The following is a 282,008-nucleotide window of genomic DNA, read 5'->3' on the forward strand; positions in this document are numbered from 1 at the left end:
TGACCAGAACTAACATTCATGTCTTTGCTTCTTTTTGTCAAAGCTCCTGACAGGCAACATTAAAGTGTGATAAACCTTTAAATGATCAGCTGTTGAAGCCGCCTTCGTCCTGACGCCAGCCTGAGTTCATGATGCGTCCAGATGAGCTGATGAAACTCAGAAATTGACCTGCAGTTGTGACGCCGTTGATCCGGTAACCGGCAGCGATGTGTGGATGAGCTTCCCATAAAACCAGGGGGAGGAAAGACGCAGCGACGCTCGGATGGATGCGGATCATTCAAGATCAGCCGGTAACATCTGTTCACACGGCGCCCAAATGTTCACAGCCTGATGAAGATGGAGAAGCTTCGTTCTGCTGCGGAAAACGAGGCAAGAGAAAAATCCGCTACATTTGGTTGATGTCAGAATTTAATTTATTCCAGAACAATAATTGCTGAAAGTGACTTTGAAGAACAGAAACTAACTGGAGTCCTTCATGGATGGATGTCTTACATTCATGTTCTTCATTTTTACAACAGATTTACATCCAGGTTTAGCTCTGGCCTTTGACTAGGCCTTTTCAAACATTTCATCTAAACCTGGACTGTCCACCACTGTCTTAGTCTAAAACTGATAACTGGTTACTTTAAACATAATTACAGATGCAGGTTTTATCATTTTATTGAATTTTCACAACAGAAAGTATCTGTTTTATGTTTTTGTCTCTATTTCTTGTCATTAGGTTAAAGGTTGTGTTTTTATATAAATATCAACATCCAGTAGAAGAAAATCTGTTTAATAGAAATAATCTTTTCTTTTGTTTTTTTTTAAACCAAAATCATTTTCTTCCTCTCAACATTTTGTCTCATTTTCTCATTAAACGGTAAAAAATAAAGAACGATTCAGAGGATGAGCTTCATAAAGCAGGACATTTCCACCTCCGTTTACGTTTTAGATGAATCACTAATCATCATCTCTGCAGGAAACTTCACTCACACGTTCATGAAACTCTTTCAGTTTCTGATTCTGTTGCAAATTTCACACTTTTTGTATATTTTATTAAACAAATATCTATTTTCTAAGAAAAAAAAACAATACAATATTGTTTTCTTTCCATAGATTGTCCAATTCCTTCACAACATTATTGGTTTGTATTTCTGCAGTTCATTCCTGAAGCGATCGTTTTCATCTCATAAAATAAAGAGGGGAATCAGATGAAGTCATCTCAAAGACAACATTTTCTAATTTGTGTCTAAAATAGTTGAACGAACCTTTAAGCTCCAGTAAAAGAGACTCTGTTGTTTCTGTCGGTGTTTCCATCCTTAGCTGAACATTTTTCTGCTCCTCTGGGATCCTTTGCATCAATTCCATTTATTTCAGTAACCGGACCAATTCATCAGGGAAATTTGTTTTGTCATTTGTGTTTTTCATCAAGCGATTTCCCAGCGAACCAGCGGATTCATGCAGACGCCGTGGACCGCTCAGCGTTTGGTGAGCTTTCTGTTAACCGATGGCGGGAAACGGCAGAACTGCCATCGTTAAGGTGAGCGGCTGTTTGCTGTTGAGGTTAAAGTTTGTTTACTGTGATTCATTTTAACAGCAGAAAACCCGAAACTGAAGAAGCAGAAGTTTTAAAAACCTTCCAGACGTCGTCATGTCGTCCGCTGTGTTTCATCAGCAGTTATTAAACCCTGCTGGCCTGGATCGCCGCGGCGGCGCCGCCTCTGCAGCATCTGTCATCCTGCCGCGACATCTGCTGGCATCCAGCAGCACTAACTGACCTGCTTCAGAAAACGCTCATCCTGAAGGTTAAAAAAAACATTAAATCTGGAGCCTCAGGAAATTAAAGCCTTTAAGTTGAACACAGAAATATTTTAGGTACAGAAATGTTCTGCTACATCAGCGGTTTGACCCACAACTCAAAATCTGCATTTTGTGTTTATTCCTTTTGTCTAATATCTAAATCGGTATGAAAAACTTAAATATGAGAAAATGCAAACAAATATGAGATGAGGGAGAAGTAAAGGCTTTTTGAGTCGACCCAAATGAGTTTCTTCTGGGGCGTCGTGGTTGTTGGGGTTATAAAAAACAACTTTGAGCTTCTGGATGCTGCGTGACACTGAGAGCCTTGCTGCTGACTTTAACAGCGTTTTAATTAGTGGCTCATAAAGCTGCTCTAATCACACCGGAGTGGATTTCCTCCCTGGAGTCGATCTGTGAGCACAGAGACGCAGCGTCACCTTTAAATAAAGATCCGCTGGATGCATCCGAAGCTTTATGTTAACAACGCAGCAAAGCAGCACAAATTGACCTTTAAGTTTTGCTCACCTGAGACCAGGTGGACAGCAGGTGAGTCGTCCGACAGCGTCTGTGACCTGGATAACGGTTTGGATTATTAAATTCATCTCTTTATTGTTTAAAAACAACTTTTTCTGACACTTTTTTACATTTCAACCTCAAATTTTTATGTATTTTGTAGGAATTTTATTAGTGGTAAAACTAATAATCAGATGAATCAGTCAGAATAATTGATTACTACAATAATCATAAGTTTCTTCCCTGGTGTATCATTTGAGGTAGAACGGTCTAGTCAAAGTAACAGAACAGACAATCCATGGCGATTCTTTGCAACATGTTTGTCTCTCGTCTCCAGTGTGAGTCGCTGAACATTGAAGACACACAATTTTCTGAATTGTCTTTTTTTTTCAACATGATCCAGTATGTGGGCCATAAATAAGGTTTAAAGAAATTTTAAAAAGACATGAAGAAGTTTAGAATAATTGCTAAAATATTGAATTGTGAGGCTCGTTGCTTTGCATCGACAAACAAACCTTTAATCTGTTGTTTTCACTCACATTTCTCCAAAGTCTCCTTCAGGCCATCAGGACGCTGACAGGTGTTGAAATCGTCCAATTTCAACATTTGTTGCCATTTAAAAGTTTTGGGGAATCAAGTGAAAACAATAAGTAGCTTGAAATAACAGAAAACATTTTATTATCCAAGTTCAAACAAACCAAAAATATCCAGTGATTTAAAAAGGTGGAAAACAGCCGAGAGAAAATGGCTGTTATGGGATCAACTGTCTGTTTTTGTTTTCTATCCTTCAGAAGCTTGTTTGGTGAAGTTATTCAGAATAAACCCAGGTTGACGGTGATCTTCGGACCTCCATGATCTGAGATTCTCCGCTTCCCGCCTCGCCAGCAACGGCTTCAAAGTGACAACAAAGTCTGATTCATGGCGGCTCTGCAGGTTGAAAGTGAGTAAAATAATGAGCAGAGAGGCTGGAGCTGCTGCTGCTGCTGCTGCTGCTGCTGCTGCTGCTGCTGCTGCTGCTGCTGCTGCTGCTGCTGCTGCTGTTGCTGCTGCTGCTGCTGCTGCTGCTGCTGAGAGGAAACCATCCTCTCAGATTTGTGGGAATGTGTGGAGTTGAAATGAGTTTTCTAATAATCCGGAGCAGTAATGAGGTTCTGATAAGGAGCGTTTGGTGCAGTAAAAAGTCCAGAGATGATCCAGAATGCGTGAGCTGGTGCTCTGATGAAAATTAGGACGGATTATATTTCCCCTGGCAGAGAAGATTTTATATTAGATTATCGAAATCATTTCAATTTGGTAAGACTAGATTTTTGATACATCCTATAATTCAGATCAGATTCAATTTGTTCAACAAAACTAAAAGCAGGGCTGATAACTGAAATAACAAAATGATGTAAATTGGAGAGTAGTAGGAGAACAAAGTGAGGAAAAGTCAGTTGTGCTTTTTTAACTAAAATAAATGTTTGGATTTGTTTCTACTATTTGCTTGAAAAAGTGACTGGAGGATCTGAAAGTTGCTAAATAACAATGTGGCTGAATTTGATGTTCTTCAACCCCAGCGTTGGCCACGCCCGCTCCACGCAACCCCAGCGTTGGCCACGCCCCCTCCACGCAACCCCAGCGTTGGCTACGCCCCTCCACGCAACCCTAGCGTTGGCCACGCCCGCTCCACGCAACCCCAGCGTTGGCCACGCCCCCTCCACGCAACCCAAGCGTTGGCCACACCCCCTCCACGCAACCCTAGCGTTGGCCACGCCCACTCCACGCAACCCCAGCATTGGTCACGCCCACTCCACGTAACCCCAGCGTTGACCACGCCCCCTCCACGCAACCCCTGCGTTGACCACGCCCCTCGGTGTTCTCTGGCCCCGCCCACTTCGGTGGACTCTGTTTGGTTTTGCTCTGATGTTCTGATGTTTTTTCTGTTCTGGTCTGAACCGGAGCGTCTTCCTCTACAGGTTTTATAGATTTTATGAATGATTAATTTGACAAACCGGATCATTTCCTGCATGTTTCCAATCCAACGCAGCTTGTGGTGAACATTTTATTGCCTCTTTCTGCTGCTTCCTCCCTGTTGCACCTCATCACTGTATGTTTGGACCTGCAGAACCAGACCAGCTCCTGAACCAGCTGCTGTAGGTCTGCATGTTTCTGCCTAGTCTTTCATCTGAGGAACAAAATGTGATTCTCCACAGATTTGTTGGGGGAAAAAAACACAGCAGAAGAAACTGTACACTTTTCAAACACAAAGTTACTGTATTCTCTGAAAGTGATGAAGACCTTGAGATGTGAGATAATCTGTCGGTTTGAAGGCTCTGAAGCGACGACATTGCTGTTGGGCCTGGAGGCATCATCAATTATGGAGCGAGGTTTTCCATGCAGCGATCTGTTCTGTGGCCTGTCATGGCCGCGGCCAGCATGAAGCTGCTGCTGCTTCCTCTGGAGGGCCAACTGTGGTTTTCCTTCACCTTCACAATGTTTCTGGAGCAGAAACGCCGAGGGAAGGAATCGGATCTGCTCTCTGATTCTCTTTGTTGCTTCTGACAGGAGTGAAACAGGCGAGGCAGGAAACACCTGACAGACACGCTGGGAGTTTTAGGAGCTGCTTTTTCTTCAAGGAACAAATAAAATGTCAGGAGGATCATCAGCAGCATCATGACCACTTCCCCCACATGCAGCATTCGCTGCTTTTGGATCTCACCTTTTTGGTGCACTGCTGTCTATATAATTATAATTATTTATAAAATTATAACTTTTTAGACATGAAGATTCACAAACAATCCGATCTTCAATCTCGTCACAACTGCATTTCCTTTGGTTGTATTTTCTTTGTTTTCTTCACATTGCAGCTTCTTTTATCATGTGTGATATTTTAAAATCCAAAATATGATAAAAGTGAAGCGCTGTGAATACTTTCCACAATCACATCTGTCTCTAGAAAGATTAAGTCTGATTTCATCCATTGAGCTACTGTTCACTTATTTACCATTAAAATCAGATGTTTATATTTTATGTTTTCAAGGAAATTCATGATTGATTGACCTAACAGGCCTTTATAGGTTTTATCTGCCTTTCCATGGTTAAAAGGCAAAAATGAATAAATATGAATAAATAAAAGTCATCTCCTCAAATACAGTTGAATGTGATTCATCCTGTAGACACAAAAATGAATACTTATAAAGGCGTGCTTGTTAAAACACTCACTGCAGACACTGTTTTAATGAAGTTGCATAATGACAACCCAGTTTCCATGCATCACTCATGCAGGTCAGGCGCTGCAGAAAAACCACTTTCTACTGTCATTTATCATTTTAATAGAAGGAAATCTACATTTCACTGTGCAACAACAATCTGTTGTGAAATATGGACCAAGTCAGCGGCGGCCAACTAAAGTTAGCTGTGCTAACTTTAACGCAGCTAGCAAAACTCTGCTAACGACACCAACATGAAACTTGGCAGAAGCTAATGCTAATGTGCTAACGTCAACCTATAACCCCTGACATCAATATTATTTATAAAATGCCCTTAGACTTTGATTTTATTTTGTTCCCTGATTTCCTTTTTGGTTTGTTTGTTTTATATAAAGTTATTGGAAAAATTAGAGAAAACATTTGAAGAGGAAACGGAACTGGGGCACTTCAAAATAAGAGCACAAACTTCTAACTAATTGAAAAATAAAGAGACGAAAACAAAAACTTCCAAAAGCTAACAGCGCTAAATGATTTTACAGTTAGCAAAAACTCCAGGTGAATAAAAACTGGTGCTTTTCATGACATAAGTTCATAAATACCAAAAACATAAATTCAACTGAGAACCTGGCTGACTTGAAATAATGTTTTTAAAGTTAAGTCGTGTTTTGAAGAAGTAAAATTTATTAATTTATTGAGCAGAAATGGAAGGAAAACCTATTCTTCACTTTGATCATTTATTCTAACATTTCATTATGAGATAAATCAATCTTCAGTCATTTGTTTTGTATGTTTTGTAGAACTTACATTTGATAAAAGTTAAATTTATGTGAGAATATTTAAAACTCTGTTTATTGCCCCTGGTGATTCATTGTTTGAAACTGAGATCTTCAATAACTTCTGTCCTTGCAGTTTGTCCTTGCAGTTGTGAGCCACTTATTACTAACATGAAAAATGGTTTTAAGGTGGAATTTTCAATTATAGCCCCAGGAAAACAGGACCTTTTTATCCACTTTAAGAGAAGCAGTAACATTCCTCAGAAACATTTTCAATCCCAACAATCTGAAAAGTCTAGATTGATATTTATAGCAGGATGTTTAGCTGAGCAGCTCTGCCTGTCAGCGTGACGCCGACAAACAACCCAGTGAAATGGAAGGATGGATTACTGAGGGTTTCTCTCCACATGAAGCCTCTTTACCTGCTGATCATTAGGAGGAGAGCGGATCCCGGCATCGAGCGCCAGAGCAGCTTAGTGAGGCTGTAATTGTTTTCTGTTGATTCTGTGGCCTGTTGACTGCAGACCACAGACCTGCAGGTTGTTCAGAACAGGCTTCATCTGAGCGCTGGTGGAGCCAAAACCCTGAGAGGGAAATAAAATCATTATGTCTGAACTAAATGCTTCACGCAAGATTTCAGACAGAGGAACAAAAAGAAAGAATTTCCCAAAAACAGATAATCAATTGTGGAGAAGTTCAGAAAGATCTGGTGCTAAAACAGTTTAAATGAAAATGATAAGCAATGCAACAAACCACAATGGTCTGGATGTATATGCATCACACAAGACTCCACTGCTGAAGAAAAATCCTTTTGAAATGCATTTAAACAACATAAAAATATTCAAAACAACAAATAAATAAACACCATTCAGACCAACTAGGAAAACTATGAGGTTGTTTTTAAATTATGAGATTAAAGACACAATATTACCATAAGAAAATTTTGAAATTATGAGATTATTTTCGCATTATTACAATTTTATTATTTCGGGAGGAATCCAGGGAACATTTGAAGATGTTTGTGTGGAACAATGTGCTGATAGAAATCACAGCAGAATGTGATTACTTTCTGCAGAAAGGAAGCGCCTTCAATTAAATACATATTTCCCTGTGACATTTTATTACCAACATAATTTACTGACATCCTTGCTTTGGTTTCTTTACGCCTGTGAACTGGGAAGACAGTTTCTGAGTTTTGGTTTCATTTTTCACTCTTGATGTCAGAGTCTAACAAAAACAGTAATTTTTATGGTCTCTGTCCTCCAAAACAACTTTCTGTATTACCAGAAACCTCTGGGAGAAATGTAGGATTTTTCTTGAATGCTAGCGCCATCTGCTGGTTGTAATAATTACATGGATTTTACAATCAGAATCGAGAGCAAAATGAATTTCTCCTTCTTCAAACTGATGAAAAAAAACCCTGAAATAAAATCTATATATATCTATATATAGATAGATATTTCTACATCTATATATTCTACATCTCTATATATATATATATATATATATATATATATATATATATATATATATATATATATATATATATATTATATATATATAACAGCTGACTGGATAGCTCAATACATAAGGCATCAGTATATCACCCGAGAGGGCAGGGTTCGAATCCAGTCTGGGTCCTTAGGCAAGACCCTTCAAGCTACTGCCTACCTCATACCATGAGAGATACTAAGTTGCATAACATGCCGGCTCAGACGTCGCCCGGCCAAACAAGGTCTGCGTCAGGTGTTGGGGAACCAGAGCACCTTGATGACAAATGGGCTACTGGAACAAGACGGAAATGGGCGAGAGATGAAAATGTGGATCTGTTGGAATGCTACTACTCAAGTAACCCTAGTGAGAGAGGTTACATGCAAAGACTGGGGAAGGAATGGTTACTTCGACATCCCCAGTCAACACTAAGCGCTAAACAACTAGTAGCTCAGTGTTCCAACATCCGCAAACGGCAACTGCTATCACAACTTGAGATTGACGAGATACAACACAAATGCTACGGCAAAAGGGAGGAACCCGGATGTCAGAACTGTGGGGACTTAACTACAAGTCCCCACCCAGTGAGGGGATACACGGCCCCAATGAGCGAAACAGAGCTGAACGAGACAGCTGCTGACCTGAGAGAGAGAATCATGACCCGAATGACAACCAGGCCTCCCCGGCGCCAATTACAACGGCTGAGTGAAGTACCATCTGAAAGTCTCATTGAGAATGTGAATGCAGCATTGAGAACGATCCCTACCAACACCATAACAGAAACCAATGAGCTGATCTACAACTCAGCATCAGTGATCCTTGAGATACTTGGCTATAAGAGCAACCATGAGACCCAATACCCACCATGGAAAAGACGGTTAGAGGCTAAAATCAAGGTAACAAGGAGGGAAGTGAGCCAACTGTCAGAGCTCCACAAGGGTGCAATGAAAAGACCAGTACCCAGAAAGTACAGGCAGATGCCCATACCTGAAGCACTCGAGACTGCCAAACAGAGGCTCCAAGCCTTGTCCAGCCGCCTAAAGAGATACACAAGGGAGAATGAATCCAGAAGGATTAACCGGCTCTTCTCCACTCAACCAGCTAAGGTGTACTCTCAATGGCAGGGTAACGATAACAACAGAGCAGACCCACCAAGGCTGGAGACGGAACAATACTGGAAAGGCATATGGGAAAGGGAGGCGTCCCACAACAGCAATGCACAGTGGCTGATCTCTCTACGAGAGGACCACAGCAACCTCCCTGAGCAAGCCTCGGTAACCATCACTGTGACAGATGTTCAAGAAAGAGTCTCAGGTATGAAAAACTGGACAGCACCAGGGCCTGACATGATCCATGCCTACTGGCTAAAGAAACTCACTGCTCTCCATGAGCGACTGGCAGGCCAAATGAACCAGCTGCTACAAAGTGGGACTCACCCTGAATGGTTAACTGAAGGGCGGACAATCCTAATCCAGAAGGATACATCAAAGGGTCCAGTCCCACCCAACTACCGACCAATAACCTGCCTCTCCACAACCTGGAAGCTCATGTCAGGCATCATAGCGGCCAAGATAAGCAAACACATGGATAAACACATGAGCACGGCACAGAAGGGTATCGGTGTAAATAGCAGAGGAGCCAAACACCAACTCCTCGTAGACCGCACAGTTGCCCGAGACTGCAAAACCCGACACACCAACCTGTGCATGGCTTGGATTGATTACAAGAAAGCCTATGACTCAATGCCGCATACTTGGATCATTGAATGCTTAGAGATGTATAACATCAACAGGACTCTGAGAGCCTTCATTGCAAACTCGATGAGGCTGTGGAAAACCACCCTTGAAGCCAACTGCAAACCACTTGCACAAGTGTCCATCAAATGTGGCATATAGCAAGGAGATGCTCTGTCCCCGCTACTGTTCTGCATAGGCCTGAACCCCCTCAGCCAAGTTATCAACAAGACTGGCTACGGATACAGACTCAAAAATGGGGCCAATATCAGTCACCTACTCTACATGGATGACATCAAGCTGTACGCCAAGTGTGAGCGAGACATCGACTCACTGATCCACACCACCAGGATCTACAGCACGGACATTGGGATGTCATTCGGACTAGAGAAATGTGGTCGGCTGGTCACAAAGAGGGGGAAGGTCATCCACACAGAAGGGGTCTCACTCCCAGAAGGAACAATAGCAGACATAGAGGACAGTTACAAGTACCTAGGTATACCACAAGCAAATGGCAACCTCGATGAGGTCACAAGGAAAGGAGCCACAGCTAAATACCTCCAACGAATAAGGCAAGTCCTGAGAAGCCAGCTCAATGGCAAGAACAAAATCCGTGCGATAAACAGCTATGCCCTGCCAGTAATCAGATACCCTGCTGGAATAATTAGCTGGCCAAAGGAGGAGATAAAAGCCACAGATATTAAGACCAGAAAGCTACTAACAATGCATGGAGGGTTCCATCCCAAATCCAGCACGCTGAGACTGTACACGAGCCGCAAGGAAGGAGGCAGAGGACTAGTGAGTGTGAGAACCACTGTCCAGGACGAAACAACTAAGATCCATAAATACATCAGGGACAAAGCCTCAACAGACAATGTGCTCAGTGAATGTCTCAGACAACAGGGAACGGAGGTTGAGGTGCCAGAGATACCATCATGGGAGGACAAACCCCTACATGGGATGTACCACCAGCAAATAACCCAAGTGGCTGATATCAGTAAATCCTACCAATGGCTGGAAAAAGCTGGACTCAAGGACAGCACAGAGGCCCTCATCCTGGCCGCCCAGGAACAGGCCCTAAACACCAGAGCAATAGAGGCCCAGATCTACCACACCAGACAAGACCCAAGGTGTAGGTTGTGCAAGGAGGCCCCTGAGACAGTCCAGCACATCACAGCAGGGTGCAAGATACTGGCAGGGAAAGCGTACATGGAGCGACATAATCAAGTGGCAGGCATAGTGTACAGAAACATCTGTGCAGAATATGGACTGGAAACCCCGAGATCAAAGTGGGAAACACCCCCAAAGGTGGTGGGGAACGCCAGAGCTAAGATCCTGTGGGACTTCCAGATCCAGACAGACAAAATGGTAATGGCGAACCAACCAGACATTGTCGTAGTGGATAAACATCAGAGGAAAGCCGTTGTGGTAGATGTAGCAATACCAAGTGATTGCAACATCAGGAAAAAGGAGCACGAGAAACTGGAGAAATACCAGGGCCTCAGGGAAGAACTGGAGAGGGCCTGGAAGGTGAAGACCACAGTGGTACCTGTGGTCATCGGGGCCCTCGGGGCAGTAACCCCCAAACTGGAGCAGTGGCTACAACAGATCCCAGGAACAACATCAGACATCTCAGTCCAGAAATGTGCAGTCCTTGGCACAGCCAAGATACTGCAGGACCCTCAATCTCCCAGGCCTCTGGTAGAGGACCCGAGCTCAGAGGATAAGAACCACCCACGGTGGGTGAGAAGGGAATTTTATATATATATATATATATATTCACAGTGAAGTTAAAAATACAACCTTTAATTTATTCACCTGGTTGGAATAATCCAAATAAGCAGTATTGTGTGACTTGGCTGTTTGAAACAAGAAGTCATGATTATTAATCAGAAGTTTGAACTTTCACCTGTCAGGATTTTGTCCGCCATGTTTGTTTTGTGTTGACAGTGAGGAAGAACGTTCGCTGGGCGAGAGAGGAAGGAGGGCGACTTCCTCCTGCGGCTGAACCGCCATCTTGTTGACGCAGACTCAACGCCAACGTTCAGAACGACTCAAAGACGGAGGGAGGCGGCCATCTTTCTTTTACTGCAGGTCAGCTGTGTTGGCTGTGCAGACGGTTGCCTCGGCAACCTCTCTGTCATTACTTCATGCGTCCAGATTATCTCTGACATTAATCTCTGAATTTGTATCATTTTTGAACTGCAGCTGTGGGCCACAGAAAACCAGTCCACGATCCGTAAATGGCCCCCAGGCCACACTTTGGACAGCTGCAGATTTTGTATTTAATTTGGGGGCATCAGAGTTAAGACATGCAGCACTTTATGGATTTTATTATGTTAATAATAGTTATTCTGCTCTGTGTGTTGATCTAGTTCAGAAAATCCCAGCTTGGCACTAACATCCCAAAATGCACACAAACTGCCTCATAATCTTATTCTTTTTCATTTTTTACATCATCGGCTTTATAATAATGCAGATTTACCAACAAGAAGAAGGCTGTGAGTGAGCAGGACGGTTAAAGATGTTTTTCAGGCTGACTCCTGGGTGGAGTCAGACGTCCAGGATCGGTTCCTGCTGGAGGAGATTTCCTGAGTCAGACAAACCACAGCTATGTGCCGGCAGGCCGGCCGGCCGTGGCTGCAGCACATGGATCCTCCCCTCGTCTGGAAGCTGTTGGAGTTTTCCACCAGATGTGGGAGTCTGGTTTCCTTAATGACACCCCAGTGCATGCTGGGAGCGCTGAGAGCCCGTCTTTGTGACGGAGCTGCAAACAAAGCCAAAAGGTGTTGAAATGCAGCAGCTTTAAATGTTTTCTGGTGTTCAGTTTTCTCCATTTTTCCTTTAAATTCAGGAGTAATGGCTGGAAACTCCACAGTGTGAACATTCACAGCATTCGCCTCTGACTTGGTCGTCCTCTCAGCTGGCTTACTGAAACGGTGCAAACTGCTTTTGTTCTGACTCTTTGTTCTTTTAGACAGCTTTGTCTTCAAATTGTTAAAGTTTCCAAAACAATGTCTGGGAAGCTGAAGTGTAAAAGTTTTCATCTGCAGAATTCACTCACATTTACCTCAAAATCCTGGAGCAAAAACCTCCATAAGAAACAAAAGTAGATCAAAAGTTGGAAATCCAGAAGAATCCAGAAAAATCCAGTTTGAAGCCACAATGGAAATGAGGCAAAAACTGGGGAAAACCAAAATTAACCCTAAACATCATCGTGAACCCAGAGAGGTGCAGCATCGTGCTGCTGTGACTTCCAACAACACAACATCCAGCTGGAGGGTTTATGGTTGGCTTAGATCAGCTCCATTGTTACAATGGTCTAGTCAAAGTCCAGATCTAAACGACTGTCACTTGAAAACTGATGTTCTCCCTCCAGCCTATCTGAGGTCTGACGCACAGAACGCAGAAAACATCTGCAGATGTTTAACAGACCTGAATTCAGGCCGATTAACACCAATTCAAACATTTCACAGTGTAGAAAAAAATATTTTTCTTCCAATTTCCACAGAAAATCCCAAAAAAATATTTTTCAGGAAATGTTTAATGAATAGTGACTGAAATTATTTATTATTATTATTTTTACTTTTGCTCTGAAGTGAAAACTGATGGTTCTAAAGTGGAAATGTCCCTTTATTACTTTCGTTAGAGGGAGTGTGTGTCAGAAGGAGTGTGTTGTCAGAAGGAGTGTGTGTCAGAGGGAGTGTGTGTCAGAAGGAGTGTGTGTCAGAGGGAGTGTGTGTCAGAAGGAGTGTGTGTCAGAAGGAGTGTGTTGTCAGAAGGAGTGTGTGTCAGAGGGAGTGTGTGTCAGAAGGAGTGTGTGTCAGAGGGAGTGTGTGTCAGAAGGAGTGTGTTGTCAGAGGGAGTGTGTTGTCAGAAGGAGTGTGTCAGAGAGTGTGGTGTGTCAGAGGAGTGTGTGTCAGTGGAGTGTGTGTAGAGTGTGTGTGAAGGAGTGTGTGTCAGAGAGGAGTGTGTCAGAAGGGAGTGTGTGTCAGAGGAGTGTGTGTCAGAGGAGTGTGTGTCAGAAGGAGTGTGTGTCAGAGGAGTGTGTGTCAGAGGAGTGTGTGTCAGAAGAGTGTGTGTCAGAAGGAGTGTGTGTCAGAGGGAGTGTGTGTCAGAAGGAGTGTGTGTCAGAAGGAGTGTGTGTCAGAAGGAGTGTGTGTCAGAAGGAGTGTGTGTCAGAAGGAGTGTGTGTCAGAAGGAGTGTGTGTCAGAAGGAGTGTGTGTCAGAAGGAGTGTGTCAGAAGGAGTGTGTGTCAGAAGGGGTGTGTGTCAGAAGGAGTGGTGTCAGAAGGAGTGTGTGTCAGAAGGAGTGTGTGTCAGAAGGAGTGTGTGTCAGAAGGAGTGTGTGTCAGAAGGAGTGTGTGTCAGAAGGAGTGTGTGTCAGAAGGGTGTGTGTCAGAAGGAGTGTGTGTCAGAAGGGGTGTGTTGTCAGAAGGAGTGTGTGTCAGAAGGAGTGTGTTGTCAGAAGGAGTGTGTGTCAGAAGGAGTGTGTGTCAGAGGAGTGTGTGTCAGAAGGAGTGTGTGTCAGAAGGGTGTGTGTCAGAAGGAGTGTGTTGTCAGAAGGAGTGTGTGTCAGAAGGAGTGTGTTGTCAGAAGGAGTGTGTGTCAGAAGGAGTGTGTTGTCAGAAGGAGTGTGTGTCAGAAGGAGTGTGTTGTCAGAAGGAGTGTGTGTCAGAGGAGTGTGTTGTCAGAAGGAGTGTGTGTCAGAAGGAGTGTGTTGTCAGAAGGGTGTGTGTGTCAGAGGGAGTGTGTTGTCAGAAGAGTGTGTGTCAGAAGGAGTGTGTGTCAGAAGGAGTGTGTTGTCAGAGGGAGTGTGTTGTCAGAAGGAGTGTGTGTCAGAAGGAGTGTGTTGTCAGAAGGAGTGTGTTGTCAGAAGGAGTGTGTGTCAGAAGGAGTGTGTGTCAGAAGGAGTGTGTGTCAGAAGGAGTGTGTGTCAGAGGGAGTGTGTGTCAGAGGAGTGTGTGTCAGAGGGAGTGTGTTGTCAGAAGGAGTGTGTGTCAGAGGGTGTGTGTCAGAGGGAGTGTGTTCAGAAGGAGTGTGTTGTCAGAAGGAGTGTGTTGTCAGAAGGAGTGTGTGTCAGAGGGAGTGTGTGTCAGAGAGTGTGTGTCAGAGGGAGTGTGTGTCAGAAGGAGTGTGTTGTCAGAAGGAGTGTGTGTCAGAAGGAGTGTGTTGTCAGAAGGAGTGTGTGTCAGAGGGAGTGTGTGTCAGAGGGAGTGTGTGTCAGAAGGAGTGTGTGTCAGAGGAGTGTGTGTCAGAGGAGTGTGTGTCAGAGGGAGTGTGTGTCAGAGGGAGTGTGTGTCAGAAGGAGTGTGTCAGAAGGAGTGTGTGTCAGAAGGAGTGTGTGTCAGAGGAGTGTGTGTCAGAAGGAGTGTGTGTCAGAAGGGAGTGTGTGTCAGAAGAGTGTGTGTCAGAGGGAGTGTGTGTGTCAGAAGGAGTGTGTGTCAGAGGGAGTGTGTGTCAGAAGGAGTGTGTGTCAGAAGGAGTGTGTGTCAGAAGGAGTGTGTGTCAGAGGGGTGTGTGTCAGAGGAGTGTGTGTCAGAAGGAGTGTGTGTCAGAAGGAGTGTGTTGTGTCAGAAGGAGTGTGTGTGTCAGAAGGAGTGTGTGTCAGAGAGGGTGTGTGTCAGAAGGAGTGTGTGTCAGAAGGAGTGTGTGTCAGAAGGAGTGTGTGTCAGAGGGAGTGTGTGTCAGAAGGAGTGTGTTGTCAGAAGGAGTGTGTTGTCAGAAGGAGTGTGTGTCAGAAGGAGTGTGTTGTCAGAGGAGTGTGTGTCAGAGGAGTGTGTGTCAGAAGGAGTGTGTTGTCAGAAGGAGTGTGTGTCAGAAGGAGTGTGTGTGTCAGAAGGAGTGTGTGTCAGAAGGAGTGTGTGTCAGAAGGAGTGTGTGTCAGAGGGAGTGTGTGTCAGAAAGAGTGTGTGTCAGAGGGAGTGTGTGTCAGAAGGAGTGTGTGTCAGAAGGGAGTGTGTGTCAGAAGGAGTGTGTGTCAGAAGGAGTGTGTGTCAGAAGGAGTGTTGTCAGAAGGAGTGTGTGTCAGAGGAGTGTGTGTCAGAAGGAGTGTGTGTCAGAGGGAGTGTGTGTCAGAAGAGTGTGTGTCAGAGGGAGTGTGTGTCAGAAGGAGTGTGTGTCAGAGGGAGTGTGTGTCAGAAGGAGTGTGTGTCAGAGGAGTGTGTGTCAGAAGGAGTGTGTGTCAGAAGGAGTGTGTGTCAGAGGGAGTGTGTGTCAGAAGGAGTGTGTCAGAGGAGTGTGTGTCAGAAGGAGTGTGTGTCAGAGGGAGTGTGTGTCAGAAGGAGTGTGTGTCAGAAGGGAGTGTGTGTCAGAAGGAGTGTGTGTCAGAAGGAGTGTGTGTGTCAGAAGGAGTGTGTGTCAGAGGAGTGTGTGTCAGAAGGAGTGTGTGTCAGAAGGAGTGTGTGTCAGAGGGAGTGTGTGTCAGAAGGGAGTGTGTGTCAGAAGGAGTGTGTGTGTCAGAAGGAGTGTGTGTCAGAGGGAGTGTGTGTCAGAGGAGTGTGTGTCAGAAGGAGTGTGTGTCAGAAGGAGTGTGTGTCAGAGGAGTGTGTGTCAGAAGGAGTGTGTGTCAGAAGGAGTGTGTGTCAGAAGGAGTGTGTGTCAGAAGGAGTGTGTTGTCAGAAGGAGTGTGTGTCAGAGGGAGTGTTGTCAGAGGGAGTGTGTCAGAAGGAGTGTGTCAGAGGGAGTGTGTGTGTCAGAGGGAGTGTGTGTCAGAAGGAGTGTGTGTCAGAAGGAGTGTGTTGTCAGAAGGAGTGTGTTGTCAGAAGGAGTGTGTGTCAGAAGGAGTGTGTTGTCAGAAGGAGTGTGTGTCAGAAGGAGTGTGTTGTCAGAAGGAGTGTGTGTCAGAAGGAGTGTGTGTCAGAAGAAGTGTGTTGTCAGAAGGAGTGTGTGTCAGAGGGAGTGTGTGTCAGAGGGAGTGTGTGTCAGAGGGAGTGTGTGTCAGAGGGAGTGTGTGTCAGAGGGAGTGTGTGTCAGAGGGAGTGTGTTTCCCGGCAGTAGGCGGGGTTTCCTCCCGGGGTTCCGGCCCAGCCGCGTTATGTAACAGATCCGCTGCTTCCCATCCTGGTTCCTGTTAGAAAGTTCGGGTTGCGGCTCTGAACTGGTCCCGGACCTGCGGGTCGCTTCCAGCTGTGCCTCTGCAGGAATGTCCTCGGCCACATCTGCTCCGGCGGATCTCTAACCCGGTGGGAAGCCTCCAGCGCGGCCTGCTGGGAATGCGCTGCCGGGGCGGAACCTCGGAAACAGGAGTTGGTTTTCCGAGGCGATGGGAAGCGGAAGCAGCAGAGGGAAGAAAGTTGCACCTGCGGGTGTCAGCGAGGTGAGGGTGTCCAGGGCAGGAGGGGCTGCTGTCCATCCATCCCCGCAGGCCGCAGGGCCGTTCAGCCAACACAAGGATCACTGCGCGAAGCCGGGCGGCCGCGGCGAGGGGCCCCACTCTGACGATGACGCGGACGGACGGGGGGCTGCTGTCAGGAAAACCCCTCCGAGGAGAACGTTCTCCAGGTCCAGGACATATGGACTGTGTCCCTTCAGCGGGGCGGAACCGGAGGACGAGCCGAACTGTCCGCCACAGCTGGAGGAGCCACGTGTCCCACGGAGCGTGGATGTAAACAAGAGGAGCGACTGCGTGTTTACGCACAGGACGCAAATCAAACCTGCAGGCTTCATTCAGCGCCATGTGAGATTCTGAGCGGAAACAGTTTCATAAAAGAGATGAATTATTATTCAGGCCAGTGAGAGACAACAAGGTGTCATTTTAATTCATTTATTAAGGTCACAATTCAAAACTAAATATTTAATTGGCTCATTTTTCAGTTTGGAACGAAACATTTGATTATATTGAAAAATATTTTGCATGTTCGTTGATTAGCAATTTCAATCTCTCCATAGCAGCAATTTAAATATTTTGCTTTCTAACTAAAGGGGATCAAATATTTAGTTAGCAAGAGCAAGACTTAGTTTACACACTGATATTTAGATCCAAATTAAATTTGTATTTAGTTAGCTAGGTCACTATTTAGTGAGCAAACTAAATGTTGGATTTCAAACTAAACGTTCTTTAAGGGAAACAAATATTTAGTTCCATATTAAATATTTATGTTGTTAGCGAGCCAAATATTTAATTTAACTATTTAGTTAGCAAACTCCTTGTTTAACTACAAACTAAATATTTTTGCTTGCTCAGTAAGAAAAAACTAAATATTTAATTAGCAAGCTAAATGTTTAGCTTCAAATTAGAAGTAACTAACTAGTGTCATTTGAAGATAACTGGTTTGTTTTATTTTGTTTAATTTAGTGTAAATTTGGATTAATACAAATGCATTTTAATTTACTTTTAAAATCTTGACTAAATCTCTAACTAAACTAAATTAATGAAATCCCCAAATCAACTGTATTGTCTTTAAGCTGCTGGTTTTATGTTCCTGTGCAAATTGGGACATTTTTGAGTAAATATGTTTTATTCTGCAATATTTGGCCTAAAACTGTCACAGTGCTGCCCCCTGTGGGTTCAGCAGTGGCTACTGCAGTCACATTTTCTTATTGGTGAAAGTTTAGTTACACTTTAAGATAAATTTATGAGCTGCTTTGTGTTGGTTTGTCATCCAATCCCTGCTAAATAACTTGAATATTTTTTTCAGGGTGTGATAAAAGTTTTACGTCAATCTGCTTCAATCCGTTTTGTCTCGTTTGTCCTCTCAGCCTGCGACCCAGAAGTTGTCATCAGGAGGGCCGTTCCTGGAAAGCGCGCCGACGTTTGATAAACAGCAGTAAGTGGACGGCTGTCATTAATCATTCATATTTGAGCTCAGCGGAGGATGAAACCAGCAGTGACCAGATCAAATTCACCGTAAAAGGATCAGGACACCAGCGGGAGGCCATTAACCTGACAACTGGTCCTGTTTCACTTTTAATCACCTTTTAATCCACTTCCTGCAGGACGTCTGGCAGCGGCCACAGCGCCTCCACCGCCACGCCCGTCATCCTGTACGACGGCTCAGAAGAAGAACTGATGGACACTATTGAACAGGAGTTCAGCTGACTGGTCAGCAGAAGTAAAGACAACGATCTAGTTTTAAATAAAGGTATTTGGGGTCCATGTAACCTGACCTTGTGGCTCTGGCAGCCTGATTTAACAGCTTGAAGCCTGTAATTGCAGCAGAGACTCGGCCTGATGCCAGCAGGCACAGTGTGAATAGTCGGACCTCCCTGGTTTGTCATGTCATCCCATCAGCCTGCTTGTTTTCTGCGGTTCGTAAACTTCCTTTCAACTCAGGAAATGAGCCACAGAAGAGAACAGGCCCCTCTGAAGACTTTATTCAGTCAGATAAACAGTTTTTAGATGCAATGCTGGACTTTAAACTGTCCTGGCTACACTTCCAGTATTTCCCAGACCCGTTCCTGCACTGTTTCAGACAGATTGTGTCACCAGGAGGATTTGCAGCTTTCACAGCTGCACTTCTGCTCCACATTTCACACAAACAGGAGAGAATATGCTGCCACTCAGTGGTTCAACATGGAACTACACGACTAAACAAACAGTGTTGTTTTTCTTTTTTCATGCAAAATAAAATAAAAGAAACAACCAAAGGAAACACCAGGCTGTGTGTGAACAATCTCTCTGAAATGATTTTCAAATATCTTATTTAATAAACAGCCATCACATAAACAGAACATAACTATTTGGACACAAACACTGTACAAAATGAAATGTATATCTGTAAAATAATCAAATAAAACCCCATAAAATGTATCTGCATAGTCTGTTTTTCAACTTAAACTAGTCACCAAATATGACATGGTGCTGTGTTGGCATTTTTTGAAGGTTTAGTTGTTGCTCTATTTCTTTGAGGGCCGGTAGAAAGAAATCCTCCTCTGCAGAGCCTTCAGCAGCTTGGGAGGGAGAAGAGGAAGCTGCTTTCTCAGCCTCTCCAGCGTCCTCACATTCTTAGCAATGTAATCCTCACAAATCCTGTCAGGGACAAAAAATGTCAAAAAATTACACTTCTATATCGAGAGAGAATAAAGTTTCTAGCATTAAAACCGTCATTAGAGAAAAAATACGTCAGACGGATATGAAGATGAACGGTTCATATTTTCTGTTTCATTCATGTCGTTTTCCTGTTTTCTTCTTCAGCTTCATGAGACAAAGTTTGTTACCTGAACAAAGGATGTGGCTGCATCTGGAAAACCAGAGCATCATTGCAATGTCCCTGAAAAATAGAGATAAACGAGATTATCACAATTATTTCATTGAGAATTAAATAAAGCAGTTTTTCCTGCTTCCTTCCTGCTTTGATAATGTAAATCGATGACTGCATGTGTTCTGCATCCACTGAGCTGCAGCACGCTGAGCTGCAGCATGCAGAGCTGCAGCACGCTGAGCTGCAGCATGCTGCTCAGTCTCATGAAACGTTAGCAGGAGTCGCTCACCGTGTCAACAAGCAGGATGTAGTCGCAGCTTCCACCAAACACAACCACGTCTGAGTCTCTGCCGCCGCAGGCTGTGTGCCACAACCTGGACAGGAAAAAACTATTTATGTCTGAAATCAAACTGACAGAAAACAATTTAACTCAGCCTGGAGCTTCTCTCACCAGACAGGGTCAAATATATCAATTCTCCCTCAGTTATTATGTTATTCTGAATTTATTCATTGAGACAATTATACATTTGATTAATCATTTACTAATTGTATGAAATTCTATTTTACTTATTTAGTGCACCAATTCACGGCAAATATCCCAAGACACTTCACAAAATTAATTATTTTTATGCTTTATTAATAGGGTTTTTATTTATCCTTTAATTAAATTTTGAATGAAACAAACCCCTTCAAGCTGAGCTGAAATTTGCTGCTACTCACAGAGAAAAGCAAAATATTTTCAGGACTTTATCCCGACGGTTCGATTCCTTTAAGCTCAGCCTGGTACCTGGGTTTATCCTGGTACGGATGCTCACACTCCCTCCACTTCTTGGTTTCTACCTCAAACAGCCAGCCGTCGCCTGGAGTGGAAAGTATGTGAGAATGAGGAGATCTGAACTAAAAAACATGAGCTGGAGGCTAATCGGATGAATGCGCAACTATATTTGCTCACTCATCGGTTTGCAGTCGACACTGAGACCTCCAAACAGGAACATGGTGGACTCTGACACGGCCGTGAGCGAATGCCAGGATCTGCCCACCGGAGCCGCGGATGAAGGAACTCTGCATACAAATCACAGTGACGAATCACAGCTTGATACTGAACATTTCAGACAACATTTGGTCAGACATGTTGACTGGACATGACTGGAACAATCCGTGTTTGTTTACTGACATTTCAGTCCATGTCCAGGATTCCAGGTCGAGGCAGTGAAGGTCATTCGTCCTGGTTTCCTGTGAGGAAAGATTAGCATCCAGCATCAGGTTGCTAATGCACATATTTACATGCACTGTATGAAAAGATAAACATTTTTTATATTGTTTTAAAGTCCTAATTTATTTGGGTGTTTTTTGAAACTGGATAAAGTTCAAGTTTTGGTTTGGCTGCGTAGCGCATTAGCATTAGCTGAACTAGCATTTATGATTAAACATTAGAACCCGGACCCAGTTACTCCGGTTCTGCCAAATACTAAAGAAACTGATTAAGTTTCTGATTTTGTAGGAAGTTTACAGCAGCATCAAAAAGCAAAAAGAAGTCATTTTGATGATTCTTCCTGGTGTAAAACATGAAAAGTTTAATACGATTCAGACACTAAGAATAAAGAGTTGTAGGTTTTCTGCAGCGTTTATGGATATGTGGTGCCAGCAGTAGATCAGCGGTTCCCTCACCATGACTCGGCCTCCACAGACGTATCCTCTGCGGCCCAGCGTGGCGCCGGCGTGGGCGGCTCTGGGAGCGGGAGGCCGGCCCTGCGGGAGGAAACGGAACGGCTCTGGTCTGAAAACGTCTCGGACTGCAGGGTGCAGAGTTGTTCATGATGCACTTACATGAGTCTGGGGTTCAGCCCAGCTGCCTTTCACTGGGTCAAATACATGAACTTCATTGTTCCATCCCCAAAACAAATCATCCACCTGCAAACAGAACCAAGACCTTAAAGATGTTAAAAACCGCTGGGTTTTATAAACCGGTTCCAGCTGGTCGGCAGACACAAACCCAGGATGTTTCATCCAGGATGAAGTTTCGGTTCCTCCTGGAGATATCAGCCAGAACTTTATGGCCGTATCCTCCAAAGTAGATGAGCCTGGAAGAACAACACAGCATGAAATAAATATTCATATTCACAACAAAGTATGAATCTCTGGTTCTTTATATTGTTGCATCTTTACACTGAAATCTTTCAAAGCTTTCTGAACATGTTAGTTGTGATTTGGACTGAACTGGACTTGGCCTGTCAAACTTTAATTGCTGTACATTAAACTTAAAGTAATATGTTGTTTAGAAATATTTTGAATATTTTTTCAGAATGAAATCCTCTCCAAACATAACTCAAGGTGTGTAACTTTATTTATGCTCTGGTTTGCTCTTGTATAAATGTGACTTTCTGTTACTCCCCATATCAATCACAGACAATAACTGGACGCCAAGTAAAGCTGGACATTCATCGCACTTTGTTCTCTGATTCCATACAACTTTTACATTTTGTCTTTTTTGTACAATTTATTCATCGCATTTTCTTGATTTTCATTAAATCAATCTGCTGAGTGTTTCTTATGATTTATTTTGCAATTTTTTAAATAACTTCCACTAAAGTGAAAATGTAAGTTGTAAAAGTTAGAAATACTGCCACCTGCAGGTGGGAGTTAGAATCACAGGTGAGTTGTTTTACTAGTCGTCTAGTAAATCAACCAATTTACAGGAATTTACATGAAAAACTGGATGGATTGTAACTACAGGCACCATAACTACTTATATTAACCTAATTAATCAGATACTATCCGACTGTTACTCTGGTGTTTTTCTATAATATACAATTTGGGAAGAAAATGAGAAAAAAGTATATTTTTCTGTGCAATAAGTGAATGAAAACTACCACATTTAGTAGTAGTTTTCACATGCTGCAGCTATGCGGATGTAAAAAAAATTATAATAATAAAATAAATGTCTTTAAATTATATCTTTATTAATGGTGCAGTTCTAATTAGCTGTTTGTTGTTTTCTTGGACCATTCTTTCAGCCACTTTGTCTAACGGGCAGAAGTTCAGAAATGCTGCAATGTGGAGGTAACCTGTGCAGCCGTGTTGTTTTTAGAGACAAAATGTTTGTCTTTTAAACAAGACGCTCATGTTTAGCATTTTTTAAACCATAGTTTAACATTTTTACAAACTCAAGCCTGTCGGTTCTGGGATGGTGTCACTTTGTTTATCTAAAACTCCCTGCTATCAAATTCTGACTAAAGTAAACAAGGACAACAAGGAATTTGTCGTTTTGAGTTCCTCACTTTCCGTTATAAACCCAGCAGGACAGTTTGTCTCGATGCGAGGGAGCAGAACCAGAGTCCGGCAGGATTTTCTTCCACACGTATCGACCGTCTGTCAGGTCGACGCAGAACATCTGGACAAACACAGTCAGACGTTCACAGAGCAAAAGGTTGATAAGTTCAGGGGAATGAAAAAACTCACAACTAATGCTGCCTGTTGTGGTTGAAAACAATCATTTCATCTTAATTATAGAACAGAAGAGCAAGGTGAGGCGCTCCAACCTGATTGGTCTGTCCGCCGTCATCACATCCTCCAAATATGTACATGTTTCCCCCGAGGGCGGAGCCACAGGACCCAGACATGGAGGGAGGAACGGAGCCCGACGCGTGAAACACCTGCCTGCAAAACACAGGCAGAACAACCAGCGAGCGAACCGCTGCTGTCAGAACACTATCTGTTATTGAAGGTCAACAGGAGGTCAGCATGAGGGCAACAGGAGGTCAGCTGGAGGGCAGCAGGTCAACACGAGGTCAGCATGAGGGCAAAAGGAGGTCAGCTGGAGGTCAGCAGGTCAACAGAAGGTCAGCAGGTCAATGGGAGGTCAGCTGAAGCTGATTAACTCTTACCATATCCCTCCTTCCAAGTCATAGACCCAGATTTCATCACTGGGAATAAAAACCTCTTCATCTGCAATTGACTGCAAAATAAAGCAGGATTATTAATAACTAGCATCAATCCACACAACATTTAGTTATGATCACATTAAACTGTTTACAAATACAAGAAGGAAATGAAGACGCACCAACATTTAGTTCCAACAAATGGCTGTTTGCACTTCAGGTTGTTTTGTGCCTGATTTACTGGGCATGAAGTGACCTTCTGACCCCAGCAGGAGTAATACTGTACGTGACATTTATCAGCCTATTGCATTGTAAATGTATCACAATATATTTTAGCGTATATTTTTAGTAATAGTAAAATATTTCATTTATATTGAAATATGTAATGTATTATTTACTCAACTCCTTTTGGAGCTAAATGTGTTTTTCTCCATATAAATAGAATAGCATTATTATTATTATTACATAAAAATTAACTGCATAACTTAGACAATGTCTTGTTTGTATTGTAGTTATATATATTTATGTGTATTTGATCCACTAAAAGGTTTAACGTTCATTTTTCTTCTTTGACTTGAAATAAAACAATAAACTATAATAAAAAAACAAGTAATTCATTAAAATACTTATGCAGTTGCTCAAATTAACTGGTACGAAGTGACATGGCAAGAACTGGGCATGAAAGGACTCGGTGGTAGGAATGAAACGTCCTGCGGCAGGTCGGGTACGAAACAACCACAAACTTCACAGAGGAGGTTTTCACGCAGATTTCCGCAGATCTGCTTATCATGCGGGTGTTTCGCTCACCATGTAGCCGCCCCACACGTACAGCAGGCTGTCCAGAACCACCGCGGTGTGTCCGCTCCTTTCCCGGGCCACCAGCTCCGCGCAGCGCCGCTCAAAGGCGGGGTCCATCCTGCGTCCTGTCGGCAGCACAGAGACGGAAGAAACCCTGAAATGGAAACAGGTTTCACAGCGAAAGAGAAGAAACTCATTTTTAAAATACTCACAGGTCAAAGGTCGCGTCCAGCTGCAGGTTTATTTTTTCTCATGCTGTTAATTTCAGCATTTTGCTCCCGAGACGCAACAACAAGTTCATCGTCTCCACCATCAGCTGAGTAAACACTACTACAAAATAAAAGACAACTTCCGGTCCTCCACTTTCAGCATAATGAAATCTCAAAAAGCCTCTTAATTCCTTTCATTCAGTTTGTTTACACACTATATACATGTTTACTTTAAAACTCCACAGTAAAAACAACATTTTAATGTATTCTCAATATAAATGTTATTTATGTGTTATAATACAGTCATACATGAATGAAAAAGCAACTTTCATAGTTAGCTCTGCAGTTACTTAACTATGATGGAAGGAGGGATGAAGGTTACATGTCAAAGTGGAAATCTATTTTTATTTAAAGTTTGTTCCTTAATAATAACTTCCCCGGTGAACCTTGACCCCTCTGAAGGCCTTTCAGTTGATTAGTTGTGTGTCAGTAGAAAGAAGTGTTTGCAGCATTGATTTAGACATTTAGATAAATATAAGTATTTATTATTTTTCAATGAGGTAAGGAAGTTTATTTTATTTTTTATATACTTTGCTCAACAGACAATTACATGCAATCAGAGTAATTAAAAAAGTGAACCACAGCGAACCCGCCACTTGTTTTCAGTTATCAAAGAGTTTTCTGCAGAACTTAGCTCCAAATGTAAATTCATTTAGATATGCTTTCAGCAAATACTTTTTTTCTTGGCTGTGATTGGATGAGCCCCAACAGAAGAGATAAGAAAGTAAATGTTAGCTAGTAAGGCCAGATGATTGTGTTACTGCATTTTCAGGTATATTTTATGTGAACCATTTAAAAGTGTTTTAAAATGGGGTTTTAGGTTCACTGTATCCCTTTAAAGTGAAAGCTACAAATCAGATATACATAATGTAGCAACATTATATTTCCATCCATTTCGGATCCAAATCTTCCACCTGCAGCGCTCTGTTCCTCGCTTTTATTTTGGCATCTATTGCTGTAGCGGAAGTAGCGGAATTTGTACGGAAGTGACGTAATGTATGCGGAAGTCGTCATTTCGCGCCAAAGTTGAGCTGTGAGAGGAAGAATGGATGTTTCTCGCAAAATAAAGACGAGGGTTTCCACCGGCTTCGGGATGAGAGGCTTTACTCTGCGGCCGTATGTTTCATTATTTAATGTTTTTATCTGAAAATAAACAAACATGATGAACCTCGCGGCGTTTCCGGCGCTGCAAATTCATTAATAGAGTTTCTTTAAAACTTTAATCTTATATCAGGCCGTTTATTTACATAACTTCATGTTTTAATACCGAAACATGAAGTTATGGCTGATAGTCAGCTGGAGGACTGCTGACTGGAAGTTTAGTGGAAGGAAAAACTGGTGGAAAAAGTTCACATTTATTGAATTAAGTCAATGCAGAACCCAAAGAGGCTCATTTTCTGTGCTGAGGGAAAAAATGATAAAAGTGAACAGAAATATATCTCTAGACTTTTTGAATACAAATTAACATTTGGATCATGTTATAATTTATTCCAAAGCATTTTTTTTGTTTTGTTTTTTAGAAAATAAAGTAAACTTTCCGTTTTCATTTTGAGTTGTACTTTGAAATATTTGACTGTACTCATTGATTGATTGGGTTAATTTACACTGGATATTAATGAGCATACATAAATATATCCAATTTAGAAACAAAGCTCATTTCCATATATATAAAAACTGTAAATAGAGTTGGGAAAAAACATTTTAAGAGGATTATATCAAAATAACACAAAATTCCTCAAACGTACCTAAACATCAAACAAAGATTAAAAAACCTATAAATATATATTTGTTATCATATATAATAAAATCTATTGCGTTTTGTGTCGTTACTAATGTTTGTGCTGTTTGTGTTTCAGTGAAGCCAGCAGGTACCTGGTGGAGGTTCTGGAGTCGGTGGACTCCTCTGAACTGGACGATGTTATTGAAAAGGTTCTGGACGCAGTGGAGAAGCAGCCATGTGAGTTTAATCTGAGGATGAGGACGAGCGTCCTTCATGTTCCTGACCTCGCTGTGTCTTCATGCAGTGTCCTCCAACATGATCGAGCTGTCTGTGGTGGAAGGCGCCGTTCAGGACTGCACTCAGGCCGGCGATGACGCCATGTGAGTTTCCTCAGTCAGGCCAACGTTTTGGTTCATTTCTTTTCTAACAGGATCATTTCAGCTAATGCTCTCATAACTATATAGATATTTTTAATTGCCAATCAGAAGTTTTTATATACTTGGCCTGATATGATCAGATTTATTATCAACATTGCTAACTACAAAGTTAGCTATGCTAAAGCTAACGGTTCAATGGTAAACATCCACCCAACACTGAGAAGCCATGCCAACATGGTACTTAGCATAAGCTAATGCTAAAGCTTCATACTTCAGTTTAAATGCTAAAGCCATTCAAATTATATAACAATTATAGCTCATATGTCAACTTATTCAATAGTTTAGCATAAAAAGGGATTGAAAATGTTACTTGTTTTGTTTATATAAAGTTTTTGATTCAAATTAATTACAGACCTTAAAACTAACTCTATAGAAAATTTAATCAAGTCCAAGCTCTAGTTAAAATGTTTTGTTTATGCTGAAAAGCCAACATTTCTGATCACTAGAGCAACATTTATCCAGGCACCACTGGAAGCTGGAAGACGATGTAAATACTGTACAAATGAGAAACTTTAGCTTGTTTATTAAAATCAAAAGAGTAGAAAAATCATTTCAATAAATCAAAACAACCCCTGAGTTACTGTGATAAAAACACAGATGATTCCCATCTTAATTTCTGTCCCGGTGGAAAACCTTTCACGATATTTATTTTTGATACTCTTTGCTCGTGATGTCGCTCAGCTCTGTTGCTTCACCTTTTCCTCCTAGAGACAACGTGTTCAACATCATCGGAGCTTTTGACGTTCCCAGATACATTTACAGTGTGGAGAGGAAGAAATTTGTGCCGTGAGTTTTTCACCTGCATCACCTGGGCTTGTTTTGTGTTGCTGCTGCGAGAGGAAAAGCGCTTCCTCTGTTTGTTTTGTGCAGGATCAGCATGACGAGCCACCCGGCGCCCAGCCTGTGCGGTTTGGCCAGAGATAAAGCTGAGCTCTTCAGGGAGCGCTACACCATCTTACAGCAGGTCAGTAACATCCCACCCATAATGATAACGCTGCTGTTTGAACCTAAATGTGATTTTTATTTTTGGTTTTTAAGCGTACGCATCGCCATGAGCTGTTCACGCCGCCGGCCATCGGAGCTGCGGTGGTGGAAGGTCAAAACAAGTTTCAGGTGCAGAATCTACATTAATCTGGATAAGATAAAAATGATTCACAGCCTTAATTCATAACACTTTAGTTGATTTCTGCAGCTGAGGACGATTGAAGCGTTACTGGGAAGCACAGCTAAACTGGGAGAGGTGATCGTACTGGGAATGATCACACAGCTGAAAGAGGTGAGCTGCAGGAGTCTAAACTTTCTGACGTCTTCCTCCTTCTACACGGGATTAAAAACATTGAGGAACATCTAAAATCATCTGTGTTCCTTTTAAAGGGTAAATTTTACCTGGAGGACCCGAGTGGGACAGTACAGCTGGACATGTCCAAAGCAATATCCTTTGATCAGTTTCAGTTTGCATACAGATTTAATGTTTTTCACGGCATCAGGTGGATTTTTTCCTTAGCTGCTGTTTCACCAGTTTTATAATGGTCTGTACACAGAGTCCTGCTTTGTGCTGGCAGAAGGTAAGATTCATATCTAGGTTTATAAAATAAACCTGGATAGAAAACGTATTGAAAGATGCTGCATAAGCATGGTGGTGGCAGCATCATGCTGAGGGGATGGATATTTTATGAGGAAGAAGTTTTTCAGGTCTATCTGGTTCCCAACGGGACAAAGCTTGCTCTCAAACTGGTTCTGGAAGGATGAAATCAGCTAACATAAAGTTTGGAATAATGTATGGATTCTATAAGAAAACCAAACATTCAGCCAGAATTATCCCTGACATGTGATTGTGAGGACAGTTAGCTAAAGGTTAACTGCACTAACCCTCCAGTGGAAATCCTCAACATTAGTGAACACAGAACTGAGCAGAAGCTAAATGCTAAAGCACTGTAGCAACATGGTAACTCATGGAAGTGTTTAGAAACCTCTACTGGAATTTCATCTGGCACTATGAATATATTTCATGTCTATTTTTGGAAAGGAAAGAAAAATGTTAGGATTGTTACTGTGCAGCATTGAGGAATCGTCTCGTCTGTGTTTCAGGTTGGTACGAAGACTCGGTCTTCCACGTTAACGGCTTTGGATTCCCACCAACAGAGTCTTCGTCTTCTACAAGGTCGGTGCAGCTGGACGTTTAAAGTTTTCTAGAGTGTTCGTCTCAGAGTCTTCATCTCGGAGTTTGCTGATGTTTGCTCTAAATTCAGGGCGTACTACGGCAACATAAACTTCTTCGGCGGTCCGTCCGCCACCTCAGTTAAAGCTTCATCCAAGCTGAAGCAGTTGGAGGAGGAGAACGAAGACGCCATGTTTGTGATGGTCTCTGACGTCTGGCTGGACAGCGTGGAAGTGATGGAGAAGCTCAGCATCATGTTCTCAGGTCTGATTCTGCAACTTCTCACTTTCACCACAGAATGATCTCCGCCTCATCGCCTGGCTCTTTCTCTAACAGGATACGCTGCTCTGCCTCCAACCTGCTTCATCTTTTGTGGAAACTTTTCTTCTGCTCCTTATGGAAAAACTCAGATTAAATCCCTCAGAGGTAAGGGCTGATAGTTTGTGGAGCACAGCAGCAGAAATATATTCCAATAATATGCTAACAGATTTTAGGGATAGATTAAGAAAAAATCATTTCAAGAAAGAATTCAGAATATTACAAGCATAAAGACGTAACATTAGGAGAAAAAAGTCTCAACATGATAATAATTTCCGTAATTAAACCAGAATAGTTGTAATATTTTGAGAATAAAGTCGAAATTTAAAGGCAAAGTTGTAATAAAATCAGCATTGTCACAATATTATAAAAGTAAAGTTTTAATATTATGAGAAAGTCGCAATATTCATAATTTGTAATATTAGGATAATAATGTTGTAAAATTACCAGAATAGAGTTGTAATAATAAGACTATACTTGAAATAAAATAATAATAATAATCTTAGTCTGGACTTTTTAACGTTCTAAAATTTGACAAAAATTTAAGTTTATGGAAGAAATGGAATCTATTAATAGTTCAGTTAATAGATTCAGAAGCATCTATTATTTGGTTTTGACATGTTTTTCTTGCAATGTGTTTCTGTAGAATCATTGAAGACCCTGGCTGATGTCATCTGTTCGTATCCCAGCATTCATAGCAGGTGGGGCCTCCAGCTCACAGGTCAGCCTGGGTCATGCGTCTGAATCACGGGGTTAATGTTAAATGTTGTTCTGAACCTGCAGCAGTCGTTTTGTGTTTGTTCCTGGCCCGGAGGACCCCGGCCCTGGCACCATCCTGCCCAGGTACGCCTCCGGTCTGATCACCTGTGTTCCTCTGAGCAGGAAGCTGCTGACCTGAACGTGTTTCCCTCAGGCCGCCGCTGGCAGATCACATCACACAGGACTTCCAGCAGAGGGTGCCTGGCTCCGTGTTTACAACCAACCCATGCAGGTGAACCTACAGGACAAACCTCACCTGGAGGGTCTGTGGTTGTTTTGCATGGAGTGACTGTAAACATGTGATCTGGTCAGGATTCAGTACTGCAGCCAAGAGATCGTCATCATGAGAGAAGATCTGGTCAACAAGATGTGCAGGAACTGCGTCCGGCTGCCCAACAGTAACCTCGACATCCCAAATCATGTGAGTTTATTGAGGCATCAGAGGCAAATACATATTCATACCACTCTAACATGAAACCAACATAATGGTGAATAAATCACAAATGCTGCATGGGTTTTCATATATTTTTATAAAAACTGAATAAAACTGTTTTTCAGATGTAATTCAGACAAAGACACTAATGGTAGATTTCCATAAATAATGTAGTAAGTATGGCGGGCCAGTAGGTGGCGTTGTAACATTGCCAAAGCATGAAAAAGCACCATGGCGAAACATGTTTGTTACTTGTGAGAGTGACGCATATAAAAATGTTTGTTTTGAAGTTTTTCCAGTCTGAGACCCATTTTAAAACTTGATCGTTTTGGTGCTGAAATGATTGATCAGATAGTAATTGATGAATTGTTAACTGGAGCAAACAGACTCATAAAAGGCTGTTTACTATTCAAGCGAAGTCCTCTGTGTGGATGACGCCCTGTACGACAGAAAGCTTAAAGTCGTCTCCGGGTGACGGGACTTCAGAGCTGGAGCTTCTGCTGAAGGAACTTCTACCGAGTCATACAAATATACTCCACACTTTTCAGATTTTACCCATTAAAACCATGAATAATTTACCTTCTGCTACTTTATGTTGTTCTGTCACTCAACTTTATAAATGAAAAGTTAAGGTGTTGCTGAAGAAGCTCCTCCATGTTGGATCCATTTCCGTTGAAACATGCTCTTCCTCCTCTTCCTCCTCTTCCTCTCCAGTTTGTGAAGACCATCCTGTCCCAGGGACACCTGACTCCTCTTCCTCTCTACGTCAGTCCGGTTTTCTGGGCCTACGACTACTCCCTGCGGGTCTACCCCGTGCCCGACGTCATCGTGTTCGCAGACAAGTACGACCCGTTCTCCATCTCCAGCGCCGACTGCCTGTGTCTCAACCCGGTACCAAACGACTGAAACGACAAGTTTGCCTCTTTTCTTTAAAACATGTTTTAATTTTCCTCGATTTTCCTCCAGGGCTCGTTTCCTAGAAGCGGTTTCACGTTCAAGGTGTACTACCCGTCCAACAGAACCGTTGAAGACAGGTGGGACACGTTGTAGTTTTGGACTTTTCTCCTGACTGCTGATGGTTTCAGACTCATGTTCATAATTTTATACTTTTGTCTTCACAGCAAACTTCAAGGACTTTAAGGAAAATCCTGAACCTGCCTGTTTCCAAGCCTTTGCATGTTCCATTTGTAAAATATTAATGCATTTTGAATTTGGCTAGGAATCAAATACCTGATTTTTATGTTTGTTGTGTCTAAATAAAAGTTTTATTTACATAACTTAAAAAGATCAGAATCCTTTTTATTCTAACTCTCGTTTGTATGAGAAGTTTATTACATATTGTTTAAGCAACAAGGTTCAAGAAAATCATATTTAATCTACCAGTAATTAATTCTTTCTCACTTGTGAGAAATTTCTATTGTGAAATGAAAGAGAGCCAGGAGATTCAGTTAAAGTAAAATTTCATCAGTCAAATTAATGACAAGTTATCAGGGACAATATGTAGGTCAACATAAGCCGTGTCTTATTTACTAAATATATTTAATAATTTAGGAAAGCAAACAAAACTGGAACTTTTGAATAATAAATGTCTGAGCTTATTAAAAACATTTACTTTTGTCCTCGTCTCTGAGAATAATGAAAGTTGTCCAAGCCTAATTTTTAATGACTAATATTCAGCTGTAATTTTGAGAAAAAAAGTTTAGTGGAAGGAAAAAAAACATGACTTTCAAAGCTGGAAACACCCAGAATATAATTTCCCAGCACCAGAAAAGCACCTTCCTGTTGCTCCCTGTGAGCCGGTCAGACCTGGTCTCTCCTGCTCCTCATCGTCACGTTTCTCTGATTCTTTAAATTCTTCTTGGTATTTGGTAAAATTGCTTTTTAAAGTGTCTTAAACGTTTTTGGGTATCCTTATAGAAAGTTTTCATAATAATTTGGAATTTTGTCCCATTCTACCTGACAGAACAAACTGAGGTTTGTTGGTCTGTTTTGTGAAATTATACATTGACGGCATTAAATTATGCTTCAAACCAAACGTTTATGAGTTATTGTCGAGAAACTAATACAGAAATAAAATGAACACAGAAAAACAATAAAGTCAGATGGTTATTTGTGCAAAGTTTACTGTCCTATTAACCCTTCCTGTAGTTTTCTTTGCATTATCATCTGATAATGTAGTTTTGTTTTTAAATTGTTATGTGATTTTGGTTATTTCTGTTGTTTTATTCCTGCTGTGTCTCATGTCTGTGGACTTTAGGCTCCTCCACAGATGCTTATGTTCTGCCTTGTTTATTGTTTAATAACTATAAATTAAAATTAACTCCTTTGACTTGACTTTTATTTTGAAAGTATCGCTCTTGTAATCACCTTGATGCTTATTTTTACATGCCTTTTGGTTGTTAAAAGACTCATAAAGGGAAGAGAAGACTAAAAGCACCAAAGAGCACTTTAGAAATTTCCAGATGTTCTGAACGTTTTTGTAGCTCCGAGAATTTGAGGCAACGACCTGATGGCTCGTTTCCGCTTGGAAAGTGGGTTATATCCGGTCTGATTATTAGCTCAGAAACTGAGGATTGTTTTGAGCATTTCAGATAAGATACAACCTGTAAGGTAAGTTCAGTCTAATGTGTTTACAGCTGGAGCGGTTCTGTCGCATATTGGCTCAAAAGTCAGCACAGACACGGCTAGCATTAGCTTAGCTCGGTTCTAATTTATGGAAATGTTGTGGAGCTTGGACCGAACATGACAAACGGCTCATTTACTGCTCTGTCTCTTAAGGTCGTTAAGAATGAAAGTCCAACTACTAAGGTCACATTTTACGCATATTATTACGTTTAAAGCGGGATTTCCACTCTGAATATTCAAGCCTTTAAAGTGGGGCAGCTGTTGGGTTAGCTGTTGTTAGCTTTGCTGCTGTTAGCTTAGCCCTGCAGCTTTTGGCTAATCAGTGGAAAAGCAGAGAAATAAATGCATCTTTTGTTGAAGCAACATGTTGGAAAATACATGAACATCACAAACTTTAACATGAGTAAGTTAATGTAGTCAGGGGTATATTTCACCTCCTTGCAAAATCTCTCAATGAGGTTGTTTTGTTTTTTTCTATCAAGTTTAATTTGATTTGGCAGAAAATTCATCATTGCACCATATTTTCTAACACTAACAAGGTTCTCTGGATCTTAGGAACAAAATAAAAGCCCACAAATCACACATCCTGATTGTTTTGTTTTTAGCAAACCCAAAAATCATACACGGTATGGCATATTTTTACTCTAGTAAAAATGTGAAGTAGCTGACTTAGAAATGACTCAAGAGTCAAAGTATTTGATAAAAAAGTATGAGTGCCTGGTTAGAATTAGAATCTAATTTAACATTTTAAAATTCAGTCATCAGACTGACAAAAATATAGTTATGTGCAAATTCTGGTATTTCACCATAAATCTCATTAAACTAATATTTACTGTATGTTAGAACAGGGTAAAGTGCTTCCAGTGACTAAATATCATATTTACTATATATATTTTTATCCTGCAGTTATTCAGCAGGTAGAAAATAACAAAGTTTGTATAAAAACAAGATGTCTCCTGCATTTTTCATTCAGTAAAGTTACTCTGTGGGTAGAAATCCAAGCCTTTTGCTCATTATATTAAAATACACGGTGCAGAAAAAGTATATTTTTCCCAAAAACAACTCCAGTAATTGTAAGTGGTTATAGGGAGACGCTGACATGGCAGAGAGGGAGGCAGGCATGGAGGAGGACGCAGGAAATCTGCCGGCCAGAGACGGCGATGATGGCGAGGACGAGGCTTTGTGGGGTGACGGGGGGCTTTTCAGGGTGGTGGACAGGGAGGACGAGGACGAACAGCCGGTGGACGAGGATGACGAGGAGGCGCCAGAGTCTTTTGAGCTGGACGCTCCAGCAGAGCGCAGCGGCCACATCGCAGTCGTTGATAGAAATATCATGTATGTGTGGGGCGGATACAAGGTAGGAGCTGAACCACATAATCACACTTTCAGTCATTATTTTATTTTTCTAAATCATATTTTCTTTTGGTTTTTTCAACAAGAATGGCCAAAATCATGGATTCTTTGATTTATACCTGCCCAGAAATGAGGTGTGGACCTACAACATGGAGTCAGGAGTTTGGTGAGGAAATAAACGGTTGTCTTCCTGTCGTCTTTTCTATAAAACACCATAAAAACGTCGCACATGTCTGCAGGTTGAAGCATGTCGCCGGAGGGAACCTGCACACGTCCATGTCCGGCAGCTGTGGGACGTGTCTGGATGGGGTCCTCTACCTGTTCGGGGGCCATCATGCCAGAGGAAACACTAACAGAGTAAGCTGAGAGAACAATGAATACATTCATCCCACAAGAAGTTAAAACCAGCTCAATAATTTCAATTTTCATGATTGTTTTTCTCGTTTCTTTCTACCTACAACTGGATGATGACAGTCTTCTGCTTTTTGGAGGATCGTTTTACTTGCAGAGATTTCAGTCTCCATTTTATTTGTTGTGTTCTCTACATTGTTAAATGTTTGTTAAAAATGAAAGTTATTAATCTTTAAGAAGGTCATCATGCCAGTGCTGTTATATTTCTCAAAGGGGTCTGAAAAGAATATTATCTTTTATGCAGTAACTTCTTGTTGTCATGAAAGGCTTTGCTGAGTGTTTCATGGCAGCACCGGTCCTGTTTCCTTCCAGATCTACCGTCTGCCTCTCAGGGCGCCCAGCCTGGTGTGGGAGGAAATGAGGGACCTGAAAGGACTTCCTCCGTCCTCCAAGGACAAGCTGGGATGCTGGGTCCACAAGAACAGGTGACGTCTTCCTTCCCCTGGCCGAATTGTGGGATTTGTTTCTCCTGGATGATGTGATTTTTTAAAAAATGTTTCTATTTGCAGACTGATTTTCTTCGGTGGGTACGGCTACACTCCGCAGGGATCTCATCGAGGGACTTTTGAGACCGATGAAACGTCTTCTCTTATGGTCTGTAAACTAATAACAGCATCAAATGTAGAAGATGAGATCCTCCTTTTCCAGAGGCTCTTTGAATGCTGACGTATTTATAATTATCTTTATTTTGTGCATCAGTGGGACAGTCCTGAACGAGGCTGGAACAACCACATCCATGTCCTGGACCTGGACACTTCAGCGTGGAGTCAACCCATCACTCAGGTGAAGACGCACAGCAGCGCCACCTTCTGGGCATTAATGCAAACTGGGGAGGAACCATGCATCTGCAGTGACAGCTGCAGGTCGAATAAATGCAAGAAATGAATAAAAAGGAAAAATAAAGAAAAAAAGAATCAAGAAAAAACTGAAAAAATAATAAAGTGTAAGTAAAAAAGAAAGAGAGAAAAAATGACATTTATTTATCTAGACCAGAGCATTGATGTTGACCCAGTTGGTCTGAATTTCATCTCCATCTGGGAGGTTCTGAATGGTGCTGGGAGGTTCTGGAAGGTTCTGAGTGGTTCTGGGTGGTTCTGAATGTTCCTGTCGGGGTGTTTCAGGGGAACACGCCGTCCCCCAGAGCAGCTCACGCGTGCGCCACGGTGGGAAACAGAGGTTACGTGTTCGGAGGGCGATTCAAGGTGAGCTCAGAGTCTGAATGTTTTATTACAGTTTTATTCTTTTAAGATCATAAATCCTTCATTTAAACCGTCTGAGCTGAAGGTTTTCTGGGAACTTTTGGTATTAATCATGTAAAAATAGTCCAATTGAGCTACACAAATTCAGACGTTAAATATATTTTGCTCCCAAAAACAATTTTATTGTTTTTCTCCAGAATTACAGACTGAATGATTTGTACTACATCAACCTGGACACATGGGAGTGGCATGAAATGTAAGTCTGTGATAACTAGTGATTATTTATCGATCAACCTGACTCGTTCTGACCCGTCTTGACTCGTTCTGACCCGTCTTGTTGCTGTTTCTGCAGGAGCGTTCCTCAGCATCCTGTGGGTCGGTCCTGGCATTCCTTCACTCCAGTTTCACCAGATCTCATCTTCCTGTTTGGAGGTTTCACCACAGAGAGAGAAACACTCAGTGAGTTTTGTGTTTGGATTCGCAGGCAGAGTGACCGTTTGAACAGGAAGTCATTCTGCAACGCTGTCCCTCTTCCAGGTGACGCGTGGCTGTACTGCGTCAGCAGGAACGACTGGAAGCCGTTCAAGCACAGCTACACGGAGAGCCCCAGGTAAGCATCCTGTCCTGGCGGCTGGACGCCGCCCCTCTGCTGAATGCCGCCCCTCTGCTGAACGCCTCTCTCTCTGTTTCTCTGTCTCTCTCTGTCTATCTCTCTCTCTGTCTCTCTCTCCCTGTCTCTCTCTCACTCTGTCTCTCTCTGTCTCTCGCTCCGTTGCAGGCTGTGGCACACGGCGTGCTCCGGGCCGGACGGCGAGGTGTTCGTGTTCGGAGGCTGCGCCAACAACCTGCTGTCTCATCAGAGAGCTGTAAGCTGAAAAACCTCCCGTTATGACCACTTCCTGTTTCAGACCGTCTCATCCTGTTTTCCTCTCCGACAGGCTCACAGCAACGAGCTGCTGATTTTTAACGTCCAGCCCAAATCGTTAGTCGGGTGAGTGTTTAAAGCTTCAGGAAGAGGCCCAATTTCAAAGCATTAAATTATGAAATAAAGATTTTTTGCAAACAGCCCATCAGAGCCAACAGGCGGGTCTTAGCGCTGTCAATCAACTTATAAACAAGCTGCAAAATGTGGTAATGGCAGAGAGTCAACTCATCCTTACAGGAAAACTGCTTTTGGTGGCCGTGCTAACTTGCATTAGCTTTTATAACAGGCTTTAATGATAATGATTGACAGCGCTAAGAGTTGCCTCCTGGCGCTGATTGGTTGTTTCTAGTTAACACTGGGAGACAGCAGAGATGCATTTTTTCTGTCTTATTGTATTCTGTAACACTTTCAACTAATATGGAAAAACAAGTTTTATAAAAGTTGTAGCAGGAAGTGGGCTTCTTTTAGCCGCTAACAGACCTATGCTCCTCAGGTTCTGTATGGAGGCGGTTCTGCAGCACCGGGAGCGGCTGTCCTCTCACTGGGACTGCCTGCCCAAACACCTGCTGCACAGCCTGAAGCAGAGGATGTCCCGGGTCAACACGCTGGGCTCCTAGAACCGGGCAGAACCCACCAGCCGGCTCTGCCCGGAGCGCTAACGTGTGAAAACATGAATTAAAATGACAAGAAGGAAGAAACAGTTTTCTATTTCTGATGATGCGCCCAGTTATTTACCTGCACAGCCAGGAGAACATCTGGAATCTCACCAGAACTTTAGGAAACGGGCTGACCACAAGACCAGCCAATCAGGATGGCCCTCAGAATCAACCCGCTTTTCTGCCCGGCAACAGCTGACCTCAGACTGCTGCAGCTGTCTGAGGTTTAAAGGTGAGGAAAGAAAAAACAAACTGTGGTTTAAAGTTCAGATGTGGTTCTGGTTCTGAGGTCAGCTTTTCATCCGACCAAAATGACCTAGAAAAAAATGTGGAGTAAGTCCAAATCCAACGAACTATTATGGCCAGACATTTATTTATTTTTTTAAGTATGACAGTAAAGTTATAAGATGCCAGAAGAAAGTCGTAAAATTGCTAGAAAAACTTTGATCCGGATCAGTTTGTGATTCTAGTTTTCAGTCGTTTCAAAGTTCAGCTACTGATAAAAGATCAACTTCAATTGTAAAACCGAAGTATAACTTTACTCGATATTCTTCATTTTAATTTATTTTTTGTATTGAAGTTATAAAATAAGTTTTATTTTCATGATTTTAACTCATTTTACTTTTTTTTTTCTCTTCTAACTTAAACCTTGTAACATTATGACTTTATTCTCATTGCTTGATTTTTTTTTTTTTTTTTGCCTGTAACTTAATTATATTGTGGCGCCGATACTTTGTTGTACTCCCCTGCAGACATAAGTCCATAATTTCTTCTGGAAGTACAAATGAATATTTTGCTTTCATCCGGGGGAGAAACTTTCAGACCCTTTAAATCCAAACCTGGGAGCTTTTTGGCTTCTTTTAGAAATTTCTGCTGACTCAGCAGACGTCCAGAAGAGGAAACCAGAAACGTCTCGTCTGGAAAAAACTGACGTGTGTAAATCTTTAAATGAACTTCATGCAAATGTAAAATAATGAAATCTAGACGTCTGTTTTTTGATGCGTTTGAACTGTAAAAGTCTGATCTGAGCAGAAAGGCTGGGATCTTTAGCAGCAGGTTTTCTGGTTTCAGGTCATTTTGCTTCAGTTCTCTGCAGATTTCTGCTCGGAGAGACGATCCGGTCAGGAACCAGAGAACCCAACTGCTGGTTCTGCTGGGTCTGTACAGCTGTAAATACAACGGCTCCTGTAGCTCCGATCCGGTTGCACTGAAACGCCGCTCTGTCAGTTTGGCTTCGTTTGCACAGAATTACCTCCTGTAATTGTAGGTGATGTAAGATTGTATCCAAATAAAATGGAAAAATACAAACACATGAAACCGCTTCACATTTTTTATTTTATTTCTTATATTTTTGTGAATGGAATCAATACAATCTTTACAATTAAAGCTCCTAATCCCTCAGTGGAGCGGCCAGGATCCAGAACCGTCAGGATCCAAAACCGCCAGAATGCAGAACCGCTTCATTTCCTCTTGGCGGCCAGCAGGTTTGGTGCCGACACCTTCACCTTCCCCGGCATGTTTCTGGACAGGTCAGCATCCTGAAACGAAACCGGACAGACTGAGGCCCGGAACCGGACAGACCGAGACCCGGACTAACAGAACTAAATATTTGTTAAATACATTGAAAAAATGAGAGGTTTTTCCTGCTTTTCACCTTGACGCTGCGGAACAGGTCCTTCTCCCGGGCCGAAGCGTCTTTAGCCTTTATGAAGCTGAGCACCGCCGTCCGGGCCGCTTGAAAACAGAAAACGTCACGTCAGCACTGAGCCTCCACCTGCAGGAATCATCCGGGATCTTTTCTACCTTTTCCTTTCTTCTGAGAGCCGGGAGTCAGCTTCACTTTGTGTCTGCGGAACAGAAGCACCGTCACACCGAGGCTCGGTCTCTGAGGACGGACAGTTTGGACACCTACTTGTAGCTGGACAGGGCGGTGTAGGGCGCGCAGACGGGGACGGCGAACAGCAGGACGTCGTCGGGGTGCGGCTGGCCGCTCAGAGACGTCAGCAGGTTTTCTGCTTCCTGTCGCCAGGAAACAGGAAGTCGAGAGGATGAAGCTCCGACTCACCTGACTCACTCCGTTTACTCACCTGAAGCAGGAAGCTCACCTCCGCTCCAGCGTTGTCCTGGTCCGCCTCTTCTTCCTGCAGGAAATGACATCACTGCTGAGTCAGGAAGTTACTAAAGCCACATTCTGTCAGAGCTGGGCGATGGATTGATCATCGATTAGTCCAATGTTTGGTCTTCAAAGATTTAATTTTAGGACAATGTTGTGCGTTTCCATAGTTTAGAGAGGCGGCCATCTTGTTTTGAGAAGCGTTTTACAGTTTGAGTTTATTTGGACTTTGAATTCAGATCAACAAAATATTAGAGCATTTTGTGTTGAAATGACCTTTAGCTCAGGTTGGTTTTTAATTATGAGATTAAAGTCACAATATTAAAAACAAATTAAATCACAATATTATGATTTTATTTGATCAATATTTGTTTACCAGATCAGTTTTCCAATTTCAACCCATCAAGTTATTATAAGCAGCAGAACTTCAAATCGATGCAGCTCAGCGGTTATGTTAGAACGTTTTTCACATTAGAAAATATTTTTCTCGTAAATTTAAGGCGTTTTGTTAAAACTGCATCTTTATTCTAATATTGTGACTTTTTCTGGTAATTAAACAGAAATGATCTGAATTATCCCTCATCCTGTTGTCCAGATCCCAGAAGTTAGAAACATTTTCTGCTATTTGTGTTTTCTACCTTCTCCTCCTGCTGCTCTCCGGCCGGCTTCTCCTCTTCCTCCCCTTCCTCTCCTCCTCCTCCTCCTCCTTCCTGCTGCGGTTTCTTCTCGTCGGCGGCCATGTTTCGAGGTTTCTGCTGCGGTTTCTGCTGCGGTTTCCTGCCCGGCTCCTCCTTCCCCTTCCCCTTCCTTCCTTTCTTCCCTCTGTCCTTCTCCTCCTTGGCTGCTCCTGCAGACTGCAGGCAGAATCGGGTCGGCCGTCAGAATCCGGGCCGCGTTGGAGCGGCGCCGGACGACGACCTTCCTCACCCCCAGCAGCTGCATCATCAGCTCTCGGTCCTCTTCGTCCTGGTCCTTGTACTTCTCCTTGATCTTCTTCAGCTTGTTCTGTCCCGGCAGCAGAAATATTTCATTTTCCACCCGAGCGGTTCTGGTTCTGGTTCTGTTGAGGCGTTTATCTCACCTTCTGGCCTCTCTTCAGCGGCTGCTGACCAGAACCTCCTCCACCTTTTGACCCCAGATCCACGGAGGAAACCTCCGACTTCTCCTCGCCGTCACAGTCTTCCTGTTTCTGCTTCTTCTTCTTCTCTTCTCTAAAAAAGGAGGCAAAATCCTCTGAGCGTCGTTAAATTAATCATCGTTAATAATGAATCGATTTGAGTTTTTCCACATCTTTTCTCATCACAAAAAAAATCAAAGTTTTATTGGGATTTTAGGCTGAAAATTACAAAGTGTCCAGTTTCTACTTCACTTGAAATCAGAAGAAACTAAGTTACAAGTAACTTTTCTGTGAAATACAGAAGTTTGTTTTAAGTAAATAATTCCTTACATTGTGAAAGAATGAGGATTTTTTTCCTTGTTATCAGTTTTAGGGCTTTATAGATTTAAAACGAGATCCTAATTTTTGCAGAAAAGTTGCTTATGAGTTAGTTTTGTCTTATTTCAAGTCTGAAACTGAAACCGGAGGAATTCTGGCCAGAACAGATTTAAGCTTTTTCATTTTATCTTGAATAGAAATGGAGCTCACCTCCTCTGCTTGGCGCTCATGTGTTTCTTCCCTTGTGAATCTGCCTCAACCTGAAGGAGCAAAACATCAGAAATGAAATCAAATAAGCTGAAGAAACACCTGGAGACAGGAAAAGGTGCAGATGTCTGCCTGAGGAGTTGTTTGGTTCTTGAAGCTGGGATTCTGAGCCATCCTAGAAACCAGGAAGAAAGATTTGTTGATTCCTCCACGTTCATGCAGGAACAAAGAAGAACTTCCTGTCTGGACGAGACGCTACCTGATTGGCTGTAGGTGGGAGAGGGAGATGGTGGTGTCTGGAAAGCTGAACTGGTCGCTCTTCGTCTCGTCTTCCACGCCGCTGTCTTCGTCGTTCTCGTCGTCCTCCATGGCGCCCGGCTGCGCTGCGGCGGCCATTTCTGCTTCTTCACGGTTCTCCGCCTCGTCTGCTGCTCTGCCCTGGTCTTCATTACTGCTGTCATCTCCTAGGAAACCAGGAGGAAACGAGTCCAGCAGCTTTTAAAATGTAATGATTTATGTCGCGTGTGAAACTTGGACCCTAACAGGTTTCAAAAAGTCATTTCCTCCTATTCTGCTTTTAGACATGAAATCGTCATTTAAAAACTAATTTTTGTATTTCCAGTTTATCTGTGTTTGATAATAAAACGAGTTTTGATCTGAAACATTCGTCCTGGTACCGATAAGCTCCTCCCCTTCCTCCAGCAGCTCAGCAGCTCTTGATGTCACTTCCTCCAGGTCTTCCTCCACGGTTTTCACCTTTCGCTCGCCGCGGTGCCGAAACACGCTCTGCTCATCCACCTGTCAGCCAATCAGAGAGCAGGTGGGAACCAGAAAGACCCCGGGTGACCTCAGGTGACCCTGGGTGACCTCAGGTGACCCCATGTGACCTCGGGTGACCCCATGTGACCTCAGGTGACCCCATGTGACCTCAGGTGACCCCATGTGACCTCGGGTGACCTCAGGTGACCTCAGGTGACCCGGCAGTGCTCACTTACCTTAAACAGGAAGCCAAAGCCCATGATCAAGTAGGACGGAGGAAGGAAGTTTTTCTTCCCTGAAGAGCAGAAATGGGAAAATAAATATTTGCAGGTAAATGTATTTGCTGCTCGTTGTAACAAACAGGAAGTGCTGGTATGATGGACAGGAAGTGATGAAGGCTCATACCTCTGATCATGAAGCTTCCAGTGGTCAGGTATTCCCCAGTGGGAGCCGTTTTAGACACCTGAAAACACACAGCCACGTTTTGTTTCCCCGCTCGTCTCTACGATGAAACTGAACTGGATTTCACTCAAAGAGCTTTTAGTTTGACAGATCCATCTTTATTTCTGTATGATGGTCACCATGGTGATTTAGCCTTTCAGCCACAGGCGAAAAACATATTTAATAATAAACTGTTTACTTGACAGGTGACAGTTAGCAACCTGCTAACAAGGTTTACAAACTGTGGAAAGTTGAGTGGAAGGAAAACCTTCAGTAACTGCAGCTGTTAAAGCATAAAGTTGTTATTTCCTGGGTGGGAATGGACTGACCTGATGGTGGTGGACCCACCAGGCGCTGGTGATAATCTTGGCGTCCCAGGCAGCGCTGTAGCAGACGGCCATGGTGGCGGCTTCGGTCAGAGTCCTGGGAGGAACGGCATCGCCTGAGGATGAGGAGGAGAGGCGATGAAGATGCTTCGGCTAAAAAACAAGAAGAAGAAAACTGAGCCGTGAGGAGACGGGCCGGCACAGAACCTGACGGGTTCTTGATGACGCAGCTGGTCGCTCCGTGCAGATCAGCGTGGACGTAGACGTCACCTGCAGGAGAAGAGGTGAGAGGTCAGAGCTACAGGTCAGAGGTCAGACAGATGTCCGGGCAGGCGGCCTCACCTGAGCGAAGGTAGCGCTTGACGATCATCTCGTTCTGCTGCTGGTCTCGCCCTGCGATCACCAGGTAGTTCTCAGAGCTGATGAACCACAGGAACTTTTCAAACCTGAGAAACGGAGGAAAGTTTATCGAATTTCTACAGAAAATTCATAATTTAACGTTTCACATCCCGAAACCTGCAGTTTTCTAACGACCAACAAAACATGGCGCAAAGCTGGAGGAGAAGGAAAGAAACATCTTTTATCCTTTTATTATGACTTTATTCAGATATTATGACTTTATCCTCATATTTTTACATTTCTATGCTGGTAATAAATGGTAATATTCGGGTTCATTTTCAGCCTCTCTTTATTGCTTATGAATAGAAAATAAATGCAAACGTCTCTTCTCTGTTTTTATTCATAAAAATGTGTCATTTTCCCTCTGCATCATGACTCTGCGCTGCGTGCCGTCTGTCCTCTGGAAGGTTAGGGGTTAGGGGTTAAGTTTAGGGTCGGCGACTCACCAGTAAACCTTTCGGGCTTTCTGGATGGTGGTGACTGTCTGCACTTCCTTCAGGGTCTGCTGCGTTTTCTTCTCTGCAGATTTCATGGCCTGACAGTTTAAAAGGACCGAAGGTCAGAATAAATAAGATTACAGATTGAATTATAGTTTTATTAGCAGCTTCCCCACCTTCCCTGCAGCTTCGATGGTTTTCTGCTCCTTTTTCTCAGCGCTGCGTTTGTGGTCGTAGTATCTGAAAGTAACAGTAAAACTTCATTGATTTGAAGGATTTGAATCAGAAATCTTGAATTTTCTGAGCCGTTTGCTGCAGATGAACCTCTTGGCGTTGGCGTACGCCGACAGGCCCAGATCCACGTCCACCAGCATCGGCTTGTTCCTCTGCAGCTTCCTGTTCTGCCCTTTATTCTTGTTTTTCTTTCCTTTCTCCTCCACTCTGATCTTCTCCTCCTCTTCCTCCTGCTCTTCATCAGAAACGTAGGGATTTCTGTGGAAAGGGTTAGGGTTAGGGTGAGAGCGTTCCTGTGAACCAGGGCTGGTCTGCAGAGCAGCAGCAGCGTACTTCAGCAGCATGGTGATGTGGTTGGTCTGCAGCCTCAGCTCCTTGATGGCGCAGGCCACCGGGTCGCCGGACGCCTGCGCTTCCTTCACGATGGCGCCGATTTCCGTCCAGTCCACCTGATTGGCCAGCGCGCTGCGCACCACCTGCAGCGCCCGCTCCACCACCGCCAGGTTCATCTCCACCAGCTCGCCCTTCACTCTGTCCACTTCCTGTTACACACATTCAGCTGAATCCAGACTAAAACAGGGGTGTCCAAAGTGAGGCCCAGGGGCCGTTTCAGGCCCTTGGCGTGAATCCATGTGGCCCTTATCCACAGTTCAAGAACAGAACAGATTCATTTTTAGATGCCTAAAACAAATTAAAGTGAAACTTCCACTAATCGAAACAAATTTTACATTTTAAATTTAGTCGGTTTTTAGAATAGTTGATTTTTCTTAGCTCTACAACTGTGGCTCCTGTTGTATAAAGTTTGTACACCCCTGGCCTGAGAGGAGCCCATCTACCTGCGCTTGGTGCAGCGCCTCCAGCCGCTGCTCATGGTCCTTCTTCACGTTCTCCAGCTTCTTCAGAGCCTGCTTCTCCTGCTGCAGGGCCTTCATGTCGATCTTCTGGCTCTCCATCTTGGAGAAAAACTCATCCACCGCCTGCAGACAAACCACTTCTGTCAGCGTTCTCTCTTCTCTGCAGGAAGTCATGGCTCAGCTGATACCGGCCTTGTCGAACGTCTCAAACTCCAGATGGGGGCTGTTGGTGTGCTGGGCGAAGAGGAACGGGTGGAACTCGTCGTACCTGAGAGAGGAAAACGTCACCGGAGCGAACTGAGGAAACCGACCAGGTGGGAGAAAACGTACGTCAGGAGCTCTTCACCGGGTTTCCCGGGAGCCAAGCTGGGTTTCTTCTCACTCTTCTGAATGATGTAACCCTAAATACAGCAGAAAAACTGCATGAATGGAAAATATGAAACTAAGAAGTTCAAGATCTTGGAAAACACAGAAACGTTTCACATTTAAGAGGCAACAACAATATTTATGGTATTTCTTTGGGTTTCATAAGACAGACCAGCACAAAGTAGGACATACATTTTATGTAACAAATCAAAATGTGAGCCACAATAAAATGCTTTAAATCAAAGGTCTTCAACATGGGGGTCGCAACCCATTACAGGGTCGCAGCAGTTCTGCAAGGCGGTCAGAAGATTTCTGATTAATTAGATATTTGTGTTTATTTTTTAAAAATTCTAAGTTATGTCTTTAAATATACACTAACTGGAAGCCGAACATGTATAAAACTGATAAAAGGAGAAACTAAACGCTCTTTGAGTGAAATTTCAGTCAGAAATGAACAAAAGCAAAAATCTGTTGATTAAGCTAAAAATAGACAGACTCACTTTTCCGCTGAATTTCTCGGTTTTGTCCATGTACGTCTCAGCCAGCTGCAGAGCCGCCAGGATTTTAGCAGCGACTGAGAAACAAATGAAATAAAACGCAGCTTGTCGACTGATTTGAAGGAAGGAAAATTTGATGGAAGGAAAAAAGCAGACGGAAAGTTCTTACTGGCCCAGCATACCTTCAGCAATGTCGGCCTGACTGTCGACTTTTAAGGATCCTGACAGGCCGGCTTCCATCAAGCTGTGTTCAATCAGAGTGGCTCCGTAGGCTGGAGACAATGTGAAAAATACATTTTGTTTACATAATTAACAGATTTACAGCTAAATAAAACCCTTTATCCTTCAGGATGGGAGAATAAAGTCATGAATTTAGATTAGCATTAAAGCTCAGCCTCAGTCAGAAGAATCTGTGAACATTAATAAAAACAATATGTTTCTCTATTTTAACATTTAGCAAATCAAAATCATTATAACTGACCTAAAACTGGAAGTTTAGTCTAAAGCTGCAGATGACAATTATTTTAGTCATTGATTATGTTTTTGATTAATTGGATTTTAAAATTGCCACATTCAGCAGATTTCAAGCCTTTTCTTGAACAATATCAGGAATAGATGCAAAATGTTTGTACTAACCTTTAATGTCTGATGTGAACTGAGATTTTTACATCATTACCTTCATGGTACTTGGAAAAAAGTCTCAAAACAGCATTATGGTTTATGGGACAAGTTATCATCCAGGAAAATGAGCTGCCATTTTTAACCATTTATCAGTAGAGCCTGATAAATCATTGGAAAATGAGAACTGTTTGTGTTTTTAATCCATAGTATGTAAATATCTGGATCCAACTGAAAGTTTCCATAAATAGTTATTGGATGAAGCTTAAGACGCGATGATTTGGACGGATACTCACGCAGATGAGGGTTCAGGACTTTCTTCACCTGATCTCCATGCTGAGCTTTGCTCAGGATTTCTGACAGCCTGTAGAAGATTCAGACGCGTTTCCATTGGATACGGCTCAGTGCATTGTGGGATGTTTGTGATTGGCGCTACCTGTCCAGAGTGATGAGCGGTTCTGGCGGCCGGGCGCTCTCCACCGGGTACCGCTCCCTCACCGCTATCTTAACGTCTTCGGCCTCGGCGTTGCGAAACCTCAGCAGGTTCAGGATGGTGAACTCGTGATCCGCCAGGACGATGTTCCCCTGATGGACAAACAGCCGGTCAGCGTGTTTGGTACCAGCACCACGTGTCGTGGTTCTGAGACCCTTCTGACCCTGTCGTAGAGTTCGACGATCAGGTGGTAGGCGGCTTCGTCGGAACCGAACTGGATGTCGACGATCCTGTCGATTCCCAGCTGCCTGACCTGAGTCAGCCGCCGGCCTTTCAGATGCTTCCGACACTGCAGAGCAGAAACAGCTGCTTCAGGCTCCACATTCAACTCAGCGAAGGAAAAAATGATCAATGTGGGAAATAATTATGGAAAATTAAAAACACAAACGCAGCAACATCTGATGTTACAAACTTCTGTCGGTTTCACTGAACTACATGAATTAATGATTAATAATGGAAAGGAAATAACTTAAATCCTAAAAATAGAAACAAAATTGGATTTTTGAAAAACTAGATACCTTTCCTACAGATATTTATCTAAAATTATAAATCTTAAAAAAAAAAAAGTGCAACATTTGTAGCTCTAAACTAAAGATATTTGGCTGGTTAATTTAATTCTTTAACTTTTGTGCAGTTTTTACTCAAAATACTTTGTTAAATATGGTTGAATTACAAACTTATAAACCATAAGTCATGTTTGAAATGTATAAATATGCTTTACTTTATGTTAATAAAAAACACTGAGGTTTGTGGTTGTACCATGAAAAACTTTAAGGGGTATTAATGACCATAAATGGGTTGTTGAGGTTCGTACTTTCATAGCGAAGCCTGAAGGCATCATGTTCTTGGGCCATTCGAAGTCCGTAGAGTGAAAGCGGGTCCCGGATTCGATCAGCAGAACGGCTTTGCTGTCGGGCCTGAAACAGCAGCACAGCATGGGGTCGACCTGCTCAACATGGAGGCTGAATGCCGGACATTAAACACAACTGCACCCTGTTACTGAGCATTATTATTATCATCACTGTAACTCAAATGGCTGGCTGTGGCAGAACATAGTGATAAAACTTTTAAAATATTAATAAAAAGTGCAATCAATGAGTACTACTTGAAATTAAATATTTGATATCTTTTCACTGTTTTCATTTCAGACAAAAAAAAATGCTTTTGCTTTGATCTGACTGATAAAATAACATTTAGACACAACTTGTATTGTAAAAGTTCTATTAATGTGGCCACATAAAAACTTAAGGCGGGCAGAATTTGGCCCCCAGGCCTTAACTTTGATACATGTGGCCTACATAATGTACTACAAAGAACTTTTTGAGCTTATTTAAAATCAATTAAAGAATTGAGATGTATGCTTTGATTAGTCAATTCTCTTGAGACAAGTATGATTATTCTTGCTCAAATATCTACCCTTATAAATAGCATAAGAAACAAAATGTTGCTTCTTAATTGTATTAATGTCGTCACGAATTAAAATATCAATTCCAGCAGAGAAGACGTGTCTGTAATATTAGAGCAAAGCGTCATCAAACTTGAGTTTCAAGCTGTTCTTACTTCTGCAGACGGATCAAATATGTCTTATTGTCGATGTCATAAACGTTATTCACTCTCATGCCGATGTAGCTGGAAAGGAAAGACGATAAATGAATGAATGAGTGATCAACATGTGTAAACAAGTCAACATTAGCCTTGCTAGCTGAAGGCTATGCTAGCATTAGCTCCGACTAACAACCGTCACCTACTTGGCATTGATCTCGGCGATAACTGCCCGGATGTCCACGGTGGTAAACCTGGTTTTCATGGCGAGTTAGATCCACGTTCAAGTTCTGTTTGTAAAGTAATGACTGAGAACGTTACATATTCGAAGCAGCAACAAGAAAACCGTGCAGGGAAGTTCTGCACATGCGCAAACACACAGCAGCGAGCGCCCGCACAGTGCGTCAACATCGACGCCATATTGTGAGGGGAAGAGTATAACAGAGAAGGTGTTATGCTGGTTCTATAATAATAATAATAATAATAATAATAATAATAAAGATGAAAGGGTGGCTGAAGCTACAGGTGTCTAACTCAAGGCTATAACTAGTTATGTGACTGAAGGCTCTTAAGCATCAAATTAATTAAACTTTATGATAACAGTTGGGTGCTTAAATATTATTTTATCAGTTAAATTAAATCTGTTTTTATTTAGATAGGACCAAATTACATCAATGTGAAAAGATAAAAGCTTTTTACATTATAAAAAATACCAATCGATCACAGAGAAACTGTAATGTTTTAACAATTTGTTAGCAAATCATTTTATTAATACCACGACCTTGAGGACATTCATGATCTTGATGCAACTTGAAATGATGATGAGTTTGACACCCTGTCCAAGATAATCTAAACATGGTTTATGATGCAGTGTGCTAAATTAAGGTCAGTTTAACTGCATTCATATTGATTTACAAAATGTTTCATTTAATCTCAGTTATTACAATATTCATCGTAAAATCGACATTTATACTAAATATGAATCAAAATATGTGTTCATTTTATTGTGAAAACCCAACTCTGGAGTTGCCAGATTGCCACTCACAATATGGCAAACGCGCTTACGGCTTCCAACCCTTAGAGACTTTTACGGAAGCCCATTGTGTGCAAAAATAAACGGTCCACGCCTTTTACTCGCATCAGTCAGCATCGGTGGATAGAAAGCTTTGTACCTGACATGAAGCGGCGTCTGGGAGCGACACGCTGCTGTGGTTCATCCAGCCGCTTCCTCCCTGTCAATCCGCGGCTCATGTTCTGCTCTTCACCTGCCTGTGTGCACCAATGATGCACTACTCCAACTGGCTCATTGACGTGAAGAACAGGGCAAGCCTGAGAAATGCGTGCAGGACAACCCCTGACCCGGACTGGGTTCACTGTGCGCGGAACCACGGCGTGGAACCGCAGCACAACCTGCAGCCCGGCGAGGAAACGTCAGAGCTGGTCACGAGCCACATCTGGAGAAAAGGTGAGGCTGCGAATAAAGGTTCGGTTCGGTCTGGTATGCGGGCCTGCAGTGATTAACGAAGCTCGTCCCGCAGTCGGGCGGTTCTTGTGCCTTTAGAGTGTGGTATTTGCCCCGCTGCGGCGGGAGACCTCCTGCCGGAGTTCGCGTCTCCTGCTCGGGTCAGCGCGGACGGCGAAGGCGTGCTCCGTTACCAAGGCAACGGTCAGCTAACAGGGCGCAGCGGCGGCTAAGCTAGCTCCAATCAGACCATTTCCGCGTCTTTCTTAAAGCTTTTATGACATGATCTGTCTGGATACGCTGGCTATTGACACCCGACTAACATGCGTACGGACAGAATCAAAGGAATGCACTGTAAGTACAAAAAAAAAAAAAAAAAAAAGGCTGACCGGTTTATTGTTCATAATTTAACTGCTTCAAGTTTCTCGGTTTTACTTCAAATGATGCACGTTTCTGTGTTGGAAGCAAATAAAGAGAAATAAATGGATAAAGCGACAAAAACTAGTTTTTATTTTGTTTTTATTCAAAATTGAATATGTATTTTGGCGAGTGGTCGCCCTCCTTTAGGTGCTTTAAAAATAATAATCACAAAATGAATCAAACTCAGTAAGAATAATTTAGATTTTGTTATAAATCTGCCTCAAAATGACCAAACGAGAAATTCATTCAGGACTAATCTGGCATAAGTTCAGAGATTTAAAGAATCATTTGATGTAAATGGGCAAATTTATTGTTTTACCTGGTAAAGATGTGTAAAAATCCTTCAAATAAAGTGAACGAATGACTCTTCAGTACCAAATTGTGACAAATCAAATAGCAAATCTTTTGCCACCTATACTGTCAAATACTTTGGAGAAGCAACAACAAATTAACCAGAGGCACAGTATCTTTCCCATTAAAATCTAAAAAACTACAAGAATCAAAAACCTAAACCATTTTTAATTCATTTGATGAACAGGACAAATTGAGGTTTTTCAGGATTTGACCTGCTGATCAGAACTGATCAGCTGAAAACCTGTCAATCGATTCAGGGATAACACATTGATTATGTCTGCTTCCTAAATCCTTTCAACTCACTTCCTGCTAAGGGACGTTGTTTCTTTCCACTGTTGCCACATGCTTTCTCGGGATGAGGGGGTTTTACCAAATAAAATGATCAACTGAACTTGTGTTGTTTCATAATAATGACAGAAGGTGACTGTATGTATTTAAACCTGTCTGTATGACGTGTTTGTACTGTTATGGATTAACATGATTATTTATTATTACCGTCACTGCAGGTTATAAAATAATCAAGAAAATTGGAGAAGGCACCTTTTCTGAGGTGCTGAAAACTCAGAACCTTAAAGATGGGAAGTTTTATGCGTGTAAAACCATGAAGCAGACAATTAACAGGTAAGTCTTCTTCACTTTAAATTTTGAATAATGTGGATTTTATTATTTTAACTTTGCACTTGTACATTAATTGAATGTTTTATATAATTTAATATAGTGCAGAATATTACTGTGAATATATTGTAAGTGTGGACATAAGCATAAATGTTTGCTAATTAGGTCGCATGTTTTTCATCTTTCTCATTAGCCTCCTGAATTTCGGGACGGCAGCCATCTTGAAAAATGGCTGCCGTTTCCAAGCCTTTAATCCAATTATTGCCATAAAATGTCGTGCATTTTCATGACGTTGATTAACTTTATGTCACATCTTATGTTTTCAACTGTGGTGAACTTATTCATAAAACTTTAATTCAGTCCAATTTTAAAAACTACATTTATTCCCAGTCATGCAATTGAAAGAGCAGAAATAAACATAACATAAAATAAGCAAATGGTGATATTAAAGTGTAATGAAAGTAACATGTAGCAAAGATGATAGTTTATGACAAACTTTGTGGCAGTCAGTTTAATGGTCACCGTTATCTTCCGCTCATTTTTTAAAATATGTTTAGCAATGGCTTCTGCAGCAGGTTAGTGTTAGCTTCCACTAATTTTTAATAATAATAATTGATCTATTTGGAATTGGCGTTTGCTAATTTTTAAATGTGTTTAGCAATACCTGTCACTTATTTTGTATGCATCTTTCTAGCAGTTAGCAGTTTAGCATTAGCGCAGCCAAGATTCTTGTTCAGTAAGCTAGTGGTTAGTGAAGCTAACTCCTTCAGGTTAATGAAGCTAACCCCTTTTGGTTAGTGAAGCTAAACTCTTTTGGTTAGTGAAGCTAAACCCTTTTGGTTAGTGAAGCTAAACTCTTTTGGTTAGTGAAGCTAAACCCTTTTGGTTAGTGAAGCTAAACCCTTTTGGTTAGTGAAGCTAACTCCTTCTGCTTTGCTGTGTAAACACATATTTTCCATTACAACAATGGTGGCCATTTACTTATATGGGATTTGGTTAAAATATGGAGGCTGTGTTTTTACACCAAACAAATTCATCTAATTGGTCATTTTAGTGAAAAAGAAAGATTTTTAAAATATGTATTGTTTTGATGGCAACAATTATGATTTGACACCAAAAATATTACGCTATGATAAATATCGTCAAATTTAGTGCAAGAATACATTTTCCTAGACGACCATCTTGGAAAATGGACGCCATCTTGAATTTTTTAATGTTTTTTTTTTTAAAACAAGCAAGCAAAATATTTGTGCTAATATATGTTTTTGGATCCTCATATAAAATGATATGTTAAATATAATCGAAATATTCAGTTATCTGCTCCACTAATATGAGCTTCGTTTGATTTGAAGTCTGGAAAAGGCCAACAATCTCCGGGAAGTCCAGGCAATGAAGCGGCTCAGTCCTCACGCCAACATCATCCAGCTGCATGAGCTCATATAGTGAGTCGACAATCTCACAGCCACACATTCACCTGCCATGTGGCTCCTGGTAATTTAACCCAATGTTTCAGTGACAAAGGAACAGGAACCGTCTCTCTGATATGCGAACTGATGGAGATGAACATCTATGAGCTCATTCAAGGTAAGGCGGCTCAGGAAGACGTTTCTGTCCTCCGATGAGGATGTTTGTGTTCAGAGGAGGTTTGTGGCTCTGCAGGAAGGAGGACGCCTCTGCCTGACCAGACAGTGAAGAGCTACATGTACCAGCTGTGCAGGTCCCTGGACCACATGCACAGGTGAGCCACAAAACACACATCTGATTAGATCAAACATAATCTCAATTTACACCAGAGATTTTGTTTTTATTTTGTAACAGGTGTGGGATCTTTCATCGAGACGTAAAACCTGAAAATATTCTCATCAAGGTAAAATCACTGCAGAGTTTACAGTTCAGACACCAACAGCTGATAGAGAAAAACTATTTAAAACTATTTAACTGTCATGAAACGCAAACAAAACTGCTGCAACATCCAACCAACCATCCAACCAACCATCCATCCATCCATCCATCTATCCATCCAACCGTCCAACCATCCATCCATCCATCCATCCAACCATCCATCCATCCATCCATCCAACCGTCCATCCAACCATCCAACCATCCATCCAACCATCCATCCATCCATCCATCCATCCATCCATCCAACCGTCCATCCAACCATCCAACCAACCAACCATCCATCCATCCATCATCCATCCATCCAACCATCCATCCATCTATCCAACCATCCATCCAACCATCCATCCATCCATCCAACCGTTCATCCATCCAACCATCCATCCATCCATCCATCCATCCATCCATCCATCCAACCGTCCATCCAACCATCCATCCATCCATCCATCCATCATCCATCATCCATCCATCCATCCATCCATCCATCCATCCCATCCATCCATCCATCCATCCATCCATCCATCCAACCATCCATCCATCCATCCAACCGTCCATCCATCCATCCATCCATCCATCCATCCATCCATCCATCCATCCATCCATCCATCCATCCATCCATCCATCCATCCATCCATCCATCCATCATCCATCCATCCAACCATCCATCCATCCATCCATCCCATCCATCCAACCAACCCAAGAATGTTGGGGCCATTTAACTCATTAAATGGCCCCAACATTTCAACACAAGTGTGTCAAATATCATGAAACATGTTGTGACTGATTTCCTTCTGAGTTGCAGCAAAACGTTTTGAAGCTGGGCGACTTCGGCTCGTGTCGCAGTGTGTACTCCAAGCCGCCGCACACCGAGTACATCTCCACGCGTTGGTACCGGGCGCCGGAGTGCCTGCTGACCGACGGCTACTACACCCAGAAGATGGACGTGTGGAGCGCCGGCTGCGTCTTCTTTGAGATCCTGAGGTGAGGAGACGTGTCCGCCTGTCCCTCCCGGTGTGTCCCTCCCGGCAGGACGGGCGTGAACCAGTGTGTGTGTTCCAGCCTGAACCCTCTCTTCCCTGGATCTAACGAGTTGGACCAGGTGGCCAAGATCCACAACGTGTTGGGGACGCCGGACCAAACTCTGCTGCAGAAGTTCAAACAGTGAGTCCAAAGACTGTGCAAAAGTTTTCACAATGTTTTGATTTTTTACGCTTTTTTTCACATTCTAAACAATAAAACTGTGTCCAGTTTTACTGCAGATTCCCAGTAAACTTTGTAATGCATGAAACATTCCTTATTTCTGTGGCGGGGACTAAAACGCTAGAATGCTAATCCTACAGTGCTAGTCAGAGACATTAGTTCTGCTAATGCTAACATGCTAATTCCAGTCATGTTCACACACACCATGTGTCAGCAGCATGTTACATACTCTTTGTGTACTTGATGTGTTTGTTGTATTCTTGCCACATGCTCAATAAAGTTTCTCTAAAAACAAAAAGGAAACATAAGAAGAAGAAATGAAACTGAAAAAGATCATCTAACTTGAAGAATTATAATACAGAAGTTGAACTTTATTCAGCTGACAGTTTTGAACACAGCAAAGGAAATTTTATTCTGTGCACAAGTATAAATAGAAAAGTGATGCAATAATGTTGCAGTTCTTTTGCATACATACTGTTCAGTGTTATTAACAGAAACTTGAATTTATTTCTATCTGTAATATATTATTTTTATTTGTTACCAGTTGGATTTATGTTGATATGCATTTAAATTCATAAATTTGCCTAAAACATCTATAGAGAAATGTCTAATGAATCAGAAATGTTGCGACGTTGTGATGTGCAGCCCTGTTCCTGGCGCTCTGCTTCGTCTCCATGATGCTCAGAATTCTCTGGTTTTGGTTACGATCAGTCAAAACGTGAAAAAGGCAGCGTGTATAGACTTAGAGTCAGTAGATCTAACTCATTTTTTCCTGCTGTCAGGTCGAGAGCGATGCAATTCAACTTCCCTCCGAAGAAAGGAACGGGCATCTCGCGGCTGCTGCCCAGCTGCCCGGCGCCGGCCATCTCTCTGCTGTATCAGATGTTGGCCTACGACCCGGACGAGCGCATCTCTGCAGACACCGCCCTGAAGCACACCTACTTCAGGGAAATCAGGTGCAAATCTAACCCTTACTTTACATATCTATTCATCTATTGATTATTTTGACTAGTAAATTGCTAAATTTCTTTGCTAAAATTACTAAAAAGAAATTGGCACATTCTGCAGAGGCCCAGCCTGTTACTTAGCAACCCAAGCAGAGCTTCATCACATTTGGTCACCTGATTTACCACTCTGTGCTGTACAATGGCTGCTGGAAGAGTTTGGTGTTTTGTTGTTGACTTACCATCCAGAAAACATTTGCTGCATTGTTGCTGGTTGTGCAGGAGGCTTTGCTAATGCTTTTCAAAGATGGGTGGCTGTATATTTGAGCATCTGTTCCAGCCATTTTCAGGTGTGTAAACGTTGAGTAGGGGGGTGTGACCATCAGCAGCTTATTTGGATTTAAAGTGACAAGACGCCCAAAAACAGCTAAAAATAGGCAGAACTGAGCAGATGAAATCTCAATATCTACAAACAGTTTGTGCTGTTTGGTAGCTCATAGACCTAACCTGTTCTTCTCTTTAAGAAGAAAACTGTTGGTTTTGTGTCTCAGGATGGGAGAGAAGAAATCAGACACGCTTCAGAGGAGTTCTGAGAACATAGACGGGAAAGGAAACACCGTGAAGTCGGCGCACACCTGGCGACCGACCAAACTGGGCAAACAGCTGAGAGGAAGACACCCCAGACAGACGCCGCTAGTAAACGTAAGCCTTTAACAATCCGGCAGGTCAGCCTGAGAAACGCATGAATCAGTGAAAAGTTACGTCTGTTCTCAGCACAACCCGAAGCGAGCGGCTGACCCCCACAGCCGGAGGAACGCCACCCACCTGACGCAGCTGCCCAGAATCAACATGGCCGCTCATCAGTTTCCGTTCCCTTTCTCTGCTATTCCCGCTTTTACCCTCAACCATAAGCCGACACTGCCGCCCATCTCGCCAAAGAAGTGCCAGACACAGGTGCTCCAGGCTCCAGCCACACAGACACGATGTTAGGTGAATCCGTAAAGGTTCTGGATGAGCGTCTGCACGGATTGAGACCAGAAACAATCACTTTTAAAACCAAATACATTTCAGAACGCTGGTCTCATGTTTCCATGTGGCCATGAGAGCCTGTCTTTTTAAAGCGATAACTCCACAAATTAATATTTCTTTATTTATTTCATCTCATGTTTGTGTTGCCAAGTCAATTGCATGATGGTTACTTGGGCCATTGTAAGGAGAAAAAAGAAACTAAACCTTCTGAGTTTGAAAAGTCAAACATTTGGTCAAAGGAAACTCAAACATTTTTAAATCTCAGAAATTTTCTAGAATAAACTTGAGAATTTCTGAGTTTTAAAAGTTGAAAATGTTTTGAAAGTCAAAAAAATCCTTGTTTTTTCTAGAACATTTCTCAGATAAAGATCAAAATTTTGGCAGAAAATGATACTTTTTTCTCTCTACAATGGCGATAACACAGCGTTGCACGTTGGTCAGGAAGTTGCATCAGGATTTCTGTTTTCCACCACATAGTGACATTTTCTTCACCAATTTCAACAGAACTCCAGGCACTTAAAAACGGTTAATCGTACAGAAAGCTGCCCAATCTGGCAACGCTGCCCAATCTGGCAACGCTGCCCAATCTGGCAACGCTGCCATTGTGCGTTTTTTGGTGTTGTCCTCTGGCAGAGTTACAGCGCCACCGATTGACCCGGCATACTCACTGCACCACTTTCATTGCCGCTGCATTATGTGGTTATCATGTTTTCATCGTCTCTGTGTGTTCAGGCCCCAGTTGAGTCTTTTCATATCAGGAAAGCTGCTGCAGCTGCAAGCAGGAAAACATCCTGTCGCCTTCTTCTCTCCACAGCCCGAGGATGAGATGCCTTCCATCACCGTGACGACCTTCTGCATGCCACCTGTGGAGCGCAAAGAAGGAGGGACCTGAGAGCCAAAGTCCATCCAACTTTCAGATTGAAATCCGCCTGCTTGAACCGGACCGACCTGCAAAACGGAACCAAAACCCAGAGGAGCCTGCTGCACAACAAGCTGCCGTTTTCTCAGTTACTGCTGGGACAGACGGCCAAATAAATTATTCAGTTATTACAGTACTGTGGAAAATATTTCCCTCCCCTGTGGATTTCTTTTGTTTTTGCTTCTTTGTTATAACAAGAAACCAGAGTCGAGTTTAATGGTCATTTCATCCATGAAAGGACAAACATTCCTGGTTCTGTGTGAAAAAGTGATCAACCTCTTAAAACTAGCAGCTACTAAAAGTTAGTATTTTACATGACAATCTTTGCTCATTGTTTTAAATTTGACACATCAGAGTGCAGACTTTGACTAGGCCACTCCAGTAGAATCATGGAATGTGGTTGATCTCAGCTGATTCACGGTTTGTTACTTTCACATTAAGCCCAGTTGGTTTGGAGACTTTCCCCCTTTGATGGATAAAATAATCATTTTCAAACTTTCCTGTTGATCCTCGTCTGACTTTACACTTTTACAATCATAAAATACTGAATTTATACTTAATTGTTCTAACATTTAAATAAATCACATGCTAATAATGAATAAAGTAATTTAATGGTCAAGGAGTGAAAGCTAGAGAGACGCTGATTGGTCTGCTGTGGAGCTCAACCAATCAGAGCTCAGTATTAGATGACGTATGTAGACGCCAGGCTTCGTTCACAAAGCAGCAGATTGCGAATCAAATCCTCTTGTGACGAAAAACCGGTGAACGGTTAGAGAATCCATCACTTCCGTAAACAATGCGCTGTCGTGTGACGTCATTGTTCCTTTGCGCATGCGGGTCCGTTCACTCAGAAGTCTGCGCATTTAATTTGTAACTTGGAAAAAGAAATTGGGAATTTATCAGCATAAATTGTGTTATTAACTCATGAACTTTATGTTTTTTTATCATTTTAAACAGATCTGAGTTTGTAATTGTTGTGGTACGTTTGGCCCCTGCACACGTCACCATGTAACCCCCTGCATGTCTTATGAAACCTGGAATCCTTCATGTTTTCAGGTGACACATGTTTACATCTCAGTAATATTTATTTGATTTTTTTACCCAGTGAACATTCCTGTGGGAAGTCGTGTCAGGCGCCTGCAGGTTTTATTCATGGCTGGTTTGCAGCAAAAACTCCAAACTTTGGATAATAAATGTGATTCCTGTGTGGCCCGATGAGCAAAGCGGTGATACGGATCATTTTTGTACACAAATTGTTTTAGTAAAATTACTTGCAGCGCCTTCAGTATGTATTCACACCCTTAAGTTTTTCCTCATTTGTCATGTTACATCAAACTTCCAGGAATTTTCCTGGGTTTTTGATGGAAAAAGTGGGAAGAATACGAAAACATGGTAGTGGCAGCAGGATGCTGAGGGCATGTGCAGACAGGAAAACAAAGCAGTGGATGGGAAAATGGGCGGAGCTAAATCCAGGATAATCCTGGAGGAAAACTATTGGAGACAGATGTGCATGCCGCACTTTTCAGATTTTATGGATTATTTACACAACGATTAAATGACACAATATCAATTAGGGACTTCAGTTAATATTTTTATTTTGCTTTGGGGTCAATAAAGTATTTTGAATTGAACTTGTTAGTAAAAACATAAAACTCTTTCCTTTCCCAGTTTTTGGCAGCAGAAGGTGGAAAAGTTTGACGGGTTTGGAAACGTTTGCAATGCGAGGATTATTCTGACATTAAGGATTATTCTGACATTAAGGATTATTCTGACATTAAGGATTATTCTGACATTAATCTGCTGAGCCTCAAAAAGGCAAACAGTGAATCTGATGAGACATGAACCGAATAAAACTGATTTTATCAGCAATCAGAGTGAAAAGTTTCATTTTAATGTGAAAATAAAGACAATTCAAGTAAAACATGAAATAAAGCTGCTGCTGTTGTGTAAAATATATTTATATATAAAAACACATTGTTGGTGGTTAAACTTGAAATATTTTAACACAAAATGATGTCAGTGCAGAGAAATAAACAACCACCAGAACACAAAGTATTCAAGATTATTTTAATATTAATATGTATACTTTAGGCTTTAGAAATATAACTATCAATGACAAAACTTCCACTGTAGTAATGGTAGTTTGCTTAGGCCCCCATCAAATCAGTTAATTACAATATACACATTATGATACAGAGCAGATTTGAATCTGAAATAATATTAAAATAAATGCTCAATAGATAAAGGTTTTAATATTTTTTAGCATTTTCTTCACCTACTGTGTTAGCCATTTGTAAATTCTTAGCACACCCAACAATGTAAAGCCATTATTTTCTTCTAATAAACTAATTTAAGTGCAAACCATTTTTCCTTTAAAAAGACTGATTGCAGCGTTCCGCCTTCAGCCGAGTGCAACAAGGCAGCCAACCCTCCGCTGTCTCCATCAGAGTAGAAAAAACTAAAGAAAATCAGTGCAAAGTCATTAATGGGGAGATTTCTAGTCACAGGAGACAGAAGAGGTGGGAGGATAAAGATGGACGTCATGTTTTTTAATAAAGTTGTTCCAAAACGTGTATTTCAGTCGGTGGTTCTGAAGGAAATAAACCGTCTGGGATAACAGTCTGAGATCTGACAAGTATATGAATAAAAAAAAGAATCTAAAATGTGTTAAAAGTGAGCAGAAAAGAGGAGCGGTGCGACGGCGAAACGGTCGCGGCGCTCCTCTAACTCCAGTGACAAACAGCAGAACCGGGAATAAAAGAAAACAGGAAAACTTGCAATGCTTGCAGGTGAAGAGCAGCATCAGACTCTGGGTTGCAGCAGAAATATTCTGGCTATACTACTGTTCCACTGGGAGAGCTGGCTTGGTTTTGGGATGACAATAAACCCTGAAAAAAGGAAAACAAGGAGATTTGCATTGGGAAAGTCAGAAATCAAGCAACAAAACAGCCCAACTTTCCATCAAACGTCTGGGAATGTCGGGAGTTTTTCATCACCAAGGCACTTCCTGACTCCAGTTCACTCCCTCAACGCTTCATAGGTCTGGATATTAATCCAAAAATATGTTAACTGCACCAGTAATCAGAGTTATCGCAGTTCAGTCTGTCATTTCAGGGGTTTAACTCGTCGTTTCTGCTGAAATATGAGCATCATGGGAATTTTCTAAAAACATATCACTTGACGTCAGTCGGAACGGGAAACTTTCTGAAAGTTACTTCACTCCAGAATCAAAATAAACATTTTTATTGATGGCATTTCAGCTGTTTTGAAGCAAACCAATCAGGTCAGACGTGCAGAATTTATTTCTCTCCTTAGAACAGAGATGAAATATTCTTTATGCAGGTCAGGATATTAGTTTAGGTTTTCTCTGCTGGCAGTTAATAAATACAAACAGTGAGATTTCTGATCAATACTGGCCTCAGTTTGTCAACCTGCTCAAACTTTCTGAGTTTTTATCCAAAACTCAACGACGTGTTGAAAGCAGAGGAATTTTACTTGCCTTCCTGTGGATCCCTGAACATTTCTAAATGTTATTTTGGTAAAACTTTGGTTGTTTTGCTAGAAAATCTGACTAGATTTTCAGTTGAATTTTGATTTTTTTTTCTCTAGTTTATTTAAATCTGACTCAATTTTCATGTCACCTCATTAACTACACACCAATCTGCACACACTGGACAGAAATAATTAACACATTTCCTGAAATTAAAACTAATCTGTAAATTTGAAGTGAAAACTGAAGTTAATTTTGGCATTTGAATATTTTAAAACATGTATATGCATCACATTTTTGTCTTTAGAAGAGCAGCAGCCTGATCACTTTTGACTCTTGCTGTGTAATATTGTAATATTTCTATACCAATCTTTAAAAATACATTTATTTTTGTGTCCAAACTGACGGGGAGTAAAAACAAAAAGATGAAAATGTGAAGAAAAATGTTTATCTTCTGTTATCTTCAGCAGAATCATAAAAGATGTAAAGTTTTGGAGTTGATTCAAATTGAAAACTGAAAAAAAAAAAAATTAAAATAAAGCAGCCACGTTCCGAACATGAGGATTTTTAGGCGACTCGACAAATTTCATCCCGTTTACTGATTCTAGTGACGTTTTCACTGAAACGTTTTAAACACTTCCTATGAAAGCTGTTGCACATTTAAGGTTCAGCAGACAACCTGGCTGCCTGCCAAATAAAAACGTCGCTATAAAAACCAGAGAATCCAACACAAGCAGTTTGAGAAGGACAGACAGGAAGTCAGCACTCCAACCTCCCCACACTTCCTGTTAGAAAGAACTTACCACTTTGCCTGGCCTCGCCCATGTGCAAATAAATCCCTCCTGACAAGCAGTCACTAAACAGTCCTCTAAAAATATGAGTACAGTCAGCCTCTCGTGTGCTATTTTCTTACAGATGAGCGGCTCGAGGAGCGGCACGTCCTCCATGCGCGGGCACAGCAGCGTGCCCAGCGTCTTGGCCGGGTCCGTTTTGCTCTTGCTCAGCAGGTTGAGCTTGTCGCTGCTCTTGCTGCTGATGTGACCCATGCTGTGGTTGCGTTTGTGGTCCTTGTCGTGGTGCCGCTCCTTGCGGTCGTGCAGGGAGAGCGTGGCGAACTTGCTGACACCGGTGGCGATGGCGCTGTCCATGATGCCGCCGCCGGTGCCAGAGGTCTTGGCGGTGCTGTTGGCGGTGCCGGCCGAGTGCGGCAGGCTGTTGGAGCGCGGCAGCGTGGTGACGCCCGGCGTGTTGGCGCTGCCGTTGTTTCCGTTCGTAGTGTTGCTGGAGGAGATGATGGCGGCGCCGGCGGGCGGCCCCGTGGCGTTCATCACGTTGGTGTGCGTCCGAGTCCTAGACAAGGGCAGGTGGGGGAACAGGATGTCCTCGGTGAGGTCCCACAGGCACAGCTGCGTGTCCTGGCCCACCGAGCCGAAGCGGTACGTCACGCTGACGGGCCGGCTGTCCGTGGAGTTGCGTTTGGAGAGGCGGGACTGCGTGCTGTTAGCGCGGTCCCGCCCGAACTGGACCACCTGGTCCTGGAAGTCCTCGTCGCTGCCGCTGAACTCCATGGGGTCGCTCTCCTCCACGCTGGTGGTGTAGTGGTCGAACGCCACCACGCTCACCCACGACTTGTGGCCGTGTCCGCGGGCGATGACGCGGCAGTCCAGGAAGGACCAGACGGTGACCAGGTCGTCCTCGCCGCCCGCCACGATGTACTTCCCATCCGGACTCCAGCACACGCACAGCAGGCCGCCGAAGTAGCTCTTCATGGTGCCGTGCAGCTCCACCGCGTCGAAGTTGAAGACGCGCAGGAAGCCGTCCTGGCTCACGCAGGCCAGGAACTTCCCGTCAGGCGAGAAGGCGAACTCGTTGAGCGCGCCGTCGCCGACGCTCCACTTCAGCAGCGGGTTGCGCGTGGATTTGCTCTTGCAGGTGTGGACGGAGTAGCTGTCGCCCTGCTTCAGCAGCTGGTAGTGCGGCGCCGCCGTGCCGCAGGTGTGCTCCACGTTGTACAGGTACATGCTGCCGCTGGCGTGCGACACCAGGAACAGGCTCTCTGAGCCCGGAACCCACTTCACACATGTCACCCGGGATTTATCGATCAACCTCTGGTAGCGCAGAACCGAGGGAGGGAGAGGAAGATCGGGTCAGAGAAACAGACTGAGCACCATCAGCATGCATGATGACTACAATAAACTTTAAATCACAGTGAACTTTGCAACTGGAAGACATTTCAAATATCCAAAATAACCAATACAGTTATTTTCTGTAAACAAAACTGTCCTTCAAAAAAAGATCCAGACTGAAGACTTTTATCATCCAACGAGAAAGAAAAGAGAAAAGCGATGAATCATAAAAATGGAAATTATTGAGCTTGTCATAAATTATTATACGATTAATTCAATATTTTTACAGATATTTTGTTTACATTAAGCAAATTGTCTTTTTTAGACTCCATTTAACGACAAACTGATGACTGAATCAGTTGACGATTGTTTCAGTAATCCATCTAGCAGAGGAAAGAGCAGTGTGAGCTAAACGTTGTTGTGTTTGTCCAACCAGCAGCAGCAGAGGGAACCATCTGCTCGGCCGCCTACCTCCTCGTTGAACAGTTTGCTGGTCTCCTTCTTGATGGGGTCAATGAGCTGCACCTGCCCAGCAGAGAAGCCCACCAGCAGGGAGACGCTCTCTGCCGTGGCAGTGAGGTGGTTGAAGTCATGGCACGTGGGCTGCGTCCCTTTGTAAATGCGCTTGTCTATCGGTTTGCTCAAGTCGGCCGCCTGAGGAGAGACAGACATGCAAGAAATGAATGAAGTAGTATTTTTTAAAAGCTCTCAATTATGCCTCAACAATACAGAATACAGCAGCATTATTAGCACTCTGCATGATAATAATAATAATAATAATAATAATAAATATTAGGGGGGGTGATGGATTCATTAAAAGCAGCCAAAATATCTTGATGATAGAAAAAACGGTTATATTTTCTTTAATTACAACTGAATTCATTATTTGATAAAAGTCCATCTCTTCCTCATGCAGCTCCACTCGACTTTGTCTTGTTGTTTTTCTAGAAGATAATCGATGAATCCTTTCAGTTTAATTTACAACACTAAGTGCTCAGTTAAAGCAAACCTCCAGGGATTATTCAGTACATTATTCAGTGTTTACAAAGAAAGGAATAAAGACTACATCACAACACAGCAACCAAACAAATCCGTTCATAGCTTTCTTGATTAAATGTTGTTTTTTTAAATCAGGAAAATATTTTTAGAAACATTTTGATAAATATGTGTTTGAGCCACCTGCTCCCCTCCTGGCCTGTGGGGGCGCTGCACCAATTCTGAAGGAAACGACACAAAAAGGACTCTGAGCTGAACTTCCTTCTTCACCAAATGGAAACAGAAATGGAGGCATCAGGAGGATTTCTCTTTCGTCTTTGGCTAAAGACCAGGAGCCATTTCTCCTGCTAGCGCTAGGCTAACACGTTAGCTGTTGTAGTATGTACCCAGAATGCCCTGTGCTGTAGTCCACTTCCTGCTTTTGGAGCGGTCTCTGGTCCGCTTGGTGTTCACATATCAAACAGATCCCAGACTGAATTTTGGAGGACCAGAGGTCAGAGGTCAATTCGCGTTCACACCTCAGAAAATGAACTGGACTTTTCAGAGAAACGGACTGGAGTTCATGTGAATGCCACCTTAAAGATCAGCGATCGGTCAGAAAACTGCAATCAGTGCCCTGCTGGTTTCATTAAATCAATAAAAGGTAAGAAGTCGTTCATTTCACAAAAAATTTGTGTTTTTTTTTTTCTTCTGTTTTAAATTGCTTTTAGTCCATTTTATTTTACATGAATATATTTTAGAATGTAAATATTCTGGAAACGTCAACAGTTTCCATCCTTCGTTTCATTTTTCTATATTTTATACTTAAAAAATTATTAAAAAGAACTTTAAACTTTTCCACTGCTGAACACAACATCCATTAAATAAACCGACAGGCAATGAGAATAATAAAACCAGCTTGTGCTATAAAAGTAGAAGTAGTATGTAAAGGTTAGACTTTATAACAACAACGGATGAAAATTATTGCTTAAGAGCCAGACTGAATGTCTCAGGGAAGAAGATCAATAAGAAAAACTGTAACAGAGCAACGAGTTCGGTCCAATAATCCGGCAGGCGAGACGTTACAAAGATCACTGAAGGCTGTGAACAAGTAACTGTAGATGACTGCAGCAATAACTGCGTGATTTGTTAATGATTTACAGTTTACACCCGATAGAACGGAAATGATGACTCTGCTCTTTTAACACATTTAATCAAGTTTTAAAATCAGTTACTTAACGTTGCTGTTTTGAGAATTGTGTTAACCAAATAATCTGTTAGTTGATAAAAACTGAACTAATTCAAATAATGAACAGAACCAAATGAACTGCTTCATAACTGGGTTCAACTGGAAAGAATGTGATTGAACTGAAGAGGCTTTTTTAAAATGTCTTGAGAGGTGTATTGTGAAAAACCTAAGTGAATCTTACAAACACACTATCGGTATTAGTTAGCAGATATTTTATTGCTCTTTTAGATTAAATTCATTGTTTTGACATTTTAACATACTTGCTTCCAGCCATCATAATGTTATTGTGATCATTAATGTGTTTTTTCTTGTCTTTTGCGTTTCACATAATGTTCTGTCTTTAACTAATTTACAGAGCCATCCAGGGAACATGGGGACATTTTCTTCTTTTGTGTTCCCTTGCAAAACCTTTCCGTTCCCTCGCAGTACTGTACCGATCAGTTCATGCAGCATACTTGAATACTGTAAGCATTTTTTACGGTTTAGTCTGCTTTAATATAAGGTTATGTGAGGTTTTTCCATGAATGTTAATATCTCCTTGTGAAATATCTGAAGTTTTATATCTTTTTTTTTTTAGGATAAAAAGGCACTAAAAACCTGAAATGAACAGAAACTTTGCCTAAGTAGGAAAGAAATAAAAATATCTCCTAATTTGGACTATTACTGAGTTATTATTTCAGGGTAATAAATCATCTGACAGATTTGATTGTGTTTCTGTTGTGCTGGTTGTCTGAATGATTTTCATGTTCAGTTCCATCGAAACCTTAACAGACATAAACATGCAATCAGTTTTTTGCACCAAAATTTAATAACAATAAATAGGTTTTATTATTATAAAACACTGCAAACTAATGGTGGTGAAGGGCCGCACCGGGTTAACTCGGTGTATCAATCAACTCCAAACCTTTTCTTTGTTCTGTCACAATTGTCAATTTATTCCATTTTGATTATCAGGCTCCAAACTGACCTCCCCGCTCACTGCTTCCTCACACACACACAGCCAGCAGGCCAGTGACCTGATGATGTCACGTCCACATCGACACACCCACCACCCAGGTGTCAAAGTCGCATGCTGCTGTCATATCAATGATTACTTATTTCATTCATATGGCTCTTACAAAGTCTCGGTGAAAATGTGTTAATTATTATTAACTCTTTGGTGCAAAATACTGATTTAAAATCAATTTATTTACTGCATGTTTAAGATGGATCGGCACTGAAGGCAGCCCTTTAAACCATCCAGACTTCGAACAGAACAGAGACACAATCAAAACTGTCAGATGACTAATTACCAGCGATAATAACTCAGAAATAGTCCAAATTAGGATGTATTTTTATTTCTTTCATAATGAAAGTTTCTGTTTACATCATAGGTTTGTGTTGCCTTTCTATACTAAAGAAAAAGATACAAAATGTCAGATATTTTACAGGGAGATACATGGAAAAACCTCACATAAACTTGTACTAAGGCAGAAAGTACGGAGGCCACCGCAAGAAACAAAAAAAAAATCCCATGTCCCCTGGAGGGCTCCGTACTAATTAAACTCATAATACAATTATGATTAATATTATGAGTATCAACACCCTGACGATTTTATCGCCCCAAACTCCAATCAAACATTGGTAAACCTGGAGTTATCGATACCTGTCAGTCAAAACCTAGTCGACAGCATAACTGTTGACAGCTTCTTCACAAACTGGACCTGAAACCAAATGTACTCAGGTACCAGGTCGCTCTGTCTGGAGCAAAGGTCGCCTTTATCCCTAAAATATTCACACAACCTCATGGAGTTAGTCTGAAGAAGAAGTTTAGCCTCTGAACTCGGTGGAGATGCAACCTTAGCAAGTCGTTAGCCGGCTAACTAATAGCCTAGCCTAAGCTAATTAGCTTATGCTAACTGAGTTGAAAGTCAAGCACCTGTCAGAGTTCTTCAACAGCGCAAAGATCAGCCTAAACTTCAGCAAGAGCTGAGAAAGCAGAGCCGGAATCCTCGTTGGCACCAGTCTTGTCAGTACAGTACCTTTCTAACGCCTTTGTAGATGTAGAAGTAGAGCTCACGGCCCACATTGAAACAGATCCTGTCGCCGTTACCCGACTGGTCGTTGACGTTCACGAAGGAGACCTTGACGGGGTTGGAACCTTGCGAGTTGAAAGGCACCCTGTTGGGACGGCTATATTCGGAGTGAGTGAGGAGTTTGTAGACGCCTTCCCGAGTGGTGAACTGAGTTTTAATTTCGTTCATCTCCTTCCCTCCTCCCTCCGCCGCCATCTTTGAAATTAACATTCATCCCTTTCCCCCAGGCCGGATCTTACGCACGACGGCAGAGGGCATTCCGACTCCACCTCTCCCCCTAGCGGGGTACTACGGAACTGCAAGAAGGAGAAGTCAAAAGCTGCAACGTTTAGATCTTATTTCTCATATATTTGTATTTCTATTTACTACATCTATATCTTCAATAAAATAAAATTAAATATTTTATGATCATAATAATAAAGTACACAAAATTCTACAAAGCATTTTGTTTTCACTGTTTTGAAGACGTGCTCTCAGCTGTCGTTTCTATTTATTTTTTATAAAAAATATAAATAGAAACGAAGGTGGAAGGTGACCTGCTATTTGGATTGATGACATCACAAGCGGTAACAGAGTTGATCAGTTGGCTTCAGTAAAAACTATGACGAATGAGCAGCTTGGACAGGTTTTAACTTTAATTTCTATTAGATTTAACTGTTGCAAATATTTTTTGTTTGTTTGTTTACCAAAGTTTTACTCCCGTTGATTGATGAAATATAACAGGATAAAGCCCTGATTGAATCAAAAATAATACCAACGAGCTCCTGCTGGCAGATAAGATCCTCTGGAGTCAGAAGTTTAATTTGTTTGCAGTAAATTATGAGGAGATGAAAACTGGTTTTACGTCACAACGTCAGCACGAAACGCCCCCTGGTGGCCAGAGGGACATATTACAACTGAAACTTTTATATTTATCTTCAGTTTTATTAAATCAAAAAGATATAATTTACATGTTTAAAGTGTAGCGATAACAGTTTGTGTCCATTTTTTACATTGGACTCAGTTTCTCTAATTAAATACCGAAACATAATTATTTTTCGATTTGCACGGAAGAAAGTAGTTTCTAAATAATTATAATCTGATTAAACATATTTTAACATGAAGGTCAGAAAATGGAAAGGAGCCACAAAACTTTCACTGAAGCTTTTCTGGAGTTGCAAAATTATTGTTTTATTTTGAAAACGGGTCTGACCGGACGTTTCAATCTGAGCAAATGTATTTGCTGCTTCAGAATCACAAACAGCTGCGACCGCGCTGATTGAAAGGTTTCCTGCAGCGTGAATCCATTATTTCACCCCAATATTCATGATCCAAATGCAGGAGCAAGCTGAGGCCCTACAGGAGATGACAGCAGCATCCAGGTACATGAACATCACTGCAGAGCAAATTACAGATTCGGAAATGTTTTTGTTTAACATGCAAACGGAGAAGTGACCAACACGATGTTCCAGAGTTAAAATATCATTTCATATTTCCATAATTTAATTAAAATTGTTCATTTAAATTTGGAGGGAAAAAAGTCAAATTCAGTTTTTTAAAGGACCACCAAATTTAAATATTTAAGTTCTAAAAGGATGGATACATTTCTATAAAATGATGTAAAATAAACATTTACCAACCAAATTAGAGAAAACAAATTCATTAAAATATATATTGCTGTGATTTTAGTGTCATTCTGTGGAGGAAAACTTATATAATTATAGAATTATTCCCTGAAAATGAAAAAATTGCTAAAACCCTAAATTTATTATGTCTTTTGGAGAAAACTATTGTATCATTATCATAAAATATTTTGTCATGATAATTTATAACTTAAAAACCTTAAAATCTGTCTGTACTGTCAGAATTATCCTCTTTTCTGTTGATTCCATTGGAGCATCATTAGATATGAAAATATGATGATTTCAGTGATGAGAGTCAGTTTCCATGTTTTTGGTGTCCTGAAGATGCCTGTTCTAAACTGTTTTTAAGGGCTGCATTTTATTTAGTGTTTTGTTCCCTAAAGTACTGAAAATAGTTTTTATAGTAAATATATCTGAGACGCATATAACATATATAACTGAAGGTTTTCATTATTCTGTCATTTTTAACCAAAGTTTAGTCATTGTGGAAAGTCCAAAGAGTTTTAATTTTATCATTTTCAGAGAGACAAATAATTTACTCCAACTAATTCACTTTATAGAGACATCTTAATTTACTGATACGGCAATGTTTGCATTTAAAAAGCCAGATGTGATTTTCTGGTGACTTTATTTCTGTTTCCTGTCCAGACCCCAGAAACTCTGACGCACCAAACCCGATGGACCAGCTGACTCTGAGCTGCATGGTGAGAGGAGTGAAGCCTCATCTGTTGACGTTTTACTGATTTGGTTTCATGAAACGTGTTTTTTCTCCCGCTCGCTGTGACGCTGATGGGAGATGTGTAAGATGGACTCCAGCACAAATTCAGACTCTGAGGTCAGCCCCAGGCGGTCGGACACCAGCACTCTGGTACTCATCAACTCTTAAACATCAAACCTTTTACTCAGCCTTGATGTATCTGAACTGCTTGGTTTGAGGGTGGAAGGACTGTCCAGCTGTACCGACTCTTAAAGGGCCAGTATCATTGGTGTCCAGGCATATGGTGACATTTTATGCCATTAGCAAGACACTGTAATAAAAAAAGATGCTATATTTGTCAAATCTGATGTAAAAGTTGTATTTGGGATCATTTCCAACTTGGAAAGGGCATGCACAGAAACTCTACTTTGACTAGGCCATTCTGAAACCTTCATTTTGTCCTTTAATCTTCAGAAATTTGTTGGGTTTGGGTTCTGGCTACAGAAACTAACAATTTTAGATTCTTTTTGGAGCAGAAATCCTGGTTCCATTAATTACCACAAGTCATCCAGATGCTGCAGCAGTACACAGATCATCACACTACCTCCACCGTGTTTATCTTTCTGTGAGTGGTAGATCAGATCAGATGGGACGCTCAGGTTGCTCTGGGTTCTTCTGGAGGAGGAGTTGTTGAGCTCTTGAAGTCATTTTGGTTGGTTGGTTTCTCCTGAGAAGGTTCTCCATTGTTTATTTTCATAGGAATCGTTTTCTAACACTTTACAGACTGACAGTCTTTACAGCATGGACTTTTGTGAAACAAAGAAAACCAATAAATTAAAACTATTTGAAGTTGTGTAATGAAAGAAAAAACAACAATCTGTTCATATTCAGACTGGTGATGAGAGTATGCAAAGTTCTGGCTGCTGCTGTTCAGGTTGTGTCTCCTGACCTGTGGAGGTCAAAGTCTCTGCTTGCTGTGAGCAGGGATGTGTGAGCAGCGCACCAGAAGCCAGAACCTCCAACCGGACCGTGGCGTTAACACACAACTCTACAGGAAGACATGGCTGCTATTCGCTGGTGAGCATCCTCAGATCCGGTCGCCTCTAACGCATCCTGCTGACTCATGGTGTGGCTGTGGTCTTGCAGTCTTTGGACCCGTATGACGGGAGCTCAGAGGATTCTGAGGACTCCAGCGGCGCCAGCAGGGACAAGAGGCAGCAAGGTAAAGGAGGAGGATTTGGAGAGATCGTCAGAAATTAATAGCAATAATTTCAGCTTTTTAGTCACCATAAGATGGGAAAAATGGGTTCATGTTTCAAAGTCATATTTCTCATCCATTCATTTTAAAAATCTCAGTTTTAAGCAAAATATTTAATTGGCAAACTAAATACTTTTCTTTATAAAGTAGCCTAAGATAGATATTTAGCTTCAACTTAAATATTTACCAAGATAAAAACTAAATATTTAACATTCAAAGTAAATGAATATTTAGCCTGCTAACAAAATATTTACTAAATATCTTGATATATATTTAGATATTTACTAAATATCTATCTTAGGCTAGATTTTTGCTAAAATATCTAGTAATATTTAGCTTATCTAGTTATCAAGCTAAATTATTTAGTTTTGTAACTTAGTGGTTAGCTTCAAGCTAAATGCAAGTTGATATCTAAATATTTAGTCAGGCTTATATTTGAACTTTTTTTTGGTTTAAACTAAATATTTGGCTTGGTAAGTAAAAATATTTAGCTTCACTAGATATTTATAAATGAATCAACTATATGGTGAAAACGAGTTTTTGTTATTCTTTTTGCTCTGATGGGCTAAAAAATAAGTCAAATAATTGCTGTTAATTTTCCACATGGCTCCTTAGGAGGATGCAGCTTCTCTGGGCAGAGAAGGCGATTGTTGCATCATCGCGCCGCCTCTTTCACAGTCAGTGAAATGGCGACAAACGGCAGCAGAGACTGTTTCACACATCATCAGTCGATGCTTCATCAAAGTGTAAGCTGTTCAACAAAGGCCATCCATGCCATGGATGTGCAGCTTGATGGCTCCGGGTTGGATGCAGAGGAAAACAGCTCTTCACTCAGGCTCTGCAAAAGGAAGGAGCTCCCACCTGGAGGACAGGTGGAGGCGGAGCCAAGGAAGAGGCACTGTGTTGGAAACATGGAGGATGAACCTGATGAACAATGATGGAGGCTTCTGGTCATAAATGCTGTTGAGTCTCGTATTGTAACCAGAAATGTTTGTTTTTGCTTAGGGGCTTTTAATTCAGCTTGTTTTGATTTCCCAAGAATATTTAGATTAAGTTTCATAAAATGGATTCATTGTAAAGATTAGATTCCTCCTGATTTTTAAGTCCCCTAATTTTAGCCATAATTTGGTCAAAGTTGAAATTTATTTTATTTACGCTGATCGAATGTTAGCAAATGATTGAAACTCCAGGAATTGCTGTTAACTTGGATCTTTATGTTGCTATGAAACCAAAGCTTTTACATTTCATTGAGTGTTTGGAAATTAAAGATTATCGGGTTTTAATCTGTGTGGCGTGTTGATGATGTAAGAGCAGGTGGGCGGGGCCTGGTGCAGGTAACGTCAGACTGTTGTCATGGAGATCAACTATTTTAATTATATAGCATGCTGCAAATTGCAGTAAAAGTTTTTGTTAATAACTTACAGTTAGAGTGAATAAAAAAATGGAAATCAGAAAATGTAATCTGGACCAGAACCGGCTGCTGCATCACGACCCAAAACACATCAGTGAATCCACTGAAAAATGGAGACATCCGAGCCTAGTCAAAGCCCAGATTATGGAGATTAGGAAGCAGTGATGTTCAATAATCTGAGATAAAAATAAAAAAAAGGCTTCAGTTAAGATTTTTTAAAACCTGGGATGTCTTCACTTTCAAATGTGATCAGATTAAAGGTTTCATTTGTTTTCTAAAGAGTGATCACGTTGCTACAGTAACGGATTAAAGACTGGATTATTGGATGTTGGAGGCTAACTAGCCTTTTATTTTTTTGCAATAAAACTTTAACTGCAAAAATGTTTATTGCCAATTCTTTAGGCCAATTTTTTAGGAAGGTGACCTGCTAAACTCACCCAGCAGGTGGCAGCATTTCTTTCAGGACATAATTATGTTATTGCCACAGATTAATTAATCTGCTGCACTGATTCCTAACTGAACAGTAACTGGTTGGGTGACTGCGGGGAGTTTTTAGTTAAACTAGTTTTGTCAGAAAACAAACCCATCTGGTTCTCAGCTAAATTAAAATTTAAACATTTTATAACTTGAAAACATGCATAAAATAAGTTTTTCATGTTTTTCCTACAGATATCTTAAGAGTTGTGTGAAGTTTTAATCTCTCGCTCATTAACAAGACAACAGTTTTTTTATTCCAATGCAAGAAAGCTTTATTCAGTCTAAAAACATCAACTCTAAAATCTTTCCAACTTTCTTTCCCCAAATCTCATCTTCCCAGTTTTGCCATCTGACGACATCCTGCTTCACCTTCAGTCACTTTGCAGAAAACCGTACGACCGAAGCCCAGCGGCTCCACCAGCATTTCTAACAACACGACGACAGCGACCAGCTGCGTAACTAACTGAGTGATTAACTAACTGAGTAACTGAGTGATTAACTAACTGAGTAACTAGAGTGTAATAATCATATGATCAGGACTGTCAGGGGGAAATTATTCGGTGCAGAGGATAGCGACGCCTCGCTCGTAGAAGCTGTGCGGATCCTCTTTGGTGGCGATGTCGAAGTCCACGGTGAAGATCAGGTCGGTTCTGGTGAAGTTCAGATACACGGGAAGCGTCACCTGCAGACAGAGGAAACGGCTCAGTTAGGAGCTCTGAGCCAGTGGATCCAGCGGTTCTGTTCTGGTGCTGCTGGTACCATGTGTCTGCTCTCGGCGCTGCTCTGCTTCAGCCAGCGGAGCTGCGTGAGCGGCAGCTCGGTGGAGATGGAGGTGGACAGAGACAGCTTGTTGTTGGCGCAGGTGGCGCCCTGCAGCTTCAGACCTGGACGGGACAAACCAGAACCAATCGAGATCAAATCTGACCCGCTTCTCATCACATTCTGCACATTTCACTCTGACAAAATCCCGTTGAACACGCAGCAGACGGCGTTTCTCGATGCATATCTAAAATCATTGAAACGTGAGAGCGGTCCAGATTATTCCCAGATCACAGAGCTCCGCCCCGAAATAAAAATGAAAAACATTGAAACCACAATTTGCCCAAAATACAGCAGCTTGTTCCAAAACCACAAAAATTATCAGGAAGCTCAGAGAATCAGTTCAAAATGAGGTGCTGTGTAAAATAACCTAATTATTTTATCACTTAATGCGTTATGTTTCTGATATGTTGAGAGTGTGCAGCTGTTTTTGTGACGTTTTCAACATGTTGGCCTCAGGAGGATTCAGTCAGACCTTTGATGCCGAAGCTGCAGGCGTCGAGCGACGCGCCCTGAGCCGTCGTGACGTTGACCTCCAGGAACAGCTCCTCCAGAGACCAGCTGTTGGCTTGCGCCACATACTGGCGGGTGGCGGTAATGTACGCCTCCGGCACAAACAGGCTGCCCAGGCACACATGGATGTTCTGGGAAAACAGGAAACAACCTCATCAGCAATCCCACAGAAAATCTCAGAAATAACTGAGTTCAAAAATATTTGCAATATAAATAAAAAAAATAAAATATTGAATTTGTTTTAGAGAATAAAAATAGAAATTTGTGAGCTTCAAAAGTGAAAAATTAGCAGGAAATAAAGAAAAAATAAGAGTTTCTAGAAAAAAAACAAAAAAAAAACCTTTGAATGTTCTGAGTTTGTAAATTTGAAAAACAAATGGTGAAAATGTGTTTTTTTCAGATTTGTTGACTCGGTACCTTCAGCTCTTTGGCGCCCCCGCTGGCCGCCGCCTGGGAGATCTGCTGCAGCTGCTTGATCCTCTCGCTGAAGTCCGACACCCACTGGATGACGGTCATGGAGGTCGGGACGGTGTAGCGGCACCAGCTGCGGGGCAGGATTCCTGCAGAGACACGGATCAGACTTACTCCAGACGAAGCCGGTCCGGTTTATTCAGCCGAGAACGAATCAAACACCTTTAACGAGGTCGCTGATTAGCGTGCGCAGGTCGTTGGTCTGCTTCTTCTTCCCCTCGCAGACGGCGACGACGTCGGTCAGATCCTGACGGACCTCCTGCAGCATCTTGCCGCCCATCTTCACCTCGCGCTCGAAGAAACGGAACAGCGGGTCCTGGTTCCACCAATCAGACCGAGAGTCAGAGAAAATGTTACAGATTCACCAGAACCAGGGATGAACCGGTCCGCTTTTCACTTCCAGTATCTGAGCTTAGTATCGGTCGATTCGGATCCGATACAGAAAACAGCCTGGTGGAACATGAAGCTGCTGCGTTCTGACCCGTTTGCTCACCTTGATGTTTTCCACGGTGCGTTTGAGCGGATTGACCGTCTGCGGCATGAGCTGCAGCCAGTTGCAGGCGGTGCCGTGGAGCGTCCGCATCCAGGCCGGCTGGGTGTCGGACGTGGACGACGTTCGCTCCTTCTTCTCCGTCTCATAGGCCAGGTCATCCTCATCCTCCAACATCTGCATTTTCAGCATCTTACCCATCATGTCAATGCCTGTGCAGCCCAGCAGAGGGAGGACAAGACCAAGGTGGGAGGAGGAGGAGAAAGAGGAGGAGGAGGAGGAAGAGAAGGACGAGGAGGAGGAGGAGGAGGAGGAGAAGGAGGAGGAAGAGAAGGAAGAGGAGGAGGAGGAAGAGGAGGAGGAGGAAGAGGAGGAGGAGGAAGAGGAAGAGGAGGAAGAGGAGGAGGAGGAGGAGGAGGAGGAAGAGAAGGAAGAGGAGGAGGAGGAAGAGGACGAGGAGGAAGAGGAGGAGGAGGAAGAGGAGGAGGAGAAAGAGGAGGAAGTGAAGGAAGAGGAGGAGGAGGAAGAAGAGGAGGAGAAAGAGGAGGAAGAGCAGGTGGAAGAGGAGGAAGAGGAGGAGGAGGAGGAGGAAGAGGAGGAGAAAGAGGAGGAAGAGGAGGAGGAGGAAGAGGAGGAGGAAGAGAAGGAAGAGGAGGAGGAGAAGAGGAGGAAGAGGAGGAGAAAGAGGAGGAAAAGGAGGAGGAGAAAAAGGAGGAAGAGGAGGAAGAAGAGGAGGAGGAGGAGGAAGAGGAGGAGGAGGAAGAGGAAAAGAGGAGGAAGAGGAGAAAGAGGAGGAAGAGGAGGAGGAGAAAGAGGAGGAGAAGAGGAGGAGGACAAAGAGGAGGAGGAAGAGGAGGAAGAGGAGGAGGAAGGACAAGACATTATATTTTGGAACATAAAACCAAAATGGCTTCCTCTCAGGGAGTGGGAGTTGTGTCAATACAAAATAAGGAGATCAAACAAGACAAACACAAACAGGTTCAGGCAACGCTGAGGCCGATTCCTCAGCTGACAGGAAGTAAACAACGGCATGCAACAGGAAGAGGGAACCTGGGAGGATGCAGAGGAACCCATCTGCTAAAGGGCCAACAGGGGGGGGGGGAGGGGGGGAGTCGGCTATGATGCCAGCAAAGCAGCAGGATGTGTGAAATACAGCTGCTGGAGGGTGAGGAGCCGCACCCGGCGGCAGCTAGACTACAGGAGGCTGCAGCTGGATTACAGATTAAACCCCGGCTGACAGGAAGAGGAGAGATTATGAGAGAAACCGTTGTGAAGGAATCAGCTGCTCCTCTCAGGAATCCAGATGAGAACAAGGAGGCGACCTGCTAAACCAGGACGTCTGCCGAATCCAAACACTGCAACGTCTGCCGAGTCCAAACGCTGCAACGTCTGCCGAGTCCAAACGCTGCAACGTCTGCCGAGTCCAAACGCTGCAACGTCTGCCGAGTCCAAACGCTGCAACGTCTGCCGAGTCCAAACGCTGCAACGTCTGCCGAATCCAAACGCTGCAACGTCTGCCAGCATCACGTCTGCCAGCATCACGTCTGCCAGCATCACGTCTGCCAGCATCACGTCTGCCAGCATCACGTCGTTTTAGGAAGTTCTCTCAGTTTTCTTCAAAGTTTTTAAGAGACGTTATGTGGAGCTAAAGTTTTTTTTTTTTTTTTTTAACAAACTCAAAAAAAATGATTCGTTTTTTTTCCCTGTTTCAAAATTTGCCAACCTTTTTTTGGAGATTCTAATTTTTTCAGTTTGAAATAAATTTAGTAAAGTTTCAACTTTTTTCTGTTAGAATTTTTTTTTCAGTTTCCAATATTTGTTTAGTAATTTTCAAAATTCTATTTTTCAGTTTATCTTTTTTTGTCAATTTTAAAACTTAGTTTGCTGCTCCAGTTCATCTCCCATCGGTGTCACTGTTGGCAGACTGTCAACAATTGGAGGTCAGAGGTCAGAGGCCTACCCTGAGTGGTGAGCAGCACCTTCTCCGCGTTGCTGGGCAGGCCCAGCCAAGATGGCGTCTGCGTGTCGGGGAGCATCTCCACCCAGTGCATGAACTCTTCACGCCTGCAACCAGAGCGGCTCAGATGAGGCGGCGGCCATCTTAGAAATCATTCTGAGGGTAGAAATCGCGCCACCGACCTGATTCCGTCGGGCATTTTGATGTCCTTGTGCCCGTCGACCTTCAGCGCCAGCTTGAACTCGCTGTCGAAGCTTCCCTTGGTGAAGATTCGGTCCAGGAAGGTGATGAGCAGCCGCTGGTCGAACTCGTTGTCGATGCGACCGCCGTAGATGGACTGGGCCATGAGGGTCTTCAGCGCCGCCCAGGGGATTTTATCTGGAGCGATGTTCTGACGACCCTGAGCGACACAGACAACAGGAAGTAAACCCTCGGCTTCCTGCGTCTGAGTTTCAGCTGCTAACAGAGAGACGCGGGTCCGTTTTAACCTTGGCGGTGTCGTCCAGCCAGGTGTCGATGGTGTCGCAAGCGGAGCGGAGGTCCGACTCGCCGAACTCGTACTTCTTGGACCAGCCGAGCGGCGCGTAGCGCAGCCGCTCCTGGATGACGGCGTGGAACCAGGCCAGGAGGAAGTAGAGGCGGGCGCGCTCGTTGGGAGCCTTCAGAGGAAACGGAAGGTCAGAACCTGGGGGAAACGAAGTTCTGATCGGGTTCTGATCGTTTCCATCACCTTGCACATGCGCGCCACCGGGATGCTGCTGAAGGTCCGCAGCATGTTGGCTTTGACGCCTGGCGGCGGCTCAAACACGAAGATCCGGCCGGCGCGGAGCAGATTGACCGGAACCTGGCAGAGAGGAAACTTCACTGAGGCCAAAGACGAGCCGATCCAAACGCATCAATCATTAAACCCAATTCAGACATTCGAGTCTAAATCACACGAAAGTAAAAAGTTCCTCAATTCTAACTTTTTGGAGTCGTTGATAAATTATGGAAATCAAGTAAAAATTATTCTTATATGGATCAAAATATTTATTACTAATCTATCAGGAGTATTAAAATAATATTTCTGTTTTATTAAAACTAACAAATATTATTTTGATCCATTTTAAACTGAGAGGTATTTACATTAAACATCATTTTAACTTCTAGTCAAATTAAAATGAACAGATTTTATTCCTATAATTATTAATAATTATTATTAGCATTTGAATACAATTTTGTTTGTAAAACAAATAAAATTTGCATTATTTATGAAATAATAGCATACTTTTTAGGATGAAGCAAATAAAAATGCATCCATAGGAATTAGTAATAATGACGCATGTTCTGCACCTTGGGGTTGATCTCCATGGTGAGGAACAGCCTGAAGCTGGCATGCGGCTGCATGGAGTGCAGCTTCTTCTCCAGCTGCATCAGCCAGCCGGGGGCCAGGTGAACGTTCTCCAGCATCACCCACCTGCAGGAGGAAACATTCAGTAAAACCATTTCACACAAAGAATCATGAACAAAACGCAGGAGCGTCAGGAGCGTCGCTGCTCACCTGCCAGACTTGACGGCCGTGTTGATGTCTCTGTCGGCTTTGTTGAAGCCTTCAGCTGAACCTGAGGAGACGAGACGCATGCTAACCGTTAGAACCTTCGCCCGCCGCGTCGTTCACACGGGAAGCGGAGCGTTACCGATGGAGACGGAGGTGATCTGCTTGTTCTGCTCAGCAGCCAGATCTCGCACCAATCCGCTGGCATCGTAACCCGGGACAGAACACATCAGAACCGGAGTGCTGGGCTTCACCTGCAGACGAGATTAGAGCCGTCGCTGTAGGAGCTTCCATCACGACAATAACAACAACAATAATATTAATGTCATCAATACCTCACTGTCCACGATGTTGGCCAGGTCCAGCGGCTGCTCGATGATGTTCATGAAGGTTTCTCCCAGGACTTTAGAGACGAAAATGTGGGACATGGCCAGCAGGCGGTCGGGCCGGAAGGTGTGGATCAGCAGCAGCATGTGGACGGCCTGACCGATGGGAGCTGAGAGCACAAACATCAACCGTGACGATCAACGATCCAACAGGCCGATGGTTGGCTTTGATTGGTTGGCTTTGATTGCTTGTGAAAATGGCAGATCCACAGATTATAGTCACTGGATTGGACGTCACTACACACCGAGTCGGGAATATCGGTGAATAAACACATTCACGCAAAGAATCAGAAAAAACTGCCATTTTTAAAATAATTTCAACACCTGAACAGCTAAGATCACAGGTCAGTAAAAAGGTTCAATAAAAACATTGAGAAAGTGAGAAGCAGGTGAGTTACGCCAATTTAAATCATTTAAATTAGCTGATCCACCATCGCTACCACATCTTAAAAATGCAAAATAAACCTCCACCAAAGTAAACATGAAACTAACGGACAGGATGTTCTGATCTTTGAGGGAAACGTTTGCATGTTTTTGCTGTTTTGATACGACTGAAAATGATCCCTGTTGTCGGCTAGTTGCCATGGCACACAAACTGTTGCAAATGTTCAAGGCAAATATGGATTAGTTTAATCCATATTTTGTAGAAATTTGATGATGAATAAAGGTGCTACAGTCATTTTGTGACAATCTGGTTTGAGTGACATGGCTGAATAGCGCCCTCTGGTGCGCGTCACTAGCTACAGCAGCTAACAGGCGCCGTCCAGTCCAGTGATTTTACATCGAAGGCCGATCGGTTCACTGACTCGACTGCTTCTCCTCTGACCACAGATAAGGAACGGCCAGCTCAGGAGTGTTGCTCTGGATCCACATGAAGAATTGCTGAGGAAACAAAGTGAAAAAAGGAAGATAATCATGAAAAAAGGAGAATTTAACATTAAATGAATTAAAGCAGCAGTCAGGCTGCGGCTCACCTCATCAGCTTCGACTTTGGCCACCAGGTCCTTGAAGGCCGGCAGGCGGCTGAGCCGGACCATGGCCTCGCATTGCTCAGAGGTCAGACCTTTGACCTTGGGCATCGGCGTTCCTGTCAGGACGATCTCTTTTCCACGCAGGAAGTGCTGGAACTCTGCATCGTACGATGGCTCACTGAAACAAACCGAAGAAAACTCGGACATGTAAAACTTTTGATGTGGTTTTTTCCTCAGTAAAGTTCAAGGCAAGTTTTCCAGGACTGGAGATTAAAATGATAAAAATAAACTAAAAGACAGTTTCAATTCACTATCATATAATTAAAAGTTAGCTCAATAGTTGTTAGAGCAACATTTAAGGACTCAATCAATCTTTTCCTAACTTTAAAAACGCCTCATTGAAACTCCATCACCTGTGTGCTGAGCCCTGATTGGACAGTCTGAGGATTGTTCACCTGGTTATGCCCTTCAGGCTGATCTTGGCCAGCAGCATGGCGAAGGTGATGTGGTCCTGGTGCAGCATGCCTCTGGCCACTCTGTTGAACACCACCTAACCCAAACAGACCCAAACAGACGTGAACATCCCAGTCGGCGCAGAGGAACAGCGGCTGGCGGTTTCAGAAGACGCTCGAACCTGGAACAGATCCTTGGTGATGAGCGCCAGCCTCTGGGAATGGTCGCTGATGTTCTTCAGGTTGGCGTTCTCGTAAAGCACGTTGTGGTACGTGTCCAGGAAGAAGTGGAGCGAGTATTGGTACAGGAAGTGGATCTGGCGGCAGAGGAAATGCTTTGTGAGCGGTAAACGACCGAGCGCTGCGGTCAGATTTATACTCAGGTAACAGCAGCACCACTTCAGTAGAAAGTAGTCGCCCAAAAATTAATCTCATAAGAGAAGGAAATGGAAAAAGTTGATCAAATTACCAACCCTTTAATATTTCAAAATTACAAAAGACAAACCAGTAATTTTACAGAGAGTAATTTTATTGTATTGCTGCTTTTACTGGAGTAAAATTTCTGGATTCTCGACTCAATTAAAGTTTCATAACGTTGGATGTTAAAGTTGTGAATTTTAACACAATTTATTTTAATTGGAAAAATCTGACTTGTTATTTTTTGTCGTTTTTGTTTTGGTACTTAAAATACAAAAATTTGCACTTTTATGTAATTTTTAAATATTAGATTATTGACAATTTGATCAGTTATTCAGTACTTGAATAAACATTGTTACTCAAGTAATTTCTTGGATGTTTAGACTTGTATTCAGTGCTCCTCTTGAGGACAAGTTTAGCAGAAATACCCTTAAAAGCAGTTTTTTCCAAAAGGTTACTGAAGTAACTGTAACTGAGTAAAGGTTCTGGTTGCTCGTTTCTCCAGCGAAGCGGTCGGACCTGGTTCAGAGCCTCCATGGTGAAGTAGATGCTGCTGCAGGCGGACGACAGCGACAGGTACTGCTGGGACACCGCCTCCACCTCCGCCATCACGATGTCCGTCTCCTCCACCTTCCTGGTCACCTCGGCCGCCTCCTTCTTCAGGTTCTCCAGGGTGGTGATGATGGTGTCATCGTCAAGGATGCGACCTTTGACCTCGTTTAGAGCCTGGAGGAGGGATTTCTCCAGCTGACGGAGACGCAGCTGGAACTCACCTGAGGAGAGATTTCAAATTGTTTCCTGGGTCTTTGTGATGCCGACCGCGTTGTTCTCATAAACCTCGCTGAACTTTGTGATTCTGTCGAGCTCACCCTGCAGTTTCAGAAGATCCGAGCGTTTCTCGTCAACGTCGGGCCGCTCGGCCTTCAGCACCTCGTTCAGACACTGGCTCTGCAGGCTGCTGCGCGTCACCGTGAAGTTCACAAACGTAACCCGAGAGCACAAGTCTGGAGGAAACTCCACCTGCAGAGACGCAGATCGTCAAAGACCAAACCGGCAGTTCAGAGGGTTTTCTGACCGCCTCCTTACCGTCGGGTCTCGTGTGGACAGGAAGATCACAAACGACGGAGACAGATCGATGTCCTGGTCTCCCAGGGTGATGAGGACACGCCCTCCGGTCCGGCGCACCTCTCTGTTCAGCACCGGGTTCAGGATCGGGTCGTAGCTCTCCACGTCCTGAAACACCGCATTATGTCAGAGCTGATGAGTTTACTTAGAGATGAACCGATCAGATATCAATATCTGAATTGAACACAGTCAACCTGATTTGATCAGTTTATGTTACAGTCCTCAAGAAACTAAAGTTAGTTTTGATCAAACTGGTGAAGCTGTTGCTGTTTTGTACTGGTGCAGTTATCAGATGAATTTATAATTTACGTCTGTTTAAAAAATAAACATTTAAAGTCAGTTCAGTTGTTTTTCTGATTCGGATCGGTATCAGAAGTGTAAAACATGGATCAGCGGATCCATATTTTAAATCAGGTGGGAATCAGAGTCACTGCTCTCACCTGGACCAGCAGCGGGTTTCCGAAACGCAACGCGCTCTCCAGGTTCTTCCTGAAGGAGTCGTCCAGGAAGCTGGTTCTGGTGATCTTGCGGTCCTTGTATTCGTTCATGATGAACTCTGTGGCTTGGCCCGACGGGTCGATAATCAGAGGGTACCTGAATCGGACGACATCAGGGTTAACCTGCAGGTTCAGCTGCAGGAACATTTCTGTGACGTTTTGGGTTCGTCGGCGCCGACCTGTTGAAGCGCTTGAGCATGATGGCGTTCTCGGTGCAAAGGTCGTCAGCAGGCAGCGAGTTGGCCTGCCAGCGGAGACGCTCGTCTGCGTTGGACAGATACTCCGTCCTCGCGATGTCGGTGCGGAACTGGGTCAGAAAGTAAAGAGCTCCAATCACACAGGTTTCAATATGATGAAACACACATTTCTAAAAACATTTCTCTCCCTTAACAGATTAAACTGTTTAAAATCCTGCTGCTCATAATATTTGATTCTTATGTTCTAGAACACTAAATATTTATTTGTTTGTAAATTGACATCACTTGATTCAACATTAAACATTTTAATTTCTTAAAATTAAGAAATGAATTACTTTATAAAGTTCATAAGCAATATTTTGTTGTCCTAATGAGACTTTATTCTCCTAAAACTTTCTTCGAGTGTTATTAAGACTTTTTATTAAGACTTCTTTCTTGTTAATTACAACTATATTCTTATTTTGACTGGCATCTGCACTCTGCTACACTTGTTCCACAATCTTCTTGTGTTACAACTTTCATACTATTATGCCTTCTTACTATTGTCATTTCATGAATGTGCCTTCATTTCCAGATGTTTTGACTGAGTCAGGTACCTGGATGTTGGCCTGCTGCAGGTGATGAGACCAAGTGGTGAACAGGTTCTGCCTCATCTGCTGCTCGAAGTAGCCGGCGTACGTGATGAAGGCCGCGGACAGCAGGCAGTCTCCGGCGATGGTGGACATCTGGTTCTTGAACGTCTCACTGGTTTTCTCCCAGCGTTCCCTTTCAGCAGAAAGGCTCTTCAGCAGCGCTGTGCTGCGGTTCACCTGCAGGAACAGAGAAACATCAGGAGAAGCTCTTCCAGGACCTTCGGATCAGCTTACAGCTTCTGAATGAGGCCGACAGGAAACGCAGACCTTTGCTTCGACGGCGGCCAGGTCGGCCTTGATGGCCTGGGCCTCTGAGATGAGCACGGCATACTCCTCCTTGTAGCGGGCGATGCTCGCCTCCAGGTCCCTGATCATCTGCTCCACCTCCTCCGCCTTCGTCTTGTTGTCCTTCGCGTCGTCTTCCAGCTTCTGCAGCTCGTTACGCAGAGGCTCCACTCGTTTCAGCATGTCCGCGTAGTTAAGCTGCAGGAGTGAAGCATGTTGCTCTTTATCTGGACTTTTATCTGGACACCAGATCCATGATCAGAGCGGATTCCCCACCTGAGCAATGGCCCATTTCACCATGGGCCCACAGGCCAGAGACGCTCTGTTGACCTGGTCGTAGTTGTAGCTCGGGTTGGACAGGTAGTTCTTCTTCATCTTCTCGCGGATGGAGTCACTGAGTAAAAAGCGAGCAGAAGGTCAGAGCGTCAGCTTTATGTGGAGAAATGTGCTAGAAATGATGATGAATCAGAGAATTGGGAAGGAAATTTAAAGAGACGTTGCAGAGGATTGCTTTGATTTGTAGGGAAAAAGTTATCGAAATAAAATATCCACAGATTGATTAATCTGAAATTTTCATTTCAGATTAAATGAAAATCAGTTCAGGAAAGAAATGAAAACATCAGGGTTCCTGCAGACTCTATGTTGTAACTTAAAATAAAACATTTGTTAGTGGTTTTAAATAATAACATATATTTTAAAAAAGTGTTTAAAATTTCTATCATGTTGCTACAATAAACTTAAATTTGCAAATCAAAGTGCAAATCTGCTGTTCTGGAGCTCCAGGCTGTTTTCTTAGCCCAATACTTTAGAAACAAAATAACAGGTTAAGAAAATAAACATTATGAGAATAAAAGTCATGAAAATAAAGTCGAACGACAATAAAGACAAAATATTACGAGAATAATTATAATTTAAGAAATAAGTAGAAATACTATGAGAATAATCATAATATTACAAAAATAATAAGATGACGATATTACCAGAATAGCTGTAGTAATACAAGAAAAACAGTCAATTATGAGAATCAATAAATAAATTGATTAGGAGAAAACCAATCGTGACAAAGTTAAATTAAAAAATAAAGCCATGCAGTTTGACTTTATTCTCACATTATGACTTTACTGTGACAGAACTTTATTCTCATATTATTATTGAAAGCAAAAGGTTTTCAATGATCTTTTAATCTATTGTTGAGAGACCAGAATGTCCAGGATGGAAGCAAACCTGAGTCTATTTGGACCGAATTGTTTTGAAATTTATTTAGTTTATTTAGAAGGAAAATGTTTGGAAATAAATGTATACCTTATCCTCCCATCATCATTTTCACAGCTGGAAAACTGAAATGTGTTAAAGAAGTGCGCAGGAACCCTGCAGGTTTTCTGATGGCAGTGATTTGCTCTCATTGTCTGGTTCAGACCAAACTTCCTTCCTGACCTCATTTCATCAGAGGAGAAGTTGACTATGCTGCTGATGAAATTATCCCTGATTATAACTTGTCTGATTTTTTTCCAGTCTCCGGTCTCCTCGCCCAGCAGGAGGCAGATAGACTCCAGGGCCAGTTTAACGGCAGCGGGGGGGTTGGTCATGGCCCGAACTTCTACCAGGTGCTGCCGCTTAATGGAGCTCACGGCTAATTAAGGGGGACGAGACAAACCCAGACAGACAGAGAGCTTTTAGTGGACAAGCAAAAACCCGTTTGTCTCATTTCACCTGATTTCTTCAGCTTCAAAGTTAACGATGGTGGGGATGAAGTTCTCCCTCATGATGATGGAGCGGATCTGCTTCCAGTCCGTGGTGCTCTCCCCCAGCAGCAGGCAGATGGACTCCAGAGCCAGCTTCACGGCGGCGGGGGGGTTGGCCATGGACCGCACCTCCACCAGGTGCTGCTTCTTTATAGACTTTACAGCTACAGAGCAGGAGGCCAACGAGGCGCAAACGGACGGAGGACGGGTGTGGACAGAAAGCTAGCTGTTAGCCGTTAGCCATGTTTACACAGATCGGTGGGCAACAAAAGACGCTCCACTTAAAAAAATATTAACCACACTGAATTAACCAGAAAAAAATATGAATAAATAATTAAATACAAACTGAAACAAATGAAATGCTTAAATATCCCATTAAAATGATGAAACAAATACTGAATAAAGTAAGCATAAAATAAATATCAATATAAATAAATGATTAAGAATAAAAATATTTATTTACAGAAGTTTTCGATTAATTTCATGTGGAAAATGTGTTAATTTGATGGAGTGTAACTAATAAATAAGCTGCTCTCTGGCAGAGGAGCCATTTAAAGCCAACCTTACCGTTCTGGGCCTCGATGACGGCGGGCTCCACCTGGTCCAGATCCTGCTTGACGCTCAGCTGCTTGTCTTTGATCACTTCCTGTTGCTTGTAAACTGCTTCCTGGATCTCCTGGCTCATCACCTGCAACCGAAGAGGAACAGCATGAAAACACACTGAGTATCAACAGAAAAGCAAAGCCTGCATGTGAAATGTTGGGCAATGTTACATGAAGTCAAATGTTCTTTATCCTAAATCTTCATAAATTCAGCAGCTACATTGTCATGACTTGAGTTGAGGGATATTTTGGTATCTTCGTCCTCCACTTTACCTTTTTCTTCTCGGCTTCCTGCTGGTCTTTGACCATCTTCTTCAGCTTGTCGTTAGCAGCTGCGTTCTTTGCCTCCAGCTCCTGGCTCTTGATTCTCAGATCACGGCGAAGCTCCTCCACCTTGAGGAGGAAACAGAGGCCATCGATGCGATGAGCCAACAGCAGGAACATTTTGGACCTTTTTTCATGTTTCACTGCAGGAAAGCCGGCTCTACCTGATCCACCGTCTCCTTGATCTTGCGAAGGCCGACGTTGAGATGCATCTGCTGCTCCTCCAACTCGCTGCGCTTCTCGTTGAACAGGTTGGCGTACTGGTTGATGAAGTCCAGGTAGTGGCGAGGAGTGATGGCCATGGTGTGACCGCCGCGCTTCGCCAGGCGATTGTTAGCCTGGAGGATTTGGTGACGAGCATTAGCTTCAGCAACCAAAACAGAGATTTTCTGTCAACTCCTGGTGAGTCTGATTCCGACCTGGTGAAGAGTTTGATGAACGAACACGCAGCCGTTGACGATGGCCTCGCGGTGGGACGGCGGCTGCGGCAGTTTGTCGTAGACGATGGGCATGTAGTCTGGAACCTTGTAGTTGGGCTTCTCCAGGTCCATCTTGCTGGTGAACTCCTTACCCACCTGGTAAAGAGCCTCTGTTGACCAGTCTCCAAACCAGTTCAACACACACCTGGAAGCAGAGATTTACAGTTAAAACCATTTCAATCTTTTGGTTTTAGATGCAGCTGGTATTTATGATGATTGGACCTGTTGAAGAGCGCAGGAGACGTGGCGGCCCGGTCCTTCAGGCCCTCTGACGACGGGTTCATGGTAAAAACCACGTGCAGGTTTCTGATGACCTGGCTGGTGAACCACTTGTAAAGCTCCTCATGAGTGTCCAGCATCAGCCCCTCCTTCTGGGCTCCTTCCTTGCACTGAGTCATCAGCGTGGCATATTCATCTCCCTCAAACAATCCAGGAACCTACAAAAACAGCCATAAATATTAGAAAACAGGAGAAAAGCAAACATTCTTGAGCATTTCGCAGGATAAGGAGTAAAATGAGCAGCATGGGGTCACCTCTCCGTTGGCCAGCAACGTGTTCATTCTCTCCAGGAATCCAGAGTCCAGGACGTTGGACTCATCCATGATGAAGGCGATCTTCTCATTCTTGCACCCTGAGCGACGCAGGACTGTGCGAAGGTCTTCATCAAAGTCCTCCCCGGTGTACTTCCTGTGCACCTGATGGCACCAAACAGGAAATTAAGAGAGAAAATTCAAACGCATAAAAATAATAGACGACCCTGAACTGACGGCACCAACCTTAATCTGGTAGACGCTCAGTCCGTTCATCCAAGCCACGAAGCGGGAAAGGGTCGTCTTTCCCGCACCGCTGACTCCGATCAACAGCAGATGACCCTGAGGCTGCCGGAAGATTCTGCACAGAAAAACATTTCAATATCCAAAGGGTTTGGGTTTAAACTGTCCACCAACAGTATCCATATTTTGTCACCAAGAGTCGATTCTCTCAGGATTTTTGTGACGGAGAAACACAGAGTGAAGCACATCTGTATTATCATCATACAGTGTTAAGATGTAAAGCCCAGTGTCTCCAACTAGCTTCATAAATCAACTAAATTAAGTCGTGGTGATTGTTTGAATCTCAGTATAAATTAAAGAAAAACCCACCAACAATGTGATAAAATGTGAGCTGGTCAGGATGATACAGAACTGCATAAAGAACCTTTCAAACTAAAAGCCAGAACGCTCACCGGTCGATTCTAAGGACGTGGTCCAGAACCTCGTTGAACAGAACCAGAGGGACGTCCAGCTCCTCCTCGTAGAAAACCTTCAGACGGGCTTTCACGTAGTCTCTGAGTTCCTCCTGCTCAACGGGGATGTAGTCCTGCAACCACAAACGGAAAATTAAAATCTGCAAAACAAAAACTGGTCAAAAGGATCAAAATGGAGGCCAGCGATTTACCTTGGAGAGCCAGTTGCTGTAGAGGATGGGCCTGTTCAGAGCCTTCTCCTTATCGATGTTAGGGAAATGTTTGAGGGCCACCATGTCGATGTTTTCATCCGTCCACCTTCTCTCATCGTCACCTACAAGCCTGCAGACAAAAACATGGTCAGTTTTGTTAGAATTGCAGAACCAATTACAGATTTCAGGCCGATTTCTGACCTGCCCATTCTGATTTTGGACAATACCAATTTATTTGTATGAAATATTTCTAAAAATACCTAGAAAGTTGCTGAGTTGAAAACAGTTACTATTGTTAACTATAAACCTGCAGACGTGACCTGGTGGGCGGGGCTTACAGTCAAACCTCTGCGTGTCTCTCACCTGTCCTGGAAGAGACGCAGCGCCTCGTGAGCCCAGATCCGGATCAGACCCTCCACCGGCAGAGTCTCCAGAGGGCGCAGCGCCTCAAAGATGCCCCGCACCCAGCGGGTCATCTCTCTGGGGGAGTAGATGTAGTGTGGCTGAATGTCCTGGGTGAAACGCTCCTAAAGGACGGAGGATCACGTTTAAAAAGCGCCATTACAATGGGAACGGTTCTGCTGACGCCGGGTCCAGTCCTCTACCTGAGACATGGTGTAGAACTCCACCATGGCAGCAGTCAGCGGCTCGGCGTAGGTCCGCAGAGTTGGGATGAGGCGCAGCATGGCGCGGTTGAAGGTTCCGTAGATCTGGGTCAGGGAGGCGGGGCCGGGGTAATCCACGTACACCACCGGGACGTGGCGCAGGAACCTGGACACACAGCGACACGCAGACGTTATTCCTCCTCCAAAAATAAAATACTTCTCTTTCAGGATCAACGACTAGAGCAAGGCTGAGAACAAACAAATGTTAAAATAAATTGTTTTTATTAAAGAAAAACAATTTATTGTTATTGTTAAATACAATTGTCTTTGTATTTTGTCATACAAAGACAAAATCATTTGTATGACAAAGTTATTATAATATGAAAATAAAGTTGCAATACAGCAAACAGGTCAGACAGCAAAGTAGAAATATTAACAGAATAAATTTATAATAATAATACAATCCTAAAGTTGTAGTGCAAGAAAAAACTCAATATATTACAAAAATGTGGTAATTTTTTCAGAAACATTTCACATAATAATATCGTCAGAAATAAGTTGTAATGCTGACAAAGTCATAATAAAAAAAGAAAAAAAGTCAATATTTCTATAATAAAATAGAAATATTAGAAAATAAAGTTGTAATTTTGAGAGAACTCCTACATAAAACACAAATTTAATTGAGAAATGTTAAGAGTCTTGTTAGATTTTACTTCTGTATCAGTGTTAAAAATAAAATTTTTTCACACATCAGCATCAGATCAGCAGCAGCAGGACTTTGAAACAACAGAGGAAAGCAGACGCAACACCAGACACTGAAAACTATCGAAAGTTTTTCCTCATTAAAAATCCTGTATTTTCTAACTTTTTCTATATTCTGACTTCTTTCTTGTGATAAAAACATCAGATTATGTAATGTGTGTGCTGTACCTGTGTGTGAGCGGCTTTCGGCCGGGATCGGTGGGAGGATTACAGGCTCCGACGAACTGAATCCTCTCCAGTTTCACCCAGGTCTGGTCTGAAGTACGATAGAAGCCTCCATGTTCCACCATCTACCAAAACACAGGAAGTTAAATGCCCGGCCTGCTGCAGGCGTGTCTACATCCACCTGGAAACGGAGCGTACCTGTCTGAGGAAGGAGATGACCCTCTGCGTGCCGTACTTGTCCATGTCCGGCAGGTTGATCTCGTCGCAGAACAGAACCAGCCACTTGCCCAGCTGCACCGGGGCCAGCACCACGCCGTTGGGCGTCCGCCGGTACTCACAGTAATGGTCGAAGGTCTTCAGCAGCAGCTCCGGGGTCGTGGCGCTGGAGAAGTTCAGACCGACAACCTGCCAAAGAGAACAAGGCATTCGTCAGCCGTCTCATTCAAACGAAGAAATCTTCACCGAACCGCAGGTTTGAGAATTTAATGTGCTAAAAAATGATGAACTTGAAGGTGAAGTTAGTTCTGGTTAGTTTTGCCATGGATAGCCAGGAAGGGAGCCTAGAGGCAGACAGGCCCCCAGCATTAGCTAGAGATAAAAGGACATTAAACTCATTAATTCATAAAAACTGTATCAGTGTCCAATTTAAAACATCTCCACCTGCTCCTTATAAAGCATAAATCTTGTTTTATGTGCCAATCTCATTATTTCGACATCTCAACACAGATACGATGTCAAGCTGCTTTATTGCAGTATTTAGTTATTTTGAGATGAGTTATAAAGTTTTACCAAAAGCATTTTCTCATTCCTAAAAACAGCCGTCAGCCAGTGCTCCTGACTTAAACTTTTATCTTGACATCACAACTTGAATGTTGTTCAGTCATCAGAGCTACGTTTCTTTCTGAATAGGAAGGCAAGATGTCAAGCTGAAAAACCGCTTCATTATCCAGAAAACTGCTACTTTATCCAGAAAACTGCTACTTTATCCAGAAAACTGCTACTTTATCTCCAGATTATTGAGAACTCTACCTCGTGTCGACATACATGTGACTTTTGACTCAAACACTGAGATGAGACCTCGAGCGAATTCAGAGTCACGTTATCTCTGTTCATTTGATCATAAGTTTCACTATTTGATTAGATCAAAAAAACTTTCGTCTTGTTTTTTTGATCTGTATATATAAACCACATGCATATATACTGAGACAGTTTCCTCCATTTTTATCAAAATGTTGGACGTTTTTATTCCGAAACAAAATCAATTTTTGCATTTTTACTTCAACATTCCCCACACATAGAAACTACTGCTGTGATGTCATTTAATGTTTGAAACGGGTTTGTTGTCTCACCTCCATGTCAGGCAGAGCCCTGAGGGCGCTGAACAACGTCATGGTCTTTCCAGAACCTGGAGGTCCACACAGAACCAGCGGCTTGTGTTCTGCCAGCCATGTGTAAAGCAAGGCTTCATGGCGGACCGTGTCCAGTGTTGGAACCACGACGTCCGGAGACGCCACCTTGTGGGTTTCCACCTCGATCTGGGGCACTTTGCCCTGCCAGGACTGCCACTCGCCTGAGATGCAAACCTGAAGGAAGAAACAGCCCAGATGAAAACGGGTCGGCTTTGACTCTTCCATCAGCGCCACATAAAACCAGCTGGACCTCATAGTCAATGATGGGAACGTTGGGAGCAGATGGGAGGGGCACGGTGGTGATGCGTCGGATGTATTCTCCAAGTTCCGCCCTCATTTTCAGACGACCGTCGCCGGAGAAGGACCAGAGGACGGCATAGATCAAATACCTCTGCAAGGCGAGGAGAAGAAACGTTTAAAGCTTCCCTGAGCGAACGAAGCAGGCGAGAGGAGAACGCATCGCTACCTGCATGTATCTCTCCAGCTGGTCGATGGGCATGGGGAAGTCGGGGTGGTTGTTGTTGTACTGGGCCACGTTCCGGCAGGCTTGGTGCAGCATGGAGAACAGCGAGCCCAGGCAGCGCAGGCGCGTGAAGTCCATGATGTGCTCCATCTTGGAGGCGTGCTCCAAGGCTTTGATCACCAGACCGGTGGAGGTGAAGTACGGCTGCAGGATCGCTGCGGCGTCCCTCTGGATCTGCAGCATGAACACAACCTCAGCAAGCAGAACCTCAGAAGCAGCTTTCAGCTTCTCCACATCTGGAATGGACTTCCAGAAAACTGAGTTCTCTTAAATCCAAACCCAGCTGGTCAGAGCTACTTTTGAGCCATAATAAATAAAACATTGACAGAGTTCATGTGAATTATTTTGGTAATGTCACTCAGTTGTTGACTGTATGCCGTTTCTTTATAATTTGGTAATTTTCTGTTTCATTACATAAAGCACCTTGTTGCTGAAATGTGTCACACAAACAGACTTAAACACGGCGTCTAAATCTTTACTCACCTGCAGCATGGGGGAAGAAGCCTCCTCCTCATCCTCAGTGCCCTTCCTCTTGCGCTGAGCTTCGTCCTCGCCTTCGTCCAGCGGGATGCTGCGAATGCGAGCCAGGAAGTTGTTGAAGATCATGTCGGTGCTGAGCACGTCTTCGCTGAACCAGACCATGCCGCAGCGAGACACGGTGGCCAGGGTGGCGTACTTCAGGTCCTGCACCTCAAACATCACACGCACCTGGACAGAGACGGCAGAACGAGGTGAAAACGGACCGAATGCTGCGACGGGACAGAGAGGAGGCGTGGGCCGGCATTACACTACGTTTCACTGGATCACAGTGAAAAATGGAATTTTGTATTATGAGAAATTACTTTAAAAATCCATTGAAATGGGGGGCGCTGCGGAGCGGTCTATGGAGTAGGACGTGGTTGGTGGTAGCTCCTGCCAATTTCGTTTAAAAAGTTAATTCCAATGTGCTTTTCTTTGTAAACCAAGTCGCTATCGATTGTTTTGCACCTTGGATCCACGTATACATCTTGTTTGCACCAAGTGACAATGTCGGGAAGAGGAAAATCTCGGACTATTCAGACCCAGCTAAAGTCATGCTCGCAGGCCTCGGCTTCTTCGCCGCCAGACCCACATGCTGTGACCGCTCCGACCGAGGTGAGCCCGGTCGCCGACACCCTCAAGGTGGAACTACTGGCATCTCTGAAAGAAGATATTGCCGGAATTATTAAGAAGGAGCTTCAAGAGGTTCTTGGAGATGCGTTGTCGTCTATCAAAGCTGAGGTACAGGCCGTGAAGACGCAGATAGCTAGTGACCATGCTGCTACCGATGCTAAACTGGTTAAGCTAACAGCTGTGGTGGGGGATGTGGAGGAGGCGCTCTCGGGCTGCACTGATGATATTACTGGAATGAAAACTACACTGGAGCAGCTCACGGCTAAGGTTACCACATTGGAAGCCAAGTGCGAGGAGTTAAGAGTCAAGATCGCGCCGAAACAATATCAGGATCATCGGCGTGGAGGAAGCAGCTGGCTCCTGCTCACCCACCGCCGTGGCTGCGCTGCTGAAGGAAGCACTCGGGCTGGAAAAGGAACCGCTGGTGGACCGGTCTCACCGCTCTTCTCAGCCCAAACCCAGACCAGGCGAACGACCTCGAGTAATTGTGTGCAGGCTTCATTACTACAGTGACTGTCTGGACATTTTACGTCGGGCCAGGGAGCGCCAGCGGATTAAAGTAGGAGCCGGGACTGTATCGATTTTTCCGGATTACACTGCTAAGGTTGCCCGGGCTCGGGCGGCCTTCAATGAGGTAAAGCGGCTACTTCGTGGCATCGAAGGGATCAGGTACGGACTTTTCTACCCAGCGCAGCTGCGCATTACTTACAATGGAGTTGTAAAGGAGTTTACTGCATCCCAAGAAGCAAAGCAGTATGTGCAGACTCTGATCTCTGAGTGAGCCCGACTCACTCTTAATGAGTCACAGACTGTGTCTGGGTGAATATATACTCTGCACTCTTACTTAGACCTGAGACTCAGGTACGTTACTAGGGAATTAAAGTTTTGGTTATATCTTGTTCAGTTTAGACATTGATGTTTGTGAGCACCTACAGTGATATTCACTGTTAGGTAGCATCTTTTCTACATTATATAGGGATTATGCGGGTTCCAACCTTGTTGCAATATAATAAAAATAATCTTAAAGTAGTATAATAATGCACATACTGGTGTTATAAGTTGGAGGTTGGTGGGGGCTATTAGCCGGTTTTTGTTAAGCACACTTCCAAGCTTTTTCGCTCTGCTGTATCTCCGTGTTCACAATTTACTGTGAATATTTGCCGTGTTTAGCACTGCTGTCTCCATTGTTCTGTTTTTTATGGAGACTTTGGGTGTTGTTTGGTTATGGGGTTATGTTTGGGCATGGGTTGTGGGTGGACCATCTCAGCTCTCTATGGTTGTTTTTGTTTATATTTTACTTAATGGTTAACACCACTCTAGACCCTGGTATTGCAGGACCAGGCACTTCTCTACGTTTCATTAGCTGGAATATCAAGGGTATGGGTCATCCTGTTAAAAGATCAAAAGTCTTTTCCCACCTCAAGCGGTTAAAACCTTCAGTAGTGTTTCTACAAGACTCATCTTCGCATCAAGGATCATATTAGGTTGCGTTGCTCCTGGGTTAATCAGGTTTTTCATTCTGAGTTTAATTCCAAATCAAGAGGTGTAGCCATCTTGATGAGTAAAACAGTACAATTCTCGCCTACTAACGTGATAACTGATAAATATGGTAGATATGTGATAGTTGCCGGTATATTAATGCAGAGAAAGATTCTCCTGGTTAATATATATGCTCCAAACATCGATGATGCTGAGTTTGTAAATAGGTTATTGAGCAGCCTCCCGTTTTTGGATTCCCACTTGCTGATTCTAGGGGGTGACTTGAATTGTGTCATAGATCCAGAGCTTGACCGATCCAATCCCCGTAATTTAGCTAAATCGTCAATGGCCCAAGCATTCTCTGATTTCACAAGGCAGAGTGGTCTTATTGACCCATGGAGATATCGAAACCCCACCAGGAAAAAATTCTCTTTCTTTTCTAAGGTTCACCACTCTTATTCTAGAATTGATTATTTTTTTATTGACCAGGCACTCAATTCATGTGTAGTTCTCTCAGATTATTTGAGTATAATGATATCTGACCATGCTCCACTACTATTAGATATCCAGTTGACATCTTATAAACGTAGCCCACCGCTGTGGCGGCTTAATCCTCTTTTATTGGCAGATGCAGAATTCTGTAACTATATTTCTAATGCAATTGACGAGTTCCTGGGGTTTAACAAGAATGATTCCACGTCATATTCACTGTTATGGGAAACACTGAAGGCTTATCTCAGAGGACAGATAATTTCATACACGTCCTTGTCTAACAAGAGACATAACTCAAGGCTTACTGAATTGGCTACGACTATCGCTCAATTAGATCAAAGATATGCCGTGGATCCTTCACCGAATTATTTAAAGAGCGTATGGGTGTTCAAACAGAAATCGATCTAATTTCCACCAAGGAAGCTGAACGTCTACTGTTACGCAGTAAAGGTTCATATTATGAACATGGCGACAAGGCTGGCCGTTTATTGGCACACCAGTTACGGCGTCAGGTCAACTCCCGTATGATTCAGAGTATTCAGAATAACCAACGGGTAACTACTAACGACCCTATCGAAATCAATGACACTTTCAAATCATTTTATTCTTCCTTATATTCATCAGAATTTCCCACTGATATTAATATAATGGGAGAGTTTCTTCAAGGTCTTTCCATTCCCACTATCGACGCGAGCACTGCCAAGACCATGGATTCACCACTCGGCCTGGGGAAGTAATAAACTCCATAAAAGCACTGCAGTCACATAAGCCCCTGGCCCCGATGGGTTTCCCGTCGAATTCTATAAAAAGTTCATCGGAAAATTAGCACCATTATTATTGGCTATGTTCAATGAATCCTTGGAATGTAAGACTTTACCTCCAACACTAACACAGGCAACTATTGTTTTACTTCACAAAAAAGACAAGGACCCAACCCTGTGTGGGTCTTATAGACCATTGTCCCTGTTGAACGTAGATGTGAAGGTATTAGCCAAGTTAATAGCTTCTCGACTGGAGAGGTTCTTCCTTTTGTTATATCTGAGGAGCAAAATGGCTTTGTCAAGGGACGTCAATTATTTTTTAACACGCGCACTCTTCTGAATGTTATCTACTCGAAGCATTCTCCAGATGAACCCGAAATAGTTATCTCCCTTGACGCTGAAAAAGCCTTTGATAGGGTCGAGTGGGAATACTTGTTTGAGGTTTTGAAGAAATTCGGACTCGGTGATACTTTTGTTTCTTGGATTCGACTTCTTTATTCATCTCCCAAGGCGAGTGTCAACACTAATGATGTATATTCAGATTATTTTTCTCTTGGGCGTGGAACGCGCCAAGGCTGCCCGTTATCACCACTGCTCTTCATTATGGCGATTGAGCCATTGTCCATTGCATTGCGTGCTTCCTCCTCTTTTAGAGGAATTTTTCGAAATGGGACAGAACATAAACTGTCTTTATACGCTGATGATCTGTTGCTCTACATTTCTAACCCCACTACCTCTGTCCCTGCAATCTTGCGTATATTAAATAATTTTAGCTCCTTTTCAGGCTATAAATTGAATTTGGAAAAGAGTGAATGCTTCCCCATCAACACTACTCTGGGTGGTCTTCAACTTTCTGACTTCCCCTTTAAACTCAGTCCCAATGGAATTAAATATCTTGGTATAAATGTGACTCGTTCTATATCTGGCCTCGCTTCAGCTAACTTTTCACCCCTTATTGCCAAAACAGCGTTAGATTTCCAGTGTTGGCGCATTCTTCCTCTCTCCCTTCTGGGTAGGATTAATGTTGTCAAGATGAATGTCCTACCCAAATTTCTGTTTTTATTTCAATCTATTCCTCTTTTTATGCCAAAAACCTTCTTTGATTCCTTGGATAGATTAATTAATGGCTTTATTTGGATAGGGAAATCTCCTCGTGTACGAAAAGCATTACTGCAAAGCTGTAAACTCAGTGGTGGACTTGCATTGCCCGATTTTCAATTATATTACTGGGCTGCTCACATACACAAAATTAACTATTGGCTGAATTCATCCAGCTCTCCTTGGTGTAAATTGGAGCTTTCTTCGTGTATTGGGTCTTCACTATCTGGCCTTATTTTTTCTTCACTACCTGTAAAACCTTCTCTATATACTAAGAATCAAGTTGTACTTAACACGTTGAAAGTGTGGTTTCAATTCAGAAGGCGCTTTAAGTTCACTGCTGCCTCACCCTTATGCCCTTTGACCAGCAACCATTTGTTTCCTCCATCTCTGTCTGACCCAACTTTTTCAGTTTGGTGGGACAGGGGTTTAAAGCAAATCAAAAATCTGTATGCATCGGGTGTATTTGATAGCTTTGAAGATTTATCTTCCAAATACAGTCTACCTGGTACGCATCTGTTTCGATACTTACAAATTCGGAATTTTGCCTCTAAATGTTTCCCTAATTTTCCTTCTTTACCCCCTGAACTGCCTTGGGAAAGGATTAGTACATTCAATCCACTCCAGAAAGGCACCATCTCTAAGATTTATAGTTTTATTTTAAAGCTGAGGGTGGATTCTAGTGTCAAAATTAGAAATGCATGGGAAAAAGAGTTGGGAATTCAGCTGACTCAAGATAGTTGGGATGTCGCCATTGGTAGAATCAGATCTTCCTCCTCCTGTGCTCGTCTTAGTTTGATTCAGTTTAAAGTTGTACATAGGATTCATTTTTCAAAATCGAGGCTCTCTCAGATTTATCCAGATATGGTGGATGTATGTGATAAATGCAAAGGCTCCCCGTGCAATCTCGGCCACATGTTCTATCTCTGTCCCAGCTTATATGGGTTCTGGTCTAATTACTTCTCAATTATGTCCTCTGTCCTGAACGTAAATTTGGAACCTTGTCCATTGGTGGCTGTATTTGGCATCCTCAGCCCTACTTCGAGGCTAAGTTCTACTCACATGGAAATGGTTGCTTTTACATCATTATTGGCTCGACGCATTTTACTGCAACACTGGAAGTCAGTAGAGTGTCCTTCGATATCCCTTTGGGTCAAGGACGTGTTGTTTTTTTTGAAGCTTGAGAAAATCAAATACACTCTTAGAGGAACCACACAGAAGTTCTATCAAAAATGGCAATGTTTTCTCTCCTATTTTTCCAACTTGAAGGTCTTACCCAACTGAAGGTGCCGGGTGCTGAATTCTGTTTTGGTTACTAATATGGGTGGTCTTATCTGATCAATGTTACATATGTTTGTTTATCTCCTCTTCTATCAGGTTGACTTAGAGCTGAGATGGGGGGTGGGAGGTTAGGGGGTTTCTTTTTCCTTTTTGTTTCTTTGTACTATTTTTATGTTTGTTTGTTTTGTTGTTTTTTTTATTTCCCAATATATAAACAATGACTGTAATTATATTACCCACTGTAAATATTGGTTTGAGAATAAAAAAAAAAAAAAAAAAATCTATTGAAATGAATGCATTCATTGCAAGCAGCTGCAAGTTTAAATATTCTGTCAGTAAATTGGTGGCTGAGTAGTTTTACCTGAGGCAGCGGTGCTGATTGCACAGGAAGTTATCCAAGTGAAAAACAAGAATGCAGCCCGTTGAATGGTTAGTCAATCAGAAACTTTGTCTTCAAACTACTGCGACTTCATCGTCCGCCATGTTTGTTTTCTCTGAACTCATGTTTGATTGACAGGATTTATCAAATTTCCTGAATGATATCTGAATGTTGGCAGTGAAATCTGCCTGATGTACCTAAGAAATTTCATCACTGTGTCATCCATCAAGTTTTCAAAATAAGTTTACAATGTTGCCATTTGAACCAGGCATAAGTTTGCATGCCTTTCTACAGACCTATCTTTGGTTTTGTAGATAATGTGTTTGGGTGGAGCAGGTAACCATCTTACGTTTGGTGGTAAGCTCAGGCGCTCTCCGTTTGGCAGAGTGAGCAGCTTGTTGTCGTCCAGCACAGAGTTCAGGTTCTCCACCCACTCTGGGTCGACGTCACCATCGAAGATGATCCACTGGCGCTTCTGCAGCTCGCCTCGGACGTTGTCGATGATCCTGAAATTAAAGGAAAATGATCTCATATGTGTTTTGCTGCAGACGGTAGTTTGTGGTCGGGGTTCTGATGGCGTCGCCGCTCACTTCCTGAGGACGTGTGTGAACAAGCCGTCGGTCCACTCGCGGGTGTTTGGGTCCAGAGTTCCGTACAGGTGGTCCTTGCTGATGGCCTTGGGGTCGATGATGTGGGCCACGCCCTCCACCCCCTCCAGCCGCTCCAGGGCTTTGAGGAGGACCCGCCACGCCATGGTCTTCCCACTTCCAGAAGGACCCACCATCATCAGGCCGTGGTTGATCTGGGTGATCTGGTACAGCTGGAGCACCTGGAGAAAAGTTAAAGGTGCTGCAGGTTAGGACAGATCTGTGGCCTATACAAGACATGCTCAGTACATTTTTGGAACAAAATCATTCTGACATGAAGAGATTCCAGTTTCAGTTCTGCCTATTTTCAGATGTTTCAGGGAATGTGCCACTTTAAATTAAAATAAGTTGCTGCTGGTCACACCCCCAAACCAAACAGACAAAAACAAGCTGTTTGGTTTATTTAAGCGCTTTGGCTGCTTTTAGAAGCAGCAGAAACCAAAGAGAAGAACTAAAACGTTCATCTAGAGGTTAAACTGTCCTGGTGAAGGGGACGGCCTTACCTTCTCCACCCACATGCTGCCCACATCGTCGCCGTCTCCGTAGGTGAGGTACATCTCACTGCAGACCTTCTTCAGCTCCTCCCTCAGTGCCGTCATCTCTCCTCGCTGGTACTGGACTCCAGGGAAGACGTCCGACAGCAGGCTGAAGAGCAGGGGGATGTCCTCCGCCACCAGCTTGGGCACCATGGTCTCACATACGCTCTGGATCAGGATCTAAAGCGACAAACCCAAACTCAGCACAAAGACTGACACAACCAAACTCAGTTTGGTCCAACCTCAGTTTTTCTACCTCTTGTTCTGGAAGGTTCTCGGCTATATCGTTCTCGTCAACGTCCTCCCCGCGCTCCAGCTTCTCCCTCTTGATCTTCTGGATCCGCTCACGCTTGACGTTGCCAGCACTGATCAGCACGCTCTTCAACGCGCGGAGACCGAAGTCATAATGGCTCTGAGACGACAGCTGCTCGTCACAGAGCCTGAAGACAAAAACGGAGCGTAAATCAGAGGGATGCTTTCTAAACCGGGTTAAGCGGAGTTAAACCTGACACACACTTGAAGAAGGGTACAATCTTCTTGGCGAGGATCTCGGCGGTCCGGAAGCCCTGGGAGTAGAGCATGACCTGAGCAATGAGCTGCCGGTCGGGCTTGGTCATGGCCAGGCTGCGGAACAGCTTCTTCAGGTTGTCGGGCAGGTTGGAGCGGCCGGCGTAGCCCGGGTTCATGGTGATGAAGATGGCCATGTCGGGGCTCACCTTCACCTGTTTGTTCAGGAGCTCCGTGGTGATGGGCACACCTGAGCCAGAGGGAACAGATCCCACTCAGCGCGTCGCTTTTAGGACGAGCAGAACACAGACGACCAATAGAAATATTGATCTATAAACTTTACATCATCTAAATTATGTACTGTGCTTTAGTCTAAATAAAATTCGCTGAAGTTTGCAATTGTAATGTGATAAAAAGTCAAAATTACAACAAGGCGTATAAATATTTATGCTGAACAATAGAATGCGATTGTTCTGCACTAAAAGAAGTTCCTTTTCGAACGTACTCCTGTCTCTGTTGGGGTTGCTGTGCTCCCTCAGCGCAACCTGGATGTACTGGACCTGCTGGGAGACGGCCGACAGCATTCTCTCCTCCAGACGGTTGAACTCATCGAAGCAGCCCCAGGCTCCCACCTGGCACAGACCCACGAAGATTCGACCCATGGCCTGAGGAGAAAAAGAAAATATCTGCATGATGTCCAGAAATAATCTCTGACATTTAACTCAGAAGTCCTGGACCAGCCATGCAGCACCTGGAAGTCGAAGGTTTCATCACAGTTGAAGACCAGGACAAAGCGTCCCAGCTGGTGACCCAGAGCTTTCACAGACTCCGTCTTTCCGGTTCCAGCAGGTCCTGCAGGCCGAACAAAGAGTCAAGATCAACTGTTCTGTTTAGAGAAAGGTAATTTAAAAAATGTTGCTCCACTTCCGTACCGAAAGGTGATCCACCCAGACGGGCCTCCAGAGCCTGGGTCATGGTGAGGTAGCAGCGGTCCGTCAGCGGAGTCTGGACCAGTTTGTCCTGAACACCCAGATACTCGAAGCCGTAGTTAAACTTGGCGTTGGCCATCTGGATGGACAGCTGCTGCAGGACGTCCGTCTGCTTGGGGTCGAAGTAGAAGCGCATCTGGCAGAGCCACTCGAAGGACTTGGGGTTGTCGATCTTGTTCTTAATCAGCGTCCTTGTGACGTCGCGCTGGTGCACCAACTCTGTGATCTGAACAGAGGGAAACCATTTTCAGACAGTTTCTCTAAAATCAAAGCTTCAAGTTGATCTGAATCTCCTTTTACCAGATGCTCCAACTTCCTCCTGCGGAGCGGAGGCTGCTCCATCAGCACCGTGTCGGCCAGGACGTTCAGAGTGGCCTCGACGTTCGACAGCACTCCCTGCATGGGCGACATGTCGCCGCCTCCAGAAATGGATGTCAAGGCCAACTCGATGTTCTCAGACCAGGCGATCTGGGCGGACAGGACCACCAGCTGGGCCTGAAGACACACACAGCATTGTAACTCAACGTTTCCATCTGCAACACTGCAAATCCTCAAATTCTTTTCTTTGTTCGTAGCCACTTGTTATATGATTTTAACTCCAAACAATCATTTAAAATCAAGTTTGTGCTGCTTCGGTTTGATTATTATTTAGTTTTTATATCCAGCTTTGATTTTCTGAATGAATGCAGTAAACTGATACATTTTTGCGTTAATATACAACCACTTTCATTCCAGCCTCCTCATTAACAATTCATCTAATTGTTGGTTAGACTCCCAGTCTTCCCAGTCCTGACCTGGTAGCGATCGATCCAGCTGATGTACTGCGTCAGGTCGATGGCGGTGCCCGTGTTGAAGGCCGTGACCTCGGTGACGGACTCGGCGAGCAGCTTGGCTAGCGTCACCCTCATCTCCTTCTCCACCAGCGTCAGCCACTCGTTGATCTTGGGGTGATCCGTGATGGAGACTGGCATCTTGTACAGAACCTCCTCTCCCTCCCGGGACGAGATCCCCAGAACCTCGGTGTTGTCCTCGTTCAGCAGGATGCTTGACACGCCGGCAAACATCTTTTTGAAGTGTTTCTGGAGCTTGGCCACGTTCTTGCTGTTGCCAATGATTTCCAGCAGATCCTCGTCTCCCACAAAGTAGAATCTGTCAGCAAAGATGGAGGACAAATGTGAGACACCGAACGGTTAAACGTCAACGGTAATTATCGCTCCAACAACACGAGGCATTACGGAGTTTGGCTGTTTCAGAGCTAAAATTATATTTATTTCATTGCATAAATATTTATTCAGCTCATTTTTAAATTTCACTGAAGTGATCAGGATTTATATCTGGAAAATAAGAGGCGGGACAACAATAGAAGAGTGGAGAGCACAGGAAGAAACAAAAGAACAAGTGAAGAAAAGATGGACAGAAGGAAGGATACAGAAAGGAAGTAAAGAAGAGTGAAAGAAAGAGAGGAAGTAAGGAAGGAAGTCAGAAAATAAGCAAGAAAAAATGGATGGAATAAAATGGAAGATGAAAAAATGAAGGATGGATGAAAGGAAGAATAATGCCAGAATGAAGGAATACATGGAATGATTTTCTGATAGAATATGGAATAAAAAGTCTGTAAATGTTGACATAGACTTCCTGATTTGTTCCAATCATCAGCACCGCAGCGCCCCCTACCTCGGGAAGGAAGATCGCTCCCTCTCCAAGTATTCTCCCAGAGCTTTCTGGATCTTTCCCAGCAGGTCGGCCAGTCGCTCCAGTGACCTCTGGACTCCCTGGATGTTCAGGACGTCCATCACCAGCGGAGACTTGGTCACTTTCTTCATGAGGGCCAGGAACTCTGTGCTGATGCTGCAGGACAGAAACGGTTCTGCTTCAGTTTTTACGGCCTCTGGCTCCTTTTGCATCATTTTCAATCAGATTCTGCTCCACCTCTGGAATCTCTGCGTTTCTACAGGCAGCAGATGCTTGATGTCAGCGCTGCCGGTGAAGATGCCTTCCAGATAAACCCAGCGCCTCTGGACGTCGATCCAAACGTCAAACAGAGCCATGATGCGGTTCAGCTTGTCCTCCCAGCTCAGAGCATCTTCCTCAAACACCTGAAGCAAAAGAGGAGGTGTTGGAAAACTTTAAATATCTTCTAACATCTGCAGCGCCTGAGGTTGAGAAGAAGAGATGTTAGCCGCTGTTACCTTGTAGTAAGGAGACAGCTTCATGGCCGACACGCTGTTGATGTGCTCCTTGACTTTGTTGAACAGATCATCCCAGCCTCGGATCAGGCGGCACTTGTTCTGGTAGTTCACCAGGTCCAGTTCATACGAGTTCCACACCTCACGAATCTGATGGGACCAGAGACCCAGTTAGACCCAAGAGAGAGAACCGAGAGTCCAGGAAGAAGGACAGATGGGAGGATGGAGGGAGGGATTGATGGATGTACAGACTGGAAGAACTGACGTATGTAAAACACGGACAGAAGAATGTTCATCTGATGGACGGTTAGACAAGTGAACTGTTGGATGGATGGAGAGACATGATGATGGACAGACAGACGAATGAAAGGATAAACAGGCCAACGAATGGACGGATGAATAGTTAGATAAACAAGAGGACAGATCATCAGAAGTACTAACTGGTCGTTAAATCCGTGTCTTGTCCAGACGTCTCACCTGCTTCAGGAACTCCTCCAGGGCCATTTCTCCCTGAGCCACCAGCAGGACGTCCTTCACCACCATCTCGTTCTTCTGCAGATCCACGTCCCAGATCTGCCCCAGCGTCAGCTCCGAAAGCACCCAGTTCACATGCAGCCGCTTCATCAGCTGCTTCCAGTGGCGATCCTTCAGCGCCTCTGACTTCAGCTCGATCACCAACATGTTGACCTGGAAAAGGGAAGAACAGGAAGTGAGCTCTGCTTCCTTTCAGTATTACGGCTGAAAGTCCCGTTTCCTGACCTTCAAGTATCCCTTCAGTAGCCTCTGGACAAACTCGTAAGACGCATACTGCCTCAGTCGGGCCTGGAAGTTCTTCAGCTGGTTCAGGAGAGCATCCAGACTCTGGCGAAGCTGCAGCAGCAACAACAACTTTAGTCTCTACAGAACCCAACAGTAAACACCACAGAGTTTTTATCCATTTACCTTGCGAGGCTGCACAGAAACCCACGGCTGCTCCTTCATCTGGTCGATCTGCTCCCACACCTTCGACAGCTCAGACCATACCTCCTTCAGGTCATGCAGCTCCTCCAGTGCCACCTTAAAATGAGAGGTAGAAGTAGGTAAAATAAGCTCCTGACCATTATTTTTTAATCAATCAACACTCGAGGCGTCACCTGCACTCTCTCCTCACTGCCGCTGAGCAATCCGGTATCGGTGAGCTCCAGAGCCTCTTTGGCACGAGCGCACTTCTCCCTCTCCACCTTCAGGCGGCCGAAGTTGCCTTCATAGATGGTCAGAGACTGAAGAGCTTCTTCAGGACGTAGATTCCCCTACAAGAAAAAGAAAGTCAGGCGCTAAAGTATCTGAAAGAATCTGGTGGTTTTGATGTGGAGACGTTGGTCTTACTGCAACAGGTTTGGTCTTCTCCCAGTCGTTCAGGAGGTCCGTGGTGCGGTTCTCCACGGCTTTGTCCTCCTGGACTATCTTCATCTGAAGGTTGGCCACCTGCTGCTGGATAGCTGTGTCTTTGCGCTTCATGATGTCACTGAACGCACCCCATTCACCTTCGATGTTGTCGATGTAGAGCCAAGATGGAGGGAACTGGAAGCGCTGCTTCTCCAGGAGTCGCTGTCCGTTTCGGAACATCTGCAGCAATAAAAGCTAGTAAGGAAAGCGCAGACACCAGAGCCAGAGGACGTCGAGTCTACAGACTTACCTCCACGTTCTTCTCAAACTGCTTGATCTTACGTTTCAGGGTCTGGACATACGTGATGAAGTTGACAGCATCCGAGGTACTTGCCGTGTCCACAGAATGCTGCTCAAGATCTTGACGAGACTGGGAAGGAAATCAACAAACAATGATGACAAATTAATATATTAAGAGATGGACAAAGAAATTATTCAAATCCCATTCTGATTTTAAGGTCAAAGCTCACCTTGGAGATCTGGGAATGGAAATCCTGCATGTTCTGGCCGAGCATCTGACCGAACTTGCTGAGCACTTCTTTGTGCCAGGAGTCGTATTTTAAGTTGACCTTAGACTGAACCTGTTGGTGGGGGTCAGAAAACGAAGTGCTTAAAAACGCCACAACAGGAAGGGAATAAACCCAGAGAAGCTGCCGGCGTCGTTACCTTGCCATAGTCAATGATCACTGGTCCAAAATCTTTTCGAGTCTCTGCGTTGTCGAAGGTTCCACGCGCTTTACGGATCTGGACCAGGAGGGCCTGCCACTTGGTTAGGTCTTCACCCAGACGGTTGTAGATGTTTTCAGCCTGCATGTCCCAGAGGCACTGGTACTGCAGCCACACCTGGGCAGGAAACACAACGGGAGGATAACTCAGTTAATCAGTTAAAAATGCATCCAGCTGCTCATTTAAAGTGACTCCTACCTTTACGTACTGCTCCACTTCTCCAACTATGTCCTCCACCGCGTTGTAGGCTTCCTCCAAGGCTGCAGGACCATCTGGCATCCTGGTGAGGGCGTTGCGGTAGAACTTCTCCTCCTCTGAGAGCTCGTAGTGGACCCCCACCTGATGCAGGAGAGCAGACTGGTTCAGGTAACAGCAGCAGCAGAACCAGTAGATGTTTTAGGAGACGATCCCTGCCTGGTATCTTTGGCTCTGAATCCTGGGCAGGGAAAGGATGATGGTCTTCCAGGCAAACATCTCCTGGTAGAGCTTGTAGCGGCAGTCTTCGATCGGTGGATTCAGATAGATCACCTGGTTGGTGATCCTCAGCTCATGGACAATATTCTAAAAATTAAAAAAAGTGCGGCGTTCAGGTGCGTTCAGATATTAATATTTTTAAATTAAGAGGTGAAGTGAGTTACCTTTATTTTGGGATCTCCTCCAGGTTTATGTCCGGCCTGAGGCGCCTCTGTGTCCATGTCCACGTCAGCTTTGTCCTCCACCTGTCCACGGAGCACCTGGGTCCAGGCCTTCAGACCGGCCTGGAGTCGCACGCCAAGGATGCGCTCAATCTGAGAGAAATCAGCGTTTATGAGCACAAAGAGTAAAACAGCAAGCAGAAGTACTTATTTACATTTTACTACAACCATAAAGTTCAGCAGGTTATGACAAAAGTTGGTCATCATCAGTCCAACCAGGAAGCTGAAGAAAAGTTTATAATATTCTGAAATGATCGATGCTCCCCTGATGCTACACTGAGATTGACCAGATCTCCGCTGAAGGTAATTGGCTGCAGTGGTTTTATTTAAAAGCATTGTTGAACTCTGTTTCCAGTGTGAAGGGAGACTGAATACTTTTGGAAGCCATTTGGTTCATTCTGACTTGCATACCTCAATGTCCAGCTTGTTGACCCAGATGGGCAGGTTGGAGTAAGAGTGCAGGTTGAGGTCATCCACAGCTTTCTGAACCCGGTTCAGGATGTCGGAGAACGTCCTGTGGTCGAACATGCAGGTCTCCAGAGAGCGGACCTCCAGATCGATCTTCTCTTCAATCAGCAGGAGGTCATCAACCTGGAAGTAAGACCAACAGGCACACAGCTCAGCATAATGAATTAAATCATTTAAAAGCCAGACTTTATGTGGCAGATGGCTGACATGGTGGCATCCTGACCTTTTCCTGGAAGTTGAAGACGGTCTCAGCCAGTCTCTGGACGTACGGATCCAGCTTGTAGGACTCCCAGACCAGCGTGATGCCCTCAGTGATGAGGGCCTGCACCTCCTTCTTCAAGCCGGCCACCAGCAGGGAGATGGAGGACCGCTCCTCCACCTTCTCACAGGTGCGCTCGTAGGTGCGCACGCTCTCGATCAAAGAGATGGCGAAGGGATAGAGCTGGTTGGCCTGGTGGGCCTTGTTGACGATGGCCAGAGGAACCCGGAAGCTGAGCCACTTCAGGTTGCGGACCTCCTTGGATAAGGTGATGATCTCTGGGAGGAAGTTGACTTTAAGCTTCAGCATGTTTCCGGTCCTTCCACGAGCTCGAGTGCTCTCTATGGTGAAGATCCGTCCAGACACGCCCAGGTTACGCTGCTGCACCTGAAACACAAAGGAAGCACATATCAGATCTTTTAATAGAAAAACTGCATAAAGTGGTCCTTAATGGTAGCATCTATATGTTTTAACATTTTTGTGCAAGTTTGTTTAGTTCTGAAAAGCCTGCCACAGTAAGAAATAAATCAATTTATTGAAATCCACCATTTTTGTTCACCAAAGTACTAAATTTTGCTCATTTACCCTCTCAGACCAATGATGAATATTTGCAAAGACTTTATAATTAATTTTATTTCTCATTTCATTTGTTTTTATTTTAATTTGTTTAGTTCATTGGATATTTAAAATGACTCCCAGTTCATTAGAAATTTAGGTTTTATTGGTCTTTATCAGAATGTACTTGCATTATTATGACAATGTTGTAATATTGGTTGAAGATGGAGTACATTTTCAATCCCTCTAGTGACTTAATTAAAAAAAGAAAAACACACTCTAGTGACAAACACTGAAGCTGTGACAGGAGGAACTCGGCTTGTCACAAAAACAAATTCTACTTGACAATAAATTTTCCCAGAAATCCTTGCAATAAATATTGTGTTTTGATACCAAGCTGGTAACATTGTTTTTCCTGTTTCTGACTTGAGCTCCACTTGACTCTCTCCGATCCACTTGGCCCTTTTTTCAGTTACACTTTATAAAAACTAATATTTTTGAAAAGTGGTTAAAATATTCTCTACCTTGCGAGCCCAGTCATCAAATATCTCCTGGGTGTTGAGCTTGGCCCTGAAGCTATCTCCATCCTGCTTCAGCTTCAGCCCCTCCACGTGGTTCTCCCAGCCTTTTCCCAGAACGTCCTCCACCCTCTTCATGTACGCCGTCAGCTGCCGATCGATCTGCTTGGCCCAGATGATGGAGCCGGACACCGGCGGCAGGTCGCGGACGTGGCTCATCTTGCAAGCCTGGCTCTGGGGGTACTGGACCTTGAACTTGTCGTGCAGTGACTCGATGTCGTCCTTCACGCGCTGGATGAGCTGCGTCTGGTACTCCCGGATGGCGCCGCGGATGTGGGGGCGCACGAAGAGCGCGTTGAAGCGGGAGAAGATGCGGAACATCTCGTTGGCGTTCTTGGCGGTTCCCAGCTGGTCGCGCAGGCGGGCGGTGATGCGGGTCTCCACGCGGTCGATGCGCTCGTCGTAGCGCTTCATGGCCGCCTCCCAGGCCTCCATCCCTTCTTTGGACACGTCCAGGCCGTCGACCTCTTTGACGTTCTCATACGCCAGGTTGACTTCTTCGATGGCGTTTGCATCAGCTGCATCAAAGAGGACTCCAGCTACTTTCATGTCTTCAGGCTCCACAGTTTCTCCTGGAGCGTGCTGCTGCACCGCAGAAACCTGCAAACAACAAAACGTCACAAGGATTTAAATCAGATTAATAAATCCAATCAGTAATATACATATAACTTAAAGTAAGTTATAAGTATATTCACCTTATTAACTGAAGGATGAAAGTGAAATCAATCATTAATATAGCAATAATTGAACCAGGAGGTCAAAAAACAATTAATATAGTAATAATTTATGGGTGAACATCAAAATAGGATCATTATCATAGTAATAATTGCTCACCTGTGGACGCAGCACCCGGACGATGACGGCCCTCAGCTGCTCATGCTGCCTCCTGAAGCGCCTCATGTGGTCCAGTCTAGACTGGAGCTTCCTGTGGGCGGGGCTCAGGCGCCACACCATCTTCAGGTTCTCCTCCCTCTTTCTTTTCACAATGTCCCTCAGAAGCACCTGCAACTTCTCGTACTCATCCTCCCAGGTCTGGAACACCTCAAAGCAAGCCACCATCACCTGTGCAGGGAAAACAGAAGGCTCAAAACTAATTCAACAGAAAAGAGGCTGAATGGAGACGCAACGCCACCAACCTTCTCAAACTCCTCGTAAGAAACATGCATGAGCTTCCTGGTTCCCAAAACTTTGAGGAGCTGGGAGCTCAGGTCCCTGGAGATGGCCTCCACCAGACGCAGCGCTCTCTGGATGGGGTACTTGGTGTTCCTGATCTTTTTCAGGTGAGTGAAGATGGCGATGAGAGCCTGGCGGATCTTATCCAGCTCTGAGGCAGAGAGCAGGTCGTTGAGAGGGAAGTCTTTCATCAGGGGATTGTAGTCGTTCACAGTTTCCACTGCCTGCTTCAGACCTGCAGGACAAAAACAAATTTTTAGGGGTGCAGTTGACAGTTATTTTATAAACTCATTATTCTGACAATCTGAGGGAAAAAAGTGGCAACATAATGTAGAAGAGTCATTTAACTGTGCAAGGCTTTTTAGATAAAAGATTATAAGTACATTAAAGGTGCAAATAAGCAGACAGTTTATTTTTTAAAAGAAAAACTTTTTTTATAGTTTTGAATCAACTACTGTCTGATTGAATTATTTTGAGTCTATATGCTTCGGTTAACGATTAATCCATTACTAAATCAGTTAATGATTATTTCAATAATCAGTCAGACTGTTTCAGTTTTAAACCGTAGACAGAAAATGAAACAGTGTTGCTGTGGAAGCAGTTTTTCCTCACCAGTGTCTGTATCGAAGCTGACGGTGGCATGGAAACGTTTTCCGTGTTTGAGGATGTCCAGAGTCAGCAGAACCTCGGGGCTTTCCCTCTTCTCCTGGATCCGGTTCAGAGCTCGCTCCAGGTTCAGCCAGAAGCTGATCTCCTGCAGGGCCGTGCCCGAGGCTGGGTCCCGGTCCAACTTCGTCACCTGGCAGGGGGAGTTAAAGAGGAGTCAGAAAAAAACGTCTTCAAAATAAGTCAGAATTCTTGGAGGCTTTTCTCACTTTCTGGATTTCTCGAATCCAACGGTTCACTCCAGACTGCAGCTGATTCAGGAAGGTGGGATCTTCCACTTTATCTCCAAAGTCGGTGACCTTTGGCTTCTCCCCTCGCTCGTAGCACTGCTTGGCAACGTTTGCAATGGTGGCGTGGATGAGCAGGCTGATCTCAGGAATCTCAATGTTCTGCTGCAGGTGGAGAAGACCCATCTCCAGCTCTGCAATCTTTTTCTCCACAGAGGGAGCCATCTTATCCCCGTCTCTACAGGCCACCGCAGAGAACATCGTAAGATAATGTTCACCACCCATTGTCTCCTCTCAAGAACAAAGGAAATTATTGTTTCGTCACCTGTCGGCTTTGCCAGACTCCCGTATGTAGGACTTGAAGAAAGGAGCGACAGCATTGCTGATGAAAGAGTGAAGAGTCTCGTAGGGAGAATCCTCGCTGAGGGTCAGCACCCGAACCTGAGTGGATATGGGCTTGTCTGCATCAATGACACCCGTCCTCTTGATCAGAGCCAAGCTGGAAAAGACGGGATGAGATCCATTTGTGTCCAACCAAACCTGAACCAAAGCTGTGCAACATCGAGGAAAATGTAATCACCTGTTAGACTTGATGCCGTAGTGGATGTCGATGCTGATGTTGTAGCTGATGCACTCTTTCTCCTCTTCGCCTTCATCTCCAACATCCTCTGTGAGAAGAACAAAAACAAATCCAACAAACTGGATGAGAGGAGACTTTTATATTTACTGCAATAACAATTAAAATAGATGTTTAAAAAAAATCTAAAAATTAGGGTTGGGACTTTAATGAGTTCATTTCAATTAATTTCATAGATTTTGTACAGCAGAAATTTTTTACACACTTGAGGAGTTTTTTAAATACATAAACAGCTTCAGATGTAATCTATAACACCAGTTCAAATGGTATAAATACTTAATTATTCATGTTGTTCTACTTAAATGGTGCAAACAAGAAAATGGTTGTCCCATTTAAACACATTATAATATGAAATAAGTCAAAAGATAACATAAATCTATGCTCAAACATCATGACTGGACAGGAGGTTCACAGTGTGGCAGGTCATGTGTGATCTCAAGAAATAAAAACAGCTGTAATAAAAATTAAAAAACAACATGCAGCTGAGAAGATGATCGTCTCGCCTGCAGCTGACTGAAAATAATGTTTCCATTGACAAAGCAGGTTCACATGACAGAAGCCCAAAGATACAACATTCAGTTGGAACAAATGATTTATTCATTAAGTTGTATAATCTTTCATCTTGAGTTCATTTTTGAAGAAAGCTCAACTCCAAGTAAATGTCCTGATGATGAGATGCGGGTTCAACACATCAGGCCACAGACATCAACCAGATGAAGCCTGGAGAGCAACGCGCTCCACCCACCACAACCCGTTCACAGGTGGAGAAGGAAACTCCATCAGTCACTGAGCCTGATGGAGGCTCAATGACTGAACATTCGATTAAAGACCCAAATTACTAACGTTTCTTTCTGAGAATATTCGGTTAAACGTACCTTTCAGGGCGCTTCTCTCCACCAGGACGGTGTGAATCTGGGGGTCGGACAGAAATTTTTTCATCTGCTCCACGGAGCTCTTCTCCTCCAGGGCGGTTTCCAGAGAGGCCGGGGCCTCGCCGCCATCTTCCAGCAGCAACGGCACCAGCTTCCGAATGTGTTTCTGCAGCACCGAGGTGTCCGCCACCGTTTGAACGGCCGACACCTCCATGGTGCCGCCGCCCTCCTCCGTCCCCCCGCCGTCGGACATTCCGTGGAGAGGTGGACGGTGACCAGAAGGTGTATGAAGGCGAACAAAGAACCAAGGCTACCGGCTGTGATACAGGCTGACAACCCGCTGTCAAATCACCGCAGTTAGGACTGGCTTCATTTATAGGCGCAAAGGATGCTGGTACTTGTCGTTCTGCGGGCGGGAGAATCACCGCGGTGTGCGGTTAGAATACTACATTACCCATAATTATATTCCAGTCTTTTTGTCTCTCCAAATGGCCGCTAGAGGGAAGGAGGGAGTAGTCGCCGATGAGACAGCATTTTCTACGATTATATCAAATCAATGTTTTTTCTGTCCATATTTTAGTGCCATCATTGCCTTTTGGTGATATTTAATCAGTTCCAGACATCAGCGCACATTTTTATAATCTGATTTAATAAAAGAAAATGAGATTTTGTTCTTTTCTTTTACATTTCTTATCAATAAAACCACTAATGAGTGAATACTACAAAAAAAAAAAAAATCAATAGCCTATCTCCAGACAGGGGGTCTGCAACCTTAACAGTTATCTTAAATCCACAGAGTGTTACACGATCATTTAAAAAGGAACAACTTATACATGTATTTTTTTTTATAATTATCTACAAAGGAAATGTTTAAGAAAAACATGAACAGAATCCTTTGAGCTGAGCATAAGGGCATAAATAAGACACAGAGGAACAAAATAAGATTAATTTGTTATATTTAATAAATATTGAATATGTATTAAACTAAAAGTTTCAAGGAAAACTAAAACTTACATAAGCTTTGAAGCCACCCAACAAAAATATCACAAAGAAAAGCTGGTAAACAATTTCCCTGAGTCAGAAATAAATATGTACAAGTTTTCCAACCTTTTTATGAAGCTTTTTACTCAAATGTAACTGCCTGATTAGTTTAAAATTACTTTTCATGAGAAATATGGCTTTAAGATTATTGGCCTATCAATAATAGGTCAATAATTGGTAGGATACAGCTTTAGCCCTGAAGATAAATGTCATTTACGAAATACAGATAGAAAAAGTAAGAAAAATAGAGCACTAGCAATACATTTAAACTCCAAATCCTAAAAGTTCAGAGGTCACTGTTTCCAGCTGAGGTTGATCAACTACATGAAAAAGTTTCCTTTGGCACTTTTCCAGGTGCTCAGTCATCTTCGGGAAATTTGAATTTAGCATACACAATGAGCATAACGACGGACATGACGACACACAGGGAGCCAACCACGATGTATGCGATTCCCAGGAAGTCATTCTTTCCTCCCATCCAAGATACGTTGCTGAGCACCACCTTCTTCCTGCCGTTGAACGAATGAACAGGATAGTCTGAGGGAAATATGTTTAGGATATGCACCAAGTTTAGACTTCACAGCTAGTCTTCAGGGATCTTAATGAGAAAACGAGAAAAGTATAGATGAATCGCTTAAATGGCCTACAGTTGTGAAGGCCATTTAAGAACCTTTTATTGTTTTATTGGAGGAGTTTTTATCAGTCATAACCATTAAAATTAACAGAAATATACACATTTATGAGTTTCACTTATGAACTGAGTAATGAGATAAAATAATCCCCCAATAAAACCAAGTGAGCTGCACCTCAAATGTTTCGGTATTTTGACCTCAACCTGTTACATGAAACTTACTTTTTAGAGTCAATGACACAATGTGAGGAAACAAACAGGAGACAAAGCAACGAGTCTGAGTGATGTTGCTTTAACCCTTTAAACCCCACACCATAAGATGACTGACAGAAAATTCAAGAACTCATGTCTCACATATGATACGTTAGGCATTATAAAAGAACCTTTTGACAGGTAATGGAGTGAAACCCTCAGCAGCACTGATGAAATGTCGAAAAATTAGACTTTCATCTGCTTCACCTTACACAACCACTGACTCACCAATGTAAAATATTCCAGTTAGAGATTTATTTTTGCTTTTAAAATACTGGGTAAGGTGCCAGTTGGTTAGGTCTCTCAGATATTATTCCTCCTCTTTACGGGGCAAATCTTAAACTTAATCTTTATTTTAAGAACCAATCTGGAGCCGAACATTTTACCATCACTTCTTACATGTTGTGTGTCAGTAAAACTTTGTGCGTTCATCCCAGAGTTCACTGGCCTGGATGCGACGTTCCCTCTGTGGCAACTTTCAGCTGCCTTGTGCTTCACTTTTGTTTCCACATATTTCTTGAATTTGAAATAAGTATGACCAACATGAACTCCAAGCCCAAATGAAAACAAGAAACTTAAAAAAAATTGTTTTCTTTAAAATGCATTTAAAGCCACTCAGTCACCCAGAGACATGCATACCTGCACTGCATGACTTCCAGAGTTTAAGAAAAATAAACAAAATCTATGAGTGTTGCTTGAGTCCAGACCTTTAATCAAGATGACTCACAGCTAAAGTGGTTCAGCTTCTCAAAGCAGTCAGAAGGTCCTTTGCATGGCAGTAGTTATTTGCCTGGCTTGTTTGCCTGACTAAATATTTGCCTGATCCTCCTTCATCTCAGTAAACTCCTAAGTCGTTTAAGATAAAATTCATGTAACCAGTTAATGTTTAGGGTTAAGCATAAACTTCATAAAACCAACTTGTTTAACAGCAGGATAAAAAGGTAAAACCAATAATAATTCATTACATTTATAAAATATACCTCCTATGAGCCTCACCCCAGAATTCATAATGCATATTAAAGGATACTGTAGGCAATTGTCAGAGTGTAGTTTCCAGCTGGTAGACCATTTACATAGTCATCATGCGTGATTCGTCGATACAGTTTCCTAAAATCGGGAAGAGCAGCCCTTCTCATCCAGACCAGAAAGTCTTGATTGATGAAGCCGTTGTTGAACACATCTGTGGGATCCAGCTCATAAGCAGGTTTAGGCCAGTTTGTGGGCTTTGTGGTTCCTGAGAAAAAACACTGTTTAAGGCTAGCTCCAAAGAGAAACAGAGTTCATTTGATTAGTGGTACCATTGAAGGCGTTGATCAGGGGCTTGTCGCTGGGATTTCGGTATTTGACGTTGTAGTCAGTCCACCAAGCAATCCCTTTTCCATCCAGAGGCACAATCTTTTGAGTCCCGTTGACCGTATGACTCAGCGAAAAGGTGTCTTTTGAAAAAGGCAGAAAGAATTGAGGCAGTCAGAAAACGAGAGTATTTATTGCAGGGAATAGCGGCAACATCATGCATACCATTAAACATGCTGTTTGCCAGCGCTCCACAAGGCACGATTGGTATGTTGTTCCTATTATGAGTATATGGGTCACAGTCACTGGAGGGATTCTTTCAGAAGACACAAATAAATAACTGATCAGTTTGATGCCTGAAATCTGTTATTACTTGGTTTATGTTAAGCTCACTTTTACAAGATTAACTGAAACTATTGCTTATAAGAAAGTCATGAACACAAACATCGTTCTAATGCTGCTCGTCCACCGAGTACACTGGTTCGGGTCGGTACATTATTTTGTGAAAGTGGCCCATACTGACCCATATCTTCAGTATGTATGGTGAAGGCAGAGCAACTGGCATCACACAACACAATTACTGCTCAGTGGAAACAAGGCGTAAGAAAGATATATCCTGTTTATAATTTCCCACAAGCCAAGTAAGAGAGACATCGAACACTGAACATCTGAATGGTGAAACATGGTTAAGGTCATGCTCTGCTTCTTCAGGATGAACTATAAATGGCTGCAGTTTATGAGAAGATGGATTGAGCTAAATCCAGGACAATCCTGGAAGAAACCCTGTTAGAGGCCACAGAAGGCAGGACAACAGACCTAAACATACTGCCAGAGCTGCAAGGAAAATGTGACGTTTTGAGCAGGTATTCTCCTAAGCCCTTTGTGAATTCTTCTTTAAAAAGGTGTATCGTCTCACTTTGAAGTAATCTAGGTCTCCATACAGCTGATTATCGTCTTTGGATGCCCCGTACTTTCTTTGGTTCTGGAAGTAGTTGGTCAAGCCATAGTAAAAGAAGACAGGCCCCTGTGTGGCAAAGGAATATGCAAAAACAAAACAAACAATCTCAGATGACAAAAGTACAAAGCTTAAACTATCAGATCGAAAAGCAGGGTGTGTGTCTAACCTTGAACAGATATGGGATGGAGAACGTCAAGTTGCACATACATTTTTCTGTACTTGTTCTGCACTTATAGCAGGGATGATTAGAGTCATCACCAGTGTAGTCCAACTGTTAACACATTGTTTTATGGTTACAACACAAATTGTTGCTAATCTATAGTGTCAGAAAGTGAAGTGGGTCACAATTTTAATACTGAAACCTAAAGACTCTGTCTTGTTTGTTTCTTCTGACATTTGACTCTTCATTCTCAGTCTGGTAAAAACAATCGTTGCATTAAACATTCCCATCTTACTTCCTGCAACTGGATGTCCCGTGAAGCGATGAAGAGAGCAACTCCAACACCAATGAAAGCCGCCCCAATGAGGACAAACATTGGAATAACGATGCCTGCAGAGAGAATGGGCTGCCATGCTGGAAGCCGCTGCTGGGTGAAGGCAGTGTTGTCAGGCCGGTTGGACAACTCTTCCTGCTCCTCCTTCACCATTGCCGTGATTCTGTTGGATTGTTCCGTATCTCAGAAAATATGTTTCTGACTTATTGTTGAAGACATACTTTTATTTAAGCAGCTATAGAATATCTTTGGGAGTGAAAAAACATCAGGAACTCCAAGTTTACGTAATTTAGAAGGATAAATTATTTAGCACTCAACTTCCTGTTTACACTCACTGTACTATTTGCTGGCTGTTTAATTTTAATCAATTGCTGACCCATCTATCACACTAAAATCCCACATATTTGACTGTTACACACCAGTAATTCAGCGCTGAGCAACATACAGGTCATTAATGAGCATTAAATAGGCCACTTAATACATTTCTCAGTCCCAATAATTCACTTTATAAAATAAAATGAACCCTTGAGTCGGAATATATATCCATTAACTAGGGATTCTTACCAGCAGTCGGCTCCAAAATGAAGAAATGAAGAAGTGAAAATACTCTTGTACCTTTTCCTGGGTTGAAGGAACGATGTATCCGCTCACCTTTACCTGTCCTCCTTCCCTTTCTTCTTCCTGCTCCGCCTTTGCATAGACTGAAAAGACATAGAAACCAAACAGTAATGTGTCCGCCATATTGTGAGTGGCTTCTTCTTGAAAACCAGTAGGATTGTATGAAGAAAGTGTATTTTCCAAATAAATGAATAGAAATATTCCTTCTTGTATCACAATGGGGAGAACCACGTGTACCAGCAGCAAGTTAAAGGTAAATGGAAGCATAGAGACTCAAACTAAGGTAAAAGAAACAAAAATAAAAATAACATTTAAAACAGAAAAATAAGAGAAGACACAATACCGAAAATTAAATAACATGCAGTCATTAAAAATAACATCCTTAAATCCCAAAAAATTTGCATCTGAATATGATTTAAATAAATGGATGAGATGTGCATAAATATGCACAGAAAGCAGCAACAAACTATTTAAAATATTTAAAGTAAATGAATAAAAAGTTGTGCAAGCAACAACAGGGATGTCAACACTTGTTGAGTTTGTTGGGATCAGTGATAAAGCCTATAGCTGCTTGGAGCAGCTAGATGCACTTTTTTGGGGGGGGGAAAGAGCAATAAATGTTCTGTATTGTACTTTTATTTTTACAAGTAGTAACTTTATTATAAAGTAACGCTATTTTTCTTGAGTAAAGTATCTGGGTCATCTGACTAATGGGAGCAAATAGTTTTAACCAAAATTACAGCAGACAAACACACACACCTACAGTTTATGTTAAAGTAAGATCTCTTTGCTATTCTAGTGCTATTTTCTGTCTGCAGAGCCTTGTTTAAGGGATTAAGAAGAGACAGTTAACAATTATTGGAAGTACTTTACTCTGTTTGAATTTACTTACTGTATTAATTTCACATTATATTTAATATATATAAATATATTTGGAAAAGTGTTTCTTTTGTCTGAGCTTATTTTGTAAATATCTTATTAACATTTATGTAGTTTTTGACAGTTTTGTCAGTATGAAGATATTATTTCAAAATATTAAATCAGATATTTTGATAGGCAGCTGTTTTACCAAATATGGTTTACTTGAGCAACAATATGCTGAAGCAGTGCTACTCTTATTTCAGGACAGTTTTTGGGTACCTCCAGTCACCCCGTTGGAACGGAACTAGCTTGTACAGTTTTGTACCAGTTTCTTCAAACATGCCCCTCACAATATGGCGACGACGTTGTAGCACAACTGGGGCGTCAAATCTTCTATCTCTATTCTTCCACATCGACGTCAGTTCCAGTGGCTCTTGAATCCGGTTTCTCAAATCGATGAAAAGGAACCTAAAATGCTAGATTCAGACCAGCTGTTGGAAAAGAGTAAGAAATAAAAATAAAAACAATCGTTGGATTTTATGGCCTAGGCAGACTGGCTTTAATAAAAACGTAGAAGCCTCCTTTCTTTTCATTCGACGGGTTCGGCAGCCAATCATATCGGAGTAGCATTGCATAACGTTTTTTGTTATCCACCAATCACGGAAGAGTTATCTGGAAAACCTGTATCTGTAACGTCTTTGTTTTGATATTTTTGGAGGATTGAGAGGTAATTTCTTTAATTTTATTTTTCCATTATTAATCTTTGGCATTCACTTTGATGTGTTACTAATAAATTAGCATTTTAATTGTATCTAATTGGACTTATTTGGGACAAAACTGTTATTATGCAAACCCTGCTCATCTGCTAGCTGCGTCTCATTGTTAGCCTGAGCTAACGAAGCATGGTGTTCTTTGGTCATTTTAACGGGATACATTCACAATAAGAGACTAGGTGTATTGGAAATATATTGTACAGTTTAACTCAGTTCTTAGACTGTGAAATCCAACCAATATGTTGTTAAATTTGCTCGTCATTAGTAACAAAGCTGTTGTGAGCGCTAGCAGGGTCCATCTTTCGGTGCTAGCTTCCATTGCTAGCTAACGTTAGTTCATTGAACCAACATAGTAATAAAAGCAGGAAAGGCTATTTTTGTGATGATTAATGCCAAAACTACGGAAGAGGATCAGGTAAACTAGGAAACAGAATAATAACTTTGTTCTCATAACCATGTGCAAAATAGTAAGATTTCTTAGATTAAATTAAAAGGATTTTTTAAAATCCAAGTATGGAAGATGGTGGATGGTGATACTTTGGGCAGGAAGGGTCTCCAGTAGCAGTTGGTCTTGCTGTGAATCTGAAGAGGCTTCTGGCTGAACATTGTCGCTGTCTGACAGTTGATTGTTATAACATGCTAACAGCTGCGAGCAGCAGAGACCATACTCCACAGTAACATGGCCTGGATGACACCAGCAGTTGTTGGTGCTGATCCACCTTGCTTGCTTTTGCTGCTCCTCTCTTATTCTTTGTGTGGCCTAATGGTTAGAAACCCGGGCAGAGAGATGTTGGAGTAGGGGATGTGAGGAGGAAAGTCATAATTAATTTTTTTCCCCACTGGTCCTGATCCTCTTCCGTACACAGCTGATTACACAGGAACATTTTTTATTTTTCAGTTTTCCTGACTAAACTGTCTCAAACCGTTTTGTCAGTGACATTTCAGGTGGTTTTTTTCTGACTTTGTTAGCTTGTCTTGAATGAAGTGTCTTATTAAAGGTGACAGTGTTGTTTGTGTGTGTAACCATATTTCTGGTTCTGTCTTCGTCCCTTAGTGTTTGAATGGATATTACCAGGTGTACGGAGAAATGGGTAAAACAAGACAAGGTTACTGTACCTTGGAGCTTTCATTTCATGAAACCATCACTCCCATAAGCACTGTACATCGTTTCTGTCATCCAGTGAAGAGAAATGTTAATATTTGGCGACGTATTACTCAAACCTACATTGTATTTTTGTATTTATTGTTTCAGACAGTAGAGCAATTGTCTCATTACCTTTAATTTGACATTATTCTGTTTCATATCTGATTTTACTGCTGCTTGTTTAAAACTATAAACATATATATCTCTGCTGATCCATATTTGAATTAAATCTTGACTTTATTCATACTTTACCTAAACTCTACTCATAATTGCACTGTTGTGCACGACTTTAATATTTCCAAGACAGTGTAGAAATACAAGTTGGAATAAAATAATCCACAATACATTGTCATTGCAAGATCAATTTTCTGCAATATTCACATAATTAAGAGCAGTTTTGTGTTCAGTAATTGTTGGCTAGTAAATTCTAGTTTGCATTTTTTTTTGCTAATGTAATATTTAGCAGTGGAGCTGATGTGCAGTGACATTAACACAGATGACAATGAGAGGAAGAAAAAAAACAGCCAGATATCATCGTAGAATATTTACCAATATTATCACCATTAAATGATTTTCTAACATTGAGCAGCCTCACATCCATCCAATATGAATGAGATTCAGAAGAAGGTGGTAAAAATATTTTCTGTAAAGCTGCATACGAACACATGCCACTGTTTCCAATGAATGAATCCATAAATTATTTTTTTTGTTGAACAATGTTGGTCTAAAATCAACTAAAAATCTTATTACATTGATGTCTGAATATAGAGAGAGATGTTGGTTGGATTTTGATTTAATTTTTGTTTGCAAATGATCATTTTCTGCACTTTCTGTTGTTTAGATGCCGTGCAAAAGTACTTATTTTGTTGTTCTCTGCCTGCAACTCACACTTTGTCATTCTCATCAAATATTTCAAAATATTTTTCATTTAATCCGTTTTAAAACTTTTCAATTTGTTTCATTTCACTCTAATCGTCTTTTTCTCAGTTACCTTGTCATGGTTGCTGCTGAGTGTCCATATAATCATATCCGTCTGTTGTCCAGGAGAGGCCTCCATCGTCTTCCATTATGCTGTCCAGCAAGAAATCAGATGCAGGCTCTTCGTCCTCCTCCTCTTCATCTTCTGTGGGAGCAGCGGGGGGCGAACGACCGCTAGGAGCCGATGTCCAGAGCGGGCCCTCCGCCTCGGCCACTGGGCCGCTGGACCCGAAGAAGAAGGAGAGATCGTCCCCGAGCGGGGAGCCCAGCGGGCCCCCGTTCCCCCAGCAGTCAGGGCCTGCAGGCGCCGACGCTGACGCGGCTGAAGTCCGCAGAACGAGTCGGCGGAAGCGAGCAAAAGTAAACATTTTAGGGTTCTGAAGTTGTAAAGATGGGTAGATTAAATGTTTTGAACATGCAGTCATGACTCCTGCTAATGACCCGACTCTTTATTCAGGTGTGTTGAAGCAGACCCGCCGCCCCTGCTGGCTGCAGCTTGAGGCTCCTGCTTTAAGCATTTTAGGTTTCATTGTCTTCGCCTTGGCAACTCGAAGTTTAAGCTTTGTTTCTGTACTTTGGGCAAGCCTGACATCATGAGATCTGACCTTTGACCTGCCGCCATATCAATGTGTTTATTAGTCAAAATATTTTCTGCTTCTGCGCAACGTTTTCATACGTAAAACTGAAAATAAAATTCTTGTAGTTTTGAGCTTTTTTATTTTCATATTTATAAATTTCAAATACAATTTTTGTTGTTTTGTAAAGTTGTTTTCTTTAATTTTAAATATTTGTTCACCTTAAAAGATTATTTTTTTTCCAGTTTCACATTTCAAATAAATGTTCGGGTTCAGATATTTTAGTTTAAAAATTATCTTTGTTTCAATAGTTTTATTTTAATTTGAACTTTTTTAAAGTTTGAAATCTATTTTTATTTTCCAAAAAATCTGTTTTAGGTTCAAATCTTTTTTTTTCATGCTCAACCAATAATTATCAAGTTTTAATAATTTTTTTTTTCAGTTTCAATATTTTGTTTCAGTTTTTAAATCATTTTTTAAATTCAGATCATTTTCACAGTTTAAAAATATTTGTTTCTGATTAAATCTTTCTTATATTGTAAGCAATTTTTCAGTTTCAGTCCTTTCTCTTTGACTCTTAGCTGTTTTCAGGAGAGTGAGTAAAGGCCCTCGTGGCCGTCTGGAATGCCGGTTTTAATGGTGCTTTTATTGTGCCTACTGTTGCAGGTGGAGTACCGCGAGATGGACGAAAGCCTGGCCAACTTGTCCGAGGATGAGTATTACTCTGAGGAGGAGAGGAACGCCAAGGCGGAGAAGGAAAGGAAGCAGGTCATCCCTCCTCCCGCGCCGCCTCCTGAGGAGGAGAACGACAGCGAACCTGAAGAACCATCAGGTGAGTTTCACACAAGAAAACACTCACCTGTCCTGTTTGACAAGTGAGACGTTCAGCGGGAATATTTTCAGCTTTAAAGTGAACCGCGGCGTCGTCTTTAGGTCTGGAAGGAGCTGCTTTCCAGAGCCGCCTTCCTCACGACAGAATGACATCCCAGGAAGCCGCCTGCTTCCCCGACATCATCAGCGGCCCTCAGCAGACGCAGAAAGTCTTCCTGTACATCCGCAACCGCACCGTACGTCGCCTCCAGCCCGTGTCCTTTTGCTTCCAGACAGAAACACAGCAGCAGTTTTCATGCATCACTGTGTCTTGTTGATCCCCTTCAGATCCAGCTGTGGCTGGACAACCCGAAGATTCAGCTCACCTTTGAGGCAACGGTTCAGCAGCTTGAAGCTCCATACAACAGTAAGCCGTCAGAAATATAAATGTTTTATTTCTCTTTCTTTTATCCAATAAGAAAATCTCATATTTGATTTTTTCCTTTTTTCCCAGGTGATACGGTTTTGGTTCACCGAGTTCACAGCTACTTAGAGAGGCACGGCCTCATTAACTTTGGCATTTACAAGAGAGTCAAGCCTTTGCCCAGTGAGTCCATTTCCCCCGGATACTTTAATATCTAATATGTATTTACCAACAACATGATTAGTGATGTTATTGAGTACAAAGCCTTAGAATAATCTCATGTTTTTACTGTAGTTGCAAAATCTCCCTCTGAACAAATTCACCTTTTCTTTTTACTTCATCAATCTAGTTGATCAGGATTATTAACTTCTAATAATTCAGATTTTAGATTCTGTTGCTGCTTTAAAAAGTAGATTTATTTTTTCCTTCTTGGACAATAAGCATTCACTACACTGACAACAACCTCTCTAAAAATCCAAACTGATTGAGAGTTTAACACGCCTCTGGTTCCGTTGCAGCGAAGAAGACGGGGAAGGTCATCATCATCGGCGGCGGCGTTTCTGGCCTGGCTGCAGCCAGACAGCTCCAGAGTTTCGGGATGGATGTTACAGTTCTGGAAGCAAGAGTGGGTCATTTATTCGTTAAATTAGTCAATTAATTTTACATTTATTGTTGTATGGCACTATTTTTATTTATATTACACTGTCAGTTTTAGATTTTACCTACAAAGTGCAGGTTTTAGAAATGTGAAATAATTTTATGTCCTGTTGTGAACTGCTTCTGTTTTTTGCATAAAGTTATTCAAAATCAACTCATTTCTGCATAATTGTGAGTTTTCTCAGACAAAAATGTTCAGTTTATATAATGCTAATGCTCACCTGCAGGTGGCAGTATGTCTTACTTGCACTACTTCTGCCTCAGACTTCATGTCAAGTTTCATAAACGATGCTGTGTGTAACAAAAAGTCATATTTACCATCATCCATAATTTAGATATTTTTTATGGCCGTTTTGTTTGCAAAACAATCACAAAATCCTGGATGTTCTATTTAGACTTCATAATAACATGTTGTGGTTCTTTCTGTTATGATTTTAGAGGTTTTAATTAAATATGGTTGCTTTTCAAGGTGTTTTCTTCATTTTTCTAAATTTCTTTGTATTAACAATTAATTTAATTTCCATCTGTCTTGAACCCAAAGCACTTTGTGAGAATTACTGTGCTGCCACATTCCGGTTTTAACAGCCTTTCGGTTTAATCTCTTTCTCACGCTGTTTGCATGCAGGACCGCGTGGGAGGAAGAGTCGCCACGTTCAGGAAGGGAAACTATGTAGCCGACCTGGGAGCCATGGTGGTAACCGGACTGGGTAAGAAACTTCCTGCTCCTCTCAACCTTTTTATTCCACTGAGTTGATATTCAGAACCTTAATGTGCCAACGATTAGTTTTTTTTAACATCCCTGTTTTACTGTAATTACATCTAGTTCTGCAGTTATAGGATCCTCCAGCAGGGGGAGCTGTTTATAAGCGTTTGTTGTGTTGATCAGGAGGGAATCCCATGGCGGTGGTCAGTAAGCAGGTTAACATGGAGCTGGCTAAGATCAAGCAGAAGTGTCCTCTGTATGAAGCCAACGGCCAGGCTGTGAGTATGACATCACTATGACGTCACAGTCACAAGCTGCCCCCCCTGCATGTTACCCCAAAATCCCAACTCACCCAGGCAGAAAATCAGTGAAAAGTTCATTTTTTGTTTTAGAAATTCAGTTAAAAAATGAAAATGATATTTTATACAAATGTATTTATTGCTTTGATGACCATTCTGGCCTAAAGGTTGTAAAAACTCAAACTTTGAATATTAGACCAGTAAAAATGATTTTTGATGGAGAAGTGCGGTGCTGCTGAGCAGAGTGGAGGATCTGCACTCAGTACTTGGTCTGGGCTCCTTTGGCACCAGGAACTCCATCAGCTGGATCCTCTGCTGAGGAAGCGCCAGCCTTCGTCCCGTCTGGCGTCTCTTCTTCCTCATCCCATAGATTATCTGCTTCCTGTCCAGTCCAACTGGTGATTCAGTCAGATATTGGCACCAAATCTTTCAAAATCAATTTAAATCTCCAAACAGATTGTTCAATGGGAGTTTTTCCATCCACTTAACTTCCCAGTGCAAGATGTATCAGTTTTCATCTCTTTTTTGGTGGAATGAACTTGTCAGTGATTTTTCTGTTTAACAGTTTGAACATGTGTGTAACTGATGGTGTTGCTTTGTCTGAGTTTCATGTTTTTAATTCAACATGTTTCTGTTTTTTCTCCCTCCCTCTTGTCCTGCTGAAGGGTGAACGGTGCACCAGTGTATGTATATCTCTATTTACACGATCTAATCGTAGTGTTAAATTATGAAGACTTTAACCATTTGCCATTTCACAAACATGCAGGACTAGAAACAAGCAGTAGCTTTAATTTGAAGATTCTCCAGACAAAATGTTTTTGTATAAATAATGACTTTAAATAAAGAGGCATCTCTCAGATTTTGTTGACATTAGAGGAGCCAGCTCTAGAGCTTAACAACCGGAAGCATTGCGTGTTTAACTTGTATCCTGCTGGCATGGACTGAGGCTCGCTGCATGCTAATAAGAGAATAATCGATGTTTACAGAGATTCTGAGGGAAAGGCCATTCTTCCTGCACAAACAGATGTTCACTGTTTTGTCAAACATATTTTAATTTCAGATTAAAAACAATAAATAAATTCTAAATGAAGCGACACAAACAAACTTGAATTTGCTGTTAATCAATCGACATCTTCAATTGACTGCATAGTAAATTAAACTGAGCTCGATAATTTAACTTTTTTATTTTCATTTATTGGTTTTGGTCATTTTATTTATGTTAGACTTTTAAAACATTTCACACTTCCAGTTTTCAGTGTTTTTATCAAATTAAAGTTTGTTGATCTTTAATTTGGACAAACCTGCATGATACTTAAAAAATGGTTTCAAAACAACAACATGATCAATTCTTGAAATCGTTTCTGGGACAAATTATCATCCAGAAACATTTATTATCATAACAGGCCTGATTCCTGCCTGACCTGCAGAATCAGCGTTTCACTTAGAGCCCGTCTGACAGCAGGAAGTAGGCAAAGACATCCGAGGAACTGATAAGAAATAAAACAACTGTCTGTGGAAAACCTCTCACTGTCAATGATACTAACATAGATTTAAAGGATTACGGTGTAAATGTTTCAGATTTAGTGATGCTCAAATCCTGAGTCGTGTTGCTTCGTGTTTTCTTTCAGGTTCCAAAGGAAAAAGACGAGATGGTGGAGCAGGAGTTCAACCGGCTGCTGGAGGCGACGTCCTACCTCAGCCACCAGCTGGACTTCAACTTCCTCAACAACAAGCCGGTTTCACTGGGCCAGGCGCTGGAGGTGGTCATCCAGTAAGAACCACACAGACTTACTGGGAGCACTGGGATGGAGCAGCGAGCATTACTGGGAAAGCTGACTCACAGAAACTTTACTTGCTTTTAATTAGTGAGAAATTATTAAAATCTTATAGTGGAAAATGTTTGATGTAGTACAAACGATACGTCTTTTAATAACCACACTTTTTGGATTCTTTTTAATTTAACATTAAACAGGAACATGTTTAGTGGCTTTAATTCCAAAAGCAGACTTTGGGCATCCAAATCTGCTATTAATTTATTTCTTAAACTTTGCAAATACATTCTGGTCAAAAAGGGACCCAGATCCTGTTCTCTTTTTTTTCTCACCAAACCAGCCAAAAATAGATTCACACATTAGATGCCATTCTTTTTTTACTGGTCAAATTTGCTGAATCCTTTTACATTTTTGGCTATGCATTGATTTACACATTATTTTCTTACAAAGAATCATTAATTATTTCAGTCACAGCGTGCTCAGTTCTTTACTGAGACAAACGGCTGATTTACATAAATTCTCTGTGATTTTTCAATTGTTTTTGTTTTTTTATTATATTGTTTTGGCCTGAAAGTAATTATGACTTTACAATTTTGGCCCAAAATGTGACAAAAACATTTGGAGGTCTCTGGTTTAGATCAAAGAATATAAATGGTTCTAAAATGGCCTAGTCAAAGTTTAGCAGATTCTGTGCAAAGACTTGAACACTGATGTTCACTGATGTACAGAGTTGGTAAAGATGAAACCTAAAACACCTGGTATTGCAGTAAAATCTGATTCTACAAAAAATATAAATGCACCCCACACTTTTCAGATATTTTTGTAGAAATGATTGTATAAAGTCTTAAAATGTTTTAAAATACACAAAAGTTTGTGGATGAAACATCAGAAAACATGAAGAACTTTTAGAAGTATGTGAAACGTCTCTTCCTGTGTGTGTGTGTGTGTGTGTGTGTGTGTGTGTGTGTGTGTGTGTGTGTGTGTGTGTGTGTGTGTGTGTGTGTGTGTGTGTGTGTGTGTGTGTGCAGGCTGCAGGAGAAACACGTTAAAGACGAGCAGATTGAACACTGGAAGAAGATCGTTAAGACTCAGGAAGAGCTGAGAGATCTCCTCAACAAGGTTAGCATCAGCGGCTAGCATCCGTCAGCTCTGCAGTCTGATCTGACCGCCTGGTTTTCCTCTCAGATGGTTTCCACTAAGGAGCGCGTCAAGGAGCTCCACCAACAGTATAAGGAAGCGAGCGAAGTGAAGCCGCCCAGAGACATCACCGCTGAGTTCCTGGTGAAGAGCAAACACCGCGACCTGACGGCGCTCTGCAAGGTAACGCCGTGAGATCAGTGGATAGATGACCTGAAGCTGCAGGAGGAAAGCTGGTCGTGTTGGTAGTTTGTATCTGAACTAGAGCAGAAACCAACAGATCAGGATGTACGGCTCAGAGGACGATAATGCCATGCTGTCTAAGAACCCAGACGAGCCGTTTCAAGTGGTTTAGTCTCCTGCTTGGATGTATTATTAGGGAATGTTGGTGTTTTATTTCTGGTGCGGATAAATCACCTCCACCGCGGCTCTCTGTGTGGTTTAAACACAGCTGCTATCTGAACCAGAGACTGAAACCACTTCAAGGCTTCGCATCGCGCTCTGCCGGCCCTCATGTCTGCAGATCTGTTTACACTTTCTGAGCGAGGCGGATGGAGTCTGTGTGTATCTGAGTGGATTTATTACCCCTCCATGAGCGAGACCGCAGCTCTTTCCTGGGATTCCTCCCACAGTCCGCGTCTCCGCTGCAGCTTGTCCTGACCTTTGGACGGTTCTTCCAGTTTGCGCTGGAGGGGCAAACAGGTTGAGTCAGCCGTTTCTGCATGACCTGAAGCTCTGTGGGCGTGGACTTGCCACACACCCTCACCTAGTTTCAGGCTCGGCTCGCCGAACTGCAGCTCGACTCGCCTGAAACGACTGAAACGTGTTTAAAGTGACAGAATGGCAGAAGGTAGAGAAAAAGATTCTTTTATGCATGAAAACGAAGAAACTTTCTAAAGTATCTGTGAAAAAACCTGAACACGTCATCCCCAAGGTGAAGCATGGTGGTGGCAGCATCATGCTGTGGGAAGCGTCTCACAATAGCAATAAATCAGTGAATCGTATGATGAATTACAAAGGGCATAATTATTTCCAATTACATGATTTATTGTTTTTTTCTTTTCTCTCAGACAAAAGTCTAAAGTCAGTTTTGTTTAGAGAGACTTCATAATTAATTTTATTTGCTGATTTTGTTCATTTACTTTTACAGTGTCAAATTGGAGCTGGAAGACATAATCTTTGAGATTATGTTCTTGCATTATTATGCCATTATTACCATTATATGACTGGAAAATGGTCTCAGATCAACAATATTATCATTATGCCAAAAACTTCTGGGATCATTTATTCAACAGAAAAATGTTCCAATCGCAAAACGACAAACATTGCAACAACAAAAAGCTTGAGTTACCATCACCCTGGAACACACAGTGGACAGTCGGCGCAGGCGTTCGGTTGCAGTTTAAGGGATAAGAAGCGCTGAAAACTCTGCCAAAACAAAATTCCTCCAGGCCACTAGGGGGAGTCGACCACCAACTCTTTTGGTAGCAAGCTCTCAGTAAAGATGGGATTGTTACTGAGAAAGTCCTGAAGAAAGTTGGAGTAAAGAATAAAATATGTCTTCTACACACATATAAAATCAGCATATTTGCCTCTCCACACTCCCCCTGGTGGTCTGGAGTGAGATTGTAGTGTTTTATAAAATTTATTTTTTGTTGTTGCCCATCCAGTCTTTTAAGCTTCAATTATTTTTCAAAGATGAATGGAGAAGTTTCAGAGGTAGTGTTGATGAAACATGGCGAAAGTTGCAGGAGTAAACTGTTGATTTTTATACTTTCCTGACAAACACGACTTTACTGCCTGTGTGCCAGAATGTTTTCCCTACTGGTTTTTATACTGTGTGTTAGCATTTATTCCTACCAGGAAAGCTGCTGGCCTCATATTATTGGTGTTAAATAATAATAATAATAATGAGTGTGGCTGCATATGTTGTGTAGGAGTACGATGAGTTGGCAGAGACGCAGGTGAAGCTGGAGGAGAAGCTGCAGGAGCTGGAGGCCAACCCCCCCAGGTGAAACATCTCTCACTGCTGCTCACTATAGCGAAGCTTTTTTATTGATCAGTCATGTAACTTCATGTTTTACTGCTGGATCGTAGTTTATCAGCAGTTTAACGTTAGCGGCGGCGTTGTTGGTCTGGAATGCAGTCGTCTCTACTTCGTGTTTCTCCTTCTTTCCCACAGCGATGTTTACCTGTCATCCCGGGATCGGCAGATCCTAGACTGGCACTTTGCCAACCTGGAGTTTGCCAACGCCACTCCCCTCTCCACCCTGTCTCTGAAGCACTGGGATCAGGTAGCGACACGTCCGACCCGCCAGCTCTCCGCCGCTCCCAGGACGTTATCGGTGTGTGACTCTGCTCTGTGTCGCCTCCTCAGGACGACGACTTCGAGTTCACCGGCAGCCACCTGACGGTGCGGAACGGCTACTCGTGCGTCCCCGTGGCGCTGGCCGAGGGTTTGGACATCAAGCTGAACACGGCGGTGCGGCAGGTCCGATACACGGCATCCGGTACGTTCCGCCGCACGACAAACCGAAACAGGAAGTAGACTTAATCCAGATGTGCATTCAGAGGTTTCCATCTTGTCTCACTGCAGGATGTGAGGTCATCGCCGTGAACACGCGCTCCACCACGCAGACCTTCATATACAAGTGCGACGCCGTCCTGTGCACGCTGCCGCTGGGCGTGCTGAAGCAGCAGCCGCCCGCCGTCCAGTTTGTCCCGCCGCTGCCGGAGTGGAAGACCTCGGCCATTCAGCGGATGGGCTTTGGAAACCTCAACAAGGTCAGACATCTCAGCAGCCAAGGAATCACATCACATCACCTGGTTTATTTGCACTGATGCATAAATGGGAGTTTATTGCAAATCTTCTGCAAAAATGGTGAAAAGCGTTGGGCTTATGCAATACCAGCTCCCACCTGCAGGGGGCCGATTGTACACAATCTCTCTGCTGCTAATTTATTTCACGTCTTTTTGAAAAAATATTGTAAATTCTCTTTAAATATTTCTAAAAGGTTACACAAACCAAATATTTAGTTTAGAGAAAAAACATTTTCCAGTAAATATTTCGTTTTCCAACTAAATGGTCAGCTAGCTCCTAGCTAAGTAGCTTAGCTTGAAACTAAATATCTTGTAATGCTGACAAAATATGTAGCTTCAAAGGAAATAGTTTAGAAACAAACTATTTGTCAATGTCAGTTTTATTTATGAAGTACTTTAAAAACAGATATTAGCTGCACAGCATTCATAAAACACATAAGAATAAAACAAATTAAAACAGACAGGGCAAGTATTTACAAAGTCAGGCCTGGAAAAACTAAAGAATAAAAACGAGTTTTAAGAAGTGATTTAAAGTGCTCCAGACTGAGCAGCTCTAATGTGAATTGCATGTGCAATATTTAGCTCTCTAAGTATTTAATGAGCAATATAACTACTTCCTTTTGTGTGTTTTTCTAAACGATTTGAGGAAAAATGCTCTTTTTAAAGCCCTGTGGTAGTTTGACCCCAGTGGGGATCCGTATGGGAATGAGGATGGAGAATACGGAGCGGATATTGCAGTTTGAATTGATAAAGTTGTTTTTAACATGCAATCAAGTATTAATAAAGAACTGAGTTATTGTTGTGATGTGTTTTAGTTCTTTTATTACAGTAAAACTTTAAGAAATCCTGCAATAACAACAAGTAGCTCAGTTTTCCTCCATGATCTGGGCCCGGTGTAGAGCAGGACTGGTTCTGGTTCTGCTCTGCTGCTCATTCTGCATCAGTGCTGTCCTTTCCGCTCCGACTCCAGTCGCTGCTGCAGCAGAGAATGCTGCATTATTATGCAATCCGAGCTGCTTGCTCCTGGTTTTCCCAGCAGAGGGAGCTCTTCTCTGCTCTGCTGCAGAAATAAACCTATTTTAAAGGAAGTTTTTGTTGTTTTGTGGCTTGTTTGTGCTGGAAGGTGGTGCTGTGCTTCGACCGGGTCTTCTGGGATCCGACCGTCAACCTGTTTGGTCACGTCGGCTCCACCACCGCCAGCCGGGGCGAACTCTTCCTCTTCTGGAACCTCTACAAAGGTGAGATGAGATCCATGTTCTCGCTCTGTAGGCTGCTGACGATCTGTGTTCACCTGAAACCGACCACTCCTCCCGCAGCGCCCATCCTGCTGGCCCTGATGGCCGGAGAGGCGGCCGGCATCATGGAGAACATCAGCGACGACGTCATCGTGGGGCGCTGCCTCGCCATTCTCAAAGGGATATTTGGGAGCAGCGCCGTGCCTCAGGTAGAAACGCCGCCATCCTGGGCCTTTTGCACAGAGACAAAAACAGTTTGTCCCTAGATTTCTCCAAATTCCTCTGAAATTTGAAGAAATCCTTTTGCTCAAAAAGTGAAAATTTGCAAGAAGATTCAGATGAATCGCAAAAATTATCCGGAAAAAATGTGAAAATTTCTGAGCTCAAAAAGTCAAAAAGTTTGCAAGTAATAAAACAAAAAAACATTAACCTCAGAAATGTTTAGTTTCAACTTTTGAAACTCCTAATTTTCCAAGTTTTTTTTTGTGTAAATTTTCTGAGATTTTTCCCAAAATTTATGTTTTTTCTAAGAATTTTTTTACTTTGAAACTCATAAATTTCCAGATTATTGTCAAAAAATTTTTAGCAAATTTCCTATTTTTCAACCTCAGAAATGCCAAATTTTTTTCTAGAGTATTGATATTAATATGGAAATTAAGTTTTTTTTTACTAACATGTTTTTAACTTTTAGTTGAAAAAAACTTTTTAAACTAAAAAAATTCCAAGTTTTTTTTACAATTAATCTAAAAATTTGGGTTTTTTTCTATTAATTTTTTGACTTTGGGAGAAATTTCCACTTTTTAAAATTTTTTTGGGGAAAATTTATGCCAAAAGTTTTCGTCCTTTTTCTGTTTTGCATCTATTTTGGCCCTAATATGCCTCCGTAGGCAGAACATTCAGTTTTCCCTCCTTCCTTTTCATAAGTGACTTTTATTTCCTGAGGAATTTGTTTCTGAACGGACCCTCAGAACCAGAACCGCGGTCGTGCCTCTCAGACCGAGCCGGGTCCAAACCGCCGTCATTACGACTCATTTGCTTCTGGTTTCAAGTGGGAGGAAGGAATGTGCATGAAGGCTGGAGCTGCTCCCCGTCCAGCTGTTCACCGCTGCTTGCATCATGGAAAGTCTTTAAACTGTTGTTGTTGTCTGTTGCCATGGCAGCCAAAGGAAACGGTGGTGACGCGGTGGCGGGCCGACCCCTGGGCCAGGGGCTCGTACTCGTACGTGGCGGCCGGTTCTTCGGGTAACGACTACGACCTGATGGCCCAGCCCATCACGCCCGGTCCGGCCATCCCGGGAGCCTCACAGGTGGGTGGGGGCGGGGCTTACTGGGAGTACTGGGAGAGCTGGGAGGGGTGGCGTCCCAGCGGTTAATGGCCAGCAGATGTTTGCCAGCTGTTGGGATGTTGCCATGCTGATTACTGTGAACAAGGCGAATTTTTATGTTCTCACTTAAAACAACTAACCTGAAGGATTCACACTGTTTCCACTTTTCTGAAGTTAAAACCACAAAATGTCACATTTATTAGGATTTCATCAGAACTGAATCGATTAATTGTGATTAAATTATATTTTAAATAATCTTCAGTAATCGATTAACCGTTAACTGGAGGACGAGAGACTCAAAGAAAAAAACAAACTATTAGCCATAACTATAAATATTCTCATACACTTTTACATGAAAAGAAATGATTTTTATTTTAGGCAAGTAAATGTTTTTCTTTTTTAAAAAAAGGAATCAAATTGTTTATTTGCATTTTTTTAAACAAAAAATCTTCCAGTTTTTTTAATCAGAATAATCGATTCAGGGTTCGGATTGAAAAATATTCAATCTAATACGGCCTAGTCCAATCCAGACCTAAATCTGGACAGACTCAAAATCTGACGTCCAATCTGAAGTTTTACAGCTAGAATTAAAACGATGGACGAGAAATCAGCCAGATTTCCTGTGGTTTTCAGAGATCGGCTGATATTCACAGCTGAACTCAACTGAACCCATTTATTTACCCAGAATGCCTGAAAATGACCCGATCACCTGAAACCAGCAGGTTATTGATCAGAGCTGATCAATAACCTCGCCGCTGCCAACTCAGCAACTTTTCACAGAATATAATCAGAATCAGGTTTTTTGAAGATCGGCCAAAAATCTGCTGAGTCATGAGCGCCTTTGTTGTTTGTTGCACCAAGTATTGATTCATTGATTCTTCATTGATTGATTGGTGAACGTTTCCCTCCGCAGCCCGTCCCTCGGCTCTTCTTCGCCGGTGAGCACACCATCAGAAACTACCCGGCCACCGTCCACGGCGCCCTGCTGAGCGGCCTGCGCGAGGCCGGACGCATCGCCGACCAGTTCCTGGGCGCCATGTACACGCTGCCCCGCCAGGCCACGCCCACCGCCACCAGCAACCCTCAGCAGGCGCAGCCCGCCGCCGCCGTCTGAGGCTCCGGCGTTACGACAAAACCCGGCTGGGCTGAACACCAAGACTGTGAAATCATTTCGTTCAGGATTCTGTCTGAAGTTTGATTCGATACGTTTTCCAAGTCGGGATGAGAAAAGACTCATAATCTAAAAAAGATCATTTTCATCATCACATTCAGATGGTGGTCCAAACCCCGAGTTTTTACTTTGAGTTACTGACAGAAACACATTCACTGAAAACCAAAAGGGACATTATTTCACACCAGAATCTAACTAGTTCAGAACCAGAACAAACTTCTGTGGAGCAAAGAAGTTACTGATCACAAACTGAATTCGAGGACCTGAAGTTGAGACAATTCACTCCAGGTTTTAAACTGTGGAATAGTCCTTTATAACAGATCTAGAAGCAACTGATTAAAACCCAATAAGATCTCAAGAAAATAATGGAAATGGGATTACGTGAGGTAAATGATTCATTTTTGATCTTATGTAGTTTTTTTATGTAGTTTTTTTGTCTCCAAGTTGAACTCTGAACCTGAAATGTGAGGAAATTTCCAGCTGCACTGAAACTGAAGACTTTTCCTTCTGTTACACCAGAACATGTTGGCGCTGGAGCCGTTTGCCTCCAACCTGGAGTTTGGATCAGTTTGGCTCTGAGCTAAAAAGAAATGTGCTTTTGTTGAAAGAAATCTGATTTTTGCTAGCTTTTACAAGTTAGTTTTTTATTTGTTGTTGAGACTTTTTTCTTTAATATTAAATGTTTTTTTAATAAAAAGTACCAACATTAAAGCGCCGTATTGTGGAATTTGTCTGTTCTGAGCCGCAGCATTAAGTTTATTTTTTGATAAAATAGATTAGTGCTGCAGAATGGCTTCAGGCGTCGCTTCATTTTGGGTGAAAAGTTTGTCATAAATACACAATCAGAAATTTGGGTTACCTAGCCTGTCAAAAGAAAAAGTGGCGGTTCATATTTTTGCCATGTTTTTGTTATTCATTGTCAGTTTCAAACTAAATATTTAATTTCCAAGCCAAAAGTTTGGTTTGCAAGCTTGCAACATAAAAATTTGGCTTGCTAACTACATAAATAGCTCTGCGCTAGCTAAATGTTTAGCTAGTTAGCTTGCTTATTAAATATTTATAAAGCTAAATTTCTAGCTAGTATCTTGCTAAATATTTAGTTCACAAGCTGGTAATTTAGAGATAGTTAGCTTGTTAAATATTCATAAAGCTAAATTAAGGTTAGCTTTGAGCTAACCAAATATTGTTTACAATTTAATATGTAGCTAGCCCAGAGCTAAATAGGTTGGAGCTAAATAGTTAGCTTGCTCACTGTTTTCATGGGGCTAATTATTTAGCTCTGACTTTGCCAAATAGTTTGTTTACAAGTTAAATATCTCCAGTTCTGAGTTACAGATTTAGCTTTATAATAAATATTTAGGTTTATTTCAGCAGCACTGCTGTTCAAATGTTTCACATCATAAAAACAATATAGTAAATTATGAAATGAAATAAAACCAAATGTATTGATCAATGTTCCAGTTGTGAACCGAAGGCAGCGATAAACAGGGTTTTAGTTTTGGATTAAAGGAACTCTGTTTCTGCAGTTTTGCAGTTTTCTGGTAGTTTTTCCCAGATTAGTGGAGCACAGAAGCTGGAAGCTTCTCCTCCATATTAGAGAATCAGTTTCCTCTGCTTTGGAATTAAATCCCAGCAAATGAATCTGGTTTCTGGTCGGTGTGAATACTTCTGCACAGACTGGGAACATGATGTTCAGAAACAGGTTGGGCTGGGTTCCCTGGGAGCAGGAGATGATCAGCAGATTGAGGTGTAGCTGTTTTTAAGAGCGGCGTTATGTGCTGACTCGGCATTCCTCAGCAGCTTGTGGCTTTCCCTCTTTGAACCCGAACAATTTGCCTGCTTGCTTATTCTGCACGCCGTCAGCTGTTGTTCCCTCTCTCTCTCTCACACACGTGTGTAAACGCTCCGATCCCGACAGTAAGCAGAAAAACAGAAGTGGACATAACACAGATGTGTTGCAAACAGGTCGGTTTTTTATTTTTATTGGAATACATATGGTCTGCTGTACAGTTGGCAGCTTTAAAGAGGCCTACATGCAGAGTGCGGTACGGTTAAAACATGCACATCGTTTAAATCTAAAGCTGAGAGGTAAAAAATAAAAAAGCATCGTCATTCAGCCCACCTGGCTCCACTCAGATCCAGTAACAACTCAGAGAGTTTGTCTTGTTTAAAACAGAGGAAGAGAGGAGGGATCCACTTAAAAATATCATCCTTTAATTCTCATTTCTTGTTAGATTATTTCGCAATTTACATTTATATACAGATATATGTATGAGGAGAGGAGGGATCTGAATGCTTTCATCAGATGTAAAAACCCTGAATTTCTGAGGGAAAGCAGATCTGAGGCTGGAGAACCAAACGGTCCGACTTTAACAGAAACAATCTGCTCTAATCTGATTAAAAACGCAACAACTTTCACTTTTAATTAAAAAAAACAAACAGCAAAAGCTTCTTTCCTCTCTGACCTGTGAGAAAAACGCTCATGTTTAACAACCAGAACACAAAACGGACTCTCCAGGAGTGTAAGAGCAACGACGAAGATAAAAAAATCAAGATGAACAAATACTCTATATAGTTCAACAATAAGGCCCACTTTACAAAATTATACATTTCTCCTTAAATAAAATCTATAGACTCAAAAATAACATTTTGTTTCACAAAGAAACAAAACAGGATATAGAAAACCCCTCAGAGTGAGCATCTCCCCTTTATCCAGCATCTTGGAGGCAGATTATCCGTCAGCATGGAGGGTTGCTAAATGTAAACCGTAAATACTGTGGAATGATTTTGGCACAAAGTTAAAACAAAACAGTAACAAATGATTATGATTCCTGTAGTTCTGCAGCAGTTTTCCCTGTTTTTTTTAGCAATGGTGAAAAAACACAGCAGGTCCGGAAAAGCAGGAACTTTTTCTGACGTTCTGTTGAGTTTCTGTCGGATTCGCATTCCTGACGCAACAACAGCAACTTCAGGGGATTTAATCCCAAACTGGAGCCTCAAAGCATCCCAGCCACGCGTCACCATGACACCGGAACCGGGTTCTGATCCGAAGGAACAGAACTTCTCATCCATCTGCAGGAAAACCATGATTCATTTGGGCTTGAACTGATCCGACTGGGCCTGGAAACACTAAAATATCAGCGAGTATTTTTCATTTCTGATGCAAATATTTGAGTAAACTTTAAGAGAAAACTAACTTACAAGAAAATAATTCTTTAATCTTGATTTAAAACCATAATATTTCACATAAAATGTCTTGAAAAGTGTGAAATATGTACTTCTAAATAAACATTAAAGAATTATTGACGTAAAATCTCCCACATCTTGCTGAAAAGTTACTTTTTAGTTTAGTTCAATTTGCATTAGAAACCAGAAATACTTTGGATTTTGGATTTTTCCAGTGAAAAACAAAATAATGAAAAAATTGCAATAAGTTATTTTAGGAAAAGGAAAAATGTGATTTTAGGTTTAAATGTATACAAACGCCTGAGTAATATTTGGTTAAATGAGAAACTATAAAATAATCACTTTATGATTTTTCTGTTTAAATGGGATCAATGAAAACCCAACAAGAGAGAAAACAGTTTCTCATCATTTATCCAAATATTTTCAAATAAATTCAGATGAAATCGACAGAAGCAGACGAGGAGGAACTTTACACCAGACACTCGATCCTCCCGCCAGCGTTTCAATCGACCCGCGGCGACGTCTCCCTCCCTGAGTCGAGACCCAGAGACAGGATTAGACGCTGACCTCTGACCTTTCAGTCAGGCGGCCAGGAGCTGCTTCACATAGAGGGGCCAGAAAAAGACTCTGGATGTCAGGAAAAAAATAAAAGATGGCAACTCGAGCTACTCTGCAAAAACACAAAATCCTTCAGGTCTAATTCCTACTGCAAATACTTTAGCACACTTCAAATAAAACATGAACTTACAGGTAACTTCTCAGCAGCAAATCTGTTTTTATTTTAATTAAATATATTCATGAAACCAGATTATTTCACTAAATGACATGGAAAATGTCCGATTTATCTGATATTATCATAAATTAATCTGCCAGGAGAAAATATTTTCCATAAATATGAAGGAATTATTGAATTAAAAAAGAACTTATTTCTTGCTGAGAAGTTCATTGTAAGTTAATTTTGTCTTATTTTAATGGTTCTCATGTTCAGTGAGGAAATGTGAATCCTAACAGTTTGATTGGATGATCGGTTCGTAAAGTGTCGTAGTGGGCTCCATGCGGACCAATCAGGATGCAGCGTTTCATTTCATGGAGGACACGCGTCGCTTCGTTTCATAAATCTGATCATTTCCGTCTGAATCCAGAACCGGTTCGGTTTGACAGGTTCATCGCGTTTCAGCGAGTTTTTCCCACACGACCCCGAGAAGGAACAGGAAGCACATCACACAAAAATAAAACTAAAGCAGAATAAAATGATCCCAATTTCGCCGACTGCTCCTTTAAGCAGCGCGCATGCCGAGTCGCATGCCGAGTCGCAGCCTTCAAGTGCTTTTCTTTTTCTACTTACAGCCATGCAGCCAGCAGCCATTATGCGGCGCTGCAGAAGCTGCTGGAGCCTTCGCCGCGCTCCACGTTGTTTGAATGCATGAGAAGAAGAAGAAGAAGAAGAGTTGGGGCTGATGGAGTAACAGGATTAATTCACTTCCTGCTTTTGGTCACATGGGAGGGAGAAGGTTTGGTTCTGCAGGACAATCCGGCGCACAGGTTGGGGGGGACAATATGACATCATAACACATCCAACAGGAAGTAGAAGAGGAAGCAGATCCAGAGGGGGCGGAGCCTCAGCTTCTCTAACAGATGTTTGCTTTCGGACCGAATGGCTGCTGGAAAACTGGCTCAGCGCTGAACAGAGAGGAAGAAACAGCAACGTTAGATTAAAAATAATCTGAACGTATTTGCAGACAAATAATTCAGCTCATTATTATAGGAAAAGATGTTTTATTTGGAGTAAATTTCCAGAAAATAAAGATAATGATGTTAATTAAAAGGTAGTTTGGAGGAAATTATCACAGAAAATATAAATTTAGTGATGCAGAAATTAAATTGAGTTTTTCTCTGTGAAGTTGCCTCACATTGATTTTTATTTTTTATTCACCTTAAAACCACAAACATCACGTCGTTAAAAGAGGAGGAGATAAAAATTATTTATGGTTTTTAAACTGAATAAAATCTGAAAGGTGTGGCATGCATTTATATCCAGAGCCTCCACCGATGCAACGGGGGAAAAACGTTTCTTCAGCCTGATTGGTCAGAGCTGATGGAGTTAAATCACATCCGGCGTCTTCAACATGGTTTGATCTGCAACGTTTTTAAAAATTCAACATTTCTGAATCTCTTCTGACCTGCTTCCAGCCTAGCGATGCTCCGACTGACAGTGGCTCCAGGTTCTGCTTCCTGCTCCGGTCCTCCCGTCCGTCCGGGTCGACGGCGCCGGGCCTCGGCCGGCCCACGGCTCCCCGCCTCGGGTCGAGGCGCCGCCCGCCTTAGTCAGGCGGTCGTAGGAGGCGCCGGGTGGCGGGTGGCGCCTCCAGGAGGCCGGGCTGCAGCACGGGTTCGGAGCCGGGTCCGGGGCGTCTTTGGCCTGGAAGGAAGGAGGTCAGAGGTCAAAACGTGGCTGGACTGAAGGTCTGGGTTCATTGAAGCAAATCCAGAAATTTTCTTTTTTCTAGATATTTTTTAATCTCCGAAGTTTTTCTTCTAAAAACTTTTAGAAATGTCTGAGTTTGTGCAGGAAGTTTTCCCTGAATGGTTCTGATGCGCCGGGTTCTGGAACATAACGGGTCTGCATAGAACATGGAGGGATCCGTGTTTAATGTGTGGTTTTGTTGAAGCGGATTGGAACATAAACAGATCCGTATTTTCTCCTCCAGTCGGGATGTTTCTTATATGTGGCTATTAAACACAAGCTGCTCGGTGCGACACAGAAAGTCTGCCAGGGGAAAAATTCCCAACCAAAAACCCCAAACATGCCCCAAGCCGAGAGATTTATCATTTTGGTGGGCTGACTAGAAACTGAAGCCCGAGTTTCTAGCTTGCGGCTGCAGCCTCGGCACGTTCCCCGCTCGTCGCCCCGGCAACCCCGCTGCAGGAAGATGACGGTGCAATTCCCGCTCCTGTAATTTCAGCTTTTAAAAAAAAAGCACCATAATTAGTGAAACTTGTTGGGCAAAAGCTGCCGCCGCCGTTTTAGAGCGAGTTCTGACTAATTGGCTCTAATGGAGCCCGCTGGCCGGCCCTTCCCGGTCTCCATGGCAACAGGCAGGAAGCGAGTCACCGCCTGCACTGCCGAGCGGCGAACTCACTTCCTGCTGCAGACGCTGGGGCAGGAAACGGCTTTTTTCTCCTTCTTTGGTAACCAAAAGTTGCTAAAACGTCTCAGGAAAATCTGTGATCCGAGCCGGAAAAGTTTCCAGACTTTGATGAAACTTCAGTCCGTTCATGTCACTCAGACAAGATGGTTTCTAGCAGATTTGTGACTTTTTCTTTCTGTATTTGTGAAGGAGAAGAAAAATGAGCTCAAAAAACATTTTTACAAATAAAAATCTCATAAGTGTGGCAGGCACATGTACTCAGCCTCCTAATCCCATAAATAAAATCCAGAGCAACTGACTGTTAGAAATCAGCTCACAACACCCCACAGTTCAACATGGTAATGGCAGCATGATGCTGTGGGGATGCTTTTCTTCAGCAGGGATCGGAATCCAAGACAATCGTGAAATAAAAACTAAGACTTGAATATTTTCGGATAGAATCAGATTAGTAGCTAACATGCCACTAGCTAGCTGCTAGTTTCCGGTCCAGCGGCGATCCGCCCTATTTTGTTTTAGAGGATGTTCAGTTGATGAGAAACGTAAAAATATTACATGTTGGGGGAAAACAAGGCCAGTGAAACGAAGAGTTAAAGATTCAGACGGATCCAAAAGTCTGGTGAGCTCAACGTTAAGAGATTCACCTTCAGTGATATTTTAGGGAATCGTTTCTGTCTGCTTGGTGAAAATGAAAGCAGATGCAGTTAAAGGAGATAAACATTTGATTAAGGACGTGAGTAAAAAGCAACAGTCAAATCTTTGGCTGTCAGCAGAATCATTGACTCAGAAACTCGTCTTGATCAGAGCTGAATTAGATTCCTTCATCCTGCAGCCGGAGGCGAGATCCTGCTAAATGAATCACATCCCTGCTCTGACCGGCCCGTTCTCCTCCTCTGCACCGGTGTTAAGGAATGACGCACCGCTGCCAAACCAAACTCTTAAATCAGCCTCGGCGCGGCGGGTGAAACGTCAAACTGAGGCGACTTCAGCTCGTCTTCCTGCCCCGATCATCCAACATGGCGGCTCTGACCTGCGACCCGGGCGCAGGCTTCACGCAGCTTTGCTGCGTTTCAGTTCAGCAGATCAGAATTGTTCTGTTCAGGCTTCTGAGGTGGGGAAGGTTGAGTGGAAGGAAAAAGTGCATCAGCGTTTATAGGACAGTGAGGTTGAGCTCATGCAGGAGGTTATAGATTTCTGATATCAGCAGAAAATGTACATATTTTAAAACAATAATCACTTGATTAACTTCACAAATTTGCCACAACTTCAGTAAATGTTCCAAACTATCAGGTTATTTATGGAAACAAATATCCACCATGGATGATAAGGTTTGCCTTTTAGGGCAGAAAGCTAACAGAAAACTGGAGAAAATCCAAGAAAGAATTGTGAAATAAATCCTCAATAAATTGTCAATAAATCGTTTTCTGTTTTCACAATCAGATTAAATTTACACATTTTGAAAAATCTGGGAAATTCTTCACCAAGATGGAAATGAATCAATATTAATCCAGATGTAAGATTCCCTGCTGAGCTGCGATCGATGCTGCTGCACTGCTTCCTACAGACCGACTGATCAGACATTATTGATCCACGATCAGCTGATTCCAGATCTGTTCTGGGCTCAGCAGCTCACATGACGGATCAATTCTGCAGATTAACGAGTTTTTCTGTTGAAAATTAACTAAGAATGTGTTAAACTAATGATTATTTTAATAATCCATTGTTCTGACAATTAATTGATTAATCAGATTAAATTAAAAATGGCCACATTTTGTTCATTTTTTTGTTTAGTAATCTAAAACATACTTATACATTGGAAATATGCAAATACATGTGATATAATTAATCTTTAAATAAGAAAATAAACACTTTGTTCCCTAAGATGCTGGAGTCCAAACTCCACAGCCGGATCTGCTCCACACTTGGCCTCAGCGCCGCCACCGCCGGGTCCAAATGGAGCGACCAGCATCAGGCAGTCAGCGCCTTAACAGAAACTTTGCTTTGTAATTTGGCGCCTGTCTCTTTAAGAAGCTCCTACTCTTTCTGAATCTCTGCCATCAGGAAGTCAGCCCAACATGGCTCCTCCATTAATCCTTTAACAATGTTTTTACCAGCAGTTCACAGAGAAGTAGCTCCTCTGATGAGCTCAGCAGTTCCACCAGGTGTTTGCTAATTGCTGCTGGCTAGTCTGAAGGAGCTGAGAGGGGCAGACGCTGCGTCTCAGAGCCAGGGTCAGGTTCACCCAGGTGTTGGCCATTTGATCAACTTGTTTGAAACCTCTGTGGCAGTTTTTGCTATAACCTGGTGGCGTGCATTTCTCCCTTCAAACTGTTAATGTACATTTTCTCTGCCAATAAACCAACTGAGCATCTTTCAACAAACAAATGCACACCACACTTTCCAGATTTACATTTATCTTAAAGTACAAAAGCGTGTATCAGTTGCTGCCCGAGTAATAAATTTAACCTGATGGCATAAACAGCAAAACAAAGCAGAACCTTGAAAATCAGGACAAATGAAGCTTGTCGGCCTGTGAGCAGCAGGTTTCAGCACAAACTCAAACCTTTGCAGGAGTTCTGTAAACATCCAGAGGTATGTTTGTGTAAAACAGCACGGCACCGTCAATTTATAGCACTTTTAAACTGCAAAGGTCCATTTTTTTCTTCTCCTTGAGGGTTTTGAACCTTCTTTTCCCACAGTTGGTGTCTTTTTTTTTACTTCCTTCCTTTCTTCTGTGCCCCACCCTTCTCTCTTTGTGCACTGAGGCAGCAGGAGGGAAGCCTGCAAAAACTGTTCCTGAAGTCGCAGAGCTGTGGCATGGAGGAAGAAAAACACAAACCGCTTCTCCTGGACGGATCCAGAAAAAAATCACATCTAATTGGAGATGAACTTCAGTCACATGTTGGAGAGAAACTTGGAAATAATTGCTGGTTTAGAAATCATCTTGAGTTGCTTGGAAAAGATCTTTACTGTGCAAAGCATCTAAAACAACTGATAGTATGATTCAACCTGGATTAATAAACTATTTTTGAATTTAACATTTGACAAGAGAATCACAGCAGCTGGAAATGTAAAACCATTTTAGCTAGTATTAGCTTTTAAGTTAATTTTATTTAATGCGCTGCTGCTATATTCTACATGTAGTAAATGTAACATTTTAACTAGCATGTTAGCAAATTTTAACTTACAGACTGTGGCTTCAGTATCAGGTGGAGAATGCTAATGTTAGCCCAAATGACACTACTACTATTTAAGCTAGCATTAGCTTTCTAGCTAATTTTAGCATCGTACATAAAGTAAATTAATGCTAATCTATATGATAGGCTTCACTAGGCTACCTCGTGTTTGTTTTGGTTGCATTTACCCAGAATGCCCTGCGCTGTCGTCCATTTCCTGCTTTTGGAGCGGTCTCCGGTCCGCTTGGCGTTCACATACACATTCAAACTGAACCAGAGTTCATTTCAACAGAACCCAGACGGAGGTTTGCAGGTGGACCAGAGTTTGTTGTTGTGGTCTGTAACAGAACTCGATTATGTGTCCACACCTCTGCAAACGAACCGGACTCTAGACAAACTAATTTAATGTAAACTAATGTAACAAAGCTGGTGTGAATGAAAGTTCAAACCCATTAAAACGAAGCTGACGGGATCAGACCAGTAACAGTATTTGCTTCATTAGTTCGGCCTAAAGAGGATGTTACTATGAATTTCACCTGGAAACAGGCCTGTGCTGAAATTAAACATTCATTTTTAAATTGATATGAATGTCTGTTGTCCTACCAGTGGTGCCTGAGAATACGACCGGCTCCAGGACTGGGAGGTAACTGGTGCATGGGGAATGGTCCTTCCCAGAATTCCTGCTTCCGTAACCGGAGACTCGGACCTCCGGTCTCGGCGCAGCGTCGGTTCTTCTGCTTCCTTGGTGCTTGTCACGCTGTTGTACCGTCGCATGTACGCCTGGGACGGACAGCAGGAGGTTACTCGGTTGCTGTGCATTCTGGGTAAAGACGGACTGGCTCGTTCTCACCTCTGCTGGTTTAGTTCCTTTTTGTGGTGCCGCGTTGTTCACAGTTTCCTCCGAGTCAAAGGTGGTCGCCCGATACGCCCTCCATGTTGTCGCCGTCTCTGCCTCGTCTTCAGACCCAACGTCCACCATCGTCTTGCTCGTCTTGTTCCTCCAGGTGCTCCTCACGGTCACGTTCTTGGTGTCTGATGGTGCGTCGTCCGCGGAGAGCTCGGTTTGCCTCTGGCTTCTCCAGCTGGTCACCGTCGCTGTGCCGCTGCCGCTCTCGAAGCCCGACTCTGTGTCGTTGAAGTCCGAGGACCGGCGCCGGCCGCCGCCGCGCTGGTGGCTCACGTAGCTGCTGGCGGACTCCAGCCTGGAGGCGCTGTGGAGTTTGGACCTCGTTGGCACATCGGCGCGCTCGTCGTCGCCACAGTCCTGGTCTTGGCTCGGCCGCAAAGCGATTTCACTCTTAGGGATGGAAATCTCATACGGGACGGAAATGCTGCCGCGGTGGTCACTGCTGGGTCCTGGCAAGAAACAGAGACACAAATTATAACAAATCATTTCTTTCTATTGTCAAAGACATACAACAGATTCTACTAATTAACACCGACACACTTTAAATCACACATATTTACATTAAAATGTGCATTATTGTTATTAGCAGAGGTAGTAGTAATAATAAGCATCATATTGATGAACAACATATATTACAAGAAAGAATAAAATGCAATACTTTTATTGATATTATTTAATAATGAAAATGACTAATGATCCTATAAATGATCACAGATTATCATTATAACACAATACATTTTTGGAATATATATAAAATATTGCTAATAAAAAAATAAAAATACTTTGTAATAAGAATTACATTATCATCATTATTACCAATATGATTGTTATTCAGTGTAAAGTCAGTTATTAAATGGTCGTTATCGTCATACTTTCTGCACCTACCGATGACGAAGTTGCTGGTGGACGTGTGGCGCTCCTTCACCGGCATCGGCTCGCTGGACAAGCTGCTGCTGCGGCTGCTGGTTCTGGAGGAACTGGGGTCACTGGGGTAGATGGTGATGCTGCTGGTCATTTTGCTGCTGCTGGTCACAATCGGCTTGGTGGAGATCTTGGGTTTGCCGTTTGTTGACAAGGAGTCTGAAATCATGACTTCCTTCCTGTCGATCTCAACAATCGCGGGCTTGATGACGGCCTTTGACCTCAGCGCCTCCCGGGGGCTGCAGACTCTCTGGATCTCGATGGACGACGGCGTCTGCACGGGAGTGTGGCGGCCTCCTCCGTCGGCCGACTGCGCCCTGCTGAGCAACTCCTCGTCGAAGGAGCTCCTGGAGGAAGACCCCTCCGAGTGCGAGTCGTGGACGTGAGGGTATCTGGTGTACCTGGAGCTGGTTGTCCTGCTGCTCACCGACGCGCTAATCGTCTCAGCCGCAGGTTCCACTTCTGAGGGTCTTGAGCCGGTGGATTCGGTCTCAGATGCAGATGAATGGGTGTCTGAGCCGGGGTCGTTGGGCAGCAGAGGAGTGACGTGAGATCTGTAGGCCGTGTACGACCCGTTGGCTGTGGATGCCAAAGACTCTTGAACGGTGTCTGTCGGTTCCTGATCAGAGGCGGACACTGCCTCCTTCTCCGCTGCAGACACGTTGTTCGCGATAACCCTCTCTGGCGTAGCGTCGGAGTTGTTCGACTCCGTGTCACTGCCTCCGTACGCTTTAGAGAACCTCTCTTTGGTCTTCACCTCCGCGTCCGTCTGCTTGAACGGTGTCCTCTGAGGCTTCGGTTCATTAGCAGCTGGAGGGTAACGGCTCAGGACAGACGCCTTCTTAACTTCGGAGGAATGCGAGGCTCCTTTTGGGCGTTCCTCAGGAAATCGAGATGTAACTCCGTTGTCTGAAGAAACGGTAGCAGTCGTGGTTTTGGGAGTCCGTCTGTTCCTCAGAGCAGGACTCAGAGGTCGCCTTGTCATCTTTGGGGAACTTTCGCCTTTGCCCCTCAGCATGGTTTCTCTCCTGTGCTGAGGGGAAAGCTCCCGGACCCGGTGCTTTGGAGAGCCTGGTTCTGGAAACGCTGCAGAACTTTTAAATTTGGGCTTCTCTTGCCTGAAGCCCATCGATGCCACCTCCTCGTTCTCAGCTTTGCCATTTTCCAGGACCTTCGCAGGGTTTCCGTTGCCGTGCTTTTCAACATTCCCGATTCCTTTACCCCCAAACCCAGCTTTTCCATACAGCTGCATCCGGAGCTGCTCCACCTGTTCGCTCAGTTGGCGAGATCGCCTTTGCTCCACCTGAAACTTCTCGTGAAGCTCTCCGTTCTTGAACTGGGAGTTCTTCAGATCCTCCTCCACTGCCTCCATCTGCTTGAGGCGGTTCTTCAGCTTCTCCACTTCCTGAGTCAGCTCCTTTACTTTGTTGTCTTCCTCCTGTGAGCCCTTCTTGATCTCAGACTTGTTGACGATGCCTAGCTTCTCATCTGCCAGCTTCAGGAAGTCAAGGTTCTTCTTGCCTGACAGTTTACTTGTGAAGAGCGCGGTGGAAGAAAGTTCATCCTCAATTCTTGAGCTCATGAAGTCTGAATGATCCAGGCTTTTTCTTTCCTCTGAAAGCTTCTGAATGATCTTCTCATCCTCTCTTTGCTTCTCCAGCAGCTTCTTCCGCTCGCTGACAAACGCCTGAGTGAAGGCCTTGAGCTTCTCCAGCTCTTTCGCCAGCGCCTGCTCCGCCTTGTCCAGCTTCGTCTCAGAGCCTTCGACTTCCTTCAAGCGCGTTCTGAGCGTCTCCAACTCCGAGGAGAGCTTCTTGGTCAGGTTCTTCTCCTCGTTGAGACTCAGGCACAGTTGGCTGCAGTCAGACTTGCTTTTACCAAAAGCTTCCTCCAGTTTCTCCAGTTCAGCCATCCTCCGCTGAAGACGCTCGATTTCGCCCTTTAGCTCCTTGGTGAGGTTTTCCTCCTCTTCCAGTTTCTCGCGGACCGTGCGGCAGAGGTCCTCGGCTTTGCGTACCTCCTCATCCTTGCCCTGGATCTTCAGCAGACGTTTCCGTAGCGCCTCCACGTCACCCAGCAGGGACGAGTTGCTGCCTTCTGCTTGGATGATCTTGTCCTGCAGAGGATGGAACCATTACTCATGTCAGTCCTATAATAAATCTCCAATTTGTCTTCATCAACCATTTCAGACACATTGAACTAGCAACAGAGTCATGTTCAGGTTGGGTTTGGAGACTGGAGGTCAAATTCGTAAATGGATATTCATCTTGTTGTTAAGTTAGCTTATAGCAGGTAAGCTACATAAAAAATTACACATGTATTAATTTAAATTTAATACTGTAAAATATTTCTGGCCCCACGTTAATCTTAAAAACTAATTCATTCAGTTCTTTCATTTGACACGGTGGAAAAACTAATAATGAACCAATTATGAATTATTGTAACTTTAGGTTCCAAAAGTGCCAATTACAATGTAAATACACAATAACAAATATAAAACAGGAAAAGCTTAAATCACAAGATGTCTTGACATTAATTTGAAGAAGATTATTGTAATAATCTGGCTGTGATTCCTGTAAAACTCGACCCAAACTCCTGAAGTTGAAGCGCCACCGACCTGCAGGTCAAGCAGCTCGTCCTCAGACTTCTGCAGCTTGTTGGTCGCTTCTTCCAGCTCATCCAGCCTCCTGCCGAGACTCTGCAGCTTGTGCCGTAAGTGGCGGTGCGTCATGTCTTTATGATCCGACATGGCTGCTAACTTCACAACCGATTCTTTCCTCTTTGTTTTCGACGTCGTCGTTATTTGATAGCAGCGTTTTGGGACTTCCACATCTGTGTGGCAGTGATAGCTGGACCTCAAGGCACTCGCTCTTCTGGTCCTCTTGTCAGCCTGACTTGTTGCAGTTGTTTAGGTCTCCAAAATTGGCTCTAAATGGTGTTTAGCAGACAAATCTGTCATCTGTAGGAGAGAAAGACAGGAAATGACACTAATTAGTCATCCATGATTTGTCAATATCAGTTGCTGTTCCCAAAAGTAGCGAGAAAGACAGAAAAATGAGTCAAGAGTAGCTGATTACGCAGAGTAAAACAAAATCATCCTCTAAGTTCACCAAGAAGCTTGTTCTGAGTCAAGGTTACATCGAGCAGAGATAAAGCAGCTTAAGATACAAAATTCAAGTGTTGTTATGATAAATTTCAGTGTGAATTTTGTGTTTGTGAATCATTAATGCTGCAACTGAAGCATCAATGTGGTTCAAGACTTCAAACTTCCTGAGTTAATCCCTGATGGTCCTTTATGGGGATTTTTTATTCAGTTTCTAAGCTCCATAAAAATGTTGTAAAATGTCCCATTTTTCCATGGATTTTCTGATACGACAGTCGGTCTGATAATTTTATGTTCTTATTATGAACCTGTTATAAAAACTAGAAAACAATCAGTTGTTTTCACCTTGAAATGCAAAACATATGGAGGAAAATATGCAACTTCATATTTTTACCATCAAAATCAAAAGTGTCACTTTCTTATATTCATGTCAAGAGTTACTTTTCACACTCAACATGAGCACAATTTTCAAATCAGAAACCCTTTTTGCTCCTGAATTATTGAATAAATAGATAGATGAGCTCTACAAAAATATTTGTAGAGTTTTTAATCTTATTCAGGTTCTTCAACCGTCAGATTAAAGCAAAGTTCATCTTTACAAAGTTTCAGGAACTCCTGATCATTCATGGAGATTTGTTTTAGAAATGTGGACTGTGAGCTATGACATTAGCATTAGCGGCTACATGCTTAGCACTGACATGCTAATTTAGGCTTGAAAAGCTTGTCTGATTGGTTAACTCCTTTCAGCACAACTTGAGCACATCAGAAGTATTTTCAGATCCAGTCGGATCCAGTCGGATCAGTGCAGAAGCAGAAATTAACCTGCAGCAGGTTTGATGGTGCGTCAGATTTACGGGTGTACCAGAAACGTGAAAATAAAATGGTTCCAGCTTCAAACTTTTGCATGTAAAAGTAAAACAGAAAAATAAATTCATTGTGTTAAAATCAACGTAAATCATAAAAATTGACATGCTAAAGTCCCGGCCATAATAAACAGAAAACTAAAACACTCGTCATCAGTTTGTTTGTTTTTTCCTTATCATTAGGAAAGCCTTGTATAGAGGACAAAACAAGTCAGAGAAGTAAATTTAATATATTCCAGATTTCAGAACAGACCATCAATGCTTTTATGAATAAGCCTGTCTTTCACCATCCTTTGTCGTAGGTTGTGTGTGTGTGTGTGTGCGTGTGTGTGTATGTGTGTACATGTGTGTGTGTGTGTGTGTGTGTGTGTGTGCAGCTCTGTTGTCCCATATTGATCCCCTCTTCCTGCTGACAGCAGCACATCTCGACTCGCCGCCCAGCTGCTGCTCCCTCAGCACCGTCACTAAGAATCACCAGGACCGCCATGACTGCCACCAATATGGCCGCCCTGCCGGTCAGGGGGCGGGGTTAGTGGTTGCTACGGGTCACCATAGATCTCATGAATGATTCAGGTAGCGGCATCACCCCCCCCCATCAGCTTCACAGAGGAAGAAAGGAGGTCCGTATCGACCCGATTGGAGGACGCCACATCTGGGCTCATCATCACTTGTCCCCCCTCCCAACCCGACGGCCGGCTCCACGGATCCTCTTCCTCCCGCTTTACAGCTTCACCATCCTGAAGCCTGAAACCACAACACAGGAGGATCTGCACAGCTTCCTCCGACGTCTCGCCGTAAATCTGCGTCTATATGAACCATGTGTGCAGAAGTCTTTGACGTGTCCTTTGAGATGGAATAATACACTTTCTATACTTTTATTTGGTGTGATGAAACCCAAAGCTGTCTCCCCGCAGCTCATTAAAAGTCTTATTAGAAGTAAATATGCTTTGAACGTACACATGTCATGGGGTTGTGCTGGTTCAGCAACGCTGACATGAACAGATAAAGTCCTGGAGGATCAGAGGGAAGCAGCCAGAAACACCTTCGCTTTGCTGGGATCCAGCATCGTCGCTGCGACTGATCCCAGTCCAGACTAAAAATACAGCAGGAGATTCTCATAAACACATCAAAGACAGATTTGGTCAGTGGTGGAAAATATTTCAGCTCTTCGTGGCGAATCAGGGCTGCAGAATGAGGATCGGGCAAAAACGCTGCCACTGAAAACTAGAAGCAGGAAAACGGTTTACCTGAGTTAAAATAATATTACGACCAGCAGCTATGGAGGGTTTATTGGGAAGCGAGTCCTAAATCAGCTCAAATGTCTAAAAATCTGTTGAATGTTTGTTTTTCCCTTCTAAATTAAATTCATCTCACTTCAATGAAAGATAAATATTATTAAATATTTATCTGAGAGCTAAATGTATAGCTTGCTAGCTAAAAATTTTAACTGGCTTTAATATGATAAACATTTAGCCTCATGCTATATATTTAGCTCGTTGTTAAGCTGTAAAACTAAATACTTAATAAACTAAATAAATTTCTGTTTGCATGAGAAAATAGAAATATTCCACAGAATATCTGGAAAGTCAAAAATCTTTCCACATATTCTCAACAGGCTTTAATTAGGCCATTCTGTCATCTCTGACTCTACGTTTATTGTCGTGATGGAAGATGAATCTCCTCTGCAGTCTCAAATCACTTACAACCTCCCCACAGCATAATGCTGCCACCACCATGTTTCACTGTGAGCTTTATACAAAGTTCTGCTTTTTTAATGTTTGCCATAAATTAACATTTTCATCCTGTCTGACCGCAGCGCTTTATATCTAAAACTGTGGATGAATCTAAAACTCTGCTGTTCTCCTTCAATCTGAGAATAAAAGTCAAACATCTACAAGACGTGGCTGAAGTTCAGCAGAAAAGTTCTGTCAACCACTTCAGAATTTCTTAAAAACCCAAACACACACACACACACACACACACACACACACACACAACACACACACACACACACACACACACACACACACCAAGGTTACAGCAGAAAGCATATAATTAAGGCTTCAGGCCTGACCGTTCCCCTTTAGTACATTTTGTTCTGTGCAGAGGAGCAGCAGGGGGAGAAGACCCTCTCTCTCTCTTCTTGCACTTGACGTTAACTTGGTTTTGAGGCTCTTCTGCTTCATAAACACGATAATAAACGGTCCAATCAGAAAGCCTGTCTCCTTGCAGGGAACGGGCCACAGGAACGGTATTTATGCAAACGTACTGATGTGTGTGGATGGATGCTGGCGCAGCACTGGAACCACAAGATGGCGGAGACCTGAAGCTTGGCCCAAATGCCCCGGTTTCCAAGATAAAGAAAGTCAGCGTCCTATAATGGTCGGTTTGCCGTTTCCTGTGCTGTCATGTTGGATTTTCTCCTGTTTCTCGCACTCTGTCAGTCTAGAAAAATGTCAACATGGAAGGTACGATTTCATTTCTGCAAAAGTACGACTGAATGTACAAAAAAGGGTCGATAAATAACAGAGAGCCGTGTTTCTTCCCCACAGATTCTGACATGACGGGAAAAGGAGTGAAGAAGAGTTTCGTTTTGCGGGAGAAAGGGAACCGCGTCACCACCACGACAGAAGCTGGGAGGCTGATGTTCACGACGGCGAAAAGTTAAACAAGAAAAGAAATCATATTTTTCACCATGTTCATGTTATTCATGTCAAGGTTTCAAACTAAATATAAAAGAAAAACAAGAACAAAACATTTTTTGACAAAAATTAGACTGGAATAAATAAAAAAAGGAAAAAATAACTGAAATGGGAACAAAATCCAGCAAGAAATTGGAAAAAAAAAAAATAATATATATATATATAAAACTAAAAAAAGAAACAAATGGGAAGAAAATGAGATAAAAGAGGCAATAATATGCAGCTCATTGTCTGACGCACATCAGATATTTGTCAATAAATAGTTTGGTTGCTGAATGATGAATCCTGACCAATAATCAAATCACCAGTGGCTGTTTGGGTTATTGATTGAATTTAGAGATGTCTGAAATCGATTCATAAAAACCCAAAGTGTCTTCATGACACTAAAGTAAATCTTTAATTTGAGATCATGGAAGTGCTGACGGCAGACCTTCCCAACGATCCCAGAGCGAGCGATCTGCCCCGAGCACAAACTCTGTGACCCCGGTGACACGGCGTGAGCCGCGCTGCCCTCCGAACCTATTTAAAACTCCCAGCAGCTGCTCAAACACTCCAGCAGACATCGAACCCCCAACCGGCCCGGCCCAACCCGACTCGGGAGGCTGCGTCTCACGTGAGCTGCTCCTGGAGGAATGCGAGAGCGTCACACTGATAAGAGGAAACACGGCAACACTCGTAAGAGTCGGCAGCTCCGAGGAGCCGGGAATGAAACCAGCAACCAGGAGCTGCTGCAGCCAGCAGGCTGCGAAACAGGGAAGTACAGACGACTTCTCACAGTCCTGCATGAATTCACCAAGATTGGAGAAAAATTACGTTTATTAAAGAGGCGATCAGACCTGCTGTCGGTTAGCAGGATGTTCCACACAAATAATAAAACATCTGAATTTATCTACATTTATCTGATGGCCAGAAAATAAATGAGCCCAGATAAAAAATAAAAAACCTCAGAAAATACACCCCGGCAATCATAAAGTCATAAATACAACAATAAATAAAATCTAACTGGTGTTTTATGTGCAAACTGCTGTCTTTATAAATGTGTTTTCTTTCATGTTTGAAGAGCAGAAGGAACATTTCCACCTCAGAGGGAAATAAAGTTTGATCTTTTCTTAAAAAGCTAAAACAGCAAGTCTTTATGCTCAGTTCAGATTTTGATTATTATTTACTTTGTTGTCTGGTTGTTCATGCCACCACCAGGATTCCTTAGGACATAAAAAATCATTTCTGCAATAAAAATTTATTTTTCTTCTGAAAAAAAACTTTCTTGATCTCCTTTAAAGTTTTATTTGTTGCCTTTTTATTGATTTATTGTCATGTGGTTACATATAAACATATGCAAAGGTAAATTAATCCATGCTCCATACTCCTTTTTATAATGTAAAAAAATATCATAAAAAAGCCAAGATGTAAAACTTTCTCGGTTTAATGAGTTTTATGCCTTGTAACAAAATAAAGTTCTCTCCTCCGACAGATTATGATTTATTAAAAAGAAATAAAGCGACTCGCTCGACTCCCCCTGGCCTGACGCTCAGAGGTCAATTTATCCCACCTGGGCTTCCGTAGCTAAATACCAAAACAGGTTTTACTGGAAGCTATTGCTAAAGCGCTACATCAACAATATATTTAGTCAGAACTAACGTAAAATCTTGATATAAACTTTGTGTTTAAACAAGTTAATGCTGAGGTGCTATATTCAACCTGCCTATACCCTCCACAATAAAAGCAAGAATATAAATATCTAAGACTTTAGAAATGATCAACAGTCCATAACCAAAACATCAACTTTAATCAGCTGAAATTTCATAAAACAGCCAATTAATCAAGAAAAATGACCTCAGGGGAAGCGACGTGTACTAAATGTTAGCAACAACTTGAAGCGCTAAGGGAAAAGTTAGCGCCGCTAAGTCAGCCTGGCTCATGTTCTCATGTTAGCTTTGGTCTAAAATGACACGTTTGCCGTGGAAATGTGACAAATTGAAACTTTTCGGGGAGTGTGAATGTTTTACTTTTTTAAAATCTTTTCTGCGAAGAGATGAAAAGAGGAACTCAGACTTACTGTAACGATTCATCACACTCCCCTGCAGAAGCCCTGCATCCTGCAGAAACACACAGAGGGCATGGGTTAGGAAAAGAGGAGCAGCGGTCATCATAATATCAGAGCACACACACACATAGAGACACGCACACGCCATCTTTCACCAATGTCATCTGGTGCACTTGGCAGGAGCGAGGCTGACAATGCAGCCACTGTAGGGGAGATTGTTCACAGTCAAGCTAACCGGCTAAGGATGAGCTAACGGCTCAGATATGGGACTCATGCATGAGCAGACAGGCAATGTTTGGCCAGCACAACAGAAGGCCCCATTCAGCCGACTGCAGAGGCGCGCGCGCGCGCGCACACACACACACACACACACACACACACACACACACACACACACACACACACACACACACACATGGAGGAAACTCTGCCGACTTGCAGCATTCCATGACAGTAGTGTTCCATATGTTTGGTTAAGCCGAATCCAGGTCCAAGAGTCTGGACTGAATCAGGAAGGAGGAATCGATTCAGTCGGAGCAGAAGAACCGATTCAGTCAGGAATCGATTCAGTCGGAGCAGAAGAACCGATTCAGTCAGGAATCGATTCAGTCGGAGCAGAAGAATCGATTCAGTCGGAGCAGAAGAATCGATTCACCCAGCCAGCACGCATGAGTGGGCCCCACTTGTGTTTGATGTGGGCTACATGGGTAATGAGTGGGCATGGGTTTTATCTGGGCGAACTGCATGGGACACATATGGTTAACCTAAAATGAGACCCATATGGGCTGGCCCATATGGGCTAAATGCATGGGCCCTATTCAGCAACTAGGTGGGCTATCTGGGAATGGGATAGTACTGGGCAACACTATATGGGGCCCATGTGGTTTTCAGTATCATGGGCCCAACATGGGAAGCCCATGTGGGCTGACCACATTGAACCCACATGACATCAGCATGGGCTGACCATATATGGGTTAGACCTGGGTGTGGATATGTGGGCCCCAGTCCTTTTTAAGTGGGCTATCTGGGAATGGGATAGTACTGGGCAACAGTATATGGGGCCCATGTGGTTTCAGTATCATGGGCCCAACATGGGAAGCCCATGTGGGCTGACCACATTGAACCCACATGACATCAGCATGGGCTGACCATATATGGGTTAGACCTGGGTGTGGATATGTGGGCCCCAGTCCTTTTTTAAGTGGGCTATCTGGAATGGGATAGTACTGGGCAACAGTATGTGGGGCCCATGTGGTTCTAGTATCATGGGCCCAACATGGGAAGCCCATGTGGGCTGACCACATTGAACCCACATGACATCAGCATGGGCTGACCATATATGGGTTAGACCTGGGTGTGGATATGTGGGCCCCAGTCCTTTTTTAAGTGGGCTATCTGGGAATGGGATAGTACTGGGCAACAGTATGTGGGCCCATGTGGTTCTAGTATCATGGGCCCAACATGGGAAGCCCATGTGGGCTGACCACATTGAACCCACATGACATCAGCATGGGCTGACCATATATGGGTTAGACCTGGGTGTGGATATGTAGGCCCCAGTCCTTTTTTAAGTGGGCTATCTGGGAATGGGATAGTACTGGGCAACAGTATATGGGGGCCATGTGGTTTCAGTATCATGGGCCCAACATGGGAAGCCCATGTGGGCAGACCACATTGAACCCACATGACATCAGCATGGGCTGACCATATATGGGTTAGACCTGGGTGTGGATATGTGGGCCCCAGTCCTTTTTTAAGTGGGCTATCTGGGAATGGGATAGTACTGGGCAACAGTATGTGGGGCCCATGTGGTTCTAGTATCATGGGCCCAACATGGGAAGCCCATGTGGGCTGACCACATTGAACCCACATGACATCAACATGGGCTGACCATCTATGGGTTAGACCTGGGTGTGGATATGTGGGCCCCAGTCCTTTTTTAAGTGGGCTAACTGGGAATGGGATAGAACTGGGCAAAACTATGTGGGGCCCATGTGGTTTCAGTATCATGGGCCCAACATGGGGAGACCATGTGGGCTGACCACACTGAACCCACATGACATCAGCATGGGCTGACCATATATGGGTTAGACCTGGGTGGATATGTGGGCCCCAGTCCTTTTTTAAGTGGGCTATCTGGGAATGGGATAGTACTGGGCAACAGTATATGGGGCCCATGTGGTTTCAGTATCATGGGCCCAACATGGGAAGCCCATGTGGGCTGACCACATTGAACCCACATGACATCAACATGGGCTGACCATATATGGGTTAGACCTGGGTGTGGATATGTAGGCCCCAGTCCTTTTTTAAGTGGGCTTACTGGGAATGGGATAGAACTGGGCAAAACTATGTGGGGCCCATGTGGTTTCAGTATCATGGGCCCAACATGGGGAGACCATGTGGGCTGACCACACTGAACCCACATGACATCAGCATGGGCTCATGTCATGGGCCCAACATGGGGAGACCATGTGGCGTGACCACACTGAACCCACTGTGGGTTCAGTGTGGTCAGTACATATCCACGCCCAGGTTGGACCTGGGTGTGGATATGTAGACCCCAGTCCTTTTTTAAGTGGGCTAAATGAGACAAAATTGTAGAACAATGTACAGGGGTTGGACAATGAAACTGAAACATCTCTCATTTTAGTGTGGGAGGTTTCATGCCTGAATTGGTCTAGCCTGGTGGCCAATCTTCATGAATTGCACATTGCAACAGTAAGAGCAGAGTGTGAAGGTCCAATTAGCAGGGTAAGAGCACAGTTTTGCTCAAAATATTGCAATGCACATAACATTATTTGGGACATACTGGAGTTCAAAAGAGGGCAAATTGTTCACCAAGACAGCAAGTCTTTGTGATGTATCAAGAGCCACAGTATCCAGGGTAATGTCAGCATACCACCAAGAATGACGAACCACATCTAACAGGATTAACTGTGGATGCAAGATGAAGCTGTCTTAAAGAGATGTTTGGGTGCTAACCTGGATTGTATCCCAAAAACATAAAACCACGGTGCCCAAATCACGGTAGAATTAAATGTGCACCTCAACTCTCCTGTTTCCACCAAAACTGTCCGTCGGGAGCTCCACATGGTCAATATACACAGCCGGGCTGCTATAGCCAAACTTTTGGTCACTCGTATCAATGCCAAACGTCGGTTTCAATGGTGCAAGGAGCGAAAATCTTGTGCTGTGGACAATGTGAAACATGTATTGTTCTCTGATGAGTCTACCTTTACTGTTTTCCCCACATCCGGGAGAGTTACGGTGTGGAGAAGCCCCAAAGATGCATTCCAGCCAGAGTGTTGTATGCCAGAGTGAAGCATGGGGGTGGATCATTGATGGTGTGGGCTGCCATATCATGGCATTCCCTTGGCCCCATACTTGTCCAAGACGAATTGATGCTGTATTGGCCTCAAAAGGAGGCCCTACACCACGCTAATAAGTTATTGTGGTCTAAAACCAGGTGTTTCAGTTTCATTGTCCAACCCTGTAGTTAACCTGTCACTTTCAAAATTTTGACTGTATGTCAAAGCAAAAGCTGCAAGAGCAAGATTCTCAAAACTTGGAAAGAATTACCCGAGATGTCAGCTTTATAGTCTTTGCCAAGGCAATTGTTACTCAGCTGGCCTCTAATGGAGTTGATGTAAGGTAAATTGTAGAATTTAATTTTTTCCTTGTAGGAAACCTCGACGATAGTAAAGGTTGGTGACCTTGACCATTGTCGAGGTCTCCAGGACGAAGGTGACCTCGTCTTGGAGATCACCCAAGGATATATTTTGCTGATAGAACAGAACATCCATGTCTTCCTAATGTTTGAACCTAAAACATGTTCACTGTGTGATATCTATGCCTGGCTCATTTACAACACTAGGCTTCCAGAGGACCAGGATATTAAAACATTAAAAATAATTCTACAATGCTTTAAACCAGTTCAGTATTGCTCTAGCCACACTTTGAACCCTTAACATTTTTTCATGTTATTATTTTATGCTAGAACAGTCCAGTCCAGTCTCCAAGCCAGTACGCATGAGTGGGCCCCCCTTGGGTTTGTAGTAGGCCATATGGGTAATGAGTGGTCATGGGTTTTATCTGGGCAAACCTCATGGGACACATATGGTTAACTAAAATGGGACCCCTATGGGCTGGCCCATTTGGGCTAAATGTATGGGCCCTATTCAGCAACAATGTGGGCTAACTGGAAATGGGACAGAAATGGGCAACACTATTTGGGGCCCATGTGGTTTCAGTATCATGGGCCCCACATGAGAAGCCCAATGTGGGCTGTCCACATTAAACTAACATGACATGAGCATGGGCTAACCATACATGGGTTGGACCTGGGCAGGAAATGTAGCCCCTAGTACTTTTTTTCATGGTCTAAATGGGACAAAATTGTAGAACATTTTAATCGACAATGTGGTTACCCTGTCACTTTCAAACTTTTCACTGTATGTCAAAGCAAAAGCCAGTTCAGTATTGCTCTTGCTACACTTTGAACCCTAACTTTTTTTCATTTTATTATTGCAGTCTGAATGTCTTAAAACATTTTTTTGAAATAATCTGTTTGAAATATATACGTAAACTCATATTCTGGTGCTTACTCAAAATTAAGCACAGAGTGGTCATGGTTGAGCTTTAGTCCTTGTTTTATTTTTAATAATAATAACTTTTTTTTTATTTTATTATTATTTTTTATCAATTGGATGTTTAGACATCCATAGAGTTTACTGCAGCCTGTTCGCAGCAAGATTTAAATTTTTATTTGGACAAATAGTTCAGATCAGACCATTGTGAAAAATATCACAAAATGTTTAGAAAATAAACAAAACTCATTAGCAAGTGAGAGACAAGAGTAAAATTTTGAGCATCTGTTTTTTCATATATTTGCAAACATTTTCCAAGTCATCAGTATAAATAAAAATAAAAATAAAAAAACGTAACATTTCTGTTAATGATTCATTTGGTTCCAATTACCTTTTTGTTCATTGTTTGCTCTGAGGCACCGTTGCCAATAAAGGTTGGTGAATTGAAGTACCGGTAGGCACTTTACACATCCACTGAAGAAAATAGTTCCAAAACATATTTGAATAAGGAGGACAACGAAATGTATTTATTTACATTGAGAACTTTTGCTACATCGGTTTTACATTTGTTAAACCGATGTAGCACTCTCAAAAATTAATCTTGTGTTTCTTGGAAAACGTAAAATGACCCGCGGATGGATATGCGGTTTCAAAATCAAGCCTGTTCTCTTCATCAGTCCGTTGGCGCGGAGTCTGCCTGTTGGCTGATCTACGAAAGAATCTGTAAGTACATTTCTTCTGTTTTACCTAGTACCAAATTTTAGGGAGAGATTTTAAATCGCTTGTTAAAAAAATTGTTGCTCGTAACAAATCGGACGACAGTATCCCAAAAGAGACTTAATTGTTATTGTTATTTTTGCTTTTCTTTAGGGTGATACTTTTTCTGATATTGCTAACACACACAGCTACACACAATAAGCAGATTTTAGTGCAGACCGATTTCAAACGCAGCGTTGTGGGCCAAACCATTTTCAAATACCGCCGCCATTCTATTTGTTGAGCTGCCATTGGTTCATTTGAGCGCCAACGAGGCAGAATGAAATCGGTTCACTGAAGAATCTATGTTGCTAGCAGAGGTTGTTACAAAGTGTCTGGACACAATAAAACCATTTGTATGATTTAAAAAGAGTAACTATTGTGCTTTCATTCTATGTACTTGGGCTTTTAATAATCTTTCTCACAGTCACATCAGCATGCATGGGTGGGTCTCATGTATGGATTCAGGCTGGTTTGGCTGGGACCCATGCAAGATTATTATTGTCGTTTTTTTCAATAAAACTGCATTGAATCGTTTAGCTTTGGGCTATATAGGTAATGATAAGAGGGCATGGGTTTTATCTGGGCCAACTGCGTGAGGCTCAAAAGGTTAACCGAAATGGGACTCATATTGTTGGCTCAATTGGGTTAAATGTATGGGCCCAATTCAGCATTAACGTGGGCTAACTGGGCATGGGACAGAAATGGGAACACTATATGGGGCCCATGTGGTTTCAGTATATTGGGCCTAAAAGGTTTTTTGTAAATAGGATGAAGGCATTGTAGTTCATATTTTTAAATTCTTTTTTTAATTGTTGTGTGACACTTTAAAGCGTTTTGTTATGTCATAGTTTATTTCAATCTGCCGCTATTGTGTTGGTCTAGAGTAGTCATCAGTGTCAGGGTTCCTGTGTGTGTATGTGAGTGTTGCATCTTATTTCAGCGAGGATCTTTGTGAGGAGCCCGTGGAGCTTGGCACAGGTGGAGGAGCAGCAGAATCTTCAGTCTACGCTAGATTGACTGAAGATTCTACTGGTGTATGCTAGATGGTTGCATACACCGGTAGTCACTCTGGCCTCTCCTGTTGTGAACAGTTTTCTGAGAACGTTTCTGTGTCTACTAGAAGTCACCTGGTCTCTGTGTTTGTTCGATCCTAGGGGTTTTGTCGCCTCATTCGAGAACTCACCAGTGAATACCTGCCTGTTCGCTCCGCCGATTCCACTGCCTCCACTCCACCCTTCGAGCTTCCAGCTCTCTTCCATTCCCACCTCGCATTTACCTTCGGAACCGCTGCACACCCTCTCTCAGGAACCTGGCATCTCACACCCACGCCTCGAAAGACCCGCACCGAAGTAAGCCTGTTCCTGTTTCCCCTCCGATCACTCATTCTAAGCCCGTCATAACTAAGTTCTCGTTTCAGGCCAACCTGGTCGAGTGGTCCTCACCCTTCCGCTGATGTCCGGGAAATAGATTTTATTTTGTCCTGTTGTAAATAAATCACTCACTCATCCCTATCCAACGTGTGGTTACTGCATGTGGGTCCGTAAATTGAAACCCATCATGTCAATCAGTGGCCAAGCCTGAAACAAATATTGAAAGATGAAGAAATTCTTTTTGATATTTTTGCAATATTTAGCTAGCAGTTATGTGAAATGTACTTATATTTAATTGTAGCTCTAATTTTTTATATGTGCAATGTTTTAGGCTTTATTAGTTACATTTATAGTGATTTTCTAAACTTCTCTTAAGAGTAATACTACTGTCTTAGTCCTGTCACGTTAACAAAGAAATTAGGATAATTGCAAAACTGTTCAGTGTTTACAATATAAGGCTTCAGTAGTTAATCCATACAAAGGCTGTTTTGCCTTAATTTTTTTATTTTTTTGAAAAGTCTAAATGTTATATTGCACTAATAAAATATATATTTTTGCAGGCTTCAAGAGGATCAGCGTGTGAAGATCACTTTATAATGATTTGAAAAAGGTAGATTAATATGTTAGTGAAATTAAGCACATAAGAGTGATATAATGACAAACTGATGAACAAAAACAAAATGTTGTCCTGTTATTGTCATTGTACTTAAGGTTGCCATGGCTACAGAAATTGGAGGAGCATCCTTAGATGACACAATACAACCAGCTGTGCGATTCCTCATGTCCCATGAACTGGAAGTCCAGTTCAACCTTTTTGGCCAACATTGGAAACAAGCTCTTGGACCTGCGTCTCTTTGATGTTTTGTATGGTAAATATCAGTTTTTATTGTCAGAGTAACTTTTTTTTTCACTTTTCTTTCTTAAACATATGTTAATTTATTTTGGTTGTTTTATGCTTTTGTTTGTTATTTTTAGTAATGTTTTTAGGTTAAAAATTGAGTCTTCAATTTTTGGTTTTATTTGAACAGTATTCTTTCACTGTTGTTAAGAACTTAAAAATTTGAAGGTAATATTGTTTGCATTTCAAACAATATTAAAATAACCACAAAACCACGATAGAACCTAGTAGTTGATTTATATAGATGGATATATTTTAAATTTACAGTAAGAATATAGTTTCTGTACATAATAATGATGACTCAAGAGTCCTTTTGATTATGGCATATCTCTGCAAGCATTTTTGCCCCATGAAGGGGGAGATGCAAATCTCATGAATGTTACATTGTGCTAAAATGAAACACTAATACAATTTCTACCTTTGCTTGTTATTTCAGGGGACTTAAAAGAAATTATCCATCTACAGAATCACACAAGCATACAGCAAAGACTCTCGAAGTGGTTTACTGGAGCCCGAGTGGAAGTGGAAATAGACTAGAGAGACTGCCAGTTCAAACTCAGGTTGGGGAGGTCTTTCAAGATGGACAGTTTCAGTAAAGTATGAGAGATTTCAAATTTAAGCATGCATATGGCATGTAGGTTATTTTTAAAAATGTTTAACAAAAATGTATTGTGAAAGATCTATATAGGTGTGTATATTCACATTGTGTGTATCAATGTGAATATACGTGTATAAAGTTATATAGATAGTATTTAGATGTATACATTTATAGACCTGTAGGAAAATATGTAGGTGTCTTTATTTGTGTGCATCTATAGATATATATTTATAGATCTGTTTATAAGTTTGTTATAGTAAACTAGCTTCTGTTATTTTCAAAGATGTCGTGAATAATTGCAGATTTCTTTTTGTGGCACCATTTCCTGAGTATTAATGAAGTTCTAATAATTGCTGTAGTGAGGTAAAAAATAACTCCTGACAATATTTTAAATTACTAAATAAAAGCCTTGAGCAAAATAAATTTTTCATCTCTTTTTTTTTTTATTTTTTATTTGAACACGTTTTAAGCTAGACTTTGGATTGTTGATCAAGATTGCATATCTATGAATGTAATTCACATCCAGGTTAGATGAGAATTGTTCCTACAGGATTAAGGCATCTGGGTCCCGCTGAAAGCCCAGTCAGCACCCATTGAAATCAACCTGGGCAAACCCCTGTGGGGCCACCATGGAAACCGTGGACAAACCCACTTGTTACCCATATTCTAGCCCAGTTCAGACCCAATTGGGACCCAGGTAAATATTCTTGACAGCACCCTAGTGGGCCACAGATGAGCCTCATGTAAGTTAACCACATGGGCCCCACTGAAAACCCAGTTAGCACCCATTAAAATTTACTTGGGCAAACCCATGTGGGGCCACCATGGAAACCGTGGACAAACCCACTTGGTACCCATATTCTAGCCCAGTTCAGACCCAATTGGGACCCAGGTAAATATTCCTGACAGCACCCTAGTGGGCCACAGATGGGCCTCATGTGAGTTAACCACATGGGCCCCACTGAAAACCCAGTTAGCACCCATTGAAATCAACCTGGGCAAACCCATGTGGGGCCACCATGGAAACCGTGGACAAACCCACTTGGTACCCATATTCTAGCCCAGTTCAGACCCAATTGGGACCCACGTAAATATTCTTGACAGCACCCTAGTGGGCCACAGATGGGCCTCATGTGAGTTAACCATGTGGGACCCACTGAAAACCCAGTTAGCACCCATTAAAATCTACTTGGGCAAACCCATGTGGGGCCACCATGGAAACCGTGGACAAACCCTTTTGGGACCCATATTGCCTGCCCACTTATATCCCATATGGGGCCCACCTAGGTGTGCTGGCTGGGCAGCCGGAGCAGAAGAATCGATTCAGCCGGAGCAGAAGAACCGTGTTTCCTGTTAGCTTTAGCCTGATGCTCCTCGTGTTTCAGTCAAAGCAGAAAGAAAAATAAAGCGCAGCTTCCAAACCAGGATTTGTTAAAGTTACTCAAACCAACCTGAGCCACCCAAACTTGTTAAATTCTGGATTTGACTAGGCCAGAAGTCTCACTGTAAAACAGCCAAAAAGCAATAAAGAACCAACTTTCTTTCTTTTATTTGTTTGTGAGGTCGACAAATTCAACATAAGCAAATATAGACATAAAGCTTCTGTTGCACGAAGTTGGCAATAAATTATTATTGCCAACTTATCAGGCAAATATATTTATTTTGGATATTCAAAATGTCATCCTGTTCCAGAGTTAAAATATTTAGAAGAATTTAAATTTTATTGATCTTTGAGAATGTGTTCTTGTATTATTTTGCCATTAAATTGGTCTGAAAACCACAATCTTATTGTTTATTGCAGTAACTGGTCTGATAATAAATTTAAGTAAACAGCCGGCCGCTTAAAGATGTTCATGTTCTCGATTAATCTGGATAAATTAGTGTTATGGATTTTTGTTTTGCTTCATAAATAAAGAAATGGTTATTTAGAAACTGAAAAAACAGAAGAAATCTGTATTAAAGTAAATAATCATTTGAAGGTGAAATCAAGGGTTCATTCACTGATTCTCAGTTGAATGTTGGTTGTTACTTTGACTAGGTCATTCTACTTTTCCAATCTGCAGCCTGTAAGAGGTTTTCTAAAAACAAGTTTCCTAGATTTAGTTCCATCCTCCCAGCATGATGCTGCCAACACCAGGAGGTCTGATAGGAGGGACGACATGCAGCGATTCCCAACGTAGCGTTTAGCGATGCTCTAAAGTGATAATGTTAAAATAATACAAGAAACAGTTTATGACTGTAATGATGGACTCTGCATCGATTTCAAAGGTTTTCAGAACAAGAACCAACAGAGAAACAGAAAATCTTTGCAACAAAATGAACCTTAAAGTGCAGGAAGGAACGTTTTCAGACGGACAGACGACAACCCGAAGGCAGAAGAAGCCAACGTTCGTTTTCCTGGAGAACATTTCATGGCCTTAAAGCCATCCTGGCTTTCAGCAGCCAGGCGGGCCGAGCCTGCATGGGAGCCCATTTCCTGTGAGTGATTAGGGGGAGAGCGTGTGTGTGTGTGTGTGTGTGTGTGTGTGTGTGTGTGTGTGTGTGTGTGTGTGTGTGTGTGTGTGTGTGTGTTCAGTGGGGTCTGTGGTTGTTTTGTCTGCTAAGGGGGAAAGGAATGCCCAAATCAAACACAGTGAACAGAATGCAAAGGAAGACCAAGGAAAAGTAAAAGAGGCAAAAACGACTGAAATAAAATTATTCATTTAGATTGAAGGAATAAAAAGATGAAAAGTGGAACAGAGTCTGAATCTTCATCTGCATTCCTGCTGCATTCCTGCAGCACAGCAAGGTGGGGTCAAACCTTCACCTCTGCACTCGTCAAATGGAAAACTGTTCAGCTCCTGAACTTCACCGTGAACCTGCAGAACCAGCCCTAATGTTTAATAACTCCCAGCTTTTCAAAGCGCCGCCGAGACGTTCACACGCTACCGGCCGGTTCCCAGCAGCTCCTCATTATTCAGCCCCACTGACAGCCAACAATGTCACAGAACGGCTTCAGCGTCACGCGGCGCAGGAACGGCCCAGCGGACGACTCAGCAGAACCTGAGGATGCAACACGTGTCGACTCTCCCTCTCCTTTTCACCAGAAAAACTAGAAGAGGAGAAAAAATGATGCGAAGCTGAGTCAGCAATGAGATTGGTTCCTGTAAAAACTTCGGCCTGATCTCTGATTTTCACTGTGATGCTGACCTTGTGGTCAGAAACTCAGACAAATTTATATTAATCACAATTAATCGATAACTGAATTAATTTGATTGCCCACTAACTGATGTATTCAGATTCAAAAAAGGCCATTTACCAAAAAAAAAACAACAAATAAAGAGCTGTAATTAAATAATTAAGCCAAAACCAGGAATTCAAGATGAAAACAGTTTTGTCTATAAATATGTTTCAGCCAAAGCTCCTGAAGAAATGATGCTGTCCTGCATTTTAGGAACTAAAATGTTTATTTTTTTAATTTAAAAAAATTATTCAATTATTTGTTTATTTGAATCTTTTATTGTTTTTCTGATATTTTATAAAAAAGGCTTGTTACATGTACACAATGTTTCATCCAATTAATCGTTAAAAAAAATCAACAGCTTCATCAATGACTAAGATAATCGACAGTTGCAGCCCTAATAAACTTTTAATTTTACTGAGAAAAATTCAAACCTGTGAAGCACCAAGTTTTTGTTTGTTGCCCCCGATCGATCAGTGCACCCCGAGATTTACCCCATCAGAGCTAACAGGCTCTAGCAACAACACTCTTCAGTGTGGAAGTTGTTCCTGTAGGAAGAACTCCTAATGTCGGCCATTTTCACAATCAGTGAGGCATTTCAAGGTCAGAAGAAGCACAAAAGCTGCATTTAAAAAGCTAACATGTCCCACCGTTCAACCCAAAGAGGGCAGCACTGAGACGGTTTTTAGGCAAAATATTGCAAAACTAAAACTTACATGAAAATGAATAAAATTCAGACAGTTTAATGTATTGAAGAGGAAATCCCAGCTGTCAGAATCTGGGTTAGTTGGTTAAGTTTTACATAAACTGCAGAAATTGGCCACAAAGTTCAGATCTTTGCAGCTTGAGAAGAAGAAATGTTTTTTAAAGAAAAGTTTCACTTATTTCATAGTTCAACTTTCACCCTGAGCTTTTAAGATGAAACTGATGCAACTGCTTCATGTTTTGTTTCTAAGCTCAAACATTAGAAACAGCAGCAACGCGCCAGCCGCATTAGTGTGGTTAGGAATGAATTAAAGAATTAATAACCAGTGCATTGTGCCGTCAGTCTCCACACACTTCCTTGTTTTGTGCAAGCATGCCGGACTCTGCCCAGGCAGCACGGAGTCATTCCCTGGCTGGCAGAGCAGAAGCGATTGGCTGCTGCCGTTTCCTTTTAAGGCAGCCGTGTCTCAATGCTCGGCGTGGCTGGGAGCTCAGCTGCAGATAAAACGCTAATTCAACCACATTCTTCTGAGATCCACACCTACAGAGGAAACGGGAGAGAACCGCCGAGTCATGCAGTGATGAGAGTTTATCTACTACTCAGTATTATTGGTTTTTTACTGAAAGGGAGCAGGAAGATACCACAAAAACAGCAAGAAGAGACAACAACAAACTTTTTCTTCCTTACTCAGATAGTGAAGAAAGAAACACAAGTTGCAATAACCAACAAACCATTCAATCCCAGGATAAATTAAAACAGCTCAACAATTTCCATTTGCATGATTTATCGTTTTTCTCTTTCAACCAAAAGTTGGATGATAAAATCTTCAGTTTGGTCTCAACTAAACCAACGAAGAACAGTCATAAGAAAGAAAACATGACTCTAGTGCTGCTCATAAAACATATTGTCAATAAAGATGGTGGACTGCATGAAAGCATAAAATAATGCCAATGCATGTCTGGAAACAAATGTCGCTAATTTAAGGGGTTAAAGGAACATTTCCAAATTGTTCTACCTTATTCTACAGAGATAATAATTATTCACAACTGACAAACATTTAGAGACTCCCAACAAATTACCTGAAGGGTCAGAGGGTGCAAAACTCAGAAGTGGCAAAAAAAAACTCTTTAGAGAGCTAAATAAAACTGAATCCACCTGACGAAATGAAGTTTCTGTAAATCCAGAGAAAACAGACGCAGAGAAAGAGACAGAGGCGTCTGCAGGCCGGATAATGAAACATGCCTGGTATTCAGCTGTGTTTGTGCATGAATGAGGCACTCTGTGACTTAGGAGTGTTTAAGGGATTCCTGTGGAGGCTTCAGTGTCTGCATGAGTTCACAGGTTGTGATTTTCTCAGCGCTCGCCTCCGTGCAGCAGCTGTCCCAAGGTTACCTTTTCTGGCAAAGAGGCAACGAAGGCAGAGAGACAAAAAGATGCAGACTGCACTCCTAAAATCAGCCATTTAGTGACTAATCAATTAAATAATACATATAAAAATTTTACTATGTGGAGTAGCTAACCCCTTAATCAACCTTTTGTTGCAGAACAGACAGATAACAGACGCTAGCTTTATGTTTGTAACTTTTTTATGTCAATGAGCGTAAAACTGCCTCAGTGCTGCCCTCTGTGGGCTGAACTGTGGCTACTGCAGTTGGATTCTCCAACTTGGTTAGGCCAACTTGGTTAGGCCCCATGTTTGGGATAAAACCATCTCACTCAGAGACGCCCCCTGGTGGTGAGTCAGGAGTTGGAATTGCAAGCGTTAGCATTGATGGGTAGCGTTTATTTAAAATGTGAACACAGAGTGGAGATGTTTCCTCTCTGCTCTGACTGCAGGCGAATCCTTTCCGTTTATCCCCACGCTTGGCCACGCCCTGTGGCTCTTGGCTCCGCCCACTTTTGTTATATTTCTCAAAATACATCTGTGGACAGACTACGTTTTCAAATAGGGGTCAGTTGTGCTTTAAAAAAACTCAGGCTAAAACAGCTTCCCAAACTTTCCCACATCTTTCCACAACACAGACATAACTTTAATGAGAAATATGCAGTTTCTTTAAAATTTGACAAGAAGAAGTTTCATGACTGCAACCAAGTCCATTTTTATGACCTCGCAGCAGCATTGTTCTGGTCCAGTCAGATAATCAGCAGGAAAGGAAGCGCCATAAGTAACCCTGGCACCGAGCGGAAACCTGGAAACCCAGCCTGCAGATGCCCTTTCGGAGCACAGAGAGATAACAGGAGGCAAACCAAAGAAAGAGCAGAAAATATGGAAGAGAAAATATTTTCTTGGCTTGAAAACTTATCCTAACATACGAATGGCTTTGGACCAACCTGCTAAAATACAGAGACAGGGGAGACAGGACAAAGAACCGGCATTCCTCTCTGTGAGAACATGAATGTTTTTATGATCACAGGGAGCAAAATCTGCAGGAGGAATTTTATTCAACGAGTCGCAGACAAGAAACTAAACGTGTGAAAATCATTGTGGAAATTCCTCCAACTGTTCACAGAGAGGATCTGAGAACAGAGACTCTGACCTGCTTCAGTTGTTAACGCTCTGATGTTCCAGTTCCTCAGACCACCGAGAACCAGGGAAAGAACCTGAACAGAATAATGAGTCATTAAGGCTCTGCAGATCTGATCCACACCAGGTGATGAAGCCGTTTCATTCCAGGGTTCTGTACCTGTGGCTCATCTAAAACCTGCAGCTCACCTGGAGGCCTGGAGTTTGATACCTGTGACTGAAAAATGACACAAAAACTTCTGAAAACGCTTAGAGAAACTTCCTTCTTCATGAAATATTAAAAAAATGGAGGCGTCAGATTTTAGCGGTTGGACGTTTTCTGTTTTGTCTTTGGCTAAACGCGCTAGGCTAGCACGTTTGTTTTGATTGTATTTACCCAGAATGCTCTGCACTGTAATCCACTTCCTGCCTTTGAAGCGGTCTGTGGTCCGCTTGGCGTTCACATATGAATTCAAACTAAACCAGAATTCACTTAAACCTAGACCGAGGTCTTTAGGACTAGAGGTCAGAGGTTAATTAGTGTTAATACCTCACCAAATGATCCAGACCTTCTGGGCAAACGAACTGGAGGCAGGTTAAAGGGAACTCATCCAGGCTGGGTGAATGCACCTTAAGGGTGAACTCTGGTCCTCCAAAAGCAGGAAGAGAACTACAACGCAGTGCATCCTGGGTAAAAACAACCAAAACAAACATGCTAGTCTTGCGCCAGTGATAGAAAGACGAAAGAGAAATCCTCAAACGCCTCCATCTTGTTTCCATCTGGTGAAGCAGGAAGTTGCTCTTAGTGTCTTTAGAGGTTTTAGTGTCGTTTCCTTCAGTGGTTGTTGGTGCAGCGCCCCCACAGGCCAGGAGGGGAACAGGCTGGTTTGGCTCAGAGCCACAGCAGCCGGGTCCACTGGACCATCAGGTGTGAAAACATCTTTACTCACCCCAGCGTCTCTGGTTTTGTTGCTGAACATCTCCATCCCTTCATGAACACAATCAGCAAGCTCAGATCTTAACGTTCATCTACAACCTCGCAGTGACCTCAGCAAACCGCCAGGCCCTGAACTGCCAGCACATCATTCTGAGGCCAACCAACAGCAAATCACAGAGTCTAATACTTTACACCGAGGTGGAAGTGACCAGAAAGCCACAGAGGCCAGGCTAGTAGTGGTCCAGTCCAAACCCGTGCTGGATGAGGGCGTTTGGGTCAACATGTAGCCGTTTATGGACGTTACTGAGGTTGACTTGGTGGGGAGGCGTCTCAGCTGTGTGTTTCTGCCTGGTATGAGGCGTGTTTTTATAACCGTTCACCGCGCTGCTGGGTTGATTTTTGGGTCAGGACTCCATGGAGGTGAGTCCCGCCTGCACCACCTTCAGAAGATGTTGGGTTTCTTCAGCCCACGCTTCGAGAATGCACCGTGAACCAGACGGAAAACGCTCCTGAAATATGCCAAATATGCCCCTTCCCTCCCTTCCTGGAGATGGAGCCCACCCATCTCCCCCAGCCAGAGGAATTCCTCACAGCATCAACACACACACTGAAAATCACAGATGACCCACTCACACAGAAAATGTGCAGGCATTAATACCACAAGTTTCCACCCAGCTGACCCAGACATGCCTTTTAAGGCTAAGCAGTTCAGATTTCTCTTTTCATTACGTTCCAAAAATACTCCTGGAGCGGCGGGGCGGTGGGCGGCGTGGGGGGCTCCTCTGTTAAGTGAGGTGAAGGACCAGGAGACAGCCGACCAGATAACAATCACAGAGCCGGTTAATGAAGAAAAAGCACTTTGAGAAAATAAAGTGTCCCAGGAATTCACAAGCGACGTTAAAACGCCGCGCTCCCTTCCTCCACTTCCTCCCACAGGCGTTTGAAGTCTGCTTCCTTTGCACCTCTTCCATGTTTTGTTTTTTTCACAGGGTCAACTTGGCAGCCATTTTTGACAGGCCAACAAGAGCAAAGAGACGAATGTTTGGCCTGCAATTTGCAAAAACACACCAAGATTTACAGCAATAATTTATCACAGCAGAAAAAAAGTCACATTTTCTCCATGTTATTCGTTCATTTATAAATGTCAGTTTCAAACTAAACATTTAATTAGAAAGCTAAATGTTTAGCTCAAAGTAAATATATAGCTTCATCTTCAACTTTATAAAGGCTTTAAAACCTGGAACAGCTGAAACAAAATGTTGAACATCAGGAAATAAGATTAAAATAAAGAGTTTGGGATCAATTATCTAGATATTTGGTTCCAAACTAAGCTAAATATTTATTTACACTTATAAATATTATTTTGCTTGCCAACTAAATATTAACTTGCTTATTTAGTTTCTAAACTAAATATTTAGCTTGGAGCTAAACATTTGCAAACATTTTTTGCTAAATAAATATTTAGTTTGAAACTGACATTTATGAAGAAATGAGCAACGTGGTTAAAATATGAATTTGCTAAAAATGAAGCCCTTTCTTTCCCTCTTATGGTAAATGAACCAAATTCATAGTAAAAATAATCGCCTGCTCCGGCTCCCTGGTGCCGGTTTGTTAAGTCTCCAGGCTACTGACTCTCAGATAAGAGTTCTCCAGATTTGCTCCTCCTGTCTGAACAGTTCAGCCTCAGTGCGAGTTCATCCTCACGTTATGAACTCACACTGAGGCTGCAGACTTTGCCGTCACTGCGTCACTGATAGCAGCTCTCCAAAGATAACATCATCACTCCACCCCAACATTCTGCTGCTGTTTTCGTACATCCAACTGGAAAAGAACAAAACTGTGGTGCACTTCAAGCCTGAGCAGAGCTGAAAGGTTGCAAACATGATGATGCACGCCCTTTGAATGATCAGAACTAAACCCCTTTCATTCAGTTCAACCTGACAGTGCAAACAACAAGGCTACTGTAGCAGAGTGACCCACATTGTTGGTCAATACAGTCCAAACTCCAACCATGTGAGGCCTGATTAAACATTATCACAGCTACTATCAGTCACCAGCACATTCTTCTCAGCAGTTTGCAGCAAACTGTGGGGGAAAGGAGGAGGAAGAGGCCAGTGGCCTGCTGTGGAGGCGGAAGGTTTTAAATCTAGACGCCTTCGGTTTACAGAACCACTTCCTCTAAAGCTCAACAACTAAACAAACCGAAGTGAAGATGATTCACCAATATCTGGACCTGACGCTGCAACATCTTTGTCATGTTCTTATAATCCGACATCAGACACTCTGGGAACCCAAGCAGCAGGACAGTTATCTGGTTCCAGGAAGCGCGCTAATAAATCCTGATAGGAGGAGCATGTTTGGATGGATGCTACTGCTTAGCGTTACATAACATGGCGATAAGTCTTGCAGTGAGCGCTCATCTGTTTTTACAGTTTTTCGTAAATCATCTGAATCCTACGGTGGCTGACGCGTGCAAACGCTCAGCAAACAGTGAAACGCAATGCAAACACGTGAATCCAAAACAGAAAAAACACTGCAACCACAGAGAGGAGAAGCAAAAAGAGAAAACCCTGCAAACTCTGAAGCAGAAGTCCTCCAGGCCAGTAGGGGGAGTCTGGAGTCAGTATTATTATCCGTATAAATATCCTGATGCTTTTTGCACATTTCAAAAGGACATGAAGTGTAATTCAGCTATTCCTTCTTTCCTCCATCTTTCTTCTCGACATCCTATTAAATCACAACATCCCATCTTTACTGAGTCTGGTCGACTTGTTGGTCGACTCCCCCTAGTGGCCTGGCGAACTTATGTTTCACCAAGTTTACAGAGTTTCATACTTGGTGTTTTTAGTATTTGTGGAGTTTTGCACTTTGCTCTCATTTCCTTATTTGCAGAGTTTTTCAGTTTCATTTGCGTTTTTGCATTTGTCTGTGTTGGAGTTTCATTCCAATATGTCTGCAGCTTTGCTGTTGTTAAATATAAATTCTTTGGGACAATAAAGGACATTTCTATTCTATGTTTAGCAGCTGTGCAAATATAATTAAACAGTCAACAATGTCAATTAATCAGGCAACTTCTAAAAGTTTCATTTAGGAGGAAATATTAACACATGCTTCGCCTGCCAGACATTTTCTCTCCACTATACATTGAACCCAAATCAAATACATTGGATACTGCAGAGCACTGAATTTCAGAGCCGTTGTGTTAGTGAACAGATTATTTGGTGAAAACAATTCCTGATTCATCTGCTCATGTAACGCGTTTGATAACGACCCAGTGGCCCAATCAAATCCTCCACAGGTCAGTAAAGAGGAGATATGTCGGTTTGGAAGCTGGCTTATTTGGAAAGCAGTTATGCAACGTTTCAGAGGAGAAACTATTACAGAAAACAGGAGACAAAATGTAGTCAGACATAATAAATCCAATGAATCCCTGCATGCAACGTCTTTAGCGTTGCTGCAGAAGCAACAGAAGGCAGATGGGGTGATATTTAACACAGCTCTTAAATTACAAATTAATAAATGAGATAAACAGGTTCTGCATTTTGGTTTTAGAAATCCAGTTAGCAAAAAACTCCATAAAACTTTCAACAAACTAAAATCAGGCCAACATTTCTATAAAAGCAGAGCAGTTCATGCTTTGACATGACCGGAGTGAGAGTGAACGTCACTCTGTCATGTGAACTCTGCGCTGAATAAGTTCTTTTAGTTCCAGCTCAGTGAGAGAAGGACGCCGAGTCTCTAGTATCTGATGACAGATCGACCTGGACGAGAACAAAAACAAGAAGAAGTGCCCCAAGACGCAGTGCCCCAAGACGCAGAAATACCTGCACAGACAACACATTCTGCCTCCTTTATGTCCGTTTTTATTACTATGAGTTACTCTTTCTGTGTAAATCAGATAACTGTCACTTTGCTGCTGCTGCTGAAATAAAGATAAACAGAAGAAAGAAATGAGGGAAAAGTAACAGTTAAAGTTGGAAAGTGGGAAAAAATGTTTGCATGATGACCACAATCATTTCTGACTGCTAAAATTAAATTTCCATAAAAAAAATACTAGACTGCTGTTAAAAACTGATGCTGCAAAGGGACAAAACAATGACTCCAAATTTGCTGGAAATTTATGATTGTTTTTTTTATATTCTGACGTTCATGCAAAGTAAATTACAAAATGTTTCTAATGTGCCACGGCGATGCTAAGCTAAAGACACCACTGCTATGCTAAAGGCTTCGCTGCTATGCTAAAGGCGTCGCTGCTATGCTAAAGGCGACGCTGCTATGCTAAAGGCTTCGCTGCTAAGCTAAAGGCGTCGCTGCTATGCTAAAGGCGTCGCTGCTATGCTAAAGGCTTCGCTGCTATGCTAAAGGCGTCGCTGCTATGCTAAAGGCGGCGCTGCTAAGCTAAAGACACCGCTGCTATGCTAAAGGCTTCGCTGCTAAGCTAAAGGCGACGCTGCTATGCTAAAGGCTTCGCTGCTAAGCTAAAGGCGTCGCTGCTATGCTAAAGGCGACGCTGCTATGCTAAAGGCGACGCTGCTATGCTAAAGGCTTCACTGCTAAGCTAAAGGCGTCGCTGCTAAGCTAAAGGCGTCGCTGCTATGCTAAAGGCGACGCTGCTATGCTAAAGGCGTCGCTGCTACACAGTAAAGCGTACATGACTGGTCTGGTTTTAAGTTTTCTTCAACTACAAATAGAACCCGTGTCAAGAGACATGGATCATGATTCTAGTTTAGAGAGATTCTAGTTTTTTTCTCACTGTCCATCAAATGCAGAAGACATCAATGTTATCAGAGGAGCCTCTGGATGGACTTTGGACTGGCAAGAGCTTTGAAGATTCATGTCAAAACAAGTAGAAATGAGTCACATGCAGCAGCCGCTACTTAGCAACTACCAGTGGCTAGGCTAACGTTTAGCTGGGTGTTGATGCAAAGTATTCAAAAAGTGCTACAGAAAAACAATGAGAAAATAAAACTATTGCTCAGGCAAATGAAATGTAATAAATTATTTTCCAGGTTTCCTGCAGAGACACGTTTTGCTCAGGCAGAGTCTTTTTGGCGTCCAGCCGCCTTCCTCTAAGTTTCTGTGAAACTCCAGCTGGCCTGACTGTGTCAACACAAACCTCTGTCCAGGATGCAGCTCCGCACTTTACTGCGTTATCACCACACACACACACACACACACACACACACACACACCCCCACACACACACACACACACACACACACACACACACACACACACACACACACACACACACACACACACACACACAAATAAAAGGACGTGTGTGGGCTTTTACACAACGCTACATGGGAAACATCATGATTCATTGCTGCTATTTCAAGCAGGTCCAGTTTGTAACGTCACTCTCATCCTGCGCTGCTCTATTCCTGGTCTAAAAACTGGACCACTAATAAACCCAACACCGACACCATCCGGTCCTAAATCCAGCCAACACATCGACTGCAGCCAATCAGGATGAGCAGCTGACACAGCAGGAGTATTCAGGAATGCATGGAGTCACTTTAATTACATTTACTCAATAATAAATTCACTAAGAAGATTTACTGAGTTCAATTCATTTTTCCACCATTAAAACTTTGAAGTCTGACAACAATTTCTTTTTAACGCGATCAGTAAACATAACATGCAGTCAAGGTTGATCCATGGACGTGGGCGTGGCCTAATCCAAGCACGCATTTAAAGGTTTTGTTTATTTGCCCTTATTTTCCAGTAACAGCCGGACCGGGTAACTGGTCCTGTAAGCTGACAGTTCTGTATTAAAATGTTTCAATTAGTCTCATGTAAAACTCAAATTATGTCGAAAAATCATTATAATTTACAGAAATAAAGGCTTGGAAACAGTCAGCTTTGTGACAAGACACTGAAATTAATTATCTCTTGACTAACATTGTAATTTACTGAAGAGTTGGTGGCGGTCGGGTCGTGTTCTGGTTTTAAAGGTTTCATTTCGTCATCTCTCTGTGAGGGATCACTGCAGGTCAAGGATTTGATGCAATCTGCTCAGGTTCCTCAGACAGAAACTAATTAATCTGAATAGTAAACTGAAATTGACTGCAAAGTGTGATAACTGAGATCACATTAAATGGATGTAACTGGGTGCAAAACAATAACTGTAGTTGCAAAAGAAGATTTGCTGAAAAAAAAGAAGAAATTAAGTCAAAATGTGCAGAAAAAGCAAAACATTTTGCATTTAAGATGAAAAACCTGAAAATATGAATATTTTCTACCCAGAACTCCTGAAGTGCCCATTTTAAATCAACCTGGTTAAACTCTAATCATAATCTCATGTTAACATTTTTTTATTCAACTATTGATCAGTTGATCAAAATAAAGTCAGATTATCCCTGCGATGCGCTGGCTGTATTTCTTACCTTCAGATTCCTATAAATAATCAATTAGTCACTCCAGGAGTTAAATTTTTTTTACATTTTAGGCAATAAAGTGCTTATTTTCTTATATAAATGAGGAAATAATTATTTTTATTTCCAATATTGCACCAAATAAGTTTAAGTGATTAAATGAAAAATCTGCAGAATGCGTCAATTTCTTTTTATCCATTGGCAATAATCGATTACTAAAGCAATTGATAAGTCCCTGAAATAAACATCTTCAAATCTGAGCTCTTAAGGCTGCAGGTTGAGTTACAGTTAAGAAAAAATGACCTTGACGTAAAAAACACACTTTATTCTTTCCACTGCAGGAAACTCTAAGTTCTTCCTGCTCCAAATGACTTTAAACAAAATCACTTTTCTACCCACTGATTAGCAACCCTGGGGAACCGGTAGCCATGTTCTGAAATTTCACACTGACAGCAGCATCATGCAGAGTGGCAGGAACTTTACCACCGACATTCCCAGCGGTCTGATTCTCCCAGGCTGAAAGCCTCAATATTTAAATTTAATCCCCGGGCGGTTATTCAGCCACTCGGTAATCCCCAGGTCCAGAGCTTAGGCTGATAATGACCCTTATTGGACACCCGTAATGATGAGTTTTTGGTTTCACCCAGAGCAGCTTGGGCGGGTCCACAGGGCGCTCTGCGGAGGGCAGAACCAATCAAAAGAGGAGATGTGACGAACGTAGCAACTCCTGGATTAAAATCTATTAATTTACTGGCATTAAAGTCTCTTTATAGACAGGTGGAGGCTGCAGCCATCATGCTGCTGTGTAACACCCGAGAGCATGTGCTGGAAATCCTGCGTCCTCCCAGTCAGCTTAACCAAACCCAATCTGCAGTATAATTTCCCAGGATTTTAAGGCCTGGTTGAAGCTGTAATCAGGGGGAAAATTAGGCATCTCACTCTTGATTTTCTCAAAAAGCTGCTGCCATTTCCCCCCACAAATGCTGTAGTAAAATACCAAAAGAAAGCCTTTTTCCCATATCTACCCTCGCGACTAGCTGCCATGCAGCGGCCCGGTCCCAGGGAACGCGGCTGGCATAATCTGCAGCAGGCTGGGAGGCGAGCCTTACTGAAAAGTCATCAGGGATTTTTTTCCCCATTTTTTTGTCTCCCTTCATGTCTGAAACAGGTCAAGGCAGGTCCCCTCCGTCTCCCTTCCCTCCCTCCTGCTGCTCTTTACGAGCCCCACCTGGTACATTAGTCCTCCACCAACCACCACAACCAGCTTCCTGCTGCTACAGCAGCATGCGCCCACCTTCCAGCCCAGGGCATGTACTGTTCAGACTGACACCTTGTTTCTGGAGGCCACGCATCGCATCACTTTCAGTCTCATAGGAGCAAAACGCAAACACGGATCCTCAAACAGAAAACGCTCCGCCGAGTGTTTACTCTGAACATCAGCTTCTAACCTGATGAGTCAGTTAATCCTCCCAGGTTAAATGCTTAACCAGCAAAAAGGCAACAATTAACACGTTGCCTCCCTGATTTAAAGAAAAGCAGCCAACACACAATAATCATCAACTCATTTAATAATCGATTAATCAGTAATTGCAACATATGGAGTCAAAAAGCAACATGCAAAACTGTATTAAATCCAAAAATGTATAAATATGCGTCTGGTTCAAATTCACTAAAGGAAATTATTCTATTTTATGCAATGAATCTTTATTTTCTTCTTTTAATGTTGTTCTAATCTTGTACAAAAAATCTTAAGAGGTTAAAAGAAAAATCAGATTTTTTAAAATCCATATTAATTGTCAAAATAATCGAGTTTCTTCATATTATTTACTTTTTAATTCATAAAATTTGGTAACTTCTTTAGAGTAATCACCATTAACATATTTACTTTGTGAATATTAAACTTATTAATGCTGAAATCCAACATGAATCGTTTAATGAAACTATTAGAGTTGTAAATAAATTTTTGATGGCAGAAATTAATTTTCTTTTAATTATTTTTGTTTAACTGAAGCAAATATTCATACATGTCTTTAGCTTGTGGCACATTTTAACTTTATTACTAACACCTTTAAATTTATCATAAAAAGAGAAAAAAATCCAATTTTGTTGTGTTTTATAAAATAGTTTAGCATAAATTCTAAATATTACAAACATTTTGAACAATATGACATAAATATAAAACCTGATCTTTCTGTGAATTTGAAGTTTTGTGCCAGATGGGAAACTTGGACAGATTTTATCTTTAGTGTTTTCCCAGTTTGCCCAGTGAGCCACGATGGATCCAGCAGCAGGAAGTCCAGTAATTATTGTCATCAGATTTGTGAGCAGGTCAATCTTTGTCCATTTCTACTTATATCTTATTGTAGTGCTGGCGGGAGAAATTACTTGTGGGCTTTTACTAAAGACAAATTTTTTGTTCCTGAAGAAGGAAACAGTCGAGCGACGAACAGGTGGAAAACACCTGAACTCATCCTGAATGCATCGTTCTGAGCAGATAAATCAACTGGAATAAACCAATCAGCTGATTTATTCCTTCATCACCAGATTTATTTACATGGAGAAATAAGAAAATAGCAAAACTAAAAACTGACCAGGGAATCTTGTTCCATATAGTTAATGTCATTTTGGTTGACTTTACTGAAAAAGCTGATATGTAGCTTTAAAATAGTATTTTGAAATACTACTGTGATAATGATAAAAAAAAAAGCTTCTTTATTAAGTAAACAAACAAATGTTGCTCCTGAAAATCATTTCTATTCAAATGGAAGCTGCAGAGTTAAAGAAGAAATCAGTAAACTTCATACAGACACATTTCTGATTGACTAAAAACACTTTTTATAACTTTTACTGATTTTATCATGAAAACAATCAATCAAAATGATCATCATGACAATCAATGACAAACTGAAGGGGAATGCTTTGGATGAGGAAGTATCTAGAATCTGAAGTTCAGCAGCAGATCAGGAACTGAAAGGAATCACAAAAACCCCCGAGACCCGGATGACGGGAAACCCAGAACCGGTCCGGAGCCAGAACCAATCCGGTTCTGGTCCCTGCTGCAGCAGGGCTGCTGCAGCTCTGCTGCTGCTGCAGCCTGCGCTTCATTACGGGCGTCTTTCCAGCAACATGAAACGCGGCGGCCCGCGGTGACGTCGCGCTGACGTTTAACTAAAGTCAACATGAAATAAAAGCATCAAACCGGGACAAAAACACCGCAATCCCGCATGTAGTCGGGATATAAACTGTCTCAACCACCTGGGCCCAACAGACCTGGATGGTTCGGTTCGGAGCGGAGAAGAAGAAGAAGGAGGAGGAGGAAGAGGAGGAGGAAGGCTAGAAAACTTGCCGCAGTTCAGACCCTGCAGTCCCAACTGACTGGGTCCAACTCGGGAAGCCCGACACACATCCCCCTCCGGGCCCAGATTTACCTGCACGGCTCCCCGCCGGGTCACAAAGGAACCTCGGATTAATCCACAAAGTTCAGGCGGGCGGCAGCCGAGACGAACCGGGACAAGTTGCTCCACATATTCCCAGACTGGACCGCAGGAAGAGGAGGGGGCTGTTTGTTCTGCTCGGTCCTTCTGCTGGTTCTTCCCCTCCCTGGTCCGTCTGAGATCAAACCATCACATTCCACCGCGTCCTTAACAATGAAAAAAGGTGGGCTTTCCTCTCTGCCGCCGGAGGACCCGCCCCTCGGGATGACTCTCCCGGCCTGACCGCAGAGGGAACGCCCTTCCCGGCCCGCTCGGCCCGCTCGGCCCGCCCCTTCTGCTCCGAGCGGCCGCCAGGGTTCCTGCAGGTTTCATCTGGGTCCGACAAACATCCACTTCCACAGCCAGAGCGCTGCACCGGACGGATATGACGTCACACATACAGAGAAGGACGAAGGCATGAAAGTCCAGAGGATTTTAAGAATGGAACCTAGAAAAACAACCAGAGCCAGAAAAAAGAAGGGATGGATGGATGATGGATGGATGGATGGATGGATGGATGGATGGATGGATGGATGGATGGATGGATGGATGATGGATGGATGGATGGATGGATGGATGGATGGATGGATGGATCTTTTTGTCACTAACGAAGGCCCATATTGCTAAAGCTGAAAGTTGCCCAGATTTAAGTCCTGTTTCCTTTTCTGTTTCAAACCATCATAACTATTTATTGGTTTGTACTAAAGATCATCAGCTGATTAAAACTAATCGATCATCAGCTGATTAAAACTAATCGATCATCAGCTGATTAAAACTAATCGATCATCAGCTGATTAAAACTAATCGATCATCAGCTGATTAAAACTAATCGATCATCAGCTATGCAGATGAGCCCCTGATGTGGTTGCCATGTTTACTGCATGGTGTAAATCACCTGCTGCAGGTAGAAAACATTCCTGAGATAGCAGAGCATTACAGAGGAGGCCGAGGCGCAGCTGCAAGGGAGCCTGGTGAGGGTCGACGGTTTGATTCCCTGAGCTGACTGAAGGGAATCCTCTGATTGGCCAGAGGAACCAGGAAGAGAAGGTCAGTGTTTACCGCCAGAGCTGCTGGTTCAGGAAGAGACGCTTTCTGTTCGACATCCTTCCCAAACCCAAACATCCTCCACCAGCCAGAAGGCCTGGGAAAGAGCCTGGAAAAGCCTGGGAAAGAGCCTGGAAAAGCCTGGGAAAGAGCCTGGAAAAGAGGCTGGGATTTGATTTAATGTTTTCCAGGTTTGGATAAGAAATGGAAGCTATTTTCTAATCTGCTCCATCCATCCATCCATCCATCCATCCATCCATCCATCCATCCATCCATCCATCCATCCATCCATCCATCCATCCATCCATCCATCCATCCATCCATCCATCCATCATCCATCCATCCATCCATCCATCCATCCATCCATCCATCCATCCATCCATCCATCCATCCATCCATCCATCCATCCATCCATCCATCCATCCATCCATCCATCCTTCCTTGTAAATCACTGTAAAAACAAGATTTTCCTGATTGTCCTGATAAAGTCAGAGTTTTGAGCCTCCCAGGCTCCTGTTGGAGCTTCCTGCTTTCCATCCGTTGGTGAGGAAGAGGATTAGCCTGGCCTTCCTCTCAGTGGGCTGCAGCCAGTATTTAAACAGATGTAAAGCTGCTGGGTCAAAATGTGGGGCAGGAAACATGTGATTATCCAACGGCCATCTCTGAAGGGAGAGAGCTTAAAATCACTGATAAACCTCAGAGAACTGACTTCTTATATTTCATATTGTTATGTTTTAATCTGAAAATACACCAAATGTCCCCAGAGACTGACTGTCACAGCAGGGGGGCATTCCTGCTCAATCTGCCCTGGGACAGACCTGCAGCCTGCAGGACGCACCGTTTCCCCAGCCGCCCGTTTTCTCTCCGCCGTCCCGCAGTTATGGAGCTACATTACGGACATAAAGTTTGCTAAAAAGAAGAAAAAAAAACAAAAACTGACACACAAAAAAGATTTGAAACTGAAAAATAATTTGAAACAGAGAAAAGGTTTAAAAACTCAAAAACATTTAAACTAAAAATAAATATTTGAAAATGAAAAAAACTTCAGACTGAAAAAAGCTTCAATCTTAAAGTTGTGAAATTATTTTTTCAGTTTCATTGTTGAGTTTATTTATTTTTATTGTTTCAGTTTTATTGTTTTCTTTGGAAGAAGCTTCCTGATCCTAATGTAGCTCCGTACCAGCGGCCTGCGCCTCAGCCCCGGGGTGAGCTGAGGTCAAGGTTCGCTGTAAAAAGGTGTTAATGAGACAAGCTGCTCTGCTCCACACCTGGAGGATTCCTGAAACCTTCAGCAGGCGCCTGCATAGACCTGCTCACCGTCAGGCCCGATCGGGAAGCTGAGGTTCTACTGCAGCGTCTCAGGGTTTGGTTCCATTAAATCACACGTTTCTACCATTCCAAGACAGTAACTACTGAACTGTGATTGGTCTATGTGCTCAAACTGGTGGAGGCAGCATCATGCTGTGGGATACCATCCATCATCCATCCATCCATCCATCCATCCATCCATCCATCCATCCATCCATCCATCATCCATCCATCCATCCATCCATCATCCATCCATCCATCCACCATCCATCCATCCATCCATCCATCCATCCATCCATCCATCCCCATCCATCCATCCACACCATCCATCATCCACCATCATCCATCCATCCATCCATCCATCCATCCATCCATCCATCATCCATCCACACCATCCATCCATCCATCCATCCATCCATCCACCATCCATCCATCCATCCATCCATCCACCATCATCCATCCACCATCCATCCATCCATCCATCCATCATCCATCCATCCATCCACCATCCATCCATCCATCCACCATCCATCCATCCACCACATCCATCCCATCATCCATCCCACCCATCATCCATCCATCCATCCATCCATCCATCCATCCATCCATCCATCCATCATCCACCATCCACCACCATCATCCCATCCATCCATCCATCCATCACCATCCAATCCATCCACCATCCCATCCACCATCATCATCCATCCACATCCATCCATCATCCATCCATCCATCCATCCAATCATCCATCATCCATCCATCATCCATCCATCCATCCATCATCCATCCATCCATCCATCCATCCATCCATCATCCATCCATCACCATCCATCCATCCATCATCCATCCATCCATCATCCATCCATCCATCCAACCATCCATCCATCCATCCATCCATCCATCACCATCCATCCATCCATCCAACCATCCATCCAATCATCCATCATCCATCCATCCATCCATCCATCCATCCATCCATCCATCATCCATCCATCCATCCAACCATCCATCCAATCATCCATCATCCATCCATCCATCCATTCATCCATTCATCCATCACCATCCATCCATTCATCCATCATCCATCCATCCATCCATCCATCCATCCATCCATCCATCCATCCATCATCCATCCATCCATCCATCCAACCAATCCATCATCCATCCATCCATCATCCATCCATCCATCCATCCATCCATCCATCCATCCAATCCATCAATCATCCATCATCCATCCATCCATCCACCATCCATCCCATCCATCCATCCATCCATCATCCATCCATCCATCCATCCATCCATCCATCCATCCATCCATCCATCCATCCATCCATCCCATCCATCCATCCATCCATCCATCCATCCATCCATCATCCATCCATCCATCCATCCATCCATCATCCATCCATCCATCCATCCATCCATCCATCCATCCATCCATCCATCCATCCATCCATCCATTCATCCATTCATCCATCATCCATCCATCCATCCATCCATCCATCCATCCATCCATCATCCATCCATCCATCCATCCATCCATCCATCCATCCATCCATCCATCCATCCATCCATCCATCCATCCATCCACTGCTTCACGTTGGTTTATCTCATAAAATCCAAATTAATTACTTTTCCACAGAAAATTTCACATGGGGAAAATCATAATTGCCCCTTTAAGTTGCCCCTGTTAGCCTATGCTACCAGCAGCAGCACCAGCATGGACCCAGAACCCGGCCCATGAAGGCTGATGAGCGCAGTACATTCAGAAGCAACACATACCCAACGCAGAGCTTTCCACCAAACCACATTTCACATTAGCTACTCTCCATTTCATGACCAAGACAAATCTCTGCGACTTACAGAGGAATGCCTCCAATCCACACCCAAACCATGAGTCGCCTGTGAAGAAACAGTTACAGTGCAGAAGGCCCAGAACCCGGGAAGGCTGCAGCGTTTCTGGCAGCCGTGCAGGGCACACAACCACCAAAAGGCTCTGCTGTCATGTCCCACTGCCAAGCCATAATAACAGCAATAAGGTTGAGGAGGCTCGTTAACCTTAATCCAGGAATTACACTGAGGCACCAGGGAGTGGAGGATGTGCTGTTTCGTGAACTTGAACACAGAAGCTGAAATTAAACGTTCACCACAGGAGGGGGAGGCAGGGACAGAGGTGGTTCATGCAGTTCACACTGAAAATCTCTGCATTCAGATATCCTGGATCAAACTGTCCGCGAGCTCAATGTGCACATTAAAACAGTTTCTGGCGCCCCCTGGCGGCCGCGCTGCGTCACTTCCCTTCTGCTGGTAAACTGGCAGAAGGTCAAATAATCTCCTGAAATATTAAAACCAGAAAGGATTAAGATTCACATTGTTGAAAGCTGGCATGTCATTTTGAGACGAGTTCTCTCCGTATTGAAGCACATTGACATGCATTCGCATTCATACTGTGGGACGCAGCTGAAGAAATGAACAGCAGTAATTTGGGTCATTTAGTACAATATTTATGAAGGAAAGAAACGGGGTTCATTTTTTCAGTTATCTTTTCACCATGTTATTCATTCATTTGTAAATGCCAGTTTTAAACGAAATATTTAGTACTCAATCATATTGCTCATTTTGCGTTTGTGTAATGCACTTTATAGAATATTTTAAACAGATCGAGGACTTATGAATTCATTTCTTGGCAGCCTCCCACTGATCCCCCTCCTATGCCGTTTTAACAAAAGCTGCAAATCTTGAGACTTTATTATTATTATTATTATTATTATTATTAATAATATTAATATTAATAAGAATGAAATACATTTTTTCCGCTGTGGGTCCATTTGCAGGAGATTATCCAAAAGTCGATCAGGAAAGTGCAGAAACATCTTTTGAACAGAATCTCTGACCTGAAAGAACCAAAAGAGATGAGAATGATGAGAATTGATGAGAATTTAGATGAGAGTTCAGCACAGGATGAAAAGTTATTGTTGCTATAAAGATTATTTACAGTCTTACTCTGTCAGGCCACCAGTTAAAAACTAAATGACTGAAGGTATGAAATGTTTGGCTATAGGACTTTGTCTTTGCTAATATTTTTGTCTGGAAGCTAAATAGTTTGTTTGCTCACTAAATAATTATTTGTTAACTAAAGGTTGCCTTGTAAATATTTAGTGAGTCAATATTTTTGCTTTAACCTAAATATTTTGCTAGTTAAGATACTTTTTCTTGGCCTTTTTGATATAGAATAATTCTGTGAGAAACTTTGTTTTGCTTTTTCGATCAGCTGTAATTCAGAATCAAAACAAACAAAAAATACTTTGAATATTTCCGACTGCATGTTAAAAGAGCTTTAAATCTGAAACTAATGACAGCTCCTCTGCTGGTCACACAGTTCTGACTCAGCTTTAGAAATCTGCTGTCCTGCCTGCGATTCGGTCCTTTAAATCAACTAAACATAAAACAATATTCAAATATTTTTCCTTTGAAACTCTGATTCATATTTCTGTTGCATCAGAAAAAATGGTGTGTCTGTCATTAACTTCTCATCTGTAGAGGTGGATATTAATCAGATTTGCTCATTTACTTTTTGATAAAAATAACTTTTGTTTTTTTTCCCCGTTAAGCTAAATAAACTGACTGCGGTTCTGTTCTGCATGAACTCGTCTTCTGAGTCCTGTTAGCAAATTTCAAGTGACGTTTCGGTCAGCAGTTATAAAACTTCCCCCTCCTAAGTTTGTCTTTTTTCTGTGTCCTTTAAGTTTAGGATAAAACATCATTCTGAAAAAAAATCTCCCCTTTTGTAATTCAACGTTTTTATTAAACTTGTCTGCAGAGACGATGCCGTCCAAATGCTGCCCTCCACACTGCGATTCACGTGTCTCACAGCTCTGGATCCAGTTTTTGTGTCTATAAAATAAGTGACTCAGGGCGAGTTGGTCTGCAAACAAGAAGAAAATTAATAAGAAATTAAATGAATCACTCTGAAACGTAGAAGTCAAAACAACGTGCATAACAGTTGCTTGAGTGTTTTTAATATTTCCTTAACTTTGTCTGCAGAACAGAGAAAGTTACAAACTGCTGAACTGAACTGAGTCATGCTGGTAAAGGAGGATCATGCAGTGACACATTGGAGGTTCCTGCACCTGCAGGCATTTGGATGCATTTCAGTTTGATCCTCTGTTAATGTAGCAACATTTTAGGGATCCATGGCTTACAGAAGTATTCACACCCACAACAGGTTTTCCTCCAGGATTGTTCTGATTTCATCCATCTTCACTTCAAGTATTTCTCTGTTCATCAGGAGAAAATTAGTTGCATTTGGTCTGCATGAAAATTCTTGCCTCAGTTTTCAGGTTTTTCTCAGTAAAAGTGACGCATGTCCAACAACCAGCGTCTTAAAGAGGAACTGACCTCCAGGTCAGCGATTTGTTGCTGATAAACTGAATACATTGTTCCTGCAGGAGCAATGTATTCAGTTTCTATGCCATTTTTTGGACATTTTTCTCTGAGCTTCTCTGAGGAAGTCGTTCTCTGTTCAGTATAATCTTAGCTAGCTTGTCGTCACCATAAAAGTCTCTAAAACATAAGATATAGTGGGAAAGTCAGTAAGTCAGCAACAGTTGATCACCCTCAGCTCCTCCCTTCATTTGGACACGCCCCATAAAATGTATTGGCTCCGCCCACTTCACTGGAGTTTTTTGGCTAAGCTTTCACAAAGGAGCTAGTTGCACTTTAATTTTTGGGTCCAGTTTGTCTACAATGCCGTCTCCACACATGATGACCCTCTCCTGATGTAATACCGCCTTCTGTCCTCCCCAGACTCAGACCAGTGGACGATGAGAGCTGGGAAGAACCGGGCGTCCCTGTAGGTCGGCGGACTGTCGCTGAGCGCCAGCTGGCTGGAGTCGGACCTGCAGCACTGATCGTCCAGGCAGCAGGGGTCCGACAAGCTGCTGCTGCGGCTCCTCCGTGGAGCCACAGTGCGACGGGAGCCGTACATGCGGCACAGCGACACGTGGGACGTGTCGGAGGAGAGGCGGGACAGCAGCAGCGCTCCGTGGCAGGAGAACCCTGAGGAGCAGCTGGAGCTGGCAACCGTCCTCCTCCTACCTCCTGAACCATCGTCCCGGTTCTGGGGAGCTCCGGGGTCCAACAAGAAGCGGGTGGAGGAGGCGGAGGTCGAGGTGTTGGCGCTGATCAGCATGGCCTCTGAGTAGCTGGGGATGAGCTGGCGGTTGCAGCGAATGTGCCATTCCATCTCCGTGCTATCCAGGGTGTCCACTCTGGGAATACCGCAGCTATCTTCGTTTAGCGGGGACGGACGGCTGCAGATGTACTCCAACCCAAACAGCTTCTCCACTCTGTAATGGACGTATGCCGTTCGGTACTCAATGAAGACTCTGAGAGGCCAGGAGAGCATGAACAGCGCCGCCAACCAGAAGGCCATCCGAGACGTGTACCACGGCATCTGGTCCGGGTCGACGCAGGCAATCATGTTGTCCCGGAAGTCCACGTTCCTCAGCTGCATCCCCTCCCGAGCTTCCATGTAGTCGTCCAGACCTTCTGTTTCGGAGAAGAACCGGGACCTCTGGTTGAGGTAGTCGTTCTCTGGGCCGGCCTCCGTGAAGCTGAAGCACTTGGTGAAGCGCAGGCGGGTTGTGGGGTGACCCTCCAGGCCCGTAAGTTCCCGCGACACGTCTTTCATCCCACAGTGGGCGTAGTCGAACTCCCCTTCCGCCACGTGGGTGTTGACCCGCTCGTGGTACACCTGCGTGGTGGTGTAGGCATCCCCATTGCGGTACCTTGTCACCTGCCGCGTCCGTCTGACGAAGTGGTAGCTGATGGCCTTCCACCAAATGCAAGGCTGTGCCTGTCGCATACGTAGCACGCGCTCGTACACGCTGTGCACGTCCGCTTTGGACTGCAGCTGGTTCCGGGCCATGCAGTGCCAGCACTCCACCATGTACAACCCGTAGAGCAGCAACAGGAAGGCCAGAGGGATGTAGACGTACCCGTCGGAGCACGGGCTGTCGTGGTAGATCATGGAGTGTCCGCCGCTCCGCAGGGTGGAGGGGAAGTTGGAGGTGAAGCTGATCTTGGTGACCCGTGTCAGCTGACACCAAGCCAGCGCAGCCAGGCAGCTGATCATGAGGACGGAGAGCAGAAGGCAGCGCCAGTGGGACTCCCGGCAGACGCAGGCGCCCAGGGACTGCTGGACTGGACGCTGCTGCAGAGGCAAGAAAAAGACAAACGGGAGCCACGATTAGGAAAAAGCACTTAAAGCGATGAAGCCTGTAAACATGCCAAGGAATCCGCGGCATGCAGCAGAAATGCAAACGACTCCGGTGGCAATAAATTACAGCACAGCTCAACGTAAATCAGACCAAAGAAAGTTCAGCAGAATCTAAAAGGAGAACATTACTGAGGTGTTCTACACACAAAACCCAAAGGTGGTTTATAGTTTTACTGCATTGAGCATCTCAAGAACCAATGGGATGAATCTGAGAAGGTTTAAGCAGATAGATGTTAAATCTGCTTTAATAAATGCTGCAAGATCCAGTTTACAGAAGGAAACTCAACTAAGTGATGTAAAGTCAGTGGCTTTTATATGTTTGTATTTTATCGTAAAAATAAACTCAAACTTAGCCAGAGTTGACAAATGTTTTATTGCAATGGAGGTCTGGACTTTGACTAGACCATTCGGACTACATTAATGTATTCATTTCATTTAGTTAATTATATGGATGCAAATTATTGATAGATGGGTTGATATAATATTGATTAATTTTCTTAAAAACATGCATTTTCTCTTCTATCAAAATGGCCGACCACTTTTCCATTACATCAAGAGGTAGATCTAAAGATACTGAATTTAAATGGTATTAAGTATTGACCCAATAAACAGAACATTGTGGTTGTCCTGTCAGAAGATGAACCTCATTTTTGAAAAAGTAACTGAATTGGCTTAAGTGGTTAAATGAAAAACATGCAGAAAGGCATTTTTTTAATTGATTAATCATCATAATTCATTACTGAACTAATTATTGGTTGCAGTGCTACATAAAACAACCATGATGCAGGTTGAGGGATCTGCGCTGTTTAAACTGGATGCTTCTCCGTTTCACATCTTTCTGCTTTATCTTAATTCAACCAGCAGAAACACAAAGCGCCACATTTGCAATAATGTTGTAGAGTACAGAGATTTTCCCTTTGGCAGCAGCTGCTTAATCAGTAACAGTGAGAGCTCCAGATGCAGCAGCCAAACTGAAGTTAGCAGAGTTTTCTGCTGCCGCTGTGCAGCTCGGATCCTCTGCATGCCTCACATTTGGAGACGTTCGTCCACATGACTGAGACTCAGAGTGAGAGGATTTATGGTGACAAGCAGCCATCCACTGCTGCGCTGGACGTCACACGCTGCAGCTCCTGCATCAGTCATTCAAAGAACGACTGAATTTCATCCCGAACTCGTTTACCTTCACGCTGATGGATGGGATTTTTAAAAAATGTTTTTGGTGTAAAAGTTGAAGAAGATCAAATATGTTTGAGTGAAAATGTTCATTTTTCAGAGAATGTGAAACATTACAAACAAACCTTCAAAATGAAACTCCAGAAAGTGATGAGGAAAATGTAACTGACGGATTTGTGATGGAGTGCAGAGCCGGCCTCAGTCATAAGTGCACTAAGTCATAAGGGCGGCTGTGGCTGTGTGGCAGAGTTGTCGTCTTGCAATCGGAAGGTTGTAGGTTCAATTCCAACTTCCTCTTGCCATATCTCAATGTGCCTCTGGGCAAGGCACTTAACCCTAAATTGCCTACTGGTGTGTGAATGGGTGAATGTGACTCTAGTGTAAAGCGCTTTGAGTGGTCAAAATGACTGGAAAAGCTCTATATAAGTTCAGTCCATTTAAGCTGCTTAAGGCCTCAAGAGCATGAAAGTTTTATATTTGTTTACAGAAAGAGAGAAAACGAATACATTTAAAGACGTCAGCAGAGACGCATTAAATTATTTAAAACTTAAGCTAAACTTGCAAGTTTACTCAAAAGTGAAAATGATCATTTGATTGTTGATTGTTACCATAGTAACAAACTATTAAAAAAGAAGATACTAATTAAAATGAACTAAAATACTTCAACAGAGATACATTCAATTATTTATATTGTAAGATAAATTGAATTTACAAGTTTTCTTAGCAAACAATAATCCTAATATTTTGATTGTTTGGTTACCATAGTAACAACCTGTAGCTACAAGTTGAAAACCTGAAAATTTCTGCATGTTTTACACAAATTGTTTTTATGTTCAAAAGTCAATTAATGTCTTTAAAAGTGCAATCAATCATTTTTATTCAACCAATGAATGTATTTCTGGCAGAAAAAGTCACTAAAAACGACAATAAAGCTAAATACTGCTTTTGGACAATTATTTGCTATTTATAATTTCTTCTAATTGCTAAGCAACGTTTTTCAAAGCAATATTTCCTCTGGTATTCTTATTATTTCTCTTCAGATGAGCTTCCAATGTTTGAGGATTGAAGGTCTCTTTACCATCACCCTAATCTTCAGCTCATTCCACAGATTGTAAATCAGATTAAAGTCAATATTCAGTCCAGTTAAAGTAATATAGTACAGTTTAAATATTGCTTTAAATCCGGATAACGGAAAAGAGATGGAAGGTTTTGGATTAACTTACAACATTTAAACTTTAATGTTGATTTTTTAAAACTATGTTTAAAACACAGAGAGGAAAGAAGAAGAATTTTGAATTGAGGAGGAAATCTGGACAAATAGTTATTCAAGACTTTTCTGCCTACCACTTCAGGAAGATCGCTGTCTGCAGGTGAGTCTTCCTCCTGCTCTTCTTCCTCAGCAGCACTGGGAACACTGGGAACACTGGGCGCCTCTTCCGCGGAGTCCTGGTCAGAGGAGAGCATGCTGCAGCGCTTTGCATGTCCTCTCATGCATCCTGTTTTACCTTCTTCCCTCCGTTTGCATCCTCCTTCCGGGTCCCGCTGAGACCCGCATCAGATTCTGGTCCAGCAGGCTGTTGCTGCTGCAGCTGGTGATGCTGCAGCTGCAGCTGGTGATGATGCTGCGGTGCGGTGCGGGAATCCCGCGGTGCTCCAGGCTGGCGGGGCGGAGGGGGGCGGGGTTCCGCCGGGAGTTGACCGCAGCAGAGGCAGCAGAGGTTCACCATGGTGATGCAGGGCGCGGTCCCAAAAAGACGCATCAATTCGCGCAATAAAACCCAGAACTGATGTTAGAAATATGAAACGCTGCTCTGAGAGGGGAACAACCAACTTCCGGTTGAGAAAATGTAATGCCGCTGCGACTTCACAATAAAAGCTCTCTTACTGGTCATTTTCGTCCACCGGATAAAGATTTTAAAAAGTGTGAATATCTTCAGACAGATTAAAATATTGGCTCACTTTAAGTGAAGAAATTCAGTTTGTTTGAAATTGTATAAAAATAGGGCTCTGTCTTTTATTGATGACACTGAGCTTCAACAACAAATTTTAATAACTTTTACTGATAAACATAATAACCAGGAATAATTACTAATATATATATAAAAAAAATTCCCTTCTCACCCACCGCGGGTGGTTCTTATCCTCTGAGCTCGGGTCCTCTACCAGAGGCCTGGAGCTTGAGGGTTCTGCGCAGTATCTTGGCTGTGCCAAGGACTGCACATTTCTGGACTGAGATGTCTGATGTTGTTCCTGGGATCTGTTGTAGCCACTGCTCCAGTTTAGGGGTTACTGCCCCGAGGGCCCCGATGACCACAGGCACCACTGTGGTCTTCACCTTCCAGGCCCTCTCCAGTTCCTCCCTGAGGCCCTGGTATTTCTCTAGTTTCTCGTGCTCCTTTTTCCTGATGTTGCAATCACTTGGTATTGCTACATCTACCACAACGGCTTTCCTCTGTTGTTTATCCACTACGACAATGTCTGGTTGGTTCGCCATTACCATTTTGTCTGTCTGGATCTGGAAGTCCCACAGGATCTTAGCTCTGGCGTTCTCCACCACCTTTGGGGTGTTTCCCACTTTGATCTCGGGGTTTCCAGTCCATATTCTATATATATATATATATATATATATATATATATATATATATATATATATATATATATATATATATATATATATATATATATATATATATATATATATATATATATATATATATATATATATATATATATATATTATATATAATAAAACAAGCGCAGGTTGTAGCAGTCATAAAAAACATCCATCATCTTTCTGTATGTTTATCGTTATTTTAAAATTAGAAACATAAATGACATGACTGTTCTTTAAAAGAATAACATCACTTTTACTGGTAAAAATTGTAAGTTCTTTATTTCTCATGTAACATTTGTGGCTCTAAATGTTTGGATTGCAAAAATGGTCCAGTAATTTCAGTCGATTGTGGTACACCGTATATAGCTACAAAATTTGTTTTAAATTTTTAAAATGAGTGAAAGTGCTTAAAACTACTGTCCGAAATTACCCAAACACCCTTTTCTCTAAAAATGACATCGAATAAATTAAAAGTGAGCAAGAATGTGGTAGTAATACTAAATCTAGAATCAAATGAATTTTCACTACTTTCAATGTAATTAAAATGAATATAACTTAAAAAAATCATTTAATCTACCAGTCAGTGGTCATAATGTTTTGCACGGTGTAATGACTTTGTTTTGACGTTTCTCCACCTGACCGCTGGCGGCGCTGTGGTTTAAATTCCTCCATTCCTTCCGCCGGTCTCCTCCAGTAAACATGGCGGAGGTCAGGTACTGTGTCGGAAGGGGAGAATGTGAATTTGGACTTAAAATGTCTAAACTCTACCTTCTGCAGAACCGAATCCGACTCGGAACAAAGGCGGCACCCCGGGGCTCTCTGTCGGCTTGGTTTCAGTTTGATAATAATGAAAACCGCGAGCGGAGCGGAGCGGGAAGAGCGGCGCTGCGGGCGGCTGCTGCTCGCCGGCGGGACGGTTATCCGAAGCTGAGCCCGCTGCCGGGTGGAGCACAAACCGGTCCGGAGCGAGACACGCCTGCATGTTTTCTGGGCCATAAGAGTAATTTATGTTCACATGGGACTCTGATAGACTTCACTAAGCGGACCGTTCCTCCGTACCGGACTTTGTCCCCGTTTCCTCCGAACCGGAGTCTGGATCTGGATCCCGGATCTCCTCCGACTGTTTTCATCAGGAGCTACAGCGGAAACGGGTCCAGATCGGATCCGCTGTACAAAACCAAAACCGGTTACTATGATGTCCTGGACGTCCCACCCACCGCCACCAAAGCCCAGATCAAAACCGCCTACTACAAGCAGTCCTTCGCCTGCCATCCGGACCGGAACCCGGGCAGCGCGGAGGCCACCGACCGCTTCTCAGAGATCAGCGAGGCCTACACGGTGCTGGGCAACCAGGTGCTCCGGAAGAAGTACGACCTGGGTCTCCTGAGCCCGTCGGACCTCAGCGGCAGAGGCAAACCGGCCAGCGGGGTCTCCACGGCGGGGTCCACGGGGGGCTCGGCCCAGCAGCAGCCCGGCAGGCGGTCTGCGCTCACAGACAGGCACTTTGACTTCGATGAGTTTTATAAGGCCCACTACGGAGAGCAGCTGCTGAGGGACAGAGACACCCGGCTCCGGAGGGAGGAGAGGCTGAAGAGGGAGGAGAGCCACCAAGACACCAAGTTTGACAACATGATAGAGTTCGGAATTGGGCTGATGCTGCTGTTGGTCATGGGGATTATATTTAGCTTGGAGAAGTGAGGAAAGTTTGGTGGATGGATAAGCGCTTATAGGCTGCTGTTCGTTTTGTGCTTTAAAGCTGCAATATGTAACTTTTAAATAATTATTTAATCATATTTGTCAAAACTCTCACTATGTTGTTACAGTGTATTATGAGACAGATAATCTGTGAAACATTGATCCCCTGATATTGGCATCTACTCCAACCAAAAACAACCAATCAGAGGCAGGAGGGTCTTAGTCCTGCTCATTAAGCTCATGTACTCACTGCTCAATGTGCCAGTGTAGGAGAAACAACTTACTGTTACGGGAAAACCACCATCAGTGGCCATGCTAACCTGCAGGCTCTGCTATCAGGAAGAAACAGCCCCATCGTAGAGGGAACAGGAGAAAGAATGAGCAGTGGCACATGGAGGATGATTGTCAGCGCTAAGACGCTCCTTCTTCCTCTGATTGGGAAAAAATTGAGTTTCTCTGCTTTCTAGAAACAACCACAGATTATCTGCTTCATTCCAATCTGTAATGAGTTTCAACAAATGTGTAAAAAATGATTAAAGTTACAAACTGCGTCATGCAGACACTGACGCATGCAGCTGGATGCAGCTGGATGATTGGACACCATGTTACGCAGCCCATTGATGGTTGGATTAGAGTTCATATTGTATCCGTTTCATCATTTACTACATTTTTTACTTGCTTGTTTGAATTGTCTAATAAATAATTTATAAATATCACCACAAAATGCAGTAATCTCATGTATAATTGATTTATTTCAGAAAACTTCTGCATTTCCTTGTATTTCTGTTAAATTTGGTCCATTTGAACCATATAAAACGTGACAGAATCTGAACTCTGATCAAACCAAAACAATTTTAGACACATAACCAAATTTCTTTGCATTAGACTCGATAAATAGTAATAAATCGTCAGTGTGGTAAAAGTGGAGGAACAATTCAAAACAATTTTGCACCAAGTTTATCTTTCACAAATACAAAACAACAAAGGTATTGGGCAGTTGATGGAATTTTAAGACAATGATAATGTAAGAACATATGAATTTATCTCCACATTTCTTTAGTGTATAAAACGTTTCTCATTGTAAGATGACCTGATATTAATTTGCACATTGGTGGAGAAAATGCTGGATTCAGGAACGTTGTGTTTTTCACCTAAAGGATATTTAAATCTATTTAACTTTGGGAAGTTTGGTGGTTGGGATTCCTCATTTCTCTCTTTGCTCATGAAGTTTAGAATTTGATTCACAGCCACTGGATATTTTATTTCATAAAGTCATGTATTCCTCAGGCCTATGAATTTTATTAAGTATTTATGAAACGGATAAAGCATTGTCAGCACTTTTAAACAACTCCAGTGACCTAGGATCAGGTCAGGTTGTCATTCTAAGGGAAGTGCCTTTTATGTTTCCTGTAAATGTTGAAGCTTATATTGTTCCAGAGATTAAAAAATAATCCACACTCAGCTCTGGAGCCTTTGACTTTGCCAATACCCTCCATACAGCAGCAGCAGCGACGCCTGCAGCTCCATGACGGTGGATTCTGTACAAACGATTTTGTGCCTTTCATCCTGTAAGAGTTTTGTAATTCTGGATATTTAAATTGCAAATACAAAACTTAAAAATCCTTAAATTTCTCAGTACAAGGACAGAAATTGATTTTTTGTCCATCGGATTATTTCATATCTTTAGTTTGAAGCTCATTTTTTAGCTTGTTGACGAAATATTTAGGTTCCAACTTAAATAGTTTAAAATGGTGACATTTGCTGACAGTAAAAATCTTAAAAATTAACACCCACTTTTTAAATAATTTGGGGCTAAGTATCCCAAATTATTGCTGTTCATTTTGACTGTAACTTTATAAAAAGCACCTTGTACTACAGGAATCTGGCTAAAGCTTCACTTTTTAATCCACTTGTAAATAAAAATGTTTCAACATGCAACGAACCACCATTAGTGCCGTTATATGTTCACACAATAGACTAAATCAGTGCATATTTGTAGGGATGGAATAAAAACTACAGCAAATCTACACACATACAGTTAACTTAAAGTGCTTGTACATCAACTAAAACATGTCAAATCAAACTGATTCTTCTGCTCTACAGTCGCTCTGTTGAAAGATCCAGTTTCTGGTAGGAGACCTGTCAGCCCATCAGGAGGCCGGGTCCTCAGAGGGCCGGGTCCCTCAGAGGCCGGGTTCCTCAGAGGGCCGGGTCCCTCAGAGGGCCGGGTCCTCAGAGGGCCGGGTCCCTCAGAGGGCCGGGTCCTCAGAGCGCCGGGTTCAGGGCGTCGTAGAGCCGCTGCACGGCCAACTCCACCATCTCTCTGAGGGAGTCGTCCTCTGAGACGTCGTCCTCGCAGTAAACCGCCTGCAGAGTGAAAGCAGACGCTTAACCTGCAGCAAAAGCAACATTCTGTTTCCGACAACCAGCCGTCTCACCCGCGTCTCCAAGCTGATGTGGACCGTCTGTCCGTCCACCGTCACAGAAATGACTTTCCCATCGCTGAAGTCCACACAGTCCTCTCCAAACATGTCCCTGAAATCAGAGACGGGACAATGAACTCTTCAAGACAAACAGCTTTTCCTGAAAACGTCTTCTATAAAAGTTAACGTGTGACTCACTGCAGCATGACCTCTAACCGGGTTTGGAAGACGTCCATGTCCATCGTGGTGCTCTGCGTCTCCATGACTGGACATGAAACACAAAACGGAGCCATGATTTCAGAGCATCAGTTATTTAATGCTTCCACCATTCATAACCAGCAATGCAACAACAATTCAATATGTGTTTATGCCTTCAGCCCTGTGTTGATATACCATCTGTAGTTGATCTTTAGTTAGCGACCACTGAATATTATGTTCATATGCCGCTTTAGCATTAGCTTTCACCAAATACCGTGTTGGTGTAGCGCTATAGAGTTAGCTTACACTAAATATTGTGTTGAATACTGCAGCACGTTCAGGTCCAAGTCAACCTGAAGTGGCTCAGGCCCTCTGGGGCCGGCATGGAGGGAAGATGAGAAAATTTGATTCGAATCATTTTTTTTAAATCACAAATGTTTAATTGTATTTTAAAAGTAAGATCTAATCTGTTTTCAATCATTAAAACAGATAAATAGGAGCCAGTTTGACTGACCTTTCTGAGCCTTTGGGTTGGACTGGACCTCCAGCACCACGGTGGTGACGGCGTCAGCATACATGTCGTTCAGCGGATTGGCGACCCACTGAAAGACAAAATAACAGCCATTAATAAAGAGCTTCTGTTCATCTGATCTGACCTGACGCTCTCACCTCCAGCACCACCATCCCGACCTCGTGGACCAGAGTGATGCTTTTAAAGATCTTCAGCGTTTTCTTCTCGGTGCCGTCCAGCTCCTCCACGTCCCCTGAGACAGACGGCGAAGGCGGGTGAAGCTAAAGCGTCTCGCTCGGACTCAGCGGAGCGCCGGCACAACGCTAGAGGCTGACCTGTCAGGTTCCTCAGGTGGCAGACGAGCAGCGAGTACGGCCCGGTGAACGGGATGGCCTGGTTCTGCTTCACCGTGCTCATGGCCAGCTCTGTGTACGCTGTGGAAACAACTCTCCATTATCCTGCATGGATTTACTGCTAGTCTTTATGCTGCTGGGGTTCAGCTCTGCATCAGCTGTCATTTATTTTAACACATTTAAGGAGTTGACCAGGTCACCCATGACTCCGCCACCACCGTGCTTCACAGCTGGGATCAGGAATAGTTTCCTGGAAGGCCGTACCGGGTTTATGCCAAACCTCTCAGTAATTTAGTTTTAGGCTACTTCTTTCAAAAAGTAAATCGCTCCTCCAGTTCTCTGTAACAAAGTATTAGGGTCAGGTTTTTATCGCAATTTGAAATACGAAAATAAAGCCGTAATAATATGAGAACAAAGTAATAATAAAATGAGAATTAAGTGACAAAACTAAAGTTGTAAAAATATGAGAATAAAGTAAAAAACAATCACAGACTTGCCTAGTTTAAAACTCTTGATAACTTTTCAAACTTTTCTCTCATTAAAATGTTTTTCTCATAATTTTACGATACTGTGTCTTTATTCTTTTTATAACATTATAATTGAAATTTCAAAAAAAGTTTTTATTCTGGATCTATTTGCGATAAAAAGCACACGGTGCACAAGGCCTGTTCTCAGAGAGCTGTATGCAGGCATATTGTTGGAAAGTTGAGTGGAAGGAAAAACTGCTTTAAAAATGGTGCAGAAGGACTTTGACTGGATTTTACACTTATGATGCATTCATACAACAACATATAAGTGTGAGTAACTTACTTGAGAGGTCGGATGGATTCAGGATGTGGTAATTGAAGTTCTTCTTCACGAGTATGCCAGACACCCTCTGACCCTGAGCACATTTCTTATCAGCCAGCGAACCCATCACCTGTGAGGACAACTTTCAGTCTGACAGGCTCTGCAAAAACATCAGTAAGCAGCAGCTCAAAGAAAACCCAGAACCTTGGCCAGCTTCTCTCCCCTGAAGTTGAGAGTGACGGCCTCTGTGTTGCGAGGGTTGTGCACTTCGATGTGGACCTGGTCGTTATCCTCGTACTCCCGGATCAGCGCCGCCTTCAGGCGGGCCATCTCGTTCTGCTCCCCGTGAACCAGGATCTGAGAGCAAACGCACGCGGAGTCAGAACAGGGCGAGCGCAGGCGGTTTCGACCTGCCAACCCACCACGTGAGGCGGCTTGAGGGCCCGGATGAACTCGCTGGTCTGCTGGTAGTCGGTGTGGGCGGAGAAGGAGATGTAGTCCACTGACATCTTGAGCGGCAGCTTCTGTCCGGACATGGTGGTGATCTCCTCCGGCTCAGACATGATGTGCTGCAGAGGAAACACGCAAACAGGTCTGTTACATGTCGATAAACTGACTTTATGTCAAAGAATTGAATTATTGAATAGATTCTACACATAGATCCCACTGGAGGCGATAGGCGGCCATCTTGATAGGCAGGCGTAACACAAAGCATAGCGAATCCAGGGCATCAAGATCAACACAAGGAAAAATGTGAACATTCTTGACTAATGTTCAAGAGAAATATATATGAACAAAATGGGTCGGGATCGACCCATTTGAATGGAAACATGTCCGACGATGACATAATTCACCACTTAGTGCTGTACACATGCTGCTTCATGGACACATAAAATCAGTATTTAAATGGATTTAAACATGTCAGTCTTAACTAGCAGCTAAAAGCTATATTAGCTATATTAGCTATATTAGCTAAGCTAACTTTGCTAGTTTGGCAGTAAGTACTCCAGTAAATATCACTGCTATTTATCACAGTATCACACAGAGATTGGTAGAGAACTCAAAAAATGTGATCCAGTAATAGTTGGAAGAAACGAGCTCCACAAGGCGAGTTCTCAGTTTGTGGCTTGTTTTTTGTTGTTACAGTAACTACATAGCAATTGCCTACCAAGATGGCTGTCAGGAACGAAGTTCTCATGTGTCGTCACACGTCTGGGAACTTTGTAGCTGGCAGCCATCTTGGTAGGTATCTATACCAACTGTGTCACTGTGCAGCCTCTGTAGGAGCTATGAATAAAAAAAAAAAACACATAAACTTTAGTTTATTTTATTCAGATTTTTGGGACAAGTTGAGTAGAATTGTCAAGGGGAAGAAAAAATTATTAATGAGAATCTGAAAAGTGCAGCGTGCATTTACATTTAACTCCCTTCCCTCTCTCATGGTCCTAAATAAAGTTCTGCAGATGTTTTCGGAGAGGTGATAAATGAAGCTAGCTCCCTACCTTCGCTAGCGTTCCCTCCACACAGTATCCAGCGATGATGACGCCGTTCCTCTTATCGGTGCACCAGCTCTCGAACAGCTCCCTGGAGAGGCCGCTCTGCATCATACCCGGCGACGCCATCACCACGCTGGGGCCGATGTCATCAAAGTGGTCCATGCTCTGGGACAGGATGGAAACTGGATCAGAAGCTACCAAAGATATGTTAGCAGCTAACTAGTGGTAGCCTCAACTGTCTCAAGTCACCAAATGAAGATGTCTGTGTTTTAAGACTTTCTGAGGACCACCTACCTTCAGATTGCTGATGTGTTTGAACACAAAGGGGTTGTTGATGTTGATTGCTTTGCGGATTTTGTCGTTCATTGCGTTGACGTAGGTCTGGTAGACAGCCATGCACTTCTTGGCCAGAGATGAGGCGTAATAGATGGGAATGTCGTGGAGTTCTGGGTGATTCTGCCAGTATTCATCTAGGAAACAAAACAAACACACATGCAAATATAATCAAAAGTAATCAATAGTTCAGGACAGTGTTTACTCAGATTAACGGTTCAAAATAAATGTTTCACAGCAGGATTCAGTTATTACATCAGACATTTTGTTCATGCAAATTCAATCTAGAATGTAAGTTATTCTGCCTTATAATGGATAGTTGGTTTAATCTGATAATGTGAGCAAAATAATACAAAAGTGTGTATTTGGTTTAAATTACAGTATTAATTTTAAACTCATAATGAAAGAAATAAACAATCAGACCTTAAAAACAAAGTTTAGACAATATTTATGTTGCTAAATCAACTTAACAAACTTCAATTTCTGATTTAAAAGTAAAACAATTTTCTAGTTGGTGAACCTTCATTTCCTTCAAATGTTTTACAGTGTAACTGATTGGCTGTGCAGAATGAAGCGAAGTGGGCCGAGACAACAGCCAGGGGGGACTCCTAACCCAGGATGAGCAGCAGCTCCTGGGCCCGTCCCAGGGCGAACACGGGAATCAGGCAGCGGCCCTCCCGGTTGACGATGTCGTGCACCGTGTTGCAGAATCGAGCCTCGCGCTCCTCCCTCTTCTCATGGATGTGAGTCCCGTAGGTCGACTCCTGCAGTTACAGACAAAACCGCTCTGCTTCTGCTTTTAAGATGCTTCAATGTTTCAGATCATCAAACTATTTTAATAACAAAGAAAACCAGAGTAAACACAAAACACAAAAACCATCCAACCTAATCTGGCGCTCTGTGGAAAAGTAAACCAGAGAACGTTTTGCTGATCAGAGATTTTAAAGGGTTTCCAGATTAACTTTGACCCTCTTTGCTTTGCAGAATTGTTCCTATAACTGCATCTAAATCCAAGTGAAATCCACACTTTGACTAGACCACTCCAAAAACTCAGCTTTGTTCTTTCTAGCGCTGTCAATCACTCCTGTGTATGCTGTAGGCTGCCATGAATGCTCAGGCTAGTTAGCAGGGTGGACAAACAGTTTTTCTGGAACGGTAAACTGTTCTCTGGCATTAGAACATTTAGCATCATGTACACAAGCTTGATTGAAAACACTGAGACCCGCCTCCTGGCTCTGATTGGTTGCTTTGGACCTAGAGGTGGATTTTTGCACATTGCTAGCTATTGCAGCTATCTGTCACAATGTTGTGACTGTTTTAATAAGACTGACCTTTAATTTGTAAAACGCTGCAACTTTAGTAAATGAAATCACAATTTGAAACTTGTTTGTATTTACTCTGATGTGAAATCTGAAAAATGTGACAAAAAAGCCAAACAGACCAAATTTGTATAAATGACTTTGATTTGTTAGAAACTTGGAGTATGATTATGACAATGCAGGGATTGAAGTCATACTATAATTAAGATGTCAGGTTTGACGCTGGGGATCTCCGCCGCCATCAGATGTCTGTCTTCCTGTCTGGAGAAGTCTCCTGTGTACAGCAGCTTTGAAAAGACAAAATCAAGCTTGTAATTTAAATATTGAATTTTTTTACGACAGCATTTCCACACAGATTGTAGATTATTTACTTTAACTCCAGCTATTTCGATCATGAACATGGCCGCTCCCAGCACATGGCCAGCATGGTAGCACCAGAACTTGATCCCGGCCACTTCCTTCACCTCATGGAAGTTGATGGTCTCGATTTTATCCATGCTGTCCTCCAGGTCAGTCTCAGTGTACAGCATGTCATCTGCAGAGATGTTACTGCAAATAAAACAATAAAAAACATATTTTTTAAAAGTATGACATAAATATATATGATGCTCCTTCCATCTTACCCCTAATAAATCCAGTAAAACCAGTTATATCTTGTTCTTTACTGCTTTTCACTTTGTTCCTGTATGTTTTAAATAAAGCTATGGTGGAGGAGATGAATGCACTTCAAAATAAAAGCATGAACATAACCGCACAACATTTAACTACTCAAAAACAAAACTTCAACATGGATGTTAAACTTTATTCAACAGAAAGTTTACAAAACAGTAAAGTGAATTTGTACTGGGATGAACTGTTCAGATTTTTCTCCATAAAAATAAAAACATTGCATTTTTTATTCACTGGTTTATGTTAATCTAGCACATAAAATCCAGTGATGACCTGAATGTAACGATAATCAGTGGCAAGACTTGAAATATAAAAGTTCAGATGGTCTCCATCAATTCCAGAAAGATCAAATTTAACTCTGTAGACGTACAAACATGGTGAATGCTTTTGCACGGAAATGTAACATGTTAGCATAGCTTGGCTGCTCCCACCTGACTTTGACGTAGTCTGACAGCAGCCAGCGGTAGATGGCCTTGGTGGCGTGCGTCATGAATGTCCGGCCCTTAAAGCTGGTTTTCTGCAGGAACCAGGGCAGAGCGCCGCAGTGATCCAAGTGAAAACTGGTGACAGGACATGAGTGTCAATTTAAGATTACAACTTAGAGGTGAAACATTTGGAGGGAAATGTCAAGAGTTTACTGCTAAATAGTGGAGAAAGTAAAAAAGCAAAGGGAAGACTCACTGGCTGATGAGGAGGAGGTCGATCTCTGCAGGGTCAATCAGGTCGATGTAGGGCAGAGCATCCATCCCCTCTAACCCCGGATGGATGCCGCAGTCCAGCTGACAAACACAAATATCCTCTCCTTATAATCTAAACACCACGATGTGCTCAGTGAGGCTTGGAGGAAGATTATCTTTGCATCTTCAGATTTAATGCATTGAAATTGGGCCTCTGTCTCTTTAAGAAACTCCGCCTTCAGGAAGTTGTCACAACATGGCTCCACTATTAACCCTTTAGCAACGTTTTTAACAGCGTGGCTCTGGCAAATGGCTCGTATAATGAGCTAATTCCTGCTGGCTAGTCTGAAGGAGCTGAGGGGGGAGGAGCTGCGCCTTGAAGGCGGAGCTAGGTCCAATCAGGCATTTTGCTCTGCTGAATGGTAGTCATGGAGATTAAATGATTTCTCAAACATTAAGAATCAAGGCAACACGACAAGTTTTAAATGAGGGAATAACGTTATATATAATCTATTACATTTTTACACAGGTAAAAAATAGTTAATTTTACGTGATACTGCCCCTTTAAATAGTTTATAAGACAACCAAAATAGCTCTTTCAAAGTTATGAATATATAAAACTGTCTCTGAAGATATTCAGATGATCTTACTTATTACAACACTTAATTTCCTTTTTTAATAAAATATTTTAAATTTGAACTGAATTAAAGTAAAATCATGCAGGACAGTGGGGGTCTTTGGCCAGCAGAGGGCAGCACTGATTGCGCTTCATAAATTGCAGCTCTTCTAGGAAAACTCGGGAAAATAACATTATTTTCTATAAACATGTTTTCATCAAGCTCCAGATTATAAATGCTTCTAAAAATAGCACAAATTTCCCATTATAATTAAAACATTTTCTCGATTTGAAATGAATCTTTATATAACAACATTTTAAATTTGCTCTGCTTGTTAGAAATAAAGGGAAACCAGCAGCTTCTCATATTTACCATAATTTTCCTGCCTTTGAACTCCAGGATGATACAAGATCTGCCAACTTCCTGGCCTGCGCCTCTGAATCACGAGCAAAAAACAAACATCACAATGTCACATTTTAAACGGTCTGATTGAGGATGAATCAGGTGGAAAAAAGGATGAAATGATGAATAAAGGATGAAGTGATGAGACTGACAGAGGCCGGATGAGCAGCTGGTCGCTTTCCTCAGCAGGAACCAGCAGCTCTGCTTTCCGCTTCGACGCCATTACTTCAATATGCGGCTTAAATGCGTGAAATTACACAAAATACTAATAAAATCCTTATACTGGGGTAATAATAAATGAACAGCGGCTCAGGGTCCGTCTGGAAACAACGCTTTCTGGAAAACAGTTCCGTAAAATGTTTAAAATTAAAACATGAAGTCAGGCTTGTTAGAAAAATGTCCTTAGTGCAAAAATAATTTCAATTCAGTCGTTTTAATGTTTGCTGTTCTGATTAAATGTTTTCCTCCATTATTATATTTGTAGTTTGGTCGCGTCCCCTTTAAGGCGGCTTGGGTGTCGGCTCAAAGAGGAACCGAAGAGTCCAAACTGGAAACTAGTTGAAAGAAGAAAAACATCCAAAACAAACATCTGAAGTTTGGCGGTTCGGACAGGTAAGCCGTGACTGACCCGGTTCCGAGCAGAGGGTCCGGCTCGGTTCTGTAGAAACTGCAGCGGTAGATGAACCGGGAGGATTTCATTTAGAAACATGTTTCTGAAATTTAACGGGTTTCAGCAGGAAGCTGCAGCATGGAGCTGGTTTTAAACCTGCTCCGGTTCTGGTTCTGGTTCTGATCCTCCACCGGTCCATTCTGACAGATCAGGTGATACGGACATGCAGTTTGATCCAGCCTCAGACATCAGTGTAGTAAGAAGTGCAGACTCTGGAAGTAACACAGTTTTCATTTATTTCACCTCCGAAAAATCTAAAAAGTGTGGCGTGCTTATGTACTTCTGAATAAGATGCACAGCTAGAAACTGAAAGCTCTTCCTGTTCTTCACAGTAAAATGACTTCAACAGAAAATGTCTGTGGACATCAGTTTTCATGTCTTAAGGGAAAACATTCCCATATCATGACTCTCCCTCCACCGTGTTACACAGAACATTCAGTTAGATGTTTTCCTGCACAAATAATAATTTGTATTTAGAAGGTTGAGTTTCTAAATACTCAACTTTAGAAATATTTTTTAATTTCGCACTACTTTCTACATCAGTTTATTTAAAAGCCTTGAGTTATGTTGCAAAAAATTTCATTACCAGATAATATACATGTTGAACAATCCTCTCGTTTGATTGTAAGAAAATGTGTGATATTTTATTTCATTCCCAGATTTCTTGTGGTTCTACGGTTCCTTTGGGCTTTTTCTTGTCAGAAACATTTTCGGACAAGAAAAAGCCCAGAGCACCCCTCTTGGTGGCTTGAAGAGAAAAGCAGCTCGATAAATTTAACTGGCAATTTAAATAATATTGAAATAATGTATCTTATTTTATTTTTCAAAAATTATTGTACAAATTCTGATGAAATTCTGATGAGAATAGGCCTCTCACGATAAATGTTGCTGGACGAGAAAGTGTCCGAGAACTCGATCTCGATAAATGATAATATTGTTGTTTTTAATGGCTTAATAATGGAAGAACATTTTTCTCAGAGATCAATAAACTGTAACACTAGAGCTGGAAGTCATTTTAAATATCCAAAACAAATAAATAAAACAAGTAAAATGATGTACGAACAATTATCCTTCAAGAAAAGTCTAATTACACTGAAGATTTTTAGCATCCAGATTTAATTTATGATGCGATTAATTGATTTATTGTGACAGGCCTTAAAGAAAAATATAAGAGTAAAAAAGATTGATAATTAAATATTGTTTTTGCTCGTTTTCTTCTCATGTGATGCAACCTTTCACAGCGCCCCCTGGTGACGGCCGAGGTGTAGAACACCGCGACGTTTGATCCGTTTGTTTTGTGGCGATGCAGGTCAGCGGGCCTGAGGCTTCGGATGCTTCGGTCGTCATGGTGAAGGATGTTTCGGAAAGTGAAGAAGCGGCACAGCAGCAGCAGCTCTCAGAGCAGTGAGATCAGCACCAAGAGCAAGGCACGACCACACGCTCCGTTAACCAGAACCAGAACCTCCCGGTGCCGTTCTAACCCAGCTCTCTGTCCCTCTGCAGTCCGTCGACTCCAGTTTGGGAGGACTGTCCAGGTCCAGCACCGTCGCCAGCCTCGACACCGATTCAAACAAGAGCTCAGGTCAGAGGGAACGTCGTGACGATGAGCTAAAACTTTCGCAGGTTTCGTTCTGTCTGCTAACCGAAGCCGATTCCCCGCAGGAAACAACGCGTCAGAAACATGCGCAGAGTTCCGGGTGAAATACGTCGGATCCATCGAGAACCTGCAGTTTGAGATGAGCAAAACCCTCCAGGAGCCTCTGGACCTCATCAGTTACATCGATGCTGCGCAGGTAAAAAGACTTCATTTAATTCAGCGACTACGGCTTATAACAGACGAACAAACGTTTAACCAGGAGAGACAAAATCAGCAATTTTCTGGCTGATTACCGATCTTTAAAAAGCCTGACCTGCCCTTTCCAATTTTGGCCCAAACGATTTTTTGTCTAAAATATCACAAGAAAGTTGCAGAGTTGGCAACAGAGGGGCGATTATTGTTACCTGTCAACATGCAGACCTGGTGGGAGGAGCTTACAGTCAAACCTCTGATGCAGAGCAGAAGAGGACGGGTTGGTTTTTAAACCTTTGCAGAAGTAGAGAAGATCTGCAGATAAGATGAGCTCCACAAGTAAGAATCGATCAATCGCTGATCTCCCAAACTCAAGAAAATAGGTACCAATAAATCGGTACCGATAAATCAGTACCAATAAATCGGTGCCGATAAATCAGTACCAATAAATCGGTGCCGATAAATCAGTACCAATAAATCGGTGCCGATAAATCAGTACCAATAAATCGGTGCCGATAAATCAGTGCACCCCTAGACAGAATATTAAGTTGAAACCACGTGGGGCAAAACAAACATGTTATATTTGGTGTAAGAACTAAATATTCTGCATTTCCTCACAGCAAGATGGAAAACTGCCGTTTGTTCCCGGAGATGAGGAGATGGTCCTGGGAGTGTCCAAGCACGGGGTCAAAGTGGCGTCAGTAGACCAGTGTGTGAGTAGCACAGCAACCATTTGGTTTTAAAAACTAAACACAGTTTAGTTTTCTCACATGCAAAGGTAAAATATATTTACAAAGATTTTAAAATCTTTTCTGCAGCTCAGTCTGTTCTGCTTGACTATTGGATTAACCAATTAGTAATTGGATAATAAATGGTGCTTAATGGGAGAATTTGATTCTGTGCAGAACATTTACAGACAGAAGGTTTTCCATCTCAAATGCAAAATTATTTTTATATGCATATATTATAAATTTTTGACTTAATTACTGCTGTGAGTGTTTCAGGAATTGGCATGAAAACACAACGATTAATCAAATACTAAAAGACTTGATCAGTCAATTAATTAATTGATCACTAAATGAGCTAATAATTGAACAATTAATTACAACTAATCAATAATTAATCCAGCTGACAATTAACCAATTAATGACTAATCAATTGTTAACTGACGATTAATTGATCAGTTGTTTAATCACAACTAATTAGCCAATGGTTAGGTGACTAATCAGTGATTAATCAGTAACTGATCAGTGATTAATCAGTAACTAATCAGTGATTAATCAGTAACTGATCAGTGATTAATCAGTAACTGATCAGTGATTAATCAGTAACTGATCAGTGATTAATCAGTAACTGATCAGTGATTAATCAGTAACTAATCAGTGATTAATCATTAACTAATCAGTGATTAATCATTAACTGATCAGTGATTAATCAGTAACTGATCAGTGATTAATCAGTAACTAATCAGTGATTAATCAGTAACTGATCAGTGATTAATCAGTAACTGATCAGTGATTAATCATTAACTAATCAGTGATTAATCAGTAACTGATCAGTGATTAATCAGTAACTGATCAGTGATTAATCATTAACTAATCAGTGATTAATCAGTAACTAATCAGTGATTAATCAGTAACTGATCAGTGATTAATCAGTAACTGATCAGTGATTAATCAGTAACTGATTAGTGATTAATCAGTAACTAATCAGTGATTAATCATTAACTAATCAGTGATTAATCAGTAACTAATCAGTGATTAATCAGTAACTGATCAGTGATTAATCAGTAACTGATCAGTGATTAATCATTAACTAATCAGTGATTAATCAGTAACTAATCAGTGATTAATCAGTAACTGATCAGTGATTAATCAGTAACTGATCAGTGATTAATCAGTAACTGATCAGTGATTAATCAGTAACTGATCAGTGATTAATCAGTAACTGATCAGTGATTAATCAGTAACTAATCAGTGATTAATCAGTAACTGATCAGTGATTAATCAGTAACTGATCAGTGATTAATCAGTAACTGATCAGTGATTAATCAGTAACTAATCAGTGATTAATCATTAACTGATCAGTGATTAATCAGTAACTGATCAGTGATTAATCAGTAACTGATCAGTGATTAATCAGTAACTGATCAGTGATTAATCAGTAACTGATCAGTGATTAATCAGTAACTGATCAGTGATTAATCAGTGATTAATCAGTAACTGATCAGTGATTAATCAGTAACTGATCAGTGATTAATCAGTAACTAATCAGTGATTAATCAGTAACTGATCAGTGATTAATCAGTAACTGATCAGTGATTAATCAGTAACTAATCAGTGATTAATCAGTAACTGATCAGTGATTAATCAGTAACTGATCAGTGATTAATCATTAACTAATCAGTGATTAATCAGTAACTGATCAGTGATTAATCAGTAACTGATCAGTGATTAATCAGTAACTGATCAGTGATTAATCAGTAACTGATCAGCGAGTGTTGTAGCCCTTCCTGTATTCAGTGGGTTTGTCCTCTGGGCAGGACGTGTTGCATCGACATCCTCTCTACCTGATCGTTCGCATGCTGTGCTACGACGACGGCCTGGGCGCCGGGAAGAACCTGCTGGCTCTGAAAACCACCGACACGAAGCAGCAGCGCTGCAGCATCTGGGTGTACCAGTGCAGCAGCTCGGTGAGTGGCTTTAAATATTAACGCACCTGCTGGGGGTTTGTTTTCAGGGTCAACTGATCCGTCTGTGTCTGAACAGGAGCAAGCGCAGAACATTTGCAAGGTGCTGTCGGCCTCTTTCGACTGCGCCCTGTCGTCAAACAAACCCTGACGCCGCTCCGCCTTTACACCCGCCAGCAGCCGGCGTAGCAGTAGCTTACCCAGGATGCACCTGCTTTGTAGCAGAAGGTATCCAGGCTGCTGCGTCTGATCACCTTTCAGTGTTTTACATTTTTAACCAACCCGTGGTCGGCGGGTTTACTGTGAGTGTTTTATTTACCCCCATTGAATGTATTTCTGTTTACTTTAATATTTTCAAACTAAACACCAAAAAGTGGAGCATTTCTAAAAAATGCTTTAATATAAATTGAAATGCTAAATGGTACAAAATGCTCTTGGCCATCTGCTTTAGATGGGAAACATTAATCCGCACCAAAACAATGGTACAAGTTCAAAGGTCACTCCTCTTGAGGAAACGATGATCATGTGTTTTACTCATGACAGTATTGGTACAGTCAGTCACTTTTAAAACTTTTTTTAATTTTTAGTTTAATTGGTAAAAACCTTTGGTACCAAATCCTTGTTTTTCTTTCATTTGTTGCAGTGATTATGTCTGCAGATATTCTGACATGGTTTTATTTGCATGTTTACAGTTCCTGACTTCATGTTGTACGATAAGTTTTCACTTTGCTCAAAATGTGAGAAAAAAATAAATGACTTGATGTGGTGCTTATGTGGGATTTTTGAGTGATTTTTAATCTTTAAAATCAACTAAAGTTCAGTCAAATTGGATGGAAAGGATCCAGCTTCAGTTAGATTTTGTTCCTTGCTTTGACTAGGCCAACCATACACAGCAATATACTGCAGGAAAGTGAACCATTACCTCAGTCTTAAGTTATTCACTTTGTAAAACTGGTTTTCTTTATTTGAATAGCTCAGATTCTCTATACAAATTAACCAAAAGCAACCCCACAGCATGATGCTGCTACTACCATGTTTTCCTGTAGAGTGGGTGTGCTAGCAAGTACTAATCAAACAACGCTAATGCTAAAGCAGTAGTTCTCCCAGCACGCTGTGCCAATATGGTACTTATTCTAACTTGAAAGCACTAATCAAACTGTTTCGAACACTATAGTGCTGCCCAAACATGATATGTAGCAGAAGCTAATGCTGAAGCGCTAATCCAACATTAGTGGTGCTAATTTGCTACATTTATGGTTGAAAGTTTATTTGTTCATGTGTTTTTCTGTACATTTCATTCGTTTGTTGTATATTTGCCTCTCGCTCAGTTTCTTTTAAAAAACTGAAAGAACAAGGAAGGAATCAGAACTGCAAAAACAGACGTCACTTCAAAATGTGAGCTTAACTATAAACATCTGGCCGAGTGTAGAATCAACAGTCGAAAACTAAAAAAACAGATTAATGGTATTTACACAGAGGTAAATTTTCCAGTTGGGTGACATTTGAAGGCAATTAGTTGCACCAGATTTTATCTGATTTTATTTATCTTTTATAAGTGTTATTTACAAAATAACACTTATAAAACTTTTCAATGTTTAAAACTATGTAATATTTCCCTTTCATTTAAAAACTCACCATTATGTGTTGGTATAAATACTTAAGCAAAGCATTCCACATGTATTTATTGGGGTTTTGATTGGCTTCATATTTTTTTAACTGGGCCTGGATTTGTTCATATTTTGAGAGAAGGTGATGTGTGCATTTTTAATTCTCACCAGTAGAGGGAGCCATTGGTGCATGATTTTAAAGATTTGAAAACATGTTTTTCCTTTTGCCTGCTTGGTGGGAAAAACTGGCTGCAGTTACACAGTAAATGAGTTAATTAGAAACTCCAAACAATCACACAGAGCTTTATGACATTATTCCATAATTTATTTTTCCAGTTGAACTTTTCCCATTCCCTTGCACATCAGGAGTCATGTTAGTGGTGATCAGACAGTTTGTCTTGTGGCTGCAGTTTGCTGAAAGACATTAACCGCTCTGATCTCATAAATACTCAAATGTATTTACATAAATAGGTGATTACATCTTGTTTCCAGTGAGTTCTTACAGTGAACGAAGAGACAGATTCTCTTCTTGTCATTCACAAATCCATGGAAGGCTCCGATTTCAGGTTAAATGCTTAAATATCAACAATATGAACAATAAGTTGCTCTGCAACTACGATGAAGTTAATTACACTGTATTTTCAAAACATCTACATCTCATGAGCCCAAACAGTGAGGACCTTCCTGGCTGGTTGTCGAGGGTCTCAGGCTTGAAGCAGACTAAAGTAAGCAGCCTGTTACAGTGTCCTAAAGGCCACAGTTCTCCCACTTTACTTCACTTTCCAACAGCTTTAAATCTATTCTTTAACTTGCAACTCATTCTGCACAGACGACTCATCACCTCCAACAAAACGTCTCATTCTTTTCATATGAGATGAGAACCAAAGACCTTCATCATTTATCAAGAACGCAACAACCAACTTGTCTAGAAGTTGCCGTCTGATCTAAAGGAATGGGGCGGTTACTGCCGCAGATTTGGCTCTGGGCCATTAAAGGTACAGACCTGGATTTGGGCGTTTACTACCTGAGCTAGTAGCCCATCAACAGAATAACCTAACAGTGGCTGTTAGCAATATAGGCAATACAAGTCTCTTGCCGGGTGCCATTCCACCAGCAGGTAACAGAAGCAAACAGAAAGCTTGTCCACTGAAACCAGAGTGAGTTTTCTGTTGCTTCCTCTGCTTGTTTTTGCACCGACCAGCTAGCCATCGATGGCGGTGTTAGCATGTGATAATTGAAAGGTTCTGTTTCACACTTACATTGAACAGATATAGTTATGACTGTAATAATCATTTTCTGCTTAAATAAAAGCTGTTTGACGATGAATCTCATACCAGTCCAAGCCGATGGTAAACCACAACATGGAACTAAAACAGGTGTGTGTGCGTGAGATGCATTAGCATAAATTCATCACAAAAGTCAGGAAGGAAGGAAGAGGAGGAGCTCTGCTGGCTGCAGCTTGAGAAGACTCGGAGGTTAATTTAGCACCAGTAGGAAAATCCTCCACACAGGAGCGTCACTAAAGATCTACCAACACTGCATCTACATGCGCAGCTATGGAATGTAAGCATTTGTCTAAGTTCACATTTGGAGGTGTGAAAATCGATTTCTCTGCACACTGCGGCTCTAGAGATGAAACAAACACTGTTCATGTGACCTTCATTTTGTTAAAACATGGTTTGTGACGGAAATAGGTTGTTTATTGCCAAAGGTTGTTCAGGGAAAACATGGTTTTCTTTAGATTCTGAGTGAGGGGCTGAACCTCCTGGGTCCTCAGACGGATGGCTGGCGACTAACGCAGCATCTCGTGACGCCTCCAGAGGACCCGAGCGGTCCGTCAGTCGGCGATGAAGACGACGAATGTGACGGGAAAGGCGCCTCTTCTCATTGGATCTCCTTCAATGTGGCCCAGCTGTGAAGAAGAAAGATAGAAAAAAGGTTAGAAAAGAGCTGAAGATCAAATGGAGGAAAAATAAACAGCTTTTGCTGAATTGGACAATCTAAAGAAAACACACAATTATTTATGAAGATGTAAAAAACACCAGCAGTATTTTTTATTGCAGCACCATCATCTCACACAGAAGATTTAGAAAAATCTAAATTTTAAGGAATAATTGCCAACAGTGATTGGTCCCCTAACAATCCATGACTTTAATTTCTCTGGGGTATAAATATGACGCGACACAGTTTGTGTGCCACTAGCTAGTAGAGGAAGCTAATCTGTAAAGTTCAATAGCATCAAAGTGTGACATCTTCTTGTCTCCATAGGAAACATTAGATGCTAATGGAAGCCATTTGGTTGGGAAGCATGAAAGGTCAAAGTTTTTCCATCCTACAGTCACAAAAGTAAACAGAGTTTGCTCACCTCTACTGGGACTTTAATGTTCAGACTTCACATTGCAGGTCTCGATGCTTCGTTACAATTAATTGCTGATATCCTATTTTTAATCTGGATGCTCGTTCTTTCTATTAATTAAATGCAATCGCAATTAGACTTTACAATGTGAATTAAAACAACGCAATGTGATTCAGTTCTACATGTGATTCAGTTCTACATGTGGAAGTGGCAGAAATCAGATTCCATTAGAGTGAAAAGTTTGGAACTGGGCAGTGAAAAAGTCGGTGCATTTCCTGTGCTGTGTGAACCGAGGCTCAATGGATAAACATGCATAGACTGCATGGGATCTGTGTCACAAACCTGTTTTAAATAAAAATCTCCTGGATTTGACTTGTAAACTAAAACTGGGATACCATTGTGTCATTAAATATAAATAAATTAAATATTAAATGTATGCAGATTATATTATTAGGATCCAAAACGTGGCCAAACCAAGTCATAAATATCTCAAGCACAAAATGAACCTTTTCAGACCCTCTGCAGCCTCCATGCTGCCCTGCTGGCAAAAGAAGGTTATGAACAGTAATAAACATCTTGGGCTCATTTAATTAAAGCTAATATTTCTCAGTTCTTACGGTGTTGCAATAAAAAATACATTCATTATAAGCCTTTTCACAGATCTTTCCCAGACCAGCCAACAAATGTGGCTGGACGTTAGGTCCCTGCTGACACACACACACACACACACACACACACACACACACACACACACACACACACACACACACACACACACACACACACACACACACACACACACACACAACTGTGTTATTTTAATGAAACACCATTTTCACTCAGATGATCCAACACTAATTAATTAAAACCAAATCATCTGACTAAGATGTGATAAATGGCTAAATATACAGGAAGGAAAAAAGACAAGCCGATATCCAAAAGTATATAATAAAACAAAGTAATTTGTAGTTTTTGCATCAAATTTAGTGCTACTTTTTATTTTTATTTATTTTTTTTATTTTTCCAATTCGGTTCTGAGACTTTTGGACTGAAAACAAAAGCAGCTCTACCTACTTTAAAATTACTACTAAGAGTGCTTTTGTTTTTGTTGTTTTACTTTTATGAACCTTTTGGAAATCAGATCATTTTCTTCTTCCAACTACAAGTAACATTTTTCCTCATGACTGCCAAAGTAGCTTTTAAATTCAAACCTTTCCAAACGTATTCACATCACGTTACATTACAACCACATTTTTATTGAGATTTTATGAGCAAGAGAAACACAAATTAGTGACGCGGAAAGAACAGATTGATGGTTGTCAGCGACTGACGCACTGCATGTAAAGTATATTAACAAACTAAATACGACGGTAACATTTTTACTTGAGGAAAAGAAATTTCCAGAAGGTCAAATAACTCTGTAAAACACACCATTCCTGATAGTAAATGGTGGCAGCTACATCATGGAGAGGGAAATGGTTTCCTTCAGATTAGTGAGAGTGGAAGGGAAAATGGATGGAGCTAAATACACAACAAACATGGAGAAAACCTGTTGAACGCTGCAAAATTTTTTATCCAGTTAATGGTTTAGATCAGAGGTCTTCAATGTCAACTGCTAAAAAATCTATTTCTGACTAAAACTCAGAACTGACTAAAACTAAAACTAAATATGTTGCATGAGTGTGAATACTTTGGTAAGGCACAGCAGATCATTTGCTTTAATTAACCACATCCTAATAAACTAAAACCAGGATTTTCTGAAGCCGAACTGAATCGAAGTGAACATCTAAACAACATACAGGTCAACCAGAGTCTAGATCACATCAAACTTCCAACTACTAAGAGTCCCTCTTTCATATTACCTGGGGTCGTAAAGAAGAAAGTAAGTCATTTTAAACGTTGTCTAGACCTGAAAATAAAAAGCTGGGACATGTTCTGCTCTGGCAATGTTCACAGATACAAGCAACAAGTCAGGAAACCAATCAGATTACTGAACGATGCAATGTTTGCCCCAACATCACCATCAATACCTTCAAAGCAAAAGCAGCACAAACAATTGCAAAAACATAGTGGAGTTGATTGACACCAATTTTGTTTGATTTGAAGAAGGTGGGCGAGGGAAACTTCACTCAGACAACCTTAGTATTAATCAACTCCATTAGTGCAGCAAAATGTTTTGTTTGTGCTGGTATCACTTAAAAGATATTAACAAAAATAGTATCCAAAAGTCACCAGAGGTCAACCCTCTCCCTCAAATCTACAAAATCAAACAACTTTGGTGACAATCAACTCAGCTACATTTGTGCTGGTTTATGCAACAAAAATTTATGCTGCTTTTACCTCGAAGATATTAATGATGACCTCTGGAAACATTTATTAATATCTCTGAAATATCAACACAAACCACCACAAATGTTTGACACAAATTTTGTTAGTTTTACAGAAAGGGAGATTGATTAAATGCAATCACATCTCCATACGTGGCTTAGATGAAAACAGACTGCAGCTAACAGAGGAATCGGCAACAGCGGGCGGAAAAAGAGGAGGACGAGGTTGGGAAAGTGTGTGGGTGGTGTTGGCTAGGATGAGGTCAGTTTTTTTATTTCAGCCAATGTGGCTCTAAAGAGGTCCGAGAGGGTCACACGGTCTGGCCACACTTTGTGATTTCATGGGAACATGAAACAATACGATACTTGAACGATACTAACCCACCACTCCTGGTCCTCCTCTCCATCCACCACGATCACCTCGCCCTCGGAAAACGTCAGCTCGTCTGGGTTGTCAGCTATGCAGTTGTAGATGGCCTTCACCCGCTTTGGTCTCTGCTTCTGAGACAACAAGAACAAAAACAAAGGGACGTTTTTATCAGCCTGGTTATTGTGTTTAAAAATAAGAGGAACAAACAGATATTCCATGTTTGCATGTTCTACAAACTGGGCCTAAACAGCTTCTTTATTCAAAGTGAGAGAGGACGGTCTTAGTCAAAAGCCACATGTGGACTACAGGAAGCAGATTTAATGGGCAGGAAGTCAATATAAACTCTGGAGCAACAAGAAGAAAGATTACAAAACACAAATAAAGAAAAGAAATGACAATATGATCACGCTGTGGAACAAAATAAACAATTAACCAAAATACAACTCGGATGAATATGAAGACAAATGAAAGACTTACTGGAAATGCTTTCCTTGACACGAAGGCCAGAGGCACCGAGTTCTGGGGGCATCCTGGCACTTCCTTAGCTGGAACAGGAAACAGGAAACTACATCACACAAACAGCAAAACCTTCCACACTTTCAAAGGGAAGGTGGAAAAACTTCCACAGATGTAAGACAAGCTGCATTCTGTCATCTGGTGCCTTCCTGTTTATTTACTCACCTGCTCGTTCTACAGACTCACTTTGATTCAGGAATCCTCGGCTGAAGCTTTTATCATTGCTGGAAGTAAAATAAATATTCAGTTTACCACTCAAGATTCCAGCAGCACTGCTGCACATTTATTACATTAAAGTCAGAGCCGTGATGTTTACATGACTCCACCGTTTCGTTTTGTTCTTACCCAGCAGGGGATTTAGGTGGCACTGACCGGGTCCCCAGCGGACCTTGACCCGACTTGGACTGGATGCTCATGGCTTCCATCTTGGCTATGGGGGCGGGACCCAGACCTGCAACCCACATCAGAACAAGATCTTAGAATAACGAACCTCTCAACAATGGACTCTTTCGAAGATAATGGAAACCAGTGAATGTGTGACTGAATGCAGATCAGACTCTACTTCACCAGGAAGCTTCGATACTTCAGGAGATGACGCTGCAAAGAGGGATTTGAAACCCTCCTACCAAATACTTTCCATTTCCTAATTTCTTAGATGGATACTTTTTACTTTCATTTGAGTAAAAGTATGTTGATGCAGTGCTGATCTTAGTTGAGTCCAATTTTTTGTTCCTCTATTCATTTTTGGTTCATTGTGTTAGTTTATCATCCACAGCTACTGACAAGACATTTCAGATCAGAACATTTCATCAAACAAACAAAACTTTAATACAAAAATATGTTTTTTATGAAAAATAACACCTATTTTTCCGAAAGGTAACTGAATCTGACTGTATTTTCTAAAATGCAATAATAGTGATGCTAACATTAGCATGTCATCAGAGTTTAGAATGGAACAGTTTAACCAATTACAAAAATAATTTACAAAACTGATAAAGGGATCATGTAAAAAATAAAATAAACAGATGTACTTGCAGGCTAGAATAGCTACCAATGGCTGTAATTTCCCAGGACTGTTTTTATATGTCAATAGTCTTATTAAGTCATTTTTAACATCTCCAATAGTCGCCTGGCTTGAACGCATCACAGACAAGGATTCTATATGTTTTGTTTGGTCAAAGTTCATGTGATCAAATTTCTTTTAAATTATGTTTGTTGACTTGTAATGTTTTTGTATTGTGTGGACTCTGGAGGTGAGTTGAGTCTGTTGTGTTACAGACTGACTTTTCCAAATTGGACAATAAATAATGGTAATTTGGTCTCATATCTCAGGTTCATACCTCCAGTAGAAGTGAGCCTCATTGGGGGAACAGGAGGATGCATGTTGGGAGGGTCTGAGGACGACCGCTGCCGGCTGACCAGGTCTAAAGAACCGGGTTTCCAGGTGCTGGAGGTGGCAGACTGACCGATTCCCCCCACAGATTGGGCTGAAAGAGATGGGAATGGAGGAACTTCATGCTTATCTGTACTTTATCTCATTACATTTATTCTCACAAATTACATCTAGATATTTCTGGCCCGTCCTGGTTCTGTAATTCTGTCAACACCAGGTCTTACCCAGGTTCCTTGGGGGCAGGGGAGGGGCAGAGGTGGAGGCCGACTGAGGGGCGCCGGTGTTCAGGATGGTTCCGTAAGTCTCGTTGTTCACCAGGCTGGGCATAAAGAGGCGGTGCTTGTCCTTGCTGAGGCCCGCTCCGTCCCGGCCGGTGGGCCCCAGACCGGACTGCAGGTGGGAGTTACTGCTGGGGGCATAACAGCTGACGGGACGGTCGTCTCTCCGATGGGGGCTCGGCTGGAAGAGGTTGAAACCAAGGATTATGCATCCATAACATTGAGACATAAATTGTTGCAAAATTAAGTACATTTACACAAAAATCTCACCATTTGTAAGTATCTTCACTGTAAATTCACCCCTTAAGATTAATTTATTAGTTTATTTACAAAGACTGTTGATTTGGGTTAAGTTACTGTTAAAAGTCATAACTCATATAGAGATTCAGTGTCATAACTCTGATATTTAATCATTTTGAAATGCAAACACAATATTGGAAATCAACGGATTCAATGTAGTCATTTTAAGATTTATATTTGTGATGTCAATTTCCAAATGAACAGTCATAATCCTGACATTTTAGGACGTTTTTCTCACCTTCTCATCCAGATCCTCATCGCTCTCATCCAGGTCCTCGTGCTTCAGGCGCCACTCGTACTCAACGTGGACGTGAGCGTTGAATTTTCCTGCCAGAGCTTGGTTGAGCTGTAAACACACACATGGTTTGCTGGCAGCTCCTGCAGGTCGGAGGCGTGGCGGAGGTTTTAATACTCACCAGCTCCTCACACTGAGCATGTTTGAGTCTCCGGGCAATATCCAGCGGCGTCTCGCCGGCTTCGTTCGCTTAAAGTGGAAATAAAAACAGTAGTAGTGTGGCATTGCTCTCTAATTCCCCTGCAGACGAGGACAAACATGCTGCCCATTTTCTCTCCTGTGTAATTAAGCCATTTCCAGATTACTTCCCACACTGAGCAGCTTCTCTGAATCTGTTATCTGGCTGTTTTGTTGATTTTAGAGCACAATCATGAGTGTTGTGAGGGAAAAGGCCAGCAGGGTTTGTTCTCTGTGTGGGAACCTGATTTATTCTTCTGAAGAAATTCAACATGCTGAACTTACCAATATCTATGGAGGCTTTTCCTCTCAGCAGCAGCTTCAGACATTCACTGTTATCAGTCAGGCAGCAGTAGTGCAGCGCTGTGCTGCCTTTGGCCGTCTGCTTGTCCAGATTCAAACTACAGAGGAAACAAAATAAACACTTTACTCTCTGAATGATTCAAGAACCTACAAAAATACCTTTTTTTAGACCCATACACTGGAGAAGTTTGTGTGTCTGAAGTCAACTAAACTGGAAACAGATAATCTGTAAAAATATTGATCTACTTTGCATTCTCCCAGTGCTAACTGGAAACAACCAATCAGAGACAAGAGGCGGGTCTTAGCGCTGTCAATCACAATCTACCACACTGCAGCCAGCAAAGCCTGACATGAATTCTAAAGCTTGTTAGCGTAGCCTCCATTGGATAAACAGATTTCGTGCGACAGTGAGTCGTTTCTCCATCATTAGCACATTTAGCAGCGAATTCATGATTCTGATTGGTTGTTTTTGGAGCATTTTTTTGAGACGGCGAAGGAGATGAAGGAGATCGATCCTTTTACAATTACCTGCCTCACAAACTGTCAAATATATTAAAAAAACATTTTTTATGAAAGTTACATCCTGCAGCTTTAACCTTGCAGCGTTTCGTTTTCTCTCCGTTTACCTGTTCTGAGTGAGAAAGTCGACGATGTGAAGAGACGTTCTGTCGACCAGCCTGACGGCCAAGTGAAGCGCCGTCTCTCCCTGTTCCTGAAGAGAAACCGCCATTAGAAACATGGAGGACAAGCGAAGAAAACCTGAAATGCTTTGTGCCGTTACATGTCCGTTGGCGAGCGGTATCGGCTCCATGAGGTCCAGCCCCTCGGCGTACACCTGGATGAGGGAGAAGATGTCCCTCGCCTTCACCGCCTCGCACAACGTGTGGAGCCGCGCCGCCGCGTCGGCGCCCTTCTTTCTGGCAAAACGCTTCTCGATGTATTTGGACATGATGAAGTCTTTCCTGGTTTGCCTGGTGAAGGGAAGCAGTGACATAAGTACTCAATGAAAACGAGGTTCACCGCTCCGAACAATTCACATTCAGTCACAAACTGAGAGACGAATTATAAGATCATGATAAAAGATCAGTATCTTAAAAACCTGTTTTCATTCAGTTTCGTTATACATTTGTTCACACCTGTTTTGTTTTGTTTATTTGTTACAAGATCATAAACCAATCTTAAAAAGACAATTGTTTGTATCAGTATATAAACATCGTCATGCCTACAAATAAATGAGAACATTTTGGACTTTCTACACATTTTTGTGTTTTGCATTGTGTGATTTCTACCTCTGCAGTATTGAGCAAACATTCAGATGTGTGGTTTCTCCCTCCACACTTTACATGAACTCTGATGTGTTACATCACTCTACTAAATGCAGTTATAACTATTTAATACCCAACTCTAAATACTAAGTGAAATTTGTCAGTTAATCTTTATCTTCCACAGAGCCAGTGGAGCAGACTTACATGTCACTCGCTGGGTTTGGTTTCACCACATTTTCAGCATTTAAACAAGCTTCCATGATTTCATTAAAGCCTGCATTCCCCACGTTCTTGGCCAGCTGTGGAGCAAAAACACACACAGATAAATTCAACCGAGTCGTTTTCCTGAACCGAGTGCAGCAGTGCGGCTAACGCCCCTGTCCTGAGCGTCGACAGAGGAGCCAGCCGCGTCTGACTGTGGCGTCTTAAAGCAATCCTGACTGGAAGCGTTTAATCCCAGACGTCCCACAGGCTGTAAATCTCTGCAGCAAACCGTGATTTTAAAAAAAGCCTAACACAATCACAGCTATCCTCATATCGAGAGGAAGAGTGAGGCTGAGGATGCTGCAGCCTCTTATTGACCTCATTGTTTCCACACTGACAGAGAAAAAAATCAATGAAACAGAACAAAGGAGAATGTTTGTACCAAGAGCTCCGAGGTGCTGAGGACGTCCAGAGTGAGAGACTGGATCCGAGAGTGGTGGACTCCGAGTTCCCTGTGGATCCCTGAACATTCAATACAGGTGAGGACGCCCAGGTTGGTGGACAACCACGTCGGATCTGAGGAGCAAAAACAAGATTATCTAAAAATAGACAGAATTTCTGAGAAAACTTTGAGGTTTTTCAGAAAAAGCTGAAAGCTTTGAATTGTGATCAAAGCTCCTGATGTCAAGCAGCTCCTGCTTTCTGTTTTTAAAACCCATTTACGTTAAAATCCAAAACTAGTCACATCCATTCATTTGTTTACATTTATTCACGTATCAACTACAGAATGGTGGCCACGGTTCTGCTAATGTTTTCAGTTAGCATGTGAAAACATTTAGTGCTCTTAGCTGCTAGAAAATTATGTTTTTCTCTCCATATGAGGTGCAAACAACCTTAGACAGAGCATTACACATTCATTCTATGCTGATGACACTTTAGTTTTTTATCTTGTTTATTTTGACACTGTTTTCTCCTCAAGATTCCCAGAAGCAGTTAAACAGGCCAATAAATGAATAAGTAAATGAACATTTAATGTTCATCTTGTTATCAATGAACAGTAAATGTGGATTTGTCCAAAGCTGTTCATTTGTTTCCATAACTATGTGAGCCTCAGCGATGGGAGGGTTTCCGTGTTCATCTTTGCGACTCACTGGGCGCTCCGCAGTCGCAGCACACGTCGTTCCCCGTCATCCTCTTCACTTCCCCCAGGATGGCCTTCGTCAGCTCCTGAACGATGTTGTTCTCGCCAACACGGTGGTCGCCTTTAAACGCCTGGTTTAACGCCTCCTCCTTACTGTTCTGCAGAACTGAGATCCAGCTGGAGCGAGGAGATAAAACGATAAAGCAGATTTAGAGTTCAGTGGGAAAAGAAGAAGGCGAGAAGAGGGAAGCTGGGTTTGATAGAAAGTGTTGGGAAAGATGGAAAAAGGATGAAATGAGGGAACAGACGTACATCTGACAGTCCTGTTCGTCCTCAGCTTGAAAATGATACGTTCGGTCATCTAGAACGAAAACAAAACGCATTTAATTTAGTCAAACATTTCTGTTAAGCTAGCTACATCCATTCTTTATCAAACAAAACCTTACATTAATATGCAGAAGTCACATTCCTCCATTTGTTTCACATTATGTTACATTACAACTACAGCGTGGTGGGCTCATTTCCACTAAGGCACTAATAGCACAGCTTCATCTTTACAGTTAGTGTTTTAGCTAACTTTGAAGTTTAGCTTCCCATAAGGTATTTTTATAAAATAAATTTATGAAGCATTAATTTACTCGGCTGTTTAAAAGACACTTTAAGTAGATTAATATACTATGTGGTGACGGATGTTGGGTACCAACATGGTAGTGTTTTAGCACTAGCTAAAATAATGCATTAGCGTTAGCTGCTGCTAAATACCATGTTGGTTTAGGGCTTTAGTGTCAGCAAAACAATTATTTATGGTCAGCGCTTTAGCATTTGTTATCAAAATTAATAAAAATAAAGACATTTACATCTGCATATAATCAATACAAATGAATATTGCATGTATGGAGTTTTAATAAAAATGTGTCATTTTTTTCCACTTCACATTATGCATCATTGGTTTTGATTCATCACATAAAATCTAGTGAAGTAAATGAACCTTATTTGTGAATAAACTCTGTTTTCCAACCCACCGAATGAAAAAGTGAAATTATTGAGCTGTAATTCAGCTCATTATCATCTCTGTGTTATCTTGCCATCATGTGAATCAGAACTTCTGCTGCTGCTGAACTAAACTCAACTCTCCACAGTGACAGTAGAGACCCAAGTCTGTGGGAAAAACGCTGATAAGAGCTGAACTCAAGCCAAAAACCAAACAAAGCAAAAAGCCAAAGATATGAAACCTACGTGAAATGAGGTCGAAGCTCCTCTTCTCCTCAGGGTTGTGCTTCACCTGGCAGGTCAGCAGGTTGAGTTTCGCCGGCGGCCTGTTAGCCTAGCAGAGACGAGCCGAGTGAGCGGAAATGTTTAATGGAATGCGGCCGCCGCAGCCAAAGGAAACATCTGATAAGCTGCTGCGAGTCGGACGCCTGTGATGCGTCCAAACATGGGAACAAGCCCCATATCTCCCTGGGTTGCTGGGATACGTTACAGGCCTGCAGGTGACGGGGTCAGAGGTCAAAACTGGACTTACTGTGCCGTGTGAGATGGTGAGGTAGCCGTTTTTAGCCGTGCATTTTCTTTTCTGCCAGACTTTCCTCAACCTGAAGACAGAGGATTCAGTCATAAGACAAACAGATTCATTATTAACCAAAAAGGCTAAAAAGTTCATTTAAATACGCAGTTATATCTTAATAAATTAGAACAGTTCAGTGATTCAATTTAAAATCTTCATAATTAACAAAAAATGTTTCAGATCATCAAAGAAAGAAACTACAGTGTTGCTGGTTGGGCTCCTTTCGCCTGAATTGCTGTCGGTGCAGCGAGTCGGGAAAATGATCAGCCTGTGGTTCTGCTGTTGGTTCTGCTGTTGGTTCTGCTCATTGTTTTCCTCTTCATGAGAATAAATAATGTAAATAAAGGTACAGAAACCAAACCAGGGTCATTAAAGCAGGGGTCAAAATGAAACCTGTATCACTACAACTTCTTTCTTCCACTTAACTTTCCATGACTGTGCTTCACTCTCACTGTCTGAGCAGCCATATTCTTTAGAAAAAAACTTTGGGTTAAAAATCATTTACATTTGGTCCCATATGGATGAATTAATTATTAACGTGAGCAGAAGAAACGTGGAGTGCCGTGCAGATCGGCTCTCACCCGTCGCTCTTCTTGAACAGGAAGCCGCTGCGCTCGGTGCCGTGCTCCTTGTTGCCCTGCGGCTGGTGCAGGCTGTACGTCGCGCTCTGCCGCACCTGGGAATCCTGGGAAAACACAGCCGGCACAAACGGCACGTCAGGGGGGAGGACAAATCTAAAACGCATAAATTAAGCCAAGTTAAATCAGCCAAATTTTCTAGATGAGCTTCCACTAACGCACGCCCATGAACACCGAGTTAAAAAAAAAACAAAAAAAAAACGGATCATGTCAGATTAAGGAATAATTTTATTTTTTCTTCTTACTTTCATACAGTTGTTAATCTGCGTAACCACGGCGACGAGGTGTTGCATTTACACCTGGGAACAGCTGATAACACCTGAACTATCGACACTTCCAGGAAGTTAAACTTCCTCCCATCGGAGATTTAAAGAGTCGCAGCAAAAGCAAAGGAGGTGGATTAGCAGTGCTGGGAAATAACTGATTATTGTTAAACGTCGTCTCTTTTCCTGAAACTTGTTTGAATGTCAGAAAGTTACAGCAACATCTTAAATCAGAGGCCTTTTCAAATTCACTGGAACGCTGACTGTTACTGGAAATCTTTCCTGCCCACAGCATCACTTAAACACAATAGTTTTATTTTTTAACTATTTTTTGGGAAAGACATTTTTGTTTTTAATTTAAACAGCTGAATTTGTGATACAAAGTAAATTGACTGAACAGGAGAAGTAACAAATACTTAAACTAATTTCTGAGATATTTTGGAGGAGTTATAGCAACATTTAATTTCCTTTTTGGGTCATTTTTTTTCTTAATTTGAATTAAGAATCAATGCCGGAAGGTTCTTGGTAGGGATTCAAACCCACAACCTTCTCCCTCCTCTTCTGGATTTCTTTTCCTCCTCCAGCTTTTAGACAGATGCTCCCAGATTAATCGGTATCTAATTAAAGCCGTTTGTTGAAAGGGGAATATTCTCCATGCCAGCGGCTGCAACACATGGAGCAAATATGGGAGATCCAGCAGCTGGAGGCCTCTTGTTTTCAACACCACTCAAAAAGGTATCAGTCTAAATCTGATCTAAAGTCTATTCATGCATTCTGGTTTAGGTTCAAGTTTCCAGACAAAAGAATTTAAAAAGAGGAGATAATCTGCATCGACAGATGGACACAAATGAGATTATTCCTATTTAATTATAGCACAACAAAAACCACTAAACGGCATGAAAAGAGAATATTTCTGTAAGAATGAGGTCATTTCCTTTGTGACGGATAAAGAACTGAAGTCTGCAGACACATAAAATTCCTGTAAGAAAAACAAGTTTTTAAAGTGTTAAAAAAAAAAAGAAGCACAAAACCAAGAGAATAAAAAGCAAAGCAGGTTTTATTCCACCACTGGAGCCTTAAAGTAACAGAGAAGGGAACAAATCCACTTACTCTCCTCGCCTTGTTTTACGAGGCGTGACGGCAGCAGCAGGAGAGAGGAGACATTTTTAGAAAAACAGGACAAACTTTACATTGTTTCACTTTAAAATTATGTCAGATTTCTGCAAATGTGGATGGAAAGGTTATTAAACAACAATGACTGTCGCCACAGACAGAATCTGAAACAAAAAAATTACAAAAGATGTTGAAGATTTTTAACAATAACCACAAACATCAATGTGTTTCTAGGGAGTAAGTGTAAAAAACTAACATTCAGTAGAGCATAAATTATTCCTTTATAAACCAAGATTACAGCTAAAGGTCCTTTTTTCTCCTCTAGTATGAAGAAATACAAGCTGAAAGTTTCCTGCGCTACTTTCAGCTGGACATGAAATCAGAGAGAAACAGGTTAAGGTTTGTGGTTGTAACCTAACTATTTGATATGCGCCTCACCTCCTTCTGCTCCACCTGCAGAGCCGTTTTCAGGACGTCTCTCAGCTGAGTCAGCTGCTTCCTCTCCTCATCCTGCGCCTGCTTGATCTGACCCACAGAAACAAACACTGACGTCAAACACAGAGCAGAAAGCAGGAGGCACAAACAACCCAATCAGAAACTCCATGTTGTCGCGTTTATGTGAGTTTATTGGAAATTTTCCTCAAAAACAGACAAAAAACCCATTGGGTCCAAGAGGAAACTCACAGCAAACAGCTGCAAACGATGCAAACTCCAAATCACAAATGGATCAGAAAAATTCAGGTTAGCAAATAGCAGAAACAACCGCTAATATGAAGAGCTGCAAGCCTGCGCCACCAAACGGAAGTCCTCCAGGCCACTAGGGGGAAGAAGTATTTTTTGGTCGACTCCCCCTGGTGGTCTGGAGGACTTCCGTTCTGTGCAGCGAGTTTCATACTTGCAGTTGTTTTCTCTAACTGCAGCGTTTCCCCCTCTGCTCCTATTTTCTGTGGTTACAGCATTTTTCGTTTGTATTTGTTTTGTTTTTAAGTTTGTGTAATTTGGAGTTTCACCGTCGACCGTTGTTGAAAGCTAAAGCTAAAGTATGTAAATTTTATTTTGAAAAATGTTCACACAATCTTTGAAACTGTTGTCATATCCTGACAGTTTGACAGAAGACAGAAAAATAACAAGCTGCTAACTAGAAAGAGCCAATCAGAGCCAGGAGGCGGGTCTTAGCGCTGTCAATCACTCTCTATTTTGAGTGTACAAAATAATGAATAGCTAATTATTAGAAGTGGTGCAGAGAAAAGCGTTCTTACCGTGTGCAGATCTGTAGCCAGTTTCTCTATCGATGGCTTCAGGTTCTCCACGGCTTTCAGGCCGTCCTGGAAGAAACTGCACAGCAGCAGGTTACCGACGGGACGGAGCCGCACAGGTCGGCCCGTTTGCAGAACCTTACTTGCACTGTGCATGGAAGTACTTGATGAGGTTCTGCAGCAGGTCCACCCCCTTCTTGATCTTGATCTCGTTGACTTTGAGGAGGTACTGTAAACAGATCGAAGCAGATCAGAGCGGTGGGGTCAGGCAGGGTTCAGACTCACAACTTTCATCCTCCAGAGACGCTTCAAAGAAAAACCCTCAGAGTGAAGCATGGAAACCATATGACAGAAACATTTATACATCCTACATTTGTGCACTTATGTCAACCATAGTCAGATTTTGAATTTAAGTATCATCCCAATTTAAAATCTGACCTCGCACATCTGCAGCTGGAAGAAGCGCCGCTCCTTCTCCATCTCCTCGGCTATTTCCGCCCCGCTGATCTCCGTCCGGATCATGCCGTGCTGCCGAGCATGCTCTTTCTTCTCCTTCTCGATTTTAGTCCTGGCAGGAAGAAACGCCGCCGCAGGTCAAAGCACCGCAAACACCGAAACCGAAACATATGGTGGAAAAAATGTAAATAAAAAAAATCAGCCCTGCAAACCGTCAGCTGGAGGAGAGTCTTAATCGCTACCTCAGTTTACAGTCAAAAACACTCGCAGGCCAAGAAAATAGAAACTAAAAAACTATAAAAAAGCAGAATAAAGAAGTTTGATCTACAGCCACATTTACTGCATTACAATAAATCTAGTTTTCAAATTATTTTAGGTTCAGTTTTCATCATTTATTCCATTATAAAATTAGGATTTGGGTCAAACTCTTTCAGAAAACTGATATATTTAGCAGTGCCTGATGAATTAAATTAAAGCTAATTTGTTGCAGCAAAGTCGGATTTTCAGTGAAAATATCTGGATAAATATGGTTCCACTGATTATAAAAGTTATTTAAGTTGTAATTAACATTTCCATTCAAAGAAAATTATGGCAATAAAAATTTTACTGTGATTAAAAATTAATAAACTAATATGCATCATTCTTGACCTGCAGTTGGGGGCCACAAAAAATCATTTCAAGTGCCACAAACGGCCCCCGCGCCGCACTTTGGACACCTCTGAAGCATCAACAAAACCAGTTCAGGAACAACCCTTGGTCAATAACCAACCAATTAACTCCAAATAATAGAAAATAAATCTCATTTTGAAAGGTTTAATTCACAGTGTTTCCTCGCCAAATAAGAGAAAATATTTAATTTCTGAGTTAAATTGAGCACGAGTTGCTGGTCAGACAGCATTTAGGGCTGATTTTTAACAGAAAAAGAGACGATCCCATGCAGCAGCTCAACATTTTTAATTTGCTGTTTATTTAAAACAACAAACTCAGTTTCCTGAGAAAATCCAAGAAATTTTAAAAACAGTTCTGAAAGAAATTCACATTTGAGTTTCCTTTTATGAAGAAAATCACGTTTTTTCAAATTTCAGAAACATTTCTTGGATAATCTGAAATCCATCAGGAGGGTGAAAACTTATTCACAGCCTTAAAAGTCCTGCAGCAGGATTTTAAAGCAGGTTTCTGGTTGGTGTGTTTAATACGTCTGCTGGCGACAACCGAAACACAACAAGCTGATGCAAAAGCTCAGAATGAGAAAACTGTTCTTATTAAAGCAGACACAAAGGATCCCGGACGAAGGAGAAAAACAAGCAGGAAACGGGCCTCTACTGACGGCTTTCCCATGAGCAGAGTGAAATAATAAGCTGAGACAGCCGGGCACATTCACACCACCGAGTCCTCTGTCAGCACAAAGCCCGACTGCATCAGGAAGACGGGTTACCCTCTCAGTAAAGAATGTCCTTTGCTGCTTGTAAAACACATAAAAGTGCCATAAATACTCCGGGTTTCTCCACGCGACAGCAAGGACGTGTTGAGACAGACATTTAGACATTTACTTCAATTATTACAGTCAGTTTATTAACAGGAAAATGAAGGCATCCGTTCATTAGAGGCATAAAAATGGATTTTCTTACACTTTGGTTTCGTAGTCCTTCCAGGATTTGTCAAAAGGCTTTTTCAGATCCTGCAAAACCAAACAGGAAATAAAAGACAATTCAATGAGTGTAAATAACATCAAACAGCACAACATGCTGGAGATAAAGAGTAAATGGTGTTTAATTGCTTCATGTATAAATTCGTGCTGGGATTCAATTAGACCTGCTAGTCAGATTAACTGCATCGCATTTTAATCCACAAAATAATCAACATTTTCAACTCCAAACTAATTTTGGCTGCTAAATTATTGAAGTAATAAACATTTGATCTCAGTTTTACTCTTATTCAAGTTGTTTAATCATCATATTGGAGAAAAGTTCATCTTTCAGGAAGTCCTGATCATTGACTGTGAACTGTGGATGCTAACATTAGCTTTAGCTACATATTTAGCATTGAGATGCTATTGTAGGCCTGAATAGCTAAACATATGTGGACACTTTAATTAGGATCAAACACCTGAGTTACATTTTTAACACGTTAAAATGATGTAATTAATTACTTATTGACACCCAGTCAGAATGGCTTAGTCAAAGTCCAGACCTAAATCCAACAGAGAATCTGAAGCAACATTTTGAAACTGATGCTCTGCATCCAGCTGGAGGTTCTCTGCAGCTTAGCCATAAAATATCCTGAAAACAAAAAACTGCAGCAGTATTTGCTGAGTCATCCTCAGTGCTAATGAAGGTTTAATGGAGACTAATCCTGACTCAGCAAAATATCTGCCTCCACTTTCATCTTTGAGCTGAGGGTTTGTAAGCTTGGATCGACCTCAACCTGTTAGCATCCTGTGTCCCTCACCAAGAGGAGCACAAAGACCAGAGCTGATCCCCAGTGAAAGAGCGAAGCTGAGGAGGAAACGGTGGAAGAAAGGGAGGCGGCGAGGGATTGAGAGAGAGGAGAAAGGTTTAGCGGAAGGAAGTGTCAGAGCCAGAGAGAGGGGAAAAATGGCAACAATGGCTAAAAATACCACACAGATATTTCTGGGAAGGGCAGAGAGCGCCGGGCAAACCGCTTCCAAGAGGGCAGAGGACTTCCAGGGTTTTGCTCCTGAAAGCCACTGCAGGACGGCGAAGGAAAGCGATCCACACTAAACCTTGCAGATGTTTCTACACAGCTGTGTGTGTTAGCGCTATGGGACGGTCGACTTCACCGCCCATTAAATCAACATCAGTCCTCTTAGTCTGCAGGTTTTCTACAGGATTTGAACGTAAGGGTTTGAGAAACGGGTCATTTTGGGTCTGGAGAAGCATCTCCATTTCTACAGGCTGTGCAGTGATGGGCTCAAGCTAATCTGCAAACAGCTAAGCTAACTTTCCGTTTAACGTTCTGCTAATATTGAAAACGTTTAGGGGATTTAGCTTCCCCTGATTAAATAGTCTTGATAAATTCTAAAGTGCTATTTTACGCAACTGTTTTGTATTATTTCAATTCTTCAAGTGGTAGATGTTTATGCTCTTATTTTGAAAGGGGGAACACAGTAGATCCGTTTCCTCTGCGGCAAAGATTTAGTCAATATTAGATATTAAGCTAGCTGCCCGTGTTGAGTGTCAAATAATGTTAGCATGAGTTGCTAGTCTTGGTTTTGATTTCTGTGCACCAGAATTCCTCCACACCATGACTCTGCCGCCGCCGTGCTACACAGTTGAAGCTTGTAGCTTTCTATCATCATGTTCTGGTTACTTTTCAGCACTTTTTTTTCCCAAAACCTTCAGATTTCCAGCAGAAAACAGAAGATGAAGAAGGGTTTTATTTTTTAGTGACTTCATGAGAAATCTGCTGTGTCAGCAGGTTTTTCTGTGCAAGTCCTTAGTAGCTGATGGTAAATGGCTGCAGCTTCCATTTCCAAGGTCCAGTGAATGCAGCATGACTTAAATAACATTTTTTCTAATCTGAGCCACATTAACTGATGCAAATGTGAAGGTCTCACCCTAAAAAGGACATTTCTTGATATCTAGTGTCCAAACTTCAGCAGCAGGGTTTTAATATGTATTACAGATCAATTTAATCTGACTCAGAAAGAGTAACGGCTACATACTGCGCTGCCTTATCTCGTTAATTTGTCTCTGCAGACTTCCTCAATGTTTTACAACATCCACTTTAACCGCCTCTTACTCATGCAGGTCTGGACACTTTCTCAGACCAAAGGCGGCGGGATGATTGAAGCAGTTTTAGGCGGCCATTGGCTGCCAGTTGTCTTCTTTTCGCCTGGCTCATTTCTCGAGATGCGTGTCCAAATAGAAAGCAGCCAGCAGCTCATCGGCTGCCCGTCGGGTTATGAGAATCATCTGAGGCGTAATGAGAGATAAGTGGGAAGAATTACAGAAACCGAGCCGAACCCCAGGGAAAGGAAGGAGCCGCCGAGTTAAAACACGGAGCAGAAGACAAAGACAGGAAATGACAGACGGGGAAAAGTCACGGGACGAGAGGAAAGCAGCCGAGGTCAGCAGGGCAACACGTGTATCCATGGCAACCGGCTCGTTAGACCGCTTTCTTTAATCACATCAAACTTGGTGGAAACCGAAGCCAATCATGTGTCTCTGGGGTGAAAGGTCAGGGACGGTAACGAGCCGCGATTGGATTACGGAGCTGCAGACGAGGGTCAGCCTGGCTGCTGGACACTCGGCTCCCAAAGTGTCAGGCGGGTCCGACAGGCAGCAGAATCTGAGCAGGTCTGGATCATTTCACCGTCATTTTATCCAGTTAAGAGCCTCACATCCCTCTGCTGCGCCGCCATCCGGTCCTCAAACCCTTCGGTTCCTTTGGACCTCTATGTTCCAGCTGTTCGTTACATTTATTTTCTTCGTAAGTAAAAACTTTCATGTGACTTAATATAATTCCACATTTTCTGAAACGTTTCTAATGCATCTTGTTTATATCCATGTTTGGATAACGGTTTTTGTTCCCAACGGGACGAATTAGGATGAGCAAAAAACGACAAATATCTCCATGGAAACCAAACTTTAAAGATGGACGGATGGAAAAACAACAACAAAAGGAGCAACAGGAAGAGCTGCAGTGTGACATCACTTCCTGGTTCATTTCCAAACCCGTTCTGGTTCTTCAGAACCTCAGAACCCGTTCTGGTTCTTCAGAACCCGGGCGGTTCTAGAATAAAGTTCTACGTTTCATTAAGACCTTCAGTGAGCAGCAGCTTTACCCCTTTGACGCCCTTCAGGTCTCCTTTCAGCAGGCTGTCCAGGGGGAACGTGATGATGTTGTTCATGTTCTGGAACTGGAGGAAGAAATTTTACAGATCAAAACTCAGCAACTGCTGGAGTCAAACCAGTCAAACCAGTCAAACCAGTGAAACCAGTGAAACCAGTGAAATGTTCATTCTAATTCAGGAAGAGATGAGAATCTAATCACAACCTTTGCTGGATTTCTGTGAGAGAACGGTTCACGTGTTGGGATCCAGAGACGTTTTATTCACACACACACACACACACACACACACACACACACACACACACACACACACACACACACACACACACACACACACACACACACACACACACACACACACACGCGCTCACCAGGTTTTTGAAGAGAGCCGTCAGCTCCTTGGTGAAGACGGAGAACTTGAGGAAGGCTGAGCCCAGGTCGGGATCGTCGTGGCACACACAGTTTTCCCCGAACTTCTCCAGCGCCTGAGTGTACTGCTCCTCGTTCTCCACATGGGCTGGAGGACAAACGCACGCAGTAACAGGTCAGAGGGCAGAGGTCAGTCATTACACTGCACAATAATCCACCACAAGTACAGTGGACAAATTACAGCTAATCCACTCGCAGTGGAGCTCCTGAAAACGTCACCAGTGCATCAGGTTAGCGATGTGACGCCTCAGCCAGCGGCGCCAGCGTTTAGTCCCTGACGTTCTGGCCGAGTTCAGCATAAGCCCAGCTTGTTTCTGAAACCTGGAGTCCTTTCACGCTTCTGAAGTTAAACTTTCATTAAATCAGACTCTTTCAAACTGCAGTGCTGGAACTCTTCCTCTTGCAGACGGTTCCAGAGGATTTAGTTACTAAATCGCCTTCATCAATTTCAGAGTCATAAACTATAGTTTTATTCAAACAGACTTCAGTTTCATTCTGGCAGCTTGGAGGAAAGTTTGTTACTATAAATCAGTTCATTTGTAGTGGTAAATAGATAAACATCCTAAAACTGTGAGCCTGAATGTGAGATTCATACTTTGGATTAAAGGGATTTTGAGTCATGATCGACGGTAAAGTTTGTAGCAGAAAGTTCACCCTCAGCTCCCACGTTCTGTGAAACAACGATCTGCTTTCACTGCATACAGTAACGCTGGGCTGCAAACGCAACTTACGTTTTATCAGTTTGCATAGCAGCGAGGGAGAAAGACAAACAGAGCAGAGCTTTAGAGGCATCTGCAAAGGATTATCCAACGTCCCAAAAGTTTGCTTTGCAGCTTCTTAACAGCTTTAATCGTGGGACAACAGGCCGGCTTCTGCTTCCGCGCTGACGCTTACAGAACAATGTTTGAGCTCAGATTAACGCCGTATCTCTGCAGAGATGAGCGAAAACAAGAAATGTAAAGTCTTAAATGTCCGCAGCTATTTGTGTGCAGATTAGAAAAGCTGCAAAGTGCAAAATTAATTTGCACCAGAAGCTTTTAAAGGGAAACTTTGATTTCTGTGAGTTGGTAAAGTTTACATTGTTTGCTGTCCGGAAATAAATTCAAACACAATTCTGACTTTTTGTTGCATAAAAGTATCAACAATCTTCCAGGAGAGTTCAGCCTCTTTATCTTTTTGTTCTGCTGCTTTCATCGCTGACTCAGCTCCTGCAGACTCTTGAATTGTTATTTTTACAACCTGAAATATTCTCATTATTCCTCATGCAAAAGGTGAAATATTCCTGCTGGGTTTCAGATTTACAGTCAGACTCCCAGCAGAATCTTTATTTGTTTTCTCTGTGCAACACAACAGTTTTTCTTTTTGTTTCCAGAGTTTAGCAATGACATGAACAAAGTTTCTGTCTGTCAAATCCTGCAAAGTTGCATCCAAAGAGTACATTGAGCCGAGTGAATGATTAGCAGCAGTTTGGTGAAGCAAATCAAACTTCTTTCTGTGACTGCGGTCCTGAAAAAGCGCGTTAGAAACGGGAATGTTTTCCAGAAGCATGTTTGTGTTTGTGGGACAATAATAATGAGTTACAGTCACACTGTTACCCAAAAAACATGCAACAAATTATTATTATTTTCACTTTTCGCATAATACAACAACACCACAAAATATCAATAAGTCCTTATCGCCTGAGGTGGAAAAGCATCCAATAATTCGAACTTCATGAATCTTTAACCCAGAAATACATCAGCGACGTCTGTAAAGACGCAACTGTTGCTGCCCATAAATCTGAGGAGGGTTGGAGCCTCAGCTTAGTGCAGTTTCATCAGCAAAACGTACAAAAACGTTATTTTATGAAATCACTGCAGTGTAACCAGACCGCTGAGATTTATGAGCAGCTAAACAGAAAAGCTTCTGGGTTCCTGAAACAATTTCACTCTGACACAAGCAGCTGCATTCCAGCGAGAATCTTCAAGTCAAACTGCAGGAACCAAGAAAACATGAACCGGGCGATAAATGATAATATTGCTGTTTTTAGACCATTTTCAACGAACATTTTGATAATGACATGGTTATGTAAGTTGTTACCTAGCAACTTACTCGTTCTTTGGTTACCTAGCAACAAACTGTTCAGTGACTTGCGCAGCAGCAGTTTCAGGTTTTGCAGCTGTGCGTCACAACTACTTAAAAATAAAAAACTGTGGATAAAACAGCAAAGGTCAGGCTGCCAGTCTGCCAATATTTCAAATATTTAAGACAAAAATGAATCAATAACTCTCGGAAATGCTTATATTGTGATGCGTTTTTCAGCCAGGGCAACACGTCTCTCTAGCTACGCATCAGTTTAGAGGATGAACTGGAATATTCTGCTGCTACTGGAACCGGGCCAGAGCCGGGGCAGCTTTGTCGGCCATGACAGTTTCTACCAGACGACCTCAGGTGGAGTGAAAACTTTCCACAGACGGGGAAATGTTTGGACCGTCAACACTGATGACACTGATGACACTGATGACACTGATGACAACACTGATGACAACACTGATGACACTGATGACACTGATGACACTGATGACAACACTGATGACACTGATGACAACACTGATGACACTGATGACAACACTGATGACACTGATGACAACACTGATGACACTGATGACAACACTGATGACACTGATGACACTGATGACAACACTGATGACACTGATGACAACACTGATGACACTGATGACAACACTGACTGCCCGGTGAAAGGTACAGAACATGGCCGCCATCAAACATGGTTGCCATGGTGCCCCTCCCCCCCAGCTGTCTGAATCAAACAGCCCTCTGGCCTGAACTGAGCGCGCTCAGTTCTGGAAAAACAAACCCGCTCAGCAAATTGTTTGGGTTTTCTATCAGAACCCTGCAGAGGGAGAGACCAGAACACACACACACACACACACACAGACACACACACACACACACACACACAGACACACACACACACACACACACACAGACACACACACACACACAGACAGACACACACACAGACACACACACACACACACACAGACACACACACACAGACACACACACACACACACACACACACAGACACACACACACACACACACACAGACACACACACACACACACACACAGACACACACACACACACACAGACACACACACATACCCACACACACAAACACACACACACAGACACACACACACACACAGACACACACACACACACAGACACACACACACACACACACAGACACACACACACACACAGACACACACACACACACACACACACACACACAGACACACACACACACACACACACAGACACACACACACACACACAGACACACACACACACACAGACACACACACACACACACACAGACACACACAGACACACACACACAGACACACACACACACACACAGACACACACACACAGACACACACACACACACACACACACACACAGACACACACACACAGACACACACACACACAGACACACACACACACACACACAGACACACACACACACACACACACACACAGACACACACAGACACACACACAGACACACACAGACACACACACACAGACACACACACACCCACACACACAAACACACACACACACAGACACACACACACACAACACACACACACACACACACACACACCACACACAGACACACACACACACACACACAGACACACACAGACACACACACACACACACAGACACACACACACACACACACACACACACACACACACACACACACACACACACCCACACACAAAACACACACACACACAGACACACACACACACACACACACCCCGACACACACACACACAGACACACACACACAGACACACACACACAGACACACACACACTCTCTCTCTCGGTAGGAAAGCAGAAGTTCTGACGTGCTTCGACCCGTTTTTGAGGTTTCGGGTTTGAATCGGGTCGGTCTGCGTCTGGAGGAAGTGAGAATCGCCGTGACGACTCACCCAGGCCGGACGTGTAGATGGCCTTCACCGACTTCTTCATCTTGTAGAGAACGCTGCGGTCCACATCCAGAGCCTGAACACACACAGGCACAGACAGTGGGGTCAGAGGTCATCAGCTGCTGCTATGATGTCACATTACAACCAAAATAAACATCATTTCAATTTACTGGGATCTGATCTGCACATCATCTCAGTCAGACTGGAAGGAGAGCGTGTCAGCCTTTGTTTTAGAGAGCTAGGCTTTGACTAGGCCGTTCTAACATATTCTGCTGTGATTTAAGCCATTTAGGAGCCAGCTGCTGCTGGGCAACTGGAAGGAGAACCTTCGGTTTGGTTATAGTTCCTATAAACTTCCTCACAGCATGATGCTGCCACTACCATGTTTCACTGTTATTATGGGATGTTGGATGAACAAATGGATGGATGAACATATAGAAGGACGGACGGATGGATGAAAGGATGGATGAACCGGCCATGAAGACGGACACAAATATCCTGCAATATCAGTCCCTCTCTGCCCATCATTCTCTAGTCTTTAAGTTTTTATAAATTTGAACATTCAGGAGTTTTTCTCTGGATTTCAGTTTTTATTTTCACTTTTAAACTTATAAATGTCAATAAACTAAAACAATCATTGGAGAAAATGTACTTAAAACTCGTTTCCAGACAGCATATGAACCTTCATCTAAGTACTAAACAGTCACTCAAATTTACAATTTCTGATTAGTGGATCATTAATATTTAAACACCTACTATAAAATATTAAAATAAAACTTGAAATAAACAGAATACTGAGCCTGGCGGGGACACAAGAAAAGCCTGGTGGCCCACCAGGCTGATTTTAACAGTACTTTTAAAACACTAAGCAAAGCAGAAACTAATTTGCAGAGTAATGTTGACACTGAGCCACCGGGCCTGCAAGAACCCGCTCGGACCGCCAGATCCAGCCTCACTGTTCTGACGACCTGCTGACCACAGCAGCTCTGCTGGAGGAGGCCTCAATGCCACCCAGCGCACACGGCCCAAAACCCAAGCAGAACCAGGCCCGGTTCCGTCTGCAGACGGCCCGGTTCCGTCGGCCCGGTTCTGTCTGGTCCCCTCCTCTGCAGCGACCTTGGCTCACCTTGTAAGCTCCCTGCGACAGATTGCTGCGGCTGCAGACATTCAGCCTGAACTCATCAGATTTACTTCCAGTCAGACTGGTGTGGGATGTTGGGCCATATGTTGCACTAGAAGGACCAGATGCTCGGTAATAAATAAATGTATTTTTTAGTCTTAGTCTGAATAATAAACACAGAGCATTAAATATGTAAAAGCTTCATGCCTTCTGATGTAGGAATACCAGAGTAAAGTCATAATCATGCAACAATAATTCACCGGTAATATCACGACTTTATTCTTGTAACCTTGTCAGTCCGGGTCCGATTCTCCGTCATAGGGAGGAGAACCTGGAGGCAGAGTGTGACTCACTGAAAATATGTCAACTATTTGACTTTAAGCAGATATGAAAACAAACACTTCTTTATAACCGACTGGAACTAAAACCTCTAGATGTTTGTGACCGATGACCAGAAAATGATTTTTCCTTGTTTCCCCAACAGCCAATCAGCACAAAGACAGCCTAACTGCTGTCATGGAAACTCATTTAATGTTGCTGTTTTTCCTGATATTTGCTTAAATTAAAAGCTGCCATTTTTATGCAGCAGCCATTAAAATGCATTTATTTCAGGCTTTGATGCCTGGAGTGCTGACAAATGCATCGACTCTCAAGAGGTTCATTCACAACTTTTCTCTGTGCCGAGTGCGAAAAGTCAATATTTGGACAGAAGGTGGACAGAAGGCGGCCAGCGGGGGCCGAGTTTGCAGTTTTTCTCCAGCAGCCTGATGGAAAACTTCAGGCTGACCGAAGACGGAAAACCTGGAGTCCGAAACTAAAGAAGGTCTAAAAACTTTGACCTTTTCGTCTGAATAAATTCTGACTCTCAATTCAGTTCAGAGGTCAGTTCATGTTTTCTATCGGACAGGCGCATTAGTATTTATCGGAAAGAGTTCATTTTAGAGGACGCCAATAATGCTAAACGCTCTGAAAGTTAGCAAAAATGCTAAGCACCAAGCTACAATTATCTCTGCTACAAACAGAGATGTTCCTGAACGCAGCACTCAGACCAAAGTGTTGGCAGGAGACACATAAGGCGACAGCATCAACCGTCAGAGGAAGCAACCTCCATGTTTACAGCTGAGGCCTGTTAGCCGTTTACAGGCTGGTAAAACGGCCGTCTATGATTCTGTCCTCCAACGTTCCTGGAAAGACGTTTCCTGTCAGACATTTAACACGGCTCTGCCGCAGAACAAGAACTGGAGGAGAACTCATGATGTAAAACCTGTCCTCTGTCTATGTTTCGACGCTTTCAATAAAACTTACAAACCAACTAGAGGCTGAAAGAAATCTAGTTTTAGGGCGAGAGTTGCAGCTTTTGGAGAAGAAAAACAACAAAATGACGGTGAAGTTCAGCATGGCGTCTGCAGGCGACTGAGTAGAAATCACCCGATGAAAGACGCACAAGTCCATGTGATTGAAGTCAAACTTTAGAGGCACTAAAAAAGGTCTGCATTTCATAAAAGTCTCTCTGATCTCCACTAGCAGCTCAAAAAGCTTCAACTGACATGAATCAAGTCGCTTCACAAGACCAAGGCAACATGAAGGCTCTCAGACGGTCTCTGAAGATCAAACCCGACATGCCTGGAGTGAAACCTTTTCTTTGATGAAGGCTGCAGATCATTTCCCTGCCATGGAAACATCTAAAGGCACATGAAGCCCTAAATTTGGAAGAATCTGCCCCAGAGAGGCTGATTCAGGGTTACGGGAACAGATTTTATATCCGACACTGAAGCAGAAGGTTGTGTTTGTTCTGGCGGGAGGAATCTGATAGCGTCGCCTTGCATGCATCTCATTAATGGAAGCTGTGCTGCGTTTTGTTTCCATCTCTGCTGAATTTGACCCGTTCTATTCACACCGTCCTCCCACAGTGACGAGCGAAGCACTGGCACATAAAAAGTGTCTTCCTGCAGTAACAACTTCCACACCAAAGAGTGTTGATGTCAAACTGAGCTTTGGACTTCTTTTTTTTTATCATTTTCTATGTAAAACATAGCATGTGTAAATTTGAAACTGGCTATTAAATTGATAAAATTTAAGATTATTTATTATTAATCTTGGACAAAATTTTTACCTTTGAAAATTTGTGGCATTTGTCTCAAAATTTCAGATTTTTTCTAGCAAATTTTTGATTTTTCAATCTCAGAAATATTCACATTTTTTTCATATCCTAATTTTTTCCTAATAATTTCAAGTTCAGAAATGTCCAAGTTTTTTGGTGGAAATTGACAATTTATATAAATATAAATTTATACAATTTATATAAATATATATATCTATAATGGCACTAATGCCGCATCGTATAAACTGATAATTTAGATTTTTTCCTTAGATTGAACTGTGGGCTTTGAACAGTGGATATAATTTTAGACGTCAGATTCTCAGACTTGTTTTTAGGCCTTCATGGCTGAAACCTCCTCATGCGTCTCATTGTTGCACCTCTAAATTGAAGCATGGTGAACCTGACCTCTTGGAGTCGGGAGCAGCAGATCTGAGTCCCCTGAGAGTCTCTCAGCGGTTCCTGACATGTGGGCTGAGTGTCTCCTCTGAGTGAGAGTGACAGCTGGACAGCCAAACGGAGCGACGCAGACGACAAATCATAGCAGGAGTTCATTAACGACGAGGGCCGGCCCGCCGGCTAACAAAAGCCCTCAACACGAGTCGTCTCTGATCATCTGCACCGGAGGGACAGTGATGGATGAGCTTTAGGTCTTCATCTTCCCCCAATGACTCCACTGTTCAACCTTTGACCTCTGAGGGGTTCGGAGAGGCTTTTCCTCTCGGCTGGACTGTTGTAGACGACAAAACTCCAACATGCAACAGAATCAGCGTAAGGTTATCAACTGGCGACAACAATATAAAAACGTCCTGGTGGGGTAAATGGATTAGGATGGTACCATGACCTTTAACCCCGACAGATCCAAGGCAGGTGTAGGAAATAACACAAAAACCTCTGAAGACGACACTGACCACAAACAGAAAAAGATTTGATCAAACTGAAGGAGAGTTTCCCTGTGAGCCGATTTCCCTCCTGATGGTCCGGTCGACCCGGTTCTACTGGAACCAGAACGTCTGCTCCGTTTCCAGCTGCTGTCGTTCTGACCAAAACCAGCCTGTTCCCCTCCTGGCCTGTGGGGGCGCTGCACCAAGAACCTCTGAAGGAAACGACACAAAAACCTCTGAAGACACTGAGAGCAACTTCCTGTTTCCCCAGATGAAACAAGATGGAGGCGTCAGAGTTTAGTGATTTCTCTTTAGTCTTTGGCTGAAGACCAGGAGCCATTTCTGCTGCTAGCGCTAGGCTAGCATGTTAGCTTCGGTTGTATTCACCCAGAATGCCCTGCACTGTAGTCCACTTCCTGCTTTTGGAGCAGCTTGGCATTCACATATGCATTCAAACTGAACCAGAGTTCACTTCAACAAACCGAGGTTTCAAATCGGACCAGCGTTCCATTAGCTTTCTAAGCTCACCAACCGAACTGGACTTTAAAGGCAAAAGGACTGAAATTGGATTAAAGCAACTAATTTTCTGGTACAAATGTAAACAATCCTAATCAGGTTCCTAAAGTCCTACAAGGTGTTCCTCAAAGCTCTGAATTGGGGTCCAAACTTTTTGGTCTCGTTTATCATTAGCAGTCCTTTAAAGAAACTCCTGTTCAATTAATACACAATATTGACGTAAACAGAAACTTCTACAGCAAACATCCACAGCACAGTGTCAGGACGGCAAACACTGGAGGAGGAGAGAAGATCCTGTCATTAATCCCACTTCAATTATGTGAGGCATTAAGCTGTTCAGTCGGTGGTTTGAGCCAAACTGCCGTTCAGGCCATGTGTTCATTACAGCCTCCTACAGCCTCCTACAGCTGTAGGTGGAGGATCGTCTCTCACCAATAATCCTGCTGTCTAGATGCTTGTTAAAACTTTCCTCAGGGCCTTTGCTCCACACCGAGCAGCTGCTGTTCCTGACCCGGCCACAGCCTCCAGAGGAACCGGACCGAACCAACACGACGACACCTGGGAGGCCTCATCACACTGGATTATAACTCCAACACGACAAACATGATCGGAGGAGAGCAAACATCCTGCCAGAAGAGCCGGTGCAGTGGCAGCGACTGGCTGGATGGAAATTAAATCAGATTTCATCTAGTTTCAACAGAAGTTTCCAGTTGGAGCCTGGTGATAAAACCTGTGCAGGACTGAGACCAGAGACTGAAGCTGCAGGCATCAAACCAGCAACCAGGAATGACCCGGTGCAGCAGCAGAGCCGTCGGTCGGCGATGTTCACCGCTTCACACACACACACCAATTCGGCTTCACGTTCACCTTCAGCTCAGGCTGCAACCAAACGTCTTCATCAGGATTTCTCCTGATTTCCAGCTCAGTCTATGATAATTAGCGTTTTCATTTCTAAATATAACAATATTAAATTGATGCTTTTATTTAGATCTGCCATGCAGGAGAGGCTCTGTGGATTACATTTTAATTTTTAACGTTCAATAAATGCAAAACTTCACTTAAAATGGCTTTTTTTCTTTTTTAGAAAAAGTGCTGCAGTGTTGTTTTTACAGTGCGTTGATGATGCATCGCTCCATCTTTACGCCAATGACATGTTTATTTTGTAAAGTCTGCATTTGACATTAATCTGTGGTTTAATGTCCAACTGGTTCTGAAGTCGACCAAACAAGCCAAAGGGATTTTACCTGATTGATTACTGATCGGTTTTCCTCTTTTTGTCATGCAGGAGGTGAAAACTTTTCTCCATCCGGAGTGGAGTTGGAGGGAAAATTAGTCGAGTCATCTAAAAATTAGCCGTTATTTTGAAAGCACAGCAGAAAATCTTTGAATTGCACTGATTAGAGACTGAAACAAACATGTTATTTTTCCAAATATGACGACTAATTCTGTGTTTCTGGGGAGAATCATGAAGCGATTATCTGCAACATGTTGTAACAAGTTTATAAACACAAGCTCCAGCTCTGAAAAGGACTGAAGGCGGAAACGGATCCACAGGCTCTTATTTCTGAGCATGAGCAGAAGAAAGTGAGCACAAAGGGCCGGGGGCGTCCCGGCACAAAGCTCCATATCCTCTTACTGGATAAACTGGTTTTTATGGCTGTGGTTCTGGCACACAGTGCCTGAGCGACAGCAGCCGCTTTCAAACTACCAGCCTAATTAAGTGACGCATTTAAGTTTGGAGCAGAATGGCTGCACAGCCATTAAGGCCCGGGGGCGATGCATTCACAGGCCGTCTGAAAAACCCATTTACACGGAAAACCAACACCAGGAGAAGATTACAGTCATTTTAGGATTTTGGTGAGTTATATTAATTAACTTTGGAAACGAGAACCAAACCAACAAGTTGAACAATAAACAAGTCTCCTTTCCTGGAGAAACCTCTGGACTGGTGCACCGATTGCTGCTTTCTGACCGATTTGTCTGAAACGTTGCTAAATGTCGTAACAATGATGACATCACAGGATGATGGATGGGATCAGTTTATCAAATGATCATCAATCTCCCAAAACGAAGAAAATTGGGGCCGATTTATCGGTGAACCTTTTTCCTGGACTAGTTCTGGCCACGTCTCATTGCAGTACTGGTAGAAAGTATTCAAACTGGCCGTTTTCCTTGTACTGGTTCAGTTTGCAAGCATTTCTCTTTCATTTTCAAAAGGATGGACATCAGCAGAATCGCTAAGCGCTAACGTTAGCCTGAATGTCTGTTGGGATTCCTGTGCTGGTGGAAAATGTAGAAATCTCATCAGAAAGTAGAGATGGGCGTTAAGATCGAAACTTCAGATTCAGATTCCTTTATGAAATGTTTTCAACTCGACTCCAAAAGATTCTGCTTCGATTTTCTCTCATATTATCATTTTTTCCACTTTTATGTAGGACAAACGCATAAAAATTTGTCTTATTGTTTAATTGTTTATCTTGTTTAGTTAAGTATTTTGTAGACATTTATAAAATTTGTTCAAATTCTGACATCTTAAAATAATTCAAAGGAGAAACTAAATGAAAAATAAAAAGCGTCAGCATCATAGATTGTGGCTTTATTTGTTCGCTTTTGGATTTATACCAAAATATTCAATATCCCAACCCTAATAGAAATTGCTCTGGATTTATTTTAAATGTCGTGGACATGGAAATGAAACGGAAAAAGGCAAGAAAGGTGAAGGAAAAGGTTAAAAAGGAAATAAAAGTAGAGCAGGGAAAATAGAGAGAATACGAGTGAAAACCCTAAAATTCTGCTTCTGCACCAGCAGAAAGAGAAAAACAGACAGAAACATCAGCAACAAATAAAATATGTATATATATAAGTTAATAAAAGCCTTATTTATTGCTGTCTGCAGTCGTAACGCTCCACTTGTGAAAGTAAACCCGTTGAGCTTCACCTTGGCTCTCAGACTACGAGTCGTTTTAAAGGCCAGGACACATTTAAAAATAAAAATAAAGTACAAGGCCAGATTTCACAGCCTCACTTCGACTCCTCCAAACATACTTATCATTTTTGCCACATTCTTCCTATTGGCAGATAAATCAAGAATAATCCTGTTTTATTGCAGCGCTCCTCTGTGGTTCTGGTTCTGTTTGGTACCAGGATTAAGTAGCAGATTTGTCCCAAACTAACCATCTGGAGGGACAGATTAGCAGCTGAATAATCGCACCTCGCTGCATCTGATTAAAGGTTCGTGCAGACAAACAGCAAACAGTTTAAACTCAGATCTCAGAGGATTTAAAATGCAACTCATGCTGCAAAATGATGCACAACTATAATCATTATAATTACTATTATCAACAAAAACTACTCAGTCCTGACACACAACACAAATATGACTCCTGACAAACAGACCTGTGATTTTAGCCGTTCTTCAGGACGGCAGCCACATAAAGAGCCATTTGTGTCACCAAACTGTCGCTACATTTAGTGTTATTTCAAATTGACTGATATTTATTAACCATCTCTGAACCAACAGTGGAGATAAAAAGCCAAAGTAATATTTCTGATCATTCTGGCAGTTTGTTTTTTATTTACCATCAATAACTGAATTTTATTGAGATGACAAATTAAAACTTTCATCATGATAAAAATAATTCACTATAAACGGTTTGGTAAACGCCCCGGTTGGCGCCTTTCCTCTGCCTACATCTCCCAGAATGCTGTGCGGTTCTGGATCAGAAATTATTTAATATTCTATCAGGTGTGTTACATTATCCAATGTTATTGATTTATTGGCCAGCTGTGTGTGGAATCTTTGCTGTCAGATTTAAACAGAGGGTTCCTGAATGCCTCACGCTGAATCTGCGAGTAAAAACCTCAACTTCATGCACTTTGTCTGGGATTAACCAATCCTGACCACGTTAACAATAAGCGGAAGTGTTCCCGTTAATTAGTCAAAGAGAGCAAAGTTTGCAGCGCCAACAATGGAGCCTTGTGCAGCCGGAGGCTCTGCAGCTTTAACAAAACAAAGCTGCACAATTAGATTCACCACCAACAATTCAGCGCCAACAACTGCTGGCCTGCGGCTCACAGGGCGCAGGCCATGTCCCCACGCATAGTGGAAAAACACGCATCCCGGTTTCACTCAGACACCTGCGCGCTGAGCAGGTGGATCCAAAGTAAAACAACCTCTGAACGGTTCCGATGAAGAACCCGTCCTTTCCCTGCATCATTCCTGCGCCAACATCCCCCCAATCAGCGCAGCAGGGACGCACTAACAGGGAGACGCTCATGCGGGAAAATCTATTTTTACCGAGCAGCAGGGCGAGGCTCTGCTGCACCGAACAAAGTAGGGAAACTGCAGGGAGGGGCGAAGCGGAAGTGTCCTTCCTCCTGATGAACCGCCACTTGGATTCACGTTACAGTATAACTTTAAATAAAAAATAAATATATCCAGAAATCTCATGACCCCTCCAGCGCACATCCACGACCCTTCTGGGGTTTGCAACCCCCATGTTGAAGACCCCTCATCTAATCTATCCATTTTATTTCTGGCTGCATGTTTACATCAGTTATCCTCCAGCCCAGTGAAAGTTTTCTGCAGCCTCTAACTGGTTTATTCCAGCACTATCTGTACAGATCCCCACAGCATTATGCTGCCACTACCATGTTTCACGTGAGGGTTATGCAGGGTGATTTCCTACAAACAGCGTTGGCTGTTACAGGTGCAGGAAATACGCCGCAAACACACAAAGGATTCAAACTTCAAGACACACAAAGACAAAACGCAACAGAAAACAAAAAAGAAGCAACCAATGAAACAAAGGCAAAGACCAATGAAACAAAGGCAACGACCAATGAAACAAAGGCAACGACCAATGAAACAAAGGCAACGACCAATGAAACAAAGGCAACGACCAATGAAACAAAGGCAACGACCAATGAAACAAAGGCAACGACCAATGAAACAAAGGCAACGACCAATGAAACAAAGGCAACGACCAATGAAACAAAGGCAACGACCAATGAAACAAATGTAACGACCAATGAAACAAAGGCAACGACCAATGAAACAAATGCAACGACCAATGAAACAAATGCAACGACCAATAAAACAAATGTAACGACCAATAAAACAAATGCAACGACCAATGAAACAAATGCAACGACCAATGAAACAAATGCAACGACCAATGAAACAAAATGCAATGACCAATGAAACAAATGTAACGACCAATAAAACAAATGTAACGACCAATGAAACAAATGCAATGACCAATGAAACAAATGTAACGACCAATGAAACAAATGCAACCACCAATGAAACAAATGCAACGACCAATGAAACAAATGCAACGACCAATGAAACAAATGCAACGACCAATGAAACAAATGCAACGACCAATGAAACAAATGCAACGACCAATGAAACAAATGCAATGACCAATGAAACAAATGTAACGACCAATAAAACAAATGTAACGACCAATGAAACAAATGTAACGACCAATGAAACAAATGCAATGACCAATGAAACAAATGTAACGACCAATAAAACAAATGCAACGACCAATAAAACAAATGTAACGACCAATAAAACAAATGTAACCACCAATGAAACAAATGCAACGACCAATGAAACAAATGCAACGACCAATGAAACAAATGCAACGACCAATGAAACAAATGCAATGACCAATGAAACAAATGTAACGACCAATAAAACAAATGTAACGACCAATGAAACAAATGCAATGACCAATGAAACAAATGTAACGACCAATGAAACAAATGCAACGACCAATAAAACAAATGCAATGACCAATGAAACAAATGTAACGACCAATGAAACAAATGCAACGACCAATAAAACAAATGTAACGACCAGTGAAACAAATGTAACGACCAGACAGACGCAGAAGAACAAAAATGGACCAAATGTGCTGCAAACAAAAGTCCTCCAGACCACTAGGGGGAGTCGAGAACCAAACCGGAAGTCATGATTTTACAAAGAGTTGGAAAAAGAAAGAAAAGTTATAATTCATTATTTTTACAATAAAAAACAGGAGCATATTTACGTAGGTGGGGAATATTACCAATTCCAGACTCCCCCTAGTGGCCTGGAGGACTTTACAGCGTTTTACACTTCCTGCTTTTACTATTTGCAGCGTTTTTTCTGTGACTGCAGCATGTTTCTGCTCATTGTGTAGCTTTCATGTGTTTTCTGCTCGTTTTGACCTTTCAGCGTTTTAACTTGATGAGCAACTAAAACAGATTCTGTGGATCTCTGCTGCTCCTCCAAAGTCACTCTGAGCATGTTGGATCCCAGTTCCTGGTCAGGTGGACCACATGTACTCATTAAGTGCCAGATGTTTCGGCGGTAAGTGGGAGCTGAGCTCAGCTGACCAGACTGACCTCCTCCAGCGCAGCCACGGTGTTCCTGCACTGGGACATCCTGGTGGTGAAAATAGAGGCGGTGGGAGATTTATAATCTTCATTCGTCTCCGCGACAAACTCTGAAACTGTTATTTGGTCCGGCATCGTTAATCCACAGTTCGGTTTCTAAGAAATGTGATTGGAAGCGCCGTCAGCAGCAGTGAAGGTCCCGCGGGAAGCGAACCATCTCCGGGCTCATCCACGTCCTTCCCCGCTGTTGGAGCTCCGCGCCGCCGGGTGACAGGCCAGGCGACCAGCAGGCTACTCGCTCCCCATCCGGGTCACCGGCTCATCCTGGGAGCCCGCAGGGGAAGAAAAGCGACCAGATATCCGGACTGGCTGAGCGAACTTCTCCCTCCTCCGCCGGGATCCGTCGAACAACAAGCTGGCGATTCAACCCGAGCGCAAAATGACAAAGATAGAGGAGGGCGCTCAATGAAGCCGCCCCAGCCAATGGGAAGCAGCCGCTGGAAACGGAGAGCCAATCAGAATTCAGGAAAAATGATGCTTTCCAGTGCTGTTCGGAAATTATCCTACTTAACTAAAAACACAAAATCTAACCAGAATTGAACGTTTTCTCCACTTTGTAAAACTTAATTGTAATAAATTAAAGTATAATGCAGTTTTTCTTACAATAAAAACGTAAAAACAAAAAGACAATTATTAACATTTGTATAAATTGTAGTGATGCAATTCAGCAATATAACAGATTTTCTATTTAACTGCACGTTACAAATATACTCAGATTCAAAAGTATAGCGATGTTCAATTAATTAAAGTATTACTTTAAAGAAAACTATTATAATAACTCCGTGAAATGCATCATATGAGTAATTCCACTTAGACTAGTGTTTTCAAGACCTTATTTGTGTTAATCATAATTTACTGCTAACACTGAATGAAAATGTAACAGTTACTATGAAATATTACATCAAACTAATAAAATTATGTTTTTATACTGAAATGTATATTCAACACCTGCATTAAATCGTTTTACTCTGACTTAATGTACTTTAAACCTGAGTAAAACGAGCCTCACTGATATTTGGAATTATGAACTGGTTGGTTTCATGACAGAAATGCAGTTTAATCCAGTTCACAGGTTTTCTGAAGTAAGGAAAACTGGTTTTTTATATGCAACACTAAGAACAAGGTTCAAAAATACTTCAATTCAAAAATACTTTATTGACCCCAAAGGGAAAGTCAGTGTTGCAACTCATTTCAAACGCTTGTTATGCTCAGCCAGGTTCTAATAAAACAGCAGTCCACTACTTTGAATTAAAAGTCAATCTAATGGGGTTGCATATGAAAAAATCTCTGTTGATTCAAGAAATTTTTTTAAAACATATTTTCACCGATTTTAAAATTCCCAACAGGCCTTAAAGGCAGCACAGAGACTGCGCAGTCTCTTCTTTGTTGAGGTGGAAATGAGTGAATCAGGCAGATGATTCAGTTCACGTTGTTTGTATTTGATAAGGGAATTACCAAAGTAAGATTCATGACAGAAACACATTAGTAATGTGTCTGTTGTGGCTGAATCACTGATTTAACTGTGAATAAATATGTTTGGAAGTTACATTTCCCATTTTTAAAAATCTTTTAAGGTCCCTGTAATTTAAAACCTGATGTTTTGAGGCTTATTGGTGTCAGATCTGGACAGCAGCAGGAACCAAACAGTGGATCCTCATCATCATCATCATCAGCAGCAGCAGCAGCAGCAGCAGCAGGCGAAGCTAAACCCTGGGCAACCCTCAGCCCAGGAACTGGGCAGCGTTCACACATTCTTTCAGCTCTGCAGCGTCTCCTGGCAAGATGCTAAATGAGGAGCCAAAGACCCAGCCTGACCCCGACAGGCTTGTAGGCGACTTCAACTAACTCATGAAAACGAATAAACAGGCTGCGTGTGGACATCTGCCATCCAGACAGAGCAGCAACAAACTCCAACAAACTCTGCTGCAGGAGGTCAAAGTCACTGCTAACTAAATTACAAGATAGGCAAAAAGCAAAACCTTCATTTATTAGTATTTTACACCTCAAAGTTTGTTGCAAGCTGCTTGAAAAAAAAGCACAAGCCGTCAGCTGCCTGAGTGAACAGAACAGAAGCCTCATTCAGCAGCTCAATGTACACTTTGTTTGCATGCAGGCTGCATGCGGCCTCATGCAGCAGCACAGGCATGCAGTTGTTTGGAGGCGCTTTGGTCACGGCTGCTGTGTTTTTTAACATCTCCAGATGATTTAGTGAAGCCGAAAACCTCCTCGTTAATCACCGCTCCGCTTGGGAATCTGTCTGTTTCCTGCAAAATCAGCTAATTTGCTAAACAACACAGAACAAAAGCTGCAAACAGAAACGATTGTGCTGCAGGGTGTGAGCCTCAAACGTCCAGCGCGGTGTCTCTGGTTTGCCATTTTGGAGTCTGCAGGAACATGTCAAAGCAACTAACAGCACAGATGTCTGAGTGGGAGTCAGTTTTTCCCTAAATACACAGGATGACATCATAGTTGTGCAACAGGTGGGAAAACTTCAGCTTTCCCGCTCATGACATCTTGAGTAATTCAGAACAAATTATTTCTTTGTTTGAAATAATTTGCAGTTGGTGGAAAGTCGTATTTTTAGCCCAACTGGGTCCTAATTAGACGGCGTGATGCTGGAAACTCATCTTGTGCATTAAAGGCTGTAAGACAAGTTTAAACAATAGCTGGTTGCAGACAGGAAGGAGCTGAGAATATTCCACTAAAGAAATGGGACGTTTTAATGAGGTATGGGCAGAACTCCTAATTAAATCAGTTTATTTATTTAAACTGAAACCCTTAAGTCTGATCTGGGGTCTCTTCCATTTAATCACCTCCATATCATTCCTCCTCTGGTTCCTCTTGTTAAATCCTGTCAGGTTTCTTGTATTTCTGTTTGTTTCTGGTGTTTTTTGTTCTCCTTTGTTTTATTTTTTCCATTAAATCATCAAATTCCCTCCTCTATAATGAGGACATACATTATCTCCTTCTTCTTGATCAGATATTTCATAAATTCAGCAGTAATGATCTGTTCCACCAAACCCACCTCCAGTTGGTCATAATGTAAAAACACACAGTTTTTTTTACATTGCCATGTTTCTATTTAAAAGGAAACACAATTAAAATCAGACAAACATCCTGCAACTGCTTCCTGTCGTTGTTTTCTTCTGTTTGCATCAGCCGTAAAAAAAAAAATCTGTTTCAAATGCAGTTTTGAGAAATAAACTAATTTCAATGCAGTAAAATAACACCTTATCAAAGCCCAAAAGGATTTTTTAATTAGTGTATTTACATTAAGTGAATTTATTTAGGAAATTTCAAGTTGTGTGAACTTATGATTAATAGAAATACCTGACAATTATGCGTAAGAATAAACCTCATTAGCTGCGTTTCTGAACAAATATGTAGAAAACTTTGTGTGACATAGATGAACGACATCCAATTAAAAACTGTTCTGTCATATAAAAGCATCAGATTTTAATTTGTGGTGAAAAGCAGCTGCTTCCCTCCATCGGTGGAACGAGTGACTTTTAGAGTAATTATGATCCATCACAGGATTGGTTCTGTTTTTATCTGCTGCTCCTCATTAAATCCTGACTGGAAGCTCGTCGCTTTGCCCCAACCTGACTCCCCTTCATGGCTGCTTTCACCCAACATGCTAAATATAACATTCACTTCCCTCCAGATAATAAACTCCTCTCTGCTCTGAGGGACAGAAGTCATTCTGTTACATTCTCAATAAAATCATTTATGTTGCTTTTTAGATTAAGGTTCCTTAACTTAATGTTTATTTACTGTCTACAACCTAATAGTTCGATAAACTCGGTTCGATTTCAGCCCAAATGTTGCAACAATTGTTCCATTAATGATCCAAATGATCCAAACCGTTGAGCAGTCTGTTCCCCTCCTGGCCTGTGGGGGCGCTGCACCAACAACCACTGAAGGAAACAACACAAAAACCTCTGAAAAAGACACTGAGTGAAACTTCCTGCTTCACTAAACAGAAACAGAAATGGATGGAAGTCAAACTGGAGCAGTTGGAGGATTTCTCTTAGGCTAAAGACCATAAGCTAATTCTCCAGCTAGCCTAGCATGTTTGTTTTGATTGTATTTACCCAGAATGCCCTGCGCTCTACGTTCATTTAGATACTTTAACTGAAACCTTTCTTCATTTCCTTTCTATAATTTTTTTTTTACAAATATTTCTATGAAAATGTCCACAACCTCAAACTTTTCAACACTTTCTGTGTATTTAATCTGGATTTTATAAAATTATTGACAGTAAATCGAGAAGAAAAATGTTGGCTGGTTTTCAAAATGTAAACAGTAATTATGAGCCTCAGGTTTTCTGAAGCTCCAGTTTTTCTTATTTACAATATACGAATATTTGCAGTTGCAATGTGACATAAAGTGAAAAACTGGGCTTTGTTTAATCTGCTTTTTGTTTTCTTTAAGTCTCTCTGGGTTCTTTCAAAATTGTTTGGGTGAATTTTGCACCCAGACAAATAAAACCTCGATATTATGGTTAGCCTGTTGATGGCGAGGATGAACAGCAGCTCTGCCTCTCTGGTTCCCAAGGTGAGCCGCTGCTGTCATGGTGCAAATCCCCAGGCTGGACCTGCTGAGGATGAACTGGGCCGGAATAACGATCCAGAATCCCAACATAAAGAAGAGAGCCGACAGCAGAGCGCTGCGTGTCCAGGGTCTCCGGATCCCTGTGGGAACGCTAATGGAGGGGCATCGAGTTCAGGCCATTAGACTCAGCTGCTGCAGAAACATTTCCAACACAGAATCTGAGATGCTTCCAGCGAACAGTTAAAACATATCATTTAATCTGATCAGCAAACGATTTATCTCTGATTGACCTTCAATCCTCACCAATTAATCAATTAATTAACCAATTAATTAACCAATTGATCACTTTTCTGCTAATTAGTTTTACTTGCAGGCCACAGAATTTATGAAATGTAAAATATTTATCCTTTATTTAGTTTTTATATATATATATATATATATATATGTATATATATATATAAATTCCCTTCTCACCCACCACGGGTGGTTCTTATCCTCTGAGCTCGGGTCCTCTACCAGAGGATATATATATAGATCTATAGATATATATCTATAGATCTATATATCCTCTACCAGAGGCCTGGGAGCTTGAGGGTTCTGCGCAGTATCTTGGCTGTGCCAAGGACTGCACATTTCTGGACTGAGATGTCTGATGTTGTTCCTGGGATCTGTTGTAGCCACTGCTCCAGTTTGGGGTTACTGCCCCGAGGGCCCCGATGACCACAGGCACCACTGTGGTCTTCACCTTCCAGGCCCTCTCCAGTTCCTCCCTGAGGCCCTGGTATTTCTCCAGTTTCTCCTTTTTCCTGATGTTGCAATCACTTGGTATTGCTACATCAACCACAACGGCTTTCCTCTGATGTTTATCCACTACGACAATGTCTGGTTGGTTCGCCATTACCATTTTGTCTGTCTGGATCTGGAAGTCCCACAGGATCTTAGCTCTGGCGTTCTCCACCACCTTTGGGGGTGTTTCCCACTTTGATCTCGGGGTTTCCAGTCCATATTCTGCACAGATGTTTCTGTACACTATGCCTGCCACTTGGTTATGTCGCTCCATGTACGCTTTCCCTGCCAGTATCTTGCACCCTGCTGTGATGTGCTGGACTGTCTCAGGGCCTCCTTACACAACCTACACCTTGGGTCTTGTCTGGTGTGGTAGATCTGGGCCTCTATTGCTCTGGTGTTTAGGGCCTGTTCCTGGGCGGCCAGGATGAGGGCCTCTGTGCTGTCCTTGAGTCCAGCTTTTTCCAGCCATTGGTAGGATTTACTGATATCAGCCACTTGGGTTATTTGCTGGTGGTACATCCCATGTAGGGGCTATATATATATATACCTATATATATATAGGACATATATATATATATATGGACATACATATATATATATATATATATATATATATATATATATATATATATATATATATATATATATATATATATATATATATATATATATATATATATATATAGACAACGCTCCTGTGCAGATGGACTAAAACCTATGTGGTATCATCATTTTATATATTTTTAGGAGAGCTCCATTGTTACAGAATCTACAGGAAATATATTATGACACATTTAGTTTATTCTGGTAAGAAAATATTAATCTGTAGTTTTTCATGAAAGTCCATTGGGAGCTGCAGAAGAACCTAAATTCACAACTTAGAATGGCCTAGTTAAAGTCTATGACTAAAAGTTTGTGATGAAATGTTAAAATTGAACTTCACAGACTCTCTGTGCAGTTTTGCAGATCAGTCAACAGACCAATGAAGTTTATTTGTTTTTTAACGATAAACAGTCGCCAGTTAAGAAACCAGTAGAAATGTTGCCTCTGTCCTTAAAATGATCAATACATGTCAATATATTACTGGTCAACGCTCCGGTCAGTATCAATCAAAAACAACTTTAAAGGAAGTCGGTGTTCCAGCTGTTTTGCAGTTTTCTGGGAGTTTCGCTCTGAGCCAAACGTCACAGCAAATCTGTTGTTTCTTATCTGACATTTTTACAGTATTTGGATATTTCACATTTTTAATGTAGGCCTATCAGAAAGAAAAGTGACGTAAAAAGGGGGTAAAAAAGAAAAACTACCCATTTTTCAGGGATTCAGCTGATAAGAAAGTGAGGAAACAATTGCCCCAGCCGGGGCAGAAAATGAAACAAAGAGCAGAGGAAGCTTGTGTTTGTCCTGCTGATGTCACACGGCGGCTGCAGGCTGGACTTCCTGGTTTGATGCCCTGATTCATCCACTCCATGGAAAATTACAAAATTGGTTTGTTTCATAAGAATAATCAGAATCAGGAACATGAAGCTCTGATTTTAGCTTCTTATTGCTCCTTAAGTTACTATGTAACTAATATCATAAGTCAAAAACAGAAAAGAGAAAAAATACAACAAAAACTCAAGAATAAACTAGAATCTAAACATAAAGGAATGAACTTATATGGTAAAACCTTTAAAACAAGATTTAACTTTATACAGCAACACCTGTTTAGCAATAATAAGGAAAGTTAGCAGCTATATTTTTGTTTTTTTAGCTTATATTAACAGAGAAAAGAATAAACCTTCACTTTTGGTCATGTTGTTCATCTATAAATGGCCCAGATTCAAACTAAATTTTTAGTTTACAAAGTAAATATTTAGCTCCATGTCTAACTGTTAAATAATTTTGTTTACAAACTTTATATTTAGCTACAAGTTAGCTAACTAAAAATATTGAGCTTGCTAGCTACATACTTAGTTTATAAACTAAATATTTAGCTAAAAACTGGCTATTTAGTTTCTTAGCTAAGTATGTAGTTTGAAGTAAGATATACTGAATTATAACAAGTTATTTAGTTTGCAAGCTAACTATTTACCATCAACTGTAGCTTTAGTTATGAAGCTAAATACTAAATACTTGGCGTACAAACTAAACATTTATCTCCAAACTAGCTAACTATTTAACTTGCTAACTAAATATTAAACAGTGACATTTAATGAATGAATGTGTTGTCTAATATATGTGCTGCTGCGGCTAGCCGGACCGTCCCAGTGAATGAGAGCATGAGCTTCGGGTCTGGAGATCCATCTGTCCTATTTCAGGGAGGTCAGTCCAGTCTGACCTCACAGCACAAAGATGCTTCCTTTCCTGTCCAAAGCAGGAAGTTCGTCCCCGAAGGAGCAAAACTGAGAACAAAACAAACTATGAGCTAAATAAGGAGCTTATGCAGCCAATTCAGACATGCAGCTTAGAATGGAAATATAATGGCAGCTTGTCTGAACTGTCCTCATGATGAATGAATTAACGCTCCTCATGCTGTCACGATACTTTAAATAGACCGTTGGACCCCCTGAAGTTCTGTGAGAAATGTTGCCATGATGGGCGGAGCGTAAAGAACTGCGTCTCTTTGTCAAGGTGCGATGAACCCCTAACCCTAACTCTAACCCCAACATGAGAGGAGGAACAAGAAGCTCAGAGGGAGACCAGGGTACCACCACACCTCCACCGCTCTTTCTGCCCCTCTCTCTCTCTTTCTGCCCCTCTCCCTCTCTTTCTGCCCCTCTCCCTCTCTTTCTGCCCCTCTCTCTCTCTTTCTGCCTCTCTTTCTGCCCCCCTCTCTCTCTCTTCTGCCCCTCTCCCTCTCTTTCTTCCCCTCTCTCTCTTTCTGCCCCTCTCCCTCCCTCTCTTTCTACCCCTCTCTCTCTCTTTCTGCCCTCCCCCTCTTTTTCTTCCCCCCCTCTCTCTCTCTCACTCTCTCTTTCTGCACCTCTCTCTCTTTCTGCCCTCTCCCTCTCTTTCTGCCCCTCTCCCTCTCTTTCTGCCTCTCTTTCTGCCCCCCTCTCTCTCTTTTTCTGCCCCCCCTCTCTCTCTCACTCTCTCTTTCTGCACCTCTCTCTCTCTTTCTGCCCCTCTCCCTCCCTCTCTTTCTGCCCCTCTCCCTCTCTTTCTGCCCCTCTCCCTCTCTTTCTTCCCCTCTCTCTCTCTTTCTGCCCCCTCTCTCTCTTTTCTGCCCCTCTCTCTCTCTCTCTCTCTCTTTCTGCCCCTCTCTCTCGCTCCGCAAAATTAGAAAAAAAAAGTTTTTGTTATTCTGATTGGTCTAAAAGACATATTTTGACAATAAAGGTATTTTCCATTATTTATTTAGGTCAAAAATGCATTTTTATAAATAAAAAATACACATAATTATTAATTTGAACGGTGGGTATGTGCTGCCCTCTGTTGGCCACTGCAGTGAAGTACAGTCACCAGTATTTCAAAAGAAATACTAATTTAATTATCAGAAATAAATGTAAATGAGTCTGTTTCCCTAAATGTAGAACAAAATAATTGAAATAAAGGCAGAAATTAAGAGAAACATTTTGTCCAAATAACACCTGTCGTGACCTGCCTCCTTCCGCTAGATGGAGCTGTTTGGCAGGAAGGCTGTAAACAAAGGAACTGAGGAAATTACACAACAATTTATTAAGAATAAGTCATATTAATCACTGTTTCCATTAATTTACATATTTTTTAGGAATAAAACAAAAAAGCAGTTTGTACTTAATGCGCAGTGAGAGGTATTTCCTGCACTTTAAAAAAAAATTTCCAGCATTTTCTGCTAATAAGCCAAAAAGAAATCACAGCTGATATCTGTGACGCAACAACCTGCTTGTGACGCATTAATGTATCTACAAACACTTCATTGAATATTTATAACAACCAATATCTATTTATAACAACAGACTTCTGGTGTTGAAGTTTGTGCATGTGAGTCATGAATGACATCCTTCTGACGTCATGCTGTTGCTCTTCACATGTGGGAATGTTGCGCTTTCCGTCGGTTACATGTGAGTTTGGTGATTCTGGACACCAGAAACTTGAAACCAAACCAAGAACCGGGCTGCGGTGCTGCTGGTTCCGGACGTTACTCTGTTGTTGCAGCACATTGGGTCAGAAATGGATCAGAAATGGACGGTTATGTGACGGAGGGCTGGGCCGCCATGTTTCCACTCAGCCAACTCTATTTTCATTGCGCTCAAAGATGAGGCGCGGGTCAAGATGGTTCCCCTCCCAGCGCAAACAGAAAGCACAGTGTGAAAAGTCCCAAAACACATCAATCCTCAGTTTAAACATTTAAAAACAAAATAACATACATGTATTGGACCAACAGAAAGGAATGTGAATGTTTTAACCCCTAAAATAAAGTTTGCAGTGATTCTGCTTTAAACTCCGTAAAGAAGTAAAGAAAACTGATTCAAACTCATGTTTTTAAAATCAGCTTAATCATCATTAGCTGTAAAAAAACAAAACAAAAACAAAACAAAAAAAAACACTCCTCTCAGTAGTTTTAATGGTTTTTATTTTAAATGTTATCTTTCTTTCTCTGGCTGCATTAGCTAAAGCTAACATCATAAACAGAAGCTAACACAAAATCAAAACAGATTAGAACTTTAAAGTGAAATTAGCGCTTAGCTGCTAAAGTTACATTCAAAGAGTTAAAATAATTTGGCACACTTAAAAATACTACTGGATTTCAAATTTAATTTTCTCTCTGTTTTGCATAATAACGCCGGTGTGATGTAAGCTAATTACAAACAATGCTAATGACAGAAGGTATGCTATGGTTTGGAACTATAAAGCGTCTGGTCTATTAGCATGAGGGAAAATCAGCTTGAGGCCCCAGAAAGCTGATGAAACAAATTCCCCAGGAAAAACATGAAAATCTGGCAATATCTTATAAATATTCAAGACCTTTTAGAAAAACACACCGTCCCTGTTCTAAATAATAATAAAAAAGTCTTGAAAATATGACGCAAGTTTCAGCAGCAGGGAGTCAGGTGCTTAACCGGAAGTGAGCGCACAGGTTCCGCCCGGGGCCTTTTCCCGGCCCGGACCGGCCCTGCACACGAAGCGCCAGTGGAAGGAGGGTCACACTCTCGCTCCAGTCGCTGCTCTTTGGCGGACGACTCGCTGTGGATGACAACCGTCCAGATCGTCGCAGAACCAGCGGTGCTGCTCGGCTGGCCGGGGCTTCAACACAGCGGCGGGGCAGCGGAGCGAACCGAACCGAACCGAACCGGGGAGGGGAAGGATTTACTGACACAGGCCGAGCATGGCGACCCAAAGCACCGCATCCTGCACTGGATCCACCCTGCTGCAGCCAATCAGCGAAATCATAGACCTCCCACTCGACCAGGTAGAGTCCAGATTCAGGCTTTTTATAGAGACCGAGGCGTGACGTGATTTTCCAAGCGACATGTTATTGTGACAGCTGATGCGCAGCGACGCGCTGCTGCTGCTGCTGCTGATGATGATGATGATCTGCTGTCATCACCTCAACGTCCACTGGACCCTCACTGGGCCACCAGGGAAACTGGTGATCACTGTTAACATTCAGCCAAACATCCTGGTCCAGGATCCAGGAGACACAATGGCTGCTGTTCACTGCTGAGCAGCAGAGGAGGTCCAAACAGCTGACAAGCTGGGTCTGGTTCTGATTAACCCGGTTCTGAATATACAACCTGATCCAGTACCAACAACCCGCAGCGTTTTAAAGTTTTATTCAACCAAAAACAGGCAAATATCAATAACCAAAGTATAAAAGTGTTTTTAATTGATTATTTCAATTATCAGGTGTTTAAATCCAGTGGAGGGGAAAGTAACTTCACTAACACATGAATGCTACCAAACCTGTAGAATCAGGAAACGTTACAACCAGTCGGCCCACATGAAGCACTGTGTCTGCTAAAGCATCCAACCTGAAACAAACTGCAGTGTTCAGCAGAGCACGGTGGAGGCAGCATGATGATCTGGGGCTGCTGAGAAGAAGGAATCAGGAACCAGGCGATATCACCTGAATGGCTCCACAGAAACAAAATAAAGGCCTTGGAGTGGCCTAGTCAAAGTCTGGACCTGAATCTGATTAAGAAGCAACATAACTAACAGTTATTTTAGTAATTGATTAATCCATTATTCTAACGATGAATCTATCAATCTCATGCAGAATTGGCACGTTCTACAGATTTTTCATTCAACAGTTTTTTAAACAATTTTAGAAAACATTAAAAGATGCAGCTAAACAAATAATTTCTGTTTTTAAAACAAGAAAATAAACATTTCATTGCCTAAAATCAGAGACAGTTTTGCTTTAGTGAATTTGAATCAGGTGAAGATAAAACTGCCTCATCTGTGCTCTGAAACTTGTTTCTGTCTCAAATACAGATATTTTTCTACAGTTTTGACCTCATTTCCACTCTGAACATGTCGGGTTTTCAGCCACTGCCCTCGTTCTGATTCAGTTAACAATTAATGAACCACTAAATTAGACGATTATTTCAATAATCGATGCGGTTAATCCGATTAATCGTTTCAGCCCTAGTTTGACTTTCGCTGTAACAAAAAAGAAAATAACTGGAGGAAAAACTTTTTCCCATCACCATGTCTTCAGTTTTTCTCAGTCTAAATGAACTGATGAGGCATAACATTATGACCAGCAATACTGTGATATGTTGACTTTCTCTCAGGAAGCACATGGTGACAGTAGAGAGAAGTAACTCCGTCTTAGCAGAAAAAAAAGCCTCTGTTGTTTCTCAGCTTCCTGTTTGTTAAAATCAGTTCATTTTTTGGATTTGTCTGAGAATCGGTGCAGCAGCCACGCCTGGAGGAGGCGGACATGTTTAAACCCAGATCCAGTCCGGCTAAGCAAACATTTTATCAGCAGCGTTGCGAGTGTGGGTGTGACTCTGGGATCCAGAGAGTTTATCACTGGGTTATTAAACGTGTGTTTGCCGGATTCTGTCAGTTCATGTCAGCCGATCAGAGGCTGCCGCCGATTCAGACCCAGAGCAAACATGTTGAACCAGAACGCTCCGTTCTTCTTCTCCTGTCGGCCTCCATGGCTGCATTTTGATCCCAGAACAAACTGGATGACGTAACTTAAAGCTTCGAGAGAGAAAACTTTCCTGCTTTATCAGTTGGTCTCTTCCAAACGTTTCCATTTGTCGGTTTGAGTTACGTGGGCGAGGAAGTTCATAAACCGGTTTAAATCATGTTTTCATATGCCACTTATTTTACTATCAGAAATAAAGATTGAAATATGGAGTGTCATACTAACTTAAAGTTTGTTTTTTGGCAAAAACAAATCTGAAAAGTGTGGTGTGCATTTTTGTTTCGGGTTTTTGACTCATGGAGGCTGAATATGCAGAAGTTTTCAGTTTTTATGTCTAAAAAGATTCAGAAAAACACAAATAATTTTTCTTACTGGTCACAAATAAAAGCATTAAAATGTTAAATGGGCTCTGTATGGAAGCATATTCCTGCCATGAAAGAAAATAATTTAAACCCAACAGGAAATCATTATTACACGTTATAAAGTTAGAATTACAAGAATGAAAGTCATTTTATTTTTAATGTCATAATTATGAAATTTATTCATGATATTGGGATATTATAATTTATTTACTTTTTATGTCATAATTATGAGATTTGACATCATAATCATAACTCTTAATCTCATAACTAAATGAAAACCTGACAGAAAATTATAATTATGACAACAGAAATCAGTACAAACACACAGGCTACATGTCTCAGTTAGCAATAATGTGCTGCAATGTAATTTTATTGTTTATAAGTTTAATTTGGAATGAGGCTAAAGCTATTTCTAAACTTGTGGTTTGTTCATTGTTGTTATAGCAACTCCATAGCAACTGCTGGCCAAAATGGCCGTCATTTACAAAGTTCCTGGACGTTTGACCCAACATGAGAACTCAGTATTGGACTGGCTGGATTAAAATCTGGCTTCTCTTTTTACCTTAATAATCCCGGGCTAGCTTTGCTACAGGTTAGCATCTCTCTGTTAGCATTTCAGTTAGTGTCTCTCAGTTACTGTCTCTCAGCTAGCGTCTCTCAGCTAGCGTCTCTCAGTTAGTGTCTCTCAGTTAGTGTCTCTCAGCTAGCGTCTCTCAGCTAGCGTCTCTCAGCTAGTGTCTCTCAGTTAGTGTCTCTCAGTTAGCGTCTCCTTTCCAGCTCCCTGGTCTGCTGAGAGTCTCTCCCCTTTGTCTTCAATTTGCTGTCCTCTGGAGAGTTTTATTGGCCAATTGATTTCCATTCTTCAGTTCTGTGTAATGGAGTGCTGCTGGCTGTTACCTTTATTAAGGTTCAGAGTCAACAAGATGAGCGTGTGTGATTCCTCCTGGGAGGAAGAGATTAGTTAGCTCAGGTGCTAAAATCACTCAGGAACATGTTGTAGGTCTTCATACACTCGACTTTTATGAGGAAATGTTTCGTCATCTAAATGTGAATTATGGTTCCGATACCAGGAACAACTGCCTCACGTAGCGGCTCAAGCTGTATTGGTTTGATGAGGCTCATCACACCGGATTGGTGTACATAAATTTAACGTGTGAGCTCTTATGTCCTCTGTTTAATTGTTCCAGGAATCGCAGAAAGTTTTAATCTTTTTTATTGTGCTGATTCTGCTTTCGTGAGGCAGAACCTTAGCAGAACGACCGTTAGCCCTGGCTGTCAGATCCATCAGTCTGGAAATGGCTGATGGATCCGTTTGATAAAATCAGGCAGCCGTGAACACTGCTAGCTAAAAAGTTAGCTGTGCTAAACATAAAACACTTACCATTAGTTCTGCTAATGCTAAAGTGCTATACCAACTTGTTATTTAGTGGAAGCTAATGCTAAAGTGCCATACCAACATGTTATTTAGTGGAAGCTAATGCTAAAGTGCCATACCAACATGTTATTTAGTGGAAGCTAATGCTAAAGCGCTATACCAACATGTTATTTAGTGGAAGCTAATGCTAAAGCGCTATACCAACATGTTATTCAGTGGAAGCTAATGCTAAAGCGCTATACCAACATGTTATTTAGTGGAAGTTAATGCTAAAGCGCTATCCCAACATGTTATTTAGTGTTATACCAAGTACGTGCTGAACCTTTGTTTTATATTTCTGCATATAAACCCAGTTTTAATGTTCCTGGTGGGTTTCTGTGCAGCAGTGTTTCTGCCCTCATCAGCAGAGAAGCAGTTAGTGTCTGATCAACAAGCAGACAGTAACTGATCAACAAGCAGACAGTAACTGATCAACAAGCAGACAGTAACTGATCAACAAGCAGACAGTAACTGATCAACAAGCAGACAGTAACTGATCAACAACCAGACAGTAACTGATCAACAACCAGACAGTAACTGATCAACAACCAGACAGTAACTGATCAACAACCAGACAGTAACTGATCAACAACCAGACAGTAACTGATCAACAACCAGACAGTAACTGATCAACAACCAGACAGTAACTGATCAACAACCAGACAGTAACTGATCAACAACCAGACAGTAACTGATCAACAAGCAGACAGTAACTGATCAACAAGCAGACAGTAACTGATCAACAACCTGACAGTAACTGATCAACAAGCAGACAGTAACTGATCAACAAGCAGACAGTAACTGATCAACAACCAGACAGTAACTGATCAACAAGCAGACAGTAACTGATCAACAACCTGACAGTAACTGATCAACAAGCAGACAGTAACTGATCAACAAGCAGACAGTAACTGATCAACAAGCAGACAGTAACTGATCAACAAGCAGACAGTAACTGATCAACAAGCAGACAGTAACTGATCAACAACCTGACAGTAACTGATCAACAAGCAGACAGTAACTGATCAACAAGCAGACAGTAACTGATCAACAAGCAGACAGTAACTGATCAACAAGCAGACACAAACTTGTTGAGCTTCTTTTGACGTTGCATCTGGTGCAGAGCTGCAGTAGACATGCATGTTGGCAAATTTGTGGTTGCAAACCTGACGCAATCAACCCAGACGTGAAAGTGCACAGCTTTGAATTTCCTGGTGGTTTTCAAATGATGCTGATTGATTCTATGAATAAACGCCAGCCGGCTCTTCTGCGGTTCCAAGACAACCATCTTCATAACATGATGCTGCCACTTTGGTTGGGCACCAGTAACCTTAAGATCCCATAAGGAAACCAAAGGTTTGAGGCTGTGATGTCAAAAAGTTTAAGTTGTATCAATGTTTTTGCAGAGGTTGTAAATAAGTAATTTCACTCCATTCAGAGTAAATTATTGATGAGGAGCAATCGGACGTTCAGATTACATAATTTACACATCAAGCAGTACATCCTAAGTCCAACAGAATAAACTTTCATAAAGGCAAATAAGGTGATGAACAAAGAGATCTGGAATGAATTCAGATGTTAATCCGACTCTCTACTGCAAGAAGTTGTCGGTTTGAATTCCTCCATTCATCCGACTGAAGCTCTGATGCTGATTGATTCTCCATCGTTTCGCCGTTCAGTTGCTGCAAGTTTCTAAAGTCTTGCCGCCAACTGTTTGGATTTTTAAAGGAAAATTTCAAAATTTGGTTAAAATATTGATTAAATCTGCTGAAATTGAGCAGATGTCCTGGATCAGACTTTGCGTCCTTTGGTTTTGCTTTCTTTCCCCCAACTGGATGCAGCTTCTGGACTCTCCAAGCTTTTTATAAAATTAAATCTGCACAGAATTAATTTATCCTTTATAACCGTCAGGGTTCGTCGTTTCTGTTCGGTCCTCTAGTCTTTGCACATCTGTCTCTGCTCAGCGTCGTGGTGGACGAGTTCAGGTGCCTCAGCTTCATCAGGCTCAACAGCTCACGACTAAATTAGTTGACGATTGTCTTAGTAATGAATTAATCACAATTAATGTGATTAATGGTTTGAACTTTATAGTAATTATCTATATATTTGAAAACGTGATTAAATCAGTTTTGTTTGTGACTGGAGTCCTAAACAATCTTATTATAAATGTTGTTTCTATTCATTTTGTCACTTTAATCATTATTTCTGTGCTTTTGCAAAGCAACATTTATAAGGATAAAGACGTTTTCTGACGTCATTCAGCTGTATTTTCCTCCAGCAGGGTGACTTCTCTGGTGAGGCCAGCTGAAATGCTTCACATGCGGCGCTGCAGGCGCACGCAGGGGCCTGGCGCTGCAGGCGCACGCAGGGGCCTGGCGCTGCAGGCGCACGCAGGGGCCTGGCGCTGCGTTGCGCTGCCTTGTGGGGAAACGTCTGATTGTTCAGCTATTAATATCCTGGGATCATCCTGCTGTGCTGCAGGCTTCATGTGTGACTTTCTTCTTCTGGTCGTTCCTCATCAGGTTTCATGGTCTAAACTAAAGCAGGGGTCTTCAAATGAGGCCCAGGGGCCATTTGTGGCCCTTGGGGTGAGTTTGTGTGGCCCCTGACTGCAGTTGGTGTAAATTTGGCCCTCGGGCATCTGGAGCCGCTGTGGACGAGACGGACATTTAAAATTATTTTCATGACGAGTTTATTTCTTAAATGGAAATAATTTTACAGATCATTTGTGAGGTCATGCAACAAAAGCTTTAAAAGGAAACCATAAACTATTTATAGGCCAACAAAGCAAAAGAATTGGCTCAAAAAGTTAAATAAATGTAAATTTTATACTAATATTGGTTTCAATAAAACATGGAGTTAGTTTATTTATTGTTGTAAAGGAAAAGGAGAAAGAATTTACAATATTACTTTTATGTTTTTAGTGGAGAGAAAAGCTCACTTTGGCCCGACTGGTTCTTCCCGGTTTGGGCCCGGTTTGTTTGATGTGGAACCGAACCCGATGTGAGCAGAAAGGTCCAAACAAGCCCAGGCGTCGCTGTGTTGACTGAAGAACAGGAAATGTTTTGTTCCCGTTGTGACAGCGTCTCATCATGCAGCAACATGTCGGCTTGTCTCCAGGAGCTGCGACCAACCGGGTCGGGTCGGTTCGGGTCGGGTCAGTTTGGGTCAATTCGGGTCTCAGCAGCCATGACGCTGCCGCCGCTCGGGCGCAGAACCACAGCGAAACGCAGAGTCTCATAACCAACATCCAGTCAGTAAATGTTAATTTATTTCATTTATTGAGAGAAACTGATTCATTCCCCATTAACCCAGTAGAAATCAGTTTTATGTCAATAATTCCTTAATATTGATGATCCAGTTCATTTGGCAGATTATTTTACTTACAAGACATTTTTACCATGTTATGAGTGAAATAAACTGGCAATGGAAATATAACTTTTCTTCAATAATTAGGACTTAAAACAAGCTCACATATCTGGCTCAAAGCTTGTCTCGATTTGTCTTTTTTCAAGTGTGCTAACATATTTTCACTAGAAACTAGAGCAAAAATACTTCAGAGCGTTTTGTGTTTTGCAGTCATTTTATTGTATGTTTCCATTTTTCTTCTGCTCTGATCTTTCTGTTTTTTGACACAAACTGCTTTTATGGAAACTCGCAGAAGAGGGCGCCGCTAGCTGAAAAGTTAGCTAACTTTGAACCATCTATCATAAACATTAGTTCAATGTAACGCAAAAGTGCTAGGCTAATTTAGTATTCAGCACAAGCTCATGCTAAAGCGCTATGCTAATTTAGTATTCAGCACAAGCTAATGCTAAAGCGCTACACTAATTTAGTGTTTAGCAGAAGCTAATGCTAAAGCGCTATGCTAATTTAGTATACAGCAGAAGCAAATGCTAAAGCGCTACGCTAATTTAATATTCAGCAGAAGCTAATGCTAAAGCGCTACACCATCGTTGTATTTAAGAGACGTTAAGTTAAAATGTCAAATAATCTGATAGTTTACAAAACAGCCAAATAAATGAGTGTTTAAGACATTATCGGGATAAATTAGTTTAGGAGACGTGCGCTAACAGGTAGCCAAAATACTGAATACTGACAAGATCGCTGCTTCCTGCTCCGAACTCATCAGACGGTTGGCCATGTTTGTTTCTCTTGAGCTACTTTTGACACAGATTGAGTTTAAATTGAGTGTTTTGATGCTTCGCCCTGATCCTGGCAGCAGCTGCATGAATCCCTAAAGCTGGAGGGAGGCTTTGACTTAATAACACTAAGGGGAGAAGAGGGTTTTATGCTAATGATGGTCTAAATTCATCTCCTGCTTTGTGTTGACACACAAAAACAGACAGACAGAAACCCAGCGGTGTGGCTAAACCTGGAGCTGCACAAAGATGGCAGCGCATGGTTTACTCACTCTTTCTATAGAGGTGTGTGTGTGTGTTTGTGTGTGCGTGCGTGTGTGTGCGTGCGTGTGCGTGTGTGTGTGTGTGTGCGTGTGTGTGTGTGCGTGTGCGTGCGTGTGCGTGTGTGTGTGTGTGTGTGTTTTGAATAGTCCTTACCACAGCACTCAGCTCACTTCCCCATTGAAAAGGAGCCCGGTTCCAGTCAACAGGCCGTTCTATTAGGATGATTATCTCCTCCTGCCCCATGGGAACCTTCCAGACTGCAGCTTCTCGTTAATTAATCTTTGACTAGGCGAGTTCATAAACATGTTAAAGCAAAGGACACTCAGGCTGGAGGGGAGCCACTTCATTTTTGCATAATTATCAGCATTTCACACAGTTTTTCTCAGCAGTTTGTTGACCTTCAATGACTTTTTCTCCTTCCAAGTTATTTTTTTGTACAATATTGAGGTGAAACGCTCACATTCTTTCTAATATGCAAATTCAGACATTTCTTAAATTCAACAAGTTAAAAGAGCAAAAAGACTTTAAAAAATCACCATCTCATAAACCTCCTTATTAACTACTTTAATAAAATAAATAAATGCATCTGAATCTCTTTGCTCCAAAGATATTTTGGACCATTGGTACCAAATGTACCAACTTGCTATTTAGCTGAAGCTAATGCTAAAGTGCTAAATCGAATACATCAAGTTTATCTGTGTAGCACATTACAGTAGCAAAGTGCTTCAAGGTGCTTCACAAAATAAAAACAGAAAATCACAAAAAGAAACTCCATTCAGTCAACAACCATGTTGACTTTCCACCAGAACCCGATCATCACTGGAAATCAATCGCTAGCTGAGCATCATGATGCTAGCTGAGCTGAGCATCATGATGCTAGCTGAGCTGAGCATCATGATGCTAGCTGAGCTGAGCATCATGATGCTAGCTGAGCTGAGCATCATGATGCTAGCTGAGCTGAGCATCATGATGCTAGCTGAGCTGAGCATCATGATGCTGGCTGAGCTGTGCATCATGATGCTAGCTGAGCTGTGCATCATGATGCAAGCTGAGCAGATGCTAGCATCATGATGCTAGCTGAGCTGAGCATCATGAAGCTAGCTGTGCATCATGATGCTAGCTGAGCAGATGCTAGCATCATGATGCTAGCTGAGCTGTGCATCATGATGCAAGCTGAGCAGATGCTAGCATCATGATGCTAGCTGAGCTGAGCATCATGAAGCTAGCTGTGCATCATGATGCTAGCTGAGCTGAGCATCATGATGCTAGCTGTGCATCATGATGCTAGCGTTTAGCAGACAGGGTTAACGGAGCGGCCTCTTCCTGCTGCGTTATACAAAAAGAGATTTGCCCAGAGCAAAAAGTGACTCATCACCCATCTGTCCTCTCTGTCTCCACTCTGACATGAAATCTGATGAGTTAGATTAAGAAACAGCAGATGGATGCTGCATGTGAAGTGCCTGTTTGGCACGGCGGAAAGCAGAGCTAATGGCAGAATAAGTAGAGCTGCTCTGCTGTTTTGCTCCTCCTCACATGCGCTCAGTATTTCACACAGTAATGAGGAGGTTTATCTCTGTCCTCCACCACATTTACTACTTCCTCCCTCCTTCTTGATTCCTCTCTGGATTCGTATGTTTTGTTCTCTGCTTCGTCTTGCTATTGAGCTTTTTGCAGCTTTTTCCAGGAGGAATCGCCCGGCTGCGTATTCTCGCTTCCTGCACCACAAAAACATCCACAGTTTTCATATCTGTGGTCTTTTCCATATTTTGTTTCCCTGCAAACTAAAACTTCACTGTATTTTTACGTTGTTCCTAATTTTGGGTTTGGAGCTTTTTAGCAACACTCGACAATGAAGGAACAGAAATAAATGATACTAGCATTAAAATGTAGAAAAAGATAAATAATGTTCATGTATTTTGATTATGTAACTTTGAATCAAAAGATTACTTTAGATTACGAGAAATTATATGTTGATATTGATGAGTAGATAATGATTATCGTTAAACAGGTCCTAAAACTTTCGGGACGGTTCAGTAAACAGATTGTTTATGTTCAGCTGCAGGATGAAACCGACTCTTCAAAAATACGTTTAAATCAAACTTGCAGCTGATTTCATGTTGGAAAAACGAGTTTGGATCTCAGTATTGGAATTATGCTGCATTGAAAGAACTGGTGGTGAAAACAGTTCAAAAACATACTTTCTGACTCAGTTCAAGAAGTTTTTTTTTAAACAACAGCAGATTGAATAAAATAATTTCTCCCTCTTTGATTTGTGTTATGCAAATTAAACATGTCCTCTGGATTATTTTTTGCAAATTTCATGGAGCTTCTTCATCAGGTTGCTCTGCATGTGGATGTGAAGCCAGAAAAGAGGATTTTAGTTGCATTTAGCTGTAGGAAAAGGTCCTTAGCTAAAATATCAGCTTTATTCTTGATGTGAAGTTTTCGCCAAACACAGAAAACCGAAGAAATCTCCAGCAGCTGCCGCTGGTCTGAACAATCGTCTGTTTCTCCCTCTTCGCTCTCCTACATGACATTCCTTCTCTAACAAAGCAACGCTCTGATCTCCAGGGACGGGTCCGACTCGCCCCGATTGACTCTCAGACGCTCAGATCGTTGTCCATGTTTGACGCTGATGGGGAGAAATGTTCCCATGCAGCTTTAGTTTTATGTCCTCCATGTTCCCTGAGAAATGGGCAAAAATCAGACATTCAGCCGGATTATGTAACTTAAATAACAGAAATGTGCCAGATTGTTTTTTATTTAGAGGAAGAAAGTGACTAAAATTAGACCCAGAAACATCTCTTTCAGTTGTGTTTTCTTTTGGTTGATGGTTGAGGAAGATGAAGCCAGAAAAACACTATGATGCACCTTAAAGTGGACATATCTGACTTTTAAATCTTTGCTTCACATGTTTGAATCAGTCGGTTGTGGTCTAAGTGGAACTGCTTTGCTCTGACTTCCTCTTTACTCTGTTCTGAGAGCATCTTGACTTGGTGCTGTCTCTTTAAATGCAAATGAGGCGCTTCAATTGTCTCTTTAAATGCAAATGAGGCGCTTCAAAGCCCGCCCCCTGCAGGTTTCAGAGCGGTCCTCTGATCGTTGTCTGTTTGGACATTTCTGTAGTTTAACTGCAGTCAGCAATGGAGTAAATTTCTGCCAAAAACACAAAATGTTGTGTTAATCTGAGAAAATGTGACTAAAATTTGAATGTTTTGGCTGATTTTTTTCATCCACAATGTCCCTAATGTGCCGTCATAGACATGATTATTTCGCAACGGAGAAACTTTTCTTCCCAAATTGAATTGAAACATCTTGTAAACATAGCTAGCCAGCTAGCTATCAGCTGGCTAGCTAGCTATCAACTAGCTATCAGCTAGTTAGCGTCAAAACGTCACTGACCAGATTTGGATCATGATTTACCCTTCAAACAAACATCAAAAACCGTAACAATCTACTTTTGTAATAACACTGTTCAACACCCGCAGTACGATTCCATCTACCACAAGCTAACAGCTAGCACGTAGCACTAGCGTTAGCAGGACACACAATTTGCTAGCGAAACAATGATGTCATCACAACATGCAATAAAATTATGTCTAAAGTAAGATGTTTTTTTTTTCATTTTAATGTGTTTTGCAGTTTTTCCTCAGATATAACTTAGTTTATCTAAATCCTTTGTGATGCTAGCAGCAGTAGCTAAAGGAAATACGCTGCGTAAACAAACAGGCCTTTCTCTGCTGATTAAAATAAAATCTAACCAGGAAATTCAAAGTGGTTCTGATCCATGTGTGGGTTAATAAACTCAGCAACCCAACATTTTCACTTATGTTGTTTTGGCATTCCTACAAAATCACTGTGGATTCATGAAGCTGATTAGCTTAAAATTTAACAGTTCAAAAAACTTAATGGCTTCAAAAATATGACTGATTTTACTTTTATATACTCGAAGTACATAAGCAAATGTATTTAAGGGCTAAAAAAGGGTATTTTTCTTCCACTGAACTTTCCTGCTCACCTGCTGAACGTTTCACCCACAGGGAAAAGAGAACAAACTCTTGTTACGGTTCATGTTCTCTGCATGCTTGCCTCAGCGTTTATGTGTTTGTGGACAAACAAAATGTTTCACCGCTGATGATTTGTCAGCAAGTCACCTTTAGACAGACGTTGGGCTACATCCTCATTAATCTCGTCTCATAGCAATTAATGTCTAATTAATGTTCTGTAGATGCTCCCGTGTGTGCATGTGTGTTTCCCTTTACATTGGGAGGTGTGTGAGGTTAATGGGAAGAGCTTCACAGGATGTTAAAGATCTTCCCTGACATTATGCTGACATTCGGAGGCGTAAACATAAACACTGGATCATCTCACGTCAGACACTCAGCTCTGTGAAAGGGAGTCTTCATGGGATTTCTTCTTCTTCTGCTCCCTGCGTGCAGGTGAACTTCGTGGCGTGTCAGCTGTTCGCTCTGCTCATGGCTGTGTGGTTCCGGCTCTACCTCCATCCCAGTAAAACCAGTCCCTTCATCAGGCACGTGGTGGCCACCCTCCTGGGCCTGTACTTGGCTCTGTTCTGCTTTGGCTGGTAAGGTGCCAACATGTTTATCCTGCTTTTTCATGAAAAATATGCACAAAAACTTTGTCTGTCATCTACTAATGTTGAAAATTTTTTAATTTCTGTGTTTCCATTACACAAGAAAATGGAACTATGGATTAAAATCACGTGAAAAAGTTTGTACATGTGATAAATCATTTAAAAACATGCAGCTCCACGATCCTCCTACCACTTCCTGTCGTTTTCTTTGGCGTCTCTGCCAGTAGTAACATTCAGTAGCTCAATTGTTTTTCCACGCAATTTTAAGAAATTGATAATATTTTCTCTGATATTACGACTTTATTATAATATTGTGTAATTTAATTATAGATTTTCTTTCTTCCTCCTCCTTAAAGCAACAGTATCATGTAAAACTGACCTATTTCAGCTTCATATTGTCTTATAATGTTATTCCTTCCTCAAGTTCATACTTGGGGTTTTGCCTTGATGATAATAAATGTTTGTTTCTTTTTTCTAGAAAAGCACGTATAAAGTTAGAGAATAGAAAAGAATGAATCATAGGGATGAATTTTTAGCTGAAATAAATTCAGATTTCTCTCCTGTTCTCTGACTGCCTGGACCCTGCTGCATTACTCAGTAATTATTGATATATTTGTGTGATATTTATCTTGTCTTTAAAGGTATTCAGTCCATTTTTTGGTGCAGAGCGGCCTCTCTTACGGGGTGATGATCTTTGCCAGCTTGGAGCACATGCACAAGTAAGACATTTTTCAGTGGAGCGTTTTATTTTCTGGTTCTTTCTCCAGGATCTGCAGGAACTTTTAAACAAACTGTTGCGCAGGTTTGACTTTATTTTGTCCAGTCCAACGTTAGAAGTAAACCACATAAACGCCCCTCATAGAGCTTCAGCTGAGTGTTACTAACAGAGTTAGCATCACTTTTAGCAAAGCAGGCGACAGAACTCACCAGAACTCAATTATTTGTTCTGATTTTGTGATTTTTTAAAAATTACATTCTTGTCATTTTCCCATCAAAACAGCCCACATCATGATACTTCCACCGCCTATTAGTCTATGGTAATGCCATGGTCTGGTATCCTGGTTCCCATTCTTAGCTGATGACCTTGACTCATTGGGGTCACCACAGAAATTATAGCAAATTTATCTTATTGTTTACCGTTTATTGTGAAAATTTTCTCATCATATTTTTTATTTATCTTTATGTTAAATTTCAGTTATTTATATTAAATTAGAAAAATTGACAGTATGATCTGAAATTTTCGTCATTTTCTCCAGTGTTTGTTTCGTGGCAGCATCAATAAATTAAAAAAATGGGATTAAATACAGTTACTGTGCATTTAATAACCAAACCGGGTCCAGTGGTAAAGGCCCTGAACTCTCTCACATGTCGCTGTTTGCTGAGGTTACTGAACCTTTCAGGTCTTTGCATAACAAATGAGTTTCTGACCCGGCCAGGTTCAGGTTGGGAGCCCATGGCTTTCTGAGCGATTGACCTATGACCTTTGCTCTTGGAGCTTGACCTTACATGGTTACACCGGAAAGAGCGATTAGCATAACTGGAGGAAAACATAAATTTTGCTCCTTCACAGTTCGGTCTGATGGAAATTTTCTCTGTTTGACTGATTGAGCAAAGAAGTTGCAGCAAAGCAAAGAGCGCCGCCGACACCCAGGCGGAAAATCCAGTCAACACAAATATCCTTTCTGGTCCCACAGAGGAGAAATTCAGCAGCAAAGTGATGAAAAAAAAACATCCAGATGCACAGAAAAATAAGAATGAAAGACTCCAGCAACTTTTCGTTAAGTTTCCTACAAAACCAGTCGCAAACATTGAATTGATTGATGCTAACTCCTAATTTAAAAACATGTAATTTATAAAAATTAAAACAGAAACAGTCCGATTTGGGGAAAATGAAACAACATTTAGACAATAAAAACAGATTTTATAGAGCCCTAGTTCAGTTGTGCAAAACTCCTGAGTGAACCTTGACCCGCCTTTGAGGCGCGGCTCCTCCCCCTCTCAGGTCCTTCAGACTAGCCAGCCGCAATCAGCAAACATTTGAAGTATCTCATTATAGGAGCTGCGACTCAGAGAGTAAAACGTTGTTAAAGGGTTAATAGAGGAGCCATGTTGTAATGGAGGCGGAGCCTCTGAAAGAGCAGGAGTGTCTTAAAGTGACAAAGGCCCAATTTCAAGGCATTAAAAGTCAAAGTCCTTTAACATAGCTGTTTGATTGTGCTGCAAAATGGCCGCCCTGTGCCTGGAACATGTTTAATACTGGCCCTTTCATATGTGACTGTATTTGCAATACTTAATACGTCTCTGTTGTCTCTCTGTGTCTCCAGGTACTGCTTCATCGTCACCCTCGGTTACCTGATCCTCTGTCAGATCACAAGAGTCTACGTGTTCGACTACGGCATGTACTCTGCAGATTTCACTGGGTGAGCTTCTCTAGCGCCGCACGTTGTAAATAAAATCTTTACATGAAACATCCTGAATGATGCTGGAAGCGCCGAGTCGGTTCCTTCTCCGCTGGTCGGCCTGCAGGTTGGAGGAGGCTGGCTGCTAAGCAACGTAACGCAAACCCAAACGGCCGTCCGTCTGTTTGGCTTCAAAATGTCAAATCAAATATGCTTCTCTGAACCGAACGCCTCCGTTTGGTCATTCATTATGCGTGGATTTATTCTGCTGATCCCAGCAAGAAGCAGCAGAGAGATGACGAGTCAAGAGGAAGATCAGCAGGAAGGAAGAGAAACAGGAAGTTAAAAATGCCCCTAATTATCCAGGAGGGAACTTCCCATTGTAAGAATACCGAGGCAGCTGATTCTGTTGCTGCTATTACTGGGCTAATTGGTATCTTGGTGGACGGCAAAACAAAACAAAATGAAAGTAAAAGGAAAGCTTTTATTAGCTGAAATGACAAACACCTGGAAAATGCATCATTTTGAGCAGAAATATTTAAGCTTTAATTTATTTTACTGGGATTTTAAGTGGTGAAGAGACAGAAAGTCGTGCATAAATCAAAATACTTATGTCACTGAAATTGGATTAAAAATGTGTCTAAACTGTTCAATGGTCATAATGTTTCCCATTTAATTGAATTTATTTCTGCTTTATGCTGAATAAAACATAAATAAATGTTATAAATGTTGTTTGCTTTCAGGCCCATGATGGTCATAACCCAGAAGATCACCAGCATGGCGTTTGAAATCCATGACGGTAAGATGCGCGCAGCTTCCTGCTGACACTAACGCGCCAGATGAGGCAGAAGTGAAAGTGCCACTTTGATTCTCTGAGGAGTTAGAAAATAAAACGTTTTTTTTTAGAAGGATCGATCGGCCGACCAGTGGAGCAGAAAGAGAGACAGGCGCCGCTATGTAATGGGTTTATAGCCAGCAGTTTCCTCAGGTCACAGATTGAGATCAGGCTTTAAACTAGGAGTCGATTAAAATGTTTGGAATTAATTAATTGCATTTTAATTGAGAAAATAAGCAATTCATTAAATTCAAAAACCTCTTTTTGTTGCTAAATTACTGAATAAACAGACAAATGAGCTCAACAACCGAGATATTTATTGTTTTTATTCTGTAAATCAGATTGTTTCAGATGTTAGCATTAGCATTGGGGACGTTAGGTTAGCTGCTACCTGGTTAGCATTGAGATGCAACTACAGACTTGAAAGCTTCACTGATAGGCTAACTCCTTTTAGCACAACGTTAACACAACAGTAGTCTATAGTCTAATCAGGTGAGTTTCTGCAGCAGAAATGAGCCGAGAGGAGCGCTAACATCGCTGCTGTTAGCATGTGTAGCTTGTGCGGCAGATTTACAGACGTACCAGAAACAAATTCAAAGGTTCCAGTTGGGAGTTTTCTATGAAAAAAGAAAAGTTCATTGTGTTAAAATCTCAGTAGTTAATTAATCAAAATTAACTCAGTAGAGTCCCAAACCTTAATTTTATCATTCTTTTTCCAGTTTTTTACAGTCATTGCTTTAATTTCTCTTTAAGTCATGTATAAAGTGAAACTCCTCTTCAGGTTTGGTGAATGTCAGCCTTAATGAAGCTGCCAGTTTCCAACAACAGAACAATCTCCGGAGGTCATGACCTTTAGCTCATGTTTATGTTGCTCCGCCATCATGGCTGCCCTCTGAATCCTGAACAATTCGACTGTTAAACCTGAATGTGCTTCACAGCGTGCATCATGGCTGGTGTGTGTGTGTGTGTGTGTGTGTGTGTGTGTGTGTGTGTGTGTGTGTGTGTGTGTGTGTGTGTGTGTGTGTGCGCGTGCGTGTGTGTGTGTGTGTGTGTGTGTCCAGGTTTGTCGAAGCGCAGAGAAGGACAGCTGACTCCCAGTCAGAAATACCTAGCTATCAGGTATGTGACTAAGGTATGTTTTAAAGCTCAGACAGTTGAATTCAACATCTTGTTTTCTGTTCTTTAGCGTGTGAGCCTGCTCTATGGTGGTGTTTTAATCAAGGCGTTATCGCCGGTTGCTGCCGGTGAATCGTTTTATGGGAATGCCTGTAATCCCTCATCCTTCCTGCTTTGTTTTCCCTCTCAAATCTTCTCTGATGGAGATGAAAGGTTGCTGCAACAAAGCCGCTCACGCTACGAGGCGGGACTTCCTTTATTACCAGGAATACTCAACCAGAGCTGCAGTGAAACGGCTCAGATCAAAACATGGCCTAGTCAAAGTTGAGACCTAAATTCCATTAAAGAGGCAGTATTATGTGTTTAATCAAGTAACTATGTTTCGGTTGTTTTAAAAGTGTTGTGTACATCAAATATGACAAAAATAAATTTGACTTTGTAATTTAACACCCTGAAATTGGACATTTACCTCTTTAAGAACTTCCTGTTCTTTCGTAAACTCTGCCTTCGGGAAGTCATGACAACATGGCTCCTCTAATAACCCTTTAACAACGTTTGTACCAAAGAAGTGGCTCATATTATGAGCTTGGTATTTGTGCAGTTCCAGCAGGTGTTTGCTAATAGCTGCTGGCTAGTCTGAAGGAGCTGCTGTGTGAGGTGGAAACTGCAGCTCTGGAGCTGCATCTTGAAGGCGGAGCTAGGTCCAACCAAGCATTTTTCATGGAGATAAAGGAGATACAGGATTTCTCAAACTTGCATGAAAGAATCAAAGCAAAACTCCGTGCTTGTTTTTTATAAGTAAAAAACTTGACCTAAATCTGAAGAAAGGTGATTTAACATAATACCAGCCCTTTAAGAATTTGTGGTGACATTTAAAACTTGATGTTCAGAAACGATCTGTACTGCAGAAAACCTTCAGCAAACAGGAAGTTTTATGTGGGATTAGTTCAGATTTTGTGTTTCTCTGTCGCTTCACATCCTGATAACGAGCGTCTCCTGTTCTGCTCAGCCGGATGCCCAGCTTGCTGGAGTACCTGAGCTACAACTGCAACTTCATGGGCATCCTGGCGGGGCCCACCTGCTCCTACAACGACTATATGGCCTTCATGGAGGGGACGTCGTACCAGCGCCGGCACCAGGAGAACGCCAACGGCAAGGAGAACGGGAAGGCCAAGCAGGCTGAGCCTTCGCCAAAGGTACCAGTCGGATCCAGATCGGCACACCTTAAATCAGCTCAAATCACTCAAACAGAAAAGGCTGCCAAACTAAACAGTCATTAAATATGAAACTTTGAGGCATTTTTTAGAGCAAAGGTTTAAATAAAACATAAGAATTCAAGCAGAGCTTCAATTATCAGCATTTCTATCATTTCTTCTACTTTGATTTGCCAGTTTTACAAAAATACAAGAAAAAATATTTTTCAGGAACTTCTTAAAGAGACAGAGGCCCAATTTCAAGGCGTTAAATTGTGGCATATTTGATATGTATAGCATCTTTACATGAACTGAAGGTAATTGCTTAATTTTAATGTGCCTGGAAAATAAATTTGTTGCCCTTTAATATGCTGCATTCACTGACTGCTAACAGGTCAGTTTCTATCCTGATTCCATGGACCATCTCTGCAGGAACAACAGTTTGATGAATGCAAGTTTGCATTTTTTCACTTTCAGAAGAATGCTTTATGAATAACTGCTTTGGTTCTTTAGAAGTGGCCTATTGTTTTTCATTGAACTGGTCAGCATAGACCTACGGCCTATACAAAACACCTTCAATAAAACGGTTCTCAGATGATGACATGTCAGCTGTTAGAGCGGTACAACCAGCGGAGCTGCTTTGGTTGCTAGATAACGGTCACTAGGTCAGTGGCTGTAGATTTGTGACGTTACAATCAGACCAAAAAACTTGAACTATTGCCAAAACATGGCTGGGTGGTTTTTTTGTTTGTTTTAGAAGCAGTAAAAACCCAAAATGGACGTATGAAACCGTGCAAAATGTAAATTTTACAGAAACGGTTCCCTTTAAGACCAACAGTCTTAATGTTGAGATTTTGCTTAAAATGAATGTTTTTAAGCAAAGGTATGTTTTTAATGAGGGAATAATAACAAGAGATAAAACTTAAACCTTTTACATGTTTAAAATGTTTAAGTTTCAAATTAAAAGTCCTGTTTGTAGGTCAATAAGTTTGTTTCTAAAAACTGAATGTTTTTGTCTCATAAATCCAAGAATCCTTTGGAAATGTCCTCATCTAAAATAACCGACCTGTGAATGAGAAGCCTCAGTCGTCCTCCAGCCGATCCATAACGGCTCATAACGAGATAAACAATGTGTTTTTATTCTTCCTTCCATGTCCTGCCAGCGCGCCGTGGTGTCCAAGCTGTGCACCTGCGCCATCTCTTTGACCACCTACCTGTCTCTGTACCGGCTGCTCCCGGTTGACTACTCCATAGACGAGCACTTCGTCAACACCACGCCGTTCCACCTGCAGGTCGTCTACCTTTACCTGGCCATGCTGGCTCTCAGGCCAAAGTACTACTTTGTGTGGACTCTCGGTGAGAAAACCTGAATCTTTCACAGTAATAATGTCTGTTTTGTGTAATTAGGCAATAAGCACTAAATCAATTAATTGCATGGTAAATTAAAACAAGGTAAATAATTTCCATTTGCAAGATTTATCTTTTGTTTTCTTTTCTCCCGTTCTACCAAAGTTTGGTGTTTTGATCTCAGCTGACCTTTTTTGAAGGATACCTTTGTAACCCTAACCCTACACCAAAGTAGTTCTCGGGACAAGGGCACTTTTTCTGAATGCGAAGCTTTTAACAATTTTCTTTTCAATCCTTCACGGATTGAGAACCAAACCTCCCCAGCTGGGGAGGTTTGCTCTTTGGAGACAATTGTCTCCAAAGAGACAAGTGTTTGAATTCAAAGACTGCATTTGAAGAGAGTTCCCATGAAGACAGCGTTTATCTTAGGAATGATTTCTCTGATCTCTGTTTTAGCTGTTTTAGCTCCTTGGCTCTGATGCTGTTGCCCCAACAGGTGGCGCTCTCAACAACAGATTTATAGAACATCTGCAGCATCTTTGAGGACCTTAGCTTCCTCCAGAAGTCCAGTCTGCTCTGTCTCTTCTCATAGACGCTTTACTGTTGTGTGTTATATTCCTCAACCACCTCCAATTCTTCGATCTAATCCTGATCCTCCTGACATCATTTGATGGGCCTTTTCTTCCTTTCTACCAAAACTGAATGATAAAAGTCTCCAGTCTGGTGTTTTGGTCACATTTGTTTACAGAAGCTTATGATTCATTTAACTGGTTGTTTTACTTATTTACTTTGGATATTTAAAATGTCTTCCAGTTCTTGTGTTAAATACTCATTAGAATTTAAAGTTTATTGAGAATGTGTTCTTGCATTATTATGCCATCAAATCAAAAATATAATTTATTAAAAAAAACAATAAACTCCCTGACCTCCAGAATTAAAAAGTATTTTTATGTGAAATCATTTCCCAGTGCAACATTGCCATCTAGTGTTCATATGCGAACTGCACCCTGTTGGATTTCATGAGGAATCTCCTGCATCTGTTTATTTGTCTGCAGCCGATGCCATCAACAACGCAGCCGGGTTTGGCTTCAACGGCTACGACGCAGACGGCTCGCCGCGCTGGGATCTGATTTCCAACCTCAGGATTCTGGATATCGAGGTTCGGCTGCGTCGTTCGTTTATCTTTTGGATTTATTTGCCATCTGATTCCTGAAGTTTTATTGTTTCCTTTCAGTTTGCCACAAGTTTTAAGCTCTTTCTAGACAACTGGAACATTCAGACAGCTCAGTGGCTCAAAAGGTAATTGAGGATTGTGTTCATGTACTTGTTTAATGATGCATTTTAGGTCTGTATATATAATTTTGAAAAATAATCTCCCTTTCATTAAAATTTTTAAATCAAAATGAATTTATCCCCGTAAATCTTTGAGTCAAACTGTAACTTTGCTAATTAGCTTAGCCATTTCTGCTGATATTTTCAGATTTTTTTTGTGAGCCCTGAATGCACCGTGTCGTCTTCCTCAGAGTTTGCTATGAGCGTTGCCCCGTCAACCCGACGGCCGCCACCTTCCTGCTGTCGGCCATGTGGCATGGCGTCTACCCTGGCTACTACCTGACCTTCGTCACCGGCATCGGGATGACCATGGCCGCCCGCGCTGTGAGTTCACTTTCCTCCTTCAGCACCAAATTACATTTTCGCAAATCCACATCCAGGTCACTGGAAAGATGCAGTTTCCCCAAAGAAATGGAAAAAAAATCTGAAAAGTGTGGTGTGCATTTATACTTCACACGCCTGGCTCACATGACTAGACTTTTATTCCGATTTTTGTGATGGCTCTAAAGATTATCTTAACTTTCTAAGGTATTGTATGTTTTAGTCTGCTATATAAGTTCAGTCCATTTACCATTTGTATGTCTTATTATTTGGGAAGTAAAAGATTTTAGTTTTCTTTAAAAAACACAGGAAAAATGCAAAATTCATCTTTAATTTGGGGATCTAAAATAAATAACCCTTTTCTACAAAAAAATAATGTAAAAAAGTGTCCCACTGCTGTATTTGCTTCATTTTATGTTTTTCTCTTTTCTTGGTCCACGAACATTTTTGACTCGACAATTTTGTCAGAATAAAAGTCCCGGTTAGTTGGATAATTTTTCACAGAAAATTATTTGTTCAAATCTCTGCAGTGACGTTTTTTTTTTAGCTAAGTCTGCTTTAAAATAATTTACTGAATAAGTGTTTTCAAACTATGTTTTTCCAGTTGCTGAAATTTTTAAAATAAGTTTTGGATCTATAATATTTTACATGCCAAGAACAAACATGGCTCTGTTTTTAGTTTTTTTAAGCTTTGCTAGTGTAGTTTCTAGTAAAATAAATAATTTTCCTTTAATAAGGCAAAAGTGCAAAATCCATTTTTGAGTTTGGATCCTCTGAATTTATTTTGGTTTTCTTGCTGTATTGTTGTCTTTTTTTAGTTTCCCTTTTGTACAAATAAAAACATCAGATTACTTTATTTGCTAGATTTTTATTTATTTTTGTGGTATGAAACCTCTGACCTGGAAAAGGCTGACCCAGTTACTGCATAAAACTAATGATCCTGCTGTCTGATGCCTGAGAAATCTCAGACATAGAAACGGAGAAGCTCCTTTAATGAGCAGACATGTTTGGGTTTGTCAAACCGGGTCGTTTATCTCGTTTGCTGTACTTTACTAGGAACTGAATGAATGCAATTTAAAGTTTTAAAAATGCTCCTCTCCTTTAGGTACGGCACAACATCAGACCGTACTTCTTGGTCTCCGACTCGCACAAGCGCGTCTATGATGTCATCACGTGGGCGAGCACGCAGGTTGCCATTAGTTACACGGTGGTGCCATTCGTCTTGCTGGCTGTTGGACCCTCGCTAAAGTTTTACACGTATGTGTTGTTTTAACCGCTAACCTCTGCTGGGAGCCTGCAATGGTTAACAAGACAGATTAATGGGAGGAAATAAAACGGGCCGAGTCGGTGCTGGGACATAAAGACCCAGTCGTCACACAGAAAGGAGGTTAACCCTTGAGCCAACTCTTTGGGGTTAACCTTCGCCCTCCTCCTTGGCACATCATTCATGAAATGGTTGAAATATTTCACAGAGAAACGGGAAAACATCATCAGCTCCGACTGATTCCTTGTTTATAGATTCAGTGAATTGAATTATTATTAGAACCTTTTCAGGAATAAAATGTGTTCAATATATGAAACACAGGTTTCTGAATGCCTCATCAATCACAGACTATAACTTGACATCGAGTAATACAGAGGCAGCAGAGTGAGAAATACTGCCACCTGCAGGTGGGAGTTAGCATCACTTGAACACAATGTTTCTTATTGACCATTTTTGCACGATTGTGGAATCAAAAACTGTCGGTAACCTGTGATAATCTATAGATTTAGTTAAAATGCCATTCATGATGCAGTTTTTTGTCCTTGCAGCTCGTGGTACTTTTGCTTGCACCTCCTGTGTTTCCTCGTGGTTCTGGTTCTGCCGGTCAAATCGAGACGCCAGCAGGCCAGAGCGAAGGAAGACGCTGCGCTGGACGAGCAGCGCGACCACAGCAGCACAGACAACAACTGCAACCGAAAAGACAAATGCACATGAGACCGCCGCCATGTCACAAGCCAAACTGGACCGGGCCGGGTCCCATTACCTAACCAAGAACCCAAAAAAACACACTGAGGAAAAAAACACAGAACTTCTAGTAGCAACATGGAGGACAGCCGTCGCTCTGCTGACGAGGATTAAAGACCAACAGGAAGTAATCTGGTGACTTTAGTGCTGCCTTAAACCCTCTGTGTACTCTACAGGTAAGGACATAGGAGGGGGCGGAGCTTCTCAGGGCAGACAGGAAGTATGTGGAGGGTTTTTGTCATTGGAACAGGAAGTTCGTCATTTTCAAAGGAAAACTTTATCAGCTGCCAATTTTGAACAGGCCTTATGATCTTTGAATGGTTTCATTTCTTCATTTTTTTAATCTTTGGAAGAGTTCATGTTGTGCGTTTCATATTTAGCTGATTGTGACGACACTATTTGAAATACATTCTTAATGTTTCTTCTTTGTGGGAAAATTTGGCTGTAAAACGACAGAGAGAATCGAATCTTCTGTCCCAGATTTCTGTTTGGTTTTTCTGTTGTTGGGATCCATGAATTTGACAAACAGTTAAAGGGAGTTTTGATTTGCTCACAACAAGCTTCTGTTTTTTTTTCCAAACACACATTTTCTCACATATTTGAAAAGTTACAGCCTCAAACTAAAATGGGTTTAATTGGATTTTTTATATGTTGAATAAACAAACACAAAGTAATGCCTAATTGTGAAGTGGAAAAAACTCATACGTGTTTTTTTAATCAGTTTTTTATTTATTATGTATTGAGTCATTGCAGATAAGAAACTTCTAGATTAATTTTACGTATTTACTAGAAAAATCTCGTTTTGTTGTGAAGTTGTACATTTCCAGGGGGAAATGATAATTTTTCATAATTAAAGGCATAAAGTTACACCTTTAAAAGTGAACTGGAACAGCAGGCAGTTTGTAACAGGTTCCCAGCCCAACGAGCTCAGGTTTGATCGGGTTCGCTACATCAGAACATCTTGTGGGTTCAGATTCAATGCAGTTGTGTTGCAGCTTCTTCCTCTCCAGGTGTTCACGGTGATTCTGGACCTGGAAAATATCGAGCTGCACAGGCAAAGAGCCCCGATGTACCACTTAGCTTTCTGGGTCGGGCTTGAAAAAACAGCCTGCTGCTCTAGTTTAGTTCTAAAATCAGACATTTTAGGACTTTAATCATAGAAAATAATCCTTTTTTTCTCACAAAGTTGCAACTTTCTAACATCAAAGAAAAAACAAGTTTTTTAATTTTGCTTAAGTTAAATTAATGACATGACTTCCTCCCTTTATTTTTTATTCCTAATCCTTTGTTGTATTATTCTGCCTGCCTGAGTCAGTAATTCACTTTTGTTGTGACTTTACCTTGAACATCTATAAACTCAAACTGTTCTTTAACTCATGCCCCAGATTCTCAATACCAGTTAGTTTTGGACTTTGACTAGGCCATTCCAACACACGATCTTCATTGGATGCTCTCCTTGTTTGGTTTAACACTTTAAGAAACAACGTCTTGGCAGGTTTACAGTTTATTCCACTTCACAGTTATTCACTACTTTATGTTGCTCCATCAAAGGAAATCCCTTTAAAATAACTCGAGTTTCTAAATGTAACATGATGAAATGTATAAAAATGTTCAAGTTTAACTATGTTATTTCCATCACTCTTTTGATTAAGTGTTTAGCTTTTTATCTTAAAAGTCTAACCGCAGTCTAATTGGATTAATGCATTGGCGTGCTAAATGCATAAATCTCTGAGGAAATGTGATATGTTTTATAAATCGTGATATAACCTCTGGAGTCCAGAGCCAGTCGGTGCCATGAATGGTTTTATTTTTATATTGTGAGCATCTAATGTGAGCATTTTACTGTAGAGTGAGACACTGTTTCCTTTTGCTGTTTTTTCTGCATCGTTCATCTGAAGCCTTCCAGATTTCTGATCTGATGTTGGTTCTGTTTCAAGAGGTATTTCTGTTAATATAAAATAGATTGAAACAGATGGTTCCTGTTATTCTTCGTTAAAGTTACTGATTATTTAAAAAGCAACAAAGCAGCAGAAGTGAAGTCTTTCAGTGTGGATCTGTTTATGGGGTTTTTTTCTCTAACATTTCCATATTTCTGCCATAACTCTGTGTGTTTACCATTCTTGTGGTGTCTTGATGTTGATTGTGATTTTAAAGGAACCCATGTTCTGTAGCGCGGCCCACCGGCGAGAGGAGAGACACCGTCACTACAAACGCAGCGGCTGCAGCGCTGCAGCACTGCATGGCCACACATACCAGCAGATCAATGCAAACGGCTCCGGACGTCCAAAGTGCCAAATCAGAAACGGCGCATCTTGTTTTAGAGAGTGTGTGTGTAGAAGTGCGTGTGTGTGTGCGCGTGCGCCAGACTAACATAATGGGTATTTTTGTGTCAGAAAGAAATTTATCAAACTATTTGTATAACAGTGGAGTACATTCTGATGTGGCGAAATAAAGAGAAATTATTTTTAAACACTAATCCTGTTGGATGTGGAAATGTTTTTCTTTTTTTGTCTAGTGAGTAAAAATATCAGTTTTT

At 42.2% G+C, this 282,008-nt stretch overlaps 16 protein-coding genes and 1 long non-coding RNA gene across 35 annotated transcripts; 8 read left to right on the forward strand and 9 right to left on the reverse strand.

Annotated features, from left to right (window-relative positions):
• Nucleotides 1–19,105: 19,105 nt before the first annotated feature.
• On the reverse strand, nt 19,106–24,619 carry LOC129374873 (kelch domain-containing protein 1-like). 2 transcript variants are annotated; one of them, XM_055053553.1, is made up of 14 exons: nt 24,511–24,619; nt 24,308–24,423; nt 23,507–23,577; nt 23,162–23,279; nt 22,901–23,013; nt 21,616–21,703; nt 21,450–21,533; nt 21,291–21,371; nt 20,797–20,855; nt 20,575–20,684; nt 20,410–20,482; nt 19,912–19,996; nt 19,639–19,691; nt 19,106–19,450 (listed from the first exon to the last, which is right to left on the reverse strand). In XM_055053553.1, exons 2-14 carry the CDS (start codon nt 24,413–24,415, stop codon nt 19,318–19,320), a joined length of 1,176 nt encoding a protein of 391 aa, XP_054909528.1. In that variant the 5' UTR covers nt 24,416–24,423; nt 24,511–24,619; the 3' UTR covers nt 19,106–19,317. The 2 variants fall into 2 exon arrangements, 1 of the variants encoding a protein (XP_054909528.1); XR_008607560.1 differs by lacking the exon at nt 19,106–19,450 and having other exon boundaries at nt 19,675–19,691; nt 20,343–20,482.
• Nucleotides 24,620–25,598: 979 nt separating this feature from the next.
• pole2 (polymerase (DNA directed), epsilon 2) lies at nt 25,599–31,658 on the forward strand. The gene is made up of 19 exons (XM_055053438.1): nt 25,599–25,683; nt 26,424–26,524; nt 26,592–26,667; nt 27,433–27,510; nt 27,595–27,688; nt 27,763–27,837; nt 27,917–28,000; nt 28,099–28,155; nt 28,241–28,289; nt 28,813–28,885; nt 28,974–29,146; nt 29,219–29,308; nt 29,847–29,901; nt 29,984–30,043; nt 30,114–30,191; nt 30,272–30,380; nt 31,107–31,283; nt 31,359–31,426; nt 31,514–31,658. Exons 1-19 carry the CDS (start codon nt 25,613–25,615, stop codon nt 31,530–31,532), a joined length of 1,587 nt encoding a protein of 528 aa, XP_054909413.1. The 5' UTR covers nt 25,599–25,612; the 3' UTR covers nt 31,533–31,658.
• Nucleotides 31,659–32,793: 1,135 nt separating this feature from the next.
• Nucleotides 32,794–38,869, forward strand: klhdc2 (kelch domain containing 2). Its single transcript, XM_055053202.1, has 14 exons — nt 32,794–33,002; nt 34,105–34,374; nt 34,457–34,536; nt 34,610–34,727; nt 35,094–35,206; nt 35,291–35,375; nt 35,481–35,564; nt 35,903–35,983; nt 36,178–36,236; nt 36,333–36,439; nt 36,518–36,590; nt 36,759–36,846; nt 36,919–36,971; nt 37,399–38,869. Exons 2-14 carry the CDS (start codon nt 34,117–34,119, stop codon nt 37,520–37,522), a joined length of 1,323 nt encoding a protein of 440 aa, XP_054909177.1. The 5' UTR covers nt 32,794–33,002; nt 34,105–34,116; the 3' UTR covers nt 37,523–38,869.
• An 8-nt stretch (nt 38,870–38,877) lies between these two features.
• Nucleotides 38,878–49,545, reverse strand: LOC129374667 (ribosome quality control complex subunit NEMF-like). The gene is made up of 33 exons (XM_055053195.1): nt 49,455–49,545; nt 48,489–48,572; nt 48,301–48,369; nt 47,555–47,657; nt 46,904–47,029; nt 46,684–46,832; nt 46,544–46,611; nt 45,812–45,901; nt 45,633–45,706; nt 45,097–45,167; nt 44,959–45,034; nt 44,749–44,889; nt 44,246–44,454; nt 44,003–44,170; nt 43,855–43,918; nt 43,688–43,776; nt 43,185–43,288; nt 43,050–43,112; nt 42,846–42,958; nt 42,481–42,538; nt 42,312–42,370; nt 41,994–42,114; nt 41,576–41,780; nt 41,449–41,491; nt 41,320–41,369; nt 40,756–40,885; nt 40,602–40,679; nt 40,313–40,528; nt 39,667–39,702; nt 39,474–39,580; nt 39,365–39,408; nt 39,216–39,295; nt 38,878–39,099 (listed from the first exon to the last, which is right to left on the reverse strand). Exons 2-33 carry the CDS (start codon nt 48,545–48,547, stop codon nt 39,022–39,024), a joined length of 3,141 nt encoding a protein of 1,046 aa, XP_054909170.1. The 5' UTR covers nt 48,548–48,572; nt 49,455–49,545; the 3' UTR covers nt 38,878–39,021.
• On the forward strand, nt 49,460–58,339 carry LOC129374669 (MAPK/MAK/MRK overlapping kinase-like). 3 transcript variants are annotated; one of them, XM_055053201.1, is made up of 13 exons: nt 49,683–49,747; nt 49,821–50,098; nt 51,025–51,139; nt 52,486–52,575; nt 52,647–52,717; nt 52,793–52,871; nt 52,952–53,000; nt 53,835–54,013; nt 54,092–54,193; nt 55,015–55,188; nt 55,728–55,878; nt 55,951–56,130; nt 57,020–58,339. In XM_055053201.1, exons 2-13 carry the CDS (start codon nt 50,068–50,070, stop codon nt 57,095–57,097), a joined length of 1,299 nt encoding a protein of 432 aa, XP_054909176.1. In that variant the 5' UTR covers nt 49,683–49,747; nt 49,821–50,067; the 3' UTR covers nt 57,098–58,339. The 3 variants fall into 3 exon arrangements, with proteins under 3 accessions (XP_054909174.1, XP_054909175.1, XP_054909176.1); XM_055053199.1 differs by lacking the exon at nt 49,821–50,098 and having other exon boundaries at nt 49,460–49,747; XM_055053200.1 differs by having other exon boundaries at nt 49,669–50,098.
• An 838-nt stretch (nt 58,340–59,177) lies between these two features.
• Nucleotides 59,178–67,302, reverse strand: wdr20a (WD repeat domain 20a). 2 transcript variants are annotated; one of them, XM_055053198.1, is made up of 4 exons: nt 66,986–67,302; nt 63,212–63,394; nt 61,528–62,722; nt 59,178–60,012 (listed from the first exon to the last, which is right to left on the reverse strand). In XM_055053198.1, exons 1-4 carry the CDS (start codon nt 67,247–67,249, stop codon nt 59,927–59,929), a joined length of 1,728 nt encoding a protein of 575 aa, XP_054909173.1. In that variant the 5' UTR covers nt 67,250–67,302; the 3' UTR covers nt 59,178–59,926. The 2 variants fall into 2 exon arrangements, with proteins under 2 accessions (XP_054909173.1, XP_054909171.1); XM_055053196.1 differs by having other exon boundaries at nt 61,418–62,722; nt 66,986–67,301.
• A 5,452-nt stretch (nt 67,303–72,754) lies between these two features.
• On the reverse strand, nt 72,755–111,508 carry dync1h1 (dynein, cytoplasmic 1, heavy chain 1). The gene is made up of 78 exons (XM_055053130.1): nt 111,090–111,508; nt 110,158–110,245; nt 109,903–110,076; nt 109,560–109,815; nt 109,297–109,483; nt 108,648–108,919; nt 108,346–108,573; nt 107,458–108,111; nt 106,343–106,765; nt 106,063–106,242; nt 105,595–105,744; nt 105,371–105,517; nt 105,155–105,295; nt 104,897–105,073; nt 104,701–104,811; nt 104,481–104,600; nt 104,171–104,410; nt 103,939–104,094; nt 103,748–103,861; nt 103,565–103,675; nt 103,283–103,492; nt 102,809–102,955; nt 102,549–102,715; nt 102,294–102,467; nt 101,414–101,768; nt 100,920–101,114; nt 100,563–100,845; nt 100,382–100,482; nt 100,136–100,295; nt 99,640–99,880; nt 99,380–99,563; nt 99,091–99,303; nt 98,531–98,769; nt 98,290–98,446; nt 91,782–92,006; nt 91,242–91,472; nt 91,026–91,166; nt 90,716–90,949; nt 89,565–89,771; nt 89,370–89,491; nt 88,440–88,605; nt 88,198–88,361; nt 87,835–87,964; nt 87,623–87,756; nt 87,174–87,288; nt 86,931–87,092; nt 86,620–86,834; nt 86,338–86,542; nt 86,083–86,256; nt 85,868–85,987; nt 85,560–85,680; nt 84,961–85,156; nt 83,527–83,644; nt 83,233–83,448; nt 82,930–83,142; nt 82,316–82,443; nt 82,080–82,233; nt 81,601–81,747; nt 81,384–81,534; nt 81,034–81,287; nt 80,280–80,414; nt 80,101–80,195; nt 79,649–79,823; nt 79,481–79,556; nt 78,624–78,784; nt 78,431–78,542; nt 78,295–78,355; nt 78,087–78,210; nt 77,485–77,598; nt 77,243–77,413; nt 76,937–77,154; nt 76,758–76,861; nt 74,801–75,009; nt 74,470–74,623; nt 74,254–74,396; nt 73,799–73,967; nt 73,264–73,388; nt 72,755–73,186 (listed from the first exon to the last, which is right to left on the reverse strand). Exons 1-78 carry the CDS (start codon nt 111,337–111,339, stop codon nt 73,058–73,060), a joined length of 13,923 nt encoding a protein of 4,640 aa, XP_054909105.1. The 5' UTR covers nt 111,340–111,508; the 3' UTR covers nt 72,755–73,057.
• Nucleotides 111,509–112,025: 517 nt separating this feature from the next.
• tmem30b (transmembrane protein 30B) lies at nt 112,026–117,693 on the reverse strand. Its single transcript, XM_055053260.1, has 9 exons — nt 117,585–117,693; nt 116,320–116,456; nt 115,717–115,918; nt 115,428–115,532; nt 115,220–115,327; nt 114,529–114,619; nt 114,309–114,446; nt 114,038–114,244; nt 112,026–112,664 (listed from the first exon to the last, which is right to left on the reverse strand). The coding sequence occupies exons 3-9, from the start codon at nt 115,906–115,908 to the stop codon at nt 112,486–112,488; spliced, it is 1,020 nt and encodes a 339-aa protein (XP_054909235.1). The 5' UTR covers nt 115,909–115,918; nt 116,320–116,456; nt 117,585–117,693; the 3' UTR covers nt 112,026–112,485.
• A 37-nt stretch (nt 117,694–117,730) lies between these two features.
• On the forward strand, nt 117,731–133,768 carry kdm1a (lysine (K)-specific demethylase 1a). 6 transcript variants are annotated; one of them, XM_055053254.1, is made up of 22 exons: nt 117,731–117,961; nt 119,062–119,113; nt 120,196–120,489; nt 121,368–121,536; nt 121,638–121,771; nt 121,863–121,941; nt 122,029–122,121; nt 122,457–122,563; nt 123,221–123,302; nt 123,482–123,576; nt 124,263–124,280; nt 125,226–125,368; nt 126,398–126,488; nt 126,555–126,689; nt 128,444–128,517; nt 128,689–128,800; nt 128,884–129,016; nt 129,103–129,290; nt 130,450–130,564; nt 130,643–130,770; nt 131,722–131,868; nt 132,800–133,768. In XM_055053254.1, exons 2-22 carry the CDS (start codon nt 119,069–119,071, stop codon nt 132,998–133,000), a joined length of 2,583 nt encoding a protein of 860 aa, XP_054909229.1. In that variant the 5' UTR covers nt 117,731–117,961; nt 119,062–119,068; the 3' UTR covers nt 133,001–133,768. The 6 variants fall into 6 exon arrangements, with proteins under 6 accessions (XP_054909229.1, XP_054909230.1, XP_054909231.1 ...); XM_055053255.1 differs by having other exon boundaries at nt 121,371–121,536; XM_055053256.1 differs by having other exon boundaries at nt 119,062–119,098.
• A 1,242-nt stretch (nt 133,769–135,010) lies between these two features.
• luzp1 (leucine zipper protein 1) lies at nt 135,011–178,984 on the reverse strand. Of its 4 annotated transcripts, none has more exons than XM_055053242.1 (8): nt 178,494–178,984; nt 153,118–153,157; nt 147,011–147,352; nt 144,358–146,509; nt 143,416–143,921; nt 143,169–143,345; nt 138,424–138,662; nt 135,011–137,923 (listed from the first exon to the last, which is right to left on the reverse strand). In XM_055053242.1, exons 3-7 carry the CDS (start codon nt 147,140–147,142, stop codon nt 138,435–138,437), a joined length of 3,195 nt encoding a protein of 1,064 aa, XP_054909217.1. In that variant the 5' UTR covers nt 147,143–147,352; nt 153,118–153,157; nt 178,494–178,984; the 3' UTR covers nt 135,011–137,923; nt 138,424–138,434. The 4 variants fall into 4 exon arrangements, with proteins under 4 accessions (XP_054909217.1, XP_054909219.1, XP_054909218.1 ...); XM_055053244.1 differs by lacking the exon at nt 178,494–178,984 and adding an exon at nt 173,802–174,275; XM_055053243.1 differs by lacking the exon at nt 178,494–178,984 and adding an exon at nt 166,325–167,104.
• On the forward strand, nt 158,068–161,632 carry LOC129374702 (uncharacterized). 2 transcript variants are annotated; one of them, XR_008607534.1, is made up of 4 exons: nt 158,068–158,417; nt 159,394–160,433; nt 160,535–160,692; nt 161,158–161,632. It is a non-coding gene; the product is annotated as an uncharacterized LOC129374702 (long non-coding RNA). The 2 variants fall into 2 exon arrangements; XR_008607535.1 differs by having other exon boundaries at nt 159,608–160,433.
• A 5,916-nt stretch (nt 178,985–184,900) lies between the features above and the next one.
• On the reverse strand, nt 184,901–190,150 carry LOC129374635 (transmembrane protein 151B-like). Its single transcript, XM_055053142.1, has 3 exons — nt 189,849–190,150; nt 189,688–189,789; nt 184,901–187,104 (listed from the first exon to the last, which is right to left on the reverse strand). Exons 1-3 carry the CDS (start codon nt 190,101–190,103, stop codon nt 185,632–185,634), a joined length of 1,830 nt encoding a protein of 609 aa, XP_054909117.1. The 5' UTR covers nt 190,104–190,150; the 3' UTR covers nt 184,901–185,631.
• A 1,496-nt stretch (nt 190,151–191,646) lies between these two features.
• Nucleotides 191,647–194,113, forward strand: LOC129374672 (dnaJ homolog subfamily C member 30, mitochondrial-like). The gene has a single exon (XM_055053204.1). The coding sequence runs from the start codon at nt 191,657–191,659 to the stop codon at nt 192,653–192,655; it is 999 nt and encodes a 332-aa protein (XP_054909179.1). The 5' UTR covers nt 191,647–191,656; the 3' UTR covers nt 192,656–194,113.
• LOC129374671 (cleavage and polyadenylation specificity factor subunit 3) lies at nt 193,594–202,904 on the reverse strand. Its single transcript, XM_055053203.1, has 18 exons — nt 202,592–202,904; nt 202,410–202,473; nt 201,425–201,522; nt 201,175–201,303; nt 200,446–200,623; nt 200,272–200,361; nt 199,369–199,519; nt 198,717–198,892; nt 198,429–198,587; nt 197,349–197,495; nt 197,131–197,283; nt 196,948–197,056; nt 196,120–196,218; nt 195,943–196,037; nt 195,788–195,875; nt 195,274–195,340; nt 195,091–195,187; nt 193,594–195,019 (listed from the first exon to the last, which is right to left on the reverse strand). Exons 1-18 carry the CDS (start codon nt 202,660–202,662, stop codon nt 194,918–194,920), a joined length of 2,073 nt encoding a protein of 690 aa, XP_054909178.1. The 5' UTR covers nt 202,663–202,904; the 3' UTR covers nt 193,594–194,917.
• Nucleotides 202,905–202,947: 43 nt separating this feature from the next.
• itgb1bp1 (integrin beta 1 binding protein 1) lies at nt 202,948–208,359 on the forward strand. Of its 2 annotated transcripts, none has more exons than XM_055053205.1 (7): nt 202,948–203,051; nt 204,419–204,536; nt 204,613–204,691; nt 204,772–204,902; nt 205,519–205,611; nt 207,441–207,590; nt 207,667–208,359. In XM_055053205.1, the coding sequence occupies exons 2-7, from the start codon at nt 204,465–204,467 to the stop codon at nt 207,736–207,738; spliced, it is 597 nt and encodes a 198-aa protein (XP_054909180.1). In that variant the 5' UTR covers nt 202,948–203,051; nt 204,419–204,464; the 3' UTR covers nt 207,739–208,359. The 2 variants fall into 2 exon arrangements, with proteins under 2 accessions (XP_054909180.1, XP_054909181.1); XM_055053206.1 differs by having other exon boundaries at nt 202,966–203,051; nt 204,351–204,536.
• A 1,138-nt stretch (nt 208,360–209,497) lies between these two features.
• asap2a (ArfGAP with SH3 domain, ankyrin repeat and PH domain 2a) lies at nt 209,498–246,101 on the reverse strand. 5 transcript variants are annotated; one of them, XM_055053211.1, is made up of 29 exons: nt 245,689–246,101; nt 234,675–234,747; nt 230,596–230,741; nt 230,217–230,291; nt 227,038–227,087; nt 226,845–226,868; nt 225,392–225,521; nt 225,097–225,182; nt 224,957–225,032; nt 224,136–224,222; nt 222,265–222,368; nt 221,642–221,711; nt 221,356–221,443; nt 220,432–220,480; nt 220,130–220,296; nt 219,421–219,554; nt 218,979–219,073; nt 218,291–218,480; nt 218,136–218,221; nt 217,492–217,607; nt 217,151–217,218; nt 216,973–217,080; nt 216,381–216,615; nt 216,104–216,250; nt 215,109–215,214; nt 214,929–214,987; nt 214,725–214,792; nt 214,259–214,378; nt 209,498–211,106 (listed from the first exon to the last, which is right to left on the reverse strand). In XM_055053211.1, the coding sequence occupies exons 1-29, from the start codon at nt 245,812–245,814 to the stop codon at nt 211,032–211,034; spliced, it is 2,958 nt and encodes a 985-aa protein (XP_054909186.1). In that variant the 5' UTR covers nt 245,815–246,101; the 3' UTR covers nt 209,498–211,031. The 5 variants fall into 5 exon arrangements, with proteins under 5 accessions (XP_054909186.1, XP_054909187.1, XP_054909183.1 ...); XM_055053212.1 differs by lacking the exon at nt 226,845–226,868; XM_055053208.1 differs by having other exon boundaries at nt 214,950–214,987; nt 218,136–218,480.
• A 10,105-nt stretch (nt 246,102–256,206) lies between these two features.
• mboat2a (membrane bound O-acyltransferase domain containing 2a) lies at nt 256,207–281,948 on the forward strand. The gene is made up of 13 exons (XM_055053494.1): nt 256,207–256,453; nt 268,767–268,912; nt 269,563–269,640; nt 271,246–271,341; nt 272,064–272,119; nt 273,217–273,274; nt 274,281–274,467; nt 275,628–275,820; nt 276,867–276,970; nt 277,046–277,110; nt 277,335–277,467; nt 278,570–278,721; nt 279,277–281,948. The coding sequence occupies exons 1-13, from the start codon at nt 256,370–256,372 to the stop codon at nt 279,440–279,442; spliced, it is 1,518 nt and encodes a 505-aa protein (XP_054909469.1). The 5' UTR covers nt 256,207–256,369; the 3' UTR covers nt 279,443–281,948.
• The last annotated feature ends 60 nt before the right edge of the window (nt 281,949–282,008 follow it).

The sequence above is a fragment of the Poeciliopsis prolifica genome, unplaced genomic scaffold (genome assembly GCF_027474105.1).
Source record: "Poeciliopsis prolifica strain line A6 unplaced genomic scaffold, Auburn_PproV2 SCAFFOLD037, whole genome shotgun sequence".
In the NCBI taxonomy this organism is placed as follows: Eukaryota; Metazoa; Chordata; class Actinopteri; order Cyprinodontiformes; family Poeciliidae; genus Poeciliopsis; species Poeciliopsis prolifica.

Coding starts and splice junctions, on each gene's coding strand:
- tmem30b (XM_055053260.1), bottom strand. CDS start 115,908: ATGGTGAAGGAGGAGCAGGAAGAGTTGTCCAACCGGCCTGACAACACT. Junction 115,328..115,427: donor CCATCCCATATCTGTTCAAG/GTTAGACACACA, acceptor TTTGCCACACAG/GGGCCTGTCTTCTTTTACTA. Junction 114,245..114,308: donor CCTGATCAACGCCTTCAATG/GTACCACTAATC, acceptor GTTTTTTCTCAG/GAACCACAAAGCCCACAAAC.
- LOC129374667 (XM_055053195.1), bottom strand. CDS start 48,547: ATGAAAACCAGGTTTACCACCGTGGACATCCGGGCAGTTATCGCCGAG. Junction 48,370..48,488: donor ATCGCCGAGATCAATGCCAA/GTAGGTGACGGT, acceptor TTTCCTTTCCAG/CTACATCGGCATGAGAGTGA. Junction 46,833..46,903: donor TCGTCGAACTCTACGACAGG/GTCAGAAGGGTC, acceptor TTTGTCCATCAG/GGGAACATCGTCCTGGCGGA.
- LOC129374671 (XM_055053203.1), bottom strand. CDS start 202,662: ATGGCGTCGAAGCGGAAAGCAGAGCTGCTGGTTCCTGCTGAGGAAAGC. Junction 201,523..202,409: donor TCAAAGGCAGGAAAATTATG/GTAAATATGAGA, acceptor TGTGTTTGTCAG/CTGGACTGCGGCATCCATCC. Junction 198,588..198,716: donor AACACATCAGCAATCTGAAG/GTAGGTGGTCCT, acceptor ATCCTGTCCCAG/AGCATGGACCACTTTGATGA.
- wdr20a (XM_055053196.1), bottom strand. CDS start 67,249: ATGTTAATTTCAAAGATGGCGGCGGAGGGAGGAGGGAAGGAGATGAAC. Junction 63,395..66,985: donor TCTACAAAGGCGTTAGAAAG/GTACTGTACTGA, acceptor GTCTCTCCTCAG/GCGGCCGACTTGAGCAAACC. Junction 60,013..61,417: donor GGGCGAGGCCAGGCAAAGTG/GTAAGTTCTTTC, acceptor TCCTTTTTTCAG/GGTTTATTGTCATCCCAAAA.
- dync1h1 (XM_055053130.1), bottom strand. CDS start 111,339: ATGTCCGACGGCGGGGGGACGGAGGAGGGCGGCGGCACCATGGAGGTG. Junction 104,095..104,170: donor AGAAGACCAAACCTGTTGCA/GTAAGACCAACG, acceptor TTTTTCTTGTAG/GGGAATCTACGTCCTGAAGA. Junction 83,143..83,232: donor TGGCCGCCGTCGAAGCAAAG/GTCTGCGTTTCC, acceptor CTGTTCCTGCAG/GTGAACCGCAGCACAGCGCT.
- asap2a (XM_055053207.1), bottom strand. CDS start 245,814: ATGCCGGACCAAATAACAGTTTCAGAGTTTGTCGCGGAGACGAATGAA. Junction 230,292..230,595: donor CGGCTCTCTTCAAAAACCTG/GTGAGCGCGTGT, acceptor TTCTTCCTCCAG/TTCCAGAACATGAACAACAT. Junction 225,522..226,844: donor GGACATTCTTTACTGAGAGG/GTAACCCGTCTT, acceptor TCTTCCTGCCAG/GACTAAAATCGAGAAGGAGA.
- LOC129374635 (XM_055053142.1), bottom strand. CDS start 190,103: ATGCGTCTTTTTGGGACCGCGCCCTGCATCACCATGGTGAACCTCTGC. Junction 189,790..189,848: donor ATGCAAACGGAGGGAAGAAG/GTAAAACAGGAT, acceptor TCCTCTGACCAG/GACTCCGCGGAAGAGGCGCC. Junction 187,105..189,687: donor ACAGCGATCTTCCTGAAGTG/GTAGGCAGAAAA, acceptor TTGCCTCTGCAG/CAGCGTCCAGTCCAGCAGTC.
- mboat2a (XM_055053494.1), top strand. CDS start 256,370: ATGGCGACCCAAAGCACCGCATCCTGCACTGGATCCACCCTGCTGCAG. Junction 273,275..274,280: donor CAGAAATACCTAGCTATCAG/GTATGTGACTAA, acceptor TGTTCTGCTCAG/CCGGATGCCCAGCTTGCTGG. Junction 275,821..276,866: donor CTACTTTGTGTGGACTCTCG/GTGAGAAAACCT, acceptor ATTTGTCTGCAG/CCGATGCCATCAACAACGCA.
- pole2 (XM_055053438.1), top strand. CDS start 25,613: ATGGATGTTTCTCGCAAAATAAAGACGAGGGTTTCCACCGGCTTCGGG. Junction 30,044..30,113: donor CCTGGCACCATCCTGCCCAG/GTACGCCTCCGG, acceptor TGTTTCCCTCAG/GCCGCCGCTGGCAGATCACA. Junction 31,284..31,358: donor ACTGCCTGTGTCTCAACCCG/GTACCAAACGAC, acceptor ATTTTCCTCCAG/GGCTCGTTTCCTAGAAGCGG.
- LOC129374672 (XM_055053204.1), top strand. CDS start 191,657: ATGGCGGAGGTCAGGTACTGTGTCGGAAGGGGAGAATGTGAATTTGGA.
- klhdc2 (XM_055053202.1), top strand. CDS start 34,117: ATGGCAGAGAGGGAGGCAGGCATGGAGGAGGACGCAGGAAATCTGCCG. Junction 35,376..35,480: donor ATGAAACGTCTTCTCTTATG/GTCTGTAAACTA, acceptor TTTGTGCATCAG/TGGGACAGTCCTGAACGAGG. Junction 36,237..36,332: donor ACATGGGAGTGGCATGAAAT/GTAAGTCTGTGA, acceptor CTGTTTCTGCAG/GAGCGTTCCTCAGCATCCTG.
- luzp1 (XM_055053246.1), bottom strand. CDS start 147,142: ATGTCGGATCATAAAGACATGACGCACCGCCACTTACGGCACAAGCTG. Junction 143,922..144,357: donor CACCAGCAACTTCGTCATCG/GTAGGTGCAGAA, acceptor GTTTCTTGCCAG/GACCCAGCAGTGACCACCGC. Junction 138,663..143,168: donor CGTATTCTCAGGCACCACTG/GTAGGACAACAG, acceptor CCTTCCTTCCAG/GCCAAAGACGCCCCGGACCC.
- itgb1bp1 (XM_055053205.1), top strand. CDS start 204,465: ATGTTTCGGAAAGTGAAGAAGCGGCACAGCAGCAGCAGCTCTCAGAGC. Junction 204,537..204,612: donor AGATCAGCACCAAGAGCAAG/GCACGACCACAC, acceptor GTCCCTCTGCAG/TCCGTCGACTCCAGTTTGGG. Junction 204,692..204,771: donor CGATTCAAACAAGAGCTCAG/GTCAGAGGGAAC, acceptor GATTCCCCGCAG/GAAACAACGCGTCAGAAACA.
- LOC129374873 (XM_055053553.1), bottom strand. CDS start 24,415: ATGGACCCCGCCTTTGAGCGGCGCTGCGCGGAGCTGGTGGCCCGGGAA. Junction 20,483..20,574: donor TGTCGACTGCAAACCGATGA/GTGAGCAAATAT, acceptor TTTCCACTCCAG/GCGACGGCTGGCTGTTTGAG. Junction 19,451..19,638: donor CAGCCACATCCTTTGTTCAG/GTAACAAACTTT, acceptor TGTCCCTGACAG/GATTTGTGAGGATTACATTG.
- LOC129374669 (XM_055053199.1), top strand. CDS start 49,564: ATGATGCACTACTCCAACTGGCTCATTGACGTGAAGAACAGGGCAAGC. Junction 51,140..52,485: donor ATGAAGCAGACAATTAACAG/GTAAGTCTTCTT, acceptor TTTGATTTGAAG/TCTGGAAAAGGCCAACAATC. Junction 52,576..52,646: donor CAGCTGCATGAGCTCATATA/GTGAGTCGACAA, acceptor CCAATGTTTCAG/TGACAAAGGAACAGGAACCG.
- kdm1a (XM_055053254.1), top strand. CDS start 119,069: ATGGATATTACCAGGTGTACGGAGAAATGGGTAAAACAAGACAAG. Junction 120,490..121,367: donor GTCGGCGGAAGCGAGCAAAA/GTAAACATTTTA, acceptor TGCCTACTGTTG/CAGGTGGAGTACCGCGAGAT. Junction 122,122..122,456: donor GAGAGTCAAGCCTTTGCCCA/GTGAGTCCATTT, acceptor GTTCCGTTGCAG/CGAAGAAGACGGGGAAGGTC.